The 245,772-nt window shown below is 35.0% G+C and overlaps 4 protein-coding genes and 1 long non-coding RNA gene across 14 annotated transcripts; 3 read left to right on the top strand and 2 right to left on the bottom strand.

Moving 5' to 3' along the window:
* Nucleotides 1-21,842: 21,842 nt before the first annotated feature.
* Nucleotides 21,843-79,998, top strand: LOC136990497 (TOX high mobility group box family member 4-A-like). Of its 6 annotated transcripts, none has more exons than XM_067288886.1 (12): nt 21,843-22,075; nt 32,803-32,895; nt 32,972-33,079; nt 33,143-33,270; nt 33,331-33,541; nt 33,670-33,797; nt 35,218-35,353; nt 42,344-42,424; nt 61,324-61,545; nt 65,773-65,979; nt 74,716-74,879; nt 79,225-79,998. In XM_067288886.1, exons 1-12 carry the CDS (start codon nt 22,043-22,045, stop codon nt 79,286-79,288), a joined length of 1,575 nt encoding a protein of 524 aa, XP_067144987.1. In that variant the 5' UTR covers nt 21,843-22,042; the 3' UTR covers nt 79,289-79,998. The 6 variants fall into 6 exon arrangements, with proteins under 6 accessions (XP_067144987.1, XP_067144990.1, XP_067144986.1 ...); XM_067288885.1 differs by having other exon boundaries at nt 21,845-22,075; nt 61,327-61,557; XM_067288884.1 differs by having other exon boundaries at nt 21,845-22,075; nt 61,324-61,557.
* Nucleotides 54,926-55,393, bottom strand: LOC136990506 (uncharacterized). Its single transcript, XM_067288906.1, has one exon. It carries the CDS (start codon nt 55,391-55,393, stop codon nt 54,926-54,928), a length of 468 nt encoding a protein of 155 aa, XP_067145007.1.
* A 985-nt stretch (nt 79,999-80,983) lies between the features above and the next one.
* Nucleotides 80,984-81,422, bottom strand: LOC136990475 (uncharacterized). Its single transcript, XR_010883067.1, has 3 exons — nt 81,347-81,422; nt 81,152-81,264; nt 80,984-81,069 (listed from the first exon to the last, which is right to left on the bottom strand). It is a non-coding gene; the product is annotated as an uncharacterized lncRNA (long non-coding RNA).
* An 11,698-nt stretch (nt 81,423-93,120) lies between these two features.
* LOC136990501 (zinc finger protein 2-like) lies at nt 93,121-158,480 on the top strand. 4 transcript variants are annotated; one of them, XM_067288899.1, is made up of 5 exons: nt 93,122-93,309; nt 108,825-108,941; nt 153,467-154,153; nt 154,338-154,678; nt 157,345-158,480. In XM_067288899.1, the coding sequence occupies exons 1-4, from the start codon at nt 93,246-93,248 to the stop codon at nt 154,628-154,630; spliced, it is 1,161 nt and encodes a 386-aa protein (XP_067145000.1). In that variant the 5' UTR covers nt 93,122-93,245; the 3' UTR covers nt 154,631-154,678; nt 157,345-158,480. The 4 variants fall into 4 exon arrangements, with proteins under 4 accessions (XP_067144997.1, XP_067144996.1, XP_067145000.1 ...); XM_067288897.1 differs by having other exon boundaries at nt 93,123-93,309; nt 154,338-156,779; XM_067288896.1 differs by having other exon boundaries at nt 93,121-93,309; nt 153,467-154,678.
* A 28,876-nt stretch (nt 158,481-187,356) lies between these two features.
* On the top strand, nt 187,357-227,971 carry LOC136990503 (GMP reductase 2-like). Of its 2 annotated transcripts, XM_067288902.1 has the most exons (8): nt 187,357-187,524; nt 187,605-187,724; nt 199,754-199,837; nt 203,916-204,089; nt 214,448-214,636; nt 226,511-226,713; nt 226,778-226,956; nt 227,529-227,971. In XM_067288902.1, the coding sequence occupies exons 1-8, from the start codon at nt 187,438-187,440 to the stop codon at nt 227,543-227,545; spliced, it is 1,053 nt and encodes a 350-aa protein (XP_067145003.1). In that variant the 5' UTR covers nt 187,357-187,437; the 3' UTR covers nt 227,546-227,971. The 2 variants fall into 2 exon arrangements, with proteins under 2 accessions (XP_067145003.1, XP_067145002.1); XM_067288901.1 differs by having other exon boundaries at nt 226,778-227,971.
* Nucleotides 227,972-245,772: the final 17,801 nt, after the last annotated feature.

The raw sequence follows: 245,772 nt of genomic DNA, 5'->3' as shown, positions 1-245,772 counted from the left end.
CAACGATAGCAAAGATTAAATTACAGCCGATCTTACCCGTTTTCACCGGGTGCAAGATTAAGTCCCCCTGTTTCCAGACTAATTAGAGAATTTTTACATGGTCTAAAAATATGTTCGATTTTCTGCAAAAACGCAAAAAACCGCATTTAAAATAGTAAAGCCAAGTTCTATAAAATAATCCTTAACTCTCTCCCTCTCCTCCGCGGGAATAATTTCTAAAAATCCCTTCTTAGTGTGCCTTTTCATGGCGTACCCTAAATGTGTACCAAATTTCATCTTTCAACTCCTAACCGTTTGGGCTCTGCGCTTATTATTATCATTATCAACCCATCTCTATAAGATTGGTTGACTAAATAAACAAATTTTAAAAAACTGTTAATAACATTCAATACATATTTAGATTTTAATTTTTTGAAAAGTCATAAAAACGCTAAACTAAAATTCTTTTGTTAAATAAAAATAGTAATAATGAATTCCTATTGCAAATAAAAATAATAATATATACTGAATTATACTGTAACAATATACTGTAATATATAGGGTACGTTCGTTAAGTCGAACGAGTTAAACGCGTTAGCAACGAATCGTTCGAAAAGTAGTAGTCTCGCTCGGTGGGCATGCTCCGCGGTGATGACGTATCGAACGAAACCCTAACGAAGCTGACGAAGGAAAGAGTTAGTTTACTTCGTTAAGAAAATGGCGCCCGACGATATCGATGTTTCTAGATCTACTCGAGTAGGCCGGATGGTCGAGCGGTAAAGGTGGCAGCCTACCGCTCTGGGGGACCCGGGATCGAATCCGAACGGGTCGAATAATCCCCAGGAATTTTTCGGGGGTGGTCCGTTCGGATATGTCGGGCCCCGTCCCTCACCACCCGGTCGTCCCATTGTGGGCCTGGCCGAACCCATAATGGGCCTAGTAAAAAGAGGCCCTCTTAGTGCCCACAGGGCGGAAAGAGTTAAAAAAAAAAAAAAAAAAAAAAAGATCTACTCGAGTGTTTAAATTGTGAATTAAAAAGTGAAATGATTGAAATAACTGTCCATCCGAAGCAACCTAAGAAAAATATTTTGGATAAGGCTGCACTAGCAACATTCGTATCTTCGATTTTAGAAACAGCCATTTAGTTACAACCAATCGTTGAAGTCTAACGAAACAAGAATAATGATGACGTCATTCTCGTTTAACTCGTTTGACTTAACGAACGTACCCATATTTAAATAATATTTAGGGGCGCTCCTAGTGGCCGTTTTTGGCATACCGTGGCAGAAACTACACAGTTTTTCAGTTTTATATAGTAGATAGTATTGTGTTAAAGATACTGTATCTTTTTCTGAGCAGTATAAGATGACGAGCCTAACAATCTTTAATATCGTGCTAAATATCGCGGCACATTTAGTGGGATCTGGAGTTCGAACTGCTCAGAAGCTTGTCTAGATTTGGCAACAGTGCTGGTAATACTCAAGAGTCGACTGGTGTCCGATTACTGGGTGTGTCGGACTAGAGAACGGCGGATTACAGAGACTGTGCTGTATTTTAAAATACAGTAGAGAGTCGTAAATCGGCACCCTGGTAATCGGAATCGCCGGTAATCGGCACGATTTTCAGTCGGACTGTGTCGTGCTGAATCGAACGTTTTTGATACTAAATTTACTTCTAAAGTATAATTTTCATGTTTTTATATTCTTCAATATATTTATTTTGTTTGTACAAAATGCAGAACTAATTTTTAACGATACGATAGCCTCGATTATTATTATAAAAATTTTCGTTAGGTTTAAAATCGACGAAAATTCAACACGAAGCGACACGCAACGGAGAAAAATTTGAACATTGGACAGGTTAATATATTTTTTCGTACATAGACCGTAATCGGAACAAATCCCTAATCTGAACAACCCCAGTCCCCAATTGATTCCGATTTTCGGTTCTCTACTGTAACTGTCGTCGAGCACGGTTTTACTTTCCCTGCCGTTATATATATATCACGGAAAACTCGGTGTCAAATTCGATCCATCGGTTCTTTTTTTTTTTTTTTTTTTTTTTACAAATCTCGACGTTTTGAGACCCCTTGAACACGAAATAGTTATTTTAAAAAATGAGAATTCCTTATTTATGTGCGGCAAATATTTCATTTATTATCTCAGAATGGGGTAAAAATTAAAAAAAAAAAAAAAAAAAACGAAATTTGGCACGGTAACTCATATAAGAGGCACCGATGCTATTAAATTTTGGAATACGGAACTCGAGCGAGTGAGGAAATAGATTGGATGGTCACGCATCGTATCGAGTAGGGTCAGACTTAAAGAAAATTTTACCGGTTATTGGCATTTATAATATTTTTAAAAATTCGTCTGTACTCTCAAAACGAAGCCTTTTTATAATTATTAATATAACAGTTACTTTTTAATAATATTTTGTAACAGATGGCGCCACGAAATTTTAAATCTGAGCTAGCGTCGTAGTGTCTTTGAAACTTAAAAAAATACTTATCATTATTAAGCTTTTGTTATTGCTTAAATTATAAATCATAGTATAATTGAAAATTATCGGACTTCCCGACGGTCCCCTTAACCTCCCGTTCCAGTGCCGGGAAAGTGTAGCGAAAGCTCTTGCTAACTTTTTTTATCACGAAGAAATAACGAGACCGTTACGAATTTTCAAGGAAATCGAATCAGAATCTTCTTTATAGAAAAGATTTCACCATTTTTAGCCAGTATCAAACAACTGTTTATTTGCTAGGCTAAAAATTATTATTTTGTAAATTCTAAAGTTAAACATTAAATTCTAAAACACGTGCAGCAAGTCTTAACATCGTCGAGGCCTACAAGTTGTCGAATTTCTTTTTATAACAGTAAAGTCGATTCTAAGAAGTGGAAAATAAATGGCGAAAGTTGCAACCTCCATCCAGTTAGAATAATAGCCGAATTATATCTCGTTTTTATAATTTAATCTAAAGTAAAATTGGTTTTGTTACACGTCGTTTGGCATAACGTGGCATTTTCCCAGCACCGACTGCGAACGATTATCGACGACTCGAAAGATGCGCCAACACTTTTTACAGTCCGAGAAACCCGAAAAACCGACTGCGGGACGATCCCGGTCGTCGTCCGTTTTTTTCTATCACATACATCCGGATCGTGGCGCCATCTGACGGTACAAAGCGCAGACTAAAGAAGTAGACCTGTATCGGAAGCAAATGCGTTTTAACATTAAAAAGGTAAAGATTCCATCCCCGATTTGGGGATACTATAAATTGCTCCCTATGGAATTTCGGAACTTTGAGTATATATCTGAACTCAGGGGATCGAGACAAGTTCAACGATACCCTACTTTTGGACCGGAGACCAAAAATAAGAAAGTTATCATATTTACGATTTCTTGCCCCAGTGTTTAACGTCACTAGTTATTGAATCATGGCAAGTGTGAAAGGCAAGAAATCGTAAATATAACTTTCTTATTTTTGGTGTCCTGTCCAAAAGTAGGGTATCGTTGAACTCATCTCGGTCCACTGAGTTCAAATCAGGCGTACTCAAAATCCCGAAATTTCAAAGGGAGCAATCTATAGTACACCCCTCCCCGATTTTAACACGAAACGATCTATGTCAGGTACTCGAATCGGAAGACGGCGCGACACCGGGTACAAAAGTTGGAGGCAGAACGTTATTAAATTTTAAACGTAAGAAATACGGAGAAAGGCGAGCGGGAGGTGAGAAAACCAGGGAGAGCCGAAGTTACGGTTAGGCAGGGGGAATAAGAAAGTTCGCGCAACATCCGACAAAAATTTCGGCGACGTTCCGAAATCTACCGGACCCAGTACTGTTTCGTTTCGTTTCGTTTCCATCGTTTGACTTGACAGCCGGTGATAAAACGAAACGTCACTTTAAGAAGTAAATAGGTGGAGCGCGCCACCATGGCACGGATAATTGGTGCGTTCCTCCGTCGGAAAGGACGATGGACGCGGTTATCGGGATACGACGCGTTGGGCCTTAGGCCGCGGCTACGGCGCGCCGGTATACGCTACACAACGCAAGGAGGAGAAAGTGGGGAGGAGGAGGAAAGCGTTGGAGACGAAAACTTCTTTCTATAATTCGATTAAAAGAAGTGGAAAAAAACATCGGAAATTAATATTAAACGCGTAATAAATTAAAGAAAAAGCATTCGATCGAGTTCTCGTTAATTAAGTTTTCGGAAAAATCGGCAATTAATTACTTCGTTTCGTATTTATTAAAATTCGCCGATTTGAGTCTGGCTTCTCCAAACTCCGCTCCATCGTCGCAGTCTCTTATAGAAAAAGAAATCCGGATTTTTTTTCTCCGGATTGCGTTTTCTCTTTAATTTAACATTTTTTCTTTAAATGCGCCGGTGGAATTTTTTAACGAGCCGCTTACAAATCATTTCTGTGCCAAGACGTCCGCAAATTATTATTATTATTATTATTATTCTTTCTTTCACTTAAAAAAAGCGACTAAAAACGCCAAGGATTATTCATCTCGTATTCATAGAAATTATTTTGCGCATTTTAAATCGAGAAACATTTCAAAACTTGTTTTCTTTTCCTTTATTAAAAAAAAAATATATATTATATATATATATATAAGAGACGTAAAATCGAAAAATTTCATTTTGTATTTTTTTTCGTCGGAAATTAATAATTATTTTTCGATATTTTTAGAAGCGACGATTTTAAGCTAGAATAATGTTTGGTCGAGCGTAACGGGTTCATTGGCGGGATGCAAAGGAGACGAGAAAGTTTTTATCTTTTTCGAGAATTCGAAGAACTACGACGCGACCAGGATCTCCTTTCCGCCTTTATTTTACGGCAAACGATTACTTGGGGTAATTTAGCAAGGCCAATCTAAATACCGTATTTACAAAATATGGTTAAACTGCGAGAAGACGAAAAGTCGGAGCCGATCCGGAATTGGCCGGCTTCGTAACTTTGCGATTTTCCACGTTCGAAGCTTTGGCCTTGCCAGTTATTCGAAGGGAAATACCAAAGAATATTGGGGGAAGGAGCGCGACCACCCAGACAGGAACCTCATTTTGTAAATAAATCGGACATTTAACCCTCTTAAGCGTTGCTTAATGTTTTTATGTTTTCCCCGCATCTTTCTAGCGAAAACGATAGAGGAATCGTCCAAGAAAGAAACCGGTGAAAAAAGGCGCGTTAACGCGCGGCGTATGGATTTCGCCACCGAGTTAACTTCGAAGTCCGGTCGTTCTCGTCCCCATCCCAGAAATAGAAGAAACAAATAGATGGTCGAGTAATTTTTATTCAAATGCAGCCCGTCCGGTACTTTGCAGACAGACGATAACAGCCACCTTCCTTTTTTCGTCCAGGTGCGGACAGATTTTAATTTCGTCGCAAACCGTTTGCAGATACCGTTACGGCCGGAAGGCGACCGGCCGGTAAAGACGCCTTCACGGACACCGAAAATTTAAATAGTGCCACAAACAAAAAGTAAAACGACGAAAAAATGGGAGAAAAACTTCTTTTTAGGTCCATTTTCTATAATGGAGCGGGCCGTTCCGTCCGAGCAAAATACGGAGAAAGTCGTGCCCGGAGACGTAAGGTTTTTTCCGAATTTGGTAAAAAAGCCGAGGGCAAAAGTAACGCCGTCGGACGATAGTTAAAAGAGCGTTTTAATAGCGAACCGAACAAAAATACAAAAATTTTAAGGGACATATTCGTGACGTACAATTCCTGTAAATGTAACGTTTGTAAACGATACGGAAGAAAAACGTGGCGGAAACTTGGGTAGGTCCGCAGATATCGGAAAGACTGCGGACGGAAGCGGGCCAAAAATCTCTCCGGCGGCATTAACGACGGACGGAATAACCGGAAGCGAGGGAGAACCGACGGAATCCGTCCAGGCTCTTTACCCGCCGGAATAATCGTTCGTAAAAATCACTGGCTTCGATTTCTCTCGCCAAACATTTTACCTTTGAACGATTATTGTGGTAGAAAAACAATTGGGATAAGGGCCGAAATTCTCCCTTTCTCCGGGCGCGGCCACGTTTCCCAATTCCCTCCTTCCCTACCTTTTGGGAAAAGCAGCCGTACCCAGTACGGGGGTCTTTTCCTCTAACTTTTCCACCGGGTACTCGTTCCCGGAATAACCGTCTTTCGTATTCCGCGTAAACCCGAAAATATTTCGGGTAGAAGTCGGTGGGTAAGAATATCTTTTCTACCCGTACTGCGTAACGGCGGCGGTTTTTTTTTTTTTTTTTTTTTTTTAAACTCTCCGCCCCGCGAGCACTAAGACCTCTTTAGCCAGCTCATTACGGGTTCGGCCGGGTCCACCACGGAGCGGCCGGACGGGGAGGGAAGAGGTCCGACGTATCCTGACGGATCACCCCAAAAAAATTGATGGAAATTTTTCGACCCCGGGTCCACCGGAGGGGTAGGCTGCCACCTCGACCGTTCGGCCGTCTGGCCGTCGACGGCGGCGGGTCGTTCGACGTAAAAATCCAGGAAAATACGGAATTATAATAAGGATCTTCGGAGAAGCAAAGACGGCGGGCGACCGGGAGGGAAGAAATTTCTAAATATTTTCGAATTTTTTCTCGGATAAAATAAAACAATAAAAGCGCGCGGCGAGATTACGGGCGATAAATCAGCCGAGTTCGTTCGTTAGGAAACGAAATATTCTCTTTATAAATTACAGGTCGACCATGAAAAAGGGCATCGATAGTCCTAGTCGGACCGGACCACTCCCAACCCTAAATCGAATCCGATAAATCTCGTGGCTTTATCGCCTGGAGCCGGTTCAAATTACGCGCTATTTATATAAATAATAAGATAATAAGAAGATTTTAAACGCTTTCTCTCCCTTTTCCTCACGTCACGACGTGGGGAAAATCCGGAAAGCTCCACCCGCTACCGGCGTCGGAAGGTTTTATCTCGGAATAACCGGTAAGAAATTTACTAAAGGTCGATGTAAAGCCCACATTTAAGGGGTGGACGAAAGAAACTTTTTCTGAAGTGACTACCGTAATAGTCTAATTTAACTGGTATAAAAACTGCGGCGTTGGATACCGGGCCTCCAATACTTAATTTTATCCGCCCGTCTCATCTCTATCTCGTTCCGCTCCGTGTTTCTTTGACCGGGCAAAAACTATTCCGGGCCTTTTTTAGTCTTTATTGTACATTTACGCGCGGAAGATTTAACCAATTATGTTTACGGAAAGAGGGTAACTGCGGTGGCCTACTTCGTCGGCCCGTTACCGCGTTAATTACTGTGGCCGTAAGATTACCCGCCCGGCTAAAGCGGCGTGGCCTTGCAAATTTTGGGCGTGACGGTGGTCGAAAGCCGTAGCTTATCTATATCGTAAAAATTTCCCTACGTCCCGCCTTCTTAACGGATAACCCGCTTCTTTCTTCGTCGTTTACGTAAATTTGCCGTCTTCGACGGTTTTGCCTACACTCTCAATTTGTTTGGCTGCAATTCGAATAAAAAATTCTACACCTATAAATTTCCACTTTCGTTCGTCCGTTGCCTGCCTGGCTTTCTTTAATATCAACAACGGAATTACATAGATGAAAATCGAGACAGGATATGGAAGGCTTAGGGAAAGAAAGACCCCGATTATCTATATACGAACCTCCCGTGCAAACCAAAGTCACATTATTTCTATTCAAACATTTCCCCCCCCGAAGGAGTTAGATGACCGGCGCGACTCACTCTATTTAATTTAATTTAATTTTATTTATTTACCACGCTGTGGCCATTTTCCTTTTTTCCAGTATCCAAAAACAAATACGACTAAATCGTAACAAACGTACAGAAAAACAGTTAACGTAGGTACAAAAATAACATAATTCGAGCCCTCTGTAGTTTCTTTAAATTGTTCGTATTCTTTTTTTTTTTTTTTTTTTTACAGCGTTTCAAATATATATGATTTGGTAGATCGGCGTGGAGGGTCCAAAAGGCGTTTAGATGCCGCTAGAAGCAGATTATTTTTTCATCTATGGCTGTGTTTAGACGATCGGTAATATTTTTTTAGCGGGTTACAAATAAAAGATTCTTGTAAATTTCAATTAATTTAAAACTGTCCAATAGAACTTTTTTTTACATAAAACGCGTACTTTATCCACGTTATCCCCCCATCATAATATAAAGTGACGGTAAAGTTATAAAGAAATTATGTATTGCTCTGACGAAATTATTTTGTGACCAAGTCCGAAGCTGTACCCTGTATACAAATGCCATATCTTAATTCGGTTTCCGTAGGTATAGGTTATATCCCTTTTTTTCTTAATTGTTCCGGTAAACTTAGACAATGATAATGCGGGAAAAGTATGATGTACAGTACGGGGTAAGATTCTACTAGTTTGAGGTAGAGAGCGTATATCTTAAATTAAATAAATTAAAAATTGCAACCCGGCGTTGCGACTGAGTGGCAATAAATAATTGCTCGTTCGATGTATCTATTTTTGCCGGATTTCGATGGGCAGAAGAACTAATTCGTAAAGGCCGTTGGCTCCTTCCGCGTCCAGTCGACATTTAAGTGTAATTAACTAATTAAGAGGTCGTCTGGTAATGTTTGTATTTTATCGATAAATAAATAAATAGGGAATTATAAAGGATCGATTCGTCGACGGCCTTTGTCCGCGCCAGAATGCAAATTTCCGCACAATTATAATTTACAAATCCGTAAAAAGTTTCCGTCGGAAAAATCTTTCGGGCCGTTAAATAACGTCGGCCAATTCTTTTTTCCTTTTTACTTTCCCTGCTGCTATATATAACAGAGGGAAAATACCTATGGGTTAAAAACCGACCCCAAGATTTTTACATTTTTGGACTCGGGGATCCGGAAACGTCTAGAAATACGAAACCTTGCGGGTTTTTTCTGTATGTATATACGAATGCGTGTGTGGAGCAGGATTCTCTTCACCCACTTCGAAGCTTAGAAATGTGTCTTTCGTCCCGTGTCTTTCGTCGAAACTTTCCGAACTGGTTGCCGGAATTTTTTTACGAATGTATAAAATAACATAGGTGACTTCGGAACCCTTCGCCTATGTCGGTCCGATGAACATCTCTGGAGATTTTTCGCGGTAATTTACGGCTGAACTAATGCTAGCGAAGGAAGAAACGACCGGAGAATTACCCATCTTCCTTCCGGAAAGAAATAAAAATCGAGAATATAAGATGGCGGACGAAAGATAGAGCTCAGGATTGGAAAGGAAGGCACAGGCCGCGAATAGCGAGGCGGTAAAGTCCCCACCACGACGAGAATATGGGCGGAGAGGAGGAGGCGAATTGTCGTCGGAACGGCTACTTTGGGAGGAGCGAAAAGCCCGACGGACAGACGACGTCATGGCCCGTTCGCAGTTTCTCGAGTTTTGGAAAGACCCGAATATAATTCAATTATTTTAAATTTAAACACTTTTCGTTTATCGTTGAATATAACCGGATACGAATCGTTGGCAAATTCCTTTCGGGTTCTCTCCTTTTCTTTTGTTCCTTCCAGACTCGGGTTCGGATCCCCGCCCCCGGCGTTTGGAAGGAAGAAAAACGGAAGCGGCCTGGGGAGAACCGCGCTTAACCGGTGGGTCCGAACCGTCGTCCGAGATTTACTGGGGTAATTTACGAGCGGCGAAGAACGGAGCGCCGCAGTAAAGAGGATTTACGGCCCGTGCCTGGTCTCTCCGTCCGGCGCTTAGGCAAATTAACGTCGATTGGAAGAGGTAATTTACGGCGCAAATGTGCGCCGTCGGCCTTAATGCAAGGCGTCGACTTCCCTTTCTGCGGAAACGTCCGACGCAACAAAAGGAGCGAGTCGTCCGAATGGGATTAGACGTTGGCGGTTGCGGGCAGATGTCCCGAGAGCCGTCTTCTTTGTGTCTCGGTCAATGGAGGCGGTGCCATTAATTAGGGCGCGCCCCCTTCGCGAACCCCGCCGCCGACGAGAAGTAGAAAGGGTGTAGGGACCGGGGCCCCCTTTTCCTTAAACACAAAGGGGCAGCTGCGGCCCGCTAATCCCTTCGCTTCCCCTTTCCCTTCGGCATTACGGTCGAGTGCGCCTCCGCCAACGGTGGCCGGGCCTCGGACCCGACCCTAATTTTATTTATCGGTTCGTTTGCCGATTTATCTCTCTCCCGGTGAAACCTTATCGCTCGGAACCGTCGTTCTCGCCCGCTAATCGCCACGCGCGATTAACTCTAATTACGAAACGCATTTCGCTCGGTCTCACTTCTTTCCACGCCACTCGGTCGGGTTTCGGTAAAGAAACGTTTCTCCGGTGGAAAATTTTGTCGGGAGACGAAGGAGGAAGAGGAACGCCGATCCGTCGTCTCTCTCTCCCGCCGGGAACTTCCTCCGCCGGCATCATTACTCGCTCGTTACTAAAAAGGGTGAGAAGGAAGTTTACTTGGTTTCCGTCCACCTTTAATGGAAATTCGCACTTTAATTTCCAAAGAAGAAAAATAGCCTCCATGTAAACGCGTTCGGACCAGAGCGTTTAAAACCGTCGCCGGTAGGAAAGAGCCACATTTTCCAGTAAATCGACGGAAAAGATGGTTTGCCATCGCCATCACCTTCGTATTTCTCTTCTTTTTCCCCGTCAGTCACTCATTTCGCCGTTATTACTTTTTATTTCTTTTCCTGATTCGGATAATTTATCTCGTACGACGATATAAATTCCGAGAAAGACGATCGGGCGTAGAGAGTACTTTTTCGGCTTTGCTCTTAAAGAAAAGAATAAAAATATAAAAATAACCGAGTAGTGGCAACCGAGCATTCGTCGCGATTCGTGTTAAAAACAAACGAGCGACAGATTTTCTTCTTTCTCCCGTATTTGCTTTTTCTTCTCGATCGTCGTTCCCGTCTTTATCCTAATTTTTATCACGCTATTTCTTTAAAACAAAATTTATTAAGCCAAAACTAAAAATGGCCAAGGAGGGAGCCAGTTGCTTTTTTTTTCTTTGGTTTTACCTTCGACGGAGATTTCTCGACTCGGTTTTCGAATTTATTTTCAAAAGTCGAAGAAACGTCCCGGCTAATACTTTAACCGACTTTTAATAAAGTAGAAACGCCTCGGCGAATTGATAAAGAATGGAGCCATGCAGTGCCAGATTTAACAATCAGGGGGCCCTGGGCACAAATACGGTAGGGGCCCCCTTTAAGAGTAAGCAAATTTGATGATTTAGAAAATTTACACAAAATACTGCACTTTCAAATAGATTTCAACTAGGAATTTGTAAATTTCATTTAAAAATAAGGTTATTGTAAACATACATATATTTTATTGTGTAAAACTAATTATTTTAATTTAACTGAAAAATACCTATGTGAAATTTTTTTCCTGAAATTTTCCGATGTTTCATAGGTTTTTTTCTCCGGGTTTGGTTTTCTCTGCCTGTGGCCCTCATGATTAGGCCATACTAGACTGTCGCGGTAATAGAAAAAAAAATTATGTTTAAACATAATTTTTTTTAGTTTTGTGGGGGCCCCTATTTTGTGGGGGCCCTGGGCACAGGTCCCAAATGCCCTTATGTAAATCCGGCCCTGGAGCCATGGTGACCCGGGCGAAAAGTCGCGACCGGATAGCCATCGTTGTTACGGAAATACGGCTTATTTATAAATAAGAAACCCATCGACGAATATTTAAAGTTTGAAGCGAAACGAAACGATGAAAAGTGTAATTCCTTACAAAATTTATAAATCTTAGTTTAGGTAAAAAGTGATATTTTATCTTCCGTAAAATTTTACTTCGTTTTTTAAAAAAGAGGGAGAAAGCCAAACAAGAAAAGATTGGAGTAACTCGGATAAATTATTTTAAATATTCGCTAATTTCCTTCGGTTTAAGCCGGAAGAATGGGTCTGACGCCGATCTGGGAACCACCGTGACGTGGCTCCCAGATCGGCGTCGAAATTCCGCTTTTACTGGACTTAGCGTTTTGCAGTGCACGGTGGTTAAATAGAGAAGAAATCCGAAGAGAAAAACGCTTTTAGCCCGTGGGGCCGAGGAAAGATCCGTCGTCCCGGCAGAAAAAAATTAGGCAGGAACCTTTGGCATTTTGGTTTTTCCCCCGGCCAGAGGAAAATCCAAAGGCGTAGATCTCGCTACGATACCAGCCGAAACCAAATAGGGCACAAGACACACGTATTCGTTAATACGAGACTCGGGCTGGTGTTAATTAAACCAATTCCCAGCGATTTACTTCATTTAGCTGGGGATAGTGGCGTTTCAGCTCTAATCTACGTCCGATAAATAACTTAGAAATATTACACGTTAAAGCGCCATTCACTTTTTTTTGTCGGTTTGTACGTCGTCCTCCTCCTCCTTTACACGTAACTTGAATACGTTAATATACCGCAATGCCGTAATGGAAAGCTTTAGGGCCTAAAAGTCTCGGGTGGAAACGGAAATTTGTTTTACGAAAGTTTCTTTGGACCGTCGTCGGGCAAAATATTTTCTACGGACGTGTGGCGGTGGGAACGGGAATATAAATAACTCTTTTAAAAAACTGGTCATAAGGAATTCGATAAAAGTAGATTACTAAAGGAAGCGGAAAAAGCGCGGGCCGCGCTCCCGGCCCGGTAAACCGTAATTTCGTCGTCCACAAATTCGTAAGCGATAAACAAATAAGTAAAGGACCCGTCGATGTCGGGAAGAAACTTTTTGCTTCCGTCTCCACACGGGCGCGAGAACGTCGTTCGTCTAGGCCAGTGATTCTCAAACTTTTTCGATCCACCGCCCCCTTTGTTTCATAAAGTTATACCCAACGCCCCCCGTGTGAGAAAGGATTGGAAATATTCTTAGGAAAACTTTTCTATGAATCTCACACTTTGTGCCCTTACCGTACATTATTCTCGACATCTGGAAACCATTAAATGCAATGTTTCCTCTTATCCGTTTGACAGAGGAAAGGGAACTTTTACCTTTGATCACCGTTCAGTACCCTGCCTCCAGCGCCCCCCTAGATTAACTCACTGCCCACAAGGGGGCGTTATCGCCCACTTTGAGAAACGCTGGTCTAGGCAATTGGCAGCCCGCCTTTAGGCCGAATCCGGATTTGGCGCGGAAGACGAAACGGCCGTCCGTAACCCTGATCGGGCCGCCGACCGGGGTAGGGAAACCATGCTAATTTCGGCGGAACTCAAGTTAAATCTTACGGTCCGGAATTTACAGAATTAAAACTAATTAAATTTATAATTAGGCAGAGTGTAGGCCTATAGACTTAAAGTTAATTAGAAATATCGGTCTTTAAGTCCAATATTTCTAATTAACACGGGCGCGGGACGACAAAGGAAGACGACCGACGGAAATATGTGCGGCTGTACTGTGCGTTAACGGACGCGGCTCCCACCCCGTCCGTTAGTCCAACGCCGGAATTCCTTCGGCCCGGTAAACTTCGTCTTGGAAAATGGCGGCATTTCCGTAGGAGCGGGGACGACCGAAACAAAGTACCAAAGTGGACGAAGTAAAGTGGTTTAAGGGGAAAGGAAGTCGAGTGGAGACCATGGAAACCAAACGGTCTTTTCGGGATCCTAGAATTACCGAGAACCCGCCTTAAGACATTTTCGTAAGCGGGTAAAGCTAAGTTGGCCTTCTCCCGCCAAAGAACAAACCCCCAAAAATAAACTCTGTCAATTATGAGAGACGTCCAGACATTAAATCGTCAGTTTTTCTTGTCTTTTTTTGGCAAATTCGACTAAAATTCTTTTCCAAGCGTAAACTCGTGGCTTTGTCACGTTCCGCAGAAGACGTCGGTAGCTTATCGACTCTTCCCGGCAACTTTCTTGTCTTAAATGTGTTTTTTTTTTTTTTTCGTTCGAACTTCGGCGAACAACTTTTGCCTCGTCTTACTGTCAAATAGTTAAACAAATTCCGAGAGCGACAAAAACGTTACGAAACGCCGTACGGAACCTCTCTCGTCTTTATGCAGAAACTCAAATATGCTTTTCCATTTGCCGCGAAACAAAGACCACGAATTGTGTTCAGAGTTTCCCTAGGTACCCGTTAGCTCAATTTCCAAATGTTCTGCTTATTTTTGTAGTCTCCCTATCGATTTGCCGAGATTTTTCCAAAAACCAAAAAAGTCCGAATAGTTCTTTAAGTGCTCGTTTGCCTGACATTCGATCTAAGTATTCCGTTTTCAAAGAATTTTTTGAATCGATTATAAGCTCGTCGCTCTTCTCGTAATCAAAATGTTCCTTTCTCTTCTTTAACACTTCCGTTGGAAAACCCGGAACCATTTCCAATTTTATTGCGTGTTTATTAGTACTGACCAGCACTTCCTCGATTCTGCCGTTCCCATACTCTGTCCACATAAACCCTTCAAACGAAGAAAGTGCATCTGAAAGATCCGCCGTTTTACTCCGAAGTTCTTTACTAACGTAGTCGCCCCATTATAGCGGCTCGTATCAAAATAATTTTAAAAAATAAATAAATAAAACGAGATATTTGTAACTGGATGATTGTTTTGCTAACGATTCTGCTTCGCTTTTGGATACTGTGTCTGGCGATGTTTCTATTGTCTCGAAAAATGCATAGTAGAAATTGCCTACTCCACGCCTTATTGCTTTTACACTCAGTATTTAACACTCGTATTACTTTGTGAAATAACTTATACGTCTTTGTAAATTGCCCGTGTCTTTACCGAGAAAATCGTGTAAATCGGTAAAGCGTTCCAAAAACGTTCGAAGCATCGAGGCGCATTTTGGCTACTTCCGAGAGGCGGTAATTGTCACAAGCGCAAGGTGTAAAACTTTCTCTTTGATTTTGTGGTAAGAGAAGAGCCCGACATCTTTCCCTCTGTGTTTGATCTGTTATTATATCCTTGTCTCGTAATATTATTTACGTCTAGATGTAATGTGTCGAGTTCGTGTTTAAGTACACCGTATAAATTTTCTGCTGTGCTACTCTTTGTATTGATAAATTTAACAAAATGTTGGACACACCAGGAGATACATTTCGTATCGTTCCGTCAGACACGTTTCTTATTCTCGAGGGCATTCATTCTTTGCAGCTGTCTGAAGTAGAGTCGAGAACTATAGAAAAATATTTAGCTGCTTTTATTCGACGAATGACACTTTTCCCAGCCTCATTTTCCGTAATACTCAATAATTCGTTTTCCCGAGGCGATGGTTATGAACTTCTTTGCTAGTAATTAATCGAAGAGGACCTTAACTCGCCAGATCAAATTTTACTAATAACTGTATTAGTTCGAAGGAAGTTGCCACCATGTGAATTTCCAAATTTCTTGGTACCGAAAAAGGAGAGTTACGTTCTCATAAAAATTGAGTAACGGCAGTTAGCCTTTCGAATACGGGATACAGAGGCTGATTTTTCTCGAATTTATCTGTTTCTTCGACAGAGAGTCTTCTTTTCAGTTTGGAACATCGTAGCGCGGCAGCTAGGTCACCCTTTGATTTTTCGCGTTCCGCTAATCCAGTATGGATACTCGATCGGTTATCGAATCCCGTCGTAGCCGAAGCTGTAGTGACGTCGTTTTCAAAAAAGTCGACTACGGAAACAAAATATGTTATCGATTGCAATGGAGTATATTATCCACGGCCGAAAACACTTTCTCCATTTGAAAGCTTTCTTTTGCCACGAAGTTTCGACAAAGGTTTTCTAAAATTGCGTTTAGAGGAGAATTTTCTAAAACTATTTTCGGCCGATCTTTCGGGACTAAAATGTCTCTCGGGCGTTGCTCGATTCTTTCGGGCCAAATTGCTGGATCTTCTGTTATTTTTAATCAACTTTGAAGAACCGAATTCTCGATTTCATCATGTTTTGCCAGATTTTGCTCTAAGATGTCTTTATTCGCGCTCTTACCGGTCGTCGCCAGAGATTGAAATATGTCCGTCTGTCCAGATTGAGTTTTTTTTTTTTTTTGTCGCCATTTTCTGTATTCGGATCGTTAGTTCTATCGAGTTCGGGTTGACAAAATCCGAAACTATAATGATCGGTCAGAAACTGACTTTTTACATTTATGTAGTCGGGGACCTGGAAACGTAGAAAAATGCAAAAAACTTCGGGGTTTTTTTTCTGTACGTATGGATGTTAGTGTGTGTAGGAGGATACGATTTTGTTCACCGTATTTGAAGCTTACTCCGGTGCTTTTTATCTAAAATTTCAAATTTTGCAGGGAGGTTTGTGTATTAGGAGGATCGATGCTATTAAATTTCGGTGATTAAAGGAGGAGGGAGTGGGGAGATAAAGGGAGGTCGTGTTTCGAATCTCAAGTAGGGACGATTTTACTTGTTATTAACATTTACAACTTTTATAAAACCCGTCCCTACCTCCCAAATTAAGCTTTTTCCCATTTTATAATAATTAAAATTATAAAATGTACTTTTTTTTTTTAAATATCGTTACGGATAGCGCCACACACGCAGTTATAAATGTTGCCGGGAAAATTAAGCGACTGGTTGCTGGAACTTTTAGTTATTTATTTCGAGCGCTCGTTTGCAATCCTCTGGCGTTTATTTCTTTTTTCACTTTCATTCTTATACTTTCTCCGCGTGTTTTAGCGTTTTTTGGTGTAGACATTTTAAATTAATCTAATTAAACAATAATTGTATGGAAAAGAAGAAGACATGTTATTGACAAAAGCTTTTGCCATAAAAAAGAGACTCACCAAAACGCGTATAATAACCACCGGATAACGAGCAATTATTTATTGTGAGACGGTCACAATTCCGGGCTGCAATTTTAACCATATCTTTAATTTATTTAATTTAAATTACACACTCTTCCTCTCAAATTATTAGTGGCTCGCCCCCGTACATCACGCTTTTCCGTTAGCAACGGAGTCGTGCCGGTCGTCTAACTCTTTTCGGGGAAAAAATTTGAAACGAAACAACGTGACTTCTGTTGCAAACGGAAAGTTCTTATATAGTTAATCGAGACCTCGCACTCCCAAAGCCTCCCATATCTGGTCTCGACTTTCGTCTACGTAACTCCGTTCTCGAGATTAATTAAGGAAGAACAGACAGTGAGAATTTATAGGTGTACATTTTTTTCAAATTGTAGCCCAATCAAATACAGGTATATTTCGAGTTACGTCGTTTCGAGTTACGTCGTTCCCGATTATACGTCGTTTGTCAAAAAAGTATATGGAAAAATAAAAATCAAGTTTAAGTCATTTTATTCGACTTTACATCCGTCTGCCACAAATATTGAAGTCGTAATATCACTAGATAAGCGCTAAAAGCACACAAAATCATATTAAAATATGTACATTTACAGTAAATGTTAATATAATCATCATAAATCCTAGAGAACGAAACATGAAAACATCTGTGTTTCTGTGTTGTCTTATTTAGCGGTCTTTACGTGCTCATTATTGGCATTTTCCACCGTAGTTCGTCTTACGTCGTAACTACACAAGTAAATTCGACTTACGTCGCCTCTCCTGGAACCAATTACCGACGTAAGGTGAGATATACCTGTATACGATTTGATACATATCGGATACAAGTTTTTTGCCCGCACCGACAATCGAGTAAGGTTCAATAATGGCAACCAGATCCACGAACCCAGTAATTTTACAAGGTACAAGGCTACCGGAGGGGTTGACCCTGTCGGGTTTCCGGCGAGAAAAAGTATTTCGGACTGAGAGGAAGGAAGAAGAGAAGAGAAGGGCGACAGAACAGAAAGCCAACTTTGTCTTTGTCGGTAGATGGCGGTTCATATGGAGTTTATGGCTGTTCACCTTTACTCCGAGAGATTTTGTGAGTGATCGCTATGCGACCGAAGAACCGGCCATATAGAATGGCCTAATCGCGCGCGGGGGTAGAATGCCTTCTGAGAAAACTTTTATGGGAAACTGGCCCCTATTCAGGCGTCATCGACATGGAGAAAACCCGGAAAACTCCATGCTACCAGCCCGTCCGAGCGAGGCTCGAACCCACGACCGAACTCCCAGTGTTCAGAATCTAGTCCACTCAAGTGCGAGGGCGAAGACCGCTCGGCCACTGGTGGGCCAAAGAAAGCCAATAGACGAGACCGACGAAGTAATAGGCGGCCCGCCACGGACTTTTTAGGTATTTCTGAGAGTGGCCGAGAAAGGGTCTCTTGGGATCGACGACGCTTCTCCGCCGGGAGCAAAAGGAGCGAGAGAAGCCGCGGTCCGATCCGGTTAAAATGACCGGAACGTAATCGACAGTTTCCGGGATAAACGGTAAATAACGAAAAGAAAGGGAGAGAAAGAAATAGCTTTGTAAGAGGATTTTAATAGGAAGTCAGTCGACCGAAAGTGGTAAGGCCGGGCACGTGCCGAACACGTGCCGCTCTCCGCCACCGGGGCGCGTGGGGCAGTGGCGCGGAGGCCGTGACTCCGATGGTCCGGATCGCTGCCGGTTATTTTCGCCTATGTTTCCGGTAACGGACGGAGATGGCCCAGGCTTTTATCCGATTGGCGACGTTTTTTAACGGACGGAACCAGTGATTTCTTCTCTCCTCGCCTTTTCGGAGACGAAGCGACGGAGCGAGCCCTTCGGTGGGTGGAAGCGGGAGCCGTACCGCACCCGACATTATCGAACTAAGCCAGTCGTCGTCGTCGACTTCCTCCCACTGGGAATCGGCGCGCGCCGGGCTGGGAGAAAACGGCTGGAAGCCGCTTAATTTTGATACCGATGGAAGCGGTAGATTAATAAGTATTACGGGAGGCGGAATCAATGGTGCTGTCCGCTTCAAACGATGCTCGATGTGGTCGGAAAGGCGCGTACGGGCGGAAGCGGAGTGTCTTTTACACCTTTGGAGTCTCGGTCCGGACGCCGGACGTTCCACCGAATTTCGAAATTCTCTTCCCTCCGACCTGCCGTCCGTGGGTGATCTTTACCGGTCGGTACTTGGTAGCCGGGAAGAAAGGAGATTTTCGGTGGAAACGAACGGCAATTAAAAGCCGAGTTTCGACCGGTTAGATTGAACTCACTGACGGACGGAAAAAGCCGGGGGGCGACAGACCGAAAAATGGGCCCGGTTCTCTTCGAACGGAACGGTTCTTATTCGGCCGTTATTTATCTGCCGCCCAGGAACGAATTGGCCAGATAATTAACGGATAATCGAGTAGGAAGGTCCCGCCGTCGGCAGATTATATAAACCCGCTTATCTTCCGGCTAGGCGCCGGGCCGTTAACGGACGTTAATTACGCTGCAGCCGAAGGGTAAATTACGATTACAGGATATCGATCGATTAACCGTCGGCCGCCCGTTCCGTTTCGGATTCGATTATCCGGAGAATCTCCGATCTGGTAAAGAATTCTCCGGGTCGGAGAGTAACCGCCAACGGGAGCCCCCGCCGACTGGCTCCAAACGCGGTCCCCGGCGTTTCTTAGATTAACGGAGGACGGAGGAAAGAATTGCGGTGGCGCGGAAAGTGCCGTCGGGATTAATTGGAGAAGGGGACTCCGGTCGACCGGTCGAGAGGAAAGACGGTAAAACGTCGATTCTCGGATCCCGGGAGGTGGCCTACCTCCGTCGCCTCCCACCGTTCCCGTCCGGCATCTCTTCCGACGGTAAAATTGACCGCGTTTCCATAGTAACCGAAGACAGGTCCCAAGTTCCGAGGCGGGGAGAGAGAAGGACGGACCCGTCCCATCCCCGTTTTCCTCAACAAATGCCACCATTTGGGTTTTAAACCCGCCGCTTCCCTCGGTCGTTCCGGGGTTCGGGCCCGGCCGCCGGCCAACGAAGCGGTGAGTTTTTCGCCTTTACGGGTTGGATGGACGTGGAAAGCTTTAAACCACGGAAAGGCATTGATGGCTTATTTTTCGGCGGAAAATCGCGGACGGCAATTTGACGGCGCGTTATTTTCCTTTAAAGTATTCATCGATTTTTAAGTTGAGGTCGGACGGAGCGGTAATAACTTATCGGAGGTCTGGGTACGCGCTTTCTGCCGATATTTGACCAAACGGCCTATTCATTTTCGGGCGGGAACGTCCGTTTGCCTACCCAATGGGTCTTTCCGACTATAAAATGTTTAGCCTTTCGATATTTTCTAAATCAGTTACCGAAGTAATTAAGAAGAAAGGAAAAAAATTCCGGCCGGGTTATCGGCTAAACCGTCCGAAATAATTATTAACGGCGCTTATACTTTCGTTTTTCGTCATAAAATAAAAAGTGGAATTTAATTAAGTCAAGGATTCTTTAGTTTCTGCGCGACCCAACGAAAACTTTGACCGACAAATTTTTATCCGGCGAAAGGAACGGGCCGTTTTCGTTTACGAAAAATTAAATTTGTCGGTTTGGACGCGATTTCTTCCACGGGACGGGTGGGAGACTCCGGCTTGTTGCAACACCGTCCGAAAATAACCGTAACATTCATTTATAGTATTTTACCTGAAAGGTCCGGAATTTCGGGTTCAAGTCTTTCGTAATAAGTAAATAGGATTTGGTACGGAGAACGGACCGACTGAACCACTTCCCGCGTTTAATCAAGTCGGAGGCGATAACGAAACGTCGTCGATTCCTACGGCAAATTCGAATTACTCCGGCGCTAAAGGTGTATAAACCGGCAATTAAATTAACCGGAAATCGGCCGCAGTTGCATTTAAGACGGCGATTATTATATTTTAACCCATAATTTAATTTTTAAAGTTAATTTTGTTTCCTTCGATCGGAAATCCCCGGTCGATCTTTCCTCCCCGTCGTGATCCGCCCGGATTTATAGAAACGTCGAGCGACGGGGAAGACGCCGGAAGACGTCAGGGTAAATGTAAACCCGCAAATAGGGAGGCCGACGGAAGGAGAAGGACGATTCCATCCGTTCCTCGGCTGTTTTCCAGACGGAAGTGGCTGACATCCTGAATATTCCTGGGCGCCGGCACGATTGGGCTTTGGACCCGTCGCGCCAGGCCGGACGCCATTTTCTTCACCGTTTCCCTTATTTTCCTCCCCAACATCGTCCACTTCGAGCGCGCGCAGCCGGCGGAATTAGCCCTTTTCCCACCTCCCTCCTTAATTAACCCTTCCGACTTTACCACCGGGATTTTTCGGACGATAGGTTTGTCGCGTCCGGGTAATACTACACGCTTTGGTGTAAATGGAGGGTAAAGGACGGCTTTGGGCCTTCCGTTCTTACTAGACAGATCGTTGGGCTTCCCTTTTTCCGCCGAGCAAAAAGTTTACCGAACGAAGCGGAGGATCGACCCGAAATCGGGCCATTCAGTCAGTCGTCTGCCGGCAGAAAGGGATCCTCCAGCTTTCCGGGACGAAAGCAAGGTGGCGGCGCTGGTTTTTCGGCATCTTCTGGCCGGAAACCCGTCCTCTGGCCTAGAAATATTCCGGCGAAACGCTTAGGACGAGGGAGGAGAGACTGAACCCATCGGAATTGACGCCAGCGGCCAAAGCCGTAACCCGGCCGTCTGGAGGGAAGCGCTTTGGCCATTCCGGGGACCCGAGGAGGTGGGAGGAGGAGAAGACCGAACGTTCCGCGGCGGGAACGGGAAAAAGGAACTTCCCAGAAAGAGGGTAGGGAGCGACTTTCGTCTTAATTAAAGCCGCAGCCTGGCCGACCAGAACGGAACGGCCGTAAACGTACGGTAAAGGGAAGAAGAGTCCATTTTGGAAAGTCATCGATTTCCTCTCCGACGTTTCTTCCCTCCTCTGGTTTAACACCGACCGTTTTCTTTCCCCCCGCCTGGAAAAATTCGCGTAACCGTCGAGTAACCGGGGAAGGAAGAAAAAACGGACGAAAAATTTTCCGACGGCAACCAAGGTGGGAATTTCCCTCCCTCCCACTCTAATAGTTATTTTATCCGCCCGTAGAGGGCGCTTAGCCGACGGCCTGCGTACGGATTTACGGACGGCGTCGTTCCCTCCTCCTGTGGCTCCTCCCCCACCGAGAATGGACCGGCCGGTCGCTGCGGGCAACCTCCAATCCGGGACGGGAAGACGGCCCGGGGCTCGGGTTATTGGCGGCGCGCGACAAGTTGTTGCCGGGCCCGGAACCGGCGCCGCATTTCGAGCCCAGTCGGCGTGGACGCGGGCCACCGGGCACGAATTTTCTTCCGGGTCGGGACCTCGACCCCGACCTCGACCTCCACCGGCGTCCTACTCCCGCCTGGGAGTAAAGGCTCTTCGACATGGCTCAGTTGTACGATCAATACGTTTACAAGGTAAGAGCCTTCTGCTTCTCTCTCTCCGCTTTCCGACTCCCCCCACCACGCGGCGTCGGAAGAGAAAACCGCCTTCGGCCCCGAGTCTGGCGGACGAAAAGAGGGTCGACACCGAAATTCGGGTCTTCCGGGATAGCCCAGCGGCGCGGCGGAGATGTGGTGAAAATAGAATTTTAACCTAGGAGTTTCGCGGCCGAGTCGGACGGAATTCCGCCGGAAGGAAAGTATAAACTCGGCCGTAATTATCCGCCGGGAATAAAATTACAGAAGAGTTTCACGGCCGCCGGTCGAAAGGAATAATTAATAGCGGGGTTGAGGCCGAAGTTTTAAACGCGAAAACGTGTACTGTACCTGTACGTCGGACGTTCAGCGCCGCTTTCCTGTAAGCCTAGAAGTTTGACAATGGCGTTTGGAATGTCGAGCATGATTCCACTGACTTTCCAAACACCATTGTCAAACTTCTACGCTTACAGGAAAGCGGCGCCGAACGTCCGACATACACGTTTTCGCGTTTAAAACTTCGACCTCAACCTCGCTATTTACCTTTCAAGGCGGAACGTTAATTACCGATCCGTGCGTAAACCGAAAAGTCGGGAGACGGACGCCTCCCGGGGGAACGTCGACGGAGGACGCTTAACGGGTTAATTAAAGGCCCGTCGGCCGCCCGAAGTCGGGGCGGAGCGGAGTCCGGGCTCTCGTCGGCCACATGTCGAAGGGGTCGGATGTCGGACAGGTGGCCGCCACCTTTCTCGCCTTCCATCTGTCGCGCTCCGGTCTGGGTGGGGACTCTTCGACTGGGGAAATACTGTCGGCCCTCCGGCCCGGGAAGTTTTTTCTTCCGCCCGGCGGGCCGGTCCGGCCGATTATTCTTCGCGCTGGGAAGCCGCGGAAGAGACGGGCCTTTCCTCCTTTTCCGAAAATTAAATGCCGCCCGACGGCCGACCTCCGTCTTCGGTGGCATTTAATTTCCCGAAACTCGGGCCGCCGGCCACCCCCGCCGCCGCTTTGGATCGGTCCCGACGGCCGCTTCCCGGTGGCCGTGGCAACCGTCGGACGGAGCGAAAACGAAGACAAATTGCGTTGTTTGCCGACTCGTTCGACTTAATGGGCCGACGTCGATTAAAACGCCTTTCGTTTTGGCCGCGGACCCCTTTCCGTTCATCCCGAAGGGCCTGGCCGGAAGCTGTTAGGCTTTTTTTCGGAAACAGGACCCGGTCACTAGACTGGAGACTTGACGTTTCGGGGACTTGGTAAAACGGGAAGCGGCGGAACCCAGTCTCCCGACCAGCGATGCGTTTCGGTAACGATCGGGCCGTCGGAAGCAAGTCATCTTCCTTTCCTTTCTTCGTCCGCGGAGAAACGGGAGACGAAAAATTCCCGTCGTGGGAAAATTAGTTTCGTAATTTTAGAAAAATGTCCGAAAGAAGGCGAAGGCCGTGCGTCGGAAGGTAAATCGATAGACGAAACGCTTTTCTTCCAAGATGGCCAAAACCGTTTTGCTCTCTCTGTAAATAGGAAAACTGCGCCGTCTTCCGCTCCTTCCCAATCGTTTAACCCCGGGATGTGTTTTTCTTCGGACCGTCCGCCGCCACTTTTAGAAGAAAGGAAGGCGGAGGACTGCAAGTCCATCGAATTTTAGGAGAGGGCGTCGGAGGCCGAGCCGAAAGTCTCGGTCGAAACGCTTTCTATCGCGGAATTAAGCCGGATCCTCCACTCTCCGCCTTTCCCCTAAAATATTTGACGGTTCCCCGACCGTTCCTACCTCGTCGAGTGGTTTTTCCCTTACTCCGTGGCACTTTCTCCGTTTGGAAAAACTGCAATTTTTCCTTTTCGGCCGCGGACCTTTATTCCACCACTTTCGACCGTTATTTCGAACAAACAATAACGGACGAGTTTTATTAAAATACGAACGAAGTCGAGTATCGCTCTACGAGTAACCACCGGAGAACCAAGGGCTAATGGAAAAACGCTCGACCGCGCGTTAGATCTTTTCCGGGAAACCCGGATGGGTTCCGGTTAGGAAACGCCGTTTTTTCGTGGATTGTCGGACCCGGCCCTCGCCGTTTAAAAAATGCCCCTCTCGATGCCCGGGGGAAAAATCAAAAGCAAAGAAAAAGAAAACCTAAACGTAACCGTCGACGTTTTCCGACTCGTCCCACGGCACGGTAATATTTGTTATTTGTCACAGTTGAACCCGTTTCTTCGTCGTCGTCGAGAAAGCGGAATCCGCGCCGTTCCAAAGGCCGTATTTTGTAGAGAACAATAATCTTGTTATTGTTAAGCTGTGTGTCAGCGGAGCAGCGAGTAGAGTGGAGCGTCGAGAAGGAGAAGGAACGCGCGTGCGTAGTAATTGTTGGAAGACGACGTCGAGTCGTTGATACGCGTGTGGAAAATAGTTATTTTACGTAGTACTACTATCGATCTGGAATTTTCCAACAATAATCGAATACAGTGGTACCTGGTAGTTACACCTTAATTCCTTCCGGGAGTCTCAAGCAATTTTTTCCGTAAGAAATAACGGAAAGTCGATTGGTTCCCCCACTCCCGCCGTACTCGTTTCCATATACTTGAAGCCGAAAATACCCATTATTTAATGTAAAAATAACACGATTACGCCCTCTAATAATAAGTTAAAATTGGAAAACAGTAAATAAAATACGTAAATAATATATAATAAAATGCAAATTGCATTTACCGGTCGCACGCCGTGGACTTTGGCGTCTTAAACGCGGCCGCCGAATCCCCGCGCCTACCTCTTTCGCCTCAAGTTCCTTTTTCATTTAGATCAGCGTTTCTCAAAGTGGGCGATAACGCCCCCTTGTGGGCGGTGAGTAAATCTAATGGGCGCTGGAGGCAGGGTACCGAACGGTGACCAAAGACAAAAGTTGGGGTCACTGATAGTCGTTTCCTTTCCTCTGTTAAACGGATAAGAGGAAACATTGCGTTTAATGGTTTCCAGATGTTGAGAACAATGTACGGTAAGGGCACAAAGTGTGAGATTCATAGAAAACTTTTTCTAAAATATTTCCAATCCTTTCTCACACAAGAGAAAATGAGTTAGGGGGCATTGCGTATAACTTTATGGAACAAAGGGGGAAGTGGATCGAAAAAGTTTGAGAATCACCGATTTAGATTGTCCGTACTGCGCCCTTCCTTTTAGACTGTCGATTCCGCACTGTTTTCGGATTCCGCGGTTAACCGGTAAAAGTTCTATGAATCGAACGGAAAGTTTTTGCTTATTTTTAACGACCGCCGTTATTTAACGTAGATGCGCGATTTAATTGTGACGGTGGTGAAATTGGACACATTTTTGTTAATGGAAAATCGTAATCTTTGTTTACAAGCTTATTTTAAACTTTTTACTTCTTACTTTGTTCGAATAAAATGGAGTAGAAATGTCTTCGAATAAAAAGCGTATCCGTAAGAATTTCGGAAAGGATATAACGCCATACAAACGGGACAAAAGGTTGGTAACGTGTACGGGGAAGATGCTCCCGAGCTTCGAATATGCAAGTATGATTGAAAAGTTCCGTTGGAGAAATTTGAACTGACGGATAAACAACGTACGGGGAATTCGAAAATGTCGTCGAAGAAAAATTGCCGGAAGAAATTGTTAAAAATCGACAAAAAACACAATGTATATAACCAAGCGAAAACAGTACCGAAAACATACCGGCTTAACGCAGAGTGAGAGACGACTGGCATTTACGGTTCGAGCGCATTTTCAGTGCGTGCACGGTTCGAACTCCGAAGCATCGTTGGAAATCCTAGGTAAATTTTTGTCGAATTTAGCGTTGGAAGTACGAGATACCACCGTAATGTCGAAATAGTATTTCAGGAGGCATCTCCTTTCGACGCAAGGCCCGCCAATTGCGTTGCGTTATCCCGTTAATCCTGTCGTCCTACCGGATACCGGATGTAATTTATTCGACGGAAACGAGACAAAATACGACTAGTCCGACCATCAAAAGCCATTAACGATGGGTTTAAAATTTTTCGTTGTAAAAATCAATATAAAACTGTAAAACGAATTAAAATCAAAGTTACCTCATAGCCCATATTACTGTACCGTACGGTACTTTACTCGCGTATATCATAGTTGAAAATTAAAATATTTGTTCTCCAATAACTCGAGACAGCCATTCTTTTGGAACTCGGTCCAGTAATTAGTCTAAAATAAAATACTTACGATTCTGGGCATTTTTTTGCTCTTGAAGCTCGGCGGGTAAACTGGAATAGAGCCCCAAGGCCGAATATTTCGTCCCCCAACACATCAAACGACGATCCCATTGTTTCCGAAATTGCGTTCCGACGGTGGTCACTAGCCTACAACTTCTTGCCGCTTTCGAATGAACCGTACTCGTATTTTATCTTCAAATAATTATTTTTCATTTAAAAATTTTGCATTCTCACGTATTCCAAGCTACTTTAATCAAATTATCAAAAGGAAAACCAACAAAAATTCGTCACCGGCAATTACTATTTTCACGCCACTGTCGTTTGGGCAAAGGCTTGTGGCAATCGAAAGGGTAGTTATACTTAAATACTTTCGTTCCTCGCGTAACGCGCTATTTCTCACTTTCCTTCCGCCCGACTCTTCCTTTTTTCCATTATTTGGAGGTGTCGACCGCGCGCCTTCTTCGCTTGTACTTAGACTGCCGGGTTCGGACCCATCCGGACAGCGCGGAAGTACGGTAAGTTGCCAATCCGCGCCGGATTCTTCGCTGCGTAAACCCACCACTACCGGATTAAAGAGGCGTAGAAGCCATCTACCCTCGAGACGTATTTAAACCACGGAAAATGGGTAAAGTCCCGGCCGAAAACGGAAGACGGGATTTCGGCGGGGGCGCATTCCTCTGTCTAAAATCCGATTTACTCCCAGCGTAAGCGGCCTACGACGCTTTCACCTAGCCACGCGCCACCGGGTGGCGGAAAGTAAAAAAAAAAAAAATTCATTTTTACAGCTGCAAACGGGGAAGCACCGACGGGCCGGAAGCGTTATTCCGACGCGTACCGTGCCACCGGATAGAGTGTTGTCGAATCTTTGATCAAACGTATAAGACGAGTTTTGAACCGAAACGGCCAAAAATAATTCCTGCAACGACTTTTCATACAATTTGGCGGTAGAAGAAACGTTCGATTATTAAAAAACCGGATCTCAACTTTTTAAACTACCGTCGGCATCTTTAAAGTTCACGTGTCGTGTTGTACGAGTCACATCGTACGCATCGAGATAACGCTGGGAGTCCGTCGCTCCGCTCGGGATTTGCGGGATAAAATAGCCTTTCTTTTTTACTTTCCGCCATCCGGTGGCGTCTACGCGTACGCGGACGCGCGTGGCTAGGTGAAAACGCCATTTGCCGGTGGTAAATCGGGCCGGAGGGAATACCTGTAAGGCTTTAACCGTCGTTTCTCTACCGTAAAAAAACGCGCGAATTTCAAAGTGCCTCCAAGGAGGAAGCGTTTACTTGGTCCACGTCCTCCCTCGCTCCTACGTCGTTCGACCTTCCGCATTCTCGTTTTCCTAAGTCTGACGCGTCGAAGTAACCGGGCGTCGGTTTGGGCACGAGAGTTCCGGATCTTAAAAAGACCAATTAGAAATTCGAACTTGGACGTCGATAGTTTTCCTGGGGAAAACGGCATCATTTTTTTATTTGGAAGGAAACCCCACGCCGGACTCTACACAGCACTTTCGGACACCGGCAGGAAAGAGAAACGTCTCCTCCTCCTCCTCTTTCCGCTTTAAATTAATTAATTGCCGAGAAACAATCGTCCGGTCCGGTCCCAGCCACCCTCCACCGGTTCGAACGGAAAACGCGCCTGGGTCCGGTCCCATTCGCCCCTCAAGTCGAATTTCGGGAGCCCAAAAGGTCGGGGACTTTTGTTTTCCGGGCGTTAAATTAAGCCCGACCGCGGCCCGGGTCGCCCGAGGGAAGAGAAGAGTCGATCCCCATCCTCCGTTTTTTCGGCACCGGAAACGACCGGACGACGGAGTACGTTTTCGGTACCCGCCGATTTCCGCGGCAAGATGTTCCGGGCCACTTCTGGCGAGAATACGCCGGTGGGAGAAGACCGGAGAAAACCCTCGGACGGGAAAGGGGAGTAGGTAGTTTTTCCAAACTTCCGGCCCGGGGACCGGCAGGGAGGACTTTTAACTCTTTCAGTCTGGGCGCCCGCAAAGAGTAAGTAAATAAATAACTTTTACTTTGCTGACCTCCTTGGGCCGCGCATACGTTTTAACCGTCGACGGCCGACCGACGGCAGTCGAACCTAATTATTTCTTTACGTGTTCTACAGTACGTACGGAATAATACTAGACCGCCCCCGCGGATGGCAGAAGCGTAGGGCGTGCATTTTCGGCTTCCGCCGTAAGAAAACCAGACGAAAACTGCGCCTCCCCTTTGGCGGGAAGGGAATTGACGTCTCGTTTTGTCCGTTCATGGGTGGCGTTCCTTTCTCGCGTGTCAGTAGAGAAGGGAACGACGAAACGGACGTTTATGACCGGGGAATACTTTTATTTGGAATTTTCTCGGGCTCCGGAAAGGAAGGCGTGCGTTTTCCACCTGACGTCTGCTTTCGGGTTTCTTTTATCGATCAGCCGGAGACCTTTCCAATTTCGGAAAAGAAATAAACCAGGAAAACCGAGCGTGGAGGATTTCGGGAGACGGACGCCCGGCGGTAAACCGGGACTGCCGGACCGCCCCGCCCGACGACAGGTGGATGGCGGAGCGCCCGCCATCTGTCGACCGTCGGAGGACCACCTGTCGCCGGCCGAGACGGCGTTCTTCTTTGTTATCCGGCTCTTTCTTCCCGGCCTCCGGCGTCCCTCGGCCCACTTCTTTCCGAGAGAAAGTCGTCCCGGCGGAAGCTGATTCTTCGGTCTGGCTTAATAAAAATCCTCCCGTTGGATCCAATTTTAAAGTGTTAAAAACTTTTTAAACGGCTTTGGTCGGGCGTCTTTTTTAACACCGGAGTGGAAGACGGCGGGACGACGTCGTTCCCATTGTATACCTGGCTACGATATACGCCATTTAATTCTACATTTCATTACGTTAATCGGGTTTCGAAACGAATAGAATGCGGGAGGAGGTCACCCTCCTAAAACATCGTGAAGATGTGCCTACCGAGTTTGTCGTCCGGTTAATTACCGGACGAAATTCGAGTGGCCAGACGGGACCGGTTAAGTAAAAGCGTTTTAAAAAGGAAACAGTAGATGGCGCCGTCGACCGGAGACGCTCCGCTTTGCTTCCCTCCCTCGGTCCGGGATGGTCGAGTCCAGTTTTCAAAATGGCGATGGTGAAAGGACGACACATGGTCGGAGGCCGCCGACCGCCGGTCCTTTTTCGGCCCTCGACCGCGACTTTCTGATCGCCGTTTCCGTTCGTCCATCGGACCGAGTTCCACGCAGAAAAGGTAAGGGAGGACGGAAGAGAAAAGTCGGATGAAAGGCGCGGCGGCGGCGGACGGCCGTCGATCCGCCCGGGCGCCGTGCTGGTGAAGAAAGGTCCGGGAACTGTCCTTTGGCGTTACGGACGGAGAAAAATCGGGAAGAGGGACGAGACCGTTCGTATCCGACGGGAGAGATTTCGTGGCCTCACCGGAAGCGGAAAGACGTTCCGACTTCCGGCGAGTATCGACGTGACTGACGACCGATGGGATTTGAAAATTGTCGGCACTTTTAGTATTTGCGGCGACGTCGGCCTGCTGGGAAGGACCGGACAAAGGAATTTGACGACTTTTTGATCGTTCAGAGGTTGAAGTGTAACGGGACGGTAGGAAACTTACGGCGTAATTAATCGGAGCGTCAATCCGTAAGGACCGGTAAACGAAAGAACGAGAGTTTAGAAGGATTATTACGGGTGGATCGACCCGACAGCGACAGAACCGGCGTCCCGACTTTCTTCGAAGCAATTTCGCCGTACCCTTGGAATAAACTTGCCGATTCGTCGGCAAACGACCATTTTTACTCGCCCGATCATCGGTCCGTCGTAAAATGTAGCCCAAAAGTCGACGGTCTCGTCCGATAAATACGAAAAGAACGGACCTCCTGAAGGTAATATAATTGTTAGTTACCCACCCAGATTTAAAGATCCGGGTTAGGCACTTCCCCCTAGCCTAGGTCCTAGGGTGACAGGCATCCGTATGTACTGTACTTGGAAGCCAAACCGGACGCCTAGGCTCGGCGGCCGGGTTTACCTTTTCTAACGTGCGCGTTAGAACGTCGACTCGTACCCACGCCACCTTCCGGCCTGGGGATTTCGCCGTTCGAAAAGACGGCCACCGAATTTGTTAATTTAAGCGGGTTCCGGCGTACTTGACCCGGTAGCGCAGCGCAGGAGGAGCGTTTTCGCGGGTTCGTCCGGCCACGCCACTTTTCTACTTCCGTAAATACGTAGAAAGTATTAGCAAAAGAAATTGAAAATATAAGCGTCTAGAGAACGCTCCCCCGAGAATACCGTCAAACGACGATCACTTTCCATTTAGCCGGTTCCATTTACGAAAACCCACGGTTGGATACGCGTTTTCGAATCTGTTTCCGTTCGATTTGTCGATCCGCTTCTGTCTTTTAATTAATCTCTTCGAACGATGGCAAAGTAAAATGTCGCGGGCAACACCGCCACCCACCTCATCGTCCGGATACCGCGGCAATTCTTCGCCTTCGCTCGGGCTTTCGGCGCTGGCGTACGGTTTGGCGTTGGAATAGGTCGCGCCTCTATCGGATACCGAAACTTGGATATTACGTAAAAAGTTTGAGAACTGGCGCAATTGTATTAGGCGCTAGGGAAATTGAATATATATACAGGATGGACCAACGAAAACGAAACGGCAGTGTTCGTGTTCGTCCAAGCAAATCGCTCGGACAGGTCGATATTATTCTCGAGGGGACATCTTATGCAATAAAATTTTTGCGAATCTGAATATTAACTAAACAAATATTTTTTTTCGAAATAAATGTTTGTTTAGTTAATACAAAATAAATGAGTTTTTTAAATTTTTTGTTGTCTGTTGTATTCAGAATCGCAAAAACCTTATTGCAAAAGATGTCCCCTCGAGTATAAAATCGACCTGTCCGAGCGATTTGCTTGGACGAACACGAACACTCTGCCGTTTCGTTTTCGTTGGCCCACCCTGTATATATTTTTTTTCGAAATAATCCTAACGAAGAGGCGCCTCTGGAGGCAAACACACGGAACTTAAGCCTGGTACGTGCAGAACCGAACGACGGAAACGGTAAGCTAAAATTTTCGTCTTTTTTCCGCCTCCCGTGTATTCACGTGTGGAAATTATCGTACAGTTGAAACGCGCGTCATCTGTCATCCGTAAACGGCTACTATTGTACAGTACAGTACGTAGGCCACGTGCCGATAGTCGAAAATGGCGCCGAGATCGCTTTGTTATATCGATTAGTTAAAGTTTGTTTACGATCTAAGTTTGCTTACGATCTTATCGCAGCACAAAAGCCAAGAATTTGGATAGGAATAAATATTCTTAATTGTTGAAAGTTAGGAATATCGAATACTTTCGTAACCGAATTACCATTACGCCATTCCCAATACTTTACGTCTATTCGACATTAATATTGAAATCGGATAGTAATATAGCGTATAAATGAAATCTGTTATCATATTACTGTACAAAGCTTTTTAGCCTTGCCGATCGCTAAGTTCGAATGCTATCGTCCCACGTGGTGTTTACAACGACGCTGCTAAACGGCCATCCTATGGGTCTAATTTTCACTGTTCTGCTTTCCGCCGCTACAAAAGTGGAAAATTTTCTACTTGGTATTCCATTGGCTTCGACGGCAAAAGTGATGTCATTTTGCCGTTCGTCATCCGTTTCCGTATTGAGTACCAGGCTTTAGACAGACGAACAGAAAAAATTGTATCCAGCCAGTAAGGAATGAAAGGTATACTTTTCAGTGAACGGGACGCCAGTCGATATGTATGGCAATGGTTAAGATTTGAGCTGTGGATGAGCAGTTTCACACCACCCCAGAGACAAATATCATGCCAAGGGTCTGTGGACCCTTGGCGTGATACTTGTCTCTGAAGGCCAATTTTTAACACATATCAGTCTTCTGCATCCTCCTGACATGCTTCTAGGTGCTGGCTATGGCTCGCACCTCGACGCCTGGGTGGGGCGAGCCCCATACCCTCTACAACTATATGACATCAAGTACTCCATGAACTGTCAAGTGGGCTAAACTGTTAAATGGGATAGTCTTCTGAAGTCCTGTTAACCGAAAAATACTGAATGAGAAAATTAGCAGTTGGAAAGCTGGTCTTAGATATTTGTGGGATGCGCATAACATTAATGTGGGAAAAAGAAAGAAAATAAAAATTCAAATATGGTAATTGAAAAGTCAACTGCTCTGTCCATTACGGTGAATAATTGGTGGTGGTTTTTTGATTTTTACCTTTCTCTTTGCGGTTATTATTACGATTGTCGGTTGGGGTTTCGTTTGTCCTGTTGACAGAATCGGAATAGTTGTCCCAAAAAAGAACAAAATAACCAAACATGGATATTTAACGTTGGTCTCACACCGAAAACCTGGGATTTTTCTTGCACGGCCTGAAACATCGTTTCGATTGACGTTTACTGCTTACATTGGGTGTCTCGGATCTGACACCAAAATTATTTTTGCGGTCGAAAGGGCGGGTGTCAGAGGTCCGTCCTTTTCTTTCGTGGCTAAAAAGCTGGAAGCTAATACTGCTTTTCTCTTTCAGCCGGCAGATAACTTCGACCTGTCTCTGAACATTTCTGAAGACGACTGCAGCGCCACCAGACAGCGCGGTGGGACCTACATGTCCCTGGATCAGGTGGGTGACTTTGCCGGAGGAACCTGGATTCCTCTGCCAAACGGCGTCTTTTAACCTTTCTGTCCGGTACTTGCAGACATTTCACACCCCTAGCTTCGGGGACGAAGAGTTTGACATTCCTCCTCTGCAACTGCCTCCTGCCGACCACCAGGCCTCGACAGGGGAGGCCGACGTCTACCGACGGGTGAGTGCTTTTGGCCCGGTCTCCCCATCCGCCCTTCCTCACCCGCGTCTTTTTTATTTTCAGCCTCCTACGGGTGCGCCGCCCGACTCCGCTGTTGATCCCTCCGTTCCCTCGACCGATCCGCTCAACTCCGGCTATGTCTCGGCCGCGGTCTCGGAGGCGTCGGCCGACCGGAGCGACGTCCGTCCCGGGTAAGTGTTTTTTCGCGAAAGTCGGTCTCTCCTGCTCTTCTCATCTCGGTCTTTTCACAGGGCCCGAGACTACGGTCTGCCTCCGCCTCCCCGGTATCCCGATTCGGCCGAGGCTCGCCGCCCACCTCCTGGACGGACCCGGCCACCCTCCGAGGCGTGCCGGTCCTCGGTCGGAGCTGTGGCCGTCCACCCATCGCCCGCTGACTCGGTTCATGCCTCCCCCAGACTGGAGACCAGCGAAGACAGCGACGACAGCACTCCGCTGTCTCAGGTGGGTCTTCTTCTGTCGCCCCACCCACACCTTTCCATGTCTGGGGCTCGGCGCCCCCTTTGCGTTTCGGGAACGGAAAGGAAGTGAGTGGTCGTCTCCTGGACTTAGGTGCCTTCTCCCTTTTGCAGCTGATGGGATCGGTCAAACGCCCTTCTCCTGAGCCTCCCGACCGGATGGAAGCGATCAAGTCATCCGCAGCCAAGAAGCCCAAGCCCCAGAAGAAGAAGAAAAAGAGGGATCCCAACGAACCGCAGAAGTAAGTCCTTCCTTTGATTTCCTTCTTTCTCTCTGCCCTTTCGGACCAGTTTATGGTGCCGACTGCCGGGAATATTGTTTGCCACACAAAGCCACTTGGAAGGGAAAGCTAATTCTGGGCTGCCAGACAAAGCGACATTCGATTTGTCAGTTCGAATAAAGATGCACGTTATGTAAATTAATAATTGTCGGGAAGCGGTGGGTTTCCAGGTCTGGGGGACAGATTTTTACTTTTGCTGACACCTCTCCTTTCCCAGGCCCAGAAACCCACTGCTTTTCTTATCCAGATTTTTGCCAAAGCGTGCGATAATAAATTTTAAATAGCCCATACTTTTAAATATGGCTTAATGTGGCTACTTTCCTTTGACTCGTGCTACACTTGTAATTTTAAATCCTTGTCAAAATAGGGATGATTGTATAAAAAAGAATATATTGCAACCAATTGGAAAATCTTTTCGCACCTAAAACCCGGTATTCATGTGCAGAAATGTTCAGTTCAGTCTTCTTTCTGTGTCACGTATGGAAATTATCATATGATCAAAACGTGTACCATCTGCTAGTTGTAAGTAAAAGGCCACTACAGTAGTATAACGTGAACAGAGTGCTGGTGGCTGAAAACGGCACTGACCAGGATCGTTTTGTTATGTCAACTGAACTTTCTAAATTTGCTTATGATCTCATTGCAAATAAAGCAAAGAATTTGGATAAGAAAAATATTTTGAAATGCTCAGAAGTTAGGATTATCTGATACTTTTGTACCTGAATTACCATTATGCTGTTCCAATACTTTATGCAGTAAGTACTATACATCTGTTTGGCATTAATATTTAAATCAGATAGTAACATAGCATATAAATATTATATTAATGGTATTAGAGTAGAAATAAAGCTTTAGCCATGCCCACTGTAGTTTGAATGCTGTTGTCCTGCGTGATGTTTACGACGACTTTAGTAAACAGCTTTCCTATTGGTATAATTTTTACTGTTTTGCTTTCTGCCATGGCAAAAGCCAAAAATTTTTCGCTTTGCAGCATTTCATCAGCTTTGACATTGTTTTTTTGTTCTTTGTTACCATGTGCAAGTACTAGGCTTTATCCCCCGACAGATTGCTGATGCGTTATGTGGATGAATTCCAGCAAATGAAACCTTTCTTTTGTCACGTTACTTTATATTCAGATGGAGTTTTTGTCTATTTTCTCGTACTCTCGTGTTATACAATTAGCGTGTCCTGTACTATCATAGGTTGTGGTAACATTTTGCCACTATATTTGTAATGTCGTTTTTAATCCACACTTAAAAATACCACTGCCCAATTCTTTTTTGCCAGACGTCTTCTCCCGGCAAATGGCCAGGAGAAGATGTCATTATAACGGAAAGTGAGCTGTTTTTCCAGACTAACTGCAGATTGTTGTCTTTTCAAGGCCCGTTTCTGCCTACGCTCTATTTTTCCGGGACAGGCAAGCAGCCATCAAAGGTCAGAATCCCAACGCCACCTTCGGAGAGGTGTCCAAGATCGTTGCCTCGCTATGGGACAGTTTGGATGCCGACCACAAAAATGTAAGTTATTCCACTGCATTCTTCTATTCAAGTATGTTTGCTCCACTAAAACTGCCAACCCATTCCTTCTTAAGAAAAAAATTGCCAGTTGTTGGCAAACAATTAATTTCTTTAATGCTTTACTGTAGTTAATAACTTTTAAGTGGAAATTGAAATAATTTGGGAGATAAAAAATTATAAAATATAGAAATTGTGTCATTGATTTAAATACCTAATTATTATTATGTTGGGTTAAGTGAGATATACAGTCAAACCTGTTTTTATGCGGGGGATAGGGACTGCATTAAAAAAAACGCATAAAAAAAAATCTCGCAAAACTTCACGAATGGCTGTAAATAATATTTTTCGCGACACAATTAAAAAAATTTTTTTTTATGCGGTCAACAGGGACCGCATAAAAAAAGTCTCACATAGAAAATAACTCAAAACCGTACGAAATAGAATTTATTGACAACAGATGTCAGCACTTGACTGCATCGTCTGGTCTATCGTCTGTTTTACATATTTTTGTCCAGGTGGTGTTTTGTTGACTTAAAAAGTAAATTATTTCATTTTTCGCATATTCATGCAATAATATTACTATAATAAGTGCATTTATGCTATAATAAGTTTATTTAGCTATAATAAGTCAACGTAAGACATGACGAATCGCACGAGACTAGTCGCCAACTATACCGCACAAATTAAAAATTCGCATTAAAAAAATCGCACATAAAAAGAGCGCATAAAAACAAGTTTGACTGTACTTGGTTAACACCGGTGGCTGTGTACTCTGCCGGACCAAAACAGAAATTAAAAAAGGGTATCAGTGTGTGTGTCTGTATTCAGGAATTTTCTCACAATATGACTTGTATTCAATATAGTGGCCTTCTGTAGTGTGATGTATGTGTTTCTATTCAATTGTAATGTGCCCAGGCTTTTGTGTAGTGTGTGTGGTATGACACCTGTAGAGGAGAGAACGACAGGTACAATAAGCACCCTATCCATCCTCCACAGATGCCTTATTTCCTGGGCGAGTTCTGTGTACTTGCTAATTTTTTCAGTGCATGCGTTTTGTATATTGTGAGTGTTTGGAATGGATATGTCTATAATGTATGTGATTTTATTGTGTTTGTCAATGAGTGTGATGTCTGGTCTGTTGTGGTAAATTGTTTTATCTGTGATTATGGCTCTGTCGTAGTACATTTTGTGCGTGTTGTTTTCCAATACTGTCTGTGGAATGTATTTGTAGTATGGTTCATGGATGTGTACTAATTTGTGTTTCTTTGCAAGCTCTTGATGTATTATATTTGCTACTTGATTATGTCTGTGTAAATAATCTGTCTGTGCCAAGAGCTTGCAACCAGAGGTGATGTGTTGTATAGTTTCTGGCATAATGTGACATTTTCTGCATGTGTCATTTGTGAGTGTTGTATCTTTGAGTATGTGTTTTCTGTAGTTTTTATTATTATTATTATTATTGGCGTACGTTTATGTTTAGACGCATTTTGGCAATCATTTTATATTAGGCCTAAAGTGTGGAATTTCCCTCCGATGGGCAGCAATCGTTCACTCTTGGTGTTTCCAGACGTTCAAATGAAATTGAATTAATAAAACTAGTCTAAGCGTTCAAATAGAATACTTAATTTTCAATTGAAAATATTTTGGACATATTTTAAAGTTTTTTTTTTAATCCTTTTTTTAATATTTTAATCCTCCATCCAACACAGAAGTAACAGTAAGTTGGCTTTGGATGGTGAAAATAGATTAAAGAAAAAGACTAAAATATGTCTACTTAATTTTCAATTGAAAATGGTCCTGGGTTATATTCTCTTTATGCAAACAATGCACAATTTTTATGCAAAATATTTTCATTAAATGGAATGCAGTGCTCATCTTCTCGGTCAGGGCCACTTAATGTCCATTGTTGTCTGCGGGGAACTTTCTAAGAAAGGTTTTCTCTTTGGGAGAGATTATTGTCTTTGTGCGATGGGCACAGTTAAGCTCTGTTCCTTTTAACCCTGAAAGGTGATTAGAAAAACTCTGGAGCCATTATATTTCAGAAACAAACTGATGTTACTAAGTACCTGGACCGTGGTGCCACATAGAGGGTGGCAATAGTGCATGCTGGACATAGAGATGGTTTTCGATAGTTAGCGATTCTTCTGGTTTCGAATAAAGCCAATAATCAATGAAGAGACCTCCCTGGGGCAGCACATGGAATGTACAAATACGGTCAAATCTCTGTTTTCGAACATTATTTATACCTGAAAGTTGTTTCAGAATAAATAAATTTTTTCATAAGGAACAATATAAAATGGACTAATCTGTTTCTGATACCGAAACAAAGTATTTCTTTATCTCTTTAGCTGTGTTTTGCGCATAAAAATGCAACATATAATATTTATTAATACAGTGTAATAATAAAAGTTTATTAATATAATATAGGCCTATACATATTTAAGTGTATTAAAACACAAATTCTTGGAGGCCATTTGCATTTTGTTAATGTCAATGCAGATTTAGGGCTGCAGTTTAAAAAAATTGTAGACTTATAAATTTTCACTGTTGTCCATCCAACTGTCCATCTGTTTTTCCTTAATCTCAAGAACGGAGTCAAATAGATGAAATTCAAGACCAGATATAGGAAGCTTAGGGGCAGGAGGCTCCGATTAACTATATATGAACTAATGGTGGAAGCTGGAAATCACGTGATTTTGGTTCAAAAATTTTCTCTCAAAATAAGTTAGATAGATGACAAGCAATTATTGATCACTGATATGAGGTGGGAAACATATATTTTAAACTAAATAAATTGAAAATATGATTAAAAATTGTGACCCAACATTGTGACCACATCACAATAAAATAATTGCTCATTAATTATAAAATTTTAGATGTGGTGAAATTGAACTATCCTTTGTAGTACTTAGTTTTACTTAATTATTGGAAATAACAAAATATTGAAATTTCCAGTCTAAATCTTTATTACAGAAGGAACTTCAAAATATTATTAACTTGTCAATTATTGGAATTGAAAATATGATAAGAGACAAGAGAGAGTAATTGTTACGACATTTTTAACAAAAGAAAAGTTGGGTAATGAGTGAATTTTCTTCTAGTGTTCTCTGACAATATTTTGTTAAACGGGAACCGCCTAGTCCAGAAACCAGAAGGTGAACGGAACCAGGCGGAGGCTGCCGTTTCTTGGCCCAGGTCTTTTGGAGACAGTCGTTTTCCACAGAGATAAATATTTGTCTGGTTAAATATGAAAAATGCAGGCAGTTGGTCTTTTGTTTGGCGCAAAATAGATTTAATGCATCAAGCAGCAGGACCACTGACCGGTTGTTTATTCAACCCAATTAATTGACTTTGTGGGATTTTATATTGGCGGAATGTGGCCTTTGTTTTATGTGTTTTGATTTTACCCTGGTTAATTAAATTCTTTGTTGGAAATTCTGCCTTAATACATGTTAAAGTGTATGCCAAATAATATAAATAGTACCTTTTAAACTAGTAGCTTTCCATTATTTCTACAGGAAGAAACGAAAACAACTGTAGTTTTTGTTTCTTCATGTCTTTTTTTCACAACTTGTATAAAAATTGATAGATATGTAAGATTGAAATATGCAGTAATAAAATATTTGGTTGAACCCGTCTTACAAATTAGTCTAATGCACTGGAATGCCAAAAGTTACGCTGTATTTATGGCTGACTACTTTTATGTCGACAATGCAAGACCAGAGTTGCACCCGCTCTCTGCAACAGCATTAAGACTGTCTTGCCATAAGTGGAAATCTAACACAAAAACTTGTGTTTTTGGTCCTGGTAGAATGACCAAGTACAGAAATATTCATACTGGTCATTTTGTGTGGGCACAACGAATAAACAGCCAGAGTCGAATTATGGCTTCAATGGACCTGGCTAAAAAACTTTCGTGCTTTTGTCAAAAGTTTTTAAAATTTTTGTAGGAAAGTTTATGTATTAGGGGATCAATGCTGCTATTAAATTTTGGTGATTCAAGGTCAAGGGGATGGGGAGATAAAGAGGGGGTCGTTAAGTCTGACCCTACCTCAGTCTCTAGGTAAGTTCAGACTTAATGACTATTTCCCTCCTTATTACTATATTTACAATTCTTTTTATAAAACCTATTCCTACTCTTGAAATTAGGCTTTCTCTCATTTTACAATAATTAAAAATAAAAAGTCTTTTAATAAAATATTGTAATGGATGGTGCCACACTTGCAGTTTTAAATGTTGCTGGGACAGTTAAGCAATTTGTTGTGGGATTTTTTTTATTTAGTATCTTAATGGTAACTTTATTGCTCTAAATTAAATATTGAGTCGTCATTTTTTGTTTCTGTTTTTTCCTTTTGATAAAGCAGAAACTCTTGACATTTGACTTAAAATATATGGAGGTGAATTTTGCAGAAAAAATTTCGTAAATTGTGGGGAGTGAGAGGGTAATTGCATCGAATTGAATATTCCTAACTTTGAATAATTACGGGAAAATTGTGAGATTGTAGAATTTATGCTTTCCTATGAACCAAGTTATTTAAAAATAAGGCAGTGAATGATTTAATTATATTATTTATGTGAAGGCTGAATAACTTTCATTGGTGACCTTTTCTTGGATCAGCAGACAATAAATCTTGTACAGAATAATGTTAATGAATTCCTTTGCAAAACTTGGACGTGCCGGGTAGTCGTCAATGCTTTGGTGTAGAATTCCATGATTTTCGGACGCCGGATTGGAGTGAAAGCTGCAGACATTATCTCTGCAGACATTACAACAAAGAGTGAGAAGATTCACCCTAACTCCTTTAGCGAATCTTCTGGGTATGAGGGCCGCTACTTTACTAGTTCCCAGGACTCCAAGAATTTTTGCCTTCGGAAAAACCCATAAACCGGGTTCGCAATTATGCGCTGTAGTAGAAAAGTGTAATGCTCTACTTTCAGGATAGAAAAGCAACTTGTTAAATTTATACAAAGAAATATGCAAGTTTTGCTTTTTTCAATAAAAAACTCGGTAGACTTGATCCGAAAGCTGGAAAATGTGCTCATGAATGAGGAATGTATGACGGTTTTGGATTATAAGGCATTATACCCCTCGATCAAGCTTCCTCCATGCTTTTGTGCCTTGAGAGACTTTTTATTTGCCAATATTAGGAATGCTACCAAATACCATGCCCAGATCTTAGAGTTAGCGGATTTGATATGTCACACATCTTTCTTTGGATTCGAGGATAAAACTTATCTACTAGGGCGAGGCATACCAATGGATAGTTCTATGTCATCTATACTTTGCGAATTGGTACTCCATAATCTGGAAAACAGTATCCTCCCTTTATTACAACATGATATCTTATTATATGTGAGATATGTGGACGATATCTTTATTTTGTGGAAAGATAATCGCAACACCAAGCATTTTATAGATCTAATAAACTGTAACCCTTATGGTTTAACTCTGGAATTGGAGCAGCAGAGTGCTAGCAGTGTTAATTTTTTGGATCTAACTATAACTTGCATAGGAGGGGAAATCTGAACCAATATTTATCGTAAACCAACATCTCTCCCCATCATTATACCTAAGAATTCGGTGGATCTGGAGCATATCAAAATGGCGATATTTAAGGAGAGCACACACGCATTGTACAGATGTTTGTGATACAGTTAAGGAACTACAATATATCCGAAGAACAGCATTACAACATGGCTACAAAGGAGAAAAAATAGATGCTCTCATTAAGAAAGATCATAATCCTGTACGTGGGAGGAATGGAAACCACCAAAAAGAAAAAGTGGTCCTCAGTTACATATCTTTTCTTAAGCCATTTGTTAAGAGGATTTCAAGAAGTAGGAACTTGCAAATCATTTATTGACACAACCCACTATATACAAGCTATTAAGAAATAACAAGAAAAATTATGAACGTAACTCCTTAACAGGAATATACTCAATACCACTACGAAACCATAGGTTCAACTCTAACATGGCGTATATAAGGGCAACATTGAGGAATTTACAAAAGAGAATCAATGAACATAAGCAGTCAGTGAACAAAGCAGTTGATAGTACGGTCCTTGCTAATTATGCCAAGCAACAGGGCATCACGGTCTTTTGGGACCAAGCTTCCATCATCAAAGCACGCAATAAAATTTTTGGAAAAATTGGAAATTTACAGGACACAGAAGAGCGCACATTGCATCAATTATAGGGACGCCAATGGGCTTTCCACCGCTTGGAAGTCTTTTTGTGACATGTTGGCCTAATTCTATATAAAAGGCATAATTTACACTTAGGATATTCCTGGATGAATTATTTTATTTGTTTACTTTAAGCATATCGTTAATTTTTTGTATTTATTGCTTTTATTAGTTGCTTGTTAATTTTATTTTTATTGTATAACCGTTTATTTAAAATTTGTTTACGTAATGTTTGTTTGAATTTCATGTTCGATTTAAAGAAAGTAACTGATGATGGACACTTAATGCGTTTGAAAACGTTCTTAATATTAAAGAATTAGTGCTGGATGATTGAATGGTTTTTTATTTTATGATTTTGTAGTCTCCAGTAAGCAAGTATACATTTGATTATCTTTGGTGTTTTGGAAAGCTTGATGGCAAACTTTGAAATTGTCGAAAGAACTTATTTTTTTTTGGACAGTTTTTAAATTTGCCTTAAATTCATATTGATTCATGATTGCTAAATGAATTGGTCATGTTTGCAGCGCTTGGCCGACTAAGTGTGACAGTTGATTTGAGTTTTGGTTTGTAAACTTGATTGCCAGCACACTTATTGTATAATGGCTGATGTTTATATGATTAAAACTCCTATAAAACGTGTACCCTTATTGGAGGAGGACAAAAAGAATGATCGATTGGATGGAAGTTGTTTTCTAATGATTTGTTGATAAAAAAGTTACTGGTGTCTATCTGTATATGTAATAATAAATTTTATAGATATATTTTAGAAATATATTTTTAAGAATCTGTTATAATTTTTCAGGTATATAAAAAGAAGACTGAAGCTGCCAAAAAAGAATATTTGAAAGCACTGGCTGCCTATCGTGCCAGTTTGGTGTCAAAGGTAATCCAGTATAACATTTTGAAATTCCATTTACAGGAAATCTTCATTAGTTTGAAATTTAGGGGACAAAATATTTGCAATTTCAAAGTATCAAATTTCAAATTATTTGAGGTTTACATATTTCTGCGTAATATGCTAAATGCCATGAAACTGATTGAATTTATTAAGGAAAAGGAATATGGATACTTATACAGCACTCTATTTTTGTTAATTAATAATAACAACATAAATGTGAGGGTAAACAGCATGTGTCTGGTGAGAACCCTGCAGATAGTGGTCGCCAGATAGTTTTTTATAAAAAGTAAAGCACAATTCCTCAAAATGTAGCCCAACTTATTTTTAAAGAATCCCAAAAAGTAAAGCTTCTCCCACACCGGGTTGTATAAAACAAAAATATATACCTTCTATAATGAATATCCGGCATGAATTATCTATAAACTGGCAAACGTTTTTGATGCCTCTCCTGGGCTCTTCTTCAGGCCAAATTTGCTGTAACTGGATTCCAGTAATCAAATGCTTTTAAATAATAACGTGTTTGGCTTCTTAAAGTTTGAATACGTAATGAAACTGCGTGCCGTCCCAAACTTTAATTTTCTTAAACCGTTAGGAAATGATGTGCACTTCCTATAGTAACTACGTGTATAGTTTAATGATTTATGATTTATCTTCTAACAAAAATTGCCAAGCTGCTGAGAGATTCATTTCCTCCTTAAAATTGATGCAGGTTGATTTGCAATAGGCCTTGAAAATTTCCATCACTTCCAAAGTTCTAAGACAGGGGTGGCCAACCTTGTTGGGAAGAGTGCCACTATCTGAAAGAAAAAAATTACGCGTGCCACTTCCAACTTTTCCAACATACTAAAAAATATATAAAGGTGAAAAAATGTTATGTATAGGCTGATTATGGGATTTTTATGCAAATAGCACATTTTTTCATGTAAGTATGAGTAGTGGAGATTTAAAAAATAATACAGTGGAACCTCGGTATACATCTGCTTTAGAATACGTCCAATTCAGAATACGTCCTGTTTGGACAAAACAAATTTTGCTTGGTATACGACTTAATTCAATTATACGTGCCATCTATGAACAAGTAGCACTGTCAGTGTACTAGACCACACTAGACGTTCGCTGTCCCATGGTTTATAACTTTGTTAAATTTCTTCTGATTTTAATTTGTAAGTAAAATTTTATTATTTTTATTAATCATGAATTGCAAAAAGGCAAATGAAAAGCAACAGAAAACTAAAAAAAATGACTAAAATCACAATGGAACTGAAAAAAGGGATTGTTGAGAAATATGAAGGTGGCATGGGTGTTCGAGATTTAATTGTTGCATACCGTATTCCGAGAACGACGATATCGACAATCGTGAAAAATAAAGACATTATTAAATCTGCTAATGTTGCGAAAGGGGTTTAATCAATTTCTAAACAGATTATTAGTATTAAGGAGAGAGTGATTTGGTTTGATTTTGATTTAATGATTTAAATAATATAATACAATATACTGTAATAACTTTAAAAATCTATAATAAAATTTATTTTTTTTATTAATGTGCTCAAACAGTGTTTAAATTATTTTACAACCCCATTAATATATCATATCAAGAGGGGTTTTTTTTACATGAGAATAGATTAATGATTTTTACATTACTTCTTGTGGGAAAGGTTGGTTTGGTATACGTCCTATTCAGTATAAGTCCAAACATCAGGAACAGATTAAGGTCGTATACCGAGGTTCCACTGTATAATAAATAAAACAAATGTACAAACTTAGGTTTTATTGTTAATAAACATTTTTGCAGAGAAATTGAAAAAGGATTTGTGAAAAGATCAGCAGTTTTTTTATCATCTTGAAAATCATCAAACGTAGCACTGAATGAATCCTGAAAAATGGATATTAAATTTTTAAATTTATCATATTCGGAGCATTATTGACTCTAGTAGCTAGTTCCTGCATTGATGTGAAATATGTTAATCTTTTTTCTCCAAAAACGAGAGGAAAAAGCAAAAGTTTGTTCACAAAAGATGATATATGACCAACTATGGTAGGAAAAATACAATCTTTTCTCTATAATCTTAAATTTAAATTATTTAAATGCCCCATAATATCGGTGAGAAAAGCTAAATCCCATAGTCAATCTTCATTCTTGAGTAGCAAGCACTCACTGGGCAGTTCATTGTATTCTTCCAGATATTTTAAAACACACTCCCTCAAATTCCAATATCTTGCGAGTGCACTTCCTTTGGAAAGCCAGCGCACACTACAATGAAGGAGTAACTTGCTATCCTCTTCCGTTTCTTCCAGGAAAAGCTCACCAAATCGTCATCGATTCAGAGCTCGAGCTCGTATTTTGTTGATACAGCGCACTACAGGGTTAACAGCAGAAGACAGGTTTAAGTCCTTGGCACAAAGAGCTTCTTGATGGATAATACAATGATACTTAAAAACTTTTCTTCCCAAATAATTTTCAAACAATGTAACAAAACCTTTTATCCTGCCAACCATGCAAGGCACTCCATCTGTGCAAACACTATCTAATTTTGTCCACTCTACTTGGTTAACTTCAATTACATTTTTAACTTCTTTAAAAATGTCCTTGCCTGTAGTTAAAACTAGTTTGCTCGGAAATCAAGAAGTTCTTCCACAATATCAAAATTATCATTCGTGTAATGCACAAATATGCTTAACTGTGCATTGTCTGTGATGTCACAGCTTTCATCCAAAGTTAATGAAAAGTATTTGCAATATTGTAGTCAAGAGACAATTTGTGTGCTAACATCCTGGCCCATGTCATCTATAGGACGTATGACGGTATTTCTAGACCAGTGTTTCTCAACCTTTTTGGACCAAACGCCCCCTTTGTAAGACCCGCTTCTTAATTCGCCCCCTATAAATTTTAACTGATAAAAATTGTACGATAATCCCTAATATAAGGTAGATTACATTAGGCGTTAGTAAGATATATCCAAAGAAATTTGAAAGGAACAATAGTAGAATAACATTTATTAGTTATAAATTTAATTTAATTTACAAAAAAAGTAAGATACATAAAGTAATGTGTTTTAATTTTAACATAACAAAGAAATAATAAACTAAATGAAATTTTAATGAGAACCTTGAGGTTGGTGATCTTGACAAAGTTTAATAATATTGGGTTCTAATTTTGACAGATATAATCTTAAGTCACCTTGTTGGCAAATGTTGAGGCGATTTCTTTGCTTAGTCAGCATTTGAGAAACCGCACTAAAACCCTTTTCCACTAGGTATGACGTTGGAAATGCCATGATTAATAGTCTTATTTCTATCCATAGTCTCTGAAATGTGTTAGTACTGCTAATTTTTATCCAAAATTCTTCTAAAGTACTATGTTCAAATGAATGTTTCGCTTCTACATTTGCCTGCAAATCTATTAATATTTCTTGAATGTGCGAAGGAGCATTAGTAGGATCAGCACTAAATGGATTAATAACCCAATCAGGAATATGAATATTTTCAACATCTTTAAACCGAAGTTTCATATCTACAATTAGGCTTTCCAAATGCTTATAATAAACTGCAATATTTTCGTCCTGTACAATTATATTACTTAAACAGGGAAATAAAGAAAAATCTTTTCTACCCATGTTATTTTTATAGAGACTTAATTTATTTATAAAACCAATAATTAAACTTTTCACTTTAATTATGGTCACATTGTTTCCTTGCAGTTTCAAAAGTAATTCATTTATTTTTGCATATATATCTGCCAAATAAGCTATGTCACTCTTTAAAACAGATATCTCCATTGGAAAATTATAATTTGTTGATTCTAAATAACTAATGACTGTATCAAATAAGTTGAACATTCTTCTGAGGCAACTTCCTTTAGATAGCCACCTGACCTCCGTGTGCAATAATAGGCGCTCATATTCTTCATCATTTTCATGGCAAAGTTGCCGAAATAATCTATCATTAAGTGGGTGTGCTTTTATTTTGTTAATTATTGATTTTACTAAATTCATTGTTTCATGTAATCTCCCGCCAATGGATTTGGCAACCAAGTGTTGCCTATGAATTATACAATGAATTGTAAAGATATTTGGATTTTCTTCCTTCAACATGGTTAGAAAACCACGATGACGTCCTACCATCGAAGGGGCACCATCCGTTGCACAGGCCAATATATTTTTCAAAGGAATTTGTTTTTCATCAAAATACGTTTTAAAACATTCATATATTGATGTGCCTTTCGTATCAGTGACTAAATGTCTGCAGAATAACATTTCTTCGATGATTTTTGAATCCTTTATGTACCTAACATAAGCCATTAATATTGCATCACTATCCCGTACACTACTCTCATCCAACTGTATAGTGAACTCTCGTGTTTGGAGATCCGCAGTTAGTTGATTTTCGACATCATTGGCCATTTCACTAATCCTTCTTGATATGGTATCATTACTTAATGGAATCATTGACAAAATATTGGCTGGATCTGCTGAAGTCATGGTAAGAACTTCCTTTATAACCGGTAATAATAATTTCTCTCCAATATTATGAGGTTTCGCATTTTGAGCTATTATACGTGAAATCTTATATGACACCTCCAATCCCTTATTTATATTTGTGGTTGCTGTTTTGAATACATCCGTTATTTTATTTCTTTTGGTAATCATCGTTTTTAAATTTTCGAAATATTCAATGTCTTTGTCCTGCTTGTCGGGATGTTTTCTTTTTAAATGTTCAATCATCCGGGATGGTTTCATTGCTTCATTAGAAAATACCTGATTGCACAGCAAACACATTGGAAGTTGGCTATTTTGTGGCGAAGAAATAAAACCAAACTTTACATATTCAACAGAATATTGCCGGCATTTCTTTTTCTGGGGCATTTTTAGAGGTTGATCTATAATTCAAATTTTAAAAAAATCAGTTTTAAATATATAAAAAATAAGTAAAATTGAAAATATTTATTTACTCAATGGGTAGAGGAGAACTGCCATATGCGTACCACTTAATTTCAAATGCGATTTATATATTATTTAGTAATAATTTATAGGAATATTATAATTTGAAACCAATCTATAACTACCGAAGTTGCTAATTGACCACAATTTTTTAATTATTATTGATAAATATTTGTGATATAATCATTTTTCCAAGACAATGCATACAGTATGCTTTCGGATACCGGTATCCTAAAGCGTATCTATATGAAAATAGTACTTCTTGAATAAGTTTATATGTAAGTAAACCATTTTATTCACAAAAATATATCTTATAAAGAAAGCTCAGAAAACTCACCTGATTTCTTCAATCTCTTATAATTCACAACAAAACAATTATTGTAACGGAATTTTTGTTCCTACTTTATCGATTTAATTAGAACTTACAATATAAAGCCTTTGTTTAGAAATAAATGACCTAATACGCATTAGGTGACCAGTATGCATATGGCAACTCTCTCCTATAAGTAGTAATTAACTTACCTATGATATACGGAACAAAATGAAATACGTTTATTTTAAAAATAATGCAAATATCATATATGGCGAGAGCACAACAGATCACATTAAAATTCAAATTTAATAATACTCATTACTGACTGCTCGACCAAATGATTGAAATCGTTGCACACGCAAAGCGAATCTAAGACATGCGCACTAGGGATTGCAATACCGGACTGTACGATGCGACTTTGTATTCACAGTCCAATTAATTTTGCCCGTTAGGGAGACATATAAAACATTGAATATACATTGTAGCAATTAAATACCAAAGGATAACAATATTGTTTTACAAAATGTTTTATTCGCTTCTTTCGCAACGCAATATAAAAATGCAGCGGCCCATCACTGCAAGCGGGTATTCAAAATGATTTCGCCCACGCAAAATGACTATCGCCCCCCAAAAGCATATAGTCAAATAATCGCCCACTGTAAGTTTTCGATCGCCCCCCAGGGGGCGATATCGCCCAGGTTGAGAATCACTGTTCTATTCAAAGCTATTTTATCAACCATATTTTTGACATTTATATCACTGACATTTTGGGCAAATATTAAAAGGCTATTTTTTATTATCTCCTCTCCGTCAAATTAGGGTTTTTTCTTGCGGGCTAACAACAGAGAAAGTTCATAAGAAGCTTTCACCATAGTTTCCATTTCGTCATTTTTCATCTGGAACAAGGATTGTGGCTGGCTAAAGACTTCACACAAACTAAATTATTTTAACAGCGACAACTTCACACACTCACCGAAACTTAATTCGCCATTTTATGCTGATGTATGTAGCAATCTGTCAACCTTTTTTTTTTTTTTAATTTTTTGCTTCTCAGCTTTTTACAGCTAAGTTATTTCATTTCTTAATTTGCTTGTACACAAGTCCCTAACTGGCTTTAGAACTGGCTTGCATGTTATTCTTCGCATGATAAAGTAACATTCTCATGCGTCAGTTTTCTGTTCGAACAAACCTGACAGGGTCAGCAATTTTGAAAAGGTGGCAACGTTATAATCAACCGAGCCAGACAGCCAGAGTGTCGCACTCGTTCGAAAACAGACAACTGTAACAAGACACAACGGCGCCAAAGCAAGGCAACTCAAACCATTGAGCTTGGCCTAAGACCACCCTGTTTTATTGCATTGTTGTACTGGTGTCAAGCAGTGCCACTTTCCAGTGCTATTGTATTCAGTAGTGTATGAGTAGGGTTTTTATGGAATTTGACAAGTTCCTGAAGGCAATGATGATATTTTTTTTCAAATTTTTAAATTTTTCAATAAGTCTTCATGTGCCACTGTTAAAACTCCACCGTGCCACACTGTGGCATGCATGCTGCGGGTTGGCCATCCCTGTTCTAAGATGTTCTTGATGTTGGGTGGTGCAGATAATGTGATGTTGGGTGGTGCAGACCCATGCCTCATTAAAATTCGGTGTTATGTCCAGGTTTGTTGCATACGTGAACAATGCCGCAGTACATTTATTGTGGGTGATATCTGATTTATGTTCCTTTACTCTAGTGGTTAATGGACCCTATGTTTGGTGGACCCTATGTACAGTACAATAATTGCCTCTTCCATCTGTTGTCTTTCAAAGGGATACTATATATTCCCGGAAGTCTGTTTGGGTTATGGGTGTCTTTTCCATTTCTTAATAAATTGTATATGGAAGGGTTTCTTCTGTATGCAATTCTAATTCCTTTTTTCTTTGCAATTGTATTATATATTGGTTTTAGTTATGGGTTGTACGTTACTGGGGATTCTTTCTATGTTTTCTTCTATAGTAACTCTTCCTAACACCCTTTCTTCATCTGTTTTACTGTTTATACGAAGGTGCCGCTTACATAACTTATTTACAATGTTGCCATAACCATGTTCTCCTGCAATGTTTTTAATATACGATAATTCTTGTTGTAAAGCCTTGGTTGTGGACGAGTGAGTATAGGCTCTTTCTACTAAGGTCCTGAAGGCCGCTATTTTATAGGAGTACAAGTCACAAGAGTTAAAAATCGCAAATCAACCTGCATCAATTTTAAGGAGGAAAGGAATCTCTCAGCAGCTTGGCAATTTTTATTAGAAGATAAATCATAAATCATTAAACAATACACGTAGTTACTGTAGGGAGCGCACATTCCTAACGGTTTAAGAAAATTAAAGTTTGGGACGGCACGCGGTTTCATTACGTATTCAAACTTTAAGAAGCCAAACACGTTATTATTTAAAAGCATTTGATTACTGGAATCCAGTTACAGCAAATTTGGCCTGAAGAAGAGCCCAGGAGGAGCATCGAAAAGTTTGCCGGTTTATAGATAATTCACGCCAGATATTGGTTATAGAAGGTATATATTTTTGTTTTAATCCCAAAAAATAGTAAGGTGACCAAACGTAGTAGCCTAGAGCCCTTCAAATATCTCAATTTGCTACTATTAGCTCAATGTCACCATCCTGAAAACCAGTTGTATTTTATGAGATAAGAGAAAAAAGGGTATTTCGTGGGCAAGGTGACACTTGAAAATGTATTACTGTAAAAGCAAAGCCATATTGACCAGATTAGAGTCATTCTCAGTCTATTGTTCTCTTATAGCATGGAGGCATTTTCATTTAAATGAACCAGTTAACATATGCATATCACAGTTTGGACAGAATTTTTACTTTGAATTTTGAAGTAGCCTTATTTCAAACTAATCGAATTTTTTAATGCGTAAATTTCTATATTCCCGGTTGGGACAAAAGTATGTTTACGAACTAATGTGATTTTGAATAATCCTAGTTCGAATTAACAAGGATTTCCTGTATAAACTATTTTAGTATAAAATATAACTTCTAATAAAAGTAAAAACAAGTTTTTTGTAAATTGTTAAAATACTTTGTTTATCAGTTCATGAAATTTTAAAGTATTAAAAACTATTCTAATTACTTGTGTGCATTAGAAAATATTATCTTGATACAAATGATACAATTTATTTCTATTTTAAATTATAAGAACAAAATTAAGATTACAAAATTTCTTTGGCATTTTGTTATTATACACTTTGTTGAGAAGGAAAATAATTAATAAATTTGTATGTAGTTTAATACTAAAACAAATGAAAGATTTAAACATTTTAATTATGTTTAACATATGGACTTTGAAAACAAAAAAAAGATTAGAATGAAACTATTTAAAATTCTTTATTGACAATTACTGTCAAGATTTGATATTTAAATCTAAACAGTTTGTTAGAAATATTATGTAATTTAATAAGCATTGTCAGATGAAATGAACAAACATTTAAAATTTATGTAAATATAATTAAAATATTAGAATAATGTGCGTACAACAACTGAGAAAGTGTGTGTGTGTGTGTGTACACACAGTCGAGTCCGCATAAGTCAAGACCTGGATAACTCGACACCATCGGTTAAGTAGTCAGTTTTCTGTGGTCCCGGCCAACTTACATAGGCATTAATGTTAAAAAAACTCTGGTTTACTCGACACCGTTTAACTCATTACCACTGGATAAGTCGACATACTTTTGCTGTCCCACACTCTGATAAGTCATCACCCCCTCCTGAAAAAATGAATTCACTCCGCATGTGTGGTGCAAACTTATTTATTAATATATAATTAATATATAATTTATGTATTTTTATGTATAAAATAATAACAGATAAACAAAATGAAAATATACAATCTACATCAACGTCGTACCAGAATTCAATTTTGCATTTTCTCACGCTAGAGGCATTAAGAATCCTTAGATGTTACTTGCCAACAATTGACAATTGCAAAGATGATGTTTTCAAGGCGTTCATGATTGTTGAAAAAGAAAGTCGAGACAGTTAAGTGCTCAAAACAAACAACACTAAACAAATTTTTCAGTTTTTCATATACAGAACTAGCTGACCCGGCCACGCGTTGTTGTGGCTCAAAATGTATCTATTATAAATGTGTAACACTTCCCCATGGGGGGAATTTCAAAAAATCCCTTTTTAGTGTATATTCTGTTGATGTCACCTATTAAAACGCAATTAAAAACGCAAAAAACCGCATGTAAAATAGTATAAATAGAAGCGGAGTTCTTCACGGTAAGCCTTAATCCTGTCCCTCTCCCCGCTGGAAAATATCGAAAAATCCCTTTTTAGTGTATATTCTGTTGACGTCACCTATTAAAACGCAATTAAAAACGAAAAAAACCGCATGTAAAATAGTATAAATAGAAGCGGAGTTCTTCACGGTAAGCTTTAATCCCGTCAATCTCCCCCCCCCGTAGGGGAATTTCGACATGTATATTATATAAAAACACGTGCAAAGTCGAATGCAACGTTGTGTCAAAATTTCAAAGGAATCGGTAGGAACAAACAAACGTTGTATTTTATTTATATAGATAGGTAGAAAATGATCTGCTTAGGTCCATTCTCACTGAAAAGCATAATGCCTTACAGAAAAGCAAACTTAGGTCGTCGGAAGTTAGCGCCATCTGTTGGACATAAAAGCCTTAATCCATATATAAATATATTTTTGAAAGGGGGGAAATGGTGATCTTCACATATGCCACAAACCTTCGTGGGAATGTATTAAACAACTTCCCAAAGTTTCATGGCAATCGGATAAATGGTGTGGTAATGCATGAAGGACAAACACACACACACACACACATTCGTTTTTATATATATAGATAATTGTAAATGGAGGATACAATGTATTGTAAGCCTATACTACTGTATAACGCACTACTGTATTTTCCTAATTGTAGTTTTGTGGTTTTTTTTTCCAACTTCGCTTTAGTTGTCACATCGGATAACTTGACACATTTTCACTTCCCCTTGGGGTGTTGACTTAAGCGGACTCGACTGTATTATATTGTCTAATTTAAATACTTGTTAGTTTTTACTAATATATTTATTATATGTTGTGATTTCTACAGATTTTTAGTGTTATAATTTAATATTATGAGTATTTCAGTATTAACTATTTTGATTTTTAACTCTTACTGAAATTTTAGTCATACTGACATTTTTGGCCAAATTTATTACTTCTTGATATTTTAAGATATATGCTCTTATACCTATATAGATGAGATGACTACATGTGAAATTCAAAGAAACAAATACACTAAACAATATTAGGAGTCCACTTTTTTTATTGGGATTTAAATGTTATTATGTTCTGTCTTAAAAATCATAAAATGTGGTATTCTAATATTCCATTCTGTTTGGATTCTGAAGATGGGACCAGGCATCCTGAGAAACATGTAAATTACAGTAGAAAATCGGATTTCTTAATATTATCTAGCACAGAGGTTGGCAATCTCTCAGCAGTGTTGGGGTCTTTGCACCTTATGGTCTGTCAACTGATGACGTTTTCTATTCCAAAGAGGACAATTTTGGCTGACAGAGGGCTCAAAGACTAGCAGTTATTAAACTTTGTTACGAGAACATGTTTTAATTACATTTATTTAGATTGTTTGTATTATAGACCTATGCTTTCCAACTTTTTTGGATTAGTGACACACTTTGAATTTAATTAGATTGCTGCGACACTGTAATTTTAAAATCATTTTATAATTATAAACTTGTCTCTTATTATCTGTTTAAAATTTAAAATTACATTACTATAGATTTATGATAGATAGATTTAAAAAATTTTGATAATATGGAAATTAAATTTAACAAGATAAAACCTCACAATTTTTATTGGTAAAAATTAATTTCATCTACCATTTGAAAATTTAAAAACCGCTTTTAAACAAATCTTAAAAACATTGTTTTAATTTTCAATTGATTTGATTTTTATTTTAATTAATTAAATTTTGGTTTCATTTTTGGTATTGGTGTAAAGGCCAGAGTTTTATTTATTATTTTAGTATTTTTAAATTTAATTATTATTTTTAGTTTTAATTTTTGATTTAATTTATTTAGTAGTAATTTAGTTTTAGTTTTTGTAATTATTTTTAATAACTTTTATTTATTTATTATTTAATTTTGCATTAATTTTGCCTGCATTTTTTGAACCTTTATTACAATTGTTTTTTAATTAATTGTAACCCTCTTCTTTTGCAACATAACTATAGAAATTGTTTGTGTTGTTTCTCAGAAAAGATAAATGAAAATAAATTTAAATTAAATTTTTTTAGTAATTTCATTTATTTTTGTTTTATAAATTAGCTTGCTTTTCAATTAGTTTTTTTATATAAATACATCATTTATAACTAAGGACACTGCATATGGCAATTTTACAATTAAAATTTACAATAAATAACATGTAAGTGTACGTTATTAGTTATTTATTAAGTACAGTAGAGCATCGATTATCCGACTCAATTGGGAACTGGGGTTGGTCGGATAACTGAAAAGTCAGATAACCGAAAAGTATGAAAAAATACATTATTAGTATAGTGTATTAGGCCTGGTTTAAATACTAGCCTCCCTTTCATGGTCGAGCCAGTGCTGCCAGCTAAAATACACAAAAATTTAACAAAAAGAATATTAAAGTAGCCAAGACATAACCAAATATTGTAGCGCCACATCACTAGCGGACATTTGAATTTGCCGACTAGAACGCGGTCAGTTAATCGGGGGTCGGATAATCGATGCTCTACTGTATTATAAAGATGATAAAACTGCCATAATATTATACAGTTAATATTGACATTCAATAATAATAACTATAAAAATCACAAATTTGTCTTGTAAATTTCTTCCTAGCATGATTTTCGTTATTGTCACTTTAATATTTGTGTTTCTGCTCAGTCTTTGTTATAGTTTACCACTCTGCACTATTATACAATAGATAACACACAAACACAGGCATACCAATCGAAAATGGCGCCTAGGGCACACATCAAAGTTGTGCCCCTTCATAAATTATCTTAATATAAAAAACAGATACACTAAATAAAACAGTCATAAATCTTACTTACAAAACATTTATTTTCTATTTTATAATGAAAGTGAGTACATAAATCCTTTACACTTACAGTTGCATCTTCCTGGCCTTCTGCCACGCAAACATATTGATGATGTTTTCGAAATAAGTTTTTTCTCACTCTACACTGAGCAAAGCTAGGTTGCATAACCTTTCTTGACCCATTGTAGCCCTCAAATACAAAAGTATTAATTTTAACTTACTTAAAGATTGCTCACAACTTCTGAGGGATACTGCAATTGTGAGCAGAATTTGAATGGAAATGCGCAGATTTGGAAATACACTTTCATCCCCGTACTGCACAATAAATTCAAGTAGCTCTTCAGATTTCTTTATTTTGACATTTTTTCTTGTAGATATTAGCATTTGAACATCCAATATTTCTTTGTATAACTGTTCCCCGTTAACATCACAACCATAGAAATCTCCTAATTTTTTACATTTCTTTTTTAAATTGTCGCAATTGTCAGTGCTGTAACACAGTATTTTAACATCTAGAAGAAATCCAAATCTGGTGTCAGTTTCATGCAAACAAGTAAACCTTTCACTCATTTCACACACAATACGATCCAGCAATCCCGTCATTACTCATTCCATTTCTTCTTTAGCGATCAACCCTGTATCCGATGCACTTCTCCAGCCATACATTTTTTCTGCCTTCAACACCTTTCCGTGGCTACATCCCATTCCTTGCAAAGATTGAATCCTCTTTTTAATACCTCATTAACTAACCTCTCTCCTTCACGAGAAAAATAGTCTCGGAGAGCTTTTATGTCCAAGGCAGCATTATGGAAATTCATAGTAGTGTCCTGGAGCTGTGTTTGGACAATAGAAGTGAGTACATCGTTCCAAAATCCTAACATCAGAAAATCGTAGGACAACATGCAATTATGAAGAAGTCTGGCCTCACTTCTTGTTTCAGTGGTTTGATTGCTATCGTCTGTCATATCTTGGAGAAGGTTCAGCATATATATCTTCAAGATATTTGTGAACTGGCTTTACTGCTTCAGCCCTTGCACTCCATCTTGTTTCGGACTCTGATTTTACAACCACAGGCATGCATTTTTTGAGTTTTTCCCAGTGCAGAGTGGAATGAGTAAAGAATATGTAAAGAGCTTCAATAGTTCCGAAAAACGTGACCATTAAAGTGTCCTGCTTGGCTGCATGTACACTGACCAACTTGAGTGAATGATTATCGCAATTCACAAATACTGCCAGATTATTCTTTTTGCTTATTCTGTGGTGAACTCCAGTTTAGTGCCCAGCCATCACAGCAGCTTTGTCATAACATTGTGAACAACAATCCTGTAGATCCATATTGTCTTTCCCTAGCTGTTTAAGTATTTCAACTAAACTTCCAGCGTCCTTTTGACTTATCTGGATGAAATCAAGGAAGGACTCTCTAACGCAGACTGATTTTCTCTCAAAATCAACCTCTACATATCTCACTACTTTTGACATCTTCTCACAATGTGCCTGATCAGGAGTCTAGTCAAACATGAGACCATAGTATTTTGATTTGCAAATGCTTTGCAATAAACTTTGGTGAACAGTGGTTGCCATCAGATGAATGAACTCATTTTGAACTTGAGGTGAAAAGTAAGATGTGGTTCCGGGATTATTTTTAACATGAGTGAGATGGTTATACATGATGGGGTCGAATATGGCCAAGAGTTTTATTAATTAAAAGAAATTACCAACATTGCTGGATTCGGTTCCATTGCATGTAGTGAGTGACTCCCTGTGACCTCGTAATGCAAGATTTTGAGAACCAAGAAATTTGATACAGTGAAGGATTTTTTTTAATACATTATACCACTTTTGTTTTACTGTCTCGATCTTGGTTTAGAGTTCAGCGTCAATGATCCCTTTATTAGCTGCAGAATTTCTTTCCATTTCCTTCCACTGGGTGAAAACACTAACGATGGTTCTTTGCATTTTCATGTGTAGTGAGCCTTTCAGGTGCTTTCCAGTGGGTAAATCTATCTTTGTGCTTTAATGAAGATGTATTATCTTTCCACAATTAGATAATTAAACAGATGTAAAAAGCTGATTTTTTTTTTTTTTAGTCAGGTAATAGACTAGCTATGAGCGATTCACTTCTTCACCGCAATTTCCTAGTTTCTTCTTAAACCAACTTTTGTTCATACAACGGTTATTTGTTGGCAAGAAAGGACCTTCATTATTTTGAAAATATTTTGAACCCAATTTAATTATTTCTGTTTTAAAATAATCTGACAGAATTGCTTTCCCTCTACAGGTATACCTTGAGTTATGTGGTTTCCGATTATACGTCATTTGTCAAAAAAGTATATGGAAAAATAAAAATCAAGTTTAAGTCATTTTATTCGACTTTAAATTCGTCCGCCACAAACATTGAAGTCGTAATATCACTAGAAAAGCGTTGAAAGCACATAAAATCGTATTAAAATATGTACATTTACAGTAAATGTTAATATAATCATCATAAATCCTAGAGAACGAAACATGAAACATATGTGTTTCTGTGTTGTCATCTTATTTAGCAGTCTTTAAGTGCTCATTATTGGCATTTAGTTACGACATAAGTCGAAACTACGACTTACGTCGTAACTACACAAGTAAATTCGACTTACGTCTCCTCTCCTGGAACCAATTACTGACGTAAGACGAGGTATACCTGTATTCTTATCAAACTCAAGAAGTCCAATATCATGCTGTATAATCACTTATGGTATGACAGTCATTGGGGTTTCGACATCATTCACCTTATCATTTCTGCCAACTTTTCTCCTACTGAAATACTAATGTTTTCTACAAATTGTACCATAGCCTTAGAACTCGTAGTCACACAGCTCGTTATCTCGTTACACTCTGAATTAGCTAAATTGGTATCTTTCTCATCTATTGATGAGTTAGTCTGAGATTCTTTGGATTCCTCAGAACCTATCAAATACCCTGTAACAGACTTTTCAAGGTACTTCTTGAAGTACTTACTGGATTTCTGGGCTGCTTCCTCCTGCAGTTTTCGTCTTTTCCATCCTTCAGCTCTAGACTCTTTTTGCTTTGAAAATATTTGTTTCATATTATGTTGTTATAATTGAGAAGTAAGTGTTGTTATAATTGAGTAAAATAATAATATCAAAAGATATATTTATAAGATAAAATAAATTATATAATATAAGTTGCTTTTAAAACTTAAAGATTGGGACACAAAAATCGAAAGTTGCATTTAAAATTCTGCAGTATTGTAGACTACTCGAAACTTTTTCAAATAATCAATTGTGTGCCACTTCAAATTGACTGATAAATAACTATTTATTAATATCGACTGTGTGAAAAAATATTGATTTGGCTTATGTATTTTTGTTGCGCCTACATGAACAATACTTAATAAACACTAAAGCATAACCTAACCTTGGTTTCAATTTTTTACAACATTTCTTTGAACTGTTAAACTAGGAATTCAATCTTCATACAAGGCGCGAAACGTGGGTCAGGTCATTGAACTTTCCGTAAAAACATACTTCATTTTTAATATTGTGAATTTAACTAAATATGTAATTAAAAATGTTAAATCTATTTAACTATGCATTCAATTTACAAAATAAAGAATACAAAACTATATTTTCACTACATTTCTATTCAATCAGTGTGTCACTGAAAATTGTCCTTCATGCCACAGGTCATTGACCCCGGGCCTAGCACATTTCTTTCTCTGATTATATGTTTGTATATATTTAGTTCAATTAAATTAGTCATCCAAAGTTATTTAGCTTCTCATTACTCTTTAAGTTTTTCATTTTTAGTTTGAAATTGAAATTGATGAGGCAAAAGTCTTAAATTGTATTTGCCATAATAAAAAAGAAGTCTTCAATTAAAAGAAACATTTACATTTATTTAAATTTCACAAACATAAGAAGTTTTATGTTTTGTCTTATTTTCTATCTAAAACAATGAAGAAAAACAACATTAAGAAGATGCAACTTCTGAACTCTTTAAAAGCAATTTAAAGTTTTATCAATTGGTCAAAATTACATAGAAGTGTAAACATATGACAATAAAAAAATTATTAATGATTTATTTGGGTGCAAAATAAATCAAAAGGCTCCTTTTTTAGGTTTTTATTTTTTTAGATACTTTTGAAACGAAAGTATCTAAAAAATAAAAACCTAAAAAAGGAGCCTTTTTACTCTTTAAAAAATTAAATGAAAAGGTTTACTTTTTAATTTTCATAACTGAAAAAATTATATAAATCTTATCATTTAATTTTTTTTTCTCTAATAAATTTTGTATGCAAATAAACTTTTAACCCATTACAAAATTAAAATATTTATATAAAACAATTGATCAAAATTGATATTACTTTAAGATTGAACATTAATGATATTTAAATGTTATATCTTTTTAACTTATTTCTTGAACTTTTACAATTGGATGTATTCTGAAGATGAAACGAAGTGATTTCAAAGATGTTAAATAATTAATATTGTGAATTTTAATAAGGTCACGTTTGTTATTTACAATACAAGGTATATTTTCAGAAATATGAATATTTTTGTAACTAAAGTTTATTTTAAATATCATACCATAATGAACATATTAAATTTAAATTATTGTAATTAATTTATGACAATTTATTTGATAGAATGTGTTAGGGAAAATATAATGAAAGACGTACAGTAATACCTTGACTTATGCTACCCCGAGTTACGCGATTTTTAAATCTCGTCAATTCGTCTTTTGTTTGAGCGCCACGCAACTCTTGATTACTCACTCTCCACACGCTATTGTTCAGCTTACATGTTCAGTCGTGTTGCGTGGAATCGATGCATAGCTACAATTTATTTTGTGTTATTTATTTCTGTGTTTGTTATATCTACGGAGACTTGAGAGACTCTACTATGTCATCCAAATGAAGTAGAACTGATTCTTCTGCATCAAACAAGAAAAGAAAAACTTTATATTTGTAATGTAAAGTTAACATTATTAAAGACTATACAAAAATGAAAAGGGGTTACATTTATAGTTGGAGTCTATATTTTAGAAAATATAGACTCCAACACAGAGGTCATTTCTTCTACAAAATGAGAAATAAAAATATAATTAGCATGCTACGAGGAAATTTTGCAGGAGAAAAAAAATCTTTGAGCCGTCAGATGAATTTGTTAGATTTTATGAAGCCTTCTACATCAAAATAACTTCAGTTTATGATTTTAATAATATAATTTATTATACATATGTATTATCTAAGATTTTATTAAACATTTTTTTCTAAATTATTGTTTTCTTTAGTCTCTGGCCCCAATTAAAAATAATTTGTATGTATTTATATGCGAAATTATACCCTGACTTACGCAAATTCGACTTACACAGTTATCGCTCAGTCCACCTATTGCATAAGTTCAGGGTATTACTGTAATAAGAATTCTGTTTATAACATTTGAGTATGAAAGTTGAAATTTTTCTTGTACTATAATATAGTGAAGAAAGTTGATAAATAATTAAGATTAAAAGGATAGCATTCCATAGAAGTCAATACACAAATCAAATGGAAAATTTGAAACGTTATTTTTTTATATTGTGTAATTTACTTTCTATACTGTATTTCTATACTTCTTGTTATCACTTATTATTTAGAAACATGTATAATACAATCTCACTGATTCAAACTAATTATTATAAGGAATCCTTCAGATCAGTGAAGCTACATATAAAGAAAAGGAAATAAAAAAGCACTATAAATAAATACTTGCCTTTTAAAAACTTCTATACCAAATCTGGTGTAAAAGTTTGTTTTAATTTTATGAATTATGTTTTTGGGTAAATAATCTGATTTTATTTTTGTGGTTGGCTGGAATATTTAGCAAGAAAACTAACTAAATCTGAACTGGATTGGATTAAGCAGAATTTGGACCAGCCCTGTTTCAGAATAGCAAGAGTGCGCTATCTTAAAATTAATAGCCCTATTTAATAACTTAAATTTAAATTACTGTATATCTCGGCGGATAAGATGACCTTCAGATAAGACGAGGTATAAATTTTCGTCAAAGTTTTATAGTTTTAGTATATACCTGTCCTATAAGATGACCCTCAAACTATCAACAGCCTATGAATTTAGTTTAGATCAGCGATCATTATCTGGATAATGACACTATAGCATATACAAAATTATGTCCTATTTGTAATTTTTTGAAAGAACATCAAATTTTATTTTCTTGCATCTGGCGGCACTGCCTTGCGATTATTGCAAACATTCACACTGATTCGGGCATTTGAGTAATGACCTTGACTAATCACAAAAATATCGTATGGCCTATTCCATTTTGTGGACATACTCTACTCTCTACTAGTAAATAATTACAGTTTGTTCATTTTACTATTATGGTTTTAATTTATATAAATTTCAGTCTAATTTTTTTGTATCTGTCCTATAAGACGACCCCGGATTTTCGGGGCCTTTTTTTATGATTCAACTATCGTCTTATTTGTCGAGATATACGGTATAATTTTCTTTTTATCTGGATTTGTTTCAGCAGGCTGCTGCGGATCAGTCCGATTCACTGTATGGCTCTATGACTAGTCCTAATAGTACTGTCTCTTCTGGAGCTTCGTCATCTCCAGATAGAGGACAAAACCTGTCTCCAATTCAGAAGAAGTCTCCTTTGCTTTCATCATTGATGGAAAATGCACCTTCTCCAGTTATGACTACGATGAATGCTGTTTCGCCTCCACATTCGTCTGTCGTAACGAGCCAGGTATGGGCTATGGTAAGGCTTTCTTAATTTTATTTATTTGGATTTAAAATATTTTATAATTGAACTTTCTAATTGATTTTGTTATGTAACATAATTTCTTGTACAAGAACAATTAATCTTCCATATACAGTCCCAGACAAAAGTTTTGAAACAGTCACAGTTAGTAAGGTACTTATTTTAGTAAGGTAAAAGTTAGTATTTACTAAAGAGAGTGAAGGTGATCAGACCTTAAAACCTTCAAAACAAAGAATAACATAAATCAACAGCAATATACAACCCAACAAAAAAGCCTTGGACAGTATGTTGTTTTAATCAATCTCTAGTTTATCCTTTAATAATATCAAACAGAAAAATTTTGTACACTTCACTAATATAAAATAATTATAACTTTTTATTATAACTGAAGATTTTACATTAAAAACTTTTATGTTGATTATACATAAAAAAAAAGTTATGAGAAGTTGAAAAAAGCATGTGCCACAAAAACAAAAAGCTCGAACAGAGCTGTTTCTGACAAATAATACTTTGGACGTAATCTGTCGATAATACTGTGAGAATCCAAAAAGGAGTTATAATTTATTACAATTACAATTATAATTTGGGCCTTAGTTCAGACTATTTTTCGCTTGTGAACTATAACAAAAACTTTTTCCTTTCAAATAATAACATACAGTAATTACTTTAAGTTAATTTTGTTGAGTTATTTTTCTCATCGAAAAGACATCACTTTTGTTAGATGTTCGTTAAAATTCGAGATAAAGCCGTTGTGAACAGAAGTTTGATTTCCCTCTGACACAAAAGTGTTGCCTTTTCGATGGGAAAAATAAGTCAACAAAATTAACTTAAAGTAATTACTGTACGTTATTATTTGAAAGGAAAGAGTTTTTGTTATAATTCACAAGTGAAAAATAATCTGGACTAAGGCCCAAATTATAGCCATTTTTTTTAGATTGATAGATAAAACGAATTTTTGTAATAAATTTATAACTCCTTTTTGGATTCTCACAGTATTATCGACAGGGATGGCGGTTTGACACATTTATAGAGGAAAGTACTTAGAAATATGATAATGATCCAGGCAAAGGGAAGTGGGGGAATATGTTTGTTTTAAGAAAATGTTTTCACAACCTTCTTTTTTTAAATATGTATCTTTTTTTAAAATTATTGATTTATATATATACAAGATTTGTAAACATAATATGGATTTTTATGTTGTTATTTTTATATTTTGATGTTATTGGTGACCAAAATAATGTAAGTCATTTAATAGTGTTATTGTACGGTGAATTATTATAGCATTATTGTAACTCTTATTGAAATCTTGTTTTTAGCACATGGTGGCAGTAAACCTACTGGTGAGGGACCGAACGGTCCAAAACACAAACAAAGTGTGTAAATTGTGTACAGTTAAATCAGGCCAACAATAAAGATTTTTCCTTTTTTCTCCGGATACGTTTCCTCTTTTTGCAGGACTTGGATTCCAGTACAATAAGTCCTAATAATAAAATCTGTTCTAGTAGAGATTTAGATAATAAATTTGTATAATAAGGACACACAGGCTTAAGAATAAACAAAATAGTACTTTTTTGGACATACAGTAGTGAACCGAAAATCGGAATCAATTGGGGACTGGGGTTGTTCAGATTAGGGATTTGTTCCGATTACGGTTTATGTACGAAAAAATATATTAACCTGTCCAATGTTCAAATTTTTCTTCGTTGCGTGTCATTTCCTGTTGAATTTTTCTCCGTTGCGTGTCGCTTCGTGTTGAATTTTCGTCGATTTTAAGCCTAACGAAAATTTTTATAATAATAATCGAGGCTATCGTATCGTTAAAAATTATTTCTTCATTTTGTACAAACAAAATAAATATATTGAAGAATATAAAAACAAAAAATTATACTTTAGAAGTAAATCTAGTATCAAAAACGTTCGATTCAGCACGACACAGTCCAACTGAAAATCGTGCTGATTACCGGCGATTCTGATTACCAGGGTTTCGATTTACGAGTCTACTGTACTTCTATGTTAGTGTTGCCACCCGTCCAGTTTTTAATTCATTGTCCGGGTTAACTATTAATTTTGTCTAGGATTTTGTAGAAATTGTGAAATTATGACAAACAAAGTACTAGCAAATATTTTTATAAATTTACTTTATTTTAACAGCAAAAGACACTTCACACTCCCACTGAAAGTTAATTCGCCGACATACATTGCAATCTGTCGATCCTTCCCCCCCTCTCTTTGCTTGGCTCTTTAAAGCTAAGTTAATTCATTTCCTAATTTAAGTTGCTCCTACACAAGTGCCTAATTGGTTTAGAACTGGCGTGCATGTTATTCTTCACATGGTAAAATAACATTGTGCATGCGTCAGGGACTTTGTTCGAACAAACCTGACCTGCCGTCCGGGTCGGCAATTTTGAAAAGGTGGCAACACTATTCTGTGTTTTATTTAAATATGTACTGTAACATAGAATAAAAGTTCTGTTTGGCTTAGTGTGTAACATACTGTAATACTTAGGTCCATATACTGTACTATATTTTGTAATACTTTTATGTATCCATCTTCAGTCTGCTTACATTCTGTAGAATTGATATAGCTTTCCATTAATGTAACATATGACAACCTCTTCATTAAAACAACTGCTTGATTTTTGTCAGATTTTAATAATAATAATTGATTGTCGACGATCCATTTCTTACTGTCGCTGATGTATTTTTAAATAGCTCCTCCTCTTGTCTTGTCCATTGTTTTTTTAAGGCAAAGACCATGTACCAACAAATTAACTTCTTGTAGGTGTGATTAACCCTCAATAACAGCTTCTCCATGTTTGGTACAATTTTGTTTGGGCTCACTGATATCAATTTCTGTACAAACATTCGGCCAAATCTGAGTGCCCGTTCTAATACTTCCAGTGACTTGATACTGTCTCAACATATTAATGGATATTCTATGGATGTCCCTGCTTTTGACACCAAAATGGTCCAACAATTGAATGAATGGCACTCAAAATGGCACTGAAGTGAAACCAAAAAGACTGTCACTCAGTCAAAAATCAACGTTATGTTGACTGTCTTTGATGGTTGTGCATCACGAATTTCTTACGACAGGTCTAGCTGTCAATAAAGAATATTATTTGAGTATTTTTTCATTGTTTTTGTGAAGAAATTTGAAAAAAAAAGACCCAATTTGTGGTGAGAAAACTTGTGAATTTCTTGTGACAATAATGCACCTGCTCACAATGCTCTTGGTTTGTGAATTTTTGGCCAAAAATCCAACAAATATGGTTTCACAAGCTTCATATTCATTGATGTGGCACCATGTGACTTTTCCTGTTTCCTTGTCTAAAATTTCACTTCATGGTCACCATTTTGAGTTGATGGATACCATAGAATAAAATTTGCTGCCAATCCTAAAGGGGTTTCAAAAAACGACTTTAAAGCATGTTTTGAGGATTGGGAAAAATGTTGGCATAAGTGCATTGCAATGAGAGGGGATTAGTTTGAAGGGGACAAGATACATTTTGATGAATAAATTCAAATCTTGCATTTTATTGAACCATTCCCGATACTTTTGATCACAGAGGTATTTGATTATAATAAGACACAGAAGAACAAATTAGTGATACAGTTGAGGTTAGTTTGTAAACAGATTATATCATTTACACCGGCGACCAAGATAAATTAATAAGTCAAGCACTTTAATTTTATTTCCAGTCAATTTTTTCCTTTAGAGTCTTAAATTATTATGTTAATAAAAATATATAATTTTAATTATTAAAAATTTAATGAAATTCCTTTACTTTCAAATTTTATAATAGTATTTATTAAATTAAAAAGTGACAGAATTATAGCTCAAAAATTTGCCTGGTATTAGGTTATATTTAAAAGAAAACAAGTTAATGATTTATATTTTATAAAATAGTATGTCTCATGATTTATTGGAATGATTTAAATCTGAATTATAAAGTTTGAATCAATGAGATAACTTGAAATTTGACATTTTAATTATATGATGATGATTTGCATTATATCTAATATAATTTATATAATTTATATAAAATTATACTAGATAAAATATTTTCAATGAGAAAAAACTTTAGCTAATATAAATTTGCATTAGGATTATTTTTTTTTGTCTGAAAGTAAGTTTTAAGAAAGGTGTAAAACTGGGTGTTTATTAACAAGTTTAACCCAAATTTATTCAATAAAAATTTTCATTTTTAGCCAATATCACCTACTGCAGCCATTCATCAGAGCTCACCCATGGTTCAGACCAATATGACGGATGTGTCAACATCAAATATGACACAACAAATTTCGTCTCCACCACTGATGCAGTCATCACAAGTAATGCAAGCAGTTCAAAATAACAATAATAACTTGAATCAGTCAATTGCTAATTCTTCATATACACAAAATATGGTGAATTCAGTAAGTAAATTTTTATCTTTATTTCATTTTTCTAATTGAATAAGTATCAGTTTACATAAGGAAAATATTTTTATGAAATCCAGTAAATTTTTGAACAAAAATAATGTGCTGTTTGATGATATGTATTCACTGTACATCAATATGGAGTAATTTAACAAAATGAAATAAAATTATCAGCAATTTATTAGTTACAAAATAATTTTTTTTAGAATTTACAAATCCAGAAATAAGTATTTTGATTTAAATGTTGCATCTTTTTAATTGAAATACATATTAACATAAAAAACAAGTTTATTTAACAAAGATTAAAAAATCCAGGATGAAATATAATGTGCTCCCCTATAACATGAATTTGTATAACAGAATAAAAACATTTGACTAGTACTCATACAAAATTCTAATTTTGTTGTCCAGATATGTTTTTTTTTTAATTTACATTTTTTAACTTAAATTTAATGTAATAATACATTTTTTAATTTTGTCGTCCATATACGTTTACTTCATCTTCTAGGCCTGGGTTTAAACTTGCATAAAATCGTCTGATAATGCATGTCTATAACATGGAATGTATCCCCCATGTTGTACGGGACTCTGCTGTATACAGTGGTGCCTCATATAACGTACTTAATCCGTTTCAGGTGCACGTTCATTAAGTGAAAAGTCCATTATACAAAACGCATTTTCCCATAGAAATACATGTTAAAACATTAATTTGTTCTGCAGCATAAAATAACTGTACTATACCATTAAAAAAACCGAAAATGGAGCAGTCACCAATTATGCTGGGTAGTCAGATGTTGTGAGGAGGAGGTGAAGGAACGCTTTCTTCACACGTTCATACAGACACACACTTTTTACACATTGCAGTGGGTCTCTTTTTATTGTTTTTAATCGGAGTCAGATTCAGGAGAGGCTACCGGGGCTTGCAGGGTCAATTCCTCTTGTTCCATTTTTTGTTTTTTGGTAGCTGGCTTCTTGAAAAACATGTCCAAGGTGGTCTGTTTCTCTCTCTTCTTCAACACCTGTTTTCCAAAAATACCTACATTAAGAAGCTATTCTGGTAAGCCAAGAAGGGGAAAACATCTAAAAATAGTAGATTGTCAATGGCAGCGGCAAAAGAGTGGAAAAATCATTCTCACTTGATCGCAGAAAGTCCATTGATCACCTCACGTAACTGCCGAACAGAAAGTCTGTTGTTCGCAGCCAGTCCGTTGCTTGAGTCATGTAATGGCCAAACAGAAAGTCCGTTGTTTGCAATGTCCGTTATTCGAGGCGTATGTTATACGAGGCACCATTGTATTTAAAAAATGTACAGTACAGTCAAACCTGTTTTTATGCGCTCTTTTTATGTGCGATTTTTATTTGTGCGATTTTTTTTAATGCGAATTTTTAATTTGTGCGGTATAGTTGGCAACTAGTCTCGTGCGATTCGTCATGTCTTACGTTGACTTATTATAGCTAAATAAACTTATTATAGCATAAATGCACTTATTATAGTAATATTATTGCATGAATATGCGAAAAATGAAATAATTTACTTTTTAAGTCAACAAAACACCACCTGGACAAAAATATGTAAAACAGACGATAGACCAGACGATGCAGTCAAGTGCTGACATCTGTTGTCAATAAATTCTATTTCGTACGGTTTTGAGTTATTTTCTATGTGAGACTTTTTTTATGCGGTCCCTGTTGACCGCATAAAAAAAATATTTTTTAATTGTGTCGCGAAAACTATTATTTACAGCCATTCGTGAAGTTTCCTGAGATTTTTTTATGCGTTTTTTTTAATGCGGTCCCTATCCCCCGCATAAAAACAGGTTTGACTGTATTGAAGACTAAATACAAAACAATGATTTTTTGAAGTCTTCTGAACAGCAATTTACAATCACCAGAGCATAATTAACACTAGCAGAGTTGATCTTTCTGTGTGGGCTCTTCTCTAGTTATACTTATGCAAATTGTTTAAAAGTTTGTGATGGCTATTTATCAGTTTCTTTGTAAAATAAAGATTTAAAAAATTTGTTAGTGGTTGTGAATGGACATTAAATACAAAATACAATTTTTGAAGTTTTCTTAGTCTTTTATATTGTACATTTTTCAATTTATTTAAGTTGTTATTCTTAACTATCTATTAATTTTCAATGTAGACAGCAGAAATAAAACTTAATTTTAATTCATTGTATGCTTTATATACTATACAAATTCATAGTACTTAATCTTTTTCTTTCTTTCTTTGTCTTAGCTTTTTCCCATGTTTATATGGAGTCAGCATTCCCATCTTTAATTTGTTTTCTCCACTTTTCTTTATCCAGGGCATGCTCTCACCAAATCTGCCAACTTGTCTCCATCTCTGCTTCACTCTTCTACGCTTCCTCCTCTCTATCACTTCCAACTTTCCAGTCCTCTTTCCAACATAGTCCTTAGTTCTCTCCACATGTCCAAATCTACTTTTATGCATCTTATAGGACTCATCTTGATTGTTCCTCTTTTGTAATCATTCCTAATTTTGTCTTTCATCACTTCACACACTAGTCATCCATCTCAGCTGTCTTCATCTTTTCCTGGGCTCTTGTAATTGCCCATGTCTCAGCACTGTACGTCAGTTGCAGATCTTAACATGGTTTTGTATAATCTTTTCATTTTACAGCTTATTTTCTTAGGGGCCGTCCATAAATTATGTAAGGTATTTTGGGGTGGGTCGGGGTCAAGGATTTCTTATGATTTCTTACTCAGGGGTAGGGGTCTTTCTTACTCGTCTTACGTAATATTCTTATTTTTTTGATCTTGTTGAGTGGTGGAGTTTTGAATTTAGCTGTTTCTATTAAAAACTCTTGTTGTACAAACGCCATCTCATGTGATGTGATAGAATAATAATGCTAGCAGAATCACGCTCTACACATTTTTTATCATAGGAGAAAGGCTGTGTAGTGGTTTCTCTTTTTTTTATATTAGAATAAGTGCACCACTCCTATGGGTGTATAACACTAAGAATACGTAAACCAAAATACATGATACAAAGTAAACATAAAATTAGTATTTGGCTTTTAGTGAATGTAAAACTAGAAATTAGAAATTATAGTCTTTTCTTCCATACTTTTTGAACATAATTGTAAAAAGCATCAAACAGTGGCTTCTGAACAAGCTTATCGAGTGGACATGACCACCTGACACCAAGTGTAAAGATTTTTAATTTTATAATAAGTTTATCTTATCGTAAATTAGACAATGATAGATCATATGGTCGACAGTGTCTAGGTTTTCTGTGGAGCAAAAGCAAGAGGCAATTTCTGACCAGTTACACATCACCAGATAGCTTCTAAAAATATCATGCTCAGTAAGTAGTTGAGCAGTAGCAAATGTTAAATCTCTAAGTGGTGATGAGAACCTGCATTCAACACTAGGAAAATAAAGTCTTGTTGTTCTACCAGTTTTACTGCTCAACTGTTGTTGATTCCACTTTTACATAGCGTTGACATAAATATAATTTTTAAGGCTGCTGCGTGAGAGAGGGATGTGAGTGTAGTCAAGTCAGTGTCCTTTGCAGCTGACTTAACCTCAAAGTTGGCTTTTTCATTTCCTAGTATGCCAGTATGGCCAGGAACAAATATAGGCCTAAAAGTTATCTTGTTTACAAGATTTTTAATATGGTGCTGGATATATGCAATTGGGATTTAATAGAGATTTTAGGACAAACTAAGAATCACTGTAAATGTTGATAGACAAAGTTTTGTTTGGTAGTGAAGTGGCCCACTAAACAGCTTGGTAGACAGCATCTTCAGCTTGATAGATGAAGAAGGTATGTGGGGTATCTGTACCTTCTAACATACTTTGGGCAAAATACAAGGTGCGTCTGAAAAGTTCGGTGAATGGTCCCATAGTTGAATAACTGTGCTGGTTAGGATGTTGCGCTCACACAGACGTAGTGAGAGACTTGCCAACTGGTGCCCCCTAGCGTCGAAATCACGACAGTTAAACAGAAGTGCGCGCAGCAAACAATGCAACGCAGTCAGTGTGAGAAGGAGTGTCACTGCGAAATGGAGAAACACGTAAACATTATGGCACTTACTCGCTACACACCAGGTGACAGTTCTTCAACACTCTCCATATTCTCCAGATCTGGTACCTGCAGATTTCTTCTTGTTCCCTGCCTGAAAGGCCTACGCTTTTCTGACATTGAGCAGATCCAACAATTTGTGACAACGGCACTTCGTGTTTGCTCACAGCTTCCAGCAGTTGTACAACTGATGTCAAATGTGTGTTGTCGCTAATGGCAATTACTTTGATTTTGTTTGTATCTCTTGTTTCCATTATTTTATGAGACCATTCACTGAACTTTTCAGACACACCTTGTATGTCAGTTTGGAGGAAGATACAGATACATGAGCTGACATGAAGGGAGCTTTTGGACCCATCTGTGTAGATATTAATGTCTGCATGATTATCCATGGAAGAAACAGATGACATCAAATGTGTACCCTGGGGATAACCTTGTTTACAGGGTGATGATCAAAGATAGGGTAATTGCAATGTGGTAGCATATGAACAACTGTAGATAGAAGTAGAGACTGTTGTTGAGCCTTGATGTTTGTAGTTCTGATGTAGTAGTTTAGAACCTTTTCTATAATACATAGTGGCAAAGGAAGGAGCTCTGCTAGTATCAGAGAGGCATTAGTAGAAACAGTTCTGCAGCACTTTGAAATTCTGATGGCAAACTGTCTTTGAAGAGAGAGTAATTTACTTGCTACTGAATTTTTACTAGTTACATGACCCAAGCTAGAGGCTGCATAAAGTAGCATTGGTTGTATTGCCCCATTATATAGAGTTTTACAAGCTTTATGATTTAGTCCCCAGGTACACCTAGCACTTTTTAGCAGCATTAGTTCTTTTCTTGGCCTTAGCCAAGAAAGGAACTAATGCTGCTAAAATGTTGGGTTTGTTGCCATGTTGATTACTAATGTAATCAACATGGCAACGAAATATGGTTTCTCTCTATTCTCTCTTGTTTTATTTTGTATGACGTTTCTGTTTATTTGTTAGCTAGACGTTCTGTCAAAATTTTTTGCGTCCTTTTGTGAAAATTAAAATTAATATAAAATTGAATATTATGATGTTGATTAATGATGATAATAATAAAAGATTGTTAATAATTAAAAAATAAAGTTCTTAAAATAAATTGTTCATTTAAATTCATAAAATTTTTATATTTTTAAATTTGTTCACATAAAGTCTTTCATAAATAATAATGCATATTAATTAACTAATTAATATTTATATATTTTGGACCTAAGGTTTTTAGATTTTCATAAAAGAATTTTTTTTTATTAAAATCTTTCTATAAAATTATGCCTAAATGTTACATAAGATAGGGAAGGGGGGAGGGGATCAAAGAAAATATTACGGTTTCTTAAACGGGTGGGTGGGGTCTAGAATGGCCGAAATCGCCTTTACGTAATTTATGGATGGCCCCTTATCACACAACACCACACTCATCTTTTTCTAGTTCACTCATCCACTCTGAACTCTATGCTGGATTTCTGCACTCATTCCTCCATCACTTGCAACATGTGATCCAAAGATACTTAAATTTGGAAGCTGTTATTAACTTTTCATCCTTGTGTTGTATCTCTACCAGATATCATATATACTGTCTTTGCTCTGCTGATCTTCATGCTTCTCTTCTCCAGCACATTTCTTCATTCCTCCAGCTGCTTCTCTACTTTATCTAGGGATGTTTCACATAACACAATGTCTTCTGCAGACAGCATACTCCATGGTGCCTTGCTCTTTATATCTTTCAGCAATACATCTATCACCAAATTGAATAAGAATGAGCTAAGCGCCGAGCCCAACTCTCATAGTGAATCCCTCTGTCATAGCTACACTACCCTTTACTTGAGTCACTGATCCCTTATATTTTTCCTTTACAGGTTTTACATACACTTCTGATATTCTGTTTATCCTCATACATCTCCATACCTACTATTTAGGCATCCTGTTGTATGCTTTCTCCAGGTCTGTCTTGCATCTCTCTGTGCCTTTCCATGAGCTGCTTTAGAGAACATCTGTTGTTCCTCTTTCCAGCACAAAACCAAACTGTTCCTCATGTTTAGCTGCCTCTTGCCTTAACACATTCACCACATTACGAGGCACATGTGACTCGTATGGACATGTCTAGTTAGGGCGACAGACATAATTGCTTGTTTTTCCATGGGGCGGTGCGTATGTTTTGATAACAAAATTCTACAAACATCATATTTGATATATCAATATCATTTTATTAGGTGCAATAAAATATATTAATATAATAGTACGAAGCACGGGTGACTTGTACTATGCCACTCTGTATTAAAATAGACCATGAGTCACTGGTGACTAGTAACGCCCAGCAACTGCCTAAACATTTATCTACTGACGCCATGAACGTGTTAACCTTCCTTCCACAATTCTCTCCCAGATCTTCATTGAGTGCAACATCAATTTAATTCCTCTGTAATTCCAACATTCCTGCACATCTCTTTTTCCTTTATAAATTGGCACCAAAGTATTTTTCCTCCACTCATTTGGTATCCTCTCATGCTTCCACAGTCTTCTCACAATATCAGCAACCTCTTTGCCCAGATATCTTCATACCTCAGCTAGGATCTGATTGGCTCCTGTTGGTTCCCATTCTTCATTTTTTTAAGTGCCCTTTCTACGTTTTTCTTTCTTATATCTCAATCAGTGGATTGGAAGGAATGGACTGACAGTACATTCACTTCATGACTTCTTATGGAGTTATGTTAGGGACATTATTTTTTGACACCCCTTACAATATGAAACTGAAAACAATGATGATAAAAGCTATAGAATCATTCTCGAAAGAGATGATGAAAAAGCATAGGAAGCATTTGAGTGTTGATTCAGTGTTCTCCAAGCCACAAATAGTGTGTATGTTACTGTGAAAGACCAAAATTAGAGAATGTCGATATTCTCTGATGAATGTCGACACACACAAAATACATTGAGGTGGAGGTCAAAATGACCAGCCAAGAAGCTGATGTTTTCAGAGAGGTGACAGTCTGTCGCCAAATCCTTTGTTCTGCCGCGATTGAAATCACGTGGCATCTATTTTTATATTCTGGAACACTGCTGTTTGTCAGTCTTATGCAAGGTTTGCTGGTGCGTGCAACTTTTTCTTAAATTTTAATTTTTTATCCGTAATTTATATTGAATGGATACTGCAGTGAACCATGGACTTTTTTTTAAAAGTTACATGCATTAATTGCAAGAAAATGAGAAGACAATTGTTTATATTTTTCTCAAGAAAAGTAATCTAAAATACTTTCTGAAGTGATTTCTGCTAAAACTAAGTGCAGCACACCTTTGGAATTACAGACGATTAAAATATTTTGATGTTTTAAAAATCAGGATATACAGAATATGTTAACTACATGGATGAACGATAACAATACAAATAAATGGTCAGATAGTTTGCCCTTTGTTCAAAAGTTGTATTTTTGTCTTAACGTAATAAAAATATTTTTATTCAAAATTCATCATCAGTGCATGCTGAATGTTGACATTTGCCGGTGTAAGTGAGAAATACAGTAGAGAGTCGAAAATCGGAATCACTTGGGGACTGGGGGTGTTCAGATTAGTTATTTGTTCCCATTACCGACTTTGTACGAAAAAATATATTAACCTGTCCGATGTTCAAATTTTTCTCCGTTGCGTGTCACTTTGTGTTGAATTTTTCTCCGTTGCGTGTTGCTTCGTGTTGAATTTTCGTCGATTTTAAGCCTAATGAAAATTTTTATAATAATAATCGAGGCTATCATATCGTTAAAAATTATTTCTTCATTTTGTACAAACAAAATAAATATATTGAAGAATATAAAACCATGAAAATTATACTTTAGAAGTAAATCTAGTATCAAAAACGTTCGATTCAGCATGACACAGTCCGACTGAAAATCGTTCCGATTACCGGCGTTTCGATTAACGACTCTCTACTGTAATAATATTTGGCAAATATTTCGTACATACATGAAACAACTATGTGAATGCAGACATTCACCGGAGAATCTCAACATTTGCCAGATATCGGTCTTTCACAGTAACATATACATTGCATTGTACTGTACTTACCTAGAGGAAAAACTTAAGTTGAACTATTTGCTGCAAATGGTATGTTTCTGCACATTAGATGTTTGTAATGAGAGAAATACTGATTATTATGTATTTATATTTACTCCAAGTTAGTTAAAAAGAAAAATATATAGTTAATGTCTAATTATTCCAAATAATTATTAGATTGGCAAATTATTATTTGATATTAGTAATTATTCTGTTACTGGACAAGACAACTATTTATTTATCAAGTAGTTACACTGCTTTTATTTAAAGTTCTTGTATATTTTAGTATCATTGACTGCATTTTTATTCACATGGTTTAGTTGCAGTTTTATTTGTTTATGTTTTGGTAATAATTTCATTTATATAGGCATTTTTAACTAAATATAGTAAAAGTTACATTATTATACTATATAGTTTCAGTGCGAATGTTCATGCATAGTTCAAGAAATTAATGTGTTATTTTGTGGGGGGCTAGTAAGCTAACTGCACCTCAACTGAGGTCTACAAGTAATGTCTATAGTACTTATCATAAACACTACTACTGTAATAACTATATGAAAAATATTAACAGTTTCTATGACTGAAAATTTTAACTCACAATTATTATTTTTTCTTTAGCCATCTCCACCGCACATACCACAAAGCAGTAACTTGTCTCAGCTTCCAATTAGTCAGTCTCCCTTACAAACTTGTCTCCGACACGGTTGTAATAATCCACCGATTGATTCGCCAGACTGGGACAGAGAGTATTGCAGTAATGAATGCGTTGTTTCTCATTGTCGGTAAGTGTTCAATTTTCTACAATAAAATCTCACGTGATCTAAATTTTTTTAAAATTAAATTTAACATAAGTGATTTTTCTATTTCTAAACTACCATTTTATGTAGTATAAAAATTGTTGTATGACAAAATGAAAATTCATTGGGTAGTAAGCAGTGGCGTAACTAGAGTCGATAGATACACCGGTCTCTTGGCTACCAATAGCTTTAATGCTACAAAAGCGATTTAATGAATATTTCTACAGTTTTGAGTGTCGTAATCGCTTTGTGGCAGAGCTCGACACGAGAGTTGCCAGAGTCAGCTTTGAGCATTCTAAATTCTTTTAAAACAAAATTTTTTTTTAACTTTTGTCCTTTTTAAAGGAGTACTTGTAAATACTATTGTAATTCAGTTTTGTACATTATTTATTCATAACTGTCACTGATATTAATAATTCTGTTAACTGACACTGGCATGTTTTTAGATGTTAAATTTTAGACAGTTTACTTTTGCTCTCAATTTGTGTTCATTCTGAAATATTTTTGGAGTTTTTGTAATGGGCAAGAAAAGATAGTAAAAAAAAATTACCTTTAGACCTATTTATACATTATTAATATGGGATGCTTTTGTGATTTCCGAGAAGTTTTACCTTCTTTTGAGTTGGGAAGAAAAAGGATGGGTGAGAATTGTGTAAATTCAATTATGGAAATGTATAGAGAAATGTTAAACCAAATGTTAGGATAGAGTAAAATGTTACAAAAAGGGGATTTAGGGTGGATTTGGAGTTTATGAAGGTTTAACTTTAAGTCCCCATCTCTTTTTATTAACATTAGATGAATTATTGCAGGATGCAGTGAGAAAGGAGCTATGGTATTTGCAATTGATATTGTGTTTGTTAATGAGATAGAGAGTAATTGTCAGGTCAGTCCATAAGTTCGTGCATATTTTTATCTACAAAAAAAGCAGCAAAAAATTTTAATTAAATTTTATTTCAATCTATAATGTATTCACCATTATTTTGTACAATTTCTTGCCATCTTGATGGTAGCTTTTTAATCCAGTCTTCGTAAAATGATTTCGGTTTTGAATCAAAATATTCAGAAATAGCCTTTTTTACATTGTTCTCATCCTCAAAAGTTTTCCCTTTTAAAAAATTCTGCAAACTGCGAAAAAGATGATAATCACTGGGAGCAATATCTGGCGAATATGGTGGATGAGGTAAAATTTCCCAGTTGTAGCTTTCAAGTTTCTGTACAGTTATTTTTGCAGCATGTGGTCTGGCATTGTTATGCTGCAAGAGAACCTACTTTCTGTTCACTAACGACGGTCGATTTTTTTTCAATTTTTCATTTAAACGCTCTAACTGCTCACAATACATTTGAGCTGTAGTACATACATTTGTTGTAGATGTCTATGAACAGTTCCATGGGATGAATTTAAACGTTCCACAACTTCATTAACTGTTAAAGATCGTTCTGCTTCAACTAGTGCAGAGAGAGCATCATCATCAAAGTCAACGGGTCTTCCAGTACGAGCCTTATCCTCCACACTAAAATCATTGTTTCTAAATCTTTCAAACCACTTCTGTGCAGTCCTTGCACTAATTACAATTTGATTATGTACAGTATTTATTTTTTTGGCTGCATTTGTAGCATTCTCACCACTTAAAACTAAAAAGTATAAAACATGTCTTTTATATTCATCCGTTACTTCCATTTTAAGGAAAATAAACAACTGAAATGTTGGCAATTCTGAACAGTATTATATGAATGAGATCCAATTTAACACTTCAGTGTAAAAATTATCACATTAGACTGACATTTTTAACAGCAAAACAAGATTTTTCTCAAGGTTATAAAAATGCACATGGACTTATGGACTGACCTGATAAAAGTTGAGTCAGAAAAGGTTAGGAACAGTTTAGAAAAAGGAGGATTAAACTTCAGTAGAAGATTTAGTTCTTGGCATTCAGATATAAAATGTTAGAAGAATAAAGAGGGAATTTGACTTCTGGATGAGTTACAAAAATGGAAATTTTAACTATTTATGGTGATATTCACTGCAAATAACAAGTTAGAAGTTGACAAATAGAATATAGGATGGCAAGAACTTAAACAATATTAGTGTCATCCTATCAATGTCAATATCTGAGTATAAAAGATAGGATACTGGTATTTTAGATATACACAAAGGAAAGTGTGGGTAGGCTATCAATAAATCTGCATTTGTATTCTATTTTGACTGTGCAGAATATCTTATAAACTACCAAGTAGACTGGATGCAAATGTTATAAGAAATGTAATTTTCTACATCAAAAATGCAAAACTATTTCATCCCAAATACTATTTCTCACTGTATCGAATGGAGTAAAATTGTATAGTTTATGTAGTATTCAAATTAATAAATTGAAAAAATAAAGTTTCTCTTTATCTGGATTAAATTTCTATCGCCATTTAAATGCACTGGAGGATAAACTATGATTTTCACAAATTATATTGTCATATGCAGGTAATACAACAGAAAAATGCAAATGCACTTATTTATTAAACAGGTACACTATATTCAGAAACAGAACATTACATACAAAACTGGAATACACAATATGTAGCAGCATAACAGTTTTAAGTAGGAAGATTAAAAAATAGTTTTATTTTCGATTTAATTTATCAACATCCTCGTCTTTCACATCACTTTTTTATTTGTGTATACAGAATATAAAATTATAAAATGTAACTACTAATAAGATTTTTCTGGATACAACCGTAGAAAAAAAAAAAAATACAAAACTGCTGAAAAATGGCAAAACTAACCAAATGAATAAAACGGCTTTTTCTGGCCACAATGCGACTCGAGCGCCAGGTAGGGACCACCCGATACATTAACTCTAGAATGTAGGACCGGTATATATCGACTCCGGTGTATCTAGGCGGCACGGAACCCTGTAGCGAGGGGGAGTCTGATGTCGCACTTTAGCTGTTTTTTAAAATTATATTATTATTATTATTAAAATTGTACGTATTGTTATCAAATAGTGTGTTTTCTACGCAATACTTAAAAAAATGATGGAAAAATTACGATATTCATTTTTTCTTAGTTTGGTAGAGGGTGGCCGAAAATTACAGTTACGCCACCGGCAATAAGGCCAGGAACACACATGCGTAAAATCTAGCATAAAACAGAAAACGTAAAATTTTTTCTGAAATTTTGGCTGAAACAGAACTGAAAACAGAGTAGAGCATGTCTCTACTTTTTATGCGGTAAAATTTTTACGCCAAAATTCCTCCAATAAAGAGAAGTATTTTCTGTGACGTCAAAGTAGACAAGTGCTTTTTATTCTAACAATGGCGGCAATGAGGGTTAACTCTACAATTGTCACAATTGTAGAGTCTCGAAAAAACGAAAAATAAATGAAATAGGAGTTTATTAAATCCATTCGACCGCATAAGTGTCATGTATAAAGACACTGTATTTAAACAACGTTTATGGATGGCTATATGTGCAAAATTTCAAATAACAGGTAGGTCTAGTAGAATCAATATATAGGCCTAGTCTTTAGATCACACGTTCTATATTTGAATTCGGAATATAAGTCTATTAATTTAAATTTTCTATATTATAGCAAAGGAAATGGAGAAAAAATGGAAGGTACAAAGGGATAGATAGCCTATATGAGAGGAAAAAATTAATAAAATTAGCACTGTTGGTGGCAGTGGTGTTTCCTATTAGGCCAGAATTTTTACGTATGTGTGTTGTGTGTTCTGGCATAAAAGCGTAAAACAGAAACTGAACTGAAAGCTGATTTCTGATTCAGTTTTCTGTCACACAATTTTACGCATGTATGTTCCTGGCCTAAGAGAGTTAATCTTTATTTCATCAACTTACTTTAATTTACGTTCCAAAATTGCGAGTAATTTTTGTGACAGAAAACCAGTTGGATGCATGGGACCCGACGAGCGGCAAACCTTCCGGGTGGAAATTTGTTCCTGTTAAAAACGATTTTCCGCCCGGCGAGTAAAGTATTAATACGGAGAACGTCCTACGAACTATTCGGTAAATCTGTGCAGCGAGTTTTACGCAATTCCGGCAGAAAATGTGAGAAGTAGAATTTACGCCCGACGAATTTATTTTTCAATAGGAAAATTCGTCGGGCGGTCCGAAACTAATTTAATTGTAATTCTGTTCGGACGACGAAAGGCGAGCGAAATATCTTTCCTTACTACGTAGTTGGCCCCGGGTCGACCGACGGTTTCGGACGGGATCCCGCCGTTGGAAAATCCGGAATCGGACGCATTGGCACGCAATTTCACTGTTGGCTGCGAAATTTTTTTCGGCCACGGGATTAAAGTTTTATACGTTTTTTCTTTGCAGGGACGTGTTTACCGCCTGGGTGGCCTCCAGACAGGCGGCTAACAGTTACGCTTCCGTGAAATAAGGCGGAACCCGGGTCGAGAACGACGTAAATATACGCACAGGAGACACCGGCCAAACGGTAAAAACGTCGACGACGGAAAGATGAAGGCCGCGAACAAGGAAACGGATGGTTAACGACGGGAGAGAAGAAAAGGCGGCACGAGTTACAAATTTCTCGGGTCCCCTGACCCGGGTCGTATCAACGGAACGTCTGCGGTTGTTTTCTAATCGTTCGCTCGTCTCGTCCCGGGAAAACACCGTTAGTCGGTCGGTCCGAAACATAAAAGAAAAGGTGGACGGCTCCCGAAAGAAAACTTTTGCCCGACTTCAGACGTCTGCTCTTTAGACCTCCGCGAGTCGTTCCCGGCCCGTACGAAAGTCTAATTAGTTTCGGGCGTAGACATCTTTTAGTGACGGCGTTAGCTACTTCGTCTTTCACGTCGTATTCACCGAGCACGAAGTTAGTGGGAGAAGCGTGACTCGTGCCCATTTCCTCCGCCGCAATTATTCCATTTCGTTACCGAGTAGAAAACTCGACTTTCCGGTCGCCTATTTTACCGTTTGTATTCTTCTTCTTAGTTTTGTAAATACCTGGCCGACCGTTTTCGCCGGGAAACTCGATTTTTTGCGGGAAACGTCCCGTGCACCTTTCGACGCCGTCGAAACGTTTATATATTTGGAGATGTCGTGTCCGTTCTGTATTCCCTATTTAAATAAAAAAATTGGAATTTCGTTTTGTCTTTCTCTCTCGTCTCTCCACCGCCTACTGGCTCGGACTTGGACCCGCGGTCGCGTAAAATGCATTCCGCCGAAAATTTTATGCTTCCTTCATCCCCTTTTAAAAAGTCTAATGGGTATGCGAAATATTACGCGGGACCGGGATAAATTAACCTTACCCGGACGACTAAGCGCGCTCCGTAATCCGCTTTTACCACCCGCCTATGTCTTCGGTCGCCTTCATAAGAAATATATTTAAACTTCCGTTAATTTTTCCCGGGCATTTCCCTGTTGGGGATTGTGTTTCCGGGGTGCGAAGGTATCCGTCCGGACTGTTCCCTAACCGGTCGGGTGGAGTAAGCGGGCGTTAATTTAACCCGAAGACCGCGAAGCGCGTTTACCGTCCGCGAATGTTGCGAAAGCGCCTACGAATAAACGAAACCCTATAAAGAAAACGTGGCTACGTTTACTCTACGGAGAAGAGTTAAGGGACGAAATATTTCCGGTCGCTTTCGTGACGATTTTCTTAGTGTCAGACAAAAAAAGAACTTAAAATTTCGAAAAATAAACTTGGCAAACGCGGAATTACTCTTTGTATGCTCTATGGAATTACTCTTTAAATGCTTTGTAGGAAGCGTCTTCGATTTTTCCCGGATCGGGGAATAATCACTTCGAGTTATTAATCTCCGTTTATAATAATTGAACTAAATTCAATTTTTAACGTCTAGTAATACGAAATCGACGGATACCACGAAACGGACGGATGTTTTTACACGGCCGTCCCACAACTTCCGGTAAGCGATTGGAGAATCGAATGCGGGTGTACTGTACTATAGATTACCACCTGTGGAAGTTCGGGACTTTGAGTATATATTTGAACTCAGAGGACCGAGACGAGTTCAACGGTATCCTACTTTTGGGCCGGAGGCAAAAAGTAAGAAAGTTATATTTATCAAGTGGTAGTCTCTTTAATCCGATTAACGGTAGACTGTCTCACAGCTAAACAGGTTTAATAACTCCTTTATTGGCTTTTTTTATACATATGCATTTCGGATCAGTGTTATCACTCCTGATCCCTCCTCAGTGCTACAAAAACAAAAGTTTTTATATTAACACAACTAACGCGAGTAAGAAACAATAAAATTCCTAAAAAAACCCTTTCCAGTACCTTTAAGTTCTTCATATACTCCCCAACACCCATACAGCACTCTCCGAGTTCTGTTTACATATCCATTTGACAATATTGTTTATTTCCTTTTCACCAGTGTACCAATAGTAATACTACAAGTAATTATAAAGTTTTTTAAATCTAATTAACAATTTAATATATTTTTATATACAAAGTTTTTATAAAAATACGTACGTACTGGCCTTCTTTAAAAATATTCCAAACCTTTTTTCAAAATAGTTTTATAAACACACTTTTAAAATAATCCAACAAGCACTACAGTTTACGACTCTAGAACATTTTCCACAGTACAGTTATCATACTTCTACAATAACACTTACATAAACTATCGGCCTGTTGCGCCCTCTATTACGTAATACCACTGCTGGTCGATTTGCATCCTATTTGACAGATTTACTAAATCATTATTATTGTTATGTTTTATTATTTCCACGTGCTCTTTAAATCTTCGTTTATAGATATTTTTTTCGGAATGTAAAATTTTGGTATTATTTTTAACTATTTGGCAATTATTGTTTATTATGTGGTTAAACCATGGGGAGGTATTATGTTTTAACCGGATTGCAGCCTCATGTTCTTTGATCCGTTGTTCCAATGTGCGCCCAGCTGTTTAGCTGTGAGACAGTCTACCGTTAATCGGATTAAAGAGACTACCACTTGATAAACATAAAATACAGCTACTAAAAAAAAATTAATAAAAAGAAAGTTATACTTTTTTCGGCGATCGCGCGATGATCGGGAGTCGCGTCGCTCTCTCCGCTAAGCCTATCGCGTGTTTAACAGGCAGTCCGGCAAGTCGGCCATATATACCTTCAACACAGGCAGATGTTGGTCCACGAGCACACTGATCGTCTACAGTTCGAGTTAAGTCCTTTTTGCACACCCTCGCGCTCCTCGACCTTGGGGGCTACGGCTCCTCAGTCTCGCTATCGCTCGCGGTCGGCTAGTACTACGAGCCGATCGCGATCCGGAGTCGCGATGCTTGAACAAAAGGAAAAAAACGGAACTGGCGTTCAACTTGTTGTTCTTGTTCGTGGGTTTATGTTGGAAGGTGTGGCGTTCAACTGTCCGTGCTCTCGACGGACTTCCCCCGGGAGGGGAGCCGCCGGCAAGCCGCAGATTGTTTAACGTCACTAGTTATTGATTCACGGTGGTTCTTGAACAAAAGAAAAGAAGTGACATTCGACTGTTCGTGCAATTTCTTGCCTTTCAGAGTGCATTTTTTAGTTTGTTTGCAGACTTTACCGCGAGATGGCAGCACCAGCAACTACGGTCCGTCTGTATGAAAGCATTAAAAAAGTATGATAACTTTCTTATTTTTCGTCTTCGGTCCAAAAGTAGGGTATCGTTGAACTCGTCTTGGTCCCCTCAGTTCAGATATATACTCAAAGTCCCGAAATTCCATAGGTGGTAATCTATAGTATCTCCCAGAATGCTTTTCAATTTGAAAAAAAAAAAATTATCTCGGTCGATCGTCCGACCGAGATAAGTCTACTTTTCTGGCGGAGACTACGATCTAGATTTCGTCCTCCGAGTCTCTGCTAAGTCCGGCGTTTTAGAGGGAGATCCGTCTCTACGTTTTCCCCATTCCCAAATCTGATCGACGCACGAGTGTAGAATTTAATTGTGACGTGCGGTAGGGTTGCCCTAAACCCTGGTACTCGCATGCGGAAACGGTAAGCTAAAAATTGTCTTTCCGCGTCGCGTGTACTGGCGTGTGGAAATTACCGAACCAAGGTTATTTTTTTTAACTCTCTGCTCTGTGGGCAGTAAGAGGGCCTCTTTTTGCGAGCCCATTATAGATTCGGTCAGGCCCCACAATGGGGCGACTGGGTGTTGAGGGACGGTGGTCGACATATTCGGAAAATCCCCCGAAAAATTCCTGGGGGATTTTCCGGCCCGTCCGGATTCGATTCCGGGTCTCCCAGAGAGGTAGGCTGCCACCTTGACAGTTGTTAATCGCCGGTCGGCCGTCTCGCCGACCGGGATTGCTTTGTTATATCAATAAGTTTGCTTACGATCTTATCACAAATAAAAATAGCACAAAATCGAAGAATTTGGATAGAAAAAGGAATCTGAATAGTTGAAAGTTATGAATATCGAATACTTTCGTATCCGAATTATGATTACGCCTGGCCAGGACGGGCTGGCCACATCGAGTTTCCGAGTTTTTTCCACGTCTGTAACGCCAGAATAGGGGTCAATTAAGCCTGGTACTCGCACGCGGAAACGGACGACGGAAACGGTTGCCGTTCCGTCGTCTTTCCGTGTCGCGTGTACTCACGTGCGGAAATTACCCTACAATTGTAACGCGCCATCTGCCAGCCGTAAATATAAACAAGCTACTATAGTAGGTAGGCCACGTGCCAGTAGTCGAAAATGGCTTCTAACGGGATTGCTTTGTTATATCAATTAAACTTTTTAAGTTTGCCTTTGATCTTATCGCAAATAAAAAAACCTCAAAAACGAATAATTTGGATAGGAAAAATATTCTAAATCGTCGAAAGTTAGCTTTCGTCACCGAATTTCGATTACGCCATTCCCAATACTTTACGCAGTAAGTTACGTCTATTTGACATTAATATTTAAATCGGATAGTAATATAGCGTATAAATGAAATATATTAGCGTATTAGTGTACAAATGAAGCTTTTTAGCTTGGCAACCACCATAGTTCGAATGCTATCGTCCCACGTGATCTTTATGACGACATTGCTAAACGGCCTTCCTATTGGTCCAATTTTTGTCGTTCCGCTTTCCGAGACGGCAAAAGTTGAAAATTTTGAACTTCGTATTCCGTCGGCTTTGACGGCAAAAGTGACGTCATTTTGCCGTTCCGTCGACGGAACGGCATGTGAGTACCAGGCTTTACCCTTAAAAAAGACCTCCCGGAAGGCATCCCCCTAGGCAGACGTACCTTAACAAAAAAACAAACGTCTATTCCACATTAATATTGAAATCGGATAGTAATATAGTGCATAAATGAAATCTGTTATCGTATTACCGTACAAATAAAGCTTTTGAGCCTTGCCGATCGCTAAGTTCGAATGCTATCGTCCCACGTGGTGTTTACGACGACGCTGCTAAACGGCCTTCCTATTGGTCTAATTTTTACCGTTCCGCTTTCCGCCGCGACAAAAGTGGAAAATTTTCCACTTGGTATTCCGTCGGCTTCGACGACAAAAGTGACGTCATTTTGCCGTTCCGTTTCCGTATGTGTGTACCAGGCTTAAATTCGAAACCGGAAATCTGGAGGTAGGCGGGTAGCATTTTAGTAAAATTTGACGGATGCTCGGTGTAGGATAGGCGACAGTTACTCTGGAAAATAAGTGAATCGTTCTAATTAAACTAAATTTATCGATTATCGAACCCTTTTATTATTTGTCGGACCCACTCGTACTCGTTCGACTAACTTTTCACTCCTTTTAAGCCGGCAAACATAAGTTAGAATAAATTGGAACCAAATCGAAAATCGAGCGTTCCAGTATTATTTAAAAAATTATATAGTCTGCTAGCATAAATAAGTTAGCAGCAGTCGGACAAATCACGATTATAGTAACATAATAAACCGATTATACGTAAAAGTTGACGTGCATTTGTCTTTTAACTCTGCCGTCGAAACTGTTTATGATTAAAAAAATATCAAACAAATTCGCCAAGTGACGGGGGAAAAGCGCGATAGAGACAAAGTTTATAATAAAGAAAGCAGTCGTCGAGAAGAAGGCGTTGTAATCGAATGAAGCTCGTCAGCGTGAACTTCACGACCACCGTAACGAGTGATGGCGGAAGGAACAATTTCCCGGGAAAAACGTACGATTTAAACGAACCTTTAGTGCCGCGTAGAACCTGGCCTTCGACAGATGGGCCGAGAAAGAGTGGCAACGTGGCGGAGACATTCTCGGCCAATTCCAGCCTGCCGCCGATGTAATCTTACCGGAAAATGGTTGTTTTCGGCACTGCCGCCAAAGGCCATGGATTCTCCAACGTGCCGCCGTGCCAGTCCGTCCCCATCGCACTACTACTAGGGATTACCCGGCCGGTCGGCGCACGATATAAGATTTTGCGCATCTAGAGGGACGAAAGCCATAAAAATAACACCCCATATATTCGCTTTTAACCTCTGAGAGAAAGCCGGCCGTTCGCGATAAACGGCAACGCCGTGCGGCCTGCTTGTATTGTTAATCGCTATTCAAAAACCAGTTTCGACTCGATTAGTGAAAGAAAGCGTTGGAATGGCTTTTTAATTTACTCTTCGGTGGTAAAATTAAATGTTTTGTACATGTTTGTTGTATTATCTAGGAACTTTTACGTCGGAGTATGTAGTTTTAATTTAAATTTGTAAATGGTTTCTCTTCAGTCTTTAGATGATAGTTTGTTCTACTATTTTTATAGTTACGAATAATTCGTGGCCCACCAGTCTCCAAGTGGATGAAACGCTGAACACTGGTAGTCGTGGGTTTGCACCTTGCCAATGGGCTGGGTATGTGGAGTTTTCTGGGTTTTCTTCAAATTAATAACAATGGCCAGTTTTCCATGAAAACCTTCTCGGGAGGCATCTTCCCTTGCCAGATTACACACGTGTTGCATTGGTGTTGCAAAGCTTTAAACAGCAATGCAACACACGCTTAACAAAATACTACCTCTTTATATTGACAAGTTAATAGAAAATTAAAATCAATTACAGCGGGCAGTTATTTATTGACATGGTTACAATGCCGGGCTGCAATTTTTAATCATATTTTTCATTTTTTAATTTAAAATATATGTTCTCCACTTCAAATTAGTAGTGGCTTGCCCTTGGGCATTATACTTTTCCTTTAACGATAGAGTCATGCCGATCATGTATTAACTGCTTTCGGAGAAAAGTTTTGAATTGAAATCACATGATTTCCGGTTTGTCTTGGACGTTCCTGTATAGTCAGTCGAAGCCTCCTGCTTCTACGGTTTCCATATTTCGTCTCGTATTATATCTAACTCCGTTCTCGAGATTAATTAATGAAGGACAGATGGACAAACGGACGACAAGTGGGAATTTACAGGTCTACAACTTTTTAAATTGCAGCCAATTAACGATGGTAACAGACTGCCAAATTTTGTACATCGAGATTTCGTTATATATATATGTATATATATAATGTAAGGGTTATAGACCCCGTACGATGAAAGTTTGAATGCAATAAAACGCGTTTCTTCGAAATGTATTTTTTACACGAATGTGTTTAGGCAAGAATTATGCCAAGTGTCAAAAAATGACGATAATTTTTCTTTACGCCCGAAAATGCACTCGTAAAATACCGGTGAACAATAGTACCACTATACCAGTGTTTTTCAATCCGAACTGTATGCCCATCACTTATTCCCAGTTTATTTAGAAGTTTCTTCACATCATCTATCTTTTCAGGCTTAAGTTTATTCTCCAATGGTAACAAATCAACTAATAGATATGACCATTTTTTACCTCTTTTTAACATTGTATGTTTCCACATCCCCGATCTATCAGAATAGTGCTGTTTGCAACAAACATATTTAGAGTTTATTCTAATTACTTTCATTTCAGATACTTTAAAATCCATGTTTGACTTAATATGTGAAGGAATTAAAATTACCAAATTGCCAGTTTTTACCAAGAACATGTATTTGTCTTATACACTCAAAAATTTTATCGTAGTCTTCTGGTAAAAGAAGCAGTTCAGTTTTTCTTACCATTTTTTCCACCCTTCCAAAGGCCCTATCTGTGGGTAAAACCGTGACCCTGCACCGGATATATAATCTCAAAAATTACACTATACACATCTGAAAGTTTACTTAGCATTACTAATAATATGTAATTTTTGTTTTGTGCACTGCATCGATCACAAAAGAAATTAATTTTCTTGATTTTTGGACTTTTTTTTACGAAAATTTCTACAAAATACGGACGCAACCTCTTTCTAGCATATCGACTACTCTTTGAACTTTTCAGAAAATGTGGTCATTATTAAAGAAAAATTAAGAAAACAATCCAACACAATAGCAGTTACACTTCAGAAAGCAGTCATTACTGTGAAATATACACGTGACCAATATACACTTTGTAATTGGCTGTTACGGTAATGCGACAGTTTGGAAATAAATACAAAACGAAAAAAGTCACATTTGAAAAAAACCCAATTTTTTGATACATTTTTCAACAAAAGAAACACCCGTTTCGGTAATAAATATATAATATATATATATATATATATATATATATATATATTGTGGCATCTATAGAGAAGCATATTATCAATGCGTTGGTGGTGTCAAAATTAAAACCTCTTTAAATTGATTATACGAGTTTTTCGTTGTTATAATGAATAAACGTATACATAATGTAGTAAAAATATATATTCGTAAATAAAATTATATGATCGTAACACCGAGTTATTTCATTTTAAATGAAATTTTCTTTAAATCAAATAAAAAATTCGCTCGGCCATCCGGCCGTCAACTACTCATATTAGTTGGAATTAACTTTTTAACTTAGAAATTGCAGGGTATTGGGCAAGTTTCTAAGGGCAATTGAAGAGCTTATTTCCAAAGTGACGTATCTCCATTTTTATTTTATTTTATTTTATTTTTTTAGTTCATGGCTGGCAGGATGACAAGAAATTGTCCACGGTTGAGGCCACGGCTCTGAGAAACCCGGAATCGAATCCGAGCGACCGACTGGGGAATTTTTCGTGACGAACCGTTCCATCGCGGTCAAGATGAAAAGCCGGTCTTAGAGCCCGCGGGGTGGAAAGAATTAAAAATATTCATTCTTGTAACAATGAAAAATGTTCACCTGCGTCGGTTCCACTGCAAAGCAGGCCGACCATGTGGACGAAGACGCCATCTTACCTTCGAACGATCGTCTACCCGGGGTTGCGAGCCTCTACCGCGTCCAGTCGAAATTCGGCAAAGGGGCCGTGCTTCCCTTCAACTCACCGGGTGGACTTTCTCAAACTCCGTCCGACGTGTGTAATGTCTTTGACTACTACGTCGCAGATAAAAATTTCTAAAGACGGTCAACCTCTGCCGATCTTTTTTATAGGATAGTAGAGGACCGCGATTGCAAGTATGGTGGAACCCGGTTAACTCCGAGTCGTTTTTATTCTCTATCGTCCAGCGTAAGGATATACGCGTTAAATCAAACCGGTTAATTCCAATTCGTCCGATCGTTTAACTCCAATGGCGTTTCCATACAATATTTTCGTAAACTCTCAGAAGTTTTGATTTAAATAAAATAATTAACCTTAATCGGAAACTTTCTATACGGCGCAGGAAGAGGCACGACTAAAAATAAACATCGTGTCGTGTGACGACGAGGGTGGTGGCTTTCGGAAGGCGCGCGTGATGTGGATTTGGACCCGCTTTGTTCGAACATTATTTTTTTTTTAATTGTTGATGGATTTTTCCCACCGGCCGGCGTAATAAATACAGTGATTTTTGACAAATTCATTTTAAAAACGATTACATACCGATTATAGGTCTACGTAAAAATGTTAACCTTTCCGGCAATATTTGAAAAATGTAACAATGATAATTGTGGTTTTTTTGGTGATAAAAAATAAAAAGTAGACGAATTGTAGGCGCAAAATATCGCCGTTTAAAAAAGTTACTAAACACTTAGGAGTGAACGGATGAGCCATCGAGAAGGTATTTCTCGGTAGCTTATTTATTCGTCCGGTTGAGCGTTTTGGAGTTTAGGGACGACACCCACAGCTCTACGTCGACGCCTCGATTCTGCATAATAAGGCCCGGGGAAATATCGTGTGAATAGTTTACTACGGATCGCCGATAATCCCGTGCAAGAAATTCGATTGTTAGCCTCGCCTCCGTAACTCGGAACTTTTTCACTCCCAATTCGAATGTTCCCCCATCGATTTGGTTAAACGGGTTCCACTGTATTTACTACTTGTCTCAAATGTGGCCGTATGCCGAGTTTTTCGGTAATCGGACAGTTCTGTCCGGGTGAGTAACTCTACGTCAACGACTATAAATTACATTTATAATTATTTATAAGTTTCTGTTTTAAATTCTGTATTTCGGAGACGTGTTTTTATATTTATTTAACTCCTCCGTCTGAAAATTTTGACGTAATACACATTAGAAACTTCATTATTCGCAGTCAGAAGCATTTCGACCTCAAGCGAGTGCTTACCTGCTGTGTACTATAGCAGGTAAGCACAGTGTTGCCCGTGCAAAAAATAAATACCAACATTAAGATTATTAGATTATTTCGTACTTCTAATCCTTCTATTACATTACATTATAGTATTTGATTTCTATAACAACAAAGATTATCTTACGTAAGAGTTTATCACACCGAGTGACCAATCGAACACATTTTAAAAATTCATTAAAATGTGCACAGTACAAGAATAAGTAATTTTTAAAATTGTTAGATTGGTCACTCGGTATGATAAACTCTTACGTAAGATAATCTTTGTTGTTATATAAATTAAATACTATAATATAACAAACATTAAAATGAAGACCACATAAAGAGTTCGGTTTATTTTAGCCTACCATCCAGATACTCGGATGGTTCGAAATGGCACAATTTCATTGGTCAAATAGACACCAATTGAAAATACGATATTTTAAAACATTTAGAATATCTTATTTTTCTAAAATTAGCACAAACAAACCGTTTCATTCACAGCCAAATTTCAAATGGTGATCTGTCAACGAATCAAATTTCGCGATAAACGGACCAAATATTTAAGCTCGACACCCTGAAAACCACTTAAAACATATTTTGTGCGGGCTGCTAACCTTGTATTATGTAATTTTCCTGTTCGAATGCCACCAAGCTACTGGGTTCGATAGAAAGAACAGACTTTTGTTTTTCTGTAACTCTTTTCGCCCGATGGGCACTAAGAGGGTTACAAAAATGTTGAGGGACCCGGGATCGAATTCGGACGGGTCAAAAAATTCCCAGGAATTTTTCGGCGGGTGGTCCGTCCGGATATATTGGGCTGGGTTCGGCCGGGTGATGAGAGACAGAGCCATCATGTCGGGATAATGGGCTTGCTAAAAGAAAACCCTTAGTGCCCACAGGGCGTAAAGAGTTAAAAAAGACAACTCCCGGTTCCGACACGTGTTCGATTCTCGCTCCAGACTTATTTCGTTTATTTTATATCACGACAAGTTTTGTTTAACGAATTCTTTTCTATAATAAGCATTCTTAAACTCATTTAGTGAGAGATTCGGAGCCCGAAACATTCACTATCTGAAATGCATTAGGCTACCAATAAATTTTTTTGAAAGATTTAATCAACCATAACTCTACTAATCAGAAATCAGGGCCCTGTTTCTGATTAGTAGACATGAACCCATTATTACTCTCCAGCTTGTAGTCTCATTTAAGTTTGATTGTAACATAATATTACATTTGCTCAATTTAAGTAATATACCTTTGGAGTCTTTTATCGGCTGAGCTTATAGGCTATATCGCCCCGTGGTAAAGTGTGACGTAATTGTCATGTAATAGTAGTTGTATGCGTTTATGATGGCCGTTATGCGAGGAATAATGCCTTCCGGAAGGAAGACCTTTTTAATTAAGGGTAACTGGCTCCTATTCTGGTGTTACAGATGTGGAGAAACCCGTAAAACGCCATGTGGCCAGCGAAACGCGAACCCACAATTGAACCTGTGTTCGGGGAACGGAACCGCTTGGCCTCTCGTGGGCCACCTTAGGAGTTACTTTATTTTTAAAATAAATGTTTTTATTACATTTTGTTCTTAATTCCATTAAAAATTATTATTATTATTATTTGTTTACTGTTTTGTTCTTAATTGGCAACTGTATCAACGGAGAATGCTATTGACTACATAATAATAACATTTAAACAAAATAACAAAATATTAAGTTTTTGCCATTCTTTTATTTTTAATAATTGTTTTGTTCTGACAGTTATTCTACAAAATAACTTAGTAGGAAATAATCCTAAAAATAATTATTCATAAAATCTTGTAGTTAATAATTCTTTCTGCTGTTCTGGAAAAACAGGTACAATATTAATAAACCATGACTGGAGAAAAATGGACTAAATACGATCCAATGCCATCTCTAGTCTAAGTTAATAATTATAATTTTAAATAAATATTGAATTTAGAACCTTCTGGAATAAAAGAACTGACCCGGGGCAGGGCTTGAACCCGCAACCTCCGCCGTAATACTAGTTTATTTGTTCAAAGCTGCATTTGTCATTCACTAAATTTATGTGCATCTGCAGCATATAGAGAATTACCAGTGTATCTGGAAGAATTAGCAAGAAATATTTACTCTTACCTATTCAGCAGTCCAAAGAGAATATCAGGAATTTCAGAAGTTTCCAGTTCAACTTAACAAATTTTTATATCCCGGCAATACTCGATGGTTGTCATTAGAAGAGGTAATAAAAAGAATTATAGAACAATGGAATGCATTAATATTGTATTTTACTTCTGAAGCATTAGAAAGTGGCTTGCCATCAGCATTGCCATTACCGGATAACAAAAATTTGAAAATTAAAAAAAAATGTTTACATTTTTATGTAGTTTAGCCAAGCAAATGCCTAAACGCTTTGCAAGTCCAAGCTTTGTTAGCAATTTACAGCTGCATGAAGCATTAGATCCATCCAAAAAAAGGCAAGGAATTCTATGAACTATTATTCCTCTGGCAAAGAGATTCCCAAACCTCGTATCTAAAGTTGATTTTGAAGAATTAAATAAAGAATGAGGAGCGATCACTCCAAATGAGATTGAAACTTTAAAAAATATTTAATAACTAGAAATATTTTGGCACGCAGTATCTAAAAAAACGGGAAATATGACAATGAGAATCGTTTTTCAACGTACAGTATTTCGGAGTTCATGATGAACTTAATATTACTACCACACTCCTGTGCTTCAGCAGAAAGAATATTTTCTTGCGTGACGAATATTAAAACGAAGAGATATAAACGCTCTACGGCAACTTTATACGGGTTATTACACACCAAAAGTCTATTGCAATGGGTGACAGCAATTCTTGGCAGCCATCTGAGCAGCTAATTCATAGAATTTTCAATAAAAAAAAATAAAAATAAAAAAAACTGGCGTACTACGCATGAAAATGATGAAAAACATTTTTAATAAGAAAAGATAAGATTTTTATTTGGTATGTTTTAACTTTAAAATTTGGTATCTTAAAATTTTTTGTGGTAACTCTGTCCTCGACTTTGACGTCAGCAGAGGAGACCTTGGCGGCCATCACGACTGAGTTTTCATCTTTCCTCAGTTTGCAGACAAAGGGGACAATAAATGAAAAAAAAATAAATAAATAAAATGCAATCGACTATTTAAGATTATTGTCGGTATCCCATTCTTGCTTCCGATTGAACCCAATTTTCGTAATTCCTCCCGAAATTTATAATATTTATTAAAACGAAAGAAAAATAAACGGTTCGAAAAAATATATATAAACGAGTAGGGACATCTGTTTACAAACGTAAATACTAAGTATCGAAGAAATAAATCGTACTTCAAAATAAGTTTAATTTATTAGATCGACACGAGTAATAAGTTCAAAGTATTTTTTACCGACGTGCAAATTTTTCATTATCAAAGATGCTTTACTTTTCGAGAACTTACGTCAAAAATATTTTTACACGCAGAAAAATTTAATATTACAAAATGAAATTCAAAGATTAAAGTTTTTAGTTCTTCCGCAATAAAAGAATTACGCGGCCAGCGGATAAATCGAGCGGCCATTTTTGCAGTCGGCAGAGAAAACTTTGGAGAGACTCAATCGATGCGGTAAAGCGATGGAGGTAATCTAAAAGAACGCGCAGAAAAAGAGAAATAAAAAAATTTCCGTTATTATTTACCGGCGAATACGTAGTTAAGACGCGCCAAGGCGTCGACCGGTTACGTATTTATTTTTTCTATTTAATAATTTGCGCGAAAAAGTGCCGATACCCGGGGGGATCGAAGGGGGATCGACGACGACGGTCTCGACACTCCCGTCGTAATCCGTAAAGGGATACTCGTATTGTCATCCGGCGAAGTAACCGTCAGAGGTCGCCGAGGTACCAAAATGAAAAATGGCTTCTACACCTGAACAAGTTGTGTGTACTCCGACCTTTGTTTTTCCAGCAGCATTTCCCGGTAAGTTTTTTCGTCGTTTTACGCTGGAAATCGGCGGAAAACGACGAACTGCGCCTTTCTACTCGACGTAATTGAAGGTTGAGATTATTCGTGGCTTGTAATTTGCAAAGTTCGCTTGTTAGGCTTAATTGTTAGGCTTCGCTTCTCTCTTCCCTCGGGATAAGATTCTTTGAATGGATTCGCGGCACATCGTTGTTTGCTTTCTTTTCGTTTATCCTTTCTTTGCATTGTATCCGTCCAAATATTTCTTTGCAGCCGTTAAACGACGCCCGGGAATAAACTCTTCGTTAATGATTATTTTTGACACGTGATTAGTGACGTATGAATTTTCGATTTTCTTATTCTTTAATTATATCGGTACTCTTATTATTTAAAATGTAAATTTTTAAAATTAATCCGGTCGAAAAACTCGTTAATGTTACGAAAGCTTTAAGAGGCTCATACTCGTTTTATCAAAATTGAAGATGATTCCAGAGACTGTTGGAAAGACAATTTTGACAGATACTTTTAACGCCAATTTTCACTTTCTGTATTTCTGTTATTCTGCATAATAATTAATGCTAATAAGTGACTAAATGAGAGAATATTGAGTATTTGCCACGCGGATAGGAAAATAAATTTAAGATGTGATTACGAATTAGATTTATCAGAGAAAATATTTATGTAAATGCAATAATAATACACGGTGGTAAATGTATTTATTATCTTTAAGCTTTGGAAATGCCTAATCGGCATGTTGTGATTTGGGCAATTTGGATAATTGTCGTAGTGGTAATTGGATGAATTTGGCTTGTGGCTGGGCTCCTCGCGGGTTACTGGTATTATTGTTGACCGTGGCGATTGGGCCTACCAGATTTCATTTTTGCTTGGTCCTTATGGGAGGGAAGGAAGAGAGGATGAGGGAAACCTGGATTTGAAATTTTGTGCATGTTTTGTGTGGGACTGACGTGTCTAAAATGTAACTCTATTTTTTTTATTTTTGAGGTTTTTTTTGTCAAATGCATGTCGGTCGTGTTTCCGAAAGGCACCCTGTCAGACATGCTCCTGGCCAAAACATTTTTTTGCCTGCCGTGCCGTCCACGGGTCTGGCATGCGATATGCCACACCCGTGAGGTTAGCATAGAGCGGTGATTCTCAAAGTGGGGGTCGCGAAAAATATTTGGGGGGATCACTGAAAAATTGATGCCAGATCAATTTTTTCAAATATTTTATAAATTTACTATGGATTCATGTTTAGAAATAATAAAAATAAAAAATATATAAAATAATTTTTACTTAAATAAATTGCACATATAAATAATAAAAATAATATAAATATTTAAATACGAGCCTAACCCCCTCCCTCCGGGATGTTTTTTGACACATACTTATTCTTCGGGGGTCCTTTGAAATTTTTAAGTGCAGAAGGGGGGTCGCGGTCCAAAAAGTTTGAGAAACACTGGCGTAGAGGTTTCAAGGGTATTTGCATGTGTGGTAGAAGGGAGTGATGCTAGTGACAATGCTGCTAACTAGAATAATGATGGCTGAGAAAGGTATTTTCTGACTTAGGGTGATGGACGAGAAAAGGATAAATGACGAGTACTGTCGTGTTGCGAATTCAAAATGGTTAATCCTGGATGGGTACTGCTCTGTAATAGTCAGAGTGACCGTTGTGTGGCATTTACCACTTTGTGTGATGTGATGTTTTTATTGCCTGAAAGAGTTTTTATTTTGCTTTATATGTTGTTTTGAGTGTGTTTCGAGTGTAATAAACAAAAATAAAAATAAAAAATAAAAGTTTAAAACACAAACATAACACAAACCTTATGTAAACATTAACATCACAAACCTGGTATTTTTCATTGTAACGTGAGTTGTGCAAAGCAGTACTCTAAATGTTATGTTAGCATATGTTGCACATGCAAAATTTCACCAAAAACTAAGAAAAACTGTTTTCAATAGTAACGTCGAATTTTGCTTTTAAAAAATGTAGACTCAACAGAAAAATTTAGAAAAGATCCACATTTTCTAACTTACTTGAAAATATGTACTTTTTCTGATCCTCTGAGAAAGGATGGTAAATGTGTGGAGTATGTTAAAAGAAAGGCGTGATCGAAGTTTACCAAGGATAACCTGGTGGCAAGAGTAGCTTGGGCAAAAGAGTGTGCCATCAAATTGGGTGGTTTGAAAGTCCAGATTCACCCAGTGGTGAAGAAGATGGTCATGAATAGATTGAAAGAAGAATGGGGAAATCTGTAGTATTTGCTGATGAAAAGAAATTTAATTTAGACTCAACTCTGTTCAAAATGTTTAGTATTGGAAGATCTACTTTGAATACAGGGGAATGGCCACTTCGTTTTCTTCTGTTTTTAGGCAGAGAATTGCTCACAATGACTCTTCTTTGGAACAAAAAAAACCAGTATAACAAAATTGGATATTCTTGAACTATATTCAAATGCTCAGAATTATATCAAAAGAATTAAGTGCTCAAGACGCCCATCTCGAAAAAGACGAAAATGTTTAGTACTATTAGCAAGAAAATGTGTGTGGTTGGGAGGCAGTATAGTTTGGTTGAAGACTTGAAACAGGCAATTGTTGAAAAGTTGGAAGAAATTAGTGAACTCTACCTCAAAACATAGTTGCAACAATGCCTGAAAGAGTATTCAATGTTGTAAATAGGCATGGAAGTTGTATTGTATACTTGTTTTAAAAAGTATTCTTCAAAATCTATTTCAATGTATTGTTTCTAAATTAAAATTTCAATTATATTTGTTTTATCTTGCTTTTATTTTCTGAGAAGTGAAACAGATGATATTCAGATCAGTCACATTATGTTAGTCATAGTTGCAGATAATAAATTATTTTATTATTGTACAGGTTAATAATGCTTAAGCATCTTCCTGTGCTCCATTCTGTTCTGTCTTGACAATCCTCCTCTGTCAGTCTTTTATACTCCATAACTTTCGTTACTTCCTCCATCCATGTAGTCTGTGGCCTTCCTCTCTTCCTTCTGCCTGCCGGAATCCATTTCAATATCAGTTATGGTAGTCTACCTTCTTCCATCTTCTGAACATGGCTGCCATCTTCTGAACATGGCAGGTTAAGCTATACACCAGTGGTTCCCAAAGTGGGTGCTACCACCCCCCTGTGGGCGGTGAGTAAATCTAGGGGCGCTGGAGGCAGGGTACTGAACGGTGACCAAAGGCAAAAGTTGGGGTCACTGACAGCCGTTCCCTTTCCTCTGTTAAATGGATAAGAGGAAACATTGTGTTTAATGGTTTCCAGATGTTGAGAACAATGTACGGTAAGGGCACAAAGTGTGAGAATCATAGAAAAGTTGTAGAAAAGTATAAAAGAATATTTCCAATCCTTTCTCACACAAGAGAAAATGGGTTAGGGGGTGTTGAGTATAACTTTATGGAACAAAATGGGTGGTGGATTGAAAAAGTTTGGGAATCACTGCTATACACCAACCAAACCCGAATATAATCGGGTGAGAATGGCTATAATATTAATAATGCCAGGCGCCTAATGTCTACCTCTAATGCCAAATTGTCTGTTAAAGTATTAATATTATAGCCATTTCTCACTCGATTATATTCGGCTTTGGTTGGTGTATAGCTTTACACGTATCAGGTGTAGTAAAGATGTTTGATTATTCATACCAGGTTAATTGTCTGTTATGGATATAATCGACTATAGAGTTTTGATAATCCATTTGTTCCTAATTTCCTCATTTCTTACTTTATCTAGTTTTGAACATCAAGCGGATCTTCTCAAAAAGTCCATTTCTATGAATTCTAATTTAGATTTTGGATTAATTTAAATTTTGAATTTAATACCCACACTTCTGCTCCATGTGTTATCACACTTAGACCTAATGATTTATGTATGTTTATTTTTGTTGTTTTAAAGATTTGTTTATCCCATAAGATTCCATTTAATCTTCTTATCATAGATCTTCCTTTCATAATTCTGTCTCTAATTTCAATTTCCATCTGACCATCATTAGTAATTTTTGTAACCTGATAATCGGGTTAAGTACAGAGCTACATCAATGAACAGGTAAATACATACATAATTACAGAGAGATAATGTACAAACAGTATGATAATAGAAAAAATGGTATGAACAGATGATAAGATGACCAATACAAACCAACCAATATGATAATTAGCTTGAGAGTAGAATAACAACATGTACAGTAAAGTTTAAAAACAAAGGTACAACTTAAACTGGTGAATAGAAAATAATTATAATATTATTTCACAGATATATGATGCAGCAGAATGAGAAATGTTATGTTCAATAATGGGCAGTGAGCAAATATAGTCTGACATAGACGTATGGCCAACTTAATGAATGACTGAGTGTGTGTGATACTTATGAATCAAGTTTTTGAATGCTTTGTAGGTGTCATTATCCTTAAGAAAGACATGAAGATCACATGGCCAATTAATATCCCTCTGGCTAAGAGCAAGCTCATGTCTAGTATTCTTGGTCATTGGACACATGTATATGTAGTGCTCAATCCCATCATGGCAATTACAGATGGTATAGATGTCTGTTGCTGATTTGCCAAACCTCTGCAAGTAGGCTCTGAATCTCCCATGTCCAGTTAAGAATTGGGTGGTTTGAAAATCCAGATTCATCCAGAGGTGAAGAAGGTGGTCATGAATAGATGGAAAGAAGTTCCTGGCAAGGCCATTGTAGCTATCCCATTTCTGCTGCCAGAGATCCAAGATGTAGTTCCATTGTTGAAGCTTAAGAAGAGAGGCAGGAAGCACTGAATACTTGAAAGGGCCAGAGGTGCCAGTTGTTGCAGCCCTCCCTGGCAAGTAGGTCTGTATGCTCATTACCTAGAACACCCTGATGACCCCTCACCCATTCGAGCGAATAGAAATTCTGAGTAGAGGGTATATGGTTTAGAATCTTTTTAGCTAGAGGGTGAAGGTTGCTGGGATTCCTGAGTGCATTGATTGCTGAAGCACTATCAGAGCAGATGATAACTCTACTTCCAGTCAGATTGGCTTCACACCATTGAACAGCCATGTAAATGGCTCAGAGTTCTGCCTGGAATATAGAGCAGTCAGGATGAAGAGGTCTAGAGTTCTGATAAATTTCCTCTTCATTGGCAAAAACAACAAAGGCCGAGCTCATGCCTTCTGCATTCTTTGAACCATTTGTGAAGATTGTATAATCAGCAGCAACTGTAAAGGATGTGTTGAACCCACGTCTCACTGCTGGATGAGGGTAGCAAACAGGACATCAGTCTCATGGGTGCCTTCAGCATAAGAGGTAGAGTTCATAATGATGTCATAGCCTTTCCTAACATGATAAGTACTAATGAAATGTACCTTAAATGAAGATCCAGAGGTGGTTTCCTACTGATAACCTGAAGTGAATAATTCTTGTTGGTAGAGTACACTCTGGTAAGCCTGAGAAGGGCCCTATGCTGAGCAGATTGAAGATGGTGGTAGTTGTGACTGAGAGAGACAGCACTTTCCCAGATGGCCACAGCATATGAGATAATGGGAATGAAAACTGCATTGTAAATACAGTTGAGGGCAGCCTGATTTAGCCCTCAGTGATTTTTAGCAATCCTTTGTAAGTTATTGAAAATGAGAGTGGTTTTATCAGTAATCTGATGGATGTGGAGACTTCAAGACAGTTTATGCTCAAGAATAACACTCAGAAACTTTAAGTGAGGGACAATGTGAATGGATTGACCTTGCATCCTGATGCATGGAGTGCGAGGTTAAAGATGGTTTAGTGAAGACAATACCTTTGGTCTTGTTGGAATTAAACTGGAGCTTTAACTAAAGGTGTGGGTGCATCTTCTCCACTCACTGACCGCAGGAAGGACAGTGGCAGCCCTAGTCTCAAGCTCAAACCTCAAGTTGCCCAGAATAAGGAGGAAAGCATCATCAGCATAAGCCAGAGTATAAACATGTTCTCCAAAGTCAGTGTAAAGAAAGTCATTAAAAAGGATACACCATAGAGAAAGAGGGCTATAAGCAGAACCCTGCGGACTACTAGGCTCCGAATGATGGGAAAACCTTAAGTTGGCCTCTCTGTTAGAGAGGAAATTCCTGGTTAGCTGATAGAGGTTAGCTGGGCACTGCTCCCTCTCAGCCTGTGTAGAATAAGAGGCCACCAGGCAGAATTAAGTGTTCTCCAGGTCAAGACTGATACCCAGAACATATTTGAATGAGGAAAGGAGTTCACATACTTTGGATGTAAGGACCATCAAAGCATGCCATGCTGTTTTCTAAAACCAAATTGAGAAGGGTGAAGATATCCAGTAGATTCCAAATGCCAGGTAAGCCTGTTACACAAAGTTTGTCAAGGACAAACGTGAGATGTTGCGAGGTTGTTAATGGTTGCGGATGAGATTTATCCTTAGGAATCAGGGCAAAGTGTGCACTTTTCCAAGCAACTGGAAAAACACAATGGCTTAAGCAGAGATTGTAAAGATGAAAGAGGAGGTCTGGATGCCTCTGCCACAGACCTCTGACTATGTCTGCAATAATGTTATCAGGTCTGGGTGCTTTCCTGCCCTTGGCTCTTTGAATGATATTCTAAATCTCGGAATGACTAAAAGGCGAATCATCAGGAAAAAGTTCAGAGAGATCATGGTTGTTGCGAATATTGTTATGGAAGGGAATATCATCATCCACTAAATCTGGTGGACAGAACTGGTGAAAAAGGGTATGGACAGTGGTAGCCAGATCAGCAGATGGGGAAGGGCTGGATAAGTAGCTATGAGAAGTGATCTTTTCAGAGGAAAACTTATAAAGCCACAAGGATCACCACTGTTGCAATGGCAGAAGTCCTTCCAAGATTTCATTTTGGCAGCCTTGATGGCAACTTTATACCCTCTGATGCTGGAGATACTCCATTCTGTGGATGTCATGATGCATTGAGTCCTGACAACATTGATATCTGCATCAAAGGTTGTTACTGATGCTCCTCATCTGTGTCAGTTCAGGAGTTCACCAGGAAACAGGCTGTCACCCTCTGCATTTCCTGAGTATGTGAGCATCACAGGCAAAGTTAACTTTATCAACAGTGTCATCAATGAATTCCATAGCAGTAGCTTTGTTACTGACAACAAAGTTCCGGTCAGTGATATCTTTTAGCCTGTCACTGATGAGCTCCCAGTTGGCCCTGACAATCTTAAAGTGATTAACAGGGATGTAGGCAGAGATCCTAATGCTGTTAAGGGCCTGATCCAAATGACTATCCATATCCATTAACTCCCACGAGTTCAACAGAGGGCTAAGGCTTTTGGAGTAAAGTACGACATCCACCCACGAGCAACCACTGCTACCAGTAAAGGTAGTGGTGGTGAGAATGGATTGTTTGCAATCAGTAAATTAGATCAGTAAAATTAATAAATGTCCATTTGTGATTTGGGACGATATTCAGGTTCCTGACTTTGCCAAGCATGTGTTATCATTTGGACCTTCATACGCGCCTAAACCTCCAATGAACCGAGCAGCCTTATCTTACATCCTGGACTTAGAGATTCTCTTGAAAGGGCTCACGGAGAACCAAAAAGAGTACTATAGATGGATGGCGGCTTTTAAAATAAGAAAATCCAAAGAAACGAAAGAGGTTTATCACTTCCAAGAACAACTAAGGCGAACCATAAGATGGATAAAACGCAACATCATCACTATGGTTAGAGTCGACAAGGATAAACTGTTAGTAGTGATGAAGCGGGATACGTATGAAAAAGGCTTAGAAGAATACATTAGTATGACTCGATGTACGGAAGTGCAAGGGGTTTATATAGATAAATTACAATCGCGGGTCAAACGTTTTGCGAACACAAGCCTGGCCAAGAGAATGAAAATGGGAAATATAATAGTTGATGCTCCAGAGATACCGCGGTTATTTGCATTCGCAAAAACACACAAAAAAGCACAGCAACTCAGACCAGTGGTGGACAAGACTAAGGCCCCCACACGTATTCTAGAATCTTTTACTCATAAATTGCTCATCCCGCACCTGGAAGGATACCAATTCAATATAAACAACCCAGCAGAACTTGTAGAAAAATTGAAGAAGATAGCAAAACCAGCTTGTGCTATGGTCTTAGACTTCAGATCGTTGTTTCCGTCGATAGAACTACCACCTTGTTTTTGCGAACTAAGGGACTTTCTGTTTTCGATAGTTGAGGACAACACAATGCACCAACATATTCTCGAACTAGCCCATTTGTTATGCTATGGCTCTCTTTTCCAATTTAAAGGGATCACGTACATGCAAGGCAAAGGAGTCCCGATGGGCAGCCCGCTCTCGGGTGATTTGTGCGAAATGGTAATTAGGAGATTGGAAAACAATATCCTACCGCGATTCTTGCCCAGCATCTTGTTGTACAAACGTTACATTGATGACATTATTATATTTTGGAAAGTAGAACCGAACATAAAATTATTCCTCGAAGCCATAAACAGTAATCCGTACGGGCTAACATTAGAGGTGGAGCAGCACGACTCATCGAGGGTGCACTTCTTGGATATTGATATCAACTTTGAAGGAGCTAATATACTTACATCAGTATACCGAAAGCCTAGCACGTTCCACACATATATTCCTAGAAATTCATATGATCCGTTTCAATACAAAATAGCTGCCTTCCGAGCATTAGTGAGAAGGGCTCATACGCACTCCTCTACAAAAAAAGCGCTCGAAACGGAGCTCAATCATATCCAAAATATTGCTATAAGCCATGGATACAGCAAAGCTCTCATTGAAAAGTTGTCTAGAAGACATGAGAAGTCCCAAAAGGAAAATAATCAGACAGCACAACCATTGAATATCAGACAGGAAGAAAATGAAAGGATATCTATCACATACAATCCAGTGCTGAAATCCATTTACAAAACCGTGGCCAACCGACAAGGAATTAACATCGTGTACAGAAGATGTCAGACTCTCTTCAGAATATTAAGCAACGGCAAAGACCCACCAAACCCCGAAAGGCTTCCGGGAGTATATATGATACCACTAGAAGATCACAGGTGCGATAGACAATTAACATACATTGGTTCCACGAAACGTGCGTTAAAAGTGAGGTTAAAGGAGCACGAGTCAGACATACACCACGGTAGATACACTACGGCCCTGGCGACGTACGCGTCGGAAGAGGAGATAACGGTGGACCTGCATGCGGCAAAAATCATTATACCCAGCTATAACCCACAGCAATTGAAATGGCTAGAAGCCATGGAGATATTTAAGGCTGGATTACGTAGTACCTGTGTTAATCATAAGGAGGAAATGATCCTATCGAGCGCATGGCAGATTATGCTAGAAAACAGCGTTTAAAGGGAGGAGCATCGAGCATGCTCAGTACAAATATCCAGCTGCTGCACGTGCTAATATTCCGAAAAAATTCTAATTGAATATTTATTTGAATCTTAACGGCCTATTCGACGAAGACTGAAGAAGAGCCCAGGAGGGGCTGTGAAAACGTTTGCGAGTCTGTAAATAGAACAATTCTAAAAATAGAACGACACCGGGAAAAAGGTTAGAAGGGTTTATTTTAATCAGTAAATTATTGAAGGTAGCAAAGTCTGCCAATGCATCACCATGCTCATCTTATGTTGTACCCCCAAGTGGGGAGTGGGCATTAAAATCACCAACAATTAGGATGTAGACATCCTGAATATGATTGATGATGGTCTGCAGAAATTGTAGAGAGGAATTAATGTCTCTAATGGAGCTGTAGATATCGAGAACCAACAGTCTGAACCTGGGATAGTTGATTTTGAAACAGATCTGTTTGTCCAAACTAAGCTGGGGATTGAAAAAGAATGGACAGTTCCTTGTTAGCAATGGCGGCAGCTGCTCACGGGCACTTATCAGTACATTGAAGGATCCCATAAGAGGTACACAAACAGGCAACTTTATTTTTGCAGCAGTAAGGTTCTTGCACATGAGCCAAATCATAAGTGTCTAGAAGCTGATTGAGGTGACACGTGGCAATGATAGTGTGCAGGTTAATTTTAACCAGATTAATAGGGATTGACTGTGAACTGCTGTGTGTAAGTACTAATGTCCATAATCAGTCCTTTGAATGACTTGATTCTGTGTGCGAATGTAGACTGGGTACTCACGACTCATGCAGTTGTGTGCTCTATCAGCAAATCTTTCTCTATCACAGTTATAATAAGAGGGTGTTTGGTTTTGCTTACCACACTCTTTGTAGGAGTGTTCCCCACCACACTGACTACAGATTGGTCTCTCAGAAACACAATGATGAGAAGTGTGACTAAAATGACAACACCTGAAGCACTGCACCACTGATATATGGTCAGTCACCCTGCATCTAGTCCACAATAGGTTGCCAGTCTTCATGTCTAACAGTTTTTTCTGGACTTCCGGAGTCACCTCCAACACAGAGTTCAGATGAAATGGGTTACGTTTTCCCACAGCAAACCGAATAGTGGTGCACTGCATAAACTCATCTATTGACATTGAATTAGAGATAAAATGATTCTAGGTATAAATGGCCTCAAGAAGATCATCTTTAACAAGGTTCTTTGGAACTGATATCAACATAATGCAGGGTCTTTTCAGCTTGAGAACAGTGAGTCTCAATTCTGGAATTCTAACAACAGCAGTAGTGATAGCAGCCACATCGCTATTAGCGACAAGGTCAACAGCCACACCTCCTTTCCGAATTCTACAGTGTCTCCTAACCCCAATCTGAAGGTCACGAGGATTGACACGAGTGGTTAACATGCTTTTTGTGTATTCCAATGAGTCAGGCTTAGTGGTATTGTAAATAAGAATGGTTTGACTAGGTTCAAGTTGGGCAGAATCAGTAGCGCACTGAGTGCCATAACAAGTGATGTCACTATACAGTGGTGTGTTCTCGCTTGAGTCAGAATCAGCATTGTGGGGAGGAAGTCCACAACTGACCTTCATCAAGGAATCCTTAGTGTCTTTAATAGCTGTTCAAAGTGCTGCCTGAGATTTACCAAGTGTACGAACATCATCCTTGGTGGTCAAGAAGTCCAACCTGCATGACTTCCTCTCTAGTGGTCAGAACACCCAATTGATCTTGCATGGCATGCAAGATGGGGTTCAGTATTTCGCCCTCAGCCAGGTCAATAAACTTCTGAACCTGGGTAATAATGAAAGAATGGTTTTCTCTAGCATCAAGTTTGGAGTTTGGTAACTAGCCATATAGCCCTTAAGTTCTTCAAAGAGCTTATTTGCCTCAGCATGAAATTTCAACACTAGCTCAGTAGCCATAATGGAGAAAATAACTGAAAAATATGGACTGGCCTGCAAAAACCAAGAAAGGAGACACTAAACTAGTGCACATTTGAGCTGAAACAAGCTAGTGCACGTAATGTCAGATGGGAGCTAGAGCCATATGGCCACATGTACATGAAACAAAGGCCTTTGTTCAGCGTGAAAAATCCGACCTTAATAGCTTGTGACAAAATAAACTGACAGCCGTGAAACTAAACATATGTAATGAAGAACTTATGAATAATAATCTGCTTAAAAATGAAAAGCCTGAGCCAGCAAATAACAATGATATATGGATTGAAATGTGAAGATTACTGATGGCCAATATGCTAGAAAAATACAATTAAACCAATATAAAATATACCAATCAACGTAGGCTAAGATGTAGATTAAGAATTCGCAAAAGCTGACTACCTACAATTGATGACAGTTGAGAAATCACAACACAAAAATCATTATAAACTAAGAAATAATTTACCAATCACCATGTTGTAATCACGATATGATACCAGAGCATGAGCTGAATAAAATGGTATATAAGGCGCACACATATGATCTGTAGATCCTGAGCAATAGACGATCAATTATAGAGCCAAAACAATACCCTACATCACTGACCAAACTGCTCTGGCCTCCTGCCCACTATCCACATTGCCATGCTCCTTTAAAACTGTGACTCTAGAACTGCCAAACTCTGTTTGCTGCTTCTATAGTTTGGATCAACATTGCATTGCTTTGGCCAAAATATTCAATTTATCATTGAATATTTTGGCCAAATCATGGATAATTGGGCTCTAATCAACAAGATGAACTATTTCCTCCTTGGAATTACTGACCTGCATTCCCCAATAGCAGTCATCAAAGTCCTTGTTCAGTCAAAATGACTGAACAAGGACTTTATCCTGAAATCTTGGCTTGTGAATCCAAGGAAAACTTGTAAGAAAATTCTCAAATAAAAGGTTTTCACATAAAACTGAGTCTGCCTGAGTGCCATAGATACACCCACATACTAAATCTCACCATTTTGTACTATTCAAAGCAATGTACATTTTTTGAGTTTTGTCTGTTTCACAGAAATGACTTCAGGCCATGATGACCAATGTGGAGACCTTACACTGTTATCGTGTATAGGAATGGAGTAAATGCCAGACATGTTAAAAAGATTATGACTACTAATCTACTAATAAAGCTGAAAAAAATGGGCATTCTCTTTCTTCACGGTGTTCTAAAAATGGCCACTAGGGGCACCCCTAGCTATTATTTAAATTAACAATATAAATTATTTTATATTTTTACAGTATAATAATCAGTATATTATTATTTTTATTTGTAATTTAGTATGCCTCAATGCCTGCATTGGGCCTTCGACTTGTCATTACATAAAAAACTGAGCATATTAGAGTACATCTGCATGTGATAATATTTAAGTTGCTACTCTTTGTTTCTAAATGTCTTTGTATGCTGCAAAATAAAGAAGTATTTCAACACAACAGTCCATTCTAGGTTATGAGGCCTGTTGCCACCATCATATGCTTGGAAAGAATTTATTGATTTGTAATATCTATGCTAGCATTCAATACTTCTGATGCAATCAAACTCTCTTGTAGTATCTTGTGCACTATCTAGAGCAGTATGTAAATGCCCTTATAATTAATGATCTGAATGAAGAGAAGTTTATGTGAAATAGTTTGAAAGACAGATATAGAATGAAAATAAGACGATAACCTGGTTTATGATATATATTGGTATGGATAGCACTTCACTTTAAGATGATGGTAACATCCAAGAAGGAGGTGTCTGTATAGCTTTCTTGTTCTAATTGGAGCTGTAGACCAAATGGGTTGTCATTAATCAAATGGAGAGAATGTTGTACATCAGGTTTACTTTACCATGAGACGAAGATGCTAACATACCTCACATAGATGGTGATCTGCTGTTGAAATGTGGGTAGCACCATAGTTTCTAGATGGTATAAGACAAATTCACATACAAATAGGAAGTCAGGCACCCTATGTGTACTCCTCTATTTTGTATAAAGATCTTGCTATCAAGGTGAAGGAATAATATACCAAATGTGCAAGCTCCTGGTCTTCATAGATTTTCATCAGTTGCTAATGTTGGAGCACCTGACAAAGATCTATGAAATTAGATTGAAAACATTTTTGTCATTAAATTGAATTGCTGGAATTAAGAAAGGTGGTTTCTTTTTATTAACTTTTCTATTTGACAATCTGGAAATGACTAAATATCTTAAACAAGTCAATCTTCTTAAAATCTTGACATTGAAATTTTGAAGTTTTGATCAATTTGCTTTATATATAGTTATACATGTGTCTATTTTCTTTCAAACAAAACAAATCCAAGTCTAGGTTAGGTTGGGACAATATTACAACCTATTGTTTATACAGCTGCCTCCATTTACCAAGTCAGGGAGGTTGCATTGGGGGAATCCAGTTCAAGGTACTTTGTTTTCAATATTGTATAGTAGACATTATTTGCATGTTATTTAAACTATTATTACAACAATTGACTATAATAAGCAATTATTTACATATTTTCACTTATTACATAACAATGGAGGAGATATTGATTTTCATAAGAAATTTAAAACTAGACAGTTCTGACAAGATGCATAATCGATTAAATAATGTCAAACAAGTAAAAATTAGCTAATTAGAATGAAAACAAGCAATTTTACATTTGTTTACATTTTGTCTGCAATGATGTAGCTAAAAAAGGGCATTGACTTTTGTAGCTAGACAGTTTTGACAAGATACTTATTTGTTTAAATAATGTCTTTCAAGATATAAACAGTCAACTACAGCTTAGCAGATGTTTCACAAGAGATTTTGCAACAAATTATCTACTACAATGTTTCTCGTTACTTTACAATAGGGAGGGTTAAGTTTTGCAGAAAATTTATGGCAAGAGGGTGATGACAAAACAATTATTGGTTTAAATAGTGTCAGCTAACCAGCAGAGTTTGCCTGAAATGTAAGTATAACGAGATAAAACATCAAATCAAATGCAATGTCCCACTGGATAACTTCACATTCCCCCTATGCAATGTCATATCCAATTGGATATGTATGCATGTAAAGGGTTTAATAAAGTAATTGTAAGTATGGAATATGTCACTATGTGTACAGATTATCTAGAGAATAACCTAGTATTTGTAAATGTTGAAAACCTTCAATTTTCTTATGTTAAAATGTGTACTAATTAACATCAAATACTAGATTACTCTCTTGATAAACATCATCTAGAAACTGTTTTATGTAAAGTATAAATTCTGAATATTTAATCATCTCTGATTATTACTTAATCATAACAGAAGTAAATCCATGTTATATATTGAAGTAAATTTGCTGTTCAGAATTATGAGTTCAGCAAAGCTCAGCTCAGCCTTAACTGTTTGGAAATAACAAGCTGAGCTAAGGTCTTGACATGCAAGCTGTGAATTTGGACCAAAGCTGAGAGTTGAGTTGAGCTGAGGTGTGTTATAGCAAAGCCTATTTTTGAAATTAAATTGTTATGTATAATGACAACAGATACAGTTTGTTGGATATTTTTTAATTTATCTGTTGTTAAAGCACAAGCATTCAAATAAAAATTACTTAAGCATTAAACAATTAACTATAAACAATTTTTAGATTAAGAGAAATATTAAAAGTAATAAAGGGTGATATATTAAAATGATACAAATAACAACAATCATTTCTAGCAAAACTTGTACAATAGTGTCTCAATAATTCGAAATGGATGGGACTGAGTGAGACTACTACAAATTGCAAAAAACTTGGAATGTGGACCGGAGCCAAGCTGAACTGTGAGCTATGATTCTGGACTCCAGCTGAGAGCTGATCTGACTTTCAAAATCCTGAGCTGTAGCTCAGCTTATTTGGTAGAATTCTAGTTATAATGAAAATTAATGTTTTGTTTTGTTATAAAAATAATTAAGTTGATATATTAGTTTATTAATTTAAGTGATAATTTGAGATACATTTAATTAACATAATCAGATTTATCTTTATTATAGATAATATGTTTAAATAGTGATAATTCTGGATAAAAATCCATTTTAATAAGAGAGAGCAATATTTATTTTAATAAAAATGGAAAATACTATTTAATATAATAAATTATCTGAAATTGTTTGTATTTAGAAATTAAAACAAAATAATAAAATGCAAAGCTTTGCATATTAAATTGTGGCACATGGCATAAAGAATGGGGTACTATCAGTTTTATATTTTCAGGTGGAGGCGAAGTAGGTGCCAGAATGAAAGGGCACCGTACAGCACAGCCAGAACTATCAGAAGGGCGCCCTATTCTTATGCCACATCTTGCAGCTTGCCACCTATCCACGTGGCAAGGTTAGTCAATAAAAAAAATATAACATGAATGCCTGTAGTTTAACATCTATTAGTGTATAAAATCATTACATTGTTTGATAAATATATGGGTTTAGTATATCATCAAATTTTTATTTTACAAATTTTAGACTTAATATTATGAATTATTTTAATTTTTAAAATTTAACAAACTACTATACTTTCTTATCTGAAAACAGATTAAAAGGTTAATTAGCTAATAAATTTTTTTTACAATAACAGTTTTGTGTAGTTTCTTTATATAAATAAAAATTATTTAAAATACCTTGATGCTTTTAAAAATTACATATGTATGTATTTTCAGCATTTTTATGTCAAGCATGTTCAAAAATAAAGGTTCTCTAGTCCATATAAAATTTTCCTTACATTTCATTGAATGAAAGACATGATTCTTTAATTATGTCTAACAAAATATTGGGAAGGAGCCTGAACCATAAGGGTCAGGCTCCTTCCCAATGTTTTTGTCAGCAAATTTTTTCCTCTTGTAATGTATTTTTTTAATATCGTACTTAAAAATATTTATAAGTAAAAACAAGTAGTGTACACACCAGGTACAGTACGCCTCATTTCTTATATTCACATCTTACAATGAGAAATTTTTCTTACTCATTATCTTTGGTCCGACACTCCCAATGTATGAGTAAGTAATCATAAGCAGAATAAAATAAAATAAATAAATAGAAGAAAATATAAATTCTACAAAGCTTTATTGGTAAAACATTTTTCAGGACTTTCCATCCTATCATCAAATCTAAATATTTGAAAAATGGAAATTTGAATGAGAATATCTAATATTTTCCATTGAGTGCTTTAGAAAGTTTGAGTTTGTGGACAGTTTTTTTTTTTTAAATAAAACAGAACTTCTTTTGATTCAAAATGGCTGTATGTAAAGTTAACAGTTTTTATTTTAACATGTAAGCATCAAATTTGTAAACTAAATGATTAATATAGTGATAACAACAACAAAAGAAAACTATAAAATATGGTAAAATAAACTAAAAACAATAGACGTAAAATACATCAAACTAACACTATCGCACAACATTTTTATCAGTTCTGGTGAAAGCCTGGAGGGTGATTTACATTTATATAGCTTAGAGAAAAGGTTTTAAATTTGTCAATAGTGTCAATCTAGCCTTTTCTCTGTAAGGACTTAATATTACCTTTCATCCAGATTGACTAGAACTGATGATGATGATGTGCAACAGTGTTAGTGTATTTTATTGTTTTTTAGTTTGTTTTACTGTATTTAATAGTTATATTAGTTTTATTCTTACTGATATTTTATTTTTATATTTTTCTTTTGTTGCTGTTGTCATTGTATTAATCCTTTAGTTTACAAATTTGATATTTAAATGCTGGAAATAAAAGCTGTTAATTGTACACACAGCTGTCTTAAATTGAAAAAAGGTTCTGTTCTATTTTTAAAAAAAAAAAACTCCACAAATTTGGATGTCCTAAAGCACTCAATAGAAAATACTAGCTGTTCTCATTTAAATTTCCATTTTTTGAATATTTAGGTCTGACAGTGGCACATAGTGGTTCTGAAAACCTTTCACAAATTAAACTTTGACTGATAAAATGAATAGCAGTTATATTTTTTCTGAAAACATAAATGCTGCAAATTTTAGGAATCTTAGCTTAATTGGAGGTGTTCTCATAAAGCTAGAAATCAACATTAAAATACAAACAGTGAATGTTATAAAATATGATAAATACATAAACATAATAAAATATAGTAGTATAAATAAAAGAATAAATAAAAACTACAAATACACAAAAAAATGAAAAATGATAATACAGTAAAATCTCAATTTAGTGGACTAATTCAGGTGATGGGGTGTTTGTTGGGCTGACTCCACTAGTGTAAAAACCCTCATTGTAATTATTTTTAGTCACGTGACCTATTTGGATTGCCGTGGAGGTCTGGCTCCACTGCCTCTCATTATAGATATAAGGAATAGTTTGTGATATTTTCAATAAATCTTTGCCTATTTTAGGCTTTTTTGCAGTAGCCATTTCAATGTTAAAACTAATCAAAAACTTCACAAGCACCAAAACAGTGAGAGCAAATGTGCTCATTTCCTTGTAACTTTTGCTTGATGTCATAGAAGTCCACTGACTTCTGATTGGTTAATGGTACAGTTTTACCAGGGGCAAATTCTCTGGGCTTGGTTAGCATGTGCTGCAAGCTTAAGAGAGAGTTTTGACTGTCAATATATTTTTTATATGAGAACAAATATTCCAATAATAATTTATTCTAACATGTAAACTCTTTTATCATTTGTGTTTGCTTTTACATTGACAGCTAGAGGCTAGCTGTTTTAAGTTAGTGCCATGCTTGTGGGAACTCGATTGCTTGCTCATGTGGAGGTTTGCCACATCAACAAGTGCTCACGTGTGACATCATTCGAAGTATTTAACACGTCCAGATTGTATCAAAAGCTTGCAGTACCCAATCAGCATACATGAAGCATGCAATGCCAAAAAACAAACTTTTCAAGAGAGAAAAAACACTTTTTCTAATGAACAAACTTTAATTAAAATGCTATAAAAATTATTTTAACAATTTACACTTTGGAATAAAACATTGGGTTTAATTTCAAACACCTAAGTATGATGGTAAGGAAACAAAAAAAGTTTAAAAACAGTGTTAGAGCCATAAAGTTGTAAATGCCAAAATTGTGCAAGTGCATAAAGTTGTAATGCCAAAAACAATTGCAATCATAAAATTAATGTTCTACAGCTGAAAAACAGTTTTGAATACCAAAAACTTACATTTAAATTATTAAACACAATTTACAAATTCAATATCAGTTTTAACATTAAAAACTGGCAATAATGTATTTAAAAACTTCAAATTTGAGAGATTAATGGAAGTCCAAATATCATTTTGAAATATCAAATAATAAAGTGATACAGGTTAACTATTAATAAACTGGCATTCAGTTAATCTACTTTTTAATCCTTCTAATACCCTGGGATGCTAAATCAACGCAATCTCTAACCTATTGACCGGAGTAAAAATTTTGTTCTAAAAATTCGCTAACGTTTTCATCGCCCCTTCCAGGTACTTCCTCAGGCTTTCGATAAAAGACCGTTGCAATTGGGGTAACGCATGCGATTGGGCAAGAAGGTAATCGAACACCTCCGAATGGGAGCTTTGAAGGTTGGTATACAGCTTGCAATGGTCTTTTATCGAAAACCTGAGGAAGTGCCTGGAAGGGGCGACGAAAACGTTAGCGAATTTTTAGAACAAAACTTTTACTCTGGTCAATAGGTTAGAGATTGTGTTGATTTTGTCATTCAGTTATCTGATTCTGCTAGCATTTCCTTGAAATAGGTTTGTGCTATTGGATTTAAAAATGGTATCATTTTACGAATGTCAGGTTTCTTCTTTTGAGGAATCCCAAAATGGGAGCAAGCAAGAGGAAGTGAAAGATTTTTGAAATCATCAATGCTAACTCCATCTTTCAGCACATTAAGCCCACTGCACCATCTTGCTGCTTTACTTCCACTTTTAGCAACCCAACTATAACTTTACCAAAGTTATTTGATGAGAGTCTAATTTGGGATGCTGTTGAGATACCCAGATCTTTTGTATTCAAAAATGCATGGGCAATCGATTTAGTCATGAAATTTCTCAAATACGATGCAGGTAAAAGGGTTTTTGGTCCCTGCAGTTTTAAGAATGTTCACAAGATCCTTTAGTGTGTAGGCTTTGCATTTTTTCTTCTGTTTTTCAATTAGAGCAAAGTCTCGATCACAACTGAGAAATGTGTGACCCTTTACAGGGTATTTGTGTGTTATTTCTGAAAATACATTATTGGCTAATAACATCAGATACATGGCTATCATGTACTGATTTTTGTTTTGATCAACACAGTTGTCTGTCCACAAAGTCAGCTTCTTTCAGTCACCAATAGCAGCCTCAGTAGTAATATAATGATATATACAGGATGATATTTCCAAAGACCCTCTTCCTGCAAAATTCTCACTCCACAAACACATGCATCATTTCTCTTTAATTGAATCATTAATTCCAAGGTTGTAGCATGCCAATTGTTGAGCATAATACGTTTCAGTGTGTATTAATTGCTGTATACACATTTGCTGCTGCAAGTCAAAAGATCAAATTTGGTCAGGAAAATTTCATTGTACCATTGTCGAGTAACTGGGGCTTTGCTCCCAGCATACTGTTGACAATATTTCTCAAGGAAGTCTCTATACATTCTGCTAACATTGAGATCCGGTGATAAGTACATTTTATCTGTACTTTTGGCTCGAGCATAATGACTTTCTTCACTTGGAAAACTCCTAATGTGCTCAATTATTTTTTCTGTCCACAACTGCCTTTCAGTACATTTTTGCTGGCCTCCTCTTTGATCAGTAGCATTCATTTTTCCCTCCAAAATCTTTTCTCCAATCAACTGAATTCTTCTTGCAGTAACCCCAAATGTATTACACAAAGTCTTAAGGCAAACTCTTACTTCACTTCCACCAAGAAGAAGCAAATGATAACTGAAAGAGTGTTGCCTTCTACTTTCAGAAAAATGGTCGTACTTCCCATATCGTCTCCTTTTTATCATCTGGGAATGAACAAGTTTTTGAAGATAACTCTGTTGCTTATTGTAGTCAGCCAGTTCATAAAATTGTTGGAAGAGTTCCTGATGGTAAGCCAACCTTATGTTTTTGCAGGCGAAGGAACACTTGCATGTCACCTGTAACGCAAACAAAAAGTTTGACAAACTTGTTGGAAACACAGTCATCTACAAGTTGTACACCCATGCATAAGCACAATGATTGTTCATATCTTGTAAATCTCAAGTTTATGTCTATATTTTTGAAGTAATAAGTCTTTTACTTACCCCTGTTGGTGGATCCTTTCTCAGATGAACTTTCTGTGATATGGGGGAAATGTACTACTCTAAGCCACTATTTTTTTTTTTCTTTTCAAATGTTCTTCTTCTATTTTTGTACGCATTTCTTTCTTCTTTTAGGTATTTCATACTTTAAGGAATTCATTTCAATTTTAGAATAAAATCATAAAAACTCACTGCGTTACAAATTGGAATAACAAAATGATGTAAATGTGAACCGTAACATTTTACACGCCAAAAGTCACGTGGCTTGCACTTTGGCGCTTAAAACGTTATGGTTGCACATAAATTCATTTTCAAAATATAGCCACTTAGAGCACCACTATCACCACTATATTTTTTTGCAGGAAAAAACATTGCATTTAAAATTCATTTCTTCAATAAAATGTATTTTGAGAAAAATGGCATTTACAACCTTATGGCATTGCATGCTTCACATGTATTGTGTACAGGGGCAGATCTACATAGGGACTAACAGGGCTTAAGCCCTGGTCTCCCAGTGTCAAGGGCCCACAAAAATTGAATTATCATTATAAATTTTTAATACTTTTTCATTATAATATATTTCATGTGTAGATATAATGGGCTTTATAATAGTCCATACTTTTTTATTCGCATCAAATAACGTTTCTGCATATTGTTTAGTGCTAGAGATAGGCCTGTTATTCTTCTTATAACTTTCACATGCCCAAAAATTTTGGTCAGGATTTGCCCCTGGGTATTACAGACGTATTCACGTCAAAAATTAAACACTGCTTAACTTGCTTTATGCTTGTTTTACATCACGCACAGCCAGTGTAAAATTCATGGTCATTATTAAAAATAATTATGGTGAAGGTTTTTATGCTCGGTTTTTTTATTAGTGGAGTCTCAGTTTTGAGTGAGTTAATATGTGCAAGAGAATGAATAAAGACTGTTATACATTGCATATCCTGGTGCACATTGCATATGCTGGTGCATTTGTGCACCAGGATATGCAATGTATAAATGTCACTTTTTGTAAACTGTAACTTTCATGCTTTCATGGTAAAATAAGTATATTGGCTATTTCTGCATTCTTATTTTTTGATTTTTGATCAACTTTCATAGCTTTCTGCCCCACAATGACTGGTGAAAAATTACAAAAGAAGTTTTCTAGTTTAACTCTGCAGGAATATAATAAAAAATAATTTAAAAACTCACAGAAGCTGGAAACAAGATAACTAATAATTACCAAGCACTTTAACACTACTTTCAGCAATTATTTTCATTAAAAAAAATGTTTTGGCCTGTTATGGTATATGATCAAAAAGATTGCATTTGGTGATACCCAAATGGATTTCCTCAGATGACAAACATGGTTTATGTTAAAGAAAAATGAACTTAATGCAGGAGACCAGCTTTTATGGAATGATATTAATTAAAGCTGAAGATGGCTAAGTGATGATGATGACAACATGCTAATTAAAGTGGACAAAAGTAGAAATGTAGTCTTATTAAAATTATATATGAGGTACAGTACATTGATGACATTTTTATTACTAGTATTTGGAATACTAAACCAGATATAGAGAACATTCAATGCTAATTTAACACAACAGCTATTGGTTTGATACTGTTGCTAGATCAATCTATCAGTGAAAGCATCCATTTCCTTGATCCAGAGTGTGCTGATATAAGCATATGTACAAATATATTTCGTAAACCTACATACAACAGCGTTATCATCATTCAATTCATGCAATCCTTGGTGGTACAAAATGGCAGCCTTAAGAAGGGATGCACTTATGAGAAGGGCTTACACCCACTGCTCCCACTTGGATGGCATCCAATCTGAATTGGAGTATATCAAGATGATAGCTAAAAAACATGGATATAGCTGTGGTATGATTTTTTAATGTATCACCTGCTATGGAAGGACAACAAAAGGTAGATTGTATGAAAAAATAGCACCTTTAATCATCCAGAACAAATATTTAACAAAATAAGAATGTTTTTGGTAGATTATAATAGGAATACTGGGCTGGCTACTATTGTGTTAGAATTTAAGTCAAGATGCACATCTACTCTAAAATTGTCAAAGATATAAACTGTAAAATAACCTACACTATGCCCTACTGTTTTTAAAACTTTTAACAAATGGAAAAGATTCAAAAGCAAGCTAACAGCCTCTTGTCAGTTATCAGAATTTTATGTACTCTAGATTTAATACCCCCTCTGGCCTACATCTTTGACATCATCTAGAATTAAGCACATAAAATATTGAGGAAAAGAATTACACAACTACTTTAGCCCAGTACGCCTGTGAAACTGGTGTAATACCAAGCTGGAGTGAGGCTAAGCTTTTAAAAATAATTTTTGACAAATCTAAACTCAAAACATTGGAGACCATAGAAATTTACAAGCAATAACAAATAGGAGGCTGCATTGACAGTAAAGATGGATTAAGTCTTCCACAGACTTGGTAAGCCTTAACATATATAACGAATGGGAAAGCACGAGTTCGATGGGAGCCGCAATGTAGATTTCGCAAAACGCATGGGAGCCACAGTTCTGTACTGTCGTGGTGGATAGTATGGTAAGGTGTGCGATTTCATTATATAATTGAAATATAATTTAAAACAAATATTGAATTTTTTTAATAAACATATTTTCTCAAAATTATAAAAATAAAACTGTAAAAATATTAATCAAAAACAGAAATTAACACTTTCAGCAAGAGCCGCACGTAACTCAAAGAGAGCCGCATTTGCCCATGGCTGATATATAAGATTATATAAGATATAGGCATAAGGAAGTGGGTATAAAATAATATATTCATTTTGTATATTGTTTTTCATTCAATCCAGTTTTGAATTTTGTACATAATTTTTTAAAGCTATTTCAAATCTTTTTGAATACTTCAGATATATATATTATATATATATATATATTTGAATTTCATTGGTCATCAGCCAATTTTACATTTCTGAATATATAGAACACTCCAATGTTGTTAGCTGTATTAAAATGTCATCAAACGTTTGAAAGCTCATTCAAATTTTTTCTATCCTATACTTGAAGAGATCAAAAACATTTTTTTTTTTTAAATAATTGTTGGAAGAAGTGTTAAAGCACTTCTAAAAGCACTAGGTAATTATTAAAAAATAATTATTTAGCTGAGCTTTAATGGTAGGGTGAACATCATAATGGTGTTTTAAAAAGTAGCAAGAAAGTGTGTGTAACAGAATCAAATACCCTTCTGATATCAATGTGTATAGGTTTTTTATACTCAAAATTCTTAACTATTTCATGTTCAATAGAAACTAAGTGATGATAGATAAAAGCTGGAAACCAGTGTTGAACAGAATTTAATCTGGCTGTAACTGGACTGTAATTGTAGATACAAAGTTTGAAAATTTTCAACATAGTTGCAGACAAAGATATAGGATTATACAATGTAGAGTTCCCTTTAGGAATTGCCACAATAAAAGAGGTATGCCATAGTTCCAGATTATATTCTTCCTGAATTATTAATATAAATATACAAAGTAAAATGGGAGATCCAATAGGTGAAATAAAATCATGGTATTATATGTATATGATAGTTTTAAAATAACTTGGCAAACATTAGAAAATATGAGAGAGATGTCTGTAGTGGTGGTATTACTAAAAAACAAAGGAGTAAAATCAACACATGGTAAAAAAAATTTATCAGGAACAACGTGGTGGCAGCTATTAGTAGATTTGGAAAATTTGGGAACAAATCACAAGAAAATTCTAGGATCTGATGCAAGCTAATTTATAATGGAAATAAAATAATTATAAGAATTTTTTCATTAAATTAAAATTTTTTGAAAATTACTTGATGTAAGTTTAGGTAACAGGAGGAGTTATAATTTTCACAATTGCCACTCAATTTTCATTAAATTTCCAAGTTTCTGTAGGACTGATGTAACCACATTTTGGAAGAGACATCTATCTTTTTATACAGTAAATCTGTAATCTTTTGTCATATAATCTTCACTTTTGTATTTTTATATAGTTCATTATTATTATTTTTTTTGTTTTTTGGTACTTTTCTTATAAATTTAATATGGGTATTTGTTTTGAAGTTAGGCATCTTTTATTGTCAATTGTTGTCAATATGGACTATTGTAATTATTAAATAAAGAATAAAAGAATTTTTTTATATACTTCCATTAATACATAAAGTGCCATGTGTTGCAGAAATGCAACACGATATACATTGGAATCTGTGCTGTCTTACTTTGGAGAAACAGGCTAACCATATAAACATAATGAAAATAGTTAGAGCATGTCCTGTGGGAATGAAAATTGCACTTGGCCCAGTAAATTTTTTCTGATTGAATGTTAATAGAAGTTTAATTTTCCCCCCATAAAATATGATAAATATGCAAAATTTGTTTTTTCTAATGTTTTTCTTGCACAATGAACATGAATAAGTACTGTGCAATATCAGGAAAATATAAAGCACAAAAACAAATACTTGAGAAACAATCTTTATTTTCTTTTAGTGAACAAAAACAGTAAAAAACAGTAGATGAATATGTCGAAAAACAGGATTATTTTCTATCCCAAAAATACTCTGGATTTTAGATTTGTCTTTATCTGATTATTTCATTTATAATCACTGAATATAATAATTTGTTAGTATCTCAGCATCAGTATTTTCATACAAAAAGTATGAGTACAACCATTTTTTTAAATATTTGTGTCTAGTGAACCTTCTTTTTGAACATGTCCAAAATTATTAAAAATTGAAAAATTTGTGAATTATAGTAGAATGAAAACTTAACTTCTTCCGAATTGATGATATCACAATAAACCAAAATATTGCCAAGTTGACTTAGTGAAATAGTAATTTAAGTAGAATTAAGCTTATAAATTTTTAATGATTAAATAAATTTTATAGTATAGATAACTAGATATCAAATGTTTAGTAATTTTAATGATTAAATAATCATTTATAATAACATCAACCACACATTGTAGATATTGAATCCTTAAATAGGTTCCTAATCTCCTGATTATCTTGAAAATCAATTTTGTGTAAATTAATTAACATATAATGTACAGTACAAATTAATTATCAAGTAACTTAAAACCATAGAGTGGATGTCACGCCAACAATTTTACTGATTCAAAAGAAAAATTCATATAAAAAGGCATTAATTAAAGAACATTTTTAAAAACATCTTAATATCCTGCGAGTGCTTTCAACATATTTATGGAGGTCATTTTTAGGCAGAACTGGATTCAAATAGCTTTTTGAACAGATTTTTTTTTTAAATTGGAACAAAATGGCATTAGCCGCTTAGAACATAAGTTTAAAAACGCATATTTTAAATCCAATACTTTATAACATCATCACGCATGCACCTTACAGCACAGAGATCAAGAATGGCAATAAGAGCCGTTTTTAACAAAAAAAGTTTAAAAAATATTAAAACATCGTCGTGCATGTGCCTTACTGTGCAGAGAAGGCAGGGGTATAGAAACGGAGCTAATGCAGGTGTTTTAATTGTTTGTATAGACTGATTCAAATCCCGGGCAACTCAAGGGTGGGAGAGTTGCAAGGAGATAGCAGTGTGGTGAAGATGGCCTCCCAAATGTACACCAAATTCCGTTCCTCACAGCACCTGAGCATCACCACACGGTCCCAAAGTGGGGTGTGGTGGTGCTGCACAACCATCTTGGATAGTTCGGTGTCACAGTTGCCCTCTGCGACGGAATGTTGTGCTTTGGTATGCATTAGCTCCGTTTCTATACCCCTGCCTTCTCTGCACAGTAAAGGCAGGGGTAGAAGAGTAAGGCAGTAAGGCATGCATGACGATGTTTTAATATCTTTTAAACCTTTTTTGTTAAAAACGGCTTATTGCTGTTCTTGGTTTCTGCACAGTAAGGTGCATGCGTAATGATGTTACGCATATTTTAAATCTAAAACTTTATTTTCAAACTTGTTGTGTTCTAAGCAGCTAATGCAGTTTTTGTTCCAATTTTCTTTTTTAAATTTGTTCAAAAAGCTATTTGAATCTGGTCCTACCTGAAGACGTTTATAAATACATCAAAAGTGCTTGCAGGATATTAAAATGTTTTTTAAAATGCTCTTTAATGCCTTTTTATGTAAATTAATTATTGCATATATTTATGCTGATTTTATTAAAAATTACTTCATTTAATAAAAACATTAACACAATAAAATATGTAATAAATATAAATTACAGTCAATACTTTTAATAGAATTAATGTGAAAGTATACAACTTTAGTCTTCTATGATTTTCTTTATAATTAAGTGAAGTTGTATTTAAGTCTTTGCATTAAATTTCATTGAATTTTTATTTCAGTTGAGACAAATTTTTTCATACAATTTTGAAGAGAAAGAATAATTGATAGAATTTAAATAATTTTTTTAAGGCTTAAATAAATATTTTATAATTTTATATAGATATTAAGAAATTTGTGTTTTGTAAACAATCTGTAACTTATATCATAATGATTCACACCCAGCTGGTAACTTCATGCGATAGATGGTCATCAGCAACACATTACAGTAGAGTATCGATTATCTGAAACAACTCGGGACTGGGTTGTTCGGATAACTGATCATGTACGAAAAAATATATTAACCTATCTCATGTTGAAATTTTTCTGCATTATGTGTCACTTCGCATTGAATTTTCATCAATGTTAAACCTAACGAAAATTTTTAAAAAATAATAATTGTGGCTGTTGTATCAGTAAAGATTGTTTCTTTATTTTGCACAAACAAAATAAATATATTGAAAAATATAAAAACAAAAAAAAATTATATTTTGGAAGTTAATCTAGTATCAAGAACATTCTGATTCATCATGACACACATCCCAACACACAGTCCTCAGAAAAACACCACACAAAACAAGCAAAGCTCACCACTCACGATGGGGAAAAAGCCTCGTTCAAATAGTGGTGCATCCTTAAGTACCCTCTCACGGTGGTGCCAGTGCTGCCAGATAAAACACGCACACCAACTAAAAATAATATTGGAGTAGCCCAAGACATAGCCAAATATTGCAGCACCACAGCTAGGGATTGCAATTGCTGGATCCCTCATTCAGCAATCCAGCTGGATCCAATGCATTCTTCGGCCTGCTGGATCCAGCACTGCGGATCCACAATACTCAATTAACTTTCTAAATAATGGCGCAAAAGTCTACGTTGTCGGCGTTTCCGCTTTGCTACGTGCACTATCGCTCGGCGGCAAGAGTGATGTTGCCGTTCAATGCGGCACATGCTACACCCCCTCTCTACATCGCACTGTCTGCCCTTTTGCCTCTGCTGATGTAATTGCTAGTTGACTTTCCGCTCTCGCTAAATAAAGTGTCTTTGCGCTAAATAAAATAAGTAACTCCTCTCCTAGTCCTGGTGCATAATTCTAATTTATGGTCAGTTGTGACGTCAATGAATCACGTGACTAAACAATTTGATGACCCTGAAACCAACTAACGTAGAGGCAGAAAGGGTCTTCTCCGCAGCGGGATATATATACAGTTCATTAAGAAGTAGGTTGGGAGACAACACCATCAATACCATTTGTTTCTTGAGATCCTACTTCCAGAAAAGTCAAAAAAAATAACAGAAGTGATTGATTTAATTTTATTTAATCCTTTAAAATACTTTATTCAAGACAAGACTAATATTTTATAACTTTTACTCTAATTCTATTAAGTTTAGTTTTTTAACTTTTATTCTATAAGTGGTTAGTGGGCTAGGCTAGGCAATTTTATTGTGAAAATTAGTGAGAAACTGAGACTACCTAGTTAGTTAAATAGTTAATTAAATTAATGAGTATCAGTATCTTAGATATATGATGATATGAATGTATGTGATTCGTGATTGTGATAATATTAACTAACTATTAGACTACTACTAATTACTTACTGACTACTTTACTAACACGAATAATTAAATTAGTTATAAATAACAACAAACTGATATGTAGAGCCTATATAAGAAGACTGATAGCCACTTAGCCACTAATTATCCATCCTTACATTATTATAATATATTAATATAAATTAATTAGTAGATATTACATTTGCTATTATTTAACTTAAAGATTACATTATAATTATAATCTAAGTAAACATTTAAAGTTAATTATCTCTATCTCAAGTGTTAAACTGAACCAAAGTTAAGTTTACTACCTAAATGTGTAAGAAGTTTTACTGATTTATAGTGACCAGTTTAAATAATAAAAAGTTTCTTAAGTATTTTAAAAAAATGTTTTATTTCTTTAAAAAAAAACCATAAATTGCTGGATAGATAGATAGATAACACTTTATTGCACCGAAAATACATCTGCGCTGGATCCAGCTGGAATGATGTTGGTCCAGCAAAAATCCAGCTGGATTGAAAACTCTGCTGGATTGTAATCCCTAACCACAGCACTAGCGGAAATTTGAATTTGCCAACTGGAATGCTTTCAGTTAACTGATGTTTCGGTTAGTCGGTATTCGGATAATCAATGCTCTAATGTATTAACTTGTGTTGAAGTAAATTAGCCTAACTAGAATGAAGTTGAATTTTTTACTTCAATGCAAGTTAAATAGTGTGTTCCCAATGACCATCTATTGTGTGAAGTTCCAGCTGGGTGTGAATCTACAAGTTATAGACTCTATGAAAAGTGATTTGAATTTCTTTTTTTTTAATTACTTAAGTAAAAACGCAATTTGAAAATTTTCATTTTTATTTAACTTAAATCAAAATTTACAACATTTGTATAATGTGATAACATGCATAATTTTCTGTTTAATCACAAACAGAGAAATAAATTTGTATATATTTGAAATGTGTTGTATTTATGCAACTAATACAAATATCATTGGACCACCATGTTACTTATTTATATGTTGTTTTCATTTCTAACGAAGATGTACGAATAACAGTTGTCTGGAAAAAAAATCCTCACAAAAATATTTGAGGCTGTAAAGTAACAACCAGTAATTTTTAATTATGCTGCAGATGCAACAATTTTGAAAGCACGTGGAATACCATAAAAAAATTTCAAATCTTTTTCTGCATTTGATTTTCTGCTTCTTTCAAAATTGCAACTAAAGATGTTTTATGTCTAGGAAGGTACAACTTTTACATATTAAATAAAACAGGAAAAAGTTTACTATAAACCATTTTGCAAATGAAGGAATTTCAAAATAGACTACATATTGCATTCTCTAACATTTTGAGAATGGATTACCAACATAGAGAAGAAAGGGGTCTGATAGAAAAATGAAAATTCTAACAAAAACAAAGTTGGAAGGATTGAAGATAGCAACAAGGTTTTAATTTCATGTGTAGCCCAAAACTGAAAAGTTCGTATAGTTGGTTCTGTGGGGTTTTGAAAACAAAAATGAATTAACTCTTTTTTGACCCTTTGCTACGCCCCCTTGTTTACGTTTATTTTGTAAAGCGGCCGAGGGCAATATAGGTCAGTCAAAGTCAGTCAGATGATGATATTTTAAAAATTCACCAAAAATCAAATTATTATTAGAGCCGAAAGTTTTCACCAGTTTTTGGGTCTAAAATTGCCAATTTTTTGCCTTAAAATCGCTAGTTATTTATTTCAAAAATGAGTTAAAACGAGTTACACTTAGATATTTCAAATAATCCTTGCTTAAACTATGACGTTGATTGCTCAATAACAATGAATATAATGAGAATGAATGTTCAATGTCGACTGCAACTAAAGCAGCATATTCACTATTAACTTTATCACTTAAATTCATATCAAATGACGTAAATTTGATAAGATCAGGATTGCTTGACAAAACTTTTTTTCAATTTTTGAGAAAATATAGGATAACCAGAAACAATTTCTTTTGCATTTTCAATTAGTTTGGCTTGTTTAGTTACACTGAGTCCATGTTCTTCCAGTGAAATTATAATATTTGATAACTTGAGAGATTACGGAGATCAAATAATTCTTTCTTGAGGTTAACTATCTTCTCTTGCAATAGTTTCACCAAAACATTTCTAGCATTTGAATGAGATTTTTGTTAATAGTTCAAAATGAAGCACTCAACAGTATCAAAATTATTGACACAGTACTTTGCAGCATTTAACCAAGACCCTCAGCGAGTGACAGTTGGTTCTGGAGGAAGATTACTAACTCCATTTGCATTCTTAAAATCATTTTGTCTTTCTCTTGACCTCACAAAAACTTTTTCATTTCTGATATAAGCAAATTTGTTAATTTGTACTCATTCTGAATCCTAAATGCAACATTATGTAAGGTGTGAGCGAGACGTGACATGATGTACATTTGGAAAAATCGATGAACTTTTCTTAATCTCACTTATTGCCTTCATCATGTATTTTACTCACTCTGTCACCATTAACTTCAGTTTTGAATATTTTAAATCATTTGGCCACAATTTTCTAGACATGTTGAGTATACATTCTTGTATTATAATGTCAACTGTTGAGTGAAATGTCACATCAATTAACATTAATCTAGCTTTCTCACCATTCAATTTTCCTACAAGCATGTTGACCACTTTACTTTGCACTTTCTCACTAGTTTCGTCAACAATGAAATAGACATCATGTCCATTAATTTTGTCCTTAATTTTTTCTGTTACTGAGTTGAAGATAGTTTTTTGATGTGCCTGCCGTGCTAAAAAAAATAAATAACGCAATGAGACTTCAAATAAAATCATATTTCAGCTAAATTATGAGCACAATTGCAAACAGCAGCATTAATTTCAACAAAATAAACATTTCATTAAAAAAACAATTACAATAAAAAAATACACAGAACACTTTTGATTGGCTTCTTCATATATTTCTCGAGAAACAATCTCAGTTTTTCGTTATTTAATTTTTCAAGCGGAATATCTGCACTGGTGAATGCTTCAACCATTTCTTTATCAAAATCGCTTCTATTTTCAAACAACAGTGTTTGTGACTGTAGCGTGTTATGTTTCTTGTGTTTTGCACTGTTGCGATGTTTTGAAAGTCGTTACTTAATTGTATCACGTTTGTAGTTGACGTGTGTAGAGCACTTAACACAGAGAATTGTTTTTTTGGTATGGCAAAATATATTGCCACCTAATTCCGTAATCGTGGAATCAATTTTAAACTCAATTGACTGTTTTCTAGACACTTTTGTACGAAGCACATAGGAAACTGATGATTTCGCCATCTATTGCCAAATTTGCCAGTTAGCAAAAAACTTAGTCATATTGACACCAGATTTTTAAATTAGTACTAATTGAAAGATGCTCATTCCAGGCAAATATAGCTGAAAAATTTGTGAAAAGCGAAAATTTTCGGCTCTAATCATTATATTAATATGAAAAAAATCAAGTACATTTATTAATATCTTTAGTTTTAAATACAATATTTTTCAATGCATTTTATTAGAAAAATTTATAAGAAAAAAAGTATATATTACAACTGACATTTAAACTTGATAATTTGTAACTTTTTGTCAAAATTAACATTTTTTTAAATATTTAATTCTATAAAAACGTTTTCGATCTCTTTAAGAGATCATCTTCAGTTATTCTTTACAAAGAAATAAGAAATTCAAATTTAAAAAGAACAAAACGTGGTTATACATCTAACAGTAAAACTAAAATCCGTTCTTAATAATGTTAGAACAAACATAAAAATAACAAATAACAATAATAAAATTAACAAGCTTATACAAATAACTTAAAGATAAAAATAAAATTAAGACAGAAATAAACACAAAAAAAAAATATATATATATATAACTGAAGATGATCTCTTAAAGGGATTGAAAGCATTTTTATAGAATTAAATGTTATGCTGGACCCATGAAAGGTGTAGATTTATTTAAAATTAACATTGTCTAGTTACCTAGTTTTTTGCTGGCACTGAGCCAGAAGGATTTAGAATATTGTTTTGTACAACACTATATAACACTTATGCATGTACGTTTATTCGTTGTGAAATTATCGAACATTATATCAAACATTTGTTTGAAATCAAAACTTCATTCTGCTACCAACTAATATAATGAACTAATATACTTTATTCACTTTATATCGAACAAGAATATAAATTTTTGTAATAAAAATATGATTACCAGTAGTAATAGATGTAACATTTGCTGATATTTTAGATTAAAATGAAAATTAAAAATAAAAAAAAAAAAACATAAAATATCAGAACTGAAGGTCGTAACTTGAATATTTTTAACACATTGACTTATGATAGCTGAATAAACTTATTATAGCATGAATGAACTTACTATAGTAATATTATTGCATGAATATGCTAAAAATAAAAAATTATCAGGAAATGAAAAATTAAGGAAAAAAAGCATTAATTAAAATTTTTTAAGTCAATAAAACACCACCTGGACAAAAATATGCGAAACAGACAATAAACAAGACGCTGCCATCAAGTGCTGACATCTGTTGTTGATAAATTTTATAAAAATTGATTTTTAACAGTGTTTCGATGAATCAGTTTTCAGAATCAGGAATCAATCCTGGCCTTTTTGCTTAACAATTGGGGGTATGACAGATCAGTACCCCAGTCAAGAAAGAGTTAAGTAGTGAAAGAAGCATGATGATTCTCTCTCTCTCTCTCCTGTTTGGACACAGATGAAATGTGGATGGTTATTGGGAAAGTTCTTTATTTTGGATGACAGATCTTACTTTGTCCTCTCACATAAGAATCAATGGTAATAGTGGATTTTATATCCGTGATTATCTTCTTTACAACCATCAGTGTAAAGTTTTCTATAAGAAAGAAATTTGAGGGCCAAGTTTTTGTTTGGATCACAATGACTGAAAGGATAGAATAGAGCCCTAATCAGAAAGTCAAGTTTTGCTATCAATACCCAGTAATATTTTAAATGAATGTATACGATGTTGCCTGATTCACATTTTGAAGAACTATTCTCAAGCAGAATATGTTGTCTTGCTAGATTAATGAAGTTCCCATTATGCCAAAACTACAGTAGCTAGAAGATGCATGTCATTTGCATTTAAAAATAGATTTTGCAGTAAGCACTTTAAACTAGATGGTGCTGTTGTCACTATTGATTTTATTTAGATTTTAGCTATTATAGCGGAATAAGAAATTACATGACTTTAGTTATTTTTACAGAACTTTTTAATGTTACTTCAATCAGTTATATCTTTATAACAGTTCGCGTTTTTCATGAACTATAGAGGGTGCTAAATTTTTACAAAATGGCTACTTTATCTGGGTCGCTTGTAACTAGTAATGTAAAATTAATCATATATTACTGCCTGATATAATGATATATGCTGCTTGCAGCTGTTTATCGAGAAATTTTATTGTAGCAGAACAATTATTGCTAGCAGGATACGTCATTATGTGGTATCAAAGCAGGTGAGCGAGATCGTTCTATGCATATTTGTGCCCTTTGTGTTAAAAACATCAGCTTTGACATTGTCCTATCAGAGTTAGATTTACAAGTAAAAAGCTATGTAAATTGTTGCTTAGGCTTCGACTTTCAAGCAGCCTCAAACATTTGTACAAACAAAAAAAAATTAAAGTCGAATTTTGTAATAAACATTTTTTTACAAACAAACAAAACAGACTTTACTTCTTATTTTGTGTAGTATTTCGTTAATTTTTTTCTAAGAATTAACGTAAGGTCTTTTTTTTAAAAAAAATGATTAAAAATCTTTTTTAAAATTGGTTTTAAGGAATGGGTATACAAATTTAATTAAATTCAGTTATAAAACAGAAGACTAGTGAAACCTCACATCGTTTTCTTCCAATAACCGTATTGAATCGGAGAGATAGTCTGATTTAATTATTTTCTTTTTATGATTGACTTCTAAAATTGTGAAGGGTTGGTAAGGGGACTTACATTCGGCTTAAGGCTTCGAAATGCTTAAATCCGACCCTGTGTCCCATACAAAATAACTGGCATTTTAACTTTAAGAAAATACTTGAAAATTGACAGCATAACTTGTTCGTGGAAAGTTGGACAATCGGGAAACTGCCAATTCTTAAGTCTAATTCACTCTTTCACAATTCGGAGAAGCTCATAAATATAACCGACCGATTTCCGAATAATCATCTGTTTTTCGTGTGAGAATAGACGAAAACTTATATTAGGCTCCCGTAAATCTTCGAAATTGCAATTTGGAACGCAACAGAAAGCTTTGCTTCTTCTATTGTTATTCATATTTACTGCTGATAATACACAAGAATTAATCAAACGACCCAGATGGAATAGTTTTGTTTTTAAACACCAGAGGGCGAGCATCCGGTGAAAAATGCGAATACTCAAAGTTAACATTAATTTGTTAATTTACAAGTAAACTTTTGTTAATTCAAACTGGACACCAGTTTCCACCTGATTTATATTTAAATCAATATAAAATTCTCTCTATAATTTGAACTCAGTTGTGCTGCCTCCTGTTTATTTTAATGAAGAGCACACGTTAATAATAATCTCTTCCCAGTTTTGAAATTTAAAGATCAAATTTAAAATTAATATATTAATTAAAATTTCAAAACATTTCAAATCAATTGGCACATAATTAGGACAGTTTTGTCACTCTGTGCACCTGCTCATCATGGCTTCTCACGATATTTATTCTTTATTTCATTTAATAATTACTGTACCTTTGTTTTGTATTTCTCATTGATTAAACATTACTCTGCTTGCTATGTGGTGTTAAAAATTTTTTTCCTTGTAGCATCTAGAAATGGTCTTTTGATTTCAAATTGTTTAGGCCATCCCTCTGAGTTTGAATTAATGAGAGTCTATTGTATTAACATATTACTAATTATATATTATGAACTCAGTATTATTTTAATTGTAATGTATACAAAGAAAAACTTTTTTCAGAAAATTTATTTTGTATATTCTCATTTATAAGAAATTTTGAGTATTACAGCCTATATATCTAATATGCTTTCACTTTTTGAACTAGATAAAATATGAAGTATACTTTTTTCATGAAAATTGAAACAAACACTTGAATGAATTTTCAATATGACATTGACAGATAGATCAATTCTCCTTTATCAACTCCATTGTAAAATTCTACACATTCTGAATATATACCAGTTGCATCAACAGATTTTGTATCAATGCATTTTTTACAATTGCTGCAGGACATTTTCTATGAAAACTTTCTTACCAGATGTCCATAAATATAATGAACTGTGAATTATTGCATTGATAATCAATATGTGAATGTTCTAGTTTCTTATATTTTAAATATTCATTAGCCTTAACAATTGTCCACTTTCAAGAAATTTTATTAATTACTAAAAGACTGAACTAATCATCTTTCATAACTTGTTGTCTTGAACATATTAAAGAGCTAATAATATTGGGAAAAGTATTGCTCATTTCTTGGTGTTTTAGCCAAATTGAAAAAAACGTGAACATTGAATAGTAGTCAAAAATTCACTAGGATTAGGATGATTATTACAACTTTTGGATTATCTGATGATACTAAAAAGATTTTCCAGCTTGTCTTTGCTTAATCTTGCTATCGTCAAATACAGTGGGTGATCGGTTAATGAACAAATCAGATAATGAACACTTTTGCAAAAGATTTTTATGTTCAGACAACGAACACATGTTCGGATAACAAACATCTTGCAGAACAAACACAAGAAGAAGCGACGTAAAATAACGAGTATCGATTGGCCTTCCCTTGTCTTCAGGCAACAATTTGAAACTTTTCGGTGTGCGGGAGATGTCAAGATCAACGCTCAACCCGGTATATACTGATCAGATAGTATTCATCCGAACTTTAAAATTCTCCATTGTAATTCCAGTTTTTTATATCTCTGACAGAAACAAATCTTTTATAGTATTCGCAAAACTGTCAGGCGGGCACTCGTTAAGTTTTGTGTCGGTTTTTATTTTCAAAAAGGTGAGAGTATAGTAGCAAAGGTAGAATGGGCAGAAGATGTCTGGTGTTGCTAAGCAGAATGTCTTGAACAGGTCTACAGTAGGCTGCAGTTCAATCTTATCTAAGAAAGATACAGTATAATCAAGAAGACTCAAGCAGCTAAAGGAGTAAAAAAAACATCACATCTGAGAAATAAAGAACATTGAAGAGCTCATAATGGAACCTGAAACTGATCTGACAACAGAACGCCAAGAAATTCAGCGAGATGTGTTTTCTTCTGAAAAAGAGGACTAATGCTGATATCTGCTATTAAAAATCTTTTGAAGTGGGAGGATGTCAGAACAACAGTCTTAGAATGGCATCCAAACCAGGTTGAGGTTAATAGGCTTGGAGATCTCTACAATTACATTGCTATTAATTACTTCTGAAAAATCGTGAAAAAGAGAGAAAAGCAATCGACATTAGACAGATTCTTTAACCCCCACAAACGGAAAAAACATCTAATAAAAATGCAAAAGACCATGTATATGCATTTTTATTATTACATATATACTTTCTTACTATGTTTATTTATATTTTTTATTTTTTGGAGTCTCCAGAATGAATTAATCAAATTCCCATAAAAACCTATGGTAAATCGATAATTGGTTAACGAACAATTTGGATAGCAAACAAAGTCTTGGAGTGGATTATGTTCATTAACTGATCACCCACAATATTTATATCCTAGCTCTCTTAACAAATACTTTAAAAGGCTTTCACTGCGATTTTTAATCCACCTGATGTGCTTTTGCTCAAGGGTGTCGCCAGGGGGAGGGGCAGAGGGACAGCTGCCCTCCCCTAGAAATTCGAAAAAGTTATTTAAATGCTAAGTTTTAATTAAAATAATCTTCTTAGGCTTCTTGTAAGTTAAAGAAAATGTTTTATTTGAGATATTTCTTTTCCAGTACATAGTAAATGATTAAAACTTTATGAATCGTTTCTATTTTACCTACATACAATTCATATCCTCTATCAATTTACATCATCTTGCCCCCCCCTTACCCATTGGCTGGCGTCGTCCTTGCTTTTGCTCATATATCCAAGACTTTTTGATTCACAAAGAGGTTCCCATTTTTTAAAAATATCCAAAAAAAAATCTTTCAGAAATTTAACTTTCTTTGAATTTTTATATATAAATGATCTTTATATGTACATGATGTTATTGTTTCAATTAAATTTCCAATGTATACAATGAATTTTCCTGTTGGTTGTGGATCACCACCACCATACTCTGCAAGGGGGTCTTTGTGCAGAGAAAGAGCATTTAGTATTTCAGTGCTAAATAACAGGAAAGCATAACTCACACATCTTTTTCAATGTTATCAGGAAAGAAATGAACTTTACATATTTTAGCATTGCTCTTAATTGATACAGGTTTCTGATCTTTCCAAGCCATTTTAAGAAATTCTAGATCAGTTTTACCTTCTGGAGTATTGAATATACTAATTCTGAGAAAACAGTTTTTTAAGCATTTCATAAAACAAGTCTGAAAAAAGTGCAAAAATCTGGATTCATTGTATCACTACATTATATCATTCAGTATATTATTACCACCAGTAATTCAGTATATAGATGGCCAAGTAATTCACTCCATATCATATGCTGATATCATCATAATAGGTGTGACTTTAAAGATCAAAATAAAAAAAATTAGATTTATTAATACAATTCTAATTTTATTTTGTTTAATCACAAGTAAAGTATCAAATGAACGTAGTACATGCACACATCTCGCAGAAATTACTGGCATTTTAAACTTTAAGGAAAATTCTTGTAAAATTGACAACATAATTTGTCCGTGTAAAGCTGAACCTTTTTTTGCCAATTCTTAACAGTTGAATCCATTCTCCGTTGATTACACTTATGGGTTTCTCCGAATTCTGATTTCCGAATAATCATCTGTTTTCAACTGGGAATGGATTAAAACTTATATCGAGCTCCTGTGTGATTTTGGAATTTTAATCTGGAATTTAATCCAATCATCTTTACTCCTGACAAATATACAAGAACGCTTCAAATGACCCAGATAAAATACTTCTGTTTTTAAATACAAGAGGGTAAGCATCCAGTAAAAAATGCAAATACATGGTTCACAAAAATTATTTGCAAAAATGCAAAGAATCTTTCGCTTGTGCGTATAGGATGACCTAGGAATTTAAAGCTGTGATAAATGAATAAAAACCTCACCTTATGTGTGAGTAAATATGGTCTGTGTATATATATATATATATACACACACACCATTTTTTTTTTACATTGCTACATGTTTCAAATACTCAAATACTCCTACAGTCTGAGCCCAGTCTCTTTACAAAAGGCTGAAATAATTAAGTGTACATTAAAATGTCTACACTTAAAAAAAATTGTAGAAGACAGTAACCATCTATTACTGATGACATGAATAGGCAAAAATCATTTTGGAAATTAATACTGTTAATTCAGCTATGTAAATTAGGTCTACTAAATTACTGACTGCTGCTGCTGCTTCACAAAATGGTGTGCAATAAAAAGTAATAATTTATAATAAAAATATGAAATAAAGGATAAAATATTTGTGAAAAACTGTAATGCTATGAGTTTGTCATAATTAAGGCTAGGACATTCAGGTACTATAAATCATATAAACGAGAAAGCAAAATAGGAAGTTAAAAAGTTCAAAATAGGCAAATTAGTAGATACTAAAATTGAAAATAGTCTTTCTAAAAGCCTCAGTGATTTGATGAATAGTGTACTACAGGTTATATTCTGACATTCAGCATAAACAATAGTGATTTGTTAGACAATATCATATGGACTAACATTAAAATATATTAATTAAATATAAAATGAATTGTCTTTAGTGTTAAAACTCACAACAAATCACAAGGTAAACTTTTGTTTTTCAAGATTTTATTGTAAGCACTTTTGATAATACATTATCATCATTAGGTGAAAAGAATTAGAACACAAAAATGTGTTTTTATTCCATTCTGTGTACAACTGGCTTTGGTGGCTCTTGAGTTTCAGTGACAAAAGCAAATTCTTATATTTTCAGTTAATTGATGGAGACCATGAACAATGCAGGTGATAGAGAGCATTTTTGGATAAAGTACTTTAAAAATTTCACCAGCTTTCATCATATAAGAGAAGATGTCTATGATGAAAAGAAGAAACTTATCATCTGTTTTTTGCATACTATAATAACTCTGATGTAAAAAGGAAGTATTTGTTACAGATAATAAATAGCTATACAAAAATCACTTAAAGGATAAATATACAATAAAGTTAACATTATTTCATAATTTCCATAAGATATAATTAAACTTAAAGCATCACAGACAGCTCTTGCAATTGTTGAACTGTTAGTTGCTTCCATTTCCTTGCAAAGCACTAAGTGCATGAGCTTTCAGGATCAAGTTTCCTTAGTATTAAGTTAACAGTGAATCTTCTCCAATAATCTGTAGCTTCACAGAGCCAAAAATGAAATTCACCTAAATCACATTTTATACTCTTTGGTTCATAGAATAACAGTGATGGCAGTTATTATCAAAAAGTTTAATTTTCAAAGGAACCGTGAAGAAATGACTGTCTATCTTGGTATGTTTTCAAGTAATATTTTTGTAGAGTAGATTCACTTGGAATATTATTATTTGGATATTTCTGCAAAAATTCTTTTAAAGGTTATGCTATTTAATTTATCAAAAAAGGTATTTACAGCTAACAATACATAACAGCATTCGTAAGTTCTCAAAAATGCGTGTGATCTGTTTCCATTTTACACAAAAATGATTAGAGATCAGAACATTTCTCTGCATATTTTTGATTTGTTATGGCTTTATGGTGATTTAAATTCACATTTTACATATATTAAAAAGATTTTTCTAATGTAATTCATTCTATTTACTATTTTATGCTATTTTTCTTATGTAATCATTATTTCCTATAAAAGTACTTTGGTTCACCTAACAAAAATATCAAATATAATTACCTGTTGAAAACAAACTTCACAGAATATGATTTTGCCAATCCACTACAAGTGATGAATGACTTAGATCAGCATTGTTGTGAAATGAAACTATCTTGCACAGGAATACTTGTATTACTGAAATATTCTGTAAGAACTAGGAACGATAGATGCATCTGTCAAGCACTGAAAAAATTTTAACAACTTTTATTTTTATAATCATTTAGAATTAAAATTAAGATTGGAGAATGCATGTATAAGAAATTGATTCAAAAAATCAAATCAGATACTTTATGTAATACCATAGTCATAAAGCCATTTAAGTCTCAATGGTTTCGAAAATATTTCCTTTTAAGTTTATTGTCGTACATAACAATAAATTATAAAAAATAAATAATGAATGAATTTTCGCACAAATGGATCAATAAATAATTTTTAAAGAATTGTTTTTTATGTATTTCTACAAAATAAAATTGAAAAAATTTTCTTACAATCTGAAAAGTACATTTTAAAAAAGAGTTCATTAAGTTTGAAAAATATTACAAATTTTTTTATAAAGTGGAATAGACTCTTGAATAATTTTGAATTTTTAGTATAGTTAACTTACTTCAATTTCAATTGTTGTTGTTGAAATTTATTTGTTACAAATTGAAATTGGCTCAAATAGAAATGTACTTGGTGTTACATTTCTCGCACACAAGTTATCAATAATGCATAATTTTATTTTGTTATATAATATACAGTGATTCCACTTTACCAGGTTTTTAAAAAAAATTTTATGATAAACATGTTTGTAATGTTTCCACAACACAAAAGTATATTGGGTCACGTGAGCAACGTTTGAGAAACACTGACTTAGATGATTTAAGTTTAGGCATTGTTTTCTGTCTCTCTCTCACAAAATATTTACACTAAAATCTTAGTTCTATGTTTTTGAAGGAACTGTGAGAAAATATTGCATAAATGAAAAAATATGTCCATGAAAAACTAGCAGTTTCCAGTTATAAGTCACACTGTACATTGAATCTGCATTTAGGAGGTAGCTATATCTTTCATGTGGATGTGAAAATAAACTAAAGAAAGAATGTGAACAAAATATTTATTGCTAATTATATTTACAATATGAAAGGTGCAAAACTTTGTTGGAAAGTTAGAGATACAAAACAGAAGCTGTCTACTCTAAAACTGATTTTAAAAATAATATAAGTCATCTGATGTTTTTTAAACCAACTATGCAAGAAATGTAAACTTTTGGAAAGGATTAATTTTCAAATTCAAGTTTGAAATTGTTTACAGTTGAAATTTGTTATAAATATAATTTCAGTTTCTTAATGTTAAATGGTCAGGAACTCAAGAAGACAGAAATTGTCTAACTGTTGATAATGGAATCAAATTTAAATCACAAACAAATGAAATTCATTGGCAATTTTAATTTCAAAGTTTGTTAGCATTCAGCCATTAGACTAAGTAACTTTGTATTTGTACACTTCTTTTAAACTTCTTACACTTAAATATTGTTTAACTGCTTCTAATTGTTCTTGCTGCGCCTATAGCAAATAAATTATCACTTAATTGGCACTTTAATGGATACATGAAATCCCAGCCATGTTTTTATGGCTTTTTTTCTTGCCAATAGGCCAAGCAATTGACTGGACAGTGATTCCTGCTGTATGCAACAATTTGTCTTGGTGAAAGGGTTAGTATCATGTGGGTTTGGACAGTGTGACCCACACAAAACCAATTAACAAAGTAACAAAAGATTTATTAAGAGTTTTGGGAAGGACTTTACTACTATCCCACTCCCATCTTTACTATTTGTTTTTACTTGCAATTTCTATGTGATGTGGAGGTAGTGAGTTGTTATCATATCAGAATTAGTGCACTTCGACTTTGATTTGAGGTTAGCTTCTGTTGGCAGTTCAGTTTCTGGATATTTTAGTCTTGTAGCACTTGAGTGTTTCGACTCCCAGTGTCTTACATGAACTTTGAACTGACACATGTTCGCACATCCTCATATCTTTTTCTGGTGGAGCATAGATAGACCCTTTTCAATTTTCTTATTCTGGACAGTTTGATCTCTTTCATGTCACAGTCTCTTTCTTTCATAGACTTAGGCTTTGTTAGTCTTAGCCAATCAAGCTCTGATCCATTGACTCACCTGAGTCAGGTAAGCAGTTTACCTTTTTGGGACTTGATGTGTATTCAAACTGTAAGGATGTTGATAATTTTGATTATGCTGTTTTTTTAAGTGGTGTTATAATCTCGTAGGAAAGTTGTAACTTGGGTCTTCACATAGAAATAATTCATGATGATGATAAACATTACTAGTAGGCTTAATAATGTTTATTACTAATGTAATTTAAGAGTAATTAAATAATTTTCAGAAAATATGGTAAAATAGGCAAACTTTAAGCACTAATGAATGGAATAGCTATTTTAGATACTGTTGCTTTTTGATATATTAGTTGGCATTCTCTGATATAAGTTAACCCTTTTGGAGGAGTCTGAAGTTTATATGTATTGATATAAATTTTGATACAAAAGACCCTAAAATTGAACAAAAGAAACAAAATTGGCATTTAGGTTACTGCCTAACTTTATTCGTAATATTAGTTTTAGTTCTACTGTTTTGTGGTGCATCTTTATTTAAATTTTGATTATACATCTTTTTAATTTTATTTTTTGAGTGACTTTTAAACAGTGCTCCACTGTATAAACTAAACCTGAAATTATTTGCCAAATACTTCAAACAGATTGTTTTTGAGCTATTTTAAAATTATATTTTTAATAAATTATGAAGTTTATATTAACAGATAGGTAACGCTGATGTATCTTGTGAATAGCTCAATGAATAAAATTAATTTTATTATTTAATCATTAAAATTATTAATAAAAGTAACACATCTATATGTAATAACTACATTATTGATAGAGTTAATTTATTATTAGTCTGAATATCTTTAAATTATGCAAATAAGTCAATTTGGGAGTATTTAATGTAATGTGATCTTATATAATTGGATATTTATTTTTACTGTAACTATATGCAGTATGTAGAATATTTCTAATAACATGATTTACATTTATTTTGTTTATTTTGGTGATAACTTATTAATGCTATGAAAACTTTTAAAGTAAATACCTTGACATATTTTTTATTAACTTTATGTGAAATGCATAATCAATTTTTTTAAGATTTTTTTGTTGTCTTATATTCAATCTAAAAAAATAAAAAATACAGTAGAATTTGGTTATTGCAATAATTTTGGATGCACATATACTGATATTAAACAGGATAAATAGATAAAACTACAGTTATTATTCTGGTTTGTACATTTGGCCATCATTTAGAGACCTCTTCCCTTTTCCATAAATGCTTATCACAACCTGGACAACCAAAATTACTATGTGGGCAATTGCCAGGGTCGTGGTGAGTAATGCAGAATTCTTGCTAAGTCTAGTTATGCTGCGATGTTGAACTCGTTTCTAACTACTACTTGACTACTCCCACCGCTAGAATTCTAGCTAGTTCAGTCAGCTTCTTTTATCTATGCTAACTTCTAGTAGTGACATCATTGTTTTTGTCTCATTGTACAATTTGCAAGATGGCTGCCCTTGTTGGACTAAAAGTATATTACAGAGGTGGCCAAACATGAGTTCAGTGGGAGCCGAAATGTAGGTTTTGCAAAATGCATGGAAGCCACAGTTCTGTACTGTCGTGGCGGATAGTATGGTAAGACAGGGAACGATAGGGTGTCCTCCATCCGGGTCAAGAACTTGTTTTAAAAGAATAGATTTGAAATGTCAATTCAATTTATTGCACCAACTTGGAAATAAATTACTAAATATTACATATATATAATTACATATTTTCACAAAATTGTGGAAATAAAATTGTAAAAATAATAATAAAATGCAGAAATTAACACTTTCAGCAAGAGCCGCATGTAACTCAAAAAGAGCCGCATTTGTCCATGTCTGGTATATTATTATAACAATCACAATGTTATTCTCTCATTGTAAATCATTAACTCATTCTAAAATGACTTTGAAATGTAAAATTATCATACATCGGTATAACAGATTCCAAATACATTTTAATGGAAGATAATGGTCCATTTCGTTAATTACAATTAAAAATTGCTTCATTAATTTCATCCTGATCTGACGCAGCTCCCATTCGAATAATTATATTGGCTACTTCATCCTTTTCGACCAGTTCGTTTGCGACAATTGTTACAATCATAATTTTAACTTCATCCACCATTTTGTCCAATTGTCTGGGAATAACCGTTGGATGATGCTCAGGACATTCTTAGCTCGGCCCACTAAGCCACATAGAATTCTAACTTACGTGTTCTGCGTTACTGAACACGGCCCTGGTAGTTACTATGTTAAACATGGTTCTGGTTTTATTCATGCTAAAAATAAAAAATGACATGTTAGAACAAAACAAATATAATGTGTAATAATAATTCATCTACATATAATTGCCAGACATTGCCAAATGCCAGACATTTAAACCACTAAAGTGCAAGAAGAAAATGATTTAAATGATTAATATTTAATGTTAGAAACATTGATTAACATTCATAACAATTTGCATTTTTTTATTCTTTTTCACTGTTCTTGCTCTGTGGGCACTAAGAGGTGTTTGTAATGGGCATCCAGGTGGTAAAGGCCTGGGCCTAATGTTCAGAACAGATCACACCAAAATATTCTTGGGATTTTTTGACTCATTTGAATTTGTTCCCAGGTCCCCAGAATGGGAGGCTGATATTTTAATTACTGGTGAGATATAAGTTATGTTATGCCAATTGTAAAGTTAGAAAGTAAGATCAGATGTTATCTTATACATTGTAAGAAATTGTTCTTTGGATTTTATATAAAGTAATATTATAAACTCAGACTTTCAGAATTGTCACACACACAAAATATTTTAAACTATAGTCTGATTTGTAATTTTTATTTTATTTTTTTATATCTTTAGAAATACAATTACTACTATAATACTGATGCTTGCTAATCAAAACTGTAATATCTTCAGAAATAACTGAGGTGCTTGAAAATTGAAAATTAGTAGACCAGAAGTAAAGCATAAATATCTAGAACAGTGATTCACAAACTTTTTCAATCCACTGCCCCCTTTGTTCCATAAAGTTATATCCAATGCCCCCAGCCCATTTTCTCTTGTGTGAGAAAGGATTGGAAATATTCTTAGGAAACCTTTTCTATGAATCTCACACTTTGTGCCCTTACCGTACATTGTTCTCAACATCTGGAAACCATTAAATGCAATGTTTCCTCTTATCAGTTTAACAGAGGAAAGAGAACGGCTGTCAGCGACCTCAACTTCTGCCTTTGGTCACCGTTCAGTACCCTGCCTCCAGCACCCCCTAGATTTACTCACCACCCACAAGAGGGGTGTTATCTCCCACTTTGAGAAACGCTGATCTAGAATGATGCAGTCAACTTCTGAATTGTCATGTGAGATATAGAGTATGTTCGTAAAGTTAAACGAGAATGACATTGTCGTTATTCTTATTTCGTTAGACTTTTCGAACGATTCGTTTATAACTAAATGGCTGTTTCTAAAATCGAAGATATGAATGTTGCCAGTGCAGCCTTATCCAAAATATTTTTCTTAGATTGCTTCGGGTGGACAGTTATTTCAATCATTTCACAATTTAAACACTTGAGTAGATTTAGAAACATTGATATTATCGGGTGCCATTTTCTTAACAAAGTAAATTCTCTCCTTCGTGAGCTTCATTAGAGTTTTGTTTGAAACGTCATCGCCGTAGAGCATGCACACTGAGCAAGACTACTATTTTTCGAATGATTCATTACTAATGCGTTTAACTCATTTGACTTTACGAATGTACCCATACAATCACATTTGATTGTGGATTAGTATTAGTACTTCTGAAATGATTAAAATCAGCTATTGTTTATGCATTTCCATGCATAACTTTAATTTAATTTGGCTCAGCTGATGTTTATGAATTGTAATGTATCTAATTTCTTATTATATAATACTCAACACTAGTCAAATTTTAATTAAGGTACATGTTTTTGAGTTTTTTCTATCATCCAACTATTGAATAAATTACATATATAAACATTTCTAAGCCTGACACTTATATTAAAGCCAAATGATTGCTGGATTAAATCAGGCTATATTACTGCTGCTATTAATAATTAAATAGTGATTAATTTGGCACTAGAGGAAGGCATTAGGTACCATCGCTTATTAAATTTAATAATTATAAGTAAATTAATATTTATTAAATAAGTTAGGAAATTCCAGAAGAAAAGAATTGGCCCAGAGCAAGACTTAAACCTGCAACTGCACTTACCATGCAGATGCATTGCCATTTACATTACATAGCCTAATGCTTACCTCTAGTGCTAAATTACTCACTGTTTAATTATTAGTAGTAGCAGTAATATAGCCTGATTTACTTCAGCAATTGTTTGGCTTTAATTTTATAAATTATCTTTGAGAACTAGATCCTATATAATAATCATTCTTAATAAAAATTCAATCAAGAAAGTTCAGAATGAACTCAAAGCAGATTTCAAAATATTCAAGATTTTGCTAATTGCTTGTACAGTTTTTTAATTTTACTTAGAGATGAGGTAATATGAAAGTCATATTGAAGACATTACTGTTTAGTATGTGCTATAAATTTACAAATATTTGGAACTATATTTGACTTAAGTAATACTTTTATAAGTAAATAAATCAAACTGCTGCTTAGTTTAGCCATATAATATTTTATTAAGTACAGTAGAGCATCGATTATCCAACCCCCGATTAACCGACTGCATTCTAGTCGGCAAATTCAAATGTCCGCTAGTGATGTGGCGCTACAATATTTGGTTATGTCTTGGTTACTTTAATATTATTTTTGTTAAATTTTTGCATGTTTTAGCTGGCAGCACTGGCTCGACCATGAAAGGGAGGCTAGTATTTAAACCAGGCCTAATACACTATACTAATAATGTATTTTTTCATACTTTTCAGTTATCCGACCAACCCCAGTCCCCAATTAAGTCGGATAATCGATGCTCTACTGTATTTAACATGTTAACTGTCCTGAGGTACCACTAGTGTGATTCACTAAAAATTTCCCCTGGTAAACAAAAAACTATTCGCAATGTCAACCAAACTCCAGCAATTAAACTGTTGCAATAGTTTAATTGCTGGAGTTTGGTTGATATTGTGAGTAGTTTTTTGTTTGCTTGTATATCCAGTATTGTGTTGGAGTCGATTTCCTCATCAGAGAAGAGGACAGTTGACCACTCATCACAGGTTCAACGACAATGCTCATCAGCCCACCTTCTATGGGTTCTACAGTGTTCAGCAGATAACAGAATACATTCCATTGGTCGCCGGGCATGCAGTCTAAAACGATGGTGCCAATTTCGTATGGTTTGGGTGTATATCTGTTGTCTAGTGGCAGCAAGAAACTGTCCCTGCAGCTCTGTTGCATTGCTGCACCTGTTCCTTCTTGCTAATAAGGCCAAGTAGCAGTCATCTCTTGCTGTTGTGGCAGATAGATGACCTGCCTTCATCTTTGTACTGTGCCAGTTTCTTGAAAGTGATTTCACAGTGTGCTAATCATGCTTTTGGATATCCCAAGTTTGCACTGTTGTCTGTGTTTTACCAGCTTCAAGAAGCTCTCCAGGCTTCACATTTGACAAATTGTGTTGCAGGGCTGGGAAATTGTAGGTTGTGCACTTTCAAGATCAGGGAACATGCTGATATGCTAGTACTTTCTCTTTTTGTATAGTGCATTTTCACCAATGGAATAAAAGTTGGTTTTGCATCTCATTTGCATAATTAAACAACTTTCTCACTTCCTTTGACTTGTCATTTGCTTTTCAGAAGATCTTATTTAATCAAAAAAATTCATATGCTTTTTTTTTATCACTTCATATTCATTTTGAAATATCCCTTAATTTTTGTGAGCAGTTTATTTATTACAAAAAGAATTTTTGTAAACTCAGTTTTTAACAGAAATTGCCATAGTTGAATAAGATTTTTTGACTAAATAGTGGCATTTAATATACAGAACATTTAGATATATATCTTGTGATAGTATTGAATGTATCTATATTAGATGATTATAATGCTATGTATGAATAGTTTCTTGTAGGAGTTTCAAGAATATATGTGCATATAATATAACCAAAATCCAAAATTGTTAATCAAACTTAAGCCTAAACCATTGGAATATTTTTAGGCTGTTATCCATGCTATTAACCAGAGTAATAATTAAAGCACCATTCAGAGTTGATCTTTTCTTCTGGAATTACCTGAATTATTTTTTAATTTAATTAATCTTTACACAAAATGTGACTTAGCCACCTTTTTTTTAAATCCAAATTCAGATATTTAATGAATTAAAAATTACTTTTAATACAGCCTGAAAAATAATCTGGCAATTTAGGTTTAATTTAGTTCAGCAAACATATACTAAATTTAATGAAATGAAGTCAGCTAGCGAAGATGTAGGATATGTCTGATCGCATGAGTGAGGTTCAGGAAAAAATTATAGTAGTACTGGGGAAATTTTGGTATTAATAATATCTAAAGGCACTTCATGGCAGTCATCCCTATGACCTGGCCTAGGAATTTGTTGACAAAACTGCATCAAACAGCTGGTTAGCTAGGGAGATGGAAGGATTTATGATTGTCGTAATGATCAGGTCATAAATACTAAAAATCAGTGTTTTGGAGTTGGACTATTTGTTTACTGACTCCACCACACTGCCAAAACAAACTGCTAGTCTCAAATAAAAGATGGTTTCTAAATGGAACATTTTTTTTTCTTTTTGGTTTGTCAGTGGTGACTGTGAAACAACAGATTGCGAAGACATAATTTCTTTTGTATTCATTATAATTTCTATAAACATAGTTTTTGTTTCTAAAAAAATTTAAAGCAGCCAAAAATGTTCATTTTATTAAAAAGTAATTTTCTGTACTAAAAAGGTTTTTAATTATAACATTGAATAAATCCAGTTGGGTACTTGTAATATTTACTGTATTCTTAATTTCAAACATTTTTCATTTTCTAATGTTATCAACAAAATGTGTGAAAATTGGCATCATTTTGCAAATTAGATAAATGAAATTGCCTTTTTCTTATAGTAATATTTAAAATTACATGGTATGGGTGCTCTCCTACTTAAGAACAGATTAGGTTTCCGAGGTTTTGACGTAAGTCAAACTAACCTAAAAAGTACATTTGTACACAGAATAACCATTTATTGTTAGTGTTTGATCCTTCAATGTACTGTTCACTGCAAAAAAGATTTGTACCTAATTCTAAGCTATCAGCAGAAGTGGAAGTTGAGCACTTCCAACCAAGGTCAATTCTACCTGTTATCAAAGCGGTTTGAAGTGGACTGTTTCGTTCTGCAACATGTCAGATGAGGAAAATGATTGACAGAGGCATTTTTTAGGCTCTAAGCCAACAATACTAATCACTGCTTGCTATTATAGCCTTGTGTGCATCACTCATGAAACACGACGCATGCATGCTAAAGTTTTTTATTATAACATTGTGAAATTACGCCATCGAATATCAAAAACTGATTTTATCTTTTACTTATGTAATTTTTTTCCTTCTTGGGAAAAACTTTGAAATTTGATTGGATAAATGGAGGAAATAAACATATCAAATATCATTTCCCTGTAAATTACAAAAATTGCAGTAATCAAATTAAGTTTAATCATTTCATTTATAAAACATGCGAAGTATAGTGTAAGGACAAGATAGAAATATGTAAAAATTTCCATGAATTTTAGCAGTTTCACGAGTAAATATTTTTATGAAATAACAATTTCCATTACAATTACTAAATTTTAATTCATAAAAATAATATATTATTTCTAAAACATGGTGATCGGAAAAGTCATAAAAATATTTTCATAAATGAAGCAGAAATAAATCAGTAATAAGAAAACTATTAAAATTAGTTTAGGCATCACAGGACTCAACTAATATGGTAAAAGATGCTGGAAAATTACATAGGTATAACTTGTGAGTGTCACACGTAATAAATATGATTTGACACAATAGCAATTCAAATAAATATATTTTTACAAAAATACCATTCCTTATATTCTTTGCTCTTTCTTCATCTATGGGCAAAAAACATCTCATTGTCCCAAGTAAACACAAACATCCATTGTATATATGTATACTGTATATAAATTACTTTTGATAATACAAAGTGTGCTACTTTAAAACTTGTTTGTGTGGTAACAGTGTTGTTCAGGCAGCATGATAAATGCAATTATTTGATAAAATTACCAGAATTTTTTTTTGTTTTAAGAACATTAGTGTGTAAATATTAATATCTTGGAAGTGACATTTGATATGTTTATTTCTTTCATTTATCTGATCAAATTTCAAAATAATAAACATAGGAAACCTGAGAAGGAAAATAAATTACATAAATAAAAGATAGTTGTAGTTTGATATGTAATGGCTGTAATTTATCATTTTTTTAATAAAAAGTTCTAGTCATGCACATTCATGAGTGATGCATGCAAGACTATAATAGCAAGCAGCAATTAGTATTGTTGGCTTAGAGCCCAAAAGATGCCTCTATCGATCATTTCCCTCACCCAACACGTCGCAGAACAAAACAGTCCATTTCAAACCACTTTGATAACAGGTAGACTGACCTTGGTTGCACGTGCTCAATTTCCACTTGTGCTGATCACTTAGCTGCATAAAGGTTTGTACATAATTTAGGGAATTCTATCCCGGCCCTTATTTCTAATCCTGGGATTTCGGGATTATACTTAGTCAATCCCAGGATTATTTCGGTATTGAGGTTTAATAAAAAATAAGAAAATCTTACAGAAATCAGCTCTTTAATCAACAAATCAAAATTTAGACAAAAATCAATGTATTTTACAGTATACACCTAGCTAATCTAATCATTCTAACTAATCAGACTTAGAGTCAGACTAACCAGAGTAAAAATCACTCAGTCTTCATGTTAAAGTTATTCTTTTTCAAGAATCAGTGAGATCTCTTTAAACTTACATAAATTGAAAAACCTTTATGTAACAAACTATGCAAATAAACATTGAAAATTAACAAAAATCTTTCTTAACGTCGACTAAATAGACAACTTTCGTGTAACAACCTAGTAAGTAGGTAGTAAAGTAAGTTTCTTAGCAAAAAGTATTTAAAAATAATAATAATCAGTCACATTTTTCTTAAATATAAAGAAGACTAATCTAATAGGAGCATTTTAAATTGAATTGCGAAAATATGATCTGAGAAATAACAACGCATCCAGTGTCTCATCACCAAGTCGTCTTCTCAATTTGTTGCACACATATATATGCTGGTATATGCTCTGTCACACACATATACAGAGTGTGACAGAGCTGTGGACTGTACCGTACATCAATGCTAGATAACATAAACCCACCCGACACGTGTTACAATTTTGTTTAATCGACTACAGAGAGTATTCGATCCTTAGAAGCTCTAAATTTTAATATAGATGAGTTCTTGAGCATATTATTTATGTTCATTATTCAATTTAAATTGGATGCAACAACCAGAGGCTGGTGGGAGTGCTCATTTAAGGATGATGATATTCCTCCATTGAATGACTTATTAGAATTTTTGAAGGGTCATGTTAGAACTCTACAGCCAACCAAAAGTGCTCTCAACTATGCCAGAAAATCGATTGGCACCCGCAAAAATTCAAAAATACAAAAGTGAAGTATATTACCAGGTAACCCAGTGAGAAATGCTTACCTATTATTTTAGTTCAAAATACAAGAAGTTTTATATTAACCTCTTGCCACTGCTTAGTAGCAGGTATTTCAAATGCAGGTGTTTTTTTCCTAGTACACTTAGTTTTATAATGTTGAGTTTAGTTTTCATGGTAATAGAGTCACACTTCTTGCATTTATCTCACTGCTAGATTTACTATTATCTTTTGGATGCATTTTTAAAGCGCTAATTGTAAAAGTTTACAAAGATTGCAAACAGTAGTGAAAAACAGTGTTATTCTGACATTACTAACTTTGATATCAGGTTCCATTGCCACTCATGAGATGATGTCTCATGAGTGGCAATGGAACCTCAGAATTCACGTGAAAATAAAAAATGATGATACATGATAGAAATAAGCCCACATTATTTATTTAAAATTTATTATTTAGTACTGCCCAAAAACTGACTTCAACATCACCCCATAAGCGGAAAAATCCCTTTCAATCTAATCTCCGTAAAATTAAATTTTAGACCTACAGTCAAATTGTTTGTAAGTCTGAAAGTTCATAAGTTGAATGTTTGTAAGTAGGAGAGTTCCTGTATTTATATATTAGAATATTTATATACAAGTTATAAATACAATAACAGTTTTTATTATTATTCTTTTTAAAGTAAATGCAAGGACACAAATTAATGTCAGAACTCAGAGCTATCATGTAGATTCTTGATTTTTCTAGCAAACTATAAGGGTCCCTATAGTGGTACAATAAAAGCTTGTTTGAGTTGTAATAGGGAGGGTGTACTTAAACGCAATAAAAAAAAGCATGCTACCACTAAAGAAATAGAATCCAAATAGGTGATGCAACTTCCCACTAACTCACATGTTTTCTGAATTATCATAGAGTAGGAAACAGGATTCAAAGAATGAATGACTTTGTGGTTGAGATACTTAAATTTTGCTAAAAAGCAACCAGCATCCAAAACCACAGAAAGAATACATTATAATTCTACCATTATACATTGCTGGTAAGGGGGATAAAGGTAGGTCCTATGGATTAAATTGGAGATTGTAATGTTTTTTTTTTATATGTGCTGGGCTGAAAGGATGTAGCAAGACTTGTGAAGGTTAAACTGGTGATAAGCCTTAAATGAAATTGTCAGGATTTTAATGTATCATTCCTATTAGGCCTCAGCCAAATTAATGTCAAGAAAATGTAAGAGAAAGTGCAAAACAGTTGAAGAATATGAGAAATAACATTTAAGATGTTATATGATGATTACATCCAAATTCAAATAATTTTAAGTTATTTAGAGTGTTTAACTAGATTGGAAAAATTATTGGAGTATAAAATTCATTCCAATTCCTGTCAAACTTCATGGAATCTTTAGAATTAATTACACTCATACAATTCAACAAGATATGTATATATTTTAACAGCCTGAAGAGCAATGTTCTTTCAATTCTTTAATGATAATAGGATCATTCCAGCTGAAAAATTATTTGAGATTGATTGGTAAAGATGATGATGTAGGGAGTACTGCTTTAGTGTAATAGAAATTTCATGATCTAATGCCAATCATTTTTTTAATGATATAACTGTAGAACAAATACAATAAAATTGCTCTAATTTTGTAAGTTTCTGCAATATAAATGTTCATCATCTAAACCTTCATCTAGCTTCTCTAGTTTGTTTTTATCTAATCTTAAAATCTGCATTACAGTCTGACATCAACTGTAAGTTCCTTTCTGTACTCAGTGTAGCTACATATTTACCAGTGACTGTGAACTTTCTATCAATAGCTATTTCTGAATTTCTCTTTCATAATAAATAAATTTGGCTTCCTGAAGAAAGCAGTTTTATTTATATAATTTGATATGTTAATTGTGTTGTTTGAAGCTGAGGTCAGATGTTTGGTTAAAAACATTGTTTTTTTTCAATAAAAGAAGTGGCTAAATATAATGAATTGGCTACAATATAGTAAAAAAATAAGCCTTTAAAACCAGATTTATTTTAAAAAATTAACATTTTGACTGTGTTTATGCAATTATTACAATTTCAACATTCTAAACTTTAACAGATAATGGTCTCTTGGGATGGAACAGCCTTTATAGAAATATACTAGATCCATTTTAGAAGTAAGAGGTTAAGAAAGTTTTCCTAACCTCTTAATTCTGAAGAGTATTGCTTTATTCTAAGCATGTTTATAAAATGTCCCAGTAGTAGTAGTAGTATTCAAAGAAACTGCTTCTAATATCCCAGTATTACAGAACCCATTAATAGCAAGGTTGAGGCTGAAGTTTTAAATGTGAAAACGTGTATGTTGGACTCAGCGCTGCTTTCCTGTAAACCTAGAAGTTTGACAATGATGTTTGGGAAGTCAGTGGAATCATGCTTGGCATTCCAAACGCCATTGTCAAACTTCTAGGCTTACATGAAAGCGGCACTGAACGTCCGACGTACACGTTTTCGCGTTTAAAACTTCGGCCTCAACCTTGCTACTATGTAGTGAGATTCTTGTTTGGAAACTGTAGTTCATTATAGCCAACATTTTCAAACGATAAAGAATAATTTTTATTTTTGATCTAGCAAATTTTGTAGCCATATGAGCATTGCAATCTATACTGTAAAACAGATTTATGAAGGACAAAATTTCTATTTGCAGTTGTTTTTAGCATTTTACCCAAATTAATTTTTGCATTAGAAAAAACTGTAGAAAGACTTGCATCCAGTTGGGAGATTTTTAAGAAGGTTTAGTCAAAACAAAATTTTGATACTGGTACTGTCTGCAGATCAATTGATGAAAAACTTGACTAAGTTTAATGAAAAACCATGGCTTGAAATCTATGTGATCTAGCTGCAATAATGAGAAACAATCCCATAGTACTCCATTTAAAATGAAAGTTGTAATGATAAAGTTTGCACAACTAACATTAGTAAATGTCAAGCAAACATTTAGCAAATACAAGGCTCTTCTATGTGAGAACAGACAATGTTTACAAGTTGAAAATTTTTAAAAGTTCTATGTAATATATTACAATATGTAATTTTAAAAGTGCTTCAATTATGAGTTACAAAAAATTTATTAAATGTATCTACTTTGTTTTATAATAATGTTTTGTAGTACTTTTGATCATGCCTCTTTTTTAAATGTCATTTTTTGCTTGCTTTCTTTTTTGTCTTAGTGCCTAAAAGTTATGAGCCTTACTAATAATAAATAATAGCAGCCATGGAAATTGCATCACTCAAAATCCTATAAAAAAAATGTTTTTCTTTATTAAAGTATTATTTTGTTGCAGACCTGCAAGAAACTGTAAAGATTGCATTATCCATCATAATAAACACGAGAATGTTTTTATTGACTGATCAAAGTGTTCTGCAGCAAAGATTTTAGTAGAGTTTCTCATTTCGCGGTCTTTGCTTGTTCCAGGATCCTGGGATATAAATATTTTTAAATTATAAAAGATATTTTGAAATTGAATAATATAATTATTTTTCATTTTTAAAAGTAATTTAATACATTCTGCAACCTCCAAAACAAAAATAATAATGCTCTGTAAAATATATATTAAAATTACCTTTGAATTACCTGGAAATTTTTACAAATAGAAAAAATTTATTAAAATTTGTTGGAAACTGCTTACAACAAAAATGCCTTTGAATTGAGTTGAAAATTTTAAAAAAAATGAACTTAGATCAAACTTCTAACTTAGAAGGTAATTTTCATTTTTTAAATAAAACACAATACAAAATAATATAAAAATTTACAATAAGATTTTGAAAACCAAAGATGGCCAATACTCCAATCACTCAATCTGGTTATTATTTTAATAATGAACAGTCCCGCTAATGAAAATGCCCTTTCCAATTCAATGGATGTGGGTGGAACTGTCTTTAATGCATTTAAGGGAAGACAAATGTTGTATTTTTTCATCCGTAGCTTGGAAGATTTCTAGTTCATTTTCGAGATGCATTGCAGTACTTCTTTTGCTCTCAAGTATTCTTGATTTGTCTACCTTGGCTGCTTTAATAGTGGTATCAAGCTCATAGCCCGATAATTCGGCATTCGTTTGGCTTTAATAATTGGTTTTATGTAGAAAAACTTCATACTTCACTCGTTTCTATCCTTGCCCTATTTGCATAACCTGACATAATGCAGTTAATGAAGCTACTGGGCATAGTTAAAATTAAGATAGCATCAGCTCAATTATTCAAGATATTACAGGTTCTGACAAGTAAAGAATTTTCAGAGTCTTGCCACAAACGCGCATTGATTATTGACAATTTGTGAGATGTCATAACAAACGAAATTTTAAAAACTAATAAGCAGGCTTAAAATTAATAAGTACAAATGAATTCTGACAGTTTGAGTTAATTTTACTTTCTATTTGCAAAATTTTCTCAACCTTAACACAAAAAAAGAAAAAAGTGAACTTTTTAAGAAATTTGTGGTATTTCCTGGGATGAGAAGAATTTCCTGGAATATTTCCTGGGTTAAAAAAACAGCCAGGATCCCATTTGAGAAACCCTAGTTTCTAGTGATGTTTTTTAAATCTATTGATATAAAAATCCATCTGCAGGTGGTTCATTTCTATAAGCAAAAGGAAAGTTTTTGACAGTTAGCACTATGTAAAAAGTCTGTAATTGTTATTTTGAATTCTGAAAATTTATTCTGTTATGAAATTGCACAGAGGGATCATTATCATTAAATAGCAATTGTGCATTTGTTACAACAGAAATATGAATATGGCAACATTGAAAGAAAAACTAGATTAGGAGGTAAATGTGCAAGTACACTTTGCCAGGGTAGAATGACGACTACGTGTTTTAGCCTATGAGAACATACTGCTAGTTTTTAAACTGAAAGGAAAACTGGGAAGTCCAGGAAGTATAAAAGTAAGTGCATGAACTGTGCAATGTTATTTATGAAACGTGGGTTTAAAAGCTTACTGTCAATGAAAGAAGTTATGCACAAGATGCACTGACAATGATATATCTGGGCTAAACAGCTAGTAATGGTACTAGGATTTTCATTCTTTGAGGGAAAAGATAGGATAGAACACTTTTAGTGGTGCAGATGTTATCTGCACGTTTTATCATCATAGTAATTTTTAAAATAGAGAGATTGATTTGCAGTAAGGCATACAGGCAGAAAAAACATTTAGTGAGAACACACAATTACTTGGCAAACATTTAACTCGTGTTTAAAGAGACCATAAAAACTGCTATACTCTGATTCTTAACTAGCCATCACAAAACACTGCTTTATTTAAAATGTAAGATGCCGACTTTTAGAGGCAACAGTTAATTGCATGTCAGGAAAACCTAGAACTGATTGTATGTGGGTGATGATGATGGAGGCAAGGATGACACATGTCATTACAAAACCGTTTATTTTTGACATAAAACAAATTTATACCATGAACAAAATAGACTGCCTTGAGGATCAGGTGCTGGATATGATGATCTTTGATTGTGTAGGGTTGCTCCACAGTCGATGATGATGGTAAGGATGTGGCCTTGGGGCAGAGACGTCATAGGTGAGATGGTCTTCTTCTCCACGAATCTTTGAAGGTCAAGTTAGTTCAGATGAGATCTGTCAGATAAGTTAGAACAGTTTGGAGAGGATGCGACACACTGGTCAACCACTGCCAAAATTGGAGGAGAACCGACGTCTTGACTTTGAGATTCGGGGGTTTTATATGATTTTTCCCTTGAATCTTGCCTTTTGATTGGTTCTCTATTCCCTTCCTCATTTCCCAATTGGACTCCCTTTTTGTTTCTAGGTGAAACCCGAGACTTGTTCGGGTCACGAGAAAGGTCCATTTTGTGGTGTCTGTTTGATACCTTTTTATCGACTCTGACTGGATTTTGTTTATAAATCCATAGGTCGTGTGCTCATAATTCAGCCTGTTGTTTCTATTTTCTGTCAATTTTTGGATTTTAATGACTATGCGTGATGTTTTCTTAACCGTTTAATCTTTCCCCTTTTTGACTTTTTAACCCAGAATTGACTATTTCTGAATGCTTGTGTCAGAGTCCCATCTTCTCCAGCCAACATTTTACCTGATCCATTACGTCAGTCATTTTTACATTTGTTTTAACAACAACAGTTTTATTTTTTTCCCTCTTACATAATTAACATGACCTTTAGTCTGATTTGACAATAGCATTTTTGCTTTTAACATGTAAAAATTAAGTTTTAGTTTTGACCTGTTCTGGAACCTCGTGAGAGAGAGACTTTCAAATATATACAAAGCACAATTATCCTATAAACAAAGCACTTTCAGAGCTGTTTTCCATCCTTCAGGGTTTTTAATCATTCATAAAAGGGTTTTTATCATTCATCAAATTCTTTACATCAAACCCCTTTTTTCTTAATTACTGTTATTTCTAAAATCAAACACAAAAAGAATGTTATGGCTTGAAGATTCATCCAATGCCAATGGGCAACTGTAATCTTTCAAATGCTGAATACTTTGTCTTTAAATTTCTTCAACCAAGAATAAATTGGAGAGACACTTAATGGTGTTTTTCTGTACTTTTCTCTCAGTTTTCAGCTCTTTCCTGTATTGTCACCATTTTTAAGTCAGCAAGCTGCTAGCACCATTATAAACATTTTCATTAAGAAAACTTTGAGTTATTCTTTCTTTCACTGCAAACTGCATTTCAATAGACCACTTTATTTTTGTATGTTATGAATTTGTATATTAATAGATCTTTCTTGGACATTTTGTATTGTAGATTAATGTAACATACAAAATGGTCACATAATGTGTGGCACTGATAAATTCTCTTGGTATGATTTTTTAAGTGTGCTAGTGAAAATCCATCTTCAGACATTTCCAAACAAGTGGGGAAAGTTAAAGTATCATACACTGTTATATGTCAATGTTCTACATAGTTAAAGTTAGTCCTAATTTCCAATATCCAACAAATACAGGCCCAACACTGGAATTCCAAAATGACATCTCCACCTGTACTATTAAAATCAGTATATCCCCAGCATATACAAGCACCTGTCCATTTCCACAGTTTTCCAAAAACTGACATTTTCTCTGTATAATTAGTTCTTTGGATGTTTTTTCTTTATCGAAAAAAGCACAGTCTCCATTTCTGGCAGCATCATGTTGCATCAGCTAATTTTCCATTTTACTCTACTATGTGATTGAATTATTGCAGTGTTCAAGTTTGTGCAGTGAATCATCTGAGAAATTAAATAAAAATTGTGTTTGTTTTCAGCACCATTGAGTGAAGGGAGAGCTTGGGATTTTTCCCAAGGCCTTGGAGAAAACTTAAGGGCCTGTAGTGATTCTTACTCCTATAAAATTAACATTATTTTTACTAACAGAAAATAAAATCTCTCATAATAATACTAATACTTTTACTATAATAATAACACCTAATACTTTTTTAATAGTCTACATGTTTTATTTATTCAAAACACAAAAGGCTAAAGGAGTCTACTCTACCTGGGCTCCATATAAGGTCTTGATGGCCTTGTTTATTTGAGTGAATTAGTGTTATCTAGAATTCATAAACTCATTCCATAGAACAGTAGTGTGATTGGATTTTCAAAAGGTGGCATATCCATGATTGAAACTTCAGAACCCAATATGTACTGTACATACATCTCTGATTTTTTTTAAATTTATTTATTTCTAGCTGCTGGCAATTTTGTCTATGCATGATTGTGGCACTGTATTCGTGCTTACTAATAAAAAAAGAAATCAGAATTTTATCTCTGCCAGAATCTTCTACGTATTTTTTTCATTTTTTTTCTTTTGAAATTGTTTATCATAGAGATGTCATTTACTGGTATTCAGTGCCTCATATGATATAGGCATATGGTATACGATAAATATCTATTTTATGAGTCATAATTTATTGTTAGACTTAAATGTAAGAAGTTAAGTTTGATTGTTATATTTTAGTCTATTAAATGGTTTTAAAAGTTATTTGAATTTTTGATTTATTCATTGTTAAATGGCAAATTGCACTTATAAAAATTCTGTTATTATTTTAGGATTTGATCCACGTCCACATTTGGCTAACTTCCATCCAATAGCTGGAGCAACACCACCACCTCCACCATTACAACATCCAGAAGATCAAAAGTCAAAAGTTGCTAATCGGAATACAGGAGTTAAACCACAATCACAGACAACAAATAATGATTTTTCTGCCGGAAGAAATCTTGCTCCTGCTGTTCCAACTTCTGTAGCTTATTCAGTAGATACTGGAAAAATTCCCTCAGGTACAATTGAAAAGCAAGAACCAGAAGCTTTAAAGGATAAACTTTGGCCTTGCCCATCTTGTAAGGTCCCCTTTAAAGCAGCTTCAGAATTACAAGCCCATCTTTCAGCTCATACTAAGGGAGAGAAAACAGTACCTTGTGAGATCTGTGGGAAGCTTTTTGCATCTGTAGAAAGAGTACGTATTCACATCAGAGCAGCCCATGGTGAAAAATCATGTTCCTGTGACATTTGTGGCAGTGGATTTAGTTATCGATGTAAGCTATTGGACCATATGAGGACCCACACTGGAGATAAACCATTTCATTGCGACATTTGTGGTAAGAGCTTCTCCCAGAAGAATCATCTGACACGCCATTCCATGATACACACAGGAGAAAGACCCTATCCATGTGACTTCTGTGGCAGAGGATTCTACAGGAAGGACAAGCTGACAAGACATAGGCGGATCCATACAGGTGAGAAACCTTATGCATGTTTAGCCTGTGGTAAAGCTTTCTACCGCCGAGATAAATTAACGCGTCACATTAAAATGCACAGTGGGGAAAAGCCTTTTGCGTGTGGCATCTGTGGAAAAAGATTTATTGAAGAAAGAGATCTGAAGCGACATAAATGCTCCTCTCGACACTTGCACAATTCCAGTGGCCCCAAGCACAACACGGCACAACAGAGCTCTGGGACAAGGCGGAACCAACCGCAGCAGCAACAGCAGCAGCACCAGCAACAACCTCACCAGCACCACCAGCAACTCCAGCCCCATCACCAGCAACAGCAACCCCATCATCACCAGCAGCAACAGCAAGCTCAGCCCCAGCACCACCAGCCCCAACCCCAGCAACAGCAGCCTCAACCTCAGTCTCAATCCCAGCCTCCACCATTTCAGAACCTCAGCCTTCAAACCTGACTGGCAAGGTGCACCGTCTGGGGTGCACTGAGTGGATGGTCAGTCTTCAATGGGCAGCTGTAATCACCTCACCTCTCAGGCAGGCCCTTTTTTATTTTTTATTTTGGTAGTTTATGTTTTCAAAGGAACAAATTTCAATAAACTAGTGTTTACATAAATTTTATGGTCATCTACAAAATACACAATTGTTGAATGTGTATTTTTATAAAGCATAGTTTATGCACTGTTAATACTCATTGATTCTGGAATATCCAGTAACTTCAAAGCATGAGTGATGGACTGAAAATAAGGCCTGAAGTATAAGAAAATACAGCTGCCCACAATTAGCATTTTCTGAAAATAGCTGAGTCTGGATATCTATATATCTAGACAGGGTAGGCATTATAACTTTTTTATCTCAAAATTTAGGAGATTGCATTTCAGAAGCTAAAATTATTATAATAATGAAAAATTACAAAATCTTCCATATTCTTTAATATGGATAAAATCTCAATCTATCAGCATTTTATTCAATTGTTGTATTTTTATTATTATTTTTTTTTATCAGAGTGAATTTTGTTTTGTCTTGTTAATTATATGAATGTATTTTTTCTCTTTTATTGAAATTTTTTAGAAGTTTTGTTATATTATCATTTCTTTAAAAAAATCATTGATTAATGTATAACTTTCTTGTTGTTGCATCATTTTATAAACTAAAGTTGACCGTAGTGGTTGTGACACATTTTATCTTTTGTATGTAAAGGAGTTGGAACTTTTTGTTTGTTTGTTGTAATATTATATACATACATACTTACCTTTTTTCATGAACAACAGCCAGAGATGACCAGGGAAATTTTACAAATGAAGAATTAAAAAATGTATATTAAGCTCCATTTCAAGAAAATGTGGTTTCAGAATTGTTCTGTACCATATATTTTAAAATAATTTGGAGTGGATATTAATTATGTAGCTGTATATACTCATGTAAACTGTGGAGCCTTGTATACAGCGTTATTCAAAGATCCAAATTACAATTTAAAAAGTGCAGATGAAGAACTACTATTTTAGAGAATCTGGCAAAAAAAATGATAATGAGGAGTTGATTACACAAATGTTAATATAATCTCTGGTAGTGTCATAATTTTTTTTATTGTGCCATTGTTGTAGGGAACGGGTGTATAATGCTTGTAGGTCCATATTTTTGTATTATGTAAGTTGGTGTATAAAGAAGTCAACTTTAGGCAGTTTTTAATCTTGAATCATGCAGTTAGGTTAGTTTATAATTATTGTTAAAGCAAAAAAAAAAAAACAATTTAGAATGCCAAATATACTTTGGGTGTTCACAATGGTGTTCCCTTTCTTCTCTAAGGAATCTTTTTGAATATTCTTAAACTGTGATCAGAATCTATGTTTGGGATTTATTAAAGTTTAAAGGAAATGAAACCCAATTATTTTTATTTTCAAAGTCAAGATTTTAACTACTATTAAATTGTTGTTTATTGTAGTTTCCAGACATCTATCTCTCAATGCTTTCCTGTTTCTTTATTATTGACAAAAGGTAAGTATTATTAATAGGAAAGATTTATTGCTATGAAATATCATGACTACATGTATTTATATATTTTTCTTTTTATTGTTATTAATACTTTGTATTTCAAGTGATTATTTTATATAAATAAATATATATATATATACATATATATAAAATTTTGTTATAATATTTAGTATATAAATATATATAAAAATTATTGTTAAAATATGCTACTGATCCCACCGCAATGCTTTCCCCAGATCTGTTGTTTGTGAAATTAAATTGCAAATTGCGCTAACTTTTATTTTTATTTTTGGATTAGAATTACAATTATTTTTGTATTAATATTACCATAATTATTACTAAATTATTGAATTTTTATTATTATTATTATTATCATTATTATTATTATTATTATTATAGTGATTTGATTTTATACATAAATCTTTTTAAAATAATTTCAATTATAATTGTTAATAAAATTTTGCTTTTATGTGAAGAATTTGAGAGAAATTATTAATATGTTAAGATATTTTGATGTATTTTAAAAATCTGTTGATAAAATTTTCCCTCCATATAATATCTATATAGCAGTTAACAAATTCTTCAAATATGTTCAGTTTTTTGTATTTAGAAGTTCAGTTAAAAGAAGAAAAATAAAAGACTTATGGTGAGTTATTCTTTGTGTATATATATATATATTATTATTTATTGTTTAGTTTTAAAATATGTTTATATATCACCTCTGATTATTTTAATACTTCAGTTAGATTTTTAAAAAAAAAAGCAGGAAAGTATTGAGTGATATTGTTTGGAAATTCTGCTCTCTTACAACTGAAAAAAATTAGATATTTTAATTGCTTGCTACCAATACTGATTCTTTTCTTTTTAAATGAGATTTTAACTATTTGAGTTTTAGAAAAGAAATTTATTTCATAATTTTTGAAATGAATTTTGTTCTGATAACTAAATGTTAGCTTATTAGTTAGTAAGGATATTAAATTTGATTAAAAAAATTAACTATTTAGCATTGTTGGCACTATGCCATTAGTATTTAGTGTGCCAATTCCAGCTTGATATGGCAATGTAAAAATTCTTTATTCTCAAATTGTACAAAAATAAATTTAAAAGAATACCTCATAAACTTTATATATTGTTATTGTGTATATGCCAAGCCAAGCAAAATATTGTTCTTTTATAATATGTTTTATAAAAGTATTCTGGTCGTTTTTCAGGTAAAATATAAGACACTGTGCGACAACGGACTTGCAGCCGGCGGACTTCGTTTGACAGAATTGTGGATATTTAAAAGAAAAATGGATTTTATTGGATAAAGGAGAAGCCATGGGATATCATGGGTTAAGTACTTGGTCATAATTTTATGATGCCAAACAATGATACTATTTTATTGCAATTTGAAGTTTTGTTTTATTTAAATGGCATGTTAATTTTTTTTATACATAAATGTTGCATTTTTATTAAATGAGTGAGAAAAACAATTTAATGTACATTGCCTCCATTATGTTGAATGCCCAAATATACATTGTTTTATGAATGTATCATATAATAATTATATATTTGAGGCAAAAACGTAAAAGCGCAATTGTTTTGCTCAGTAAAATATCTTTATTGTAAACTCTTTATTATATTTTAAAAATTTGACATATAAATTTATTTACCTCTCACAATGCATGCAGTTTTTTCTTATTTTGCTAATAGAAAAATCTTTTATATATACTAAATTGAATCACACAGTTTTAAAAATTTATTTAATTAAAATAGAATTTCTTAATACTTTTATTTTCTCTTGTTTTACTAACAGAATGATATTGATTTCTTACGTAAATATTTAAAGTAATATTTGATTTGTAAACCTTTTTGGATTTTACGTCAAGCTGGGGTGGGCTTGCCACGCTGCTGCACCGTCCCAGGCCAACAAGTTCGTTGTTGCACAGTTGCAGAAATAGTAATTTCTTCGCATGATATTTTTTCAATTTGACTATCATTTCCTGTTATCATTTATCTATTATTTTAACTTTGAGAATGTTTAAGACTTGCCATGTCCTGTGATTTTTCAAGTTGTAGAATATTGTAATTTGATATGAAAAATATGTTTGTGTAAAAAATTTACAATACAATAAATGGAAAGACATGTAACTAAAAAGATAATGAAGAATTAACAACAAAACAAATTTTTTTTGTTGTATTTACTAATGTTTTGCTGTTTTTTTTAACAATTTGATGTGTATATTGTTTAAAAGAAACTTGATTTGCTTTGGCAATATTAGTAGAAAAAAGATTCATGCAAATCATGTGTAGCATGTAGAAGTGCAGTTGTTTCTTGACAGAATAAAGTGTGCCTACTCTTAAAGTTTTGCCTGAATTTTCTTTCACTTACTGAAATTTTGTCAATTTTGAAGATATGAAAAATTTAGTTATTAATCATAATTATTAAGTTGAATGCATTAAAACAAAAGTTACAAAAAATTATATATAATTTAATAATTATTTTGGATATTAATTTTATGCTGCTTTCTGATTTTCACTACTTTGACAAAACTGTTTCTGATATATTATATACACACAAATTTTGTAAATTACAAAATGTTATAAATACAAGATGCTGAATTTATATTATTCTGGATATATTTATATGTTTTAATAAAATATGCTGTTCTAATTAAACAAAACTTTTCACGGTAGCATTTTACACATTCATTATTTAAGAATTTAAAAGATTTTTCTCTTTTAAAACTAATAAACTTTAAAGCATAAAAGACTAATTTCTTATACATATGCAGAAAGTACAAATTATTCCTGAGTAGTTTCAATGTACACTTAAATATATCTGCATCAAATATATATTCTAAATTATCTGTTAACTTGTTTTTATTTATCAAAATTTTTGAATTTTTTTTATTATATACATAAGGACAAATTTGAGCTATGGAGCTATTTGAGCTTTTTGAGCTATATGAATAATTTCTGATCTTATCATTCTGTGATCATAAAATTTTATGATAGTAAATAAATTTTTTTATTCATGCTAAATTTTGTTTTTCTTTAAAATAACTATAATCTTAATAATATGATTTTTTTAATATTATGATTTTATATACTTTCAGAACATGGTAAGAACATATATTTTTCTCACCAACACAAATTAATCTGCAGCTTTAAATGTTACATTATATTTATCATGAAATAAATAACAAAAAATTTTACTTTTAACAATTTAGAAAACATATTTGGTACTTTATATATTATTCACGTATACAAAGCACCATATATATAATAACTGTTCTTTCTACGTATAAAATATATTTTCTTGTATCTCATATATAGTACATTTTAAAAAGTTGTGTGTATATGTTATTACCAATAGATATTTTATTTCAGTTTGAATGATATTTTCAGTTACAGCATTTTTATCAAATTTAAAAAAATAATAATATTATTATTATTATTATATTTAATATATAAACTTTTTTCGGATAGTTTTATTTCTTTGTTTTATGAGAAATGAAAATAAACATTGCATGATTTTTCTGTTTTAAAGTGTTCAATGTTCTTAAATGGCAAACAGCATGTCTTAAACAGATTAAATTCAAATACAAAACAAATCTCAGTATCAAATATAAAGAATGTTAAGTATAAAAATAAACAAATACAGTAAATGTAAAAGTAATTACAATAAATAAGATTATGTAAGTAATATCCAAATTAAACCACAAAATGTGCCAACATAAACAATCTAGAAAGTGTTAAAAATAACAAAATCCAATAAAATTATCACCAGTTAGTCAACTCAACTCACCAAAAACCTTATTTTTTAATTAAAATTTTAAACCAGCTTGTAGAAGCATTTGGTGCATTAGGTAGTCTTAAATAAAACAACCCTTAGACTCTTAACACTCAAATCCAAGGGTCTAGGTCAGAACTTCTGTTTTTGATGTTCAACAGAATATCTTTTGATATTGCAATTACCAATACGTCTTGAGTGGATTTTGAACCAAGTAAGATGATTGAAGACCCTTCCCATTTGATGTCTTGACTTTTGTCCATTGCTTCCCATGCCAATGCAGTAGTACCTTTAATAATAATGTGTTCCTCCAGCTGTGTATCAAGAGAACAGAATGTGCTACTTAGTTTTACATGTCTTCAAATCTCAATGAAACTTTGTACTGTACAGTTCATGCATATCTTCTTATTCATTGGTGTTGGCATCTTCTAATTCTAATGAAGTCAAAATGAATTTGTTGTCATATACAGTTCAACTCAATAAGTCATGTTTAAATAACTTAGAGAGCAATGACAGCTGCTTTCATCTCTTGCTGTCATCCAGTATTCTGTTGTTATATTTGGTTCCTTATTGTGATCTGATAATTTGATCAATGCCAAATGATGTACACTGCACTAGATGAACCAAGCACTTTTTGACTTGTACTCCAAGCACTTAGTTCCTATAATGTACTGTGAAAACAAACTGTGTAAGAATCTCCAAATAAAGCAGTTCTGTTTTGTGATTGGTTGAGAGTCAGAGGGCAAAGATTGGTTTCATATATTAGCACTGCATGTGTTATACAAAATATTGATAGAGTTGCTTGATGTCATTTCATATCAGGGCTGCTGTGTCAGAGTCAGAATTAAATTTGTTTCTAGAGGAGTCAGTCCATAAAAATGAACCAACTACAATTTCAACTGCTATTTTCTTTAAATTATATACAGTGGGTGATTGATTAATGAACATAATCTGTTCCAAGACTTTGTTCGCTATCTGAAATGTTCGTTAACCGATTATCGATTTACCGTAGGTTTTTATGGGAATTTGATTAATTTATTCTGGAGACTCCAAAAAATAAAAAATATAAATAAACATAGTAAGAAAGTATATATGTAATAATAAAAATGCATATACATGGTCTTTTGCATTTTTATTAGATGTTTTTTCCATTTGTGGGGGTTAAAGAATCTGTCTGATGTCAATTACTTTTCTCTCTTTTTCACGATTTTTCAGAAGTAATTAATAGCATTGTAATTGTAGAGATCTCCAAGCTTATTAACCTCATTTTGGTTTGGATGCCATTTGGATGCCTGTTGTTCTGACATCCTCTTCACTTCTTCAAAAGATCTTTAATTGCTTGAGACTTCTTGATATATCTTTCATAGCTAAGATTGTGTTTACGTAGACCTGTTCAAGCCATACTGCCTAGCAACATCAGACATCTTCTGCCCACTCTCTACCTTGGCTATTATATCTAGTTTGGTTTCTACAGTGAGCACAGTTCTTGACACTCCACTCTTTTTACGCTCCATAATATTATCAGTTTCTTTTTTAAATAATAAGTTCAGAAAAGCACTTACAAAAATTTAGAGGACAGAAATCAACTACCCACAAAAAATTATTTAAATGCAAGGCCCGGATAAAATTTGAAATTTGGTATTAAAACATTAACAAATATCCAATGGGACAGTTAAACTCTCGCCTTTCGTAAATAAAAACAGACACAAAACTTAACAAGTACTCATCTGACACGAAGACTATAAAAAACTATTTGTCAGAAAGGTAAACAAAAAGCTGGAATTACAAGGAGTTTCAAAATTCGGAGGAATACTATCTGATTGGTATCGGGTTGCGCATCGATATCAATCTCTCCAGAGCTCCAAAAAGTTTTGAATTGTCACCTGGAGACAAGGGAAGACCAATCGATATTCACTATTTTGTGTCGCTTCTTTTTCTGTATGTTCTGTGAGGTGTTCGTTGTTCGAACATAAAAATCTTTTGCAAAAGTGTTATCTGATCACCCACTGTACTTTATACAGGGTGTCCAAAAAGTTACTGTTCAATGAGAAATTTGTAATGATATTAAAGTTATATGCATGCAAGACATGTAAGTTGTATTAATATGTCCTGCATTTCCACTTTCCAATAAATGGCATTGCTTACTTATAGGTATTCTGGTTTTTGGAAGACTTCTTTTTCCTAATTGTATAATTTTCCATGGAAACTGGCCTGCTAGGTCTTCAGACCTCATTCCCCTGGATTTTGGGGCTTCTGGGGACATTCAAGAATTTGCTGTAGGAGAAACTGCAATAACATGTAAAACTTTTATGAAAACTTTATTTAAACTTTTTCCCCACTGCACAGTAACTTTACAGACACCCTGTAATAGGTTAACATTCCTATTAAGAGTTTATCTTGCATTATAGGAGCCTTCTGTAATGCAAGGTCTTATTTTGAGAAGATTCCCCAACTTTATGATCTTTCTTTGTATATTATTCATTTTGTCTTCTTTTCAGAAATGTATATTCAAATACATTTTCTTTAAAAATTTAGAATTAGAATTAGCTATTTCAAAAGATTCATACAAAATAGCTAAGAAGACTCACAAGGAGAGGGCCAGACATTCAGGTTTTCAGTTCAAACAAAATTTGGTGAGTATGTAGCCCTAAACACAAACAGCTTATCATCTAAATAATAGGACCCACTTCTCAAGCATTTCTTAAAAATGGTCCTCTGAAAATTCGGTGTTTAGTTTGTGTTTGGAAGTATTGCTTCTTCTTGGAACAACGATGGCTGAGTGGATAAGATGCTAAGCACTGGAGCTGCTTGATGTAAGTTTGAACCATTGCAATTTTAGCTTGTTTTTAATGTGTAACATCATTATTTTATTATTTTACTATATCATTAGCATTATTATTGTTGTTATTATTTCTCACATTTAAAGCTTATAAAACAAGAAATTAAAAATTATGACAGCATTTCCTGTTTAGTAAAAATGAAGTTTCTGTAGATTTAACTCTTATATCATTAAATAAAATATTTATTTCTTTGTGTATTTTCAGATAGGTGATATTGTCATATTTGAACTGTAGCAAACATAAGTGCATGAGGAAATTGTCCATAACATTAACAATTAAAAAAAACACTGTGACTATAATACCTTATTTTCATATCAAACTTGTCTTTTTCATCTATGAGCAATGACGTCTTAAACTTATTCACTTGTGTTGACATATTATGTAGTCACAAGTGAAAATATGTGAAAATAAATATGAAGAAATAAAATTTTTATTAAACGGCAGAAAAGAGTTAAATCTTCAAAGACTTCTTTTTCGCTAAACAAGAAATGACATAAGGTTTAAAGCTTGTTTTATGAGCTTTAAATATAAGGAATAATAATACAGTAGTAACATTGCTAATGATACAGTAAAATAATAAAATAATGATGTTATACATTAAAATAAACTAAAATTGTGATGGTTCAAACCTACTTTGAACAGCTCCAGTGCTTAACATCTTATCCACTTGGCCATCACCATTCCAAGAAGAGGCAAAACTTCAAACACACAAGCTAAACACTGAATTTTCAGAGACCTGGTTTTAGGAAATGCTTGAGAAGTGGGTCTTATTATTTGGACAAGGAGCTATTTATGTTTAAGACTACATGCTCACCAAGTTCGTTCTAATCAGAAACCTGAATGTCTGTCTCTCTCCTTGTCAGCCTAAATGTAGTATTTTTGGATACTCTACCCATAACCATTGACACACAAAATGTTGTGTGTCCATCTATCTATGTATGGTTGAATATGATGATGATAGTGGTGATAATGAAAAACTCTGAAAAAAAAAAAAAAGATAAGTACTTTCAGTTTTGATAGGAATGCTGATGATTTATATAAAAAATGCTTAATAAGTAGCCCAATGATTCACTTGGTACTGATGAAATGTTGTTTTGGTTAATATTATCAAAGTATATATTAAATTATTATTTAGAGGTAGCAGTCTGAGTTGGGCCTTCTAAAATTCTGCGTTGGAGTGGGGAGCATGGTCTACCGAATCCATGGACCTAATCATGTGAAACAACTATAGATTTTTCACATGTTCTTTGCACATGTTGTGTGAATGGCATAGTCAATCATAAGAAGAAGGTCATAAGGATAAGGAATGCTCTTATTCACATCTTTAACGAAATAAGAATGAATAGCTGACAGCTATCTCCTAAGTCAAAAGAACTTATATACAATGAGCCCAGCTTATTCTATAGATTAATTGATAAGGTTGAATTTCATAAATACTTATTCTGTAGTTTAAACCATTGGTGCCTAAACTTTTAGATTAGTGGCCAAATTACACAAGTTGTAGGTAGGTGGGCCACAAAATATTTGTATATGTTAGCCAAATTTGAGAATGTTGCTCATTTCATAAAGTAGGCAAAAATTTGTGTAATTTGTGAAATAGGCAGCAGATGTACTGATTTCGGGAATTTGCTAATTCTGTGAATTTAGTGAGAATATTGCCAATCACATCAAATAATAATAGTGCATCATTATAGTAAATTTATGAACTTATGGCATTGATTTTACATGAGTTCTGTGTTTGTTGCTTTAATTTTGAACATTGTTGTATTCAGTGGTGATATTCGAAATATTTAACAAGGGGTTCACTAGCAGAAAATTTTTCCCTGACAATCACCGACAAATGAAATGGAAGTTTTGAATAGAAATAAATACAATACCTTTTCTTGCAACCATATATCTAACAATCAGTGGGCAGGTACCGTTAACGTAACGAGCCATGGGTGAAGGGCAGGTAACGTTAATATTTTAGGGCTGTCGACCCTTTTTTTTTTTTTTAGGCAGGGGTAATCTTTACCGCGAAATGGCGCTTCTGGAAATACACGTGTCATCATCTTTCGAGATACATTATACTTTTTCTTTCGCTGTCCATAGCCCCAACACGTGTTCCACAGCCATCTTGTATTATCTCGCGAGCGTGAGATTGTGGGATCTCTCTTACCACTGGATCTACTTTCAAGAACTCTCTTGAATCGATCTCGATTAAACCTCGATTGAAACGGTCGAGAGAGATCGCACCAAGACATACTCCCTGACCTTGCTCACAATCTAGATTGAAATGCTCGGTACGAACGGGGTATAAGGCTCTAGTTTAGTAGTATTACAGAAGTATAATACGCATATTTTAATATATTTTTTAAAAAAAAACAAACCCACTGAGAAATGTTCCGTGTGTTTAACAAGGTTCGGGAAACTGAAAATTTTAACAACGGGTTCGGCCGAACCTGTGCGAACCCGCCGAATATCACCACTGGTTGTATTATAGATACTGTACTTAAACCTAATCTAGCATTTAATGTACCTGTACATCAATATTCAAATACCCTAATTTTCTATTTCATATTCAACTTATGAAATTGGCAAATCAACTGCTGATTTCACAAATTAGGCAGAATTTTGCCTGTTCACAAAATGAGCAACATTCTTGAATTTGTCATAATGTATGCAAAAAGTAGACATATTTCTATCATTTATAAGACACATCTCTTATTTTGACACACATATTATGTTATGTGATTGTAGGACTGATTAATGCATGATGTAATTTGGGTGCCACTGGTTTAAACAGTAATGCATAAAACTAGCCGTATTCTACCCAGTGCCGTAACTAGGGCAGTGCTCAGGCACAGGGCGTAGACCCTGGGGGAGGGGCGCAGAAATGACCTGTACCTGATGTGTCGAGTTCCGTTCCATGCAGTCCGGCAGCCCACATTGTGGATGTTAAGAAACCAAAAATGGGTAAGGTTAAGGAAGTATGCAGCAAAAATTCAAATGTTATTTTTACAACTTATGTATGTGAATAGTTTTTTCCCGCAATGAATTTAGTAAAAATTAAAACAAGAAACCGGCTAACAGACACATCGAAACTAGAGTAGGTACTCTAATCAAAACTAATTTAAAACTAGTAGTGACGAATATTTAACCAAATATTTTTAATATATTACGTTTACATTAGTTCCAGAAGCTAAATTAAGTATACCTATGCTAATTTATAATTATATATGAATAAATAATTCTGATTTACCAACATTTTTTTTCTCTTTCTCTTGTATGCAGTTCGCATCAGTTCAAAAGTCTTAAAATGCGGCCCTTACATAGAAAAAGGTTGCCCATCACCCGGTCTAGGGTCCATTCGTATTCGTTTGTTCGATAAGCCAGTAAAAACCGTATACTTCTTTAAATGTATTTTTAATAGATTATCTGACGTACTTAATAAATAAGAAAGTTCAATATAATTACCTCCGTTATTAGATTCAATAAATTCCCTCTAAATGCCAATTCTCGCTTTGAGAAAAAACATATAACATTTATTAATTTAGATATATCTATTAATCGTAATTATCTCGTTATAATTTTCAATATTTATTTTATATTGTCTACCAATGTTAAATTCTATTCCGCTTCGATTTCCAAATTGCTTCAATTTTACGAAAGAATCGTCATTCGTCACAAATTTTATCGTCAAAATGTCGAAATTTTTTGTCGACGTATTTATATTTAATTTTGGCATTGGTCTTTCTCTTTTAATAATATTTTCTTTTTCATTATACGGTCTTGAGCCAAAACTTTTTAAAATAAATTTTTGAATCACTAGCCACGATATAAGGGCTAAAATTAAAATTATCAGAAAAACTTACTTGGTAAAACAAAATGTGTGACGAATATACATGCGTAGTACAAAAAATTCTTCAATTGTGCGAATATACTTTTAAAGAAACTTATAATTAAATATAACTTTGTGAAGAAACATACATAAAAATAACAAAATATTCTTTACTTTTTAAATTTTAAAACAATCCACTTAGTGAAATAGCTCCCTACGAGTGGCTAATGAATGGAATCAGAGACGGTCCAAGTAGTGTCTGATTCCATTCAGGTCCAGGTAAAAAGTCAAAAGGTGTGTGCGTGCCAAATCCCGAGGGTGCCGATACCGGTCAATGTCAAATGCCTCTTTTGTCGCATCACTAGTATATATCAAAGGACGCGACAGGGTTGTTGTAGATTTTAAACGTTTCTCACCATAGCTGTAAAAACCTAAATATGTTAAACTTAACAGGTTGTCCGTCGTTTGTTTTCTAACTAATTCGTTTTAGGACCGAGTGTTCACGGAAATTTCCAAAATTTACAACTTTTCGGTCACTCTCGTTGAACTGGAAAAATTTGTCTTTATTACATCTAATATTATGAAGAGAACAGACCCCACTGTACTCGACAAGAGATTGGTTCAATTAAGCTTCTTAAACAGAAGCTTAATTGAACCAATCTCTTGTCGAGAACCAAAGTAAAATTTCGGCTTTTTCATCGGGGTTTTATTTATGTTTCTAATTCCCTAATCGCTTAATTATTTAACTACTACTTAAGTAGAAATAAGTTGAAACTAGTTACTTTGTACTCGAATATCTGTAGTCTTGGGAAAGAAGCGGAAAGAAATTTTTATGACAACCGATACATAAATCGTAAATTTAAGGAAAATAAATTCTAGAGCTTTTTCTGTACCATTGTACGTCTCATTCATTAAATTTGGTTGTAAATGATGCTGCCAAAGTAACAGTTAATTTTTTAACACTGTACTAGAATTGTACACGTTTTTTTCTGCATCCCCTTACAGATGGGACATACTAAATCGTAATATCACCGGTTTAACATTGAAATTCGTAAGTAATATAAGATGGGAGGGCGGAATAAACGCGAAATAAATATATCAAATATTTTAATGGATTTTTTTTAAACTTTAAAATGGATTTTTTAAACAAATATTTTAATGGATTTTTTTAAACTATACAGAATATCATAAAAACATGCCAGTAACTCCTATCGGTTGAATTAAGTTATAAATCTAGTCTAGGGTGGGCAACCTTTTTTATAACATGGGCCAGAATAAATTTTACGTTTTTTCTGCTGGCCGTACTAGTTAATTGACGCCTTCTTGTGACTTGTAATTTTTTTAGTCTGCAAATATGAAATAAATAAATAAAAAGTTAATTACTACATTTATTTCTCTTATCGTTTTCGAAGATTACAAAGAATTGGAAAAATAACTATTAATTAGTTATTTTTCCAATTTAATAATCTATTAAAGATCTCGCGGACCGGATAGAAACTTTTCGCCAGCCGTAGCTGGCCCGCGGGCCAGGGATTGCTCGCCGTTGATCTAGTCTGCTCGTGATTCACATAATCGGGCGAGGGCGGCCGAATGTCTAGCAGGCAGGCGGCTAACAGCCCACAACCGGTCCGGGATATAAAATTAGAAGCTTTATGCGTGTGTCGCTTCTACCAGCTAAACCGGGTGAGGTTGGTGCTCTGTAAACCGCGTGTGCCAATGCCTATATAATCTGGCTGATTGGAAACACCTGGTTTCGACATTCCTTCCGCCACCAAATTATTCGAATATACAATAGCAATCTTATTGTTTTTTTCACATGTAGTATAGAAATTTGTAAAAGATACATAATGCAGTTATAATAAAATATTAATTTTAATTAATGCAAAGTACGTTAAAATATGAAAATTTATATTTTATAAAATACGAGGGAAGGTCATTGGAAGGTGAAATCGGCGCTTTCATCGCTTCCAATGACGGCACGCCACTGCTGCACAGAATATGTTTTAAGTGGTTTTCGAAAGTACGCAGTTTAAATATTTGGTCTGTTTTTGCGAAATTTGATTCGTTGTCATTCGACCGTTTGATATTCGGTTGTGAATGGAATAGTTTCTTACAGGTAACATTAGAAAAACATTTAAGATACCACATCTACTTGACCAATGAAATTGTGCCATTTCATACGGTTCGAGTATCGTGATAAATATGACAATGGTAGGCTAAAATACCAAACCCTTATTACGGTTTTCGTTTTAATATTTATTATATTATAGTATTTGATTTATATAACTACGAAGTTTATCTTACGTAAGGGTTTATCACACCGAGTGATCAATCGAATACATATTCAAAACTATTTATTCCACTACTTTACACAATTTAAATAATTTTTAAAATGCATGACATTAAGCACTTGGTGTTTTAAACCTTTACGTAAGATAACATTGGTAGTTATATAAATCAAATACTGTAATATAATATAATAGATGGGTTAGAAGTATGAAAGAATCTAATAAACTTAATGTTTGTTGTTATTTTTTACACGAGCAACGCCGAGCTTATCTGTTAGTTGCTTATATTTCGGCAACCGCATTACAGAAAATGTTCAAGTTTTGCAGATTAAGAGTGTAATTTTCTTTCGATCGAGATATCCGGAATTACTTCGGCTGTTTGGGGCGGAGAAATCGACCCCCGAAAGTCAGCAACTCTGATTCCTGTATATGTAGTCGGTCGATGACAGTGGCGTGCCGTCATTGGAAGCGATGGAAGCGCCGATTCCACCTTCCAATGACCTTCCCTTGTATTTTATAAAATACAAATTTTCATATTTTAACGTACTTTGAATTAATTAAAATGAATAATTTATTATAACTGCATATTGTATCTTTTACAAATTTCTATACTACATGTGAAAAAAAAACCGATAAGATTGCTATTGTATATAGTGCACCAACCTCACCCGGTTTAGCTGGTAGAAGCGACACACGCGTAAAGAGTCCGACTTTATATCCCGGACCGGTTCTGAGCTGTTAGCCGCCTGCCTGTCAACTTCCAAGCAGCCAGATTATAGGCATTGGCGCATGCGCTTTACAGAGCACCAACGTCACGGTTTAGCTGGTAGAAGCGACACACGCGTAAAGAGTACGCGACTTTATATCCCGGAGTGGTTGTGGGCCGTTAGCCGCCTGCTAGATATTCGGCCACCCTCGCCCGATTATGTGAATCATGAGCAGACTAGATGAACGGCGGGCAACCCGCGGGCCAGCTACGGCTGGCGAAAAGTTTTTATCCGGCCCGCGAGATATTTAATAGATTATTAAAGATCTTTCTTTAATAATCTATTAAAGATAATTCTTTGTAATTTTCGAAAACGATAAGAGAAATAAATGTAGTAATTAATTTTTTATTTATTTATTTCATATTTGCAGACTAAAAAAATTACGAGTCACAAGAAAGCGTCAATTAACTACTACGGTCCGCGGAAAAAAAAACGTAAAATTTATTCTGGCCCACGTTATAAAAAAGGTTGCCCACCGTAGACTAGATTTATAACAACCCAACCGATAGGAATTTTCTGGCATGTTTTTATGATAGTTCTGTATAGTTGACAGGAGTTTAAAAAAATTCATTAAAATATTTGATACATTTATTCCACGTTTATTCTGCTCTCCCATCTTATATTACTTACGGATTTCAATGTTAAACCAGTGATATTACGATTTATTATGTCCCATCTGTAAGGGGATGCAGAAAAAACGTGTACAATTCTAGTACAGTGATAAAAAATTAACTGTTACTTTGGTTGCATCATTTACAACCAAATTTAATGAATGAGACGTACAATGGTACAAAAAAAGCTCTAGAATTTATTTTCCTTAAATTTACGATTTATGTATCGGTTGTCATAAAAATTTCTTTCCACTTCTTTCCCAAGACTACAGATATTCGAGTACAAAGTAACCGGTTTCGACTTATTTCTATTTAAGAAGTAGTTAAATAATTAAGCGATTAGGGAATTAGAAACATAAATAAAACCCCGATGAAAGAGCCGAAATTTTACTTAAACAGAAGCTTAACCGAACCAATCTCTTGCCGAGTACAGTGGGGTCTGATCTCTTCGTAATATTAGATGTAATAAAGACAGAAATTTCTCCAGTTCAATGAGAGTGACCGAAAAGTTATAAATTTTGGAAATTTCCGTGAACACTCGATCCTAAAACGAATTAGTTAGAAAACGAACGTCGGACAACCTGTTAAGTTTAACATATTTAGATTTTTACAGCTATGGTGAGAAACGTTTAAAATCTACAACAACCCCGTCGCGTCCTTTGATATATACTAGTGACGCGACAAAAGAGGCATTTGACATTGACCGGTATCGGCACCCTCGGGATTTGGCACGGACACACCTACCTGGACCGTCTCTGATTCCATTTATTAGCCACTCGTAGGGAGCTACAGTATTTCACTAAGTGGATTGTTTTAAGATTTAAAAAGTAAAGAATATTTTATTATTTTTATGTACGTTTCTTCACAAAGTTATATTTAATTATAAGTTTTATTAAAAGTACAGTAGAGCGTCGATAAGTGGAACCAATTGGAGACTGGGGTCCTTCCAGTTAATGATTTGTTCCAGTTTCCGACTTTGTACGAAAAAATACATTAACCTGTCCGATGTTCAAATTTTTCTCCGTTGCGTATCGCTTCCTGTTGAATTTTTCTCCGTCGCGGTCGCTTCGTGTTGAATTTTCGTCGATTTTAAGCCTAACGAAAATTTTTATAATAATCATCGAGGCTATCGTATCGTTAAAAATTATTTCTGCATTTTGTACAAACAAAATAAATATATTAAAGAATATAAAAAACATGAAAATTATACTTTAGAAGTAAATTTAGTATCAAAAACATTCGATTCAGCACGACACAGTCCGACTAAAAATCGTTCCACTTTCCGGCCATTCCACTTACCGACGTTCCACTTATCGACGCTCTACTGTATATTCATACAATTGAAGAATTTTTTGTACTAGGTATGTATATTCGTCACACATTTTGTTTTACCAAGTAAGTTTTTCTGATAATTTTAATTTTAGCCCTTATATCGTGGCTAGTGATTCAAAAATTTATTTAAAAAAAGTTTTGGCTCAAGACCGTATAATGAAAAAGAAAACATTATTAAAAAAGAAAGAACAATGCCTAAATTAAATATAAATACGTCAACAAAAAATTTTGACATTTTGACGATAAAATTTATGACGAATGACGATTCTTTCGTAAAATTGAAGCAATTTGGAAATCAAAGAGAAATAGAATTTAACATTGGTAGACAATATAAAATAAATATTGAAAATTATAACGAGATAATTACGATTAATAGATATATCTAAATTAATAGAAGTTATATGTTTTTTCTCAAAGCGAGAATTGGCATTTAGAGGGCGTAGGGAATTTATTGAATCTAATAACGGAGGTAATTATATTGAACTTTTTTATTTATTAAGTACGTCAGATAATCTATTGAAAATACATTTAAAAAAGTATACGGTTTTTACTGGCTTATCGAACAAACGAATACGAACGGGCCCTGACGCGCAATTAATTGATTGTCCCTGAAAGTCGGCTTCTTACAGAAACACAGCTTCCCTATCATCAAATGTCACGGCACGCCACTGGTTGATGACTTTTTTACTTTGGCGGAGAGTCACTGCCGTGACTCCTGACTAAAATTATAAAAGTGATTTACTAAATAAGATCTCGATAGCCGGAAAGTTATGCAACTCGTTGCTGAACTTTTTTTTTTACTTTTACACAGTGGTACACAACAGTTTACCGTTTACCGCTTTGAAAAACAAAATTTCAAAGAAATTCTCTCTTCTGTCATACAAAGCAAATACTAAGCTAGGTTGGTTCGGTGATGCCGCTTTGCAGTGGCGTGCCGTGACATTTGATGACAGGGAAGCTGTGTTTCTGTAAGAAGCCGACTTCCAGGGGCAATCAGTTAATTGCGCATCAGTGATGGTCTAGGGCAGTGGTTCTTAACCTTTTTATACTCGTCGCCCACCAAATATTTCATAATTTTTTTGTGACCTCCATTTTTTAATAATAATTTATATTTGATAATTTGATAATTTATCTATAATAAATTGATTTTTTTATTATTGTTTTATTTTTTATATAATAAATGTAAATCATAACTTTATTATTTCATTATCTATTTAAATAACATTCAAACTTCACAATTAAACATGAAAACTCATTAATTTTTAACAGAAAATAAAATAAGAAACATGTCGATAAATCGATCGAATGTCGATGCTAAAACTAAACTAAAATTAAAACGCCCACTTGTGGTAAGGATTTTGCATATCTTTTGCAAAAATATTTAAATTTTCAAAGCCTACTATTTTTCCTAATTATTTTTAAAATTCCAAGCATTAATAGTTTCTTAAAATTGCTTTGGAATAAAAGAAGTAAATACTGCGGTGTAAGTAGCATATTTACATTTATTTCTTCTGTACTAACAAAGTTGTATGTAGGAAGAAATACAAAATAAATAAATAAAAACTAAATAGGAAAACTTTATCTTTCTTATTTCACTTTTCAATACGATATTCCGATTATACATCAATTTTCTTTTTATTATATTCCGAAGGAAATTTTACGTAATTTGGCGGCCCGGCAAACTTCTTATGGACTCCCAGGGGCCGCGGCCCCCTGTTAAGAATCACTGGTCTAGGGTCCATTCGTATTCATTTGTTCGATAAGCCAGTAAAAACTGTAGACTTCTCTAAATGTATTTTTAATATCACAATTACATTCTGAATCGCTAGCCACGATATAAGGGCTAAAATTAAAAATAAATTATAAAAACTTACTCGGTGAAATAAAATGTGCGGTGGATATACATACCTGGTACAATGTATTGTTCGATTGTATTAATATACTTTTAAAGAAAATTATAATTAAAATATAGCTTTGTAAAGAAACGTACATAAAAATAACATAAAATATTCTTTACTTTTTAAATCTTAAAACAATCCACTTAGTCAAATATCTTGATACGAGTAGCTAGTGGATGGAACTAGTGACGGTCCAGGTAGGTGTATAGTGAGTGTGTGCGTGCCAAATCTCGAGGGTGCCGATACCGGTCAATGTCAAATGCCTCTTTTGTCGCATCACTAGTATAGCTCAAAGGACGCCACAGGGCTGTTGTAAATTTTAAACGTTTCTCACCGTAGCTGTAAAAATCTAACTATGTTAAACTTAATAGTCATTCGTTTTCTAACTAATTCGTTTTAATACCAGGTGTACACGGAAATCAGTTTTCCACTGTACTAAGCGAGTGATTGGTTCTGTTAAGCTTTTGTTGAAGTAAAATTCTGGCTTTTTCAACAGGATTTTATTTATGTCCCCATTCCCTAATCTCTTAATTATTTAGTCACTTCTTAAGTAGAAATAAGTCGAAACCAGTTACTTTGTACCTGAATATCTGTAGTCTTGGGAAAACAGTGGAAAGACAAATTTTTATGACAACGGATATATAAATCGTAAATTTAAGGAAAATAAATTCTAGAGCTTTTTTTTTGTACCATTGTATGTACTGTACGTCTCATTCATTAAATTTGGTTGTAAATGATGCTGCCAAAGTAACAGTTAATTTTTAACACTGTACTAGAATTGTACACGTTTTTTCTGCATCCCCTTACAGATGGGACATACTAAATCGTAATATCACCGGTTTAACATTGAAATCCGTAAGTAATATAAGATGGGAGAGCGGAATAAACGCAGAATAAATATATCAAATATTTTAATGGAGTTTTTTTAAACCCCTGTCAACTATACAGAACTATCATAAAAACGTGCCAGTAAACACCTATCGGTTGGGTTGTTATAAATCTAGTTTAGAGTGGGCAACCCTTTTTTATAACATGGGCCAGAATAAATTTTACGTTTTTTTTCCGCGCCGTAGTAGTTAATTGACGCCTTCTTGTGACTCGTAATTTTTTTAGTCTGCAAATATGAAATAAATAAATAAAAAGTTAATTACTACATTTATTTTTTTTTATCGTTTTCGAAAATTACAAAGAATTGGAAAAATAACTAATTAATAGTTATTTTTCTAATTTAATAATCTATTAAAGATCTCGCGGGCCGGATAGAAACTTTTCGCCAGCCGTAGCTGGCCCGCGGGTTGCCCGCCGTTCATCTAGTCTGCTCATGATTCACATAATCGGGCGAGGGTGGCCGAATATATAGCAGGCGGCTAACAGCCCACAACCGCTCCGGGATATAAAGTCGCGTACTCTTTACGCGTGTGTCGCTTCTACCAGCTAAACCGTGACGTTGGTGCTGTGTAAAGCGCATGCGCCAATGCCTATAATCTGGCTGCTTGGAAGTTGACAGGCAGGCGGCTAACAGTTCAGAACCGGTCCGGGTTATAAAGTTGGACTCCGTACGCGTGTGTCGCTTCTACCAGCTAAACCGGGTGAGGTTGGTGCTCTGTAAACCGCATGTGCTAATGCCTATATAATCTGGCTGATTAGAAACTGACCCGGTTGCGACATTTCTTCCGCCACCGAATTATTCGAATATACAATAGCAATCTTATCGTTTTTTTTTCACATGTAGTATAGAAATTTGTAAAAGATACATAATGCAGTTATAATAAAATATTCATTTTAATTAATTCAAAGTACGTTAAAATATGAAAATTTATATTTTATAAAATACAAGGGAAGGTCATTGGAAGGTGGAATCGGCGCTTCCATCGCTTCCAATGACGGCACGCCACTGCCGCTTTGACGACTCGAAGGGCCTGAGATATATATAAGGTGGCTACGATAGAATATGATTTGTTAAAATCCAGAAAGACGAAGTGAAAATAATTAAATGGTTAATAGTGTTTGCATGTCGTTTTTTCGGAGTCGGTGGTAAACTTCACAGATAACTTTTTTTTCTTCTGCCAATCTAGAAAATACGTTAACAGTGTATTTGTATTTGAATAAATAAATGTTAACGTTTCTTGTCAAATGTGTGTAGTTTTCCCTAGTGTTGAGAATTCTGTAATAAATATATTTTCTTATCAGAAATTCAGAGTTACGAAGCTCAACAGATTTGAAACAGCAGTGCAAAATAAAGACTGGGATTTTTACGAACTTATAATTAAAACGTTTTGTCATTCCGAAAAATACTTTCTACCGATTACATAAAAATTAACATTGTGAAAGTTCTTAATTTTGAGCAAGTATGATATATGTTACGTTTATTTAATAAATTGATTACTATGCATAATCACCAGTTATTTTACTAAATAATAATTGTGGTTAATGCGATCATTTTCACTAACAAACTATTTTAGTCAAGTGATAACGATAAAAATATTCCTTAGGAGGTTGTCGTTTAAAAGTTAAATTATAACTTATTTCTCGGAACAAGACAAACTGTCGAAACATTTCGAATTAGAGTATTCCTTGCCTTTGGGAGCCGCATTTTCTCTTGCAGTGGCCTTTCTGGTACCCTCGATCGCCCACGATAGGAAATTTTCTGGCATGGTGCCTAAGATACCCGATAACACGGGGAACTTCCTCTCGTAAAACGAAAGTATCGACAAATGACAAATCGGTTCCTCGAATACTTTGAGCCAATCGGCCCTTTTTGGTCCACCCAAACATTTCGCCATCGGCATCCTAGCGGAACGACCGCTGGAATGTTCCCGGAGTCGCCCCTTTACCGTCGACGTCAGGAACTGGCAGTTTACGGGATCTCCAGTCTCGCCCCCGAAACTCTCTAGAGTTGGTACCACTGAGCACGCATGTAACCGGACGCGGGAGACGTCACATACGACCGAGACAGAAACGTCAGATTTCATCGGAGGGTGCCGGTTATCTTTGGTAATAACAGGTTAACGTGACTAATTTTACAGAAACGCGAATAACTTATCGCATTCACCAGAACTGTTGGTTATGCAGAATATCCGGCAATTATGCATTCGCCGGATTTATCGATTCAACCGTAATACCCTATTCACACTGTACATTTTAAGCGGGATTAAGATTTAAGCAGAATTAAGTTAAGTCGCATTGTCGAAAACAAGATTAACTACTCGTTCACACTAGGTAATTAAAGCGAATTATTCGCTTAGCCCTCAAGTGGGTGTACTCAATATTACATTTTAAATAAAATCAAACTTTTGCTTATTTTTCATAAATCATCATAAATTAATTTATATTTAGTAATTTAAAATATAAATAACTTATTTAAAATGCATAAGACGTCAGTTAGGAATTATTAACATTTATTATCAGTGATGTCGTCGTCGTTGGCAGCACGATTCTCTCAATGTTTATATCACTTTAGCGATAGAACTGTGATAAGAATGGATTTTTTGACAAAATTTATATATATATATATATATTTTTTTTCGTAAACAAGAAATTTATATTATTTAAACTTCTTGTACCGAAGCAGCATATGCATGCTAACAGAGAAGAGTATCGTTTGTTCGAACATTTGTACCTGCACATCTGCTTCCGCCAATATGGGGGGCCTGTATCTCGGGAAGGGTCGCCCGTACACCCATGGTTTATTAGACTTTTTTTGTTCCTATCAGTATTCTCTACAGCTCTGTTAAAGTCCCAACCTCCTCATTCGGACCTAGAATTGTACCCAGTAAATCACAGGAAAATTCCTCTTTGACAATGCAAAGCAAAACGCGTTTTTACGTTACTCCGAAATTGTTATACTGTTTACAAATAATTGAATAAGATATATATATTTTTGAAACGTTTGTTATAAAAGTTTACGTGTCTAACGAGATAGTTACTTTTATTCGCCCGTTGCAATATTAATTACACCCAAACGCACTTTTCGGCGTTCTTTAAAACTATTTTTTTAAAAGGTACAAATCCAAAAATCAATATTTCGAACGATAACCCGTTAAAACTTTTCTTAGTAGTAATGAATATTGAGATCGAAATTGCGGTTGTTATAAAAATAATTTAAAAAATCGTTTCTATCAATTAAATGAATAAACCGATCCAATACTTAAAGGAGTAGGAATAATTAAGCGAAGGTCGGAAATATTTTCGAAATGACATGAATTGGAAGGTGTGTTTTCGGATCATAAAATTGTAATTTAATAAATAATAATAATAGTTAATGAAATTAACCTGTATTCAAAATAACGTTTGGAGTAGGCGAAAGTTTATTTTTGAAGTTATTTGTACGGGACGTATTTTGACTTTTTTCCAACGCGGAAAACGTTCAGCGTTACACTAAGGCCAGGAACACACATGCGTAAAATTCGGCGAAAAATCTAGCGTAAAACAGAAAGCGTAAAAATTTTTCTGAAATTTTGGCTGAAACAGAACTGAAAATTGAGTAGAGCATGTCTCTACTTTTTACGGCGTAAAATTTTTACGCCAAAATTCCTCCAATAAAGAGAAGTCTTTTCTGTGACGTCAAAGTAGACACGTGCTTTTTATTCTAACAATGGCGGCAATGAGGGTTAACCCTACAATTGTGACGGTCTCGAAAAAACAAAAAATAAATGAAATAGAGGAGTTTATTGAATCCATTCGACCACATCAGTGTCATGTATAAAGCCACTATATTTAAACAACGTTTATGGATGGCTATAGGTGCAAAATTTCAAACAACAGGTAGGTCTAGTAGAATTGATTTATAGGCTTAGTATTTAGATTACACGCACGTTCTTTATTTGAATTCGGAATACAAGTGTATTAATTTAAAATTTTCTATATTATAGCAGAGGAAGCGGAAAAAATGGAAGGTACAAAGGAATAGATATATGACAAGAAAAAATTAATAAAATTAGCACTGTTAGTTGCAGTGATGTTTCCTATTCGGTCAGAATTTTTACATGTGTTCTGGCATAAAAGCGTAAAACAGAAACTGAACTGAAAGCTGATTTCTGATTCAGTTTTATGCCACACAATTTTACGCGTGTGTGTTCCTGGCCTAACTCCAAATTGTTATAATATAGGTCTAGTTACACGTGTTAGGCCGGATCCGAGCGGTTCCGTTCTCTGAACGCTGTTAGTTCGGTCGTGGATTCGCGCCTGGCCATGTGGAGTTTTCTGGGTTTTCTCTACGTTTTTATCGCTTAAATAGGAACCAGTTACTCTTAAAAAGACCTTCCAGAAGGCAGCTCCTCCAAGAGTTGCGTTGCCGTAACAAGCAAACAGTTCTTGCGTCTATCGCTCGATGCGTGCAGCGAAATGACATCGTTTGACGCATCCTCGCGTTAGAAAACTTTTTGAACAGAAGCTACTAAATATATAAGCCCTTATGATATGATATAGGTGTGCAAACTAAAAGCTTGCCCAATTTTGACATACGTATTTTTTTTTAATAAATTGGAGTTTTGTCGTTCGAACTCCGTAGATTTAAATTCATATTGCCGTGGTGACAATACTCCAAATGTAAACAAAATGGAAGAGCTTAATTAAAAGCAAAATTGTAGTTGACGAATTTTACAAACGCAAAGAAAAGGGGAGAAACTTTACGGTTAAGTATTTTGTGGGGTTAAAGTTTACCTAGGGAACCCCAATGGCCGCGCTTCCGGTCGCCATTTTGTTTGCTGTACTACGCACACGTACTACGTTCAAAAAATTATGCAAATTAGTTAGTATGTATAATTTTTTGAAAAAATAATAATTACATTAATAAAAAATAAATGTTTTAAGATTGTTTTATATTTCATAGCTAGCTGAACTTGCAAAATAAACTGTTACTCACGTGTTTGACGCTCTGTCATACATTTCCTTTCCGTTTTTTCTCGCTTTTCCTTGATTTGCGATCCCTATCGCTGATGTTTCTCTTTTTACTTGATATTTTTACACGTTTTTTAGTTTCGCCACACGAATGTGCCTTACTTTTTTTTCCCTTCTTACACTCGTCGCTTTGTGGAGCAGCTGGAACGGACTCCGGTTCTTTCCATTTTGGCTTAATTCCGGCACGTTGCATCACGAAAAGTAGACGGAATAAAAACTTACCTATTTACTATTAAAAATAGCAGAAAGTAGCATTTTTTCTTCAAAAATGTTTAACTGGTGAAAAAAAACCTCTCGCAGAAGTCCAGCTGTCACGAAAAACAAAAAAATTTGCATACGATAGCGTTATTTAAAAATTGCGCCACCTACACCGAATTTCTAACATCACCTGCCGTCGAGATTACCGGAAGCGCGGCCATTGGGGTTCCCTAGGTAAACTTTAACCTTTTGTGGATGTGGAGATGGCAGGAAAGATAGTTTACGGCATTGTAGAAAGGACTGGTTAGTGGTGAGATTGTTGCTACAGAAGGTTGATCGCGTTCCATAATGCCGATTTGCATATTACTCATAGTTCCAATTGTAAAAAGTAGAATAAAAGCAACTGGCCCACGTGCTGCTGTATATTCTGAGTTTTACTTTTGATAAGTAGATTTATCTATTGTAAATATGCCACCTAAAATTTCAGACTTTTGGGCAGGTTATGTAACTGCGCTTTCCGACGCAAAATGTTCGCAAACTCAAATTATTAAAATGCGCAAAAATCGTGGTTTTAACGTTTTATGATATGGGATACAGTCAGTTCTCAAAAGAAATGATTCGCAAGAGCCAGGACCGTCAAGTGTCAAATTCGGCCCAGAAAAAGGAACGCCCCAAGCCGCACACTGGAGGTGATAGCAAAAGTGCGACGACTGATCAGTGGTTCAAATCCAAAAACCCAACGAAGTATTACCCAGAGTGTTGGAATAGCCCAGTCCACAGTTCATGCCATCATTCACAAGAATTTGAAACTGGAGAAGCGCCATAAAGGTCGAGTTCACAAGCTGCTGTCTCGTCACATCCAAGAACGAAATACCAACTGCCGAAAACTGTACGAAAAGTATCTTTCGGTAAACAAGTGGCAGTTTGTAGTCACGCTAGATGAAGCATGGGTGTACCTGGACAATTGTAAGAAATCGCGGGCAATTTACAACAGACCATCAGATGGGAGACCATACCAAAAATGGTTCAAGGAATGCCGCGAAAGTTTTCCGTCAGGCTTTATGTGTTAAGCCCTGGTCACACTATGCGATTTCCAGCCGCGCAGGCGACCGCAACTGCAACAAGCGCGAGTCGCGCGCGTCTTCTCGTGGTCACACATTGTTCGTTGACGTTGCAACTCGGAACACCTGGCCCTATAATAAACCAATAAAATTACAGCAGCTTGTTTTTATCTACTTTCGTAAGTTTACCGATATTTTTACGTTCTACTTCAGAGTATTTACGGAATTTTAGCTACTTTTCTTATTAAAATAGCAAGCAGTTCCTTTTCTGGAATGAATAAAAGAAAAAAGGCGCTAATTTTGTTAGAGCTGGCGAGAATATACGAAGAGAAAAATAAGAAAAAAACGTTTATGCTGGGTTAAAACTTGACGAAATGAAAATCAACGGGCTAAACAATCGTGCTTTCACCAGTTGATGAATGAATTAAGGCTTTCGGATGCCGTAGGTTATAGGGGATATATCCGTATGAATACCAATACTTATTTATAATTTAGGCGAAACGTTTGGTAGTTTGGCATATCAATTTAGAGTGGCCCATAATTCGATATCAGTCATTATCCCAGAAGTTTTGGATGCTATTTATCAATCTTATAAAAGTGAATATTTGAGGGTAAGTGTTGTTTAGAGGAAAGCTTGAATGATTTAATTCATTTATAATCGATATATTTTTTCTTTTATATAAGCATTTATTTTATTCAATTGTATATTATTAAAAGTAATCAAACTTTTTAAAATAAATCTAACAAATAACTTTTATAAATTCAGATTTGATTTATATCAAATATAGCATTTAAACGTACTGAAACTGAGTTAATACAAATGTTATAATCAAGATATGTTGACAAATATATAACACAAAGTATGACGTGGCACAAAGAAGTTTTCTGATTGGATGCGCGTTTGCAACCGTCGCCAGTAGAACAAACTTTGTTTCTAGTTGTGGTTGCAGTCGCGCCGGTTTTCGAAGGGGGATTACCAATTAACGGGAACAGCCGTCGCGGTTGCAGTCGCCCGCGCGGCTGGAAGTCGCATAGTGTGACCAGGGCTTTAGACGTCTGTGTTTAACAACTCCTCAACGATAGTGCTCGCGAGAATAGCTCGAGATCTCGTCCCGTTATTTTAAAATTAATATCCCCGTTTTTTGTTTCGGTTTTGTTTTTTCCTCCGTGTAGTCAACTGCTTTGTGATTTATGTCTCTAACAATAACTTCAATAAAGTATTTTTGAAGACTGCTGGTATGTATGATTTGTCATCCTATCCTGCGCTGAGAACGGACAAATTATCGTTAGATTATCGAAACTGAAACTAAATTAACGATAAAAGATCTTAACCCTAACATTAAGGTCATTGCTGTTTATTGTTATCGTGGTAGACTAAATATCAGAAAAGTTGAAAAAGACGTTAAAATTAATTCGACATACTACAAGACTAACGTTCTGGAACCTCTATACCGTGAAGAGATCCCTGTTTTGTACGGAAATGACCAAACAAATGTATGGGTGCATCAAGACAAAGCTTCCAGTCATACCTCCAAATCGACCCAAGATTTCATTTATGTATTGGAACAGGAAACGAGAATCCATACCATCCTTTTCGATGACATTCCCATGAAGTCACCCGACGCGGCTCCAATGGACTGCTGTGCGTTTGGTCTATTGAAATGAGCTCTGGGAAGCCGTCGTCCAAAAACAATGGCAGGCTTATGGAAAGCCTGTAAGGAGGAATGGGACCGTTTGGACATGAATGTTCTTCAAAGAAGTCTTCTACAGTGGAAACTTCGATGTAGGGCTATAGTTGGGCTCAACATGACCATCATATTGAGCATAATCGAAACTGGCACCATGGCATTTAGGTTACTTTATAGGCCTCTTAATACGGCATTATGTAATGCAATCAAGCCTCTGTAGATGTCCAAGGACTGGACAAAAGAAAATTAAAATGACAGAAAAAGGGAATCTGGAAAGTGAGGCTGTCGGAAAATTGGACGGTCGCCAAAAAACCTTTGAAGAAAGTTCAAAATATCTCGTCAGTATGTTAAAAACATACGAGTCTAGCAAAGTGTTATCCTTCGGAAGTGAAAATCATCCCCAAGTTGTACACAAAAACAGATTCAAATTGCAAAGGACTGTGCTGCAAAAAAATGTGCGAGGTGGATCTCAAAGCTGGACAAGGACTGGACGTTGTTACAGACGACGAGTCGTATTTTCCCTTTGATGGGAGTGACTGCGCTGGAAAAAAACGCGTAACAACATGTAAAATTTCCTCAGAAAGTGTTGGTTTGGGTTGAAATCAATTCAAAAGGAAGATCGGAAGCCTCTCACCTCTGCATCTACAAAGAAGTGTATGTACTGTACATAAACGGGTGTATTGTGAAGAGGCCGATCCCATTCCACGAGAAATGGGATCGGCCCGTATATCTTCTGGCCGGATCTCGCGGCAGCGCATTCCGCAGCAGATACAGTTTCTGCTCTAGAAGAATAGGGAGACCGTTACGTCAGCAAAGAGAACGTTGAAAATGTTTCTCGACTGCGTCCATTCAACGATTCTGCTACTGGCCGAAACAGGTGTACGAAAATGGGTGATCTGCCGTAAATGAAACGGAACCGAAACAGCGCATCGAGTCCAAACTCAATGTAATTCAATCAATTATCAATCATAATATCAATTTAATGCGAACTTTCGATGGCCGGAGAGAAGAACGAAATCATGAAAAATCATCGCCTGCTGACCACATTCCATAATTTAGAGCGTTTTTGTTAATTTTGTCTTCCTGGGTAATCATATTGTAAAAACAGAGGTTTGATTTAGTGCAGATTTTTTTATTTACATGCTCTTATTGAGTTCGTTGTCGCGGTCTTTTGAGTTATATTAGTAGAGGCAACGAACTCTAGACTTTTTTCTTTTGCTCCAACGATTACCGATTTGAACTGTCTCAACGTTGGCAGATCTGCAACCAAAGAAAAAACTATAGATTTATTTATTAGAAAAGTACCGACAACGTGAAATGGCACGATTTGCGCATTACGGAAACGAGAGGGAGTTGTAGCTGACACACCGCCTACCGTACAGAGCGTTTGAATTACCTCCAGATAATGTCGCTTCAAGTCCGATGGAGGTCTTTTCGCGATTTGACGAAACCACGCTCGATTTTGTTAGTCGAACAAATAGTTTTGAAGGTCCATCAGTTGATTGTAATTTCAGTTCAGGTTAGAAGTGACGTATCCGGGTCGCGTCAAAGAGGCTCGGAGCCGGATCCATCATTTACGGGGCCCACTGCAAAGTGTAAATCTGGGCCTTCTCTTTACAAACTCAAAATAATAGCAATAATTAATTATTACGTATCTAAATATACGATTACATATAATAATAATGTAAACGGAATAAAAAACATGCAAAATGCGAAAATAATAGCTAAAATCATTTCTTTAAATACTAATAATTTTACTAAAAATTGCCTTAAAGTAGCATTAACATGATGATTTTGTTCATTATAAAACTTTTGTTGCTCCTTTTTAAACAATCGTTTAAGATGTCATTAAAAATTGTTTTTAGCAATTTCATATTCAATAGATACAATGGCAAGCGGTGTCGGATGTCCTTAAAAAAATACGGGACTACAAATAATTTTTCATTAGTTTCACTTTTAGCTAAGGAGGCCCTCTCAGTGCCCACAGGGCGGAAAGAGTTAAAAAAAAAACCTAGTAAAATCGTCATTAAGTCCGACCCTACTGGAGATACACACGACTCACATTATCTCCGCACCCCTCGACCTTTAACCGCCAAAATTTAATAGCATCAATCCCCCTAATAAACTCCCTCCATGCAAAATTTCAGAAATTTTCGACAAAAAGCACACGAGTTAACCTTCAAACAGGGTGAACAAAATCGGGCAATAAACATACATCTATATAGACACAGACCCATACATACATACAGAAATTATCCCCGATTTTTTTTCCATTTCTCGACGTTTCAAGGTGTCCTGAGTCAAAAATGAAACTTCTTTTAATCATACGTTCTCGTAACATTAATAACAAACTCTAGCAATGCGTTAAACAAAAATTAACCAATGAATTATTTATTTTATCATTCTATAATATAGTAATATATTTCACCGTCTTAGCCGCACGGTTAACTTTTTTTTTTTTTTTTTTTTTTTAGACGTCAGAACTTCTCACCTTTCACATTCTGAGGATATAGGACAGTATTGCGAATCTATGCGATTAATTATTAAAAGTTAAGTAGCTAATATTGAGAGATTAATGGCGGGCTGCATAAATTCATTAAGCGGGCCGTATGTTGACCGTGCCTAATCTAGACTTTCAGTGGGTACACTACACTTAATTAAATCAGCTTCAGCTTTCTATTTCTTTTTGCAAATCGGCTCAACACTTTTTCGGCTGTAATTTTCTGGGGAGGGGCACCAGGTTAACTGGGGGGGGCGTGCCCACCAATGCCCCTTCCTGGCTACGCCCATGCCGGCAACTAATAAAACCAAACAATTTATCGTCATTAATTCGCAATGAAAGTTTTGCCTGCACAACCACCTGTAGTTGCTTGCTCTTTTACTAAAAGAGTGTAAACATATGCATAGTGTAAACCAGGGGTTCCCAAACTTTTTCGATTCTCGGCGCCCTGCTAAATTCAAATTTTCCCAAGGCGCCCTACGTCAAATTCTAACAAGTACAATTTTTAAAATAACGAAATAGCCAATATATATATATATTTTAAATTAAACAGTTAGGACGTTAAGCAAAAAATAAATAAAACATGTATTGGGTTGTTCGGAAAGTTCGTAACGATTTTTGATAGCCGACAGTTGAGACACCGATTGACGCAAAAATGATTAGAATTGTACAAACCAATGAATATTACGATAAATGACCTTGAGACGCGTCCGTTACAAAAAAACCGTTAAGATTATTCAAATAGCGTTTAATTTGGCTCATTGCAAAAATGGATGCGAACAACGTGCATTATCGACACATGTTTCTTTTCTTTTTTCGTAAAGGCAAAAATGCTGTACAAACAGCAAAAAAGATATGTGATGTTTATGGTGGGAGTGCTGTATCAGAATCAACTGTTCGAAAGTGGTTTGCAAAATTTAAAACGGGTAATTTCAGCCTTGAAGATGCTCCTCGCTCAGGAAGACCTCCTGTTATTGAAGAGGACCAAATCAAAGCATTATTGGATGAAAACCCTTATTACACAACTCGAGAGATTGCAGACATAGTGAAGTCATCAAACAGTACTGTATTTCAACATCTAAAGGAGCTCGGATACGTGAATCGTTATGACATTTGGATACCTCACGACTTAACGAAAAAAACTTACTGGATCGCATCTCCATTTCTGATTCTCTTGAAAGACGAAATGAAAATGACCCTTTTCTGAAGCGTTTAGTGACAGGTGATGAAAAGTGGATCATTTATAACAACATCAGCCGAAAACGATCGTGGGGTAAGAAAAATGAATCACCATTAAAAACTCCAAAGGCCGGTCTTCATCCAAAGAAGGTCATTGGTGAAAAGAAAGGTCATCCAAAGAATCTCACTGTCTGGTGGGATTGGAAAGGAATCCTGTACTACGAGCTGCTTCCACAGAATCAAACAATTGATTCTAATAAGTATTGTTCCCAATTGGATAAGCTGAACATGGCAATTAAAGAAAAACGTCCGGAACTGGCCAATAGAAAAGGCATTGTGTTTCACCAAGATAATGCCAGACCTCACACGTCTTTACGAACACGCCAAAAATTATTGGAACTAGGCTGGGATGTTTTACCCCACCCCCTTACTCACCCGACCTTGCCCCGTCGGACTACCATTTGTTCCGTTCTCTACAAAATTCCCTTCATGATAAAAACTTTGATACTTTGGAAGCTTACAAAAACCACGTGGATCAGTTTTTCGCGGAAAAAACTGGAAAGTTCTACGAAGAGGGTATCATGAAGCTGCCCCATAGATGGCAACACGTCATTAAAAACAATGGCGCATACATAATGGAATAAAAGTATATTTTTAGTATTAAAACAATTTCTTTTATTTCTCTTAAAAATCGCTACGAATGTTCCGAACAACCCAATATTTAAGATAACAAAAAAAATGTAATTGAACAAATTCAATTAATTATAATTAGTGGGATGGATGAGCCTGTTGATCATTGCACATTTTCTCAAATCTTGGAATCAAACTGGACACAGCCACTCTTATTTCCTTCTCCACATTGATTTTCGTGCAATGCTTAGTTTTTATTACAGCGACAAACTCAGCTTCGCACAAATAAGAAGTCGCAAATGGAATTAAGATTCTCTGAGCTTTACCACTCAGAAGGGATATTCATCTTTTACTGATATCCACAATTCAGTTAATTCCATGCTGCTAAATTTTGTTTTCAACGTATTGTCGCAAAACAATAAGATTCTCTTCTTTTGCAGCAGTAAATTCAGATGGAGCTCTGGCATTAAATGAATCTTGAATCCATGCAAATTTATCGATATTATCATTTCGAAAATATTTTTCAAACCAGATGGTAAGCTGTGATAAATGTTCTTCAAAAATAGATTTCATACCTCGAGAGAAATCAACTCCACTGGAAGTCAAAAACTGTTGTAACAAGGGAAAACGTTTATTTCCTTTGTCTTCATTAAGTTCGGCGTTTATTTACCGAAACATCCGGTAAAACAATGCCAAAGGACGGTCTGGAGTTTTTTGCCGGTAATGCGGTCTGGCAACACTGTTCTCTTTTCGGATGCAGCCAGCTTCTGCTAGTTTCCGCAATATAACGTTGCGTTAGGAAATTAAAGCAGTAAAATGCCTAGAATCGACAATGACATTAAACTGGACTTTAAAGACGTTCTTTTAAGACCTAAGAGAAGCACGCTGAAGACCAGAAGCGAAGTAATGGAAGGCGAAATGGTTACTGGCGCTGCTCTTGTTGCTCCGGCGTGTAGCTAACCAGATTTCTTTTGCCTCCTCAGGTCGACTTAAATCGTTCCTACAAGTTTCGAAATTCCGGAAAATGTTACGAAGGCATTCCCGTCATCGCCGCCAATATGGACACCGTCGGAACTTTCGAAATGGCAATTACTCTTTCCAAGGTGAGTCGAAAATAAAAATAAATCTCTGCAAATTTCGTGTCGTCGCATCGTTTGATTATGCAAAAGTTTTTCGTACCGGCTTCTGTTTATGCGGTAGAAACAATTGTCGGTAATGTGAAATTTGATTCAGACTCGTACGTTGACGTTTTTGTTTGGCACTTTAAGTAGAATCGAACTCGTGCCGGAACACGAAGACGAGAGAAAAAATTATTGAAAATAGATGTGGTTTGCATTCTGGGTGCTGTCGGACCGCTCCGGAGGACGGAAATCTTGCCTTTCCAAAAGCATTTTCGAACCGCCGGGTCGAGCGCGGACAAAGTGGAAGCGTGGTGCCACCGCGAATTTTTGTTCGGAGGTGCCGGCTGTCTTTTCCGAATGCCGGTCCGTGACCGGAGAGGGTCTCGCATTTGTCGTCGATTCGTGTGGAGTTAACTGGGTGGCGTAAACGGGATAAAAGTATAAATGTAAAGCATTCTGTCTTGTACGACAAATATGCGCCTTGGATGGTGGTAGAAAATGACACGCAAAATATACCCCGACCGTGCCATAATCACAGAAGGAGTGGTTCGTCATGACAGACTGGACGTCGTGTTTGTCGATAGACAAAACAAAATCACACACGTAGGTGTTGTACAATGCACAAAATATGTATGTTGAAAAAATTAATAAACTCGTCCACAAAATAAAGTGGCAAATGGATGAGGTACTTACGTGCCGGTGGTCTTTTCTTGCGTGGGTATCGTACTGCCACATTAACTATGCGAGAGCCTCGAAACGTTAGGGCCTGCGATGGCACGTACATTACGTCACAGAAGGCCGTTGTACTAAACTCTTGAACTGCACTTAGGTATATTAATAATTTGTTTCACAGTTTTAGTTATGCCTTACCCTTGGTCTAGCATAGTGCTAGGTACTAGTACTGTATACATGCTGTCTAGGGTTTGTTCCATCATTCCCATAAAAATGTAATCCTATAAGCTCCAACGTAAATTTTAAATATGATAGTGCTCTTAACAATATATATTAGAGATGAGTGAATATCACTTCAAATTTGGATATTAACTAGATCTCAAATATTCAAATACAGTCAAACCTGTTTTTATGCGCTCTTTTTATGTGCGATTTTTATTTGTGCGATTTTTTTAATGCGAATTTTTAATTTGTGCGGTATAGTTGGCGACTAGTCTCGTGCGATTCGTCATGTCTTACGTTGACTTATTATAGCTAAATAAACTTATTATAGCATAAATGCACTTATTATAGTAATATTATTGCATGAATATGCAAAAAATGAAATAATTTACTTTTTAAGTCAACAAAACACCACCTGGACAAAAATATGTAAAACAGACGATAGATCAGACGATGCAGTCAAGTGCTGACATCTGTTGTCAATAAATTCTATTTCGTACGGTTTTGAGTTATTTTCTACGTGAGACTTTTTTTATGCGGTCCCTGTTGACCGCATAAAAAAAATATTTTTTTAATTGTGTCGCGAAAACTATTATTTACAGCCATTCGTGAAGTTTCGTGAGATTTTTTTTAATGCGTTTTTTTTAATGCGGTCCCTATCCCCCGCATAAAAACAGGTTTGACTGTACTTGAATACCTTAAATACTTAGCAAACTTAATTACCTTATATAACTTATTTAATAATTTCGTTTAATATTTATTATTTAACTTATTCTATTTATTTATCAATTCATTATTATGTAGAGAGTCAAACAATTTAGTAAATTTTAAGAAATGAAACTTCAAATTTTTCATTTTGACTTTGAGTACCTTATTAACTTAGTACTGTTATCTCAACATCAATAGATTAATTAATGATCTCATTTTTGTCTACTGCATATTTCTATATATGAACAGAAACATTTGAACACATTCAGGATCTAGTCTGCTACTTTTCCTGTGAATTAAAACAGAAGTACTAAAGACAAGGTTGCTAGATTGGGTTTTTTTTCCCAAAATAGAGACTTTTTGAATGGAAATGCAGAAGATACATTGAGGGAAATTGGGGAATATATAATTTGCCTGAATGAAGAAAATTTCAAAAAAAGCTTATTGAAATACCTAATTAAGATGCTATTATATGATTTTATAACATCATCTTGATATTACTAAAGATATTAAAATAAGAAGTATAATGAAATTGACTTTGCCTTTAATCTCATGTATTTCTTAATTTTGAAATTAAAAAAAAAAGAGAAATGTTTGTTTTATCATAATAAGAAAATTTTGAATCAAAAGAATGTTATTAAAATGTTCAGATGTGAACATCCCGAAGCCCCGATATTTTAGTAATATGCCAAACTACTGCCAGATTAAATCAGGCTACTTTACTGCTATTATTTTTAATTAATTTAACCCTGATATGCCCAATGACCTATGTGTAGTACACACCAAAAAATTTGAACATGTCTGTATGAGTCATGAAGTAGCAATATTATTATTAATTCTTGTTAGTTTAAGTTTCTGTCTTGTAACTGACAGCTGCTGGTTTAATTGCTAGCAAAAGTTTTTCATCTGTGTAAAGTATTTACTACTAATTTCAGAGAATGGAAAAATATAATGTTGGATTTGCAATATATGTTAATTTTTACATCAATGATTAACTATAAATTTTTGTTAGCAAATATTTTGTTTAAAATAACAGTTGTATAATGTATATTCAATCTGATTAATAAACTAAATATAAATAAGTATTTTATATTTTCATTAGTAACCTATATGTAGGACATTGGGAATATAAGTATGTATTAATTTTTTATCTTATAGAGTGTTTTCTCTGCACGATGCTTTGTTAATGGTAGCGGATGGTGACATAGTAGAGGATACAATTACTTTATTACCACACAACAATAGATGTGACAATTGTTTGTCACAAAAAACTCAAATGACAAACATTTGGGAGAACAATCTTGCCAGCATCCAAATGCAAAGTGAAGTTGAGCTGTTTTCAAAATATAATTTAGATACTGATTGGGATTCTGAAAATGAACTCCCTCTTGCTCAACTCTAAAATATACCCTAGGTAAATTTGATAAAGTTAGTTAAAATGAAGAAAGTGTTTAATTAAATTTGAGAAGATTTGTCATCAAATTCTGAAGTTTTTGAAAATTCTTACAGGAATGACTTTTCTAAACATACACCCTTCAAGTCTTTTCAATTTATTTCTTGACAAAAAGCTGTTGAAAATAATCACTTACAAAACTAATTGGTATGCTTCTCAGAAAAATAGATTAGTATGAATTGAAGTGAATGAGCGAAAATGTTTTATTGGCGTACTTCTCACTGGGTACATCTCAGTCCCTAGAAGAAGAATGTATTGGGAACGCTCTGAAGATGCTCACAATGTACTAGTTTATGAAACAGTTTGAAGAAACAAATTTTAATTTATTTTGTCCAACCACTCTTCACTCATCTAAACAAGAATTTTTCGAAAATGCATTTATCAAAGAACAAAGTGTAGATGAGATGATGGTGCCAAGTACAGGTAGATTGGTGTAAGCAATATATTCATGGCAAGTCAATATGCTACAGATAAGCTCATAATGCATGGCAGATTCATAAAAAGTTTGGAGGAACAATGGATCACTTGTCATTTAGACAATGTAGGCAAATATACTGCTTGTTCAAAACAAGAAGGGTTTACTTATCAAAGAGGACATTTATCACAAAAAAATCTAAAATTTAGATTTTTTTGTGATGAATGTCCACTTTGATAAGTAAACATTTATGACATCAGTCATAGTGTACTTCTAGATTCCAGAAGTACACTATGACTGATGTCAAAAGTGCTATTATACATAAAATGTATTGTTATATGTCATACCAAATATTTTGATAATATACCGTATTTTACGGACTATAAGACGCACTTTTTTCTTCGAAAAATTGCTTCCAAAATTCAGGTGCGTCTTATAGTCCATAAAATACGGTATTATGTACCCATTGTCTTATATATAGGACACTTTTAAAAGAACCTATTAAAAAATAAAACATTGTTTATTAGCAAATAAAAGTGTTTAATGAGTGCTTTTAGATCAGATATATTGTAAAAAATACTTTTTAATTATTAAAAAACTATTGGGCATATCTGAGAAAATTTAATTTAATTAAAAATAATAGCTGTAAAGTAACCCAATTTAATCCAACAGCTGATTTGTATTTCAAAACAATTATTTTGTTAAATTCTCTAATTTCAGTATTAGTGATTATTGCAAATTTTCACTGTCCAATATGTCTGCATAACACAAGATGTATTGCTTTCCACTCCATTCTATTGTGTGGTGAGGAATATATATGATGTATATGAGTAATTGAAAATAGTTGAAATCATTGCATCTAAATGCTCTTGGATGGAATTAATATATGAGCTCTTATACATCAGATCTTTGGAGAGGGATTTTGTGAATAATAGGAAATTTAGTACATATTTCACTCCAATCAGAATAAATGTATTGAAAAAGTCTACTTTATTGGTGAATATAAATGTACTGTACAATTTTCTATTCCAAGCACTTTTGAGTCATTGGGAACACGATTGAAATAGTAGAAATTAGATGAACAGAACATAAAACACTACTCACACTTGAAGTCTTTCAATTTGATCCCTGAACAAAAAGAATACCAATTCAAATTACAAACACTTCAAATTCTGTCATTTAAATTAACATTGCAGATAGCAGACAATAACTAAACTAAACTGTATCTCCTAACAGAATTTACAACTTTGAAAACATAGAATTTTGAATTGGAGACTTACAGAATTGATTGAGGCATTAATTTTTAACAAAATTAACTATAATTTAATTTTAGTTTAATTTTTTTATAAATTAACATTAATTGTCGGAACGTAGTGACGACTAATACTTGACTTTGTGCATTCCTTGTCCGCAGAATAACTCTGGAATGAGTTGTCCGATCTTGATGAAATTTTCTAGGACGACTCATCATCACTCAAGGATGAACTGATTAAAATTTCAACTTTCAAAAGTGATCCGTTTTTGTAGAACTGGATATAGGTGTTTTTCTTCAGTATGGATCATTTTTGAGAGTTGAAATTTTAATCAGTTCATCTTTGAGTGATGATGAGTCGTCGTGGAAAATTTCATCAAGATCGGACAACTCATTCTAGAGTTATTTTCTTGACAAGGAATGCATGAAGTCAAGTGTTCGTCGCTACCTACACGCACGTGTAGAAGTGCCATCTGGTGGTCGGAAGATATGACAAGCATTAAAACGGTAATTTTGAAAAGTAAATGTTGTCGCTAACTGGACACACAAGAAATATAAAGAATCTTTATTGAATAATAAGTTTAAACAAGTCTTCTTTTTAAAACGTAGAGCAGCAGCGATCAATATTGATGGATTTACGATCCATTCTCTCCTTCGTCTTCCGATCGTTAGTACGAAATTTCGATCTCTAAATAGAGAAGCTGCGCAGAGATTCCAAATTGAAATGAAGTCGCTCAAATTCATCATCATCGATAAAATGTTAATGATTGGTGCAAGAATGCTTTACATGATCGAGAGAAGATTGAGAGAGATAAACTCGGAGAAAGATGAGCCGTTTGGTGGATTCTTTATCTATTTGTTTGGTGATTTTCGTCAGCTTCCTCCTGTTAAAGATACTCCTCTCTACTCGAGTGTTTTTTACGATGTAATGTCCCAACAAGGTAGATTCGCATTTGATTCTTTTGAGAAGTTCATTGAACTTAGTAATTCTCATAGACAAAATAGCGCAGATAGTTCCTTCACGGATGTCTTACAACATCTAGCTTCGGGTGATTTCTCTGATACAGATCTGAACATTCTGACGACAAGAAATCGAGCCTATTTATCCAGAGATGAACTTGATCAGTTCCAAACGGCAGTAGAGCTATATCCAACAAACGAGCAAGTTAAACAAAGCAATGAAGACTACTTGCAGTCAACTGGATGCCCTTTTGCTTATATAGCAGGGGTGGGCAAGCAAGAGTTCAGTGGGAGCCGAAATGTAAGTTTTGCAAAATGCATGGGAGCCGCAGTTCTGTACTATCGTGGTGGATAGTATGGTAAGGCCGGAAAGGATAGCACTTTCAGCAAGAGCCGCATGTAACTCAAAAAGAGCCGCACTTGCCCATGCCTGTTATATATCATCTGAAAACACTCCAGATATTGCCCTGCCTTCGTCCAAAGATGACTCAAGCTCTTGGTCTCTTGGTCCCTCCAAGTTTTTGAATCTCTCAGTTAATGCCAGAATCATTCTAGAGTCAACTTATGGGTGCAAGGAGGTCTCGTCAATGGTTCACTAAGAACTATATGCTACATTATATATGTTCCTAATGCTCGCCCTCCAGCTCTTCCACTGTTTATTTTAGTGGAATTCAATAGCTATCAGGGACCTTTCATCTATGATAATCTGTTTCCAATAATCCCCATAACACGCACTTCGAACGATGACAGTATATTGCCATCTCGTAGACAGTTTTCCTTTACCTTAGCATACTCGATGACTATACATAAATCACAGGGATTAACTCTTCCAAAAATCAAAATAGATATAGGGAAAAAAGAAACAGTTATCGGTCTTATCTATGTTACATTGAGTACAGTGAAAAAATAACTGACATAGTATTTTTAGAGTTACAGATTGACTCGTTGCAATCTTTATTGTAAGTCCAAGGCCTATAGTGATAGACAGAATTTCATGAGACATTGGCATAGCAATTAATTAATGGGTTATTCTGACGTTATATTTGTACCTTTAAATGATCCAATAGAAATCATATATATTGTTGAGAATGAATGATTCTTTGTTTCTTTTTTCCTCTTAATCTAGAAAATAAAGGTGCAAGCAGCTTCGTTCTGACTACACGCTGATGTAGCGTTACTTAATTAGTTATAGAAAAACACATCAAGTTTTACCTGAACAGCTATTTTGGTTCATTGTGAACAAGATGATTCACTATTCCATTATCATATAGGTGTCTGGAGAACCCAATAAATGTTTCCAGGTTTATGGATTGGTCAAGCAGGGCCTGTAGTATGTCCAACTCATTTGTCAGATTTGACAGATCTTGAGTTTTTTTTCTGGGTTTCATTAAAGATCTTGTATTCTTTATTTTGTCTTTGCTTACAAATCTTGCTGAGTTCAAAACTCAAATTACATTGTAGTTACCAAACTGACAACAGATATACTGATTTTGAGTTTGAAAATAAATTTAATTCAGGTGGGATGTCTGTTGTTTCACCAATGGCATTCTTATCAAACTAAAATGACTGAGGTAGAACTTGATGTGTTTTGTAAAAATTACTATAAAGTAATGGCTCAGTAATTCTGCAAGTTTGATTAAAATTCTATGATTTCAAACTTCTAAAGTCCTTTTTGAATCATTGTATTCTATGTTAATATTTATTTTTTAAGATTATATAATACATGTCACAATAAATAAATGCTTGTTCTGTATCATCACAATGCCGGGCTTCGATTTTTAATCATATTTTTAATGTATATAATTTAATTAAAGTACATGCTCTCCACTTCGAATTAGTAGTGGCTTACTCCTTACATCATACTTATACTTTAACAATAGAGTTATGCCAGTCATCTATCTAACACCTTACAGGGGAAAATTTTTTAATTGAAATAACATGAATTCTGGTTTGCATCTTATCCTTCTTCTTAATCGGGACTTCCTGCCCCTAAGGTTTCCATATCTGGCCTCGTCTTTCATCTGTCTAACTTCATTTTCAAGATTAAAGAAAGATGGACAAACAATGACAGTGGGAATTTATAGGTCTATAATTTTTTAAAATTGCAGCCCAACAAGAACTTTGGTATAGGTGTAAATTTTTAATACAAAACAACAATTTATTATTGAGTAGGCCAACCATACATGCTGTTTTTTTCCCTCTCTCTCTCTTCTAGCCATCCTACCATTTTAGTAAAATTTTTATTTTTGTCCTGTTTGTTTTTTTTTTGAAAATCAAAAGCTTCTCTTCAGTTTGTATTCATTGTATATTATATTCTGAATGCACGATTTATTAGAAAAAATTTACTTTTCATTGGTATGGGTCATAAATTTGAATTGTCACTGTTGAGAAAGATGCATGGGTGTAAAAAAATAAAGTTTCAATGGATTTAAGGAACATGTTACATGAATAGAAACAGATAAAATTAAATTATTTGATTAATGGGCATTTACACAATAACCAAGCACTTGGAGAAATGGAATGAAGAAAAATCAATGTGCATTGTCTGTCTAGAAAGTTTCAGGACTGTTGTTCTAAAAAGTCCAAAAGTAAATAAAGATTTTTAATTTTTATGATATTCTACATAGTTACACTCCTTCAGTATACCATTGACAACACAACCATTCACAACTGGATATAGTTGATAAAAAAAAAAAAAGACAGCCACCAAAAACCAAAACAACCAGCAGGAAGAAGGAGATAGAGCCAACGTTTTCACCTGTGTTGAACAGGCATCATCAGACTAAATGACCCCGCAACTGTTAAAACAATGGAGGATTGCTGTACAAGTGTGAAGAGATGTAACATAAGAGACAGGGATAGAGAAAGGATAGTAACTTTACAGTTTGTAGAATGACTACCATGCAGGGGGGAGGAATCAACATTGTGAAAGTTAATGGTGGTATTTTTGTGGGCAGTTTTGTAAATTTCAACCTGCTGTAAACTTACTATCCTCTCCCCTTCCTTTCTTTTTCTTATGTCACCTCCTCTCTTCACACTTGTACATCAATCTTTCATTATTTTAACAGCTGCAAGGTCATTTAGCCTGATGATGCCTGTTCAACACAGGTGAAAATGTTAGCTCTATCATCATTTTCTGTTGGTTATTTTGGTTTTCGTGGCTGTTTTTTTACCATTGGCAATGTTTATATAACGACTGAAAGCTGCATGAAAATTCTTTTGTAATACTCTTCAATTCATGTCATTTAGACTTGAATGTTTTCTAAATTGTCATACTGTTTGCCCTTCATGTATATCTTGTGACATTTTTCCTCTTTCCATGGCTCAAGGTGCAAGATCTTGTGAACATATGGTGGATGAACAAGCACAATGACTTGTTTTTGAGATAAAACTCACTGCACACTTCTAGCTGAATGGGTTGATGCATTGTTATGAAGCAGAAAAAAATCTTTTACTTCCCATTTGAAGTGAACACACTGAATCCTATTACAAAGATGTTTCAGCACACTCAGGTAGAAGCAGGAAATCAGTTGTGTGTGCTAGGAGCAGGAAGTTGTAAATCTTCCCAATGTTTACATCTGTCGAACTTATGGCCAGATATCCTTGTGTCATCTTCAAGCAATTGTCTCCATACACAATTTTCATGGCATTGTAAGTTTCCGTAGCTGTTTTACCAAGTTTAGGATTACTGTTTTTTACTCCATCACACATTTTTTAACAAACCAAAAAAAGAATTATTTTTACAAGTGTAGTATAGAAAAAAGACTGACAATAGCATTCTTAAATAAATCATGTTTAAACATGAAAGTTTTAATTAAAAGATTATACAGTACTACTAGTCTCTCTCATAAAAATTGGTCCCAGAACTTTCTGAACAGATGGAGATGGGTCAAAATATTTAATTAAATACACAAAACCAATTTTGAATTCCAAAGCAATTTGATAGAATTAGTACTTGGTTTTCCTGAAACTACATCTTCTGTAAAAAGAATGTATTTGTTACAGTAAAAACTGTTTTAGTAAACGCGTTTTAACTAGTTGAAACTAGTTTTTACTGGATGTCATTGTTAAAACTAGAATTTACTTCTAGTCAAAAATGAATTTGAGTTAAAACTAGTTTTAACTAGACAAAACGGGTTTTAACAAAATGGCTTAGTAAAAACTGTTTCGACCAAGGTCATTCAGCTAACACGTTCCTATAGTGTATGATGAATTTCGTATCGCTTTAACCCTTTTCCCCCGACATCTTGTTTACGTTTATTTTGCGATCCCTCCTAGGGCAATATAGGTCAGTCAGGCGATATTATTTTAAAAGTTCACCAAAAATCAAATTATTATTATATCTATATGAAAAAAATCACTTACACTTATTAATATCTTTAGTTTTAAATACGATATTTTTCAATTGCATTTTATTAGAAAAATTTATAAGAAAAAAAATAATATATATCAGAACTGACACACAAACTTGATAATTCGTAACATTTTGTGAAAATTAACATTGTCTAGTTACATAGTTGTTTGCTGGCACTGAGCCAGAAAGAGGTAGAATATTGTTTTGTACAATTCGATATAACACTTATGCATGTATGTTTATTCGTTGTGAAATTATCGCACATTATATCAAACGTTTGTTTGAAATCAAAATTTTATACTGCTATCAACTAATATAATGAATTATTATACTTCATTCACTTCATATCAAACGAGATTATATCTGTTGTTAATAAATTTTACAAAAATCGATATTTACCAAAGTAACGATGAATCGGTACCCTCGAAGTTTTGCTTTAAAAGCCAGAGTACTGATCGATCGGTGCCTTCGGGGACAAAGGGTCAATTAATGTTAATAACACAGATATGTGACCAATGTTTTCAATAAATATCGTATTAAATAATACAAATGTTTTAATCGCAGTCATCACTTTATTTATTTCCCCCAAACATATTTATGTAGCTAAAATTAGTTTTAACTAATGTTAAAAGTTAAAAAGTTAATGTTTGATTTTAGTTTTATCTAAAATCAAAACATGTACAGCAGTAAATTCTAGTTTTAACTAGACAAAACGGGTTATAACAAAGACATTCAGTAAAAACTAGTTTCAACTAGTTAAAATGTGTTTTTACTGTAACATATTCACACGTGAATTTTCTGTGGTCAAAATAGAAATCAATGTTAATTAATTATTGAAGCCATGAAAGCAATGCTAGTTATAAAGCAAAATTGTGACTTATAATATGATAACTGGTATGATAAAATTGTGACCAAGTGGAACTCATTAATCAAAGTAAGTTCATCTGAAAAATATACTTTGTTTGACCCTGGAAAACTTTTACATCAACATGACTATTAAATTTGATATCATATTGCAATAAACATAATTATTACCTTAAAAACACTTCCAGCAGATAGACTCTTCAACATATGTACATTTTCAGCCCCTTAAGTGGCCCTCTTCAGGTATAAGAAGGCCTCTTAAGTGGCCTTCTTATACCTGCATTCAATCAAGCTTGATTGAATTCAAAGGATCAAATGAATTTTGCCAGGTGAGAGACAGTTGTGTTTCTATAAATTTGAAAAATTTTTAAAAAATTGATAATTGATACCATTTGAAGATTTGGGTCCAACATATTCAAAAATTCAATTCAGATCCAAAACGTATGAAAACATTTCAAATAATAAAAGTTCAAAATTAAAGTTAGGTTGCATCAAATTTGATGCACTGTAATGTTAACTTAAACTTTTATTATTTGGACTTTGGTTGTAAGCTTTTTAAAAATTTTTTCAAATGCATAGAAACAACTGTTTCCGATCAGGCAAAATTTTATTTAATCTTTTCAATTCAATCAAACTTGTTCTTATATCTGAAGGGGGATATCTGAAGAAGCCAAAAAACATCTGTATGCTAAAGAAGCTATCTGCTGGAAGTACTGTTTGAAGTGTTTTTAATGTAATAATTAAGGTTTTAGCCTTTGAGTAATAAATGTAGTTTTACTTTTATTAGATTTTTGAAAACAAAAGCTTTGAGATATTTATGTACTTTTTATGCTGCTAAATCAATATAATAATGTATTAACAAATTTCCAATAATGCTCATCTATATTTCTTGATGGAATTTAAATAAGAGGGCTTTTATTTATCAGTTGCAGCTGCCATCCTGTTTTAGTATCAATAAATTATGGTCAGCTTAATAATGAGCCATTATTCTTTTAAACATTAAATGTGTTTAAAAATTATCGATTATGAAAAGTTTTTCTTTAATTTCTAAAACTGACTGTATTTTCCTGTTACATAAATTATTATTTGATATATAATTGTATTTTATTAGTATGGACTGTTCACTGCCATCCATAAACATTATTCAATTGATGAATGGAAAGAGTTTGCAGCTAATAATCCACAAGTTTTAAAGGTTAGTTTTTTCTTTCAGTGTGTGTGTATATATATATAATGATGATAATTGATAATATAATTACAAGATGGTTTATTTTATAAATGATTCAGTCATATTTTTCAAATAAATAATTAAGTTGTTTATTTCTTATTATTATTGTAGTTTATTTCAATTAAATATTAAACTTTCAAAAGTTACTCATCTTCTGTAAATGTAAATAATTGTTATCAGACTGTTTGGAGTGTGATAAGTTTTTCTCATTCATTGGATAGTCTTATTGTGGAACTTTCATAGGTTTTTTAGTTTTTTTTTTTATACTGATATAAATAAGTTAATACGAAAAGAATATTTAAAGTATACATAGCAAAACATAGTAAATAATTAAGATTAAAAAATGTGTATATATACATATTTTGAGTATTTGTGTTGTCATATTCAATGTATCTCAAAAACTGGGTTTTTGAGATAAAACCAACACCATCGCATAACAAGAAAAAAGGAAAAATTCATGAATGTTTTCATCTATGTGAAATAGACATCCTCAGGTATATATGATATTGAAAAAACGGCCAACAAAAATAGAATATTTTTTAAAAGTTTGAACTGATTACATGATTCAAATACATTATGTTAAAATTTATATGTTTGGGATAAAAGTTCAAAATATGTATATTATCTAAACAATAAACAATAAAATAATCAATTAATTTCAAGTTAATTACTATGATCTAAATATTCTCCATAGTTTAAATTTTCATTATTGCGAGTTTATGTCGGCAGAATCTAGTTCAAAAATGGTGCACCATGCTGTGCATAGTGTGTCCGTTTCCTTGAAGTTAATAACAACTCCCTGTTTAATTGCACGCTAGATCTCAAGTGCCTTGAGGTATTTGAGTCATGCTTTATCCGATGCTCTGCGTACCAATTTTGCATTCTGTAGTTAAACCTGGACTTCCTCACTACCTGCATATGTCTCTAATGCCATGGTTGTCAGCTTTTTTCTTATGGAATATTCCTGTTCTTCATCCTCATGGCAAGACCTCCTGCAGTTGTTCCAATGTATATTAGTGAGTGGTTAACTCTATTGTCGTAAAGAGGTACAGTGTAAACCCCTGGAGAGTATGAGTCATGTATATGATTTTTATCATTTCTGATCAGAGAGAAGTTTGTTGGAAAGCGTTGATATGCTATGTGCGCTTTAGTGATCCTCGCTATTTCTCTATATATATTAGAAAGTGTTTCATTTTATGTGATAACTTTCGTTCTTCTTGTAGAATAGTTCTGTTCCTCTTATTTGTGTATTGTTTTATAAGATGTTTGACCAAAGAGGACAGGTATCCATGCTGTGTTGCTAGGGCTTTGATCCAAGATAATTCATTTTCCTTTTCATTTTGCTCTAAACAATGTGTGGGCCCTTTTTACCAGAGATCGAAAAGCGGAGACTTTGTAACAATAAGGGTCATATGAATGACCCTTATTGTTACAAAGTCTCCACTTATAAATTGATTGAATGCTATCACTGCATGCACTCACAACACACCGTCATAGCAGACATGCAGGAGTGACAATTGTCCTGATGATGATCAACTAGTCCCTATCACGTTCAATCCGTACGTTAAAATGCTTTACACGTAGATCGCCAAGAAGAGCCGAATTCAGATCATGTACAGATGTCCCACCATGTTTGACATCCTCTGCAATGGGAAAGACCCCCCTCCAACTGTAACAGACTACCAGACATGTACAGTATCCCTATTAGAGACAACAGATTTGATAGGGACCTCATTTACATCGGATCGATCAAACACTCCTTGGGGGTCAGATTGCAGGAGCACATAGCAGACATACAACATAAGAGAAACTCCACCGCCCTCGCCACTTACGCCTCCAATCCCGACATCGCGGCGGCCTTTAATCAGGCGAAGCTAGTCTGCTCTATGCCACACTTGGAACACTTAAAATGGCTAGAGGCCATTCACATTTATAAATCGACCCTTAACGACGTGCATCAATTTTAAAGATGAGTTAGTTTTGTCTGTAGCCTGGCAGGCGTTGATGGACTCTGAACTTTAATTGTTAAGATCTGGTAGCCCTACGATTACGCATGCGCGACTCATGTTACACTTTTGAATATTTTTTTCCTCATTTCGTTAACCAATCGCTCCGTCCCATCAGAAACTCCGTTTTATACCTGAGGAAGAACTCACAGCAGTTCGAAAACGTTTGTGGTGGTCATTTTTTTATTGGTCACACCAGATATAGATTCTAGGAGTATGGTTTTTTTTTTTTTTTTTTCAACACATCCCGATGTTTTGTTGTTAATCATTGATAAAAGTTTTAGCAAATTATCCAGATTTTGAAAGTAATGCAAAAGCAAAACAGGGCGTTTTGGATGCAGTCTTCTGCTATATGCCGATATTTGCTTAAGGAAAGAAAAAAGCAACAAATGAAACTTTACGACTTTATTGCAAAAAAAAAAGAATTTTAGAAAAGTCAGGACCTCCATCACAAAAAATAAACTTTACATTTTTATGTGTATATGTTTGTGTTATTTAACCTATATTATTATACAAATTAATTTAAAGTAAAATTTGTTTATTTTTGGTCCCGTGTACCCTATCCGTATTTACTCTATGTTAAAATGACCTCATTTAATGCTGTTTTGTTTAGCGCTTTGTCATCTAGGAACACATCCCCTGCATTAAGTGGGGTCTTACTGTATAGTACAATACAATACATTGCAGTATACAAATGAACAGTAATCTACCTGATTACATAGACAAGTCTACAATGTGCAAGTGGTATTAGCCAATAACAAAGAGCTGCAGAAACAAAAACATTGCAGAGGTGCAGCACTGCCACCCTAGATGAAATGGGTAGATGAGTACCCTTACAAGGGAGTGACAATGAAAATACAGGATGATACTAACTAAAAAGCAAAATGCAAAGTACAAAATACAACAGAACAGTAGCCTGCAGGGTTACAGAAGCAAGCCCACGGAGAGCTAGCAAGGGAACCAATAGTAAGAGTTATACTAGAAACTATTTACATAAGGTTGATGATAACCGAATAACAAAAGGCCACGAAAACACAACTGTTGTAGAAGTGCGACAGTATTGTTGGTACCTTGGGCTGGTGACTGTGGTTTATGTCCATAATGAGAGAGATTTGTTGACTTGGCAAATGTGGTAAAGGCTTTAAAGATGGCCCTGGAGTTCACTAAGCTGTTGAACATGCAGGGCCAATAGTGACTCTCCATGGTTATGGCTTTCATGAGTTGTTTACACTTATTGCTATAAGTGGGGCACAGGAAGATGATGTGTTCAGGGTTCTTGTCTTTGTTCATGTTGCACTGGCACCTACCATTTCCATTGTTTAGGATATGAAGAAGATAGAAGCAAAGTTAACGTAACCAATAAGAAGTTGTGTCAAGTTGTGGCAGGTCTCCACATAGTCCATCTTCTGCCTGGTGGAGATGTCTGGGAAATATTCACGAGTCAAAAGTCCAGTGGTTTCGTTGTTCCAGTGATCCTGCCATTTGGCAATGGTAAGGAGATCGAGCTGGTGGGGATGGCTTCATGGGAGTTAGTAAGTTCTAATGTTAAGTTTTGTTTTTCCATAATAAATTTTCTCTTTTATTAGTACATTAGTTTGCTTGACTGCATTCATCCTCCTGAGAGGCTCATTCCTGGACTTGCGGTGCAAGGGTGGGAGTCATCCTAAACTATCTGCCTTTTTTTTTTTTTTTCTTTCTTTTCTAAATCAGAGGTGTGTCTGACAACACACACCTGGTGGCACGGTCCTACCCTAAACTCTCATAATCCAATTTTTGACAGCCCCAAGTTCCCACACAATATTTTGAACAGTTCTAAACATTATTGAAAGCTTTTTCAAAATCCATAAATTTCAAAAATACATGAAAGAAAGTAAGACATTAAATCTATCCTTGAAAGTGATAGATTCCTTTTATGTTCATTTTTTAATTGGTTGTTAATGAAATTGAGAACTGTAAATCATTTACATAATAAGACAATTAATAATAATGAAGTTTTTAATGTAGGAAATGATTTAAAAGATTTTATTTGTGTATTTTAGGATGTTGCTGCTAGTTCTGGAACAAGTACAAATGATTTTGAGAAATTGAATACCATTTTGAACGAAATACCTCAGATTCAATATATATGTCTCGATGTGGCAAATGGTTATTCTGAGTTATTTGTAGAATTTGTCAGACAAGTTCGGAAGACATTTCCTTCCCATACTATCATGGTATGTATTTCAAAATCATTTAATAAATTTATGTATTATGACTTATACTTACATTTATGCTTAGATTTTAATTGAAAAATCCTGATATATTACTCCTCAACTTGGATAAACATTATTCTCAAACATTCATCATTGAGTATTTAACTTTTAAAAAAACAATATGTTCAAAATAATGTTTGTTTTCATTATTTTTGGATATTTTATATATATACATTATGACATTTAAATATTGAAGCATTCAGTTGTTTGAGAGACTTTTTCAAAAATTACTTACAACTAATAAAAAATAATTAGTTTTTGAATATTTTATTAATGTTAAATAAATTTTTTCTTTTTGAAAATTCACACATTGATCAAAATACAGTAGTCACCACTGAACTAGAAGGGGACCTTGCAGTCTTGGAAATTCAGTTCGGGATGAGACTTCGCAGGTTAGTAGTATACCTCAAGGGTGTCCACCTAGAAGAATTGTAAAGCACACTAGCCAGAAGATTCCGAGAAAAAGGGCTCTTAAGTTTTAAGCGCAGCTCATATACCTATCGATTTTACATTATGGCAGCACGGCAAAATGGCCGAGTCTGTAGCAAACTTTCTTGCCATGCGGGTTAGCTAGGTTCGATCCAATCTTCGGCTAATTCTTTTTTTTTAATTATTTAAAAGTTATAATTTTTAAAACAAAGTTAATGACCTAAAAATATTATTAATTAAATCATCAATAATTTTATTTTATTTATGAAATGACTGTTACAGCTAATTAAAATGTGAATTAAAGATAATATTTTATTTTTAAAAAGTTGAATAATTTCAAATGCATTTTTAATGGAGGTAAATTAAACCTTTAATTACTATTGTCATTAAAAGTTATTACAAATTTTAAGATATTATAAGCTGTGGAGAGGTTAAAAATATTCGTTGAAAGATAGGTAGATGGTCAGGAATTATCAAGACCCTAAATTTTTATGAATGTAAACAAAGTGTGTTTTCCAATAGATCTTTTAAAAAAAGATTGTTCGTGTAAGCAATCATCCTTCATAAATTGTGCAAGATATCAAAATAGTTTTTGTTTTCGATGTTTTTATGATAATTATCATTCTGGTGCTTGTATGTAATAATTACAAATATGATTTTTAAAATAAAGATTAATTGACCTAAAAATTTTTATTAATTAAATCATCAAAATTTTATTTATATTTATGAAATGACTGTTACAGCTAATTAAAATGTGAATTAAAGATAATATTTTATTTTTAAAAGGTTGAATAATTTCAAATGCATTTTTAATGTAACAGTCATTTCATAAATAAAATAAAATTATTGATGATTTAATTAATATTATTTTTAGGTCATTAACTTTGTTTTAAAAATTATAACAACTTAAATAATTAAAAACAAAAAAAATTAGACAAAGGTAGGATCGAACCTAGCTCACCCGCGTGGCAAGAAAGTTTGCTACAGACTCGGCCATTTTGCCGTGCTGCCATAATGTAAAATCAATCGGTATATGAGCTGCGCTTAAAACTTAAGAGCCCTTTTTCTCGGAATCTTCTGGCTAGTGTGCTTTACAATTCTTCTAGGTGGACACCCTTGAGGTATACTACTAACCTGCAAAGTCTCATCCTGAACTGAATTTTCGAGACCTCGTTAGACCAGGCTGCAGTTAGCATGTCATCCAATAAATATGTTTAAAAAAAAAGTAGCTTTGATTCATTACATGAATGTTTTACATTTAATTATTGTATATTTATTCTAAATTATCTTTATTTTTGCTAGATATCAACAAGATTGAGCCAGTCAAACTTGAGTCACAGGCATCAAAAAACATAGACCACTGTACGTTTAATGTTTTGTTGCATCACCTTTACGGCCAAAACACCTTCCATAGGATTTGGCACGCTGTTGACTAGGTGTTCACATTCATCTGCCATTATGGAATTCCAGACAGTTAAGATGGAAGCTTTTAGTCCTTCAACTGTCCGAGAGCATGTTTATCACAGACATTTCTTCATAATGTTCCATACATTCTCAATTGGTGAAAGATCTGGGCTGTTAGATGGCCAAGGAAGAACTTCTATGTTCTTTTCTGCAAGCCACTGTTTTGTTTTTCTGCTTGTATGACATGTGGCCCCCATCCTGCTGGAAAATGCAGGTTCTATTTGGATATAGTTTTGCTATGGAGAGAAGTAAATACTGTTGTAGAATGTTAATGTATTGCTCTGAAGCAAGTGTTCCATCAACAAATGTCAACTGACCCATACCACTGGCACTCATACATCCTCAAACCATGAAGTTGGCAGGAAACTTCACTGAATGGTATAACAATGATGGCTCATTAGCTTGACTGGCAGATCAAATGACACATTTGCTTTTGTCTGTTGCTGATAATTCAAAGTTTGATTTATCATGCCACTTTTGTTGAGACCAGGAAAGATGTTCCTTGGCTCACTGTACCCATTTCTTCTTTTGATGTGCTGTTAGCAAAGGTTTTTCATGTGCTGCATAGAACTGGAAATGCATTTCTTGCAGTCTCCTGCATGTTGTCGAAACAGATACGTTCTTTCCAGTTGTATCATTCCATATTATAGTTACCTTCAATATCTGTAGCACAGCGATTGTTTTTTATGATTCTTTTAAAACTCCTATCTTTTGAAGTTTTTCGCTGATGTCCAGCAGCTTTGTTAGGTATAATATGGCTGTGGTTAGTGTAATAAACAATAATCTGGTGCACTGTTGTCTTGCTTAGCATTAGCTCCTTTCTAATAGCTCTCTCAGACATGCCACGACTTTGTTTAGCAATGATAGTATTCCTTAAATCTTCTGAAACAGCTTTTACACTGGTCATTGTAGACAAAATGCAAAGGTTCATAAATAAAACTAAAAAAGCACCTTATATCATTCACAGGATTACTGCAGGCTAAAGTGAGGCTAAAATAATCAGTTGTTTCAGAAATATTGCAATTTTAACATTATTTAAACGCAAATTATCAGCTGGTCTATGTTCATTGACATTGGTGACGCAACAGTCTATGTTTTTTTGATGCCTGTTACTCAAGTTGCTATTTAGCAAAAGTAAAAATTAATTACTGTATGATTACTACATTGCATGAATGTTTTAAATTATGTAAAACATTCATGCAATGAATCAAAGCTACTTTTTTTTAAACCTATTTATTGGATGACATGTTAATTGTGGTCTGGTCTAAGTTCAGTGGTGACTACTGTACATACAAGATCTGTCCCAAAAGTAAATGTACTGATTTTTTATTTCAAAGTATACAAGATTTACATCAAACTACAAACGATCTCCTTCAAAGTACAGTGGAACCTTGCTTAATGAGCACCTCGCATAACAAGTGTTTCACATAGTGAGCAATGTATCGCATAATGAGTGACGAAAAGAGGGGAAATCCTGGATTTTGCGCAGGCTCCATTAGTTTGTGTTTAGCAGTCATTCTGCTAGCATCTTAGTGTTGTTTGTGATCAAATATTTTTCCAAACGTGTGTTCACACATATTACGCATAAACATCAACAACCATCGCCTGTTATATGATAAACACACCAAAGGGTAGCCCAAGAATTTGGCTTATGTAAAGGCTATAATTAATTTGACTAGAGGTAGGCAGTTATGCTGCCATCTCGTATTAAATTTAATGATCAATTCGAAATTAAATTTTTAAAATGTCTAAATTAAAAATTAATTATTTATAATTATGCCTACCTCTAGTCAAATTAATTAATTTCTAATATTTAATTATAGTCTTTACATAGCCCAAGAATTTGGCATATCATTTGGTGTGTTTTTCAGATACATTATCTGTGATTTTTTTTTTTTTTCTTGTTTTCTGCAAATTTAATTTGCATTTCAGGTTGGTTCATTCCATGCTAGAAGAAATGATGATGATTGACGCTCCTTAACAATGTATATTGTATAATTGTCTTTGAATAAACGTTATACATAAAATATTTGAGTATTTTTCGGCAGGGAATGCATTATTGTATTTTACATTAATTTATATGGGAAAAACTGTTTCACATTTACAAGTAAGATTCTGGAACAAATTATGCTCGTTAAGCAAGGTTCCACTGTACGGCCCTTGACTGTGTTTCACAGTGGTTCCAAAGTTTTTCCACTGGTTGTAGAGTACTTGAAGTCGTTTTCTGTAAGGGTGTTTAGTTCGTTGGTTGCAACTTTTTTGATGTTTTTCACTATCCTGAAATGACGACCTTTCAACTTGAATTTTATCTTAGGCAATAGGTAGAAGTTCCACGGAGCTAGGTCTGTGCTGTAGGGAGGTTGTGGGAGTGTGGGGATTTTTTCTTGGCCAAAAACTCTTGAATTGAAAGTGCTGTGTGAGCAGGCACATTATTGTGGTGCAGCACCCAATCTTCTACAATGTCCCTGCGGACTTGCTTGACCCATTTTCAAAGTCATTCCAAGACATCTTTGTAGAAGACCTGATTGTCTGTCCTGAAGGTAAAAATTCTTTGGGCATTATTCACAGCTACCGAAAAAAGCAACAACCATCATCATTACCCTGGATCTTTGTGCCATCTAAATACCGCATTTTTCGATAAAGTGGCATCTCCATAAGCTTCGGTTAAATCTGCAAATGTCTCGGTTTCAATTTCTAATTGCATATTGATGCCATGTGTGTTGAAACTAAACTTACCAGGCAAGGGCTTCTATGCCTGTAAGCTGCCTTGGTTGATGATGTTAAACTTTTTAAAAGCAGTTTGATGGTTATGTACCAGTTACTTCTGAGCTGAAAATGATAATTCATAAGGAGAATATTTAGTTCTTAATTGATGGATCTTATGACATTTTGTTTTATCTGAAGATTCATTGAAGCTTTTCTGAGGTCGGCCAGCTTTTTTACTTATAGCAACATCATAGTTTGAAAAACTGATAATGTGTGTAGCCAGGTTTTGTTTTTAATTAGGAATCTATCTTGTTTAATTTTTAGAGAGATGGCAAGAGACACAAAAAAATGAAATTTTTTTAATGAAGATCGGGAATAAGGTAATCAGGACAATTTGTATGTTTTTAGAGAAAGGTCTTCTACTTGCATGAAGGGAGAGTGTTTCACTATTTCAAATAGGGTTTTTCTTGTAAGAAAAATGTCCCTTGAACCTGAAAGAAAAATAGGAAGTAAATAATGGTGGAAAAAATATTTATCATGCCACTTTGATTCAAAGCTAATTAATATATAACATAGTGGCACAAATATGCACATCCTTTTTCTTTATGAACTGTTCTAGAAGAAACAAATATTTTTACTCAAAATTTGAAAGACAATATGTTGTGATTATCTACTAAATCTATTCAAACATTGTACTCTCAGAATGGATTGTTTTTTGATGCATCATTTTTAAAATAAATATTGTTAAATCATTACTATATGAAACACAACAAATATAATTGAAATTTATATTACTACTGTGTTAAGTAGGTATCCACTAGGGTTACCCTTTATAACCAAAATATATTTATTATTCCACTTTTTACAAAATGTGTGTATTGGTAAAACAGTGCATTGAGATTTTCAATTTGTTGCTGGAACCACAACTGTACTTATTAGAAAACTGTTACAGAAAGAGGAATCCTAGTGGATATTTATCATACTTAATACAGTAGTATTAAAAAATAATACAAAAGTTGCTTAGCTGTCTGTAGAAAAGATTATACAAGAAATCCTTATTAATTCAAACTCGGATAATTCAAAATCCCATTAGTTCATAACTGTACTTATGTGCTGGCCAGGGATATAGATTTACATGTTAAGGAAATTCAGTTAGTTTGAAATATGGCTACTTAGAAATTTGAAGTGAAAATTATGTCCAAACTGCAATGTGTGTACGTTAACTTGTTTGTTTAGTATTTAATACAAATATACTTCATTACACATTTTAGGGATATATAAAGCATTAATAGTTTCAGGTGTATGATAACCCTTTCATTGTACTATTCTGCATATGTGTATTATGTGAGGACCGAATTAAGCCGGTCCGATTTTAAATTTTCATTATTTCAAATCCCCTCGGGAGATAACGATCAAGATCCGCGCTAACGATCAAGCTTTGAAGGATGTACAGTCTTCCGCCGTCAAACCCGCTTCCCTCCTTCTCCGGATCCCACCTGAGTCAGGGAACTCACGTCACCACCCTCCACCGCGATTGGTGATCGTTATGGAAGGGACCGGGAGTATATAAAGGGGGAAGTTATCTAAGAAAGGGGGCTGAGGTCCGAGGAAGGGGAACGACCCGTTGACTCGAGTCCTGTACGACGGCCATTCCAAGACGCCGGAGCCTCCGCCTACAAGCCGATCCTGCCGCCCACCGCCAGGAAAGACGCCCGAAGAACCTTCAGCCCGAGCCGAAGAACATTCTCGATCAGAAGCGATAACCGAGAGGTATGAATCCCCTAACAATTGTGAGCTCTCTCTCTTCCGCGATTAGGGACGGAATGCGTCGCTTCGATGTAATCGATTCTCTATTCTAATAAATCTTATCTGTGTTGTCCTGCTACTACGGATATTGCCTTTTTCTTATCGACGACCCCCACTTCCTCCACTCGATCTGACAATTAACTAGCCGATCCCGACAAGTCGGGATATTACGATAAATTTAGCCATCCTAGACAGGGTTGGCTTACCGACCTGAACGCCGAGAAAAAAAAGGAGGTACGACTCCATCCTACCTCCGGCGTTCTCACAATTAAATATCTTAACAATAAGCCTTTAATCCCTTTTTCTTTTTAAATTGTTTGTTTAGATTGAAGTGCTTCCATACTATAAGAGAACAATAGAAATAGAACAACACTAATCTGGTCAATATGGCTTTGCTTTTACAGTAACACATTTTTGGGTGTCACATTAGCCTTTGAATACCTGTTTTTTTCCTCTTATCACATATGAAACCCAGCTGGGTTTCAGGATTGCAAGATTGGGCTACAAGTAGCAGATTGAGATATTTGTAGGCACTACTATATTTGGACAACTTACTACTTTTTTAGGAATTTTGCTTTACTTTTTATGAAACTTATCTGGCACCCCAGTGAGGTTCTCACCAGACATGCTATTTATCTGCAGTTTATTTATATCATTATTATTAATTAACAAAAACAACATTTTGTATACATAGCCCTATTCCATTTGCTTAATAATCAGTTACATATTTCTGCACAAAATGCCAAATGCCATGTAAATCTTGAATAATTCTAAACTTGATAATTTGAAGTCTAGATTATTTTCTCTCTTGAATTTTGAACTAACAAGAATTTCCTGTAATTCATTTATGATTTTAATAATTGGAAATTATTGACTTACCTGTGGGTAATAAGTCCATGTTAAAAGCAAATCAAAATCTATAAGCAGGAAAGAATATCTGTAAATAAAGGACACTGTTGATTAAAAATAAATTGAAATTAACACACAAACACAAAATCAGACAAGTTTTAAATAGTGGAGTGAGGCTTGTTGCCCTTCCCATGCTTTGTGCTTCATGGTGCCTTATGTGCATGCTATTCAACTCTCAAAAAATTTACCTCTAAGCTCTAAAGTGTCAAACAATGTCTGGAAATGCATTTTTACCAACTTTCACTATACAAGGCCCCAGAGTCCAGATGTCAACTGCTTATGATGCAGTGTATAATACACTGAAGTGCCAAAAGTCATGAGATAGCAATATGCAAAGATACAGATGGCAATAGTATCGCATACCAAACATATAAATGGGCAGTGCATTGGCTGGGCTGTCATTTGTCTGCCAGTGATTCATGTGAACAGGTTTCTGATTTGAGTATGGTCGCATGATGAGAATTAACAGACTTTGAACACGGAATGGTAGTTTGAGCTAGACAAATGGGACATTCCATTTCGGAAATCGTTACAGAATTCAACATTCCAAGATCCACAGTGTCAAGAGTGTGCCAAGAATACCTAATTGCAGGCATAACCTTCCACCATGGACAACACAGTGGCAGACTGCCTGCACTAAATAACAGAGACCAGTGATGTGTGCATAGAATTGTTAGTGTGAACAGACATGCAACACTCCGTGAAATAACTGCAGGAATCAATGTGGGACATACGAAGGAAGTGTCCGTTAGCACAGTGCAGCAAAATTTGGCATTAATGGGCTATGTCAGCAAAGACTAACTCGAGTGCCTTTACTAACAGCACGACATCACATGCAGTGCCTCGCCTGGGCTCTTGACCATATCGGTTAGACCCTAGATGACTGGAAAACCATGGTGTGGTCCAATGAGTCACAATTTCAGTTGGTAAGAGCTGATGGTAGGGTTCAAGTGTGGCACAGACCCCATGATGCCATGGACCCAAGTTGTCGACAAGACACTGTGCAAGCTGGTGGTGGCTCCATAATGGTGTGGGGTGTGTTTACACGCCATGGACTGGGTCCTCTGGTCCAACTGAACTGAACAATGACAGGAAATGGTTATGTTCAACTACTTGGAGACCACGTGCAGCCATTCATGGACTTCATGTGCAGTACCCAAACAAGGATGGCATCTTTATGGATGACAATGTGCCATGTCATCGGGTCATAACTGTTCGCGAATGGTTTGAGGAACATTCTGGACAATTCCAGCGGACGATTTGGCCACCTAGATCAATAATTCTTAACAAGGGGGCTGCGGCTCCCTGGGGTCCAAGAGAAGTTTGCCGAGGGGCCGCCAAATTATGCAAAATTTCCTTCAGAATATAATAAAAAGAAAATTGATGTATAACTGAATATCGTATTGAAAAGTGAAATAAGAAAGAAATTAAAAATAAATAATAAAAACAATTTCTTCCTACATACAACTTTGTTAGTACAGAAGAAATAAATGCAAATATGCTACTTACACCGCAGTATTTACTTCTTTTATTCCAAAGCAATTCTAAGAAACTATTAATGCTTGGAATTTTAAAAATAATTAGGAAAATAGTAGGCTTAATAGTAGGTTTTGAAAATTTAAATATTTTTGCAAACAATATGCAAAATCTTTACAACAAGTTGTGGGTGTTTTAGTTTTAGCATCAACTTTGGATCAATTTATTGACATGTTTCTTATTTTAGTTTAAAATTAATGAGTTTTCATGTTTAATTGTGAAGTTTGAGTGATTATTTCATTATCTATTTAAATAAAAAATTATGATTTACATTTATTATATAAATTATTATTAAAAAATGGGGGTCACAAAACAATTATGGAATATTTGGTGGGCCGTGAGTATAAAAAGGTTAAGAACCACTGATTTAGATCACCTGACATGAACCCCATCGAACATGTATGGGATATAATCGAGAGGTCCATTCGTGTACAAACTCTTGCACCAGCAACACCTGCCCAATTATGGACGGCTATAGAGGCAGCATGGTTCAGTATTTCTCCAGGGGAGTGCCAACAACTTGTTGAGTCCATGCCATGCCGAGTTGCTGCACTTCGCCGGGCAAAAGGAAGTCTGACAAGATATTAGGCAGTATCCCACAACTTTTGGCACTTCAGTGTATATACAGTGTGTGTGAGAAAGATCTTTATCATTCTAAACATTAATCACAAAAATACTAACAGGTGAAATGAAATGCAGTTTGCTGCAAAAGAACGAAGAAATTTAGAAGTTTTTTACAGTACCTTCAATGTAGCTGTATGTGAGCTCCATTAGTAGCACAAAGAATGTCGAGTCTGTACTCAATTTCCCTCCAAGTGTTTTTTAACATTTGTGGTGCAACAGTGAGGATTGCTAATTGTATCCTTTCCTTTAAAATGGATATATCAGAAACAGGTGTTTGATAAACCCTGTCTTTAACATAACCCGAAAAAAAGAAATCCAGTGGAGTTATGTCAGGCAATCGTGGAGGCCAAGGTATGAGTCCTCCACAACCAATCCATTGTTCGGGAAACACTATTAAGTACAGAAGGCAATTGATACCAGAAAAAACTCTTAGATTTCTTCATTCTTTTTCAGCAAACTGCATTTTATTTCACCTGTTAGTATTTTTGTTATTAATTTTCATTTAGAATGATAGAGCTTTCTCAGACACGCTGTATATAGTTTATTTTTAAACTTGAGTTGTGTGGCAGAGAGTGAGGGGATGGAAGATTGTTAGTGTGGGAAATGCCATGCCACTCCTTGTGGTTACATCCCTGCCTTTTAAAGTTGCATTAAAAATCAAGCCAATACAAATAAAATCTTTAAGTTTTTTATTCATTATTAAAATTTTAAAAATATATTTCAGTAACTTTAATCATACTTTTTATTTGGTTAAACTTTTAAAAATACTATATATAGTATTTTGTTTGTTTTATCATAACTTTGTTAATGTTTGTTTGTTTGTTTATGTATCATTTTAATAACAGGCAGGTAACGTCGTGACAGGAGAAATGGTTGAAGAACTTATACTTTCCGGTGCTGACATAATTAAAGTGGGTATCGGACCAGGATCTGTATGTACTACTCGCAAAAAGACTGGAGTCGGCTATCCACAGTTAAGTGCAGTTATTGAATGTGCTGATGCGGCTCATGGCCTTGGTGGACATATCATTTCGGTAAGTCATTAATTAAAATTTTAGTTTATGGTGTGAAAACTAATGTACCGCACGACACAAAAGGCAGGGTTACACAATTTAGGGTTCAAATCAAGTCCCAGGCCTGGACTTATTTTGGATCATTATATTTTGCTTCCCACTAACATTTATATAAGTAAAATTCCACAATAATATTTATATATAAATAAACAACAATTAGTAATAAGTATATATTCCAAAAGAAGTTAAGATCAATTATTCACAAAATAAACAATCAATCAATGAAAGAAGTTCTTTTTCATATAATTAAACAAAGAATGTCAGACAATTCCCTTCGATGAAGGTCGCTTTCGGGAACTATACCACACTGTTGAACAGGAGTGTCGTCTATTATCTGTCCATCAGTGTAATTCTACATTGCCCTATTTACATGTGTGTGCATGAAGGGATCAGTCACTGATGTAAATTAGTATATTTAGATTTTTACTTTTGAATTTAGCACATTTTGGGGGTTTCTTAGGTGTTTCTGTCCTAAAAAAAAATCTCTAAAAGAAAAATAACTATAACAATCGGACTGTGACTTCTTACAAAACTAACTTGTGAAGTTTGAAAAGCATTATATTATGGAGATAATAAATTATAGTAAAGCAATGTTTGAAATAGAAATAAACAAAGAGAAATTGTAAAGTACTAAATTTTTAGTATCTTAGGAAACCGACTATAATTGCGGTCGGTAAAACTTCCGTTAACCTAACGGGTACTTTACGCGGATTCGAGATTAGTTTGCCAGGCCTGGGCTTTTAAGCGTGCACCGAAAAATTAGTAATAATAACGATAAATATCAAGTCAATTCAAAAGTTCAAATATATTTAATTAGCAACTAGAACGTACTACGTACAAATGTCAATAATCCAAACAAAATTTATTAACGAAAATCAACAAGTGAACCCGACAATAAACTTAGCTACTTAGCTTAACTTAATATTAATTTCCCCTTTGAAATTCGACAAATCAAATACTTAGAAACTATGAACAAAATCTCTTACTAATTAAACGTCTATCCATCACCTCACTATACGAAGAAACTATTTCCTCAATCCTTTCGATATCGTCAATCGAATCAACTCCTTTAACACCTTGGATCATCCAATTATCAATCTGGACTTCTATCAGAAAATACTTCGCTTTCGAATTAACCTCGCTCTCACAGTCGCCTCGATTTGGAATTCACCTCTCCTTCTTCGGTTAACGTACGGGTTTTATACTGTGAGGTGACGTCACACTTGAGCTGGGTTACTCCCCTTATTTACATACTTAGTTGCTAACATTAACTTTCTTTTCTGGCAGCTTTAAGTTTCCGACAAAGCTTATAAACCGTTTACAAAATATTTATCATAATTTTCTGGGATGTTTAAGACGGTTTATTAAGTATTTCTCTACTAGTGATTGTGGGGACTCCCCCCTCCATTTTTTTACTGCGGACTGTTACTTCCGCCGGGCAGCGCAAGTGCGCAAGATGTTTCCTATGGCGCTTATTTCTCCGTGAGTTGTTTTATCTTCATTTTTCATTACTAACAAGAGAGTGGTGGGGAACCTTCGTCCTAAATAAACATAAGCCCCAAACAAAAGATAATAAAACGGAAATAATAATAAAATAAAAATAACGTTCGGACTCAGTTCCTTACAAAATTATTGCAATCAAATATTTTGATCACTTACATTAAATTTTTTAATGGTTTTATTTATTACAATAGGCTATTTTTACATGTTCCTTTAATAAACCTATGATCTTCATCTTGCATGTTCAGTCCATTTTTTTGTTTGAGTGTGTATCAAATAAAATTAAGATTTAAACAATTTTGATGATTTTATTTGTTATTTTTGTGGGCAAATATATAAGGAGAAAACTCCCAAAAGGATAATTGATAAGTGTTTAAAAGACATCTGGATATGAATGAAAACATTATTATTTTAAGTAAATTTTCTTAGTAGTTAATTAATAACTGTGTTTGAAATGAAATAAGGAGACCGTTGTAGTTATTATTCTTGTCATCACCCCTTACATTATTAAAGTATGCTGCTTGAGAAACAACAGAATTTATTCCTCTACCTTTAACTAGATACAAAGAACATATATTAAAATAAGATAAATAATACAATAAAACAGTTGAAATAATACATCATCACTTTTGCATGTACTGTACAGTACATTGAATAAACATTTATCTCTTGTGCTATACAGACTACTATAATAGAAAATTGCAGGAGCTCATAGTTAGAGTCCCATACAACTTGGGGGATACACTGTGTTACAGAAAATTGCATTATTGAGACATGCATTATCAGACAATTTTATGCAAGTTTAAACCTAGGCCTAGAAGTTGATGATAAAATTAGAATTTTGTATGAGTACTAGTTGCAGTTTTTTTGTTGTGTTATATGGGAGTTCACTGTTTATGGTCATGTTATACCTCTTAAAAACAGTCATTTATACTGTATAGTTAAAATTAAATGAAATTCTTTTAGTATGCTACAGGTTTGTCATCCCTGATCTAGGTAATATATAAAATATATCATTAATAATAATAGTATTTCCCAGAGTGTGATACTGACACCTTATTGCTAGAATTTTTTCAAAACAAAACAAGTTGCATAACTTTTTCAGCTTCACCAGGTAAGTTTGCAACATGCTCTTTTGTCAAACTCAATTCACCAAAACATACGTCGCTCCAGGCTCCCTTTGTAGAAAAATTTCCTAGGACAAAATATATATTTACTAGATGCTTGCTTTTATTTATTTCAGCTAGTAATTATTTAACATTTTATCAAAAAACATCTCAATTTTATTTTATGTATTATTAATTAAGCCTCCTTTTGCCTTTTATAATAATCTTAAATAAATTACTGACCCAAAAACCAGCAAAATGGTAAAAAAACTCACATTAGTGAATTTATTAAATGGACATCTTTAGGACATGGATTTGTTTCCGTTAGCTTGAAAAACCCGTTTCATCATAATTACTTAGTATGCAAGACTGTCGAGGCACCCAGTCCACCAGTAAATGAGCCTCTGTATTTTGAATTGAAGAAATTCCGATTTAGAATTAACATTCACAAAAAAATATCTCAAAGCATTTGAGTTTTTTTTAAATGTCCCAGAGAAAAACATTCTAATTCCATTGTTATGTGGTACATTTCTTTCCTCATTCCATAGGCTTGGTCCACTTGTTCCCAATATAGACAATTTTTAATAAAAATTGTGTATCAATTTATCCTCCACTCCCTTTATTCCATCTCTTAGAAGATAGGCAAGCCCAATTCTCTCACTTCCATTTGCTTATTGAAAACTTTTGTGATGATTCATTGATTTCCAATGCCACTATTTTGTTTTTTGTGATGGAAGAAAGTGCTATATATATGTATATATAGAATATCATTACAATCATCAACAAAGCTAAATCTACTATAAGCTAAGTGACTCTTCATCTAATAAAAATATTTATAATTTGGTATTGCTCTTTACATCGAGAAACATCTTTTTCATGTTCGTTAACATGAAATTTTGTTTTCTTCAATAAATTGTTCTGAAAACAGAATTTCATAAGGTCTATACATTTTGTTGATTGATATTGATTTTACACTTCCACTTTTATCTGAGTCAGCAATAAGAGATGGGGACCAGTGGCATCTAAATAGTCACATATTTGCAGATTAATAAAAGAAAAAATCCACTATTGTAGAGCATTTTTGTTAGTTAGTTCATCTAAATGACTTAATTTTAATTACTTAAAACAGCTTGAAGAATGGCTAGTTTTAGTTTTTAGATGCATTGACTCTTGTAAGGCATTCTGTTTGTTTTTGCTATTTCAAGTGCTTAGATGTTGCCTCAGGATTTAATTTTTCTGGCACTTCTTGAAATGTTAATCTCGTTTCCGCAGATGTTGAAATAAGCATATATTTGAGTAGTTGTCTAATGAAACTAGACATTTTGTGTAATGTCTAATGGCTTATCAGCACATGGCATAAAACAAAATGGCTGAATGTTTCTGCACTTCTGAGTATTGTAATGTGCAGATTCCTGTCTGTGTTCTTGTTGGCGATTTTTAAACATTAACAAAAAGTCCATTTTACAAAAGTTAAAACCAATTTAAAGAGTTGTGTTTATACTTCTGGATTAAAATGTACATAAATATAAAAGCCTCGCTATATTACAGATGCATTCAAAGTTTGTTAAAGCAGTACAAACCATATACAGTAACTTGCTTTTCTTGCACATTCATTTTGCTCCAATGCAATGGTAAGTTGAAGTCTTACATCCATGTTGGAAGAAGTCTTTGAGAACTTCCTCAATTGATAAGAAACTTTCTGCTAACTTCTGCAATCAAACACCCTTTAAATATGCTTATTACATGCACAGAATACATTATGATTCTAAGAAAATTATGTTTGCATCAGAAAACTTGTTCACTTTCTGCCAGTGTTCATAATATTTTGTCAGTTGCTAACTCATATAGTCTTTTCTGACAAGCATAAAAGATAAAGAAATGTATCTTCTGTTACACTTGCTAATGGAAAGCAGGCTTGATGAATGTCATAGCAATCCTTGCATTGAACATTGAGCTATTCTTCTTTCCACGGGTACAAGAATCTGTTTCAAGCCTATCTTTATCCTTCATTTCCCATTTTCTCAGACATATTCTGGTGATTATTTGTCATTTTCATGTCTAACCTCTTCCAAAGTATGATTAAAAACTTCTGCTACCACTCCTATTTATTCATCTTTATCAAGGGTTTGAATTCTCTCAGATGTCATTTTGATTTTGTAGTGTAGAAGCGGGAAGATAGAACTAGGTTCAAACTAGTTTTTTATGAATAACACAAAACCATCCTTTTACCACTGTACAAAGAAACTTAATTTTGGTAAAAGAGATATCAATTTTAACAAAATAATGCAGTAGTGTAAGTTATACATATACAAGGTGGGCCAACAAAAACGAAACGGCAGAGTTATTGTGTTCGTCCAAGCAAATCGCTCGGACAGGTTGATTTTATTCTCAAGGGGGACATCTTTTGCAATAAAGTTTTTGCGATTCTGAATACAACAGACAACAAAAAGTTTTTAAAAACTCATTTATTTTTTATTAACTAAACAAACATTTATTTTGGAAAAAGTAACACAAACTATTAAAAAATATAAAGAAAACCTTTTAAGCTAGACTGCATATGCAAGGAAAAAAAAATTGATCATAACACATTATCAGCCTTAATTTTATCTGTTTGCAGATGTTCTTTTTTGTAGTGTTCACATTAAGCTTGACCATTTAAGATTTTGTTGTACAAAATTCACAATAAACAAATAATAATCGTTATGGTTTACACAATTGCTGAAAGGTGGAAATAGTAACTCTTCATTTCAGAAATGGCGAGAATGCTCATTTTACTGCAAATTTATTTAATCAACGCTATCCAAACAAACATTGTAATGCAAAATATGTTCTGGAGTTGGTTCAAAAGTTTCAGTTAACAGGTTCTGTGGCTAACAAAAGATGCAACCCCGGATGTGAACGTCCAGTAAGAAAAGAAGTGACAGAGATTGGGATTTTGGGGCAAGTTGCTGCAGACCCAACTTTATAAGTACAAGGAAGCTGGAGGCTGTTACTAGCATTAGCAGAACATCTATTCACTGGATCCTCGAAGCTCACAAGTTTCATCCATACAAAATTAATTTAATTCACCAAATTAAATGAAGATGATTTTGATCGGCGACAGCAATTTTGTGAAATTATGACAGAAAGGTTAAGAGTTGACGTGGATTATCTTTTTAACATTTGTTTTTCTGACGAGTGCACATTTTTTTTAAACTCAACGGTCAATCGTCACAATTGTCGATATTGGTCAGATAATAACCCAAGCATATTTCATGAAGTTCATAGCCAAACTCCACAAAAGCTAAATGTGTGGGCCGGAATCTTTGGAGATAGATTACTTGGCCCCATTTTTCTAGATGGTAACAAATGGGAGAAAGTTATTTAGATTTACTTGAAAATGTTGTACTGTACATCCATTACTTGTTGATACCATCAAACATGACAACTGATACTTAGAAGACTGCCTTCTTTCCAACAAGATGGAGGCCCCCCGCATTATGCAAGACCAGTTAGTTTTTGAATAGGCTTTTTCTGGGCATTGGATCAGACGTAAAGGTCCTTTAGAATGGCCGGCTAGCTCCCCAGATCTTAGTCCTCTTGATTTTTTTTCTTTGGAGACATTTAAAAAGTAAGATCTATGCAACCAAACCAGGATCTCTTGAGGAATTACGACAAAGAATTAGACAAGTGTTGTCAAATAACACTTGAAACTTTCCGAAGTGTAAGAAACCGTTTTGAGCAAAATTTGTATTATTGTATGGAGGCTAGTGGTGCTCAATTTGAACATTTATTGAATACTTAATAACAAACATAAGAAAAAGTTATCAACTTAACAAAAAATTTTAAAAACTCATTTATTTTTTGTCTGTTGTATTCAGAATCACAAAAACTTTATTGCAAAAGATGTTCCCCTTGAGAATAAAATCGACCTATCTGAGCAATTTGCTTGGACAAACACAATAACTCTGCCGTTTGTTTTCATTGGCCCAACCTATATATGGACGAGACTTTTCCAATGAAGAGAGTACAGAGTGAGTCAAAAGTACTGAAGACATTAACAAAATTAATGTAGTTACATAGGAAGTCATGCATGGAGAATCAAATGGAATCTTTTTTATTGATCTTAAATCATTTTTAAGGTCACTTATGTTGTAACTTTTGACAAGAGTAGTGTCACTGGAACTTTTACATTGCCTAAAGCCTGTGTCACACTAGGTGACTACTTGCTGCTGAGATTAGTTGCTTTGTGTGACAGGTTAGTTGCAGCAGCTACAAACATTTGTGGTAACTTGAATTGAAGATGTTCCTACTTGCCAGGAGTCAACTACATCACTTGACCGCCAATGTTGCTGTCATGTGATTTCTACATTGCATGTGCTATAAATAATTTTGTTTTGTGTAGTTTCTTCTTTCTTGTGGCCAATGAAGTGGAAAGAGAGGAAGTGACAAAGTGATCAAATGACAACATTTTATGGTTTTGGGCAGTGTACAGAAAAAATGAGAAATTACAGGATAATTCCATTGAAAATTTCATGCAGAAGAGTTTGCAGGAGCACATTTTCATCAGGTTGATTGGGTACTGACTAAGATGGGTTTAAATATTCCCATAGAAGAGTATTCAGAATTTTTTTCTTCAGTTACATCTTTTACGTTCTTAAATGAGGTAAACAAAATGCAAAAACAGTCTAAAAACAGTGGCACCAAAGCTAACGAAGTCTATACACTAAAACTTCAGATTTTCAACTCCAATTTCACTCTTTGTATCAGTTGCAAGAACAAAAATAGGAGTATTCAGAGAACATTATGCTAATACAATAATGAAAATGAAATGTATATTTGGAATTCCAAAAAATATAATTCACATCCTAGCACAAAATATTGTGATTTCTATTCAAGTATTTTGCACTGCATTTAACTGTCATAGAACACAACATGTTCTACTGAAGGCTGTAGCATGGCTTTATCTCGGTACTTCTGCATCATTAGAGTAGTGGTTTGATAAACATCCTATGGCTGTCCTGCTAAGACTGGAATTGATCCATTGTCATCTTGTTCCCATGCTCCTGGGGTAAATAAATACTGGTGAAATTCTCATCAACACATCCTAATGAGGAGTTCTTGAAGAGATCATGCAGAGCTAATTGTGCAACCTTAACAAGCAATTCTGTTGTTACTTTTAGGTCAATGGGTCTTTGAAAGATGCAGAATCTTGAAGCCAGGATTCCAAAGGCATTTTTCAAAACATGTCTAGCTCTTGATAGTAGTTATTAAAACATTTTTGTTTCAGTGGTAATTTCCTGTAACTGAAAGGCTTGGAAAAGCATCATTTTGCACACAAAGCCCACCTTCAGGCCAATTCAGCATATTTTTTCCATTGCAGTATTTCCAAAGCAATATTAAAAGTGCATCTGACAGCAATATATTAACTTTACTGCTTCAGATACATCTGACTATATTCAATCTGTAACAACCATTGTGAACAGGAGAATAATGAAGAATAGTAGGCAAAGAATGGCATATCCTAACAATACAATGTGTTTCCCATCAGTGGCATCACAGCAATTAGGAAACTTGCATGTCAACTGCCACTTCTTCTACATTGTTAGGAACCTTAAATGACACAGAGAACATTCAGGTTAAATACTACCAAAACAAAATGAAACAAACTTAATATTAGCCTACATTTCATTCACAGGACCAATCAATTACAACAAAATTTGGCAGGGTTTGAAAATATCTCTTGACAGAGAGGAAAGGTTATGCCTATCCTAGTGGGGCAAGTGATTTAACATTTGCTACAGAATGAGAATTTGCAAGCTGCTTTCATACCAACAGAAAACTGAACAACAATGTTGCCTCCAGTACTTCCAAAGAAATGTTTGAAGACAAAAGTTAAAACAAATCCTTTGTGTTTCCAGGAAGTTGTTTCACAACTTCATGAAATTGCATAAATGGCAACAGAAATGGACGATGAATATGAATACTTGCAGAACATTGCATCCCAGCTTAAACTACCACTAACAAATTTTGGTATACTGCACTTCAAGAAAAAATACAAAGTCTTATTACTCAGGAAAGACTGACCACTGTGGTATCCCCATATTCATCTCCAAATATTTACCTGGACTCTTCAAGCTGCTGTCAACTACCTCTTCATACTTTTGCTTACCAGGGTGCATCCTCTTCTCAAAATCAACTAAGCCTAGAACAATCCTCAATACTGCTGCTGTGACAAGAGAGCTTGTTTTTAAGGATGTTTTCACTTAAAATATAAAAAAAAACAAGGAGTTTTGAATCTACAAATATGTTATGGACAAAGTGATTAATCGGGCATTATTCATAATGACCAAAAAGGGGCACGCAGTGTGATAAATATTGATTAATTTATCAAATTGATCGGTCATTATGAATACTGCTATCACCTAGTCGGGCAAAGTGATGATAAGTTGAGGAGTGATCATCCGACATAATCTAGCCAATTGGCACTCAGTTACGTGTGCATACTGTGTTTAGTACTGAATTTTAAATTTGATAAAAAAAACTCCACTGATTTCATTTAGAAATATTTATTTTTTGTGAATTATTTCAAAGTACTATTAACTGATATTCTTCGGTAACTTAGAAGTAACTTTCATTTTTGACTCTCTCACTTTTTCTATTATTGACAAATATGCTGATTTTGTAAAAATTTGATTGTTCTCACCCTTTTCTGCTATTAACTCATTTAATCGGTTATTCATATCACTTAATGATTCCTCCATGATTGTTTCTTTTGTCAAAGAAAAAAAGATTAACTACTGGCCACATAAATTTAAAATTTGGTACTAAATAATACACTCAAACCTGCTTTTGTGCGGTCTTTTTTTGTGCAATTTTTTATTTGTGCGATTTGTTTTGTGTGATTTTTTTGTGTGCGGTATATGAATTTCAATCAAATTGGTATACTGCACAAAAATAATTGCACAAAACACATTGCACGTATAAAAAAAATCGCACAAAAAAAGACCGCACAAAAACAGGTTTGAGTGTACTACTAAAGCTTACTGGAGTTAGAATAATAAATAAATAAATGCCACCTTTAACCATCCAGCAAATTGTTTATTTAATTCTTTGCATTCTATTTGTAGTATTCTTTTGTTAACTGAAGAAGGCCATTAAAAATGGTTGAAAATGTTTTTATTTATTAAACAATTTGTCGGTACTAAATGTAATTCACAATCGCAACTAAGATGTAAGTTCTGATTGGCTAGCGTATGTCAGATGATCACTCCTCAATGTATTATCATCACTTTGCCCGACTAGGGGTAGCAGTATTCATAATGACTGGTCAATTTGATAAATTATTGAAATTTATTACAATGTCTGACTTTGTTGGTCATTATTCATAATGCCAGTATTAATCACTTTTTCCATAACATATATATTACAATCTATTCACTCCATGAAGTTTAATGCATTAAAAATAGCATTGTAAGTTGCTTTCAATATGTAAGTTTTATTTATTTATGGTTTGAGGTAAATAAGTATTCATTAAGGTAAGTAAAAAGTTGATGTGAAGTGCACTGAATAAATATTTAAGTGACATCAGGCTGTCACCACTCCCCTGTGTAACAGTTCTATTTCCAATTTTTTTTTGCATGGAATAGTGTTTCTCATAACTTTCTTGTTTTCTTATTTCTGGAGTAATCACTTCAAAAGATTCATCAAACTTTACTTGTGTTAATCATATAGTATTTCCATAGGCAGTTAGATCCTCTGTAAATCTTTTAAAAGAAGAGTAATCGAAGCACCCAGTCTTTCTCAGTGATTGATCCACTCATGAACCTACTTTCTCTTTTGCAAATACTCCAATTTTTAATATCATTTGACATTTATTCTGCCAATTCTGTACATGCAAAATAGACACATAGCTATGATAGTTGATACATTTGCTCTCTGCATGAGCCTTGGCCACTCTACTTGGGATAAGTAAATCAAGATTAGTATAAAAGCTTGTGTGACAAGCTAGTGGTGGCTATTTGACATGGTGATTTAACTTAAGCCTGTGTCATACAAGGCAACTAAAGAGCACCACTTAATTAATCTAAAACCATTTTCTGCATTCAAATAAATACATTTAAGATTACATAATTTGAAACTTTACTTCTCATAAATTTAAAGGTTATTTTGTTTTTGTGATCTTGAAAAGTCACATAAGCTCGCTAGAGTCCTGATATAAAATTCTTGAAAATTATTTTCAAAGCCAAGCAAAAAAAATGTCCATCCAATTTTTCATGCATGACTTTCTATGTAACTACATTAACATATTTAGTACTTGTGAGTCATCCTGTTTATGTTTTGTTTTATGCCACATGTCAATAAGCATACTGCCCATTAGACAAAAAGCTGACATTAGAAAAATAGACAATCCCTAAAAAATTGTCTGTTACATGGTTTGTAGAACTGGCTGACAAATCTGAATGACTAATTTAAATCTGAAACAGTATGGGCCCATCTTCCTTTTCTATGGAACTAAGCTTTTTTTTTTTTTAACAAATACAGCAGTCATTGAAGAAACATTTTACATATTTCATTATAAATAAAAAAATTTTTTTTCTGGTAATAACATGAATTTATAGGGGTAGAAACAACTATTGGCCATAGCTTCTCTTCTTATATGATTGAGAAGGGAAATGCATTACTAACTATTACTCCCTAGAGTTCCAGTGGTTGCAGTTAATGATCAGATTATATGCTTTTTTGTTGTAAATTTTCTGTTTGTATCACAAGCACCAAAGCCCAGGAGCTACAGATTTGTTATGTGACAATCAATGATATGAATACTTGGTGTTCTTATAGTCTATCCATTTTCTGTTTTACCAGTTATTGAACATTCTTATAGGGTGGAAGGAGGCAAACATCTCTGGAATGTTGTTGTTGGCAGTCAGTATATACAGAACCTATTTTCTCAGCTTCCAGCTTTTTCCTAGGCAATCAAAATGCAAATGACTTGTTTCCTCATACACAGAATCTTTCTCAAGCTCATGGCTTCATTGAAGCGACAATATTAAAAAGCGACACAAACTTGAATTACCTGATACATTAAGTTTATTTCCCAAGAATGTTCTGATCTTCCATACCTAACATACCAACATGTTAATAATAAATTTTTTAATATTACTGTTTCACACAAAAGCTTTCCTTTATGAATGCAAAGAGAAGCAAATCGGACATTCAGATTAATGCCCATTTGGATTTTTCTTTTTAGGATGGAGGCTGTACTTGTCCGGGTGACGTAGCCAAGGCATTTGGTGCAGGAGCTGATTTCGTCATGGTGGGTGGAATGCTTGCAGGTCACGATCAATCTGGAGGCGACATCATTGAAAAGAACGGAAAGAAGTTCAAATTATTCTATGGCATGAGTTCGGCCACTGCCATGAAGATGTATCACGGAGGTGTGGCAGAGTACAGGTAAGTAGGTGCTTCTGATTCTCTTTGTTTTAGTAGACAAGCTGGTCCACTTTTTTCATTTCAGGGCTTCGGAGGGCAAGACAGTAGAAGTACCGTACCGTGGCAACGTGGAAGCCACTCTACAGGATATCCTGGGTGGCCTGCGCTCTGCCTGTACCTATACTGGAGCAGGAAAACTGAAGGAGTTGCCCCGACGGACGACGTTCATCAGAGTCACTCAGCAGGCAAACGAAATATTCCATAGTGAGACACGTGAAAATTAAAATTTGTCGTCGTGCATTTCCTTAACAATAGCTATTTATTTTTAAATTAATTTATTTATTATCTTTGTAATATAATAAACGGTAGACGTAGTGTCGTTCAACAGCTAGACCTAGTCATTTTAGATGGGAGCGCACATCCCTCAATCACTGTGATAACTTCCTATTATTTTCGCCTACGAAAATTGCTTACTGACTAAAAGAGAACCTCTTTCAACTGTTGATCATTGTGCTTGTCCCAAGGAGGAATTTTGTCTTTTTTATGGCATATATTCATCCTTTCCAACAAGGATAGAGAAGAGAGATTGCAGCCTAACTGATCAGTTCTAATTTCTGGAGCACAATGTAATTTTCTTTTGAGTGGCATAATCTCTCTTGGTTCTAGTCGTTCGCTACGTTTGCCGTGCCAATTCTTGGTTAGACGCGACGGGAGTGTTAGAGAAGTGCACCTACAAAATAGCCTATTTACTAACGTCCATTCTTTTTAACATTTTAAATAATATTTAATTTGTTAAACTAATACGCATTTTTTTTTTTTCTTTTGTTTTTCCCAAGTTCCCTGTTCCTCGTGACCTCCTTCAATAGTCAAAAGTTTAACCGGAAAACCACAGTCGAGCAGCCTCCCACTCATTAGCGAGATGATCTTATTTTTTGATATTTAGGCAGAACTGTCATAGATGGAATGTGTCAAGAATTCTGCACACTTTTCTACTATTCTGTTTGGTAGTGATGCATTAGGACTTCTGTCGTTCCATTCGAGTACCAATATGATGGATGGGCCACTGGACGAATGGGATGATAGAAATTAAGTAATATGTAATTTTAAATGAAATGAATGCATTCTGATTAACAGTCTGGTTAGCCTTTTGTAAAGAATCTCTGGCTGATGTTTGCCATTATATTTTTAATGCCTGTAACAAGAACCAGTTATTTTTGTGTACTTTAAATGATGGTTTGTCTAAAACTGTTTTGTAATCCAATTAAAGTCTGATCATTAATGCTTTGTGAAGAATTCTTTTTCTTTCCATTTGTCACTGCAGGCGGATCGTTTTTCAATTTTATAATAAAGTTGATGAAAATGAATGCGTTGCCACGCCTCTCTATTCTTTGTTATACAGAATTTTACAGACTTACAACTTTTCTCTCACCTTTAGGCAAGATAAATGGAATCTTTATCTCTGTTCAATTGTTTTCTTTATTGCTGAATGCTAGCACAGATAATTTTTGTAAGAGGCAGACAACTAATTTTATTCTATTAATTATGTTTATCAAATGAAGTTCAAAATGACATCTTTGACAAAAATTCTTAGTTGTTGTTCTCCCTTGTAAAAACAGTCATACTTAATTAAACTAACTTTATCCAATACACAAATGTGCTCACTAGGGTTTCTCATTTTCTGGTCTTTTGCTTGTCCCGGAATATTTTTTATTTTAAAAATATAATTATTTTTCATTTTTAAAGGTAATTTAATATGTTCTGTAACCTCCAAAATCATAATATTAATAGTGCTGTGTAAAATATATAGTAACCACTCTGCAGTGATTGATGGATATATCTGTCAAGGGCGATTACGTAGCAGTGGTGAACGACGTCTATATCCACAAAGAAATTTTGCGGATATTGCCAAAAACTTGCCAAAAATTACCGCAAAAAAAAATTCACATAAAAAAGGAATTACATGACAATAAAAAGAGATTTTTCTTTACTAGACATAACTGTTGAAAAAATTTTTTTTGAAACAGAAATGAGAAAAACGCATGGGATAATTCTTAAAAAATTTCCCACATTTATTCTCCACTACATCGTGATAGCTCCATATCTGACTAACCCACTGTAGAAAGGTTAAAAATTACCTTTGAATTATGTAGAAATTTTCACAAATAGAAAAAATTTATTAAAATTTGTTGGAAACTGCTTACAACAAAAATGCCTTTGAATTGAGTTGAAAATTTTAAAAAAAAATGAACTTAGATCAAACTTCTAACTTAGAAGGTAATTTTCATTTTTTAAATAAAACACAATACAAAATAATATAAAAATTTACAATAAGATTTTGAAAACCAAAGATGGCCAATACTCCAATCACTCAATCTGGTTATTATTTTAATAATGAACAGTCCCGCTAATGAAAATGCCCTTTCCAATTCAATGGATGTGGGTGGAACTGTCTTTAATGCATTTAAGGGAAGACAAATGTTGTATTTTTTCATCCGTAGCTTGGAAGATTTCTAGTTCATTTTCGAGATGCATTGCAGTACTTCTTTTGCTCTCAAGTATTCTTGATTTGTCTACCTTGGCTGCTTTAATAGTGGTATCAAGCTCATAGCCCGATAATTCGGCATTCGTTTGGCTTTAATAATTGGTTTTATGTAGAAAAATTTCATACTTTGCAGACTTCGTACTCGTTTCTATCCTTGCCCTATTTGCATAACCTGACATAATGCAGTTAATGAAGCTACTGGGCATAGTTAAAATTAAGATAGCATCAGCTCAATTATTCAAGATATTACAGGTTCTGACAAGTAAAGAATTTTCAGAGTCTTGCCACAAACGCATATTGATTATTGACAATTTGTGAGATGTCATAACAAACAAAATTTTAAAAACTAATAAGCAGGCTTAAAATTAATAAGTACAAATGAATTCTGACAGTTTGAGTTAATTTTACTTTCAACCTTTCAACAATGGGATAGTCAGGTATGGTGCTATCCCAAAGTAGTAGAAAATAAACATGAGAAATTTTTAAAGTATTTTTTCGTGTGTTTTTTCTCATTACCATTTTGGAAAAACATTTTGTAAACAGTTATGTCTAGTAAAGAAAAATCTTTTTTTTATTGTTACATAATTAATTTTTTATGTGAATTTTTCTTTTTTGCAGTAGTATTTGGTGATATCTGCAAAATTCTTTTGCAGATATATCCGTCGCTTCACCACTGCCACACAATCACCCTTGACGGATATATTCATTGGTCACTGCTGAGTGGTTAATAGTGGTATCAAGTTTATAGCCCGATAATTCGGCAGTTCATTTGACCTTAACAATCAGGTTTATGAAGAAAAACTTCATACTTGCAGACTTCATACTCATTTTTATCCTTGCTGTATTTGCATAACCTGACATAATGCAGTTATTGAAGCTACAGGGTGTAGTTAAAATGAAGACAGCATCGGCACAATTATTCAAGGTATTACAGGTCCTGACAAGTAAAGAATTTTCAGAGTCCTGCCACAAATACATATTGATTATTGACAATCTGTGAGATGTCATAACAAGCAAAAATTTAAAAAACTAATAAGCAGGCTTAAAATTAATAAATACAAATGTATTCTGACAGTTTGAGTTAATTATACTTTCTATTTGCAAAATTTCCTAAACCTTAACACAGAAAAAGAAAAAAGTGGACTTTTAAGAAATTTGCGGAATTTCCCGGGTTAAAAAAACAACAGAGATCCCGTTTGAAAAACCCTAGTGCTCACATCTGGTAGTTCCAAAATTTTTAAACATTCCTTTAACTAAGGTGTTTTTCAAATTTATACGGACACGAAAAAATTAAAGTGAAACACAAATTTGCTGCATTAAGTGACAAATGTTTTATTAAAAATAATATGGATTTACATGTTTCTACACTGCAAAAGAAGAATTTTAATCAAACATTAACATTTTGTCACTGAAAATAATGTTTATGAAACTCTTATGCAAAAAAACTGTTACATATTTATCCGGACAGGCACTCATTTTATGACTTAAACAGAAATATGCAAATTAGCTTACATATCCAATTGAAATACAAATTCTTTATGTTGTTCAATGTTCTAAAATGGGTAGAACAAAGAATTTATCTGATTATGAAAAAGGGAAGATTGATGCCTATAAATCACAAGGCAAGTCAATAAGAGAAATTGCAGCATATATAAATTGTCCAAAATCAACTGTTGGTGATTATTTATCAAAAAGACGTGGCAAGGATGTACCAAAATTCAAGACAGGTCCAAAACCCAAGCTTACTCCTCGAGATTGTAGACAAATCATCAAGGTTTGCTCCACAAAACAAACATCAGTAAGAAAAATAAAAAAAGAATTAGACTTGCCTTGTAGCAGCACAACAGTGTGGAGAGTTTTAAATACATCTCCAATGTTAAAATTCAGAAAAAAAGCCGTAATGCCACCACTTTCATTAAAGCACAAAAGTGACAGACTTGATTGGGCACAAAAACACATGACATGGTCCAAAGAATGGATTGAAGTTTTGTTCAGTGATGAAAAAAAATTCAACTTAGATGGTCCAGACGGTTGGAAGTATTATTGGCACGATTTAAGAACCGAAAAACAAATTTTTTCAAAACGCCAAATGGGTGGGGGATCAATAATGGTGTGGGGTGCGTTTGGATTCAACAGAACCACAGATTTAGCATTTATAACTCAAAGAATGAATTCAAAGAAGTATCAAGGTATGCTTGAAGATCATTTATTGGAAGCTGGACCAAATTGGATCTTTCAACAAGACAATGCCCCTGTGCATGCCTCTAAATCAACAAAAATGTGGTTTAAACGTAAAAATATTAATCTGATGACATGGCCTGCTAGAAGCCCTGACCTGAATCCGATGGAAAATCTTTGGGGGATGATGGTTCGTACAGTTTATGCCAATGGAAAGCAGTTTTCCACAATTCATGATTTGAAGGCAGCAATTTCAGATGCTTGGGATAAACTTAAGATTGAATTCCTTCAGAATCTAATTGAAACAATGCCTAATCGAGTATTTAATGTAATTAAGTTAAATGGTGGTTACATTGGCCATTAAATTGTAAGAAAACTTTGCAATTTGAAACCTGTCCGGATAAATATGTAACAGTTTTTTGTATAAGAGTTTCATAAACATTATTTTCAGTGACAAAATGTTAATGTTTGATTAAAATTCTTCTTTTGCAGTGTAGAAACATGTAAATCCATGCAACACAAATATTATTTTTAATAAAACATTTGTCACTTAATGCAGCAAATTTGTGTTTCACTTTAATTTTTTCGTGTCCGTATAAATTTGAAACACACCTTAATTGTAATGCCTAGGGCAGACACACTGCAAATGCATGTAGGGCAGACACCAAATGCATGTAGAATTCATGCACTGAATTGATCTATTTTGAAAGGCCTAACCCTCAATTATTTTCCCAAATTATAAATATACTGAAAAGTATTTAATAATTTTTTAAAAATATTTAAGTGCCTTTGTTTATTATTATATTATTATTTAAATGTAATCTGCTTTTTCTAAAAAAAGAAAAAGTAAATTTTTCCACAATAATTCATAAACATTTAATTCAGGCTGAAGAGCCAATTTTTGGCTGCAATATTACCACACTGTCTGCATAATACAGACAATTTACTCTGATATCTGGAGAAAAGAAGTCCTGAATATACTTTGTCAACGAAACACTGTGGGAGATCATTAACAAAACGTCTAAGAGTATCTGAGGTAATTTAATTTGTATACTAGTACTTTTTATATATTAACAGGACTTATTATACTGGAAAATATGGATGCAGATATTTAGTCTTACAGATCAAAAATAATGTTTTTTATTTAGTTCACCTGAACAATACACTTTAAACTTGTGTTTCGGACTTGTTCGTCCCTCCTTAGCAGGCCTTTAAATGACACTTTCTACAATTAACAATAAAACATTTCTTGGTACAATTATAACTAAAATCAATTAAAACACAATCATTTCCTGACAATAAATTAAAAATTCTTACAGAATTTGTATTTCCAACTTCTTTATATTTCCAATTAAAACTAGGATCCACAGCAACCATACAATTTGACACATTCCTAATTTTTATACATTAAAATCAGTTAAAAACTATAAATTTAATTTTTATCTAAAATATTTTTACTTCAATTGACTTACTTCTTTTTGTTTATTCTTTTCTATTTAATTTCTATTCTAATTCTTTTTCATCTCTTCTTTTATACTTCTTCCTCCCCCCTTTTTATAATGCTTATCCATGATTGGTGGATCTCTCTACCATTGTTGTTATTCATTTTATTATTTTTCCTAATTATATTTAAATGCTCATACGGTTGTCTTTTTCCTTTTTTTTCTGATTTTTACCATATTTAGATCAATTTCGCAACCTTCTGTATTACGATGTTCAGCCACTGCTGAATTTGCATATTTTCCTTTGATTGCTCTGATATGTTCACTTAATCTTATTTTTAATTTTCTTTTTGTTTCTCCTATATATGTTTTCTTTGGATTACAATTACAATCAAATGAATACACTATTCCTTTTTCCTCTGTTATATCATATTTTTCTTCTTTTCTATAACATAAATGTTTTTTAGTTGAATTTATTTTTTCTGGTATTAAGTTGATTCTATTTTTTTATCACATTTTTAACTCTCAAATAATTTTGGAACATATCTTAATTTAATAAATTTTTTCTTTTCATCTATTGATTTTGATTGATTGTCATTATCTAGTTTTTCAAGCCATTTTTTTAATATACATTTTGGGTAATCATTTAAAATAAACATTTTAATTATTTCTTCTTCTTGTTTTTGTGTTTCTATTTCACTTGTTCTTTGCTTTATTTTATTCATAATATATTTAAAATGTATATGTTTCATACTGACTGGGATAACAGATTTATAATTAATTATTTTTGGTATTTGTATTGGTTTAACATATTTCTTGTAAATTAATCTATTATTTTTTTTTTTTCTATGGTTATATCTAAATAATTTATGCTATTCTGTTTTTCTTTTTCCAATTCAAATTTGTTATTCTCTTTAATCTTATTGGTCCTATTTATAATTATATTTTCATTTGTTTTTGTTTTATCAAAAATTATTATGCAATCATCCACATACCTGCTATAAAATTCAATACCTTCTATATTTTTAATCTTTTCATCTATTTGTATCATTGTTCTTTTGGCAATTTTGGACCTATACATGTACCCATAGGTATTCCTTCTGTTTGGGTGTAGAATTTCTTATCAAACTGAAAATAGTTATTTTTAATTACAATTAGGCACAATTTAAGTATCCAATTTGGTGTATTTATTTTTATTAAAGAATTTTCTATATCTTCTATTGTTATGCTAGGGTACATGTTTACAATATCAAGTGATATCAACTTCATATTTTCATTAATTATATCTTTTAATCTATTTAATAAGTCATCCACATTTTTTATACTGTACTGAGAAAACTGATTTTAATGTATAAAAATTAGGAATGTGTCAAATTGTATGGTTGCTGTGGATCCTAGTTTTAATTGGAAATACAGTAGAGCATCGATTATCCGACCGCGTTCTAGTCGGCAAATTCAAATGTTCGCTAGTGATGTGGCGCTACAATATTTGGTTGTCCTGGCTACTTTAATATTATTATTGTTAAATTTTTGCATGTTTTAGCTGGCAGCACTGGCTCGACCATGAAAGGGAGGCTAGTATTTAAACCAGGCCTAATACACTACACTAATAATGTATTTTTTCATACTTTTCGGTTATCCGACTTTTCAGTTATCCGACCAACCCCAGTCCCCAATTAAGTCGGATAATCGATGCTCTACTGTATAAAGAAGTTCAGAAATACAAAATTTGTAAGAATTTTTAATTTATTGTCGGGAAATGATTGTGTTTTAATTGATTTTAGTTATAATTGTACCAAGAAATGTTTTATTGTTAATTGCAGAAAGTGTCGTTTAAAGGCCTGCTGAGGAGGGACGAACAAATCCGAAACACAAGTTTAAAGTGTATTGTTCAGGTGAACTAAATAAAAAATATTATTTTTGATCTGTAAGACTAAATATCTGCATCCATATTTTCCAGTATAATAAGTCCTGTTAATATATAAAAAGTACTAGTATACAAATTAAATTTAAGATAGAAAGGACACAAAGGCATAATGATCTGAGGTAATCCTTGAATATTCAGAAAGTTCTATTAAACTTAAGATATACCTAAGACTTTGGGGTTCAACATGTCAAAAGCCTTTTAGAAATCTATAAAAACAGTATACAACTTCACTCACTTTCAGACAAAAATGGCCCATATCAATCCTATCAGAATAAAAAAATTTTTTTTTAACACAAGCTCCTTAGAAATCAGATAATATAATTATGTTATCATAGACTGAATGGATTAAAAAAAAAATCCTAACAAGTTTTTTTGTCTCTAAACCAAAAAAATTTAGTAGTACTTTTTATATATATGCAGGAGTTAAGTCCTAAATTACTTTATCTACATTATACATTACTTTAAGGTATGTCAGGAGTTTTGAATCCAATGATATCTACAGAGAGATTGTGAGGATCAGAGAGAGATGATATATTTGGCAATATTAAACATTCTCTATAAAGTATGGGGTAAAATTAGTTCCAAAATTTTTCACTTTTTATTTCTCAAAACAATACTAAAAATCAATTGTTTTTCCATTTTGTAAGCTTTCAGTTGTCTGTAGTAAAACATGAAAAACACTATTGCACTGAGTACAGTACCAGATCAAATAAATATCTAGCAAGCTTTGTGACTGGGTTTCTGAACATAAAACAAAATTGTGCTTATATATGTATTTATTCTGTTTATGTCAATAGTCATAGTGGAACTGGTATCATGTGATAAATATGCTAAGGAAGCCAAAAGAAAGCAGTCATACAGAGTACTATAGCTATACTACAGTTTACCATATTCAAAAATAGCTTGTTTTCTAAAGCCTGATATTTGGCCCATTACAATACTTCTGTGGTTGCATCATCAGCCTGATCATCCAGTCTAACAATATTTATCAATAAAGAAATGACCAAATTATTACAGCAGTCAATTATTTAAGCCATGTGTCACTGATATGTTTGGCAAATGCTAAGCTAGAAGTGGGCAATCTTGCATTCTCTCTACCATGCCCTTCCCTCAGTCATCCCAACTGCCAATGTAAAAGACCAAAGAAATACTCTCATTGTAATAAATTGTCAAAGAAATATTCAAATACTCACCTCAACAATGTCTGGCAACATCTAGCCTCTTCTGGATGTTTGGTAGATGGGTTAACACTACAGGTGCTGCCTTGGCTAGGTCCTGGGAATTGGTAACTTGTCTGAAAAATCATGCAGGAATTGGTATTTGATGTCTGAAAAATCATGCAGTTCATGTTTTATGTCTGCAGGTATCCATTGATTGTGCACACCACATGCACAAAACTTGCATTCATTGGACATCTCTTCCTCTGTTTCTTGTCTTGTGTATGGAGGACATTGTTGCATGGTAGATGGTCATGTTGTCCCCAAGAAAATGTAAAAAATTGTGCTAATGGTGTCAGCACTTGGACAGGAACTACATCTCATAGGTGTAAATACAAATGTAATCCTGCAGGCTCCTGTCCTTGCAGAGTAATTTTATGGGCAACTTAAGCCAACAATTTCTGTTTTCAATGTTTTGCATATGGGATCATTGATGTCAATGAATCTGCACAAAAAATAAGTAATTTCAATAATGAATCTTCACTTGCTTCAGTTAATACACTAATTGTTCATCATCTCCCTTGACTCTACTGGCTGTGGTTCGACCGTGTAGTCTGAGAAGCCCAAAATCATACAGCCTTGATACTGGATCACAGTGTCAGAAACAATGATATCTGGAATGATGTGCTTTAGCATTTGACACCACAGAACAGATCTTCTCTTGTTTTCCAAAAAAATATGAGAAAAAAAAATCAAACCATCACAAATCCTTTGATTCCACTGTTCTATATAATGCCACAATTGCATTAGTATCTACTGTTATTGCATGCAGCATGACCATGTTTATGTGCATCACAAACAATTTCTTCACTGAACGGTAAGGTGCAATCTAATGCTGAAGCATATATTATGATGTCACCCATGATTTCCATCCCTCTCATGTAACTGCATACATAATGTCAATGCTGTTTGGTTCTAGAGAATAAATCAATAATTGAACCCAATGTCCATAGAGAAACTTTAATCTGATTGAACACAAACATCTACCATGTCTTAATGTCAGATAATAATCACCATTTGCACATTATCTGTACGATCGTCGTCAATCTAATGAAGATTGGTGACACCTGCTGATTGCTCACGAGGTTCTGCACATCATGGCATAATCTGCAAAAGTCAGTACTGCAGTGGCAAGAGGTTGAAACTGTACCATGCAGCCAAACATATAAGCAGTTGAGGCTAATTGAAAACTCAAAACCAAATTGATCATATACTTACATGCCAGAACATGAGCTCTTGCATTTCCAATATTAGGCACCAAACTTAGTAATTTGACTGTCTTTTGTTAAGCTATCTTAGTTGTATTTTTGTCTCATAGTGAAGGTTTTGTCAATCTGAAAAGAGAAGAAGAAATATTTTGAAACAATCTTATAAAAATTACAAACATGACAGTATACATAATTTCAACATGTTGATGTTTGAATGTCTGTATGCCTGAAGATTGTATTGTATTGTACAGGTATGACACAGGATATTGCAACTACATATAAGATATCAAAGACTACTGTCTTGACCCTGATATCTTATCTGTAGTTGGTACAATACCCTGTGCCATAAATACACAATTTTCATAATTTTATTATTGTTTACAAACTCTTACACTAATCTATTACAATTGTTCTATATTTAATTATTTCGATGTGTTTTTATAATTCTTAGTATTTAAATACAAATTAATTTTGGAATTATCGTGTTTACATTTTTGTTCGAATATAACCACAGCTCATTTGAATTTTGCAGTGAAATTCTTATTTTATTTAAATTGAAATTGTAATTCTGTTTGAACTCAGCAACTTGACCTTTAAAAAAAGCCATTCAATATTCAATATTTCAAAATGTATTAATTGACACCAAGTTAGTTTCTTTCAACTAATTTCTTTGGTGTGAAGTGCAGTTAGTTTTTCAATTCCAGTAGAATAAGGATGTATCTTGTATGATAAACATGGAATGGGTATCATGATGACATGCAAACCTTCACAGCTGAGCTGGATGTTCTGTTAGTGGGAGATGAAAATCTCTACGGCTTACAGTAAGTTATACCAATCTACTGCTGTGTTGGGCCATGCTACATTTGTGTGACTGCTGGATTTTTTTTGGGTGAAACAGGAGTCAACCATTTGCTCACTTCATTATTTAAAACTTCTTATTTTTAACTATTATAAAATAGTAAAAAGCTTAATTTTGAGGCTAGGAATGGGTTTTATAAAAAATTGTAAATACTGATGATTTCACTTGTTATTAGCAAGTCCTGGAGATACACACAACCCCCTTTATCTCCCCACCCCTTTGACCTTTAATCACCAAAATTTAATAGCATTGATCCTCTAATAAAACGAACCTCCTTGCAAAATGCCAGAAAATAAGCAAAAAGCACAAGAGTTGTTAAGCTTCAAAAAAGGGTGATTGTGTCTCACCCAACACACTGACATCCATACATACAGAAATTAACCCCAAATTTTTTTGCATTTCTCAACATTTCAATGTGTCCTGAATCCAAAAATAAAAAATTTTGAGGGGTTATTTTTTTTGACAGATTGCCATACTTTCCCACTGTTATATATAACAACTGGGAAAGTAATAAATAAGTCTCAATACCTGTGGAAGACAACACACCTTAATTAAATTTTTAATACTACTGTATTATATTCAGAGCTTATCACATTAATATAATAAATGTGTGATAAGCTGTAAATATAATACAGTAGTACTAAAAATTTAATTATTAATAATAGTGCAAGAAGCTAATCGTAATAAGACATGTTTTTTGTCTTAACTGATAAGGCCAATACATCAACACAGAATATAGTGATAAAACTGAAGATTCTTCACAATCAACACAAATCATGTCTTGGGAAAGTGTTGAGTGTAAGCAAGGCTACTGACACATACAACCCTCCAGATGTGCAATCTGTCTTGTTTTTTGTTGTAACTTTTCAGTGATAGATGAATCCAAATGTCTCAGGTAGAGCCAGTTTCTTACACATGGTGCCTAAAAGATATATGACAAACATACAAAATGAAGTTGACAAAATAGCAGTTAACGAATACTAGTTTGTATCATGTTGAGGAAAGTTGACTGTTTAGGAATTGATCTAATTCTTAAAAAGGCCAATTATTGTACAAATGCAGTTTAGTATCACTGCAAACATTTGTTTACAAGAAAATTAATTACTTAGCTCCAAAATGAAGGCATGCTGGTACAAAACCCATTAGGTCCAAATGAGTCTAGTTCCACAAGATGGCAAAATTTTCTTTTCAGCCTATTTGCTGGGAAGATACCTATTAAGCTGGTAAAAGTGTTAGGATTTGAGACAGGCAACATTACATGATTACAGTTAAAAAGCATGTTGCTTTTTTATTCTGTAAAGATGCCATGTAGGCAGGCAGCTAAGGATAAGGTTTATATAATCTCAAGAGGAGGAGGGAACACAATCAGATGACCTGCATCTGGAGCCTGTTAGGTGGGCAAAACATACTGCAGTGCAAACTTCAAGGAAGAGAAATTGACATAGACTAACAAGCACACCGACAACCTTGCACTTGTCTGAAATTAAGTTCTGAAGAGGTTCTGCCAGAGCTATAGGAGTATATTAATAGTATTTGTAACTACAGGTAATGGATGAGGATGATGGAAGATATGGACCAGGTAGAAAATATGCAAAGACAATCTGGAAAGAGGGACAGTGGTAGCATTAAGAGAAAAGGGGTAAATGAAAATGGCAGTTTAAATAATGGTTTGGGCATTTTTTTCTAACTGCAAAACCATTCCCGGCACCCATGGACCACACCCACAAAAAATCTGGCACCCCTTTTTAAGTGTCTGGCCTAATCATGAGTCCAACGAGAAAGCCTGGAAAAGATGCCTGGGTGCAATCAAAACATCAGTAAATCACATGACCAACTTAGTGCTATTAGTCTATCCATCTATCTAGTAGTATAGCAAATATTCCAGAAAAATTACTTATACAAAAATATCTCATATCATATTGATATTACAAACATTTTGTGTTTCACTTAAACTCCACACATTAATATAGAATAAAATTTTACTTTTTTTCGAGCTAATATAATAATATTAAAGTTAAGTATTTATATTTCGTTGCTTAAGCACTACAAAGTGCATCCACATGGTTTCAAATTGGCAAAAAATATTTGTATTTCTTTAATATACTGTAGTTCAAAAAAGGTAAAATAAAATATAATATTTCAAATTTGAAATAAACACTGTAAAATATTTTTTAATATTAGTAAATTTATTAGAAAAAACAATTAGTCAACCCTCATGAGTATGCCAATGTTTGTTCTTCCCTTTTTTTTTTGGCACTATTTTGAAATTAGAAAAATATGTACTGCTGAAGAAGAGAAAATTCAGTACAACATGTATACCTCTAGAGTAGAAATAAAAGTTGGATTCAACAAATAAAATGTACACACACTACAAGTAAATACAAAACATTTTGAGAGATAAAGAAATCTGGTATTAATGACTGATTTTTTTATGCTCACTAATTTCATCAATAATATCATTTATGACATAAACATGGGACATTACATCAGAATCAACACAGTGTGCTTCTAGGAGGGCTCTTACTATTCTAACGCTTTGTTTTACTTTTTTAGTAAATGGTGGATGTTGCACTTCAGTCTTGTCATCTGAATCAGAATTTTCAGTGTGATTTGCAGTTTGCAGGATCTCTTCTACGTTCATTTCTTCAAAAGTTAAATTGTCATTAATGTGTAAAAAATTCTTCTAACGTTAAGATATTTTCCAAATTATGCTGTTACTTGAAACTGGTTCAAAACATCTGTCAGCTCTTCTACCACATGATTTTGTTGTAATGGAATATGAAATGATGGAATTAAGCCTGTGTGACTCCAGCAATTTCAGATTGTTTCAGGAGTTACAGGAAATTGTCTTGTCTGGCTGCATGCAGTAATACAATCCACTTTCATCCACATTATGAACATTTTGTAAGTCATACTGTCCAACATGTCAGACAACGTTTCACGAGCATCTGATACTACTTGGCCATTCACTTTAGCTGTTTTACCCTGCTTGATATGTTGTGAAAGTCCACAAGAGTGAGACTCACACAACAGCAGATTGCAGCAAGTTAACAGTACAGTAGAGTAGAACACTATGAAAGAGCAACAGATTTCAAAGCAAGAAGTCAAGACTCATTACTACCTGCTGTGGGTGAAATGCATCCAACATTCCACCAGAATAATTCATTACAAAACTGTTTAGGGGAAAGGGATTCCAAAAATTTTTACTGGCATTGAGTTGGCATAATAATGGGGTTTTTTAATGTATAATCCATAGGGAAGATTTGTTCTTCATAAATATATAGCATATATAAGGCACTCTTAATGAAGGGGCATACTAACAAGGCTGACTATTCCTAATATGTCAGTATTTACAATGAGTTATTATTATTATAAGATATATACATAGGCTAAGATACATATTTCAAAATCAAGAACGTTTACAACTCAATATAACATGAAAATAAACATGGTTTTTTAATATGACATTAATCAATATTTAAATATAGTACATACCTTACATTAAATAATTATTTAATTACATTGTAGGCTATAATTAACAAAACATTTAATACACTATGCTTTTAAGATACAATTAATCTTAACTTTAACAGAAGTTATATTTAATTAATTTGATTTTAATTTTTTAATTTTACAGCTTGAAGATATTTTCTGAGATTGGAAATCACTTATCATTTTAGCAAGATTATTCAAAATAACTCTACAACCTATAAAGTTTGTTTTTTAGTCGAATTTGCAAAGTAATTTTGCAAAGACGTTCGTTAAAAATATTAAATGTTTTTGTTGCAAGTGGCAGAACCTGTCTTATTCATACTTGATAACCAATGTTTTGCACACAGTGGCGTAGCTAGATGGCACTAGCATGGGTGACACCTGGTGCGGATATCGTGGTGTCACCCTTTTTAACTCTTTTATAAAACACTGTTGAATTGTAATATCTTCGCACTCGAGCAACTTGAACGCTATATTGAATATGCGATGTCGCGACGTATGAGTTTAGATTTATAGAATAAATCATAGTAAGGTTTTCAGCTGGTGCAAGCTCTCGTGGTGTCTCCTCATAGCGAATAAACTGTCATGGGAGGCGAGCCGTTGACCTTTTTTTTTAGGTACAGGCCTACCGGATGTCACCCCTACACGGGTGACACCCGGGGCGGGCCGCCCCTGTAGCTACGCCCCTGTTTGCACATAAAAATGTGTCCCGAGATTTATTAATTATTGTTTGCGACGTAAACCGCGAAGCGGCAATTGCAATAATAGCACATTCGTAGGCAAAGTTAATTTTTTTCTGTGGAGATGAAAACTTAATTCATTTGGAAATTGAACTGCTGCTACTTTTTGATTCGAGCCAATTCTGACAAATGAAACATTTATTTTTCACTGTATAGCCTGCAATATAGGTCTAAAATTGGTAACAGATTCGGGTACATTTTGGAAGGAAAATTCATTCTGAATTATTTTTGTATAAAATGGGTCTATATTAACAGAATTTTTAGTTTTCTTTGCAAGGTAATACTGTTTTTAATTGAATATCGAAACCTTTATTTGATAAAATTACAGAGCTTTTAAATCTCAATTTTTTTTTTTTTCACTTTCTAATAACTGCGTATAACTGATATAATAATTAGACTCACTTAACTGCCCGTAACATCCAAATCGTTCCTCTACGTTATCATTCTGATTTACAATTTAAACTATATTCTGTTATCAAACATATATGCAATCAGTTTTACAAAGGCCTCATTTGTTATAATTAATGTCTGAAATGTTAATTTCCACTTTTTTAGCCATAAAATCATCTAAGAAAATCAATTTGTAAAGCATTTGTTTTTTTATTGGTTCTCTAAATTTATCATTAAATCTTTGTACATGTTAGCACGCTTTTCAAGGCCAATTTTCCACCAAGTTATAAATATATGCAAACAAGTGCACGTATCTTCGTATCTCGGAAACATACTGGGATTATCGCTGGCGATACATCTCAAAGCAAAAATATTTTTTCATTAAATATTCGCAATGCTAATTTAACATTTTGTTTTTGAAGATTAGATGGATATAATACTTTAATTGAAGGTAAATGCCCATATTTCACTAAAGATTGTTTTTCTAGTTCGTATATTATTTCCAATGTTTAAATTGTGCTTCATTTACATCATCATCATCATCAGTGTCGGGAAATTTAACGGATTTATTTTCAGATCTTTTGGTTATCCAATTATTTCCAACACACTTAATGGTACAAACGGAATAAAAAATAACTATCTCGAACTATCTAAAGGATGTGGAATTGATGACCATAAAATTTTATTAAGTGAAAGTAATTCAGAAGCTTTTCAATTAACAGTATTGTTATCTGCTATTAAAGAAATAACTTTTAGAATAATTGGAAAAAATACGTTTTAAACTTTAAATTCATATATATATATTTTTTAAATTTTTAGCAGTTAAATTATATATTGGCATTATGGTAACATCATTATATTTAAATACAATGGTAGGTATCATTGTATCTAAATATAAAGATGTGCTGTTTTTGCTGTTTTGATGGATCATTTTCACTACGCCCAAATATAGTATCACCTTTAATATTAATTGTTGCTCAATATATATTTCATCAAATAATAAATTTATAATGTATTCACGACTTTTTAAATACTTCATTTTATCCTTGAAAGAAAGAAAGAAAGAAGAAAAAAAAAAAAACAAAAAAAAAACAGAAGAGAGGCATTCCTTAGGGGAAGGCCCTCTAGTACCGGACGGCGGCTTAGTATCGGACAAGCGTTGTTTCTAACATTTGTTGCAAGTGGCAGAACCTGTGAAGTTACTAATACGTATGTGGCAACCAATGTTTTGTTCCATGATGTTTTGGGTTGTATCGGACAGATATGTTGCGGTTTGTATGAGACAGAGGTGTTACGGGTTGTATCAGAAACAGTTTGAAATTAATAAGAATTATATTCTCACGGAATGTTATTGTTTTACGTGACAATATGGGTAAACTACGGCAGAATAAAGAAAAAGAAAGAATCTATGGAGCTAAGAGAAAACTGCTGGGGAAAAATCGTCTACATAAAGAGAAACAAAAAAAAGAAAACAGTAAATAGGCCTAAATCAGTTCAAGAAAAGACCACTGCATCATCTGTGGTGAAACCTTTGAAAAAGACTGGATTCAGTGTAGGATTTGTGAAGATTGGGCTCACAAAAATTGCACTGATCTTGAAGGAAACAAATATTTTTATGAATGATGTTTGCATTATCAAAAAAATAATAATAATAAAATAAAAAATAATAATAATAAATAAACACAAAATGCACTTGTCATTAAAACGAATTGTTAAATTTTCAGACTGATAATTTTTAAAATTTTTCTCATTTATACCACTTCCTTATCATGTACAGTGTTAACTTAGTTTTACGATCTGTAATTTGTACTTTTATAAATTTTTCAAAAATAAGTCTGCCTAATAATAAAAAGTTGTTTGTGAAACCAAAAGTAATTCTTTTCTCGCAGATTTTTCTCATGTCCGATACAACCCTCCACAATTGAACTTGGTAAAAATATGACGACTATAAAAAGTGTAAAAAATTATTAATATTTTTATCTTAGAAAAATGAGTTTTAACAGGTGTTTTTATAAGACAATGAAGTTTTGTATGGAATGTAATCTGGACGAATTGAGCTGTAAAATTTTTTTATAATATAGGAAAAGCTTAGGTGTCCGGTACTAGAGGACCTTCCCCTACATAAACAAGTAATAATTATATTGTTCTGTCTCAGTTCATTTTCCAATCAAACAATATGAAATAAAATCATTGAATGCTTAGTTAAATGAAGTGCTTAACTCTTTGGTTCACTATTCTACAGGTTGACTTACCGGTTTTCTTTCTTTCAAAATTTACTTGCTCTTAACTACACAATTCCTTATATTTCATTCTTTCTCCAGAATGTAAAACTTTTTATTATATTTCGGACTATTGTCCCTCGTCGGCGGGCTTGTAACAATATATTTATTAAATACATTGGTAAACAATACTATATTGACATTACACAAATTTTACGATACCTTAAATCCACTTTTACAGTAATATAATTGACTTAAAACAGTGAATTAAGACGTCGTATAATTACGCCTTAATGTTTACTTAGTTCCTTTAATTTACATACGTTAACGGTTACACTTGTTTATCATCATTCTCATTTTTCTAAATATAGAGTCCAAATTTTTAAAACATTATTTAAAACTATCCCTAAAAATTATTACCAAATTAAAATTACTACTGTACAAGTATCATACGTCCTTGATTTTTCAAATAACTTTTGCCCTAGGAATCTACGAGGGCTGTTCGGAAGGTTTGCGGCCTTGCTTATATGCGGCGCTGCAATCAATTTAATTTTTGGCGGGAATTATTCAGCCATCTTTGCTAAAGATACGATACCAATTTCCGCTTGATTTGTCGTAAAGTTTTGCCACGACAGCTTAGCAGATAGACAGTGTGCAAGTGCTTTGTCAAAAATGGAGAAGACGGAGACTCGTGCGGTCATAAAATACCTGACGAAAAAAGGGTTGGCCCCATCTCAAATAAAGCTGAAATGGATGAAGTTTTGGGAGAGTCTGCTCCTTCGTACACCACTGTGAAAAAATGGACAGCCCTTTTTAAATCTGGCAGAGAGAGTGTGGAAGATGACCCTCGCAGCGGACGGCCGTCA

This window comes from Centruroides vittatus, unplaced genomic scaffold, assembly GCF_030686945.1.
Source record: "Centruroides vittatus isolate TY-2023 unplaced genomic scaffold, ASM3068694v2 scaffold_944, whole genome shotgun sequence".
Lineage (NCBI taxonomy): Eukaryota > Metazoa > Arthropoda > Arachnida > Scorpiones > Buthidae > Centruroides > Centruroides vittatus.
Note: the sequence above shows the minus strand (reverse complement) of the source record. Positions and strands in the feature narration are given on the sequence as shown.

What these genes read in the sequence shown, in the direction of transcription:
- LOC136990497 (XM_067288884.1), top strand. Translation starts at nt 22,043, where the DNA reads ATGGCTCAGTTGTACGATCAATACGTTTACAAG. An exon ending in TGGATGCCGACCACAAAAAT is followed by an intron (nt 35,354 to 42,343) that starts GTAAGTTATTCC and finishes ATAATTTTTCAG; the next exon opens with GTATATAAAAAGAAGACTGA. An exon ending in GTGCCAGTTTGGTGTCAAAG is followed by an intron (nt 42,425 to 61,323) that starts GTAATCCAGTAT and finishes GATTTGTTTCAG; the next exon opens with CAGGCTGCTGCGGATCAGTC.
- LOC136990506 (XM_067288906.1), bottom strand. Translation starts at nt 55,393, where the DNA reads ATGACGGGATTGCTGGATCGTATTGTGTGTGAAATGAGTGAAAGGTTT.
- LOC136990501 (XM_067288896.1), top strand. Translation starts at nt 93,246, where the DNA reads ATGGCTTCTACACCTGAACAAGTTGTGTGTACTCCGACCTTTGTTTTT. An exon ending in TTTTCCAGCAGCATTTCCCG is followed by an intron (nt 93,310 to 108,824) that starts GTAAGTTTTTTC and finishes TTATATTTTCAG; the next exon opens with GTGGAGGCGAAGTAGGTGCC. An exon ending in CCACCTATCCACGTGGCAAG is followed by an intron (nt 108,942 to 153,466) that starts GTTAGTCAATAA and finishes TTATTATTTTAG; the next exon opens with GATTTGATCCACGTCCACAT.
- LOC136990503 (XM_067288901.1), top strand. Translation starts at nt 187,438, where the DNA reads ATGCCTAGAATCGACAATGACATTAAACTGGACTTTAAAGACGTTCTT. An exon ending in ATAATCCACAAGTTTTAAAG is followed by an intron (nt 199,838 to 203,915) that starts GTTAGTTTTTTC and finishes TGTGTATTTTAG; the next exon opens with GATGTTGCTGCTAGTTCTGG. An exon ending in GGAGGTGTGGCAGAGTACAG is followed by an intron (nt 226,714 to 226,777) that starts GTAAGTAGGTGC and finishes TTTTCATTTCAG; the next exon opens with GGCTTCGGAGGGCAAGACAG.